Consider the following 272,414-nt stretch of genomic DNA (forward strand, 5'->3'; position numbering starts at 1 on the left):
TCTGTCTCCCTGTCTCCCTGTCTCCCTGTCTGTCTCCCTGTCTCCCTGTCTGTCTCCCTGTCTGTCTCCCTGTCTGTCTCCCTGTCTCCCTGTCTGTCTCCCTGTCTGTCTCCCTGTCTCCCTGTCTCCCTGTCTGTCTCCCTGTCTGTCTCCCTGTCTGTCTCCCTGTCTCCCTGTCTCCCTGTCTGTCTCCCTGTCTGTCTCCCTGTCTCCCTGTCTCCCTGTCTGTCTCCCTGTCTGTCTCCCTGTCTCCCTGTCTCCCTGTCTGTCTCCCTGTCTCCCTGTCTCCCTGTCTCCCTGTCTCCCTGTCTCCCTGTCTGTCTCCCTGTCTGTCTCCCTGTCTCCCTGTCTCCCTGTCTGTCTCCCTGTCTGTCTCCCTGTCTGTCTCCCTGTCTCCCTGTCTCCCTGTCTGTCTCCCTGTCTGTCTCCCTGTCTCCCTGTCTCCCTGTCTGTCTCCCTGTCTCCCTGTCTCCCTGTCTCCCTGTCTGTCTCCCTGTCTCCCTGTCTGTCTCCCTGTCTCCCTGTCTCCCTGTCTCCCTGTCTGTCTCCCTGTCTGTCTCCCTGTCTGTCTCCCTGTCTCCCTGTCTGTCTCCCTGTCTCCCTGTCTCCCTGTCTTCCCTGTCTCCCTGTCTGTCTCCCTGTCTCCCTGTCTCCCTGTCTGTCTCCCTGTCTCCCTGTCTCCCTGTCTCCCTGTCTCCCTGTCTCCCTGTCTGTCTCCCTGTCTGTCTCCCTGTCTCCCTGTCTGTCTCCCTGTCTGTCTCCCTGTCTCCCTGTCTGTCTCCCTGTCTCCCTGTCTCCCTGTCTGTCTCCCTGTCTCCCTGTCTGTCTCCCTGTCTGTCTCCCTGTCTCCCTGTCTGTCTCCCTGTCTGTCTCCCTGTCTCCCTGTCTCCCTGTCTGTCTCCCTGTCTGTCTCCCTGTCTGTCTCCCTGTCTCCCTGTCTCCCTGTCTGTCTCCCTGTCTGTCTCCCTGTCTGTCTCCCTGTCTCCCTGTCTCCCTGTCTGTCTCCCTGTCTGTCTCCCTGTCTCCCTGTCTCCCTGTCTGTCTCCCTGTCTCCCTGTCTCCCTGTCTCCCTGTCTGTCTCCCTGTCTGTCTCCCTGTCTCCCTGTCTCCCTGTCTGTCTCCCTGTCTGTCTCCCTGTCTGTCTCCCTGTCTGTCTCCCTGTCTCCCTGTCTCCCTGTCTGTCTCCCTGTCTGTCTCCCTGTCTGTCTCCCTGTCTCCCTGTCTGTCTCCCTGTCTCCCTGTCTCCCTGTCTCCCTGTCTCCCTGTCTGTCTCCCTGTCTCCCTGTCTCCCTGTCTCCCTGTCTGTCTCCCTGTCTCCCTGTCTCCCTGTCTCCCTGTCTGTCTCCCTGTCTGTCTCCCTGTCTGTCTCCCTGTCTCCCTGTCTGTCTCCCTGTCTCCCTGTCTCCCTGTCTCCCTGTCTCCCTGTCTGTCTCCCTGTCTCCCTGTCTCCCTGTCTGTCTCCCTGTCTCCCTGTCTCCCTGTCTCCCTGTCTCCCTGTCTGTCTCCCTGTCTGTCTCCCTGTCTCCCTGTCTGTCTCCCTGTCTCCCTGTCTGTCTCCCTGTCTGTCTCCCTGTCTCCCTGTCTGTCTCCCTGTATGTCTCCCTGTCTCCCTGTCTGTCTCCCTGTCTCCCTGTCTGTCTCCCTGTCTGTCTCCCTGTCTCCCTGTCTCCCTGTCTCCCTGTCTCCCTGTCTGTCTCCCTGTCTCCCTGTCTGTCTCCCTGTCTGTCTCCCTGTCTCCCTGTCTGTCTCCCTGTCTGTCTCCCTGTCTCCCTGTCTGTCTCCCTGTCTGTCTCCCTGTCTCCCTGTCTGTCTCCCTGTCTCTCTGTCTCCCTGTCTGTCTCCCTGTCTGTCTCCCTGTCTCCCTGTCTCCCTGTCTGTCTCCCTGTCTCCCTGTCTGTCTCCCTGTCTGTCTCCCTGTCTCCCTGTCTGTCTCCCTGTCTGTCTCCCTGTCTCCCTGTCTGTCTGTCTGTCTCCCTGTCTCCCTGTCTGTCTCCCTGTCTCCCTGTCTGTCTCCCTGTCTCCCTGTCTCCCTGTCTGTCTCCCTGTCTCCCTGTCTGTCTCCCTGTCTCTCTGTCTCCCTGTCTGTCTCCCTGTCTGTCTCCCTGTCTCCCTGTCTCCCTGTCTCCCTGTCTGTCTCCCTGTCTGTCTCCCTGTCTGTCTCCCTGTCTCCCTGTCTGTCTCCCTGTCTCCCTGTCTCCCTGTCTCCCTGTCTGTCTCCCTGTCTCCCTGTCTCCCTGTCTGTCTCCCTGTCTGTCTCCCTGTCTCCCTGTCTGTCTCCCTGTCTGTCTCCCTGTCTCCCTGTCTCTCTGTCTCCCTGTCTGTCTCCCTGTCTCTCTGTCTGTCTCCCTGTCTGTCTCCCTGTCTCCCTGTCTCCCTGTCTGTCTCCCTGTCTCCCTGTCTGTCTCCCTGTCTCTCTGTCTCCCTGTCTGTCTCCCTGTCTCCCTGTCTGTCTCCCTGTCTGTCTCCCTGTCTCCCTGTCTCTCTGTCTCCCTGTCTGTCTCCCTGTCTCTCTGTCTGTCTCCCTGTCTGTCTCCCTGTCTCCCTGTCTCTCTGTCTGTCTCCCTGTCTGTCTCCCTGTCTCCCTGTCTGTCTCCCTGTCTCCCTGTCTCCCTTTCTCCCTGTCTCCCTGTCTGTCTCCCTGTCTGTCTCCCTGTCTCCCTGTCTCCCTGTCTCCCTGTCTGTCTCCCTGTCTGTCTCCCTGTCTCCCTGTCTCCCTGTCTCCCTGTCTGTCTCCCTGTCTCCCTGTCTCCCTGTCTCTCTGTCTGTCTCCCTGTCTGTCTCCCTGTCTCCCTGTCTCCCTGTCTGTCTCCCTGTCTGTCTCCCTGTCTCCCTGTCTCCCTGTCTGTCTCCCTGTCTCCCTGTCTCCCTGTCTCCCTGTCTCCCTGTCTGTCTCCCTGTCTGTCTCCCTGTCTCCCTGTCTGTCTCCCTGTCTCCCTGTCTCCCTGTCTGTCTCCCTGTCTCCCTGTCTGTCTCCCTGTCTCCCTGTCTGTCTCCCTGTCTCCCTGAACCCCCTGCCCATTTGACAGGGGCAACCCAGGAGTCCCAGTAACAGTTTTTCTGGGCTGGTGCAGCTGGAAGAGGAAGGGCAGTTCCCAGGGGGCTGTGAGCGGAGAAGGGCCTGCACCAAAGGCCATTTTCTCCCCAGGATGTGGGGGCACCCTCTGCCATTTCCCAGTCACCCTGCAGGGTGAGGGCTCCTTTCTCATCTTGCAGAGAACGGCTTAAGTGAAACTGCCTGAAATTAGCTGGGGGCACCTCAGACCTGGTACCCGACTGTCCCAGCCAGAGCCCGCACTCCCCCAGCCCCAGCACCTTCACTGTGCTTCTCTGAGGTGCAAGGAGAAGCCTAGCAGCTCCCCGCCCTCCCCTCTGCCCTGATGCCCAGCTGCAGCCAGGATGGACGGAGTCGCCTCCTTCTAGGAGTGCCGGCACAGAGAAAGGTCACTTTCGAAATAGAGATTCTAGAATGCGAGTCCGTTCTTGGAAGTCACTTTTTCCTTCTCAGCCAAAAGAGCGAAGGCAGTTCCCCAGGCACCCGCCCTCTCCGGTCCATGCCAAAAATCTGTGCCTCATGCAAACTCGAGAAAAATGGGCGCCTCCCAGCCACGGGCCACTGCTGACGTGGCCTCAACTCTGGGCCACCACGAGGAGAACTGGGACCTTCCAAAGCTTGTGTAGGAAGAAGTTGCTCAGGCCAGTGTCAGGCCCTGCCCCCGTCAGAGGGACTGGGTTCCAGCGGGCCTGCCTCTGGGGCTCTCTGACTAAGGGACTGGAGGTGGAGCAGGAGAGGCCCCCGGCTGGGCTGGTGACTCTCCCATGCTGTCACTCAGCTCCAGGGGTACACAGACCCCACAGGGTCCCATCCAAAGCTACCCCGCGGCCCTCCCTGAAAGCCAGGAGGTGCGGTCCTGAGCAGCCAGCCTGTGCGGGCAAGGAGAGGGAGGGCCCAGTGCAGGTTACTCAGGTACATGGGCAAGTCTGGGTACCGGGCCAGGTGTGTCTGACTCCAGAGCTGGTGCCTTCTCCCCTGCACACGCCCCCTCCACCACCAGCAGCCACAGCCTCATCGGGCTGAAGACAGACTCCTTGGAAGGGCAGAGCATGACACCCAGCTAGTCGCCAAGGTCAGGGTTGCTCAGGACAACTGAGCTGGAGGGACCCTAGAGCCACGTGGCCTCTGTGCAGGTCTCAGAGGAGGACCCGGAGGCCCAGAGAGGACAGGACTCCCCCAGCCTCACACGGCAGGTTGGAGACAGAATCGGGACATGCCTGCCGCCCCCTCCTGAACCCAGGAGACCTCAAGCTCCCTACCAGATGGCTGCCATTTCCTCTGCCTCCCTCCCTCTCTGCTCCCTGGCACTGAAGGCAGGTCAGGGACCTCAGGAGGGCCCTGTCTTGACATGCCGTGATCACCACTGAATACAAATGAATTTTTCAAATAAATTTCCGGGTGAGTCATTACACCAGGAAACCTCGAAAACTGCCTGTGTCTCCTGGAGGCTACTGTTCTCTGTCCGGTCCGATAGCTGCCTGCAGTCTCCTTTCTTAAAAATGCTCCTGTGAATGGGTGCGCGGTGGCTTCCAGTGGGCTGGACCTGTGCTTTGCTGCACAGATGTGTTCAGTTGGGGGTTTTACCATGAGTGGGATGCCCTGGCACAGCGTGGCTGATGCTGCCAGATGGTTTGGGTTCAAACCAAGTAGGTCAAAGCATTGAACCAGTCCTTTCCCACCCCACACAAGAGTTCCGGCTGCTCCACCCAGGACTTGCCGCCGTCTGCCTGGAAGATTCTGGGTGAGTGTGTAGTGATCCAGCATTGAGGTCTCAGTCCTCGTTTCCCTGATGGCTGATCAAGATGAGACATCTTTCCATGTCTATTCATTATTGCAATGTGCTCTTTTGTGATATGTCTTTTTAAAAACTCTTTATTCATTTTTTATGTTTTATCTGCGATTTTCTTATTGATTTATAGTGATTCTTTATATATTCTAGGTTCCGATACTTTGTCAGCTCTATGTACCACTAAGATTTTCTCCTGCTCTTTGGCACCTGTTTATTCTCCACGGTGGCTTTTGATAAGCTGACATTTTAATTCTATTATGGTCTAACTCATCCCTTCGCCTTCATGACTGGATTTTATGTCTCCTGGTTGATGTGGTTCAGCTGTGTCCCCACCCAAATCTCATCTCAAATTGTGGCTCCCACAATGCCCATGTATTGCAGGAGGAACCTGGTGGGAGGTGATTGAATGATGGGGGCGGGTCTTCCCTGTGCTGTTCTCATGATAATGAATGAGTTCATGAGATTGGATGGTTCCAAAAAGTGGGAGTTCCCTGCACAAGCTCTCTTTGCCTGCTGCCATCCATGTAAGACGTGACTTGCGCCTCCTCACCTTCCGCCATGATCATGAGGCCTCTGCAGCCATGTGGAACTGTCAGTCCAATAAACCTCTTTCTTTTGTAACTTGTGAAGCCCTATCTTATGTAGCTGTTAAATGTGCCATGCTTACAGGCACATAATACATTCCATGTCCTTGTACTTTAACCAAGATATCTGTGTTGGGCCTGCTCACAGACATGTCCCAGCTCTCCACTGCTTTGCCTGTTTAGAAAAGTTTTAAATTATTAGCCAATCTGGTTTTAGTTTAGATTGTGAGGTCTGACTCCAGCCAATGGAGATCAGACACAGCAGTAAGGATGACCCCAAATGAGTAAGCTATAAATTTGTGTGTTTTCCTTTGTTCATTGTACTCTCGTGGCACGATGGCTAGCGAGGGTACCTTCCTGCAGTCCAAGAAGTAAAAATTGTGCTGCTGAAAGATCCTTTGTCTCAGTGCTAATTTTTTTTTGTGACACTGAGCATCTATTTCCAACAGGTGAGGACACCAAGATGTCATTTCGCTGGGCCTGGGGATGGCAGGTGAATTTAATTCTATTCATTTCTGCATTTTATAAATAATCTGCAATGAACCCATGTGGCTTTGTTTGTCTAATAAGGATGGAAGGATAAGCACCGTTAGCAAGCCAGGCAGCACCATGGGTCTGTCTACCGTGGCGTGGTTCAGGCCTCCTCCCAGTGGTGAGGGAACCATGACCTTGGCAATGTCTTGACCTTCTGAGGCAGGGCCAGTGGGCTGAGACGGAGTGGCTGGAAGAGTCGTCTGTGATGCCTAACTGCTGTGGAGCCACCAAGGGGTGGCTGGTATGGCAGCAGTGGTGAAGGGGGATGCCCTCCTGGCCTTCTGTTCTCACCTCTTTGGGGACCAGGAGTGGCTTTGCTCTAGCTGTGCCAGGCCTGAGCCGGCCATGAAGGTGCTGGGTGGACACGCTCCATTTCTTGGGCCACAATGGGTCTTGGACAACATATCCTGATGGAATGGGGAGGACAAGGGGCTTATGAAAGCAGAGACTCGGCCAAGGCCCCAAAGCACAGGCACAGAGGGGCTGGGACGAGGGCCCAGGTCTCCTGACCCCCAGAGTAGCCACCAAAGACAGATCCTGGCTTCATAGCCCTTCCAGCTGGAAGTCGCAGCCGTAACAGTAGAAGTCTCTGTCCCATCCCACGAGAGGCCATAGCTTATTGGTTGCACTGTGCACCCCAGATTCCTGTGTTGAAGCCCTCACCCCCAGTGTCATTTGGACCTTGAGAGCTTGTTTGGAGGCTCTAGCAGGAAAGTGTGGCGACTCGTACACCCTTGACCGAAGACCGGTCCTCCTCCGTCGGGGACTGTCGACGGAGAGTGCAGCTTCAGGAAGGACGTACACGGAGCAGTGAGGGAGGGAGGAGACACCCGCCTAGCCAGCAAAGCCTGTCAACCTGGCAATCAATGCATGGCAGATGTCACAGCCAGATCGCCCTCACGTCCCCCCAGTATCATTTGGAATGAGGGTCTTGAAGGAAATAATTAAGGCAAAGTGAGGACAGGAGGGTGGGCCCCCATCCGATCTGATTGGTGTCTTTATAGGAAGAGGAGATTAGGACACAGACACGCACAGAGGGAAGACCCTGTGAGAACTGAGGCCGAGGGGTGAGGCCGCAGAAGGAACCAGCCCTCCCGACACCTTGACCTTGGACCCCCAGCCTCCAGAGCGTGAGTGAGGAAACGATTTCTGTTTTTTTGTGCCCCGTGGTCTGCAGTGTCTCATTATGGCTGCGCAGGAGGCCCGGCCCCACCCCGCTTGGCTTGGACATCCCAGGAACAGGAAGCTCCTCGCCTGACCAGGAGGCCCCTGTGGACCACTCCGAGAGCAAGCTCTCCATGGGACTGAGCCAACCACCCCTCCCACAGCTCCGGCCAGTGGCCCTTGTTCTGCCCCTGATGCCACCAGAATGCAGGGCGTCCTGCCAGGGTCCTCACGAAGCACGAGTCTCTGTCTGCACAGCACCCTGGACCCCACCATGGGAAGCCATCAGGGGCTGTGGATCATAAAGTAGGAGAGAGAATTCTGAGCAGGGGCATATCCTGGGAGGCTTCCCCAAGGAGGTGGCATTACATGTGGGCCTGGAATAGGAGTTTTTTTGAAGGTTTCATTTTATTTAATTAATTTTATTTATTTTTCTTAGAGTTGGAGTGTCTCTCTGTCACCCAGGCTGGAGTGCTGTGGTGCCATCATAGCTCACTGCAGCCTCGACCTCCTGGGCTCAAGCAATCCTCCCGCCTCAGCCTCCTGAGTAGCTGGGACCACTGGCATGCACCATCACAGCAGGCTAATTGAACAATTTTTTTTTCAAGAGATGGGCTCACACTATGTTGTCCAGGCTGGTCTTGAACTTCTGACTTAAGGGATCCTCCTGCCTCGGCCTCCTGAGTTGCTGGGATTATAGGCATGAGCCACTGCACCTGGCTTATTTATTTACTTTTTATGTCAATTGTTATTTATTTTGCAAAAGCATCATTACAGAGATTCAATTTTTTTTTGAGACGTGGTCTCATTCTGTTACCCAGGCTGGAGTGCACTGGTATGATCATGGCTCACTGCAACCTCAAACTCCTGGGCTCCAGGGATTCTCCCGCCTCAGCCTCCTGAGTAGCTGGGACCACAGGTGTGCCTTGCCACTTCACCTGGCTAATTCTTTTTATCATTTGTAGAATTGGGGTTTCACTATGTTCCCCAGACTGGTCTCAAACTCCTGGCCTCAAGCCTTGGCCTCCCAAAGTGCTGGGGTTATAGGCAAGAGCCACGACACCTGGCCAAGATGAACTTTTTAAATTGATAGAAAAGAAGACTAATTTATTAATTGATGAAAAAGAGCCATAGATGGGAAGTGAACCTTCCCTTGGGGAGAGTTCAGACGGGGATTCCTGCCCCCAGCTCCCTGAGTGCAGAGCTGTGTCCACCTGCCTGTTCCCTGAGACCTCAGCAGGGCTAGCCCTGGACTTCCAGCCTCCCCTGCTGTTCTGCCGGGTCCCGGTGATGTTCCAGTTGCTACGGCAAGCATGGATTGTCTATCGTGGAGCACAGTGATTCATAATCAATTATTATCTAATTATTAATGTCATTTCGTGGTGGAGGCCCCACGCCCTCTTGGGCCCTGAGCCCTTGGGCGAGGCAACGACATGAACGAAGGCACCGAGGAACCCCCGCAAGGGAGGAGCTTCGGGAGGAAGGGCGTGGCTTCGCCAAGATTCCAACCAGTGCCAGTGATATTTGGGACTTACTGATATCAGAAAGAATGAAGTCAGAAAAATGGAACAATGATAGCAGTGGGCGAATGTTGACTGACTGCAGGGATGGTCCTGATGTGTGATTGAGGAGGAAAGGGCCAGTGCCTAATAACGAAACCACTGATTTTTCAGTCAAAAAGCATCACACAAACTCTCTCCACATGTGGGCATTTCTCATATAGGCTCACAGGGACCAGGAGCCCAGTGGGGAGGCTGCGGGTCGGGCTGTGGTACCAGTCACACCAGAAGATGGCGCACAGAGAGGGTGGACTGTGGGGCGAGGAGGGTGGGGATGGACTTTGCCCTCTCACGTCCTCGTATCGTTTTGATTCAATGTCAGTCACACATGATTTACTTTTATTTATTTATTTGAGATGGAGTCTCACTCTGTTGCCCAGGCTGGAGTGCAATGCATGATCTCGACTTACTGCGATGTCTGTCTCCCAGGTTCAAGTGCTTCTTCCACCTCAGCCTCCCGAGTAACTGGGATTACAGGCACCCGCCACTACACCCAGCTAATTTTTGTATTTTTGTAGAGACAGGGTTTCACCATGTTGGCCAGGCTGGTCTTGAACTCCTGACCTCAGGTGATTTGCCTGCCTCAGCCTCTCAAAGTGCTAGTGCTGGAATTAAAGGCATGAGCCACTGTGCCCGGCCTTACTTTTATAACTTGAGAAACATCAAATAAAGAATTATTAGGCCAAGGGAGGTGGATCACCTGAGGTCAGGAGTTTGAGACCAGCCTGGCCAACATGGCAAAACCCCATCTCTACTAAACATACAAAATTAGCTGGGCATGGTGGCTCATGCCTATAATTCCAGCACTTTGGGAGGCCGAGGCGGGCGGATCACTTAAGGTCAGGAGTTTGAGACCAGCTTGACCAACATGGAGAAACCCCATCTCTACTAAAAATACAAAATTAGCTGGGCATGGTGGCACACGCCTGTAATCCTAGCTACTGGGGAGGCTGAGGCAGGAGAATCGCTTGAACCAGGGAGGCAGAGGTTGCAGTGAGGCCAGATTGTGCCATTGCACTCCAGCCTGGGCAACAGAGTGAGACTCTGTCTGAAAAAAAAAAAAAAAAAAAAAAGAATTATTAAACACGAAAAGAAAAAAAGATGGAAAGAAAAGATAGACCAGAGAGGGCAATATTGAAGGCAACCTGGAGGCGCTGTGGAGGTGAAGCTCAGGTGATTGGGAGGTGTCCCGGAGGTGATGAGGACGGGATGCTGAACTGCTGGGGAGGGGATGGGGAGATACCGTGGTGGTGACATACAGGTGATGTGAAGGTGTTATGGAGGTGAGGGGATGTTATTGTGATGCTGTGGAGGTGACGTGGAGGTGACATGAAGACATTGGACAGTGATGTGGAGGTGACGTGGGGGCATGCTGTGGTCCCAGCCCTGCTTCTGCCACCTTCTTCCATGTGATTCGGGCTTATATCACCCCTCGGAGATGGGGCTCACCAGGCCTCCCTGTGGGGCTGTGGGAGAATCCACCGAGCTGGCACGCCCAGCTCCAGAGTCATGGTGGGGGCTGAATTACTTCTGAGAGGAGCAAGTGAGCATGATGCCAGCTGGGACTCCCCCATCCATCCTGCTCCTTCGCTCTGCATGGCTGGTGACCCCAGTGGCTTCCTGGCCCCTTGCTGCTGTCACAGGCTGCACCTCAGAATCTGTTACCTGGAGGGACTTCTCTGGGGATGTCTGGGGCAGGGGGCAAGGGCGCCAGTATTGGAGTTTGATGGACCCAGGTTTTAACCCCCACTGGGCCGTGTGTCCAGGGGCAACTCACTTCTCCCCACCTCTGAGCCTCCACTTCCTCACCTAAAAACAATGGGGGACATCACAGGCCCCCAGGACGTTGTGTAGTTCAGGGAGCTGACAGCCCTGTAGGGGCTCCGGGTGCACCCTCAGTGGTAGCGGGCACAGTTGCTATGATTGCTCCTGAAAGGGCACTGTAGTGGGGCGAAGATGTGGACACCCTGTTCCAGGAACGTGCATGCACTGAGAGGCTGGTGTGCGGTTTGTGCCGACGACACGTGTTGCTGGTGTCAGTTCTCTTCTTGTGTGGACCCCGCAGCTTGTGGCTAGGGGGTGTTGGCCACTGATGTGGCTTCTCTGGGCTCTGTGAGATGAAGTATTAGGAATTCAAATGTGTCATCTGCCAGGCGTAAGATGATAGGGCATCGTGGGGACTGTGGTTGACTGGGTGGAGCCTGCAGACCCTGTTCAAAGGCAGGACGGATGCGTGGCCTGCCTGCACTGACACGGCCGCACCAGCTGTCCAGATGATCCAATGCTTCTGCACTGGGGTCAGCAGCTGTGGCCCTGAGCCCCTGACTGCATGCCTGCTGCCCTGGACCCCCCAGGAGCCCCTCTGGACTCAGCAGCTAAAGGATCAGCCCCTGGCCAGCAGGGCCTTCTGGAAACTGCTCCAGCACGAAGGCTTGAGTCCACTCTGGTTGGCTGGTGCTAGGCTGCCGCAGTCATTAACGACTTCTGATTTAACTCTTGACTAAAAACCTTCATATTAATGTTTTTAAAAACATGGTGCTGACTAACTGAAATACATGCAAGTCTTCATTTGTCCTTGGTTGGCACCTCCAGTGTTGGGGCAAGGACACATTGACGATGGGTCTTGGAGTTTCAGCCCTCACCTGGCTGTGGCTGGAAGCACAAGCCCTGCTCTTCCTCCCCAGCTGGGGGTGGGCGGCCTTGATGCCTCTCCCCCATTCTTTGGTGGCTGTGGCTCTAAGCTCCTCTCTCTTCACTTGGTCTTCTTCACTAATGGCCTCACTGGTTGTCCCTGGTGCTTATCTCTCCAAAGTTGGGGACCACGTTTTCCCCAGATTTCAGCTCTACATCAAGATTCTCAAAGGGGAGTTTAACCCTCCATCATAGCCCCCTTCTTCAACCCTCTCTCTCCCCACCCCTGCACAGATGCCCTTCCCTCCAGCCCACATGGACCCACCTCTAGTCCCTCGAACACAACAAGCAGTTTGGCAGTGCCCTGTTTTTACCCTTTTTGTGAAATGGCCATTTTTCTTTTGCTTGGGTGCCTTATTCATCCTCTGATATTTGTATCTGGGGCTACCCCCTCCAGGAAGCCTTCCTTGACAATCCTTGCATGGGTTGGGTGCCTCCTGGGTCTCCTCAGACCTCAGTGCTTCTTTCTGTCACAGCCCCATTAACTTTTACCAATGTTGTCTCTGTGTTTCTGTTTTATTGGACTGGCTTTCGTGAGGATGGTGCTCAACACAGAGGAAGTAAATGTTTGTTGAGAGGATGGATAGACAAAAGGACAGAGGGATGGATGGATATTGGATGGATAGATAGATGGATAGATGATGGATGAATGGATAGATGGGTGGGTTATAGGGTGGGTGGATGGAAGGATGGATGGACAGGGGAATGGATAGATGGATAGTGGGTGGATGGATAGATGGAGGGAGGGATGGATATTGGGTAGATAGATGCATGGATGATGGATGAGTGAATGGGTCGTGCTGGGGCCTGCTAGGAGGTGGGCGGGGCACACAGAGGGACGGGGCCGGGCCAGCATCCATCGGTTTCTGCGGTAACCGACTCAACAGTACGGTTCGCTGGTGTCCTGGCCACCATGTGCGCCCCAGTGGACCCTCGTGTTGCCCGGCGATACCTACTCAAGCGGTGGCTTGGGAAGGGGGTGAGTGCCCGGGGACGCGCTTGCCCTCCGAGGAGCGCCCTTGGGGAGAGAATACCTCGGGGGATGGTTGGTCCCCTCCGAGGCCTATTCCGTCACACACTGGCGTCCTGCCTCCTCCGTAGGCGGAGGGGTGGTTTGGAGCCCCTTCGTGCCTCAGTTTCCTCATGGGGTGACACGACCGTGACTCCCAGGATCCCAGCTCCTGGAGGCAGGTGACAGCCAGGACCCCAGCAGCCTCAAGCAGAGGGATCCTGGCGCCCCACTTCCCATGTGCCCACAGTCGCCCGCTTCCTGGGTGCGCAGGATGCTCTGGGGAGGCTGGGCCCGTGCCTCAGTCACTGAGAGGGAGGGCAGACCCCGGGCTCAGGAGCACAGGGGCGAGTCCCAAGAAGGGCCTGAGCGGGTATGGGGTGGGTGCAGAGTGAAGGCCAGAGCCAAGTGTATCTGTGTGCCTGAGTGAGCACACGGGGGGAGGGGGAGGAAGATCCTTCCGGGCAGTGCAGACAGCAGGTGCTCAGTTGAGGCCCAGCGCAGGCTTGTGTGCGACTGGGTAAGAGATAGAGAGATGAGTGGTGAGGGGTCCAACCGTGTGGGGGCTTCGGGAAACTTCCAGGACTTTGGTTTTCACTGTTGCTGACGCCAGAGCTGTAGCAGCTGCTGGTGTCACTATATAAGGCCTACCCTGCCCCCTGTGTTGAGAACCCACTATTGGCATGCAAGGGAGTGGCAGACGGAGATTCCTTAAGGGGTGAATGCAGCCACCCAGTGACAGATGCCAGAGGCTGGGACCAGGGTGGGGGCAGCGGAGAGGGTGGCAGGGGCTAGATTCTGAAGGAATCTGAAGGTGGGGCCAACGGGACTAGGGGCTAGGTGGGTGTGAGAGAGAGGGAGGGAGAGTGCCTGGCAGCTGGAAGGATGGCAGGGCATCCCGAGCTTCATTTCCTGCCCAGATGCTCCCTTCTGTGGCCTCCTTTTTTCCAGGGCCTCGCCAGCTCTCACCCTCCCCTCTGCCTCCCCTACTCTGGAAGATGTCAGAGTCTAGGGTGGCCTGCAGTTGTGGAGCCCACACTCCCATCCCCTCTGGGGACCCAGAATGGGAAGGAGGAGCCTCATGTGTGCAGGGGCAGTCTGGGTGGGCAGGGGATGGTGGGGCAAGGGGCTGACCCTGTGTCGTGGCACTCCTTCCCAGGCCTACGGCATTGTGTGGAAGGCAGTGGACCGGAGAACAGGTGAGGTCGTGGCCATCAAGAAAATCTTTGATGCTTTTCGGGATAAGACAGATGCCCAGGTGAGTGTGTGGGGAGAAGTGTGGGGCGGGATGGGGCTGGGAGCGGCAGCCCCTTGCCCTGGTGCCTGGAATCAGGTGGGAGCTGGGAGCCGGTCACAGCAGATGTCATGGCTTGTCTCGGAACACTGCCCCCTCTTCCGCGCCTGGTCTGGTGGGCCTTGGGTGATGGACATCAGCTCCTTTGGGTCCTCTCAGGACACGGGCTTCCTTCTTGCTCCACCCACCCACACACCTGTTTCTGTCTCTTCAGAGAACATTCCGGGAAATCACACTCCTCCAGGTGAGTAGCCTGGGCCCTCCCCCAGTCCCCTTCCCCAGGAACAGACCTCTCCAGACAGGAGAAGAGCCGGGCTTCTCGGCCCCCAGAGGCAGTCCCTGGCCTTCCAGCGGCCACCGACTCTCTCCCCAGGAGTTTGGGGAGCATCCCAACATCATCAGCCTCCTTGACGTGATCCGGGCAGAGAACGACAGGGACATTTACCTGGTGTTTGAGTGTATGGGTGAGTGAGGCCTCAGCCAGCGCCCCGGCCCCGCCTCTGGCCTGTCCTCGCCCGCCCCACGGTGGCTTGCTCCCTCACCGTGTACCCTGGACTCAGGGACAGACAGCTGACCAGTGTCAGCCTCCAGAGCCAGCAGCGACCCCTTCATCCCACCTGCCCCGGGCTCCTGCTCCCGCCAGTCTGCAGCTGCGTTCTTTTTCTTCTCACTTTATGAAAGAAAGGCAATAGGAAATAAAATGTTTTTTGCTTTAGAATAAAAAATAAAAATAAAAAAATTAATAATAAAAAAATAAAAATAATAATAATAGGCACAGCTGCAGACCCCACCGCCGTGCCCACAGGCTGTGCGCAGGATGGAGGAGTGGGGCAGGCAGGCCGCGGGCTGGTTCAAAGTGAGACAGACCTGCCAGGTGCCCCTCTCCCACTCCCCCAGGGTGCCGCCCCCACCCCCTCCCCCTCCACCCCCCAGACTGGAGTGTGCACCCTCTCCCCAGACACCGACCTGAACGCAGTCATCCGGAAGGGCGGGCTGCTGCAGGACGTCCACGTGCGCTCCATCTTCTCCCAGCTCCTGCGGGCCACCCGGTTCCTCCACTCGGGGCACATCGTGCACCGGGACCAGAAGGTGCGGCACCCACAGTGCCTCGAGTCCAGCTCCCAGGCCCACCCGGCCCCACCCGGCCCCAGGGCCTCAGTCTGCCTCCTCTCTGCAGCCGTCCAACGTGCTCCTGTGTGCTGACTGCACGGTCAAGCTGTGTGACTTCGGCCTGGCCCGCTCCCTTAGGGACCTCCCTGAGGGGCCTGAGGGCCAGGCATTGACAGAGCATGTGGCCACACGCTGGTACCGGGCTCCGGAGGTGCTGCTGTCTTCACACCGGTAGCAGTGAGACACCCCCAACCCGCCCTCTACCTCCTTGCAGGGGCCCCCAGGGCTGCCCTCCTGCCCAGCCAGAGCTCCCAGGCCACGAGTGTCCTCTCACTCACCCTCCCAGCAACTCCATCCCCACCTCTGCCTCTAGGTCCCTCCATGCCTACACCCCTTCCTGCCCCAGGTACACCCTTGGGGTGGACACGTGGAGTCTGGGCTGTATCCTGGCGGAGATGCTGCGGGGGAAGCCCCTGTTCCCGGGCACGTCCACCCTCCACCAGTTGGAGCTGATCCTGGAGACCATCCCACCGCCCTCCGAGGAAAGTGAGCCAGGCAGCTGGGGCTGGGCACAGGGATGCTTCGGGTCAGATGGCACAGCTGTGGGGAGACGGCAGCTGACAGGCCAGGACTGCTGGGAGGAGGGACGGGGACGGCGACAGGGAGGATCCAGAGGATAGGACAGGAGCCCCAGGAAGACCAACTGGTGATGGAGGCCCAGGAGGAGCTGCTGGGGGCGGATGTGGGCAGGCAGCGCCTGGCATAGGCACCATGAGAACCCAGCAGTGGCCATGATGGGGCCGGCAGGCTGGACAAGGTCCCCGAGGGATTGGGGTAGCAGGGGCCGGGACCGTCACTGTGCTGGGAGCTGGGGTGTGCACACAAAGCTGGCAGGAGAGATTCGGGCGCTGAGGGAAGAGGTGGAGGAAGGCAGTGGCAGGAGTGGGGCCATGGGAGTCACTCTTGAGGGTGGGGGCAAGCGGGAGCTGTACCACCGGGCGCATCTGCTAGTCTGGGTGGAGCCTCCTGGTCCGTGGAGGTGGGTGCCAGTGTCCACCTGTGTGAGCACTTCCCAGGGCCAGGTACAGGTGTGTGGAGTGGGGGTCATGTGGGGTGCTTCTGAGCACAGGCTGGGGCACGCCCTGGTGGTGGGGTGTTTGAGCCCTGCCAGACAGTGGAAACGCTGTCAAGAGGCTGTGCTCCCCGGGGTTGGAAGAGATGGCTGGCCCCAGATGCTTGAGCTGCGCCAGCCTGCCAGGCCTGCCTGGGTCACACCACCTTCTGCTGCCCCAGACCTCCTGGCTCTCGGCTCAGGCTGCCGTGCCTCTGTGCTGCACCACCTGGGGTCCCGGTGAGTGGGGGCACTTCGGTGAGGGTGAGGATGGCTTGTCTTGAGGAAGCAGGGCCACCTTCCTGCAGGGTTACTGGGGCCAGTTTGTACCAGTTCAGATTCTGCCTGTTTTCCAGCTGGTGATTCCAAACCCAGCAACTGTTGGCCGCTCTGAGAGCAGGAGCCACTGGTGGTCCTAGAGGGTGGCCCTGAGGAGCTGTGTCAGGGCGTGGAGAGGAGGGCGCCAAGGGGTCCAGACCGCCTGCGGGTCAGGCGGGGGCATGCAGCTAGAAGGACAGCAGCGTGGGCCCCTGTATGGAAGCCCAGCCCCAGTCGTGAACATGGATCTGAGGAGGGCTCTTGGGTGGGTCCCTGGAGACAGCACACGGCAGCCCACAGGCCACGGCAGACGCTGGACGCCCTCCTGCCGCCAGACACCTCCCCAGAGGCCTTGGACCTCCTCAGGCGACTCCTGGTGTTCGCCCCAGACAAGCGGTTAAGCGCAACCCAGGCACTGCAGCACCCCTACGTGCAGAGGTGGGAGTGGGAGACAGTCCCCCGTGCGCGGGTGCGGGCCGGAGATAGCCGGCCCGCGAGGGAGAGCCCCCAAGCCTGGGCCCTGCGATGACAGCCTGAGGGGCTGGCTTGACTGAAGCCCGGGCCCCACCTCTCTGGCTCCCTGCAGATTCCACTGCCCCAGCGACGAGTGGGCACGAAGGGCGGATACGCGGCTCCGGGTGCACGAAGGGGTCCAGCTCTCTGCGCCTGAGTACCGCGGCCGTGTCTATCAGGTGCTCCGGCTTGTGACCCCCGTCATCCCTGGTCTACCCGCACCCTGGAGGCCACCTCCTATGTCAGAAACCCCCAAACGCCCCGTGGGCAGGCTGCGACCTCTGAGCACACTCCTGTCCCGCAGATGATCCTGGAGCACGGAGGCAGCTGCACCTCAAGCGAGAAGGGCCTGGAGGGCGTCACCCCAGGGGCAGAGCCCAGGGCCTCCCCATCCCAGGCACACCTGTGCAAGCCCAGAGCCAACCCTCAGCTGTCTTCAGGGACACCTGTGCGGGGCCACGACCCCCCAGAGCACGGTGTGTGACCTTTGCTGCCGCCCGCGAGGAGCATGGCCCAGGCTTCCTCCTGTGGCTGCCGACTCTGCGCAGCACCCGGCTTCTGACCCTGGGGTTGACCTTCTGATCCTACAGAGTCCCCCCGTGTAGCCGAGAACATTCCCAGGCAGAACTCCGCTCCCCTGCTCCAAGCTGCACCCCTAGGGAGGGAGGAGAGGCCCCCTGGGGCAAAGGCAGAGCCCCCCTTGACACTCTCCCTGGTAAGTTATGGTGGGGTGGGCACAGGAGGGACCCTCTCTCTTTGCCTCTCAGTGACCCTGTAATGTGCCCCTTCCCAGGTGAAGCCAAGCGAGAGGGGAGCAGCGTCCTCCCTGACCTCACAGTCTGCGGCTCAGGTGGCCAACCAGGCCCTGATCCGGGGTGACCGGAACCGGGGTGACCGGAACCGGGGCGATGGGGTGAGCGTGGCCGGTGCACAACAGGTGAGCCCAGCCCCAGTCTGCCTCCTCCCCCATCCTCCTCTTCCCCTTCTTTTCGCTCCCTTCCCCATCCTTCCCACTGCCCCTCCGTTGTCCAGTTCGCATCCCTCGAGGTCCTCAAGGCCTCCCCCGCTGCGCCCCCTCTGACACCTCCCCTTATGTGACTCAACTGTATGCAGGTCCATTCCCGGCCCGGCCGGAGGATGTTCCACACCTCTGCCTCGCAGGGGGCTGAGGGGGCTGCCAGGGCTTTGCTTGGAGGCTACTCTCAAGCCTACGGGACTGTCTGCCACTCGGCACTGGGCCACCTGCCCCTGCTAGAGGGGCACCGCGTGTGAGCCACCCTACTCCCTTCATCTGGCCCCGTTCCTGCCCCAACACCTTTCCTGGACCCTCCCCAGTCTCCTGCACCCCTTAGCCCTCCCTGCTTTGCCTGGGCACGTTGAAGTTCCAGGGAGCTTGCCTGGGTCTCCTTGAGGGAGATGAGGGCCCTGCCCCAGCCCCAGTGACTTCCTCCAATAAACTCATGTCCGCCCCCAACCTAAGCAGCCATCGTTCCTCCGCTCCCCGCTGAGGCCATACCACCTACTAGCTGGGGGCCCCGACCCCTTTCCTGGAGCCTCCCCTCCTCTGAGGCCCCACCACCCCTGTCCTCAGACCTCCACCCCAGAGGTCCTGCCCACTCCGCATCCTGCGCTGGGCTTTTCCTCTGGGTTTGCCTGGGGCAGCTTCCTGTCCTTTGTCCATTACCTCCCTACCTGCTGTGGCTTCGGGGTCCAGGCTGCCCCCAGGGTCGACCTGTGGGGTGGGGAGCTAGGGTCACCCCATGGCCATCTTTGTGACTCTGAGCCAGAAGAGAGAAGGGGTCAGCTCCACACCTCCTCCACTGTCAGGGACTGCAGCCTGCGCCCCCACCCCGCCCCTGTACAGCCACTGCACCTCATCTGTCTCCAGGTCTCTGTAGGTGAGGGTGGGTGGGGGGTCAGGGTTACCTCCTCTGCTCACCCACAGGCAAAAACCCTGGTGTGAGTTCAGGCCAGGGCTGTGCAGGGCTGCAGAGATCAAAGGGCCCTGTGGGCAGAGAGCTGTGTCCTAGGGTGCCAGGCGTCCCCAGCTGGACCTGCCCCTGAGCTGGGCTGGAACACAGGCAGCCGGGAGGCTCACAGGGAGGAGCTCAGTCTGAAGGGCACAGCCTGTGCTGTGGCTGTGGCTGGGCTGCCGGGAGCAGGGGCTCTGCTGGCTCGTGGAAGCAACTGTCACCATGGGGAAGGGCGAGGAAGGACAAGGTGTGAGCAGGGGAGCTGAGCAGAGGGTGGGAGCTGGCGCTGCCCTGGTGCTGGGCCAGGCACCTACAGGGGACTCAAAAAGGGAGGCTGGGCTTGGGAGAAGGTTGGAGGGGTAGATGAGGGAGCGGGAGGGCCCGAGGAGGTGGTGAGCTCGTCAGAGACCCTGCTATGGGCTTGTTTCCTGAGGGGTCTGCCCACTGGTCTGCTTGTTGAACTCCAGAAGCCCAAGGCACAGCCCCAAGGTGCTGAACAAGCAGGACACAGAGGCCAGGGGGCTGGGGGCTGGAGGCTTGGCCTCAGGCTAGGCAGAGTGCGGTGGGGTTGCTGAGTGGGGAAGCACAGGTGGGTACCCAGGAGCGTGCCTGCACAGGCGGCATCGGGACAGGGACAGGAGAGCACGTACAGCGTGAAGTCGGAGGGGCTGCGGTGGACCTTGGAGTGAAGCTGGGGGGCCTTTAGTGCCCCCGACAGGGATGGGTGCTGAGTCCACAGGGGAAACCCAAGAGGCCACATGGTTAGAGGCTGCAGGATAGAACTGGGCGATTATACACACGGGGAACATGCTAGAATATTTGGTGGGTTGTGTTTTATTAACACCAAAATGTGCCCCATCCTGGTTTAGAAGATGTGGAGGGTGCAGGCAGGAGGCTCTGAAGGCCCCAGCAGGGCGGCCAGCCTCTGGCCTCTCCATGGGCTCCACTTTGAGAGCCTGTCTGTTCAGCCGCACCCCAGGCAGCACCAAGCCAAACGTGCCCACAAGAGACGCTCAGGTGCACCCGCTCCAGGCACCTTTCCCACCTGGCCAGAAGACCCTGCTGTCGTCCCTACTTGGGCAGTGGCTTTGGTCACCAGCTGGCTGGAGCTGTCCAGCACTGACAGCGGGGCCACTTCCCTTCCTCTCCCAGCTGCTGGAGTCAGAACTGCTGCCTCTGGCGGCCTTGTTTCTTAAGTCAGTTCCCTGTTAGGAGTTATTACACTAAAAAAAATTTTTTTTGAAAAGAAATAGCAGATCCAGGTGGTGTAGATGCAATTAAAAAAATAGAATACAGAAACACTAATTTCACAAAGCTAGCATCTAACAGCGTGGGACTTTCCACGCATGTGGTGCCAAAATACATCATTCTGAGTCAGTTACAATTCCTCACCGGGGGTGAAAAAAGATACAATATAAGCCGGGAAGCCTGGACAGAGTCTTGGTGCTGGTGACAGAGGAAAGGCCCTGAGAACAGGCGTGGGGGGGGCGGTGTCTGCTGGACACCGGGAGGGCAGAGACCACTCCCACCTGCAGGGGTGCCCAGGACCTGTCTCTACAGCTGGGATCAGCCTTGGCTGCACCTTGTCCCCTGCCCTCACCTGGCCCCACACCTGTCAAGGACCAGCACCCCACCATCCAGCCCTTCTGGTGTCCGGGCTGGGCCTGTGCAGGGGACGCTCATGAGGCTGGGGCCACAGGTTGTCCGTCCGGACTGTTTTATTGCGCTGCAAAGCCCAGTGCCCCCTCCCCACTCTCACCCGGTGCTGGCCAGAGCCTTGCTGGAGGAGACGGCAGACCGGCCAAGGCAGCCCCTGGGGCTTCCCTGTGCCCCTTTCCAGCGGTCTGCCGTGTCCAGCTTCCTCGCCACTCCAAGGGGCATCCTTCCCGTCCGGCTCCACCCCTCCCTTGCAAATTGCCTGTAGCCAGCCCAGTCTTCCCCACAGCAAGAGCACAGAACTCTGAGAAAGATGCTGGGAGGCAGTGAGCGGGAGAATCCAGGTAGGACAGGAAATGCAGCCCTGAGGATGGAGGAGACCCTGAGAGAGAGGGAGGGAGGGAGGGAGGGAGGGAGGGAGAGACGGAGGGGAGCCCTGAGAGCAGGAGGCCCTGAGGAGGAAAGGGGCCCCAGAGAATGGGGAGTTAAGGCACAGAGGTGGGGCCCTTGAAAGAGGACAGGGGACTCAGCGGGGCACGGAGGCTCACACCTGTAATCCCCCCATGTTGGGAGGCTGAGGCGGGCGGATCACTTGAGGTCAGGAGTTGGAGACCAGCCTGGCAAACATGGTGAAACCCTGTCTCTACTAAAAATAGAAAAATTAGCAGGGCATGGTAGCAGGCACCTGTAATCCCAACTACTTGGGAAGCTGAGGCACGCGAGTCACTTGAACCTGGGAGGCAGAAGTTGCAGTGAGCCAAGATGGCGCCACTGCACTCCAGTTTGGGTTTCAAAAAAAAAAAAAAAAAAAAAATGGCGTGGGGTACTGAAGCACAGAGATGGCGGAGCCAGACGCTCCGCCATGCAAGGCTGGCGGTGCAGAGATGAAGACGCTGAGCAGAGAAGGGGCTGAGGGAAGAAAGGCACTGGTGGCGAGGGGCTGGAGCCCCAGTACTGGGGAGGCCAGGGACACAGATGGCGGCTGCCGGGTGAGCCCCAATAGGAGCCGAGCTGTGGCGCACTCAGCCACGCCCCAAGCAGCCGTGGCCTGGCAGCACCGCTCAAGCACAGGAGGAGTGCTCTCCTTGCTCCGTGGGGGCCCCGGGTGGCCGTGGCAGCAATTCGGTCACCCTGGCCCGGGCTGCTGGGCCAGGAGACTCATTTCTTGCCTTTGAACGTGCCCAGAATCTTGGGCACAAACTTGCCCACCTTGCTGTCCCTGGTGCCCTCCTCCACCGGGCCCTCCCCAGCCCCGGAGCTGCTGGCCTCCTCTTTCTTGCAGAAGACCTCGAAGCGGCTGTACACGTGCTTCTCCTTGCGCATGCTCTCCATGCGGCGCAGCAACCGATCGCGCTCCTCCGCGCTGGCCGGCAGCGTGCGGCTCAGCCGGCCTTGGGTCCCCAGGCTGTCCGAGCGGAAGATGGCCGAACACTTGTCCTTGTCGGACATAGCTGGGGCCAGGCCGCTAGCAGGCGGTGGACGGCCGAGCTCGGGGCTGCTGTGGTGGAGTTCCAGCAAATTTGATCAAACTCACTGCTTACGTTTACAGGAGTAAAGGAAAATGTAAGGTACTTAAATTTTATACTTCCAGAGAAGCCAAAATATCCATCAGACAATAAACAGGTCATTTAGCTATTATTTCCATAATGACAAATAATTTATTAAGGAATCATATTATTAACACTTCCAGGAATGTTGAGTTTTATCTCATAGAATTTAACATTAAGACATGCAGATAACAGGATACAAAATAGATTTTTCCACTATCACAAATACTCCACCATACGGAAAAGAGGAACTAATTTTCTTTTCATAAATCACTAATTTGTCTGCCACAATTTCTTGTGGAAATGAATTTATTTCTCTGTAGCCACAAAGAAAAATCTCACCCAGTAATATTCCTGAAACTAAGCCCTGAGATTCTGCTTGAAATCATCCACAAAAAATATCGACCTCAGGTACTTATTACACATTTTTAGGAGAAGAACAAATAAAACTAAGATTTTTTTTTTTTTTTTTTTTTGGGTATATTTAGTAGAGGTGGGGTTTCACTCTATTATTAGCCAGGATGATCTCGATCTCCTGTGGAGACCATCCTGGTCAACATGGTGAAACCCCGTCTCTACTAAAAATACAAAAAATTAGCTGGGCACGGTGGCGCGTGCCTGTAATCCCAGCTACTGAGGAGGCTGAGGCAGGAGAATTGCCTGAACCCAGGAGGCGGAGGTTGCGGTGAGCGGAGATCGCGCCATTGCACTCCAGCCTCGGTAATGAGAGAGAAACTCCGTCTCAAAAAAAAAAAAAAAAGAAAGAAAGACCAATTCACTTTTTCTTTCTTTCTTTCTTTTTTTTTTTTTTTGAGAAGGAGTTTCGCTCTCGTTACCCAGGCTGGAGTGCAATGGCGCGATCTCGGCTCACCGCAACCTCCGCCTCCTGGGTTCAGGCAATTCTCCTGCCTCAGCCTCCGCCTCCTGATTAGCTGGGATTACAGGCAGGCGCCACCGTGCCCAGCTAATTTTTATATTTTTAGTAGAGACGGGGTTTCACCATGTTGACCAGGATGGTTTCGATCTCTTGACCTCGTGATCCACCCACCTCGGCCTCCCAATTTATGTTTTTTTGATAATATTTTCCCATCTTCCAAGCTTTATCAATAAAATTCATTGTATACTTAATAAAAATGCAAGTTGAAATAAGAAAATAAATCTTTTCAAGGTGACACAGCCAAGAGTGACACTCCTGGCTGGAATAACACGCCTGACTCCAGTGTAAGTCAGGACATCCTATTGTGGGGATCCTCTCACCCCTATTCTGCTCACCGAAGTACTCGATAACCACCTTCTTGAGAGACGCTGCGCTGTGCCCCCAGGTGTGCCTCAGGGCATTTTACTTTGCAGGGCCTCGCACAATCTTGCTAGGGAATACATTTTCATTGTCTTTGGGGAGTTTTTCTCCCTTTCCAATACTGAAAAAAACCAGATGGTCGGAATTGTTTCTGTCTTTCCCCTAAATATAGGCATTTAATTTGGCTGCCAGCAGTGTGTCTCCAAGAAATGGAAACTGGGGTTAGAGAAAGAAAATCTTAAGGCCACAAAGATTTAGCTTTTTAGATAAAGGGTAAAGCAGATTTATAATCACCTACCGGTAATAATGTAAAGGTTCAAGTTAATTGTCTACAAATAAAATAGCACTGGCTCAGATATGGAAGTTCTGGATTTAACAGGACAGTGCCTCCACTGCATGGGACAGGTACTACACACATACGAACATCATAAAGACTACCGAACGCCTGCATTTCAACTACTGACTTAGGATGAGCCTCATTTGGCTCGGTGACAAATGCACCTGACCAAACTCATATCGTCACTAAATCTCTCATCTACATTGTATCTATTCTGTAGATACAAAGCCCCAAAATGTACATACTGTACATACAGCTGGTACCGACATGAAGGCCCATTGCTTTTTCTTTTCTTTTGGGGGCAGAAGGAGCCTTCACTTTGGAGTGGTTTCTAAAACACGGTTTACATTAAAAGGGACCGAAGAGTGTAAGAGTGTGTTGTTGCCCTGACAAGGTCCCATTCTTTACTAGGAAGTAGAATCTTAGTTGTCCTTGAGTTCACTTGAATTGAGGTGTTTCTTCTTTTGAAAATATTAAGTTTTCCAGTTCTTTGGCAGGAGAGGTGATATGTTCCTGCCTTTTTTGATGAGGGGTTCAGATGTTACACTACCCCTCATTTCTTCATTCAGCAGAGGATGGCCTTAGCGCGCTGAAGACCAATTAAGTCATCAGCACTGAAAGACCTAATTTTCTTAGCAGTATAGAAGACTTTGTCTTGTTCTAGCCTTGAAAAAGCCTAAGAATGTCAAATAGAAAAGAGGTACAATTTTAAAAAGGGTTCCAAACTTTTAAGGTTAATAAGCTCTTCAGTATGTTAGTTATTTTTGAAGCTTTCCGTTTTTCTAATCACTACTTAATATGACCTGGTCACAGATGCTGGCATTGGTGTTTGACTGAAAACCCACTTAGTAACTTCGTAGCCTTACCCCCAGCTTCCATGCTCTTTCTCTCTCAAGAAGGTAAACTGGCAAACGCAGGCCACGCTTGTGTGCCAAGGCACGAAGATCGAAGTAGCATCCGACATGAATGCTGCCAGGAACGCTGATATTACGATCAATTAGCTCCACGAAGTGCCTTTCCAACTCATTCCTGGGGAAGGAGAAACAACAAAACCAACACGAGACAATGTCAGTTCACTGGGCCATCTTCAAAAACATTATTCTCACGTAAGAACTCTGGTAAAGCCATCCCATGCTCTAGTTTATTAGAATGCATCAAAGAACTGACACTGGACAGAACCCTATTGATCAAAGAAATACAAGAAAGGGTGCAACTTTCCCAGCATTCCTTGAAAACTTAGAAATAACTTATACTGGAAAAGAAACTTGAATGTAAAAAACATGTTAATAAACTAGACTTTCCCACGTGCTTTCAAAGACATATTCAAATGTAACATGGAGAAAAACAACGTAATCTTAAGAAACATAGCCTTCAGTTTTTTCATTTCTTTGAAAACATGAAAGGACTCAATGGAGTAAAACCCTTATAAATACAAACATGTGGTAAGGTCTTCAGCTGTTACAGTTCCACATGAAGATAAGAACTCATTTCTGAAATAAAACCTATGAATGTATAGCATGTAGAAATGCCTTCATTTACGTGATATTTGCCCAAGACTCATGATAACACGCACTGCAGATACACCTTATAAATATAAGAAAGCATATAGGACTGGAACCCTAGTCGAATACCAAATACAGAGAAGTTTTCAGTTTTAAGAACTTCTTCAACGTTTATGTGAAAACTTCCCCTAGAGGGAAATCCTATCAATGTTTGTAAATTGGAAAGCCTGATGCAAAATGATTCTTGTATAGTCTTCAAAAATGAACATAAGTAAATGTTATACTACTTCTATTTTGTTTCTCAGTGATTCTTCATTGGAAAGGGTCTTTGTACTTACTTCTGCTGCTTTTGCAAGAAAACATTTTGGTTACAGTTTTGTAGATACTCTTTAAAAAAGATTACTATATGAATTTAATAGGCAGTTTTGTGTTGTTGTTGCTGTTGTCAGTTAGTAAAATTTTTCTCTATTTAAAAATATCACACTGAGCTACTACAATCGCTCCAAATTCTGTTTGGAAACAAATACAGCCTATGCAAGTGGATTCCCATGCACATGTCCAAACAGGGCACAGCTGCTTGCGGTCCATTCTGCATCTAGCACAAGTTTGGGATGAGGAGAGAGGTGACAGCCTCCTCTGCACTCCTACAGCTGAACTTGGGGCTCATTCCTGAGGGTTCCATTGCACAACTCAGACTCCATGCTCACTCCCAAGGCACCACAATAGTGATCAGATGACAGAAATGATGGATGCCATTTATTACCTGTCGCTATTATGGGACAGAAATACTCTTTACATTTCGAATGGAAGAAAGATCAGAGCGAGACATCTTGGCTAAACTAAACTCATTTCATGAAAGTACTTGTCATGGCCCTGGAGTGAGACTGAGAGCCCTCCCAAGTGCTGCTGTGGTTGCATGAGTACCCCAGGAACCTCCTGAATGTGGCGAGCATCGGGTGATGCTCCAGCAACGTTTCTCAGACTGCCTGAGGGGAGCACTGGAACTTCTAACTCATCAGCCCAATGATGCAACACTCTGAAGAGGGACGGGACAGGGGCACAGGGATCTGTGGCTATTCTGTATCTCAAGGTTTCCAGAAAACAGATCTTCAGATAAAAGCAGGGAGAACACCAGCAAAAGCAAGTACACAATGTATGACTCGGGGTGAAGCTATACATTTTCCCCAGTCCACAGGCCCCAGACCTGTCAATGGCCAAACAATTATTTCAAAGGCCAGACATGTGCTCCTTACAAAGAGACTGGAACTTGCAGACAGCTTGTAAAAAGCCGTAAGGATATCTACTGTACTATTATGTTCTGGCAGCACACTGCTAAGATATTTGCCAAAAACATTCACCAGAAAAATACTTTTCCATTTATGAGATTATTTACAACAGCAATTTACCAAGACCTACCAATGAACAGTGAAAAATATGAATGGTTGTTCTAAAGTTGGGGAGAAAAGAGTATGTGGCATTCATGTCATTCATGTCCGTTCTTATTATCTGCACAATGTAACCTTTAAAAATACTTCTTAAAGTGCTTAAGTTTATGGGAGCAAATAAAGTACTCAAAAATGGTTAGAAAGTTCACCAAAACCATACAAACTCACATATCTTCAACTGTCATGTTCTCAAAGAGCCTGCAGTAGTGCTCATGGCACACAGCCACGTCGTGCACAACCCTGATGGCAAGAAGAGTGGCTCCGAAGACTATCCTCTTCCAGTTGGTTGGACAAATGTTGATATCAGCATCATTTACAAGTCTTTCGATGTACACCTGCAAAACAGAGGACCGGCCTGTGACTTAGCTGGGTTGAAGTGTCGTGATAAGAACTCTTGTGAAAAACCAGAATACTTCTGGTTTTGACCATAAAGTAAGTGCCTTTTATTCTTATGTTCTACAAAGGCTTTGCTTGACCAGGCCAAGCAAGGGACCATATCACGATCATACATCAAATATTTCTGCTACCTACTCTGCCCAGCAGGGGTAGATTACGCACATCCAAGGAACAATGAATTGAAGGCAGCAGCTCTCAATCACGACATGCATCAGAATTGCCTGGGGATACAGCGTGGGACTCAGCTTAGATGTAGGCATCTATTCCTGCCCATCAACCAGATGGTTTTGCTACTACTCCCCATTCTAAGCCCTCCACATGCCTTGGATGTGTGCGTACTGTGTGCATGTGTGCACTCAAGTGTGGGAGGAGAAATCAGAAATCCTTCCTGCTGCCTTTCATAGCAATTGTTCTGTGATGAGAAAAGCAATGGCAACATTTTAAGCCATGATGACGACTCAACTCCAATAGTATATTTGCTTTCATACGTTTTTCTTAAAGTTCTGAGATAATTTCAGAAACCTACCTTTATTTAAAAACAGGACCATGCCACCCTGTTTACAAGATCAATTTAGTTTGTTTCCTTTCTTTTTTTTTTTTGGAGATGGAGTCTCTCTCTGTCACCCAGGCTGGAATACAGTGGCTTGATCTCTGGTCAAGGCAAACTCTGCCTCCTGAGTTGAAGCAATTCTCCTGCCTCAGCCTCCTGAGTACCTGGGACTACAGGGGCATGTCAGCAAGCCTGGCTAATTTTTGTATTTTTAGTAGAGACAGGGTTTAACCATGTTGGCCAGTCTGCTCTACAAGACCAATTTCTAAAGATGCTTTATAAACCGAAAATAGCTCACCAAACTTCTGATTGCCAAGTCAGCTGTTAGCCTGTTGACTTTAAATAGAGAACGAAGAAATGTGAAAATCAACTTGCGTCCAGGATTATACTGAAAGTAGACCTCCGGAAGCTGTTCTTGCTGAAAGAAGAAAAAATGCAACATAAGTATCCAGTGAAGAAAAAACCTAAAGTGCTCTTAAAACAGCAGTGTTCCCATTTGTGCCCATCGTATCACAGTAATTTTGATTAGTGAGATGTCTTTTAGATTTTACAATATGAACAGTGGAATCTTAAAATACCATAATGATTTAATACTCATCAGCATTCACCAAAAGATAATATGAGCTTAGCCTCAGAAAATTATGGTTCTTTTTTACTCTTTCCCCCACATGATTCCATCCAAATCTAAGTTACTTTTAGGCTTTAATGTCTTACTGACCATATGTCATTCTTCTCAGCAATAAACTGAGAAAACACAGTTTCCTGTAACCATGAGGCTCTAAGCCTACGCTGTTAAATACAATAATTACTAGCCACATGTGGCTATTATGTACCTGAGGAAGCACATTTTAAAATTTTTACACCATGTAAGTTGATTTAAACTGAAATTATTTTTAACTAGCTTCATAGCTTCTGTGTGAAAAGTACTTACATATTGCTTATTGCAATATGAGTATATGTAATTGTCCTTTAATTGCCTTTTTAAAAGATACATTTTCTATTATTTGGATATTATATTTACTCATACCAGCTCATTTACTGAAGAGAGCTACAGATCAGTTCTTATTCCAGCATATTCTTTTTACAGCACTTAAGATGACTAAATGCAATACAAAATGGGGAAGAGGATTTAAAGAACGATGACTTCGAGTTCAGCATGAAACAAATGCCAGTCTATGATGCAAATACAACTTCAGTAAAAGTGCCACTTACTGTAAATGGGTGTAACCGTTCATCAAAGATGCCCATAGTTCTATCAGCATCTCTATAAAATAAGAATGTGCATTACTTCAAAAACTGTTCAATATCTTAGTAAACTGTTTAGTGAAATAATGCCTCCTATGTGCTCTGGGGCTTATTTCAGCAAAGCAAACAGTTTTTACAAATTCTTCACCTGGATCCTCACCTGCAGAGGGTTTCCTGACTTCTTCCTCAGCACAACATGTCCCGTGCTATGAATTCTTTTCTATGATAACCAGTCAGAACTGCCTGTAAGTATTGACCCTTAACAGGCAATGACAACAAACCAAACATATTTTCACTCTTCTAACCACACACTGAAACACAAGAACATTTGACGAAGCAGTGGTGGTGGGCAATAAAGTCTTTAGAACTTTAATAAATCAAAAAGTGATTCAGATTTTCTAACTCTCTTTCTCTCTAGTTCTCTGTAGCATAGTCTCGTGATGTATTTATTTTCTGTTATTTGAATTAAAAACTCACCTGCCTTATTTTAAAAGAGGTCAGTCTTTGACAAACTTTAAACTTCATAAAACTAATGCATTGTGCTGTGTAATAAACCAGTGGTTCTCCAAATGTGCTCTGTGGACCTCTGGGGATCCCCAAGACCCTTTTCCAGAAGGCCTAAGAGGTCACCTCCCTTTCCCTTTCCCTTCCCCTTCCTTCCCCTCCCTTCCCTTCTTTGTTTTCCTTTCTTTTTTCTTTCCTTTCCTTGTTTTTTTTTTTTTTTTGAGACAGGGTTTCACTCTTGTTGCCCAGGCGGGAGTGCAATGGTGCAATCTTGGCTCACTGAAACATCCACCTCCCAGGTTCAAGAGATTCTCCTGCCTCAGCCTCCCAAGTAGCTGGGATTACAGGCACCCACCACCATGCCCAGCTAATTTCTGTATTTTTAGTAGAAATGGGCTTTCACCATGTTAACCAGGCTGGTCTTGAACTCCTGACCTCAGGTGATCCGCCTGCCTGACCTCCTAAGGATTACAGGCCTGACCCACCGTGCCCACCCAACACTGTTCTGATAATCATACTAATTCAATCTGAGAAAGCTGATAATAACATTTTTTTAATTATGAAAGTAATACAAAGACACTGCCTGCTTTTTCATAGACACTTGCCATGACTGTATAGAAGCAAAAGTGGGTAAAACTGCTGGTTTCTCAGCCTAAATCAAGGCAGTGGTACCAATTACATTCTATGCTTTATTGTCCATTACAATTTAAAAAGATAGGCTGAAGTACTTAAGAATGTCTTTGATGAAGCAGTAAAAAATGGTGTTACTAAATCTTGACATGTAGCTTTAAAATTCTGAATCAGTGGAAAGTTAACAAGAAGTGCTTCTGCCGACTGTGGTACCATTGTGTTTAAAAAAAAAAAAAAAAAAGAATTCATGATTTAATTGTGAGCTGAACAATCACTTTTTTCACAGGACATCATTTTTATTTAAAAGTACAACTGGGTCAGTGCAGCAGCTCACGCCTGTAAAATCACAGCACTTTGGGAGGCTAAGGCAGGCAGATCCCTTGAGCTCCTTCAGGAGTTCAAGACCAGCCTGGGCAACATGGCAAAACTCTGTCTCTACCAAAAATACACAAAAATTAGCCAGGCGTGGTGCCACATGGCTGTGGTTCCAGCTACACAGGAGCCTGAGGTGAGAGGACTGCCTGAGCTGAGATCATGCCAGTGCACTGCAGCCAAGTGACAGAGTGAGACTTGGTCTAAAAAAAAAAAAGGGCAACTATCATTCTCAAAGATAAATGACATGAGGTTGTCACTTCAAGGAAAATAAGTATTTGTTCCCAATGATAAAATTTAAGCTTTCCTGAGGACTCTGAAAAACTCGTTCTTTCTACTATAGCTTGACAGCTTTTCAGTATTTAAAGATATTTTAAAATAAGATTGGTGGTTAAACTGAAAGTAATTTTTGACAAAATAAAACATAAACCAACATATTCCAAATAACTAATGCCTAAGATTATAAATGCAAGTATGGGTGAAAAGAACAATTTACCATGCAAGAAAGAGGAGTGAGTACTGATGGAATACATTTAGTAATACGTAAAATGCCACTGTAACTAATTGAAGAAAGTAGCCCTTGTGGAGTTTTGACTTAGCATTAATGAATACCCACAACTGTCTCAGAGCTTTAAAAATACACCTTTTACCAACTACACATTTGCATGTTAGGTCATGTTATTGCCTCGTTATTTATTTATTTTTTTTAAGTTGAGACAGAGTCTCACTCTGTCACCCAGGCTGGTGTGCAATGGCACGATCTCTCTGCTCACTGCAACCTCTGCCTCCTGGGTTCAAGCGATTCTCTTGCCTCAGCCTCCGTAGCAGCTGGGACTATAGGAATGCACCACCACGCCCACCTATGTTTTTGTATTTTTAGCAGAGACGTGTTTTCTCATGGTGATCAAGCTGGTCTCAACCTCCTGTCCTCAACTGATCCGCCTGCCTCGGCCTCCAAAAGTGCTGGGATTACAGGCATGTGCCACCATGCCTAGCCATCTTAAAGTAAATTCTTTAAAGCAAATGGCAAAGAAAGAGCTAGAAAACCCAGCTTTGTTCTACTAAGCTCCACATTAGAGATTTTCAACAATAGAAATACCTGACACACTTTTTACTCAACTCTCCGCTGAAAAAAGTTATTTTTTCTTTTTTTTAAATTTCCAGTTTCCTGATACATGAGAAAAAAGTTATTTTTTCATTAAAAAATTTATGTTAACAATATTGTTCTCAAAGAATACTTTCTGTTGGCAAAACTTGGGTCATGGGTTACTACTGACATCTAGTTGGTACAGGCCATCAATGCTGCTAAGCTTTCTGCAAAGCACAGGACGAAGCATTATTTAGCTCATAATATCAACAGTGGTAAGGCTGTGAAATCTCAGCTAAAAATAGATTTGGAAAAAAAATCTCAATTTTATACTTCTACAACAGTAACTATCAATATAATCAATATAAACACATACTCTTTGAGATTCCCAATCATTTAAGATTTAAGAGAGTCTTAAGGTCCAAAGAAAACACACATAATTTGCCTCGATATTTTAGTCGGCACAATACAGCTTATGATGTCTAGACCTGTGACCTAACACTGAGCTTGACAGCTTGCAAAGTAATTAGCTAGAATAACAAGACAGGTTTTTAAAAAGCTCACCTTAGCTTGATATGATAATATATCTGCAAGGCCACACTGTGGAAGGAAAAACATTCATCAAAATAGATGTTATCACTGGTTAGGCCTGAAGACATATTTTTAAAAGGGTGCAGAGGAAACTCTCCTAGTGGCCCTGAAATTAAAATCCTCTGGTTCAGAACAGTACCATAAGGGCACTTTCTTGTTTTCATTTCTTGGCTTTCAGCAAAAACGTGAGAACCAAAATGCAAAGCAACATGCTGTCAGAAGACGTGTTTCTATTGATTATTATAATATATAAATAATAACATATTTCCCTTATATGCTCTTCTACCCACAAAACCTTTCATCCCGTGCAATTTAAAACTCAAATTAGGCAGTGGCTCTCAAATTTTGCTGCACATTAAAATCACCTGAGAAGCTTCAATAATTGCCTCATTTTAAACATGAGATGTTTTGATTTAATTAGCATTGGATATAACTTTGGACATCGTGGGTTGTTGTTAAAAGTTTCCCAGGTGATTTCAATGCGCAGGAACATTTGGAATGATTGAGTTGGGGTGAAAATCAGAATCTTATGGCATACTTTTTTCTTTACATGAAGATGCCTCACATAGATCCTATTTTCCTAAAAGGCTTCTCAGTGCCTAGAGCTAGAGGGAAAGTGGAGATGGGAAGATGCATGTGTTTGCAGACACGCATTTTGAAGAAAAACTTTGCAAAAGTGATCCCAGTGAGTTCCATCTATCCCATTGATAACAGTGCACTACTAACTCATGATATTTTCCAAAATCTTTTCTTGAAGCCAATCTGCCCTATTAATTTGCTCAATAAACCTATATTTCACCAATAGCAAATATTCTTAAAAAAAAATTTTAACTTGCTGATGGCAAGTTAAAACTTACTTTACTTTTGAAAGTAGACTTCTAAAAATTAGAATAATGAGGAAAAAAGCATGAAATTTCTTTGAGCAAGATTAACCTTAAAAGCTACTTTTGAATGGTATGCTAACACATCAAAATCTTTTGAATTCAAAAGAAACCAGGGACTCGTGATGTGGTGATCCCAGCACTTTGGAAGGCCGAGGTGGGTGGATCACCTGAGGTCGGGAGTTCGAGACGAGCCTGACCAACATGGAGAAACTCTGTCTCTACTAAAAAAATAATAATAATAATACAAAATCAGCCAGGCATGGTGGTGCATGCCTGTAATCTCAGCTACTCAGGAGGCTGAGGCAGGAGAAACGCTTGAACATGGGAGATTGCAGTGAGCTGAGGTAGCGCCATTGCACTCCACCCTAGGCAACAAGAGCAAAACTCCGTCTCAAAAATAAATAATAAATAAAAAGACTGACTAGACTTGCCTGACTACAGACATTTATTTAGTGATTACTCAATAGGTCCCAAAGCTCAGAACCTGAGACAGAGTTTGAGTCCAGTTTTTGCTGAAACACAATTTCATCTCAACTATTGTTATAAGGGAGAGAGGAAAGTGGCATGATTACAAGTGTAAACTTGCAATTTTTAATTAAAGTCAAAGTTACTGACCATCAAATTAGCTAAAAAGGCTAGTGCATTCTAAACAAAATTGTTTATAAGCTAAGTAGTTATGTTTCTAGAATTAAAAGTAAAATTAAAAATAAAGACATTAATATTCTAAATTAGCACTTTCCAAACTCTGTTCTAAAAATCAACACTCATGACCCAAGGAGATGATCATAATGTACACCGGACAGCCCCTGTGGTGTTGGTGTTGGTGGCTGTTCCTTTTAAAATAAACTTCATCTCAGGGTGCTCTCAAAGTGCATCTTTGTGGCCCATGAGGTGCTCATGCACAATGGGAGAAATTCAAATGCAGATACACTGTGGTGCCAGAAGAGAAAAAGCTATTCCTTCCTCCAAGACTAATGTCCAAAGTAGTACATGTTGATTTAGGCCTGCAACTTATTAAACAAACTAATTCTTCACACACACACAAAAATTCAATAAAGGGAACCTATCCTTCTCACTGCACTCAACGTTGCCTTAAGGTTTAATAAAGGCATCAAATAAATAGCTACACTTTTTCTGAAATTTCTTACTTGCTAACTGATTTTTCCTTCCACCACGATGTCTAAGATTAAAAGAGAAATTGGTATTTAATATTTAGAATCTGGATATCAATATATAGTTGACTCCAATTTCTTGAAAGTGATTGAAGAGGACAACCAAATGGCTGAAATAATTTTAGAATAAAGGAGTCTGTCCCTTGGCAGTACAGTTGTACTCACGCGTTTAGTGTCAGTGTAAGATTAGGGCAGCTGGCTGTGCTGTCATCAATGAATATGGTGGAGCATGAACTATATAATTGCGGTAAAGGCCCAGTAGATACCTGAAGAGGAAGGGAAGGATATGGTAAACTTATCAAAGTGTATTTTTTTCTCAGTTAAAATGTCAAATGACAAAGCACTAAGATATTCCTTACACTCCATGAACTGCCTGAGTGTGGTATCGTGTGCAATGCACTCTACAGAAAACCCGTTGGAGGCTGTTAACTTCCAGAGATGATGTTTGAGATATGGATTATAAAATGCTCCTCTTAATATGGTACCTGTCACCAAACCTAACAAGGATTTTATGAGTAAGATTTCACTGTTTTTTTCAACAGTGACATAAAGCAGCTGAGAATTTCTACTATTTACTTACTGCAATAAAATGTAACGTATTAAATAATACTGGTACAGGAGCATTTCATTGCAATGAATATAAAACTAATGCATTTACTGAGTTACTAGTCCTAAATGTATTATTTCAGGTGATAATTGTGACAAAATAGGTGTTTCAGATTCAGAGGCTCTGTGTGCCAGGGCTGCTGGGGTACCAAGTGAGGAAGCCATAGGTTCCTCTAGTCCTGTTTTCTTATGTGGAGGATAAAAAAAGTATCACTTAAATATTCTCTCACACCCTGAAAACAGATGACACCTTAAAAATTTAACTTTTCCTTCATGTTTAAATGAGACTGCCATCACATGACTCAAATGAGACTCCCAGAAAACTTACCATTCATTTCAAAACTTGATTAATTTCATTCTATAAATCACGTGACCTGCACCTAGGCATTTTCCTGCTATACCCCTGCTCTCTGCCTACTGCCTTTCTCTTTCCTGGTTTCAGCAAACTTGACTCCATCTACCCTCTTGGATCGATCTCTTTGACAGCAGCCACACCAAAAACGGTTTCTTTGCACACTGATTAGTCAAATTCACCACTGATTACAAGATACTAAAATTTTTTTTATTTGCATACGTTTTAGAGGGAACAGGTGGCATTTGGTTACAAAAGCAAGTTCTTCAGTGATGATCTGTGAGATTTTGGTGTACCCATCACCCGAGCAAGGAAATACTTGCAGAGTATTCCCCTCACGAGAAAGAATGCCACTCCATAAGAGTAAGGGAAGGCTCTTACTCTTCCTATCTCTAGCTGCTGAGCACAGAATTTTGAATCAATCAAAAACTTCGACAAGTGTTTGACAAATTCATTCAGTCTTACTACATTTAATTACACCAAAAACACTACTAACAGTTTACTGTTTATAGGTATTATTTAAGGTAATCACAAAAAGAAACAAATCATCTAACTTCAGTCAGCATAAATCAGAGTGTGAAATTTTATGATCTTTATGTTCTGCTTTTTGGCAGAACAAATTTCAGGTATGTTTTTAAACAATTAGTAACTCTTTTCCTTTTTCTGAGATAGGGTCTCACTTTGTTGCCCAGGCTGGAGGGCAGTGGTGCAATGATAGCTAACTGCAGCCTCAAACTCCTGAGCTCAAGCAATCCTTTGCCTCAGCCACCTCAGTAGGTAAAACTAAAGGCATAAGCCACCATGCCTGGCTAATTTCTTAGTTCACCTTTTTGAGGAGATGAGCTCTTGCTATGCTGACCAGGCTAAAAATAAACAAATCTTAATTAACTGAAATATGTCTAACACAGTGAGCATTCATGAAAACAGCTCCATCTATGCTGTCAAGTAATGGGATCATATGACAGCGTATAAAGTTTGAATGAAAATATTAAACAAGGCTTTAGAAGAAAACTGTAATATGCTTATTATAGATACATCACTCAAGAATTGTCTTGGTAAATATCATTAATGATATTGAAATTAAACTTTGATTTACACTGAAATATAGGTCTTAAAAAAATTAGAAAAAAGAAAAACAGAAAAACAAAGTGACTGGAACAGAAGTGAGCAGTTTGTCTTGCAGAGCTAAAGGCAGGCTGTGAATTTCAAGGCAAACAGCACTTTGAAAAGTAGGGTGAAATATAAAAAGGAGGGCAAAAGCCATCAAGGTCAGTTGAAAATCTGTGATTAGAGCCCCAAGTCCACCTGTTCTCCCATCTGATAAGAAACTTAGATGTGTGTTCCCTCAATACACCAAACCTGAGAATTTCTGCCTCACGGCTACCATGGCCTAAACCTGAGATATAAACAAAACGGTACACCAAAAATGGAACTCCAACTTTCTTCCCTAACTCTGCTTTTGGAAAGCAAGTAGCCATGCTTTTACTTCCCAGGCAGGAACTTGGGAGATCCTTCTCAAGAAACTGAACTGTCTCAAATAAAAAGATCCCCAGATAATACACTGAGGTCCCCCAAATGAAAAGCTAGTTTGGCTTCCAAAACCTCACACTGGTGCCATCAGTTAACACAAGTCATGCTTTCAAATCAAGTAAGCCAGGGACCACCACACATTGGAGAAAAGCCTCCAACAAGAGAGACTGAAATAACAACAACAACAAAAATTTCACGGGACCAGTCAAAATCAGGAGCAAAACTTTAAAAAAATCTTAAAACACCCTAAAAACTATAAAAATTCAATAGACATAGTAGAGGATAAACTGACAGAATATCCCAGAAGTAGAATAAAAAGACAAACTGAAAACAACAGAAGGGGAAATATTTAAAACCAATGCAGACATACTCGTCTAAGCAGTCTAGTGTCTGAGTAACAAGACTGCCCGAAACAAAGTAACAGAGAAAAAAGAAACATTCTCCGAAAGAGGCAGTCTGCAGACTTAGCAGCCTCAATAAAATGAAAAGATTCCCCACCAAGATGTTATGAAATTCTGGAATCTCAGAGACAGGAAAGCTCCTAAACAGCTTCAACAGATACATAAAACGCAGTTAGAAACAATGTATCGCGTGACGGCAACAGATTCAAGAACAACACTGTGATGAGAGCACAATTGCAGGATATTTTCAGAAGCCTAAATTTAGTTTCAACCTAGAAGTTGACTCTGTATCAAGAAGGAAGGATTTTAAGACTGGCCAGATCTCTGAACATCTCTGTCCGGGAAAACGTGCTCAAGTACAACTAGAAAGGATAACAGGACAGAAGAAAACACAGAATCTAGGACTCAGGCGATCCCACACACGCCGGCAGTTATGTGAGATCAAAAAGACTTTAAAGAGATAGCACAGAAAAGCAGACATCGAGCCTATCTAGGGAAAGCCGCTCTAGATTGAACTAGAATGACAAAAGGCCAAAGACAGTTGCCCACCCCCTACCAAAAAAAAAAAGAGGAACAGATATGTTTTAGCAGATGGGAAATATATTTGAAAGGCATGTGATAAATGCTACAGCACTTGGGCGAGAAAACAGCTGGTAGAAAACAGGCCAATGAATAGAGTCAGAAAATTAGCTTCATGCTAAAAAATAATGGATGTGAAATGTCAATTATATGTAAAAGATAATTTAATCATAATGATTAAAATTATTTAACAAAGTGACAGACCACCCTGAGGCTACTTACTGCTGGATAAACCAGCATAGGCTAGGAAAAAAGAGATGATCCAGAAGAAGTGCAGAAGTGCTCAAATTTCAAAACTGTTTCAGAGAACAAACGAAGGAACATGCAATGCAGAGACACAGTGAAAACACCATATGATTTAGCAGTGAAGGCTATTTGGACAGACATCATCGTGTCAATGTTACGGATTGAATTAAAAAGTGTGCTACAATGGAAAGAAACAGAGGGAGAAAAATAAGGTCATGGCTAGCAAGGAAGATACGCTTTCGCCTGCTGTGACAGAGGGTCAATAGAGCATACTGACAATTAACTTAGCTCTTCTATTTTTGTTATTTCATGAAAGATAAGATTAAATATTTAAAGCAGATCTTGATAGCACAACAAGACTACTGAAATTTAACTTAAATGTCAGAAATCCTTAAAAGGTGGGCACACTAAGCTCAAGACTTTTCTGGATAAATTGGATACAAATCAAGAGATTCCTTTAAATTTAAAGGAATTAAACCCAATTAATAATAACTAAAGGAATATAAACCCAATTCTAATTTAAACGAATCCAGAGATACTTTTACATCAAACTGTCAATCTCTCACCTTTATTCGTGTGTACTTACATGGTTTGCATAGCTGCTTCGTCTTTTTTTGTGCGCTAAGAACGAAAAAACAAACTGGTCACTTCTCACACAAATAATATAAAGTAAAAGTAGCTGTTAACATCTTACTGACTACTCCCATATAAAATGAGATAAAATTCCATTTCAAAAAATGATTTTCAACAACTTATAATTTAAACTATCTGGCATGATACATCTCATAAAGTAAAACCTAAAAACTTCGATTTACTTTTTGACCTAGTTTACTTTTTGTTTTTGTTACATATGAATGAAACAATACTCATGTACAAAAGAAAAGGGCAAAAAATTAGGCCAGATGAAAAATTTAGCTAATAAAAAAGTTTACCTGTTGCATATATGAGCCATGATCCATTAGTATTCTCCCATTTTGCATTTACACATAGCTTAATTACCAGAATCTAAGAGCTGACAGCTCTAAGACCTACTTCCTGGCCAGGCACCTATCTCTAGATGCACCAGACTCCCTCTAAGCACGTCCAACCACACTTACTGGTCATCTACTAACATGGAATAGCTGTTCTTTTTTCTGCTTCCATGCTTTCTAGGTGTGAGAAGCCCATGGCTCTGAATGGAACTGGGAAATACAATTCTTATTTGGTTTGGAGATGTTTCCCCCTCCAAATCTCATGTTAAAATGTGACCCTTCATCTTGGAGATAGGGCCTAGTGAGAGGTGTTTGGGTAATGACGGTGGATTCCTTATGAATGGCTTGGTGCCATCCCCAGAGTAAGAAGCAAATTCTCATCCTGGTAGTTTCAAAGAGCATGGCACCTTCCCCCTACCCCCGCCCCACCCTCTCGCAGTGGGGAAGCACCTGCTTCCCCTTTGCCCTCCATCATGATTGTGAGCTTGCGGAGGCCCTCACCAGAAGCAAATGCTGAAGCCATGCTTGTACAACCTGAACATCTATGAGCCAATTAAACCTCTTTTTCTTATAAATTACTCAGCCTTAGGTAAATCTTTATAGTAATGCAAAAATGAACACAAATTCTAGCCAGAAACAACCAACTCAAGACAGGTGAAGTCTACTCAAATTACAAAAACAAAAGTTACAAACTGCCATATCTGACTGTGCTGCATTACGGTAAATAACATTCACATATGATTACAGATCCTCACTTGTATTCCTGCTGCTTAAATCAACTGGAAAACCTGGCTGTGTGTGGCTTCTTAGCAAACAAGCCGGGATTTCACATAACATTAAGGAAAACAAGCAGGAGTAGAATGTGTTTCCATTTACATCACATCAAATGAAAAGGTTAATAACTTAAAAGTTTCGAAAACATAAACATGGATTTGATAAACACATGTGGTCAGAGGACTGTGTCAGAGGAGGCCAAAAATCACAGATTCAATCCCTGACAATGAACAACTATGTTCTGTTATTTATTTAAATGAAAACCAAGCTGAAGCCTAAGTTCTATCATTCACCTTTAAAATGTACTCTTTGGAGCATGGGAAAAGGGACAAAGAATTATACATCAAGAGAAATCTAAGACTCCTCCATCACATGACAAATTGTGTTGAGAAAAAGATGGTAAAATGTTTAAACAAAAAGTTGACATGTTTTCACTAACATAGTAACAACTAAAGGAAAGTATACCACATGTTAAAATAACAACTGAATATGAAAAATTTAAACCAATATGAGTTTTTCTAAATACTTTCTATAACACATCTGATCAAACAAGAGTTTTCACTCTTTCTTGGCAGAAAAAACAACGTTGCCTCACCACGTCTTCGAGATTTCCTTGCTTCTGGATGGTTAGAAGGGGTGGACTCCAAAGCCCTACCTATAGAGGGAGAAAAGAAAAAAGATGTGATCACTTATAACAGTTTATCAACTCGTTTCTTCGACTGCTGTATTTAGGCCATTTAACTACCTCTACCTTTATTCTTATCCATTGAAATGAATGTACAGACATAAGATGGAGCCAGACAAGATGGCACATGCCTGTCGTCCCAGCTACTCAGAAGGCTGAGAGAAGAAAATCCCTTGAATCCAGGTCAGGAATTTGAGGCCAGCATGAGTAACACAGTGAGACCCTCCTTTATTTAACAGCAACAACAACAACAAAAAAATGAAGAGGCAACTGTTCCCTTTGAGTTGTGTAAAATCAACTCTGCATAAAATACATCAAGATGGCAGTATGTTTTAAAAGACAGGTCTATTTTATAGGCAAAATAAAAGACACACGTTCTGAAGTTTTAAAAATTTTTAAAAAGTCAATTCAACACGTATGTCACTTCCATGTCATTCTGAAGGCACAGAACCTTAGTTCTGTTGAGTAGCTGTCTTCCATAGTCATGTGAGAGCTCTATATCTTCATTTCTTCATTAGCAATACATACGGAAAACATACACAGGCCTTATTTGTATTGGAAAGGGCCAAATGAGACATACATAAACTGTGTCATAATCCTAATGAATAACAATAAAGAGCCTTGTTTTTGGGCTCTCATCCAACACTACCCATCTATCAACCAGAGTATAAGTTTACACAAGTACTTACGTGCTTTGTGCATAAAGGTATAATAAATTCATTCACATAATGTATTTGTTTATGCTAAAGGAAATCCTTAAATATCTTGAAAGGTGAGTATAGTACTTCCAAGTTACAAAGTCGCTTTCATCATGAGTCTTAGTTATCCTACCTCTTAAAAAAATTGAGAGCCCAAAGTTTCAATAGAAAAGCTATAAGACATTTTCTCTACAGTAATGAAATCTCTGGCATTTAAATGACACCCATGAGCCAACTGGATTTAATATCTTTGTGATACAATGTTTCCTATTTTACAAATTCTAATTTTTACTCAAGAACCATATTGTCACCCAGAATTATTTTTTTTTTTTTTTTTTTTTTTTTTTGAGACGGAGTTTCGTTCTTGTTACCCAGGCTGGAGTGCAATGGCGCAATCTCGGCTCACCGCAACCTCCGCCTCCTGGGTTCAGGCAATTCTCCTGCCTCAGCCTCCTGAGTAGCTGGGATTACAGGCACGCGCCACCGTGCCCAGCTAATTTTTTGTATTAGTAGAGACGGGGTTTCACCATGTCGACCAGGATGGTCTCGATCTCTTGACCTCATGATCCACCCGCCTCGGCCTCCCAAAGTGCTGGGATTACAGGCTTGAGTCACCGCGCCCGGCCCACCCAGAATTATTTTTACTTAGATTCCTATCTTTGCAAAATTTGACAGGCAAGCCAACTGGTTGTTTTCTCTTTTTGACCCCCTCCCAGGTCCCTGCCTCTCCCAGCAGTGTAGAGACTGAAAAACTTCAACTTTCTTATCTTTGAACAAGATGCTATTATCAGGAGGGGGAAGGAAAAAGAGAAAGCCATGGCAATAAACACTCTTACACAGGCAAGGTCTGGCATTTTAACCCTCAATCTTTATCTTACACATTAAAAGCCTACATTGACATTTCATGTCTTTTGAAAGTTTGGACCACAAACCATCCCCACCTCTGTTTTAGAATAAGGAGGAAAATAAAGTCTGTTAAGTCACCAGAATAAACCTGGAGACACATTTTGTGTCACAGTAAGAATCTGAAAGTAATCAGAGCCTCATGGGTAAACTGCTTTGGGGAACCCCCCCCCACACACACACACAGCCATTTTTCTGCAGCCCTGGCTGTGACATTTCATACCTTTCATCATTACTTTAAGTACCTTCCATTTTCTTTTCTTCTGTGATAAAATTATGGTTAGAAGAAACTAAGCAGCTTCTATCAAGGTGACTTACAGCAGCCCATTAAGAATACCGTATAGTCTCTCGCATGGCAACCTCCATTCTGATTTTAAGAAATCCCCAAATATCTGAATACGAATTGTCCTGAGATTTAGCTACCTTAATACAGGGAAAAAAATAGGCACTTATCTGGATCCTCCACTTAGGTACCATCTGGATAGGTACAAAGAAAGAACAAGATGGGTACTGGAAAGTTGGGATGTTTGAGTTTTTATTGAGAAAAGGGACAGAATATTTCAAAGAAGACTTATCAAAGAGCCACAGGATAATAAATAGAGCTACAGACAAGAAGAGCCATGAATAAATGCTCCCATGCCAGCCTGGGAGAATGAGATGAGGGAGGAAGAACTGGGCATTTGGGAGGGGAGGAGAAAAGAAACTGAGTGGACTCTGTGGAGAAAGACTAAGCGGTGGGAATGGGAATGCAAGGCAGAGCCAGCCTTTGCTCCTGGCCAGCCCTGGGAAAGCTGGCTACAAGCAGAAAGGAGCTTTAAGTGGGGATGCCTCCCAGGGGACCCTGGGGACAGCAGCAGCCAGAGTTGTGCCAAGGGCACAGGTCCCCTCCTTACCTTCAGGCATCTCCCGGTCCTTGCCAGCTTCAAAAGTCACTTCAGCAGGGGCTACAATGGGACTCACTGCTGCTCCTGCCATCCTGTCCCCAGCTGCTGCCCTACAGATCTTAGACTTACGGCGAGAAACTGGCCCCCGGTGCTGGTCCACCTTGGGGCGCACACAACAGCTCAGTGTGTTCCCCATGAGCGCCTCTACTCACAGTGTGCTTCTGCTCACAGTGGTGGCCACACACTCCCGCTGCCCTAGGCTGAGGCTATGCCGCACTTGCAGAGATGGTATCGCCCGCTGCTCGCCTGCCCACCCCACAGCCTGGCCCCAGCTGGGACTCGGGCCAAGGCCTGCCCCTGCCACCTCCTCTGAGTTGACCTGTCTAGGAAGGTGAAGACCAGCCGGCTTATCTGATAGGTTGTGAACCCAACGAGCGCTGAGAGACCGCAACCACTGCCTGAAGAGAGTAAAGACAGAGGAGCTCCTCCTCCTTCTGCAGTTACCTACAGACTGAAGCCCACTGGCCCAGGTCGGAACCCAGGCACGGAACTCACAATGCCCCACCCTAACTGCCTACCCTCCCCCGCATGCCCCACCCTAACTGCCTACCCTCCCCAACAGCTCGGAATGCCCGTGCCTGGGCTGCCCCACCCTGTGGCTTAGGATGCTGCTGCTCTCCTGGCTCCTCATATAGTGCCAGTGGGACTGAGGTTTTCATTCATCACCAGATTCCCGAGCTTTTTAGTCCTAAGAAAAGCACACAGTGGTTTGTTAGTGGAAGTCATCTTACCCTATGAGTTCTGTATGAAGCCTCAGTCAGTAGGGTGGGTCCCATTAGCAACCAAGTTGGACAACTTGTATTTGCTCATTGAATGTAGATACACGTGAATTGTTGATTGTGTTTGTAATGAGATGCTCCTCTCCTGTCTTCCAATGACTGGTAGTTTTTGTCTGCAACTTGACCACAGCAATCCCTGGCACCCAAGCTCTACTCTCACTGAAGCATTATGGCTGTGTGTTTTGAATGACGCCTTAGGGACCCAATCTGCCTCCACCTCCTTCTCCATGAAACAGAAATCTAACTTGTCCCTCCAAGCTCTGAAATGCTGAAACTTATCCACTCCCTTTTCCCCGCTCTGTTTCTTCCTTCCATGGCAGGGACTTTCAGATTTTCTTCCTTTTACTAACAAAGCACTAACCGTGACTTTGTCATACAAAATCAAGAGCCATCAAGTTGGGTACCACAGTCCTAACTCAATAAAGATGAATAGACTTAATTCTACTGGAGAAGAGTGATCCCATTTTAAGACATCAGGATCACATATCATCAGGGCAGACAATAGCTACCACCTGGGGCTGAAAGCAGGAAACTCCATTTCTTCTGAAAACATTCTGTCTTGATTATGGTGCCAGTTGCTGTGAGGGGTTTCCTTTTCTTCACTTGTTTTTTACAAGGTTTGAGTCTGGACTGCTAACACTCGACTGATTTCCGGGTGAAGGGACTGACTGCACCACCCCAGTCTGTCAGAGCACTTGCCCCAATACTTGCACTTGAAGAGTTTTCCACCTTGTCCAGAACTACAGCCATTAATTCCCTCATTTTCTCTCTCAGGAGAATGAACAAACACATCTCACATACACACCCACACCCCTCTTTCCCCAAATACCAAACACAAAAATCCAATCTGTCTCCTTCTACCCAAACAATTTTAGACTGTCACTTTCTCATCATTACCTAAGCTCCCTGACTTACTGCTCGTCCTTCCTCCAGCAAAATCTCATCCCTGGATGAGCCCCACTTTCTGTTGGCTCAGTGACACGACTCAGCTGAACCAGGAAAATATTAAAAAGTGGTCAGAGGTATCATCATGAATTCAAATTACTTACACAACAAACTGGCCCTAAATATTTCCAGAAATCAATACAAGTTTTATGTCTCCAATGACATAATTTCGTCGGAAACCCAACATGTACAACCAATTTTTTCTATGTTCTTCTAACTTTCACTCAACTTCTCTCCTCTGATATCTTGCCAAATCATTCAAGGAGAAAATATATCCTGTCAGGCAAGAGCCAATCATCTTCCAGTCACCTAAGAAATAATACGCACAGAACGCACCCACCTCATCTTTCTCTGTCTCATCATGTCAGAAAAAATACCCCTCCTTTTGTCACAAGGCAAATCTGAGATACAAGATTTAGATGGCCTGTAATTCCGGCACTTGGGGATGCCAATGCAGGCAGATTATTGGAGCCCATGCCTTTGAAATAAGCCTACGCAACTTAGGGAAACCCCATCTCTAAAATAAATACAAACAACTCTTTAGCTGAGCATGGTGCTATGGTGGCACATGCCTGTAGTCCCAGCTACTCAGGGTGGGGAGCACTCGGGTGGCAGGATCACCTGAGCCTGGAAGGTTGAGGCTGCAGTGAGCAGCGATCACAACACTGCACTCCAGGCTGGGCAACAGATATTTTTAAAAGAATCTTCTCTGTTAAAAATAATCAGATAAACGTGGCCATGAGGCTGACGTGGCTCCAGTGTGCTCAGTTCCTCCTTAAACAAACCAAAACTTGACTCAGTGAAAACAGTAAAAGGAAACTTAAAAGCTTAACCCATCAGAAACCACCAACTAACATCTAACTAGAGGCTTGCCACTGTAATGATCCAAATGAGGCCATTGCTCCACTTTACCCGATCAAGCATTTTCTTTTTCTTCTACATTCACCATGTAAAAGTCTTTCCCCCTGCCCTCCCCAAGCAAGCCTCTCCTTTGGAGCTCTGAGCTGCTTGCAGCCCAGGGCTGCCTGCTTTGTACATTTCTGGAAGCTCAACACGCCTAATGTTTCAATGTGCCTAAATTGTATCTTTTCACAGCTCTCATGGTTACATCATTCTTTCTAGAGCCTCAAGTTCTACCTCCTTCATTGGACTGATTCCTCAGTATGTTAACATGTCCTCCTCTACCACGGTCAAGACTCACCTAATATGAGCAGTTTCTTACAAAACTATACATACTCTTATATGTGATGCAGCAGTTGCACTCCCTCGATCTTTTTCCAAATGACCAGAAAGTTTATGTCCATGTAAAAACCTGAACACTTTTTAAAACAGCTGCCAAAACTTAGGAGGAACCAAGTTGTCCTTCAGTAGCTTAACTGATAAATACGACTGTGGCATATTTACAAAATGAAATATTAATTACTTCTAAAAAGAAATGAGCTAGTGAGCCATCAGAAGACACTGAGTAGTCTTCAATGCACATTACTAACTGAAAGAAGCCAATCTGGAAAGTTACCTACTCTGATTCCAAGAACATAACATTCAGAAAAATGCACAACTATGGAGCTGAAAAGATTAGTGATTTCCAGTAGTTAGGAAAAAAAGGACAAATAAATAGACCACAAGATAATTACAGTAGTGAAAATAAACTTCAGGACATCATAACAGGCATCATGATACATTCATTATACGTTTCATTCTCGTTATATATTTCTGCAAACCCTCAGAATGTGCACCACCAAGGCTATCACTCTGGGTGATGATGATGTGTCAATGTAAGTTCACTGACTATAATCAATATTCTACTCTGTTGTAGGAGGTTGTTAGTGGAGTGACCCAAGAGTGTACACAAATGGAGGGCATATGGCAACTCTGGACTCTGCACTCCATTTTGCTGTACACTTAAAACTACTCTAAAATAATAATATGTTTTTAAAAAGTCTCCAACTGGTCCAAGCCAGTTCTATTAAAGCTCAGAAAATGCTTATGCTTAATTAAGCTAGATCTGACCCAACTGGCAAGTAGAGGCAGGAAAGACCCAGGCCAGGGGAGTACATTGCACATGCACGCACCCCGAAACTGGAGGAAGCTTGGAGGTCCTTTAGCTTGGTCCTGAGCCCACTGAAACTGCAATTACAGGCACAGATGCCTGGGGCACCAATCTGAATCTGCCAGCATCCAAGGCCACGTGAACACAAACGCACAGAGTCTCCTCTGTGATCGGTAGCTAAGGATGTTAGGACACAACTGGACCAGGATGGGAGATGAACTGAGAACAACAGATTCTGCAGGCTTTTGTTGCCTCTTCCCACCCCCAAGCATTTCAATCTTTCCTCTTGTCACAGGCATCAAGGAAGCTCCCTGTGCATCATCTGCACAGCCTACAGTTGTGTCACCCTTAGCCTCTTATGTCCTCCTCCGGTAGTGTCAGTCAGGACATCCAACCTTGCAAACTCAAGAGTCCGCACGTGGCCAAGATCATGTCGGGATGAGCAGAACCCCTCTGCTGATCTGCAGACAAATGTGCCCTACCTTCTGGCCTTCTACCAGCAACTGGAGGCTCTGGAAATTTCCAGACACACAACAGTGTTCTCAACTGCAGGCTGCTGCCCCATCCTATGGCAGAGTAGACCTTTTCTCCACTAGACTTGGCCTGTTATCCAGTTGAATGAAATGTCTTTTTAACACAGAAACAGGGCACAGAAACTAGTGTTCCTTGGCCCTGAACCCCATCACACGGTCTCTGCAGGTACACACCAGTCCTCAGCAAATACCACACAATTGAGGCCTCAGGCCCTGGAGTGTGCTCATCGGCTCTGCTTTCAGAAAACATCAAGGTACTTTTGGCAAGTCTGCAGACTTCACGCAGAAAAACAGAAACAAGTGATGAACACACACACACACAGCCCCCACAGTGACTAAAAGGATCTCCCTCCAGGGCATTTGCAGAGAGGAGAGCAGAAAACATCCCAGGGGCCTCTCACGGCTACTTCCTTGAGCCCCTTTGCAGACAGTGCTATCTAGACCTGTCTCAGCCCAAGCACCAACACCTTGATATACAACAACTGTCTTTGTTACCTGAAATTCTCCATCAAGAAACTGATCTCTTCTATTTAACATTGACAGGAATGTCCTCAAGCATTGTCCTCATTGGCAGGGGTGCAGTAGGGTAGTTTCTTAAAAAGTCAGGCCTCTGCCCACCACCTAGAACACCTGGAAATTTCCATCTATGCCACAAAGTCCAAATCACTGGCTACTGCTACAATGTAGGGCAGACTAGACCATCTCTCCAATAGATCTGGGTTGCTGTTCCACTGAATGAAATGACTTTTCTATTGCAGGATCAGGGTAAGGGAGCAAAAGGGTCTTACAACTGAACTCCAGTGTACAGTCTGCACAGACACTAGTATTGTGCAAATATGATACAGCGAGGCCCCAGGACCCTTAAGCCAGCTGAACGCATTGAGTTTCAGGAAATAGTGAGATACATTCAGTGAAACAGTGGGCTGCATGCTGAAAGAAATCAAGCCAAGGAAACACACGCCACTCTGACACTGACACACACACACAAAGACACCCTAGTGGCCAATAGCTCCTCTCACCAGGAACCTGCAGACAAAAGAGCAGAAACCCTCTGAGGGGTCCATCACTATACTTTCTGGAGCCGCTTTTATCAGATGACCAGTCCCAGGACAGCACTGTCTTATCTTGATCCCATCCAAATTGCCATCACCCTGTGATGTGGGAGCTGGCCTCCTAACCAGAACCTCTCTGTCAGACAAATTTTTCTTTATAAAATCATGACGATGAACCTTCAGACGGTGTCCTGATCAGGATGGGTGGAGAGGGGGGTTTCCTAGAAAGTCAGGCAGGGCAGGGCTGAAGCCCTCTGTGTTAGCTGTGGGCTTCTGATATGAAGGCAGGTAAGACTGCACAGATTTGGGGGCTAGTCAGGGGATGGACTGGGTGTGCTGAAGAACTCCAGTTGGGAATGTTCTGTTGCCATAACAGAGTACCTGAACCTAGGTCATTTGTAAAGAACAGAAACGTATTCTCTCACAGCTCTGCAGGCTTGTTAGTCCAAAATCAAGAGGCCTCCGGCGAGGGCATTCTTACTACAACCTCACATGGAAGATGCTGAAAGGGAGAGAGGATGGATATGATGTGCTCGCATGACAGCAGAGTGACAAAGAGTCAACGCAATCCTTCAAGCCTTCTTTATACTTATAGAAGATGTAACTTTTTTAATGTATATAAAAAATAACATCCCCCTCATCTACTACAGGGTAGTAGATACCACCCACACGTGGGACATGCAGAATAGATAAATAATTTAGTCTCTCCTTTATCAGTTTTCCTTTTTGACCTAAACACCTCCATCAGGCTGCAGCTCCCAACACTGCTGTGTTAAGGATTAGAGTTCCAACACACACCTTTTGAAGGATACATCAAGACCACAGAAATTGTAAACTAAAGAGTATTGACAATGCGAGAGAGATCCAAGATGGCTGATCACTAGCAGCTCGGGCTCGTAGCTCCCAGTGAAAGCACAGAGAACGAGAGGACGCCACACTTTCAGACAAATTTTTGTTGCCCACGGACTAAGAGATTCCCAGCGGAGGAGCCCCACGGCTAGCCAGAGCGACTCTTGTGGCCGGCGCGGTGGTTTTGCTGGTGCCTCAGCGCGGCAGTTCCTGGTGCAGAGTCCGGAGATTCCCGGGCAGAAAAGCACCATCAATCTTAACACTGCTGTTTTGGCCGGTGCGGTGGACTGCTCAGATTTCGGCACTGGGAATCAACAAGTTGGACGTCTGCTCAGAGACCTACTTAGAAAGTCGGTAATTACAAAGACGACAGAGGGATAAATATATAAGGAAGGGAAGAAACCAGCCTAAAAAGGCAGAGAATACTCAAAATCAGAATGCTCTCCCTCTACAGGGGATCACAGTTCCTCATCAGCAACGGAACAAGGCTTAATGGAGAACGAGTGTGTTCCAATAACAGAAGCAGGTTTCAAAAGGCGGGTGATGAGAAACTTCTGTGAATTAAAAGAACGTGTTCTAACCCAATGTAAAGGAAGTAAGAACCTTGAAAAAAGGTTTGACGAAATGCTAACAAGAATGGACAATTTAGAGAGGAAGATAAGTGAATTGATGGAGCTGAAAAACACAACAAGAGAACTTCATGAAGTATGCACAAGTTTAAACAGTCGAATTGATCAAGCAGAAGAAAGGATATCAGATGTCAGGGAACAGCTTAATGAAATGAAACGAGAAGACAAGATTGGAGAAAAAAGGATAAAAAGGAAAGAGCAAAGTCTAGGATATATGGGACTATGTGAAAAGACCTAATTTACGTTTGATAGGTGTACCTGAATGTGACGAAGAGAATGAATCCAAGTTGGAAAATACTCTTCAGGATATCATTCAGGAAAACTTTCCCAACCTAGCAAGGCAGGGTAATATTCAACTCCAGGTAATACAGAGAACACCACAAAGATATTCTTCAAGAAGACCAACTCCAAGGCACATAATTGCCAGATTTATTAGGGTTGAAATGAAGGAGAAAATACTAAGGGCAGCCAGAGAGAAAGGTCAGGTTACCCATAAAGGGAAACCTATCAGACTTACAGCAGATCTCTCAGCAGAAACCCTACAAGCTAGAAAAGAGTGGGGACCACTATTTAACATCCTTAAAGAAAAGAACTTTCAACCCAGAATTTCATATCCAGCCAAACTAAGCTTTAAAAGCGAAGGAAAAATGAAATCTTTTGCGAACAAACAAGTACTTAGAGACTTCACCACCACCAGGCCTGCTTTACAAGAGCTTCTGAAAGAAGCACTATACATATAAAGGAACAACCAATATCAGCCTTTCCAAAAATATATCGAAAAGCAAAGAGCATCAACACAATGAAAAATTTACACCAACTAATGGGCAAAACAGCCAGCTAGCATCAAATGGCAGTATTAAACTCATATATATTCAAAGTGGATAAAAAGCCAAAACCCATCGGTATACTGCATCCAGACCCATCTCACATGCAACGATACACAAAGACTCAAAACAAACAGAAGGAGGAAGATTCACAACCAAACAGAGAGTAAAAGTAAATAAATAAAAAGCAGGAGATGCAATTCTCGCCTCTGATAAAGTAGACTTTAAAGCAACAAAGATCAAAAGAGGCAAAGAAGGACATTACGTAATGGCAAAAGGATCAACGTAACAAGAAGAGCTAACGATTCTATAGATCAACGAGACAGAAAATCAACAAGGACATCCAGGACTTGAACTCAGACCCGGAACAAGTAAATTTAATAAACATTTATAGAACTCTCCACTTCAAATACACAAAACACACATTATCACCTCACACCTATTCCAAAAGTGACTACATAATTGGAAGTAAATCACTCCTCAGTAATTGCATAGCATTTCATAGGTTTAAATGAAATATTGGTTGGCTGCTTGTTTGTCATTTTCTTCCCTTATTCCTTCCTGTCTGCATCATTAAGTATAATTATTGGTATAAAAAAGGTTTTCAATACCCATTACTAAACCGCATTCTAGCCTGGGCAAGAAGGCAATACTCCTATTCTCTCTTTTTCTCTTCCTTTTTCTTCCTCTTCTTCATTCTTTTCTTTCTTTCTTCAAAAAGAAAAAAAGAAAATGAAGGAATTTATTCTTTTTGAATTCACCCCAATTTGAGACAGTTACATAAAAAAAAAGTATGCATATGTCAATGTCTGTATCAATATGCAATATCAATATAATCAATGCACACAACAATATGTATCTGTACTTAAATCATCTCTTTAGCACTAATTATTACAATCTGATGGACTGCAAAGCAAAAGTATAAAATCCCACAAAACCAAAAAATAAAAATAAAAAATAAAAAGAGTATTCAAGCCAGGTTTCAATCAATGTAAAAGTTTATTTTGCCAAGGTTAACAACGTGCCCAGAAGAAATAAACACAGAATCACAGAAACAGTCTGTGGCCTGTGATTTTCTCCAAAGGTGATTTTGAGAGCTTCAATATTTAAAAAGAAAAAGTGTGGAAGTGTGATGCCTCTGGCTTTGTTCTTTTTGCTTAGGATTGTCTTGGCTGTGCAGGGTCTTTTGTGATTCCATATGAAGTTTACAGTGGTTTTTTCCAGTTCTGTGAAGAAGGTCATTGGTAGCTTGATGGGGATAGCATTGAATCTATAGATTACTTTGGGAAGTGTGGCCATTTTCACAATATGGATTCTTGCTAACCATGAGCATGGACTGTTTCCCCATCTGTTTGTGTCCTCTCTTATTTCGTTGAGCAGTGGTTTGTAGTTCTCCTTGAAGAGGTCCTTTACATCCTCTGTTAGTTGTATTCCTAGGTATTTTATTCTCTTTGTAGCCATTGTGAATGGGAGTTCGCTCTTGATTTGGCTCTCTGTTTGTCTGTTATTGGTATATAGGAATGTTTGTGATTTTTGCACATTGATTTTGTATCCTGAGACTTTGCTGAAGTTGCTTATCAGTTTCAGGAGATTTTGGGCTGAGACGATGAGGTCTTCTAGATATACAATCATGTCGTCTGCAAATAGAGACGGTTTGACTTCCTCCTTTCCTAATCGAATACCCTTTCTTTCTTTTTCTTGCCTGATTGCTCTGGCTAGAACTTCCAATACTATGTTGAATAGGAGTGGTGAGAGAGGGCATCCTTGTCTAGTGCCTGATTTCAAAGGGAATTCTTCCAGCTTTTGCCCGTTCAGTATGATATTGGCAGTAGGTTTGTCATATATAGCTTTTATCATTGTATGATACATTCCATCAATACCTAGTTTATTGAGAGTTTTTAGCATGAAGTCTTGTTGAATTTTATCAAAAGCCTTCTCTGCATCTATTGAGATAATCATGTGGTTTTTGTCTTTGGTTCCGTTTATGTGATGGATTACGTTTATGGATTTGTGTATGCTGAACCCGCCTTGCATCCCTGGGATGAAGCCTACTTGGTCATGATGGATAAGCTTCTTGATGTGCTGTTGCAATCTGTTTGCCAGTATTTTATGGAAGATTTTTGTGTCGATGTTCATCACGGATATCGGCCTCAAGTTTTCTTTTTTAGTTGAGCCTCCACCTGGTTTCGGTATCAGGATGATGCTGGTCTCATGAAATGAGTTAGGGAGGAGTCCCTCCTTTTGTATCGTTTGATACAGTTTCAGAAGGAATGGAACCAGCTCCTCTTTGTACGTCTAGTAGAATTCGGCTGTGAACCCACCTGGACTTGGACTTTTTTTAGTTAGTAGGCTATTGATTGCTGCCTCTACTTCAGCCCTTGTTATTGGTCTAGTCAGGGTTTCAGCTTCCTCCTGGTTTAGTTTTGGTAGAGTACAAGTGTCTAGGAATTTATCCATTTCTTCCATCAAAACAGCATGGTACTGGTACCAAAACAGAGACGTAGACCAATGGAACAGAACAGAGACCCCAGAAGAAACACCACACATCTACAACCATCTGATCTTAGACAAACCCAGCAAAAACAAGCAATGGGGAAAGGACTCCATGTTTAATAAACGGTGTTGGGAAACCAGGCTAGCAATGTGCAGAAAGCAGAAACTGAACCCCTACCTGTCACCTTACACTAAAATTAACTCCAGATGGATCAAAGATTTAAACATAAAACCTAACACCATAAAAACACTCGAAGAAAACGTAGGCAAAACCATCCAGGACATAGGCATAGGCAAGGACTTCATGACTAAAACACCAAAAGCAATGGCAGCAAAAGCCAGGATAGACAAATGGGATCTAAATAGAAATTCCATTTGACCCAGCAATCCCACTACTGGGTATATACGCAAAGAACTATAAATCATTCTACTATAAAGACACATGCACACGTATGTTCACTGCAGCCCTGTGTATAACAGCAAAGACCTGGAACCAACCCAAATGCCCATCAATGATAGACTGGACAAAGAAAATGTGGTACATATATACACCATGGAATACTACACAGCCATAAAAAACGATGAGTTCGTGTCCTTTGTAGGGACTTGGATGAATCTGGAAACCATCATTCTCAGCAAACTGACCCAAGAACAGAAAGCCAAGCACCGTATGTTCTCACTCATAGGTGCGTGTTGAACAACGAGAACATGTGGACTCAGGGAGAGGAGCATCACACACAGGGGACAGTTGGGGGGGCAGGGCAGAGACATGCCAGATATAGTACGCACCTAAAGTAAAATAAATCAATCAAAATACAACAACAACATTGGCTCAGATTTGTTATGACACACTATGCTGGCCAAACAGAGCACGTCGGGGTGCTGTATTTGGTGCAAGGGACGCTGCTTGGCAACCTCTGATCGAAGTACAGCTCAGTCATATCTTGAGCGCCAATGGTGACGGGGAGCTCGCCACCTCTCTGTGGTGCCTCCTGCCTCAGATCCAAGTGGGTGCTGATGGTACAGCGTCTCCAAGTGGCTTCCTAGCCCTTGGGACTGCAGACTTCTAGGGCCCTGGCAATGCTTTCTCAGTAAAGAAGCCAAGCTGGCAAAACACATCCTCTTCAAAGCCAACAAAATGCCCCTGCCTGCCCACGGCGCTCTCTGCTGGTGCACTAGGCGACCTTCAGGCTATCTGGGACCAGCTCTGACAGCCTCCGCTCTGGGATCAGCTGCCGCGGCAGCCTACACATGCCATGGGGCAGCAGCGGTGGCATCCCTGGACACTGGCCCCAGTAGCACGGAACCCGGGAACAGATGCTGCCACAGTCAGCCCGCAGATGCAGGAGGGCAGGAGGCGCTCAGTCACAACTCTGTGTCTGCACAGTGCCCACCGCCTGCAAACCTGTGCTCTGGGCCAGGCCCAAGGAAAAGTGGACCCTAGGGTGGGACGGCGGTACGCTCCACGACCCTCAACGCCCTCGGGGAGCAGCCCTGCCAGAATCTGCCAGGGCCTCAGCTACAGCTCCCACCTGGAAATGGTGCAAGTCACTATCAGTGGCAACCCCTGGCCCTGTCCTCCCCCACCAGCAGCAGGAAACCCGGGACCAGATGTCACCACGGCGCCTAATTTAGGTTGTCGGCGGCACAGCTGCAAGGTGATGGAAACCGGCGCTCAGCCTCATCATGGATGCTGCAGTGGGCCCAGAGCCCGCGACCCCACACTGTGGGCTTGGGCCAAGGAGGCACAGGTCATAGGGTAGGGGGAGGTGCCTTGGGCGACCCCCAGGCTGTCTGAGACCAGCCCTGCAGTCTCCCGTGCATTCTGCTGCACCTGCCACTTATAGATGGCATTCAGCAGTGTGGTGGCAACCCAGGATCCTGCCCGCCTCCAGCAGCAATGCGGACCCAAGGGCCAGATCCTGCTGCGGTGCCTAAATCAGGCCTCGAAGCAGGAGGAGGACTGGAACTGGCATCCAGCCCCATCTCAGTGGCTGTAGGGTACCCAGCACCTGTGACCAGCACCCTGAACCAGGGTCAAAAAGGAAAAGGAGGAGGGCGGGAACAGGCACTGCCACCCTCTGCCACGGGCTCAACCGTAGCTGCCACCTGCACACGACGCGGCAGAAGTAGTGGCAGCCCCAGCTCTGCCTGCAGTAACCAGCAGGGGGAGACCCAGGGACTGAGGCTGCCTCAGAGGCTGCCACCTGGCCACCTCTGCACCCCTGTCCCTGCCCTGGTGGCAGCCAGCCACGCTCCTACCTCTCCGGCGCTCTGCAGTCTCCGTCGCTGCCACCCACCGCAGCGAGGCGAGCCGTGGTGCCACAGGCTCCAGGCTCCAGCCTCCAGCATGCAGCAGATGGCTCTGCCTTCTCCTGGCATGGAGCAGCTGGGCGGGCAAAGCCGGAAAAGCCTAGAACGGGACACAGAGAGTGGTAGTGTTAGACCCCCACCTTGTCCTGCTGGCCACCGGGTGGCACGGGCCAGTTTCAGCGAAGGCACTCACACCCACCCTCCACAGTCCACAGCATCTCTTTTTGGTCCAAACTGGCTAGGGAGTGGAGACTGGAGACACGATGGGGCCTGGGCTTCCTGCTCCACAGGAACCACTGGGACCATCCAGGCTGTGCTCGGGAAGCAGGAGCAGCAGAAACTCAGACCCAGCCAGCTCTCCCCACCAATGTGCTGGTTCCCACTCCTGAGACCTCCACCCACAGGCCCCTGTCACCCCGTGGTGTCTGCTACTGCATGCCTGGGCATCCCTGGCAGGCTCTGCAGCACAGAATGTGAGGGCTCAGGCCTGGGAACCATGATGGGTCTGGGTGCCCTGCTGTGATCAGGATTTTCACAGAAACATGTGCCCGCCACGCAGGAGGAGATGGTCCTTTAGAGTTTAGAGTCCGGGGAGAGCAGGACCACTCCTCTCTCAGAGACCACCGCTGTCACTGAAACCTCCATCGCCTGCCACCGGTAGGGCAGCTTCCGACAGAGCCCCTGATCCGCTGCCACCGGCAGTGTAGCCCCAGGATAGTGTCAACACCCCATCCCCCACCACCAGCAGTGTAGCACACGATGGCAGCCCCTAACCTGCCCCTGCCTTAGACACTGCAGCACTCGATGGCACCCGCAAACCAACCCCCTGCCATGGGCAGCACAGCCCGGGATAGCGCCCCAACGGGCTCCCTGGGGTGGGCAGTGTAGCCACAGATAGGGTCCCCAAGCAGACCCCCACCGCAGGCAGTGATGCCCCATATGGAACCCAAACCACCCCCCACTGCGGGCACTGCAACCCTCAATAGCGGGTGCCCTAACTCACTCCCCGTCGGGAACAGTGCAGCCCTGGATAGAGCCCCCAACCAACCCCCCGCCTTGGGCAGTGCAGCCACAGAGAGCACTCCAAACTCCCTCTCCACCTTGGGAAGTACCACCATGGACAGCTCAGGTAGCCCGATAGTGCACCCAACCTGCCCCTGTCACAACCCACGCACGCAGCCTGAAATAGCACACTCACCCACTCTTTGCCAGGCAGTGCAGATCCCTGGGAGCACCTGACCCACCCGCCGCCTCTCCACCACTCAGGCTGTGTATCCGGCCCCCACAGTTCCCCCACCAACCCTCTACCCCCCTCCACAGGCAGTCCAACCCTGTGTAGCTCTCCCGACAAGCCCCCCAACCTCTGTCTCAGTGTAGTCCCCGTGGCGCCTTTAACACCACCCCTCCACCCCACCAGAACCCTAACCCATCCTCCACCGCCAGCACTGCAGCCCCAGATAGTACCCCCAACCTGCTCCCCATGTGGGCAATGCAGCCTTGGATAGTGCCCCCAAACAGCTCCCAGACACAGGCAATGATGTCCCGGATACCACACCCCCCACCCACTGGGGGCAACGTAACACCTGATAACACCCCCAACCCATCCCTCACCGCTGGCAGTGTTGCACCCCACAGTGCCACCAACCCATCCCAGACCTGACAGCTCCTCCAACTCACCCCCCACCTAGGGCAGTACATCCCTGGACGGTGCCCACAAGATACCCCATTGCTGCTGACGGTACCGCTTGGGACAGGCCCCATCCCAGCCCCCAGCAATGGGCAGCACATCCCAGGAAAGGGCCCCCAACCCTCTCCCCTATGCGGGCAGTGGCGTCTCAAATAACCCCCCAACCAGCCCCCGCAACACCAGCAGTGACACCCTGGATAGTACCCACTGCCCATGGCAGGGCACCCGCAAGCCGTCCCCCATGCCTCAGGCTGTGCGGGCCAGGATGGCGAACCTATCCCACCATCTTTTTACCTTTCCAGCTGCGCTGCAGTCTCTGTCACCGCCACCAACTGCAACAGCGAGGCGAGGGGATACTGCACACTCCAGGCTCCAGCCTCCAGCATGGGCAGCTACTCCACCTTCAACTCTAAGCCAGCCCGGAGCAGGTAGGCCCACGAACTCAGAAGAATCTGAAATGGTGAGACCAACGTGTACACACACACAGAAAAACACTACAAAGTAGCAAAAAAATCCAATCTAGAACCTGACCAGACAATTCTGCAGACACGAAATCCAAAAACAGATAAGAGATTACGTCCTCAAAATGAGCTATTCATTAGGAAAATGCAATTTGCCAGGCAAGGTGGCTCACGCCTGTAATCCCAGCACTTTGGGAGGTCTAGTTGGGCAGATTATCTGAGATCAGGAGTTTGAAACCAGCCTGACCAATATGGTGAAACCCCATCTCTACTAAAAATACAAATATTGAAGTCGGGATCGCAGCTCCGAAAGAAGGCGCAGAGGGTGAGTGGACGCCGCATTTCCAGACAGATTTTTACTGACCACAGACCAGGGGATTAACAGGAGGAGGAGCCGCATGGGTCACCAGCGCCGCTGGTTTGAGCGGAGCGGCGTGCCGCTCGGCCTACGCCCTGAGGTGGGGGGCGGCGGATCCACGTACAGAGCGAGAGAGACTGAATCACCTCTGAGCCAGCAAGGGGAGCTGAAGCAGGGATTCAAGCCAGGACACTCCCGGGCAAGGGCACGCCACGAATCTCAGAGCCGCTGCTTTGGCTGATGCAGCGGCTCACAGGGCAGCGGATTTTTACTGCCCACAGACCAGGAAATTCACAGGTGGAGAAGCTCCACAGGTTGCCAGCGCCGCTGGTTGGACTGGCGCGGCTGCTCTGCCTGCACCCGAGGCAGGGAGCAGCGGCCCCTTGTGCAGAGTGAGCGAGACCGGATCCCCTCTGGGCCAGCAAGGGGAGCTGAGGCAGAGACTCAACCCAAGAGTTTCCTGGGCAAAGAGGACGCCTCCGGAAACACGGCTGAACACGGGACGGTCCAGCTCTGTGGAGGAGGGGCGTCACCCACCGGGAAACACCCTGCAGTTCCCAGGACAATTTGCCCACAGCAGCTCAACGAAGCCTCTGCAGGCTGAGTGTGACTAGGCTGCCACCTTGTGGGCAGGGAAAACCATTGCAACAGCGGAAAATCATAACGCCCTAATTCCCTGGGACAGACCACCTAGGGGGAAGAAAAGGGGGTTTATGAGTTCAGCTACTACAGACTTAAAATTACCAAAATCAGAAAGACAGCAACTACAAAGTCGATAGGTGGATAAATCCACAAAGATGGGAAGAAACCAACGCAAAAAGGATGAAAACACCCAAAACCAGAACACCTCTCCTCCTACAAGGGAGCACAACTCCTCACCAGTAAGGGAACAAGACTGGATGGAGAATGAGCATGATGAAATGACAGAATCAGCTTTCAGGAAGTGGATAATAAGAAACTTCCGTGAGTTAAAAGAACATGTTCTAACCCAATGCAAAGAAACTAAGAACCTTGAAAAAAGACTTGACGAAATGTTAACGAGAATGGACAACTTAGAGAGGAATATGAGTGAATTGATGGAGCTGAAAAACACAACACGAGAACTTCGCGAAGCATGCACAAGTTTCAACAGTCGAATTGACCAAGCAGAAGAAAGGATATCAGAGGTCGAAGATCAACTCAATGAAATAAAACGAGAAGGCAAGATTAGAGAAAACAGGGTAAAAAGGAATGAACAGAGTCAACAAGAAATATGGGACAATGTGAAAAGACCTAATCTACGTTTGATAGGTGTACCTGAATGTGACGAAGAGAATGCATCCAAGCTGGAAAATACTCTTCAGGATCTTATCCAGGAAAACTTCCCCAACCTAGCAAGGCAGGCCAATATTCAAGTCCAGGAAATACAGAGAACACCACAAAGATATTCCTCTAGAAGAGCAACCCCAAGGCACATAATCGTCAGATTCGCCAGGGTTGAAATGAAGGAGAAAATACTAAGGGCAGCCAGAGAGAAAGGTCGGGTTACCCACAAAGGCAAGCCCATCAGACTTACAGCAGATCTCTCAGCAGAAACCCTACAGGCCAGAAGGGAGTGGGGGCCGATATTCAACATCCTTAAAGAAAAGAACTTTCAACCCAGAATTTCATATCCAGCCAAACTAAGCTTCATTAAGTGAAGGAAAAATAAAATCCTTTGAGAACAAGCAAGCACTCAGAGATTTCATCACCACCAGACCAGCTTTACAAGAGCTCCTGAAGGAGGCACTACACATAGAAAAAAACAACCAGTACCAGCCACTCCAAAAATGCACGAAATGGTAAAGAGCATCATCACAATGAAGAATCTGCATCAACCAATGGGAAAAACAGCCAGCTAGCATCAAAATGACAGGATCAAATTCACACATAACAATATTAACCCTAAATGTAAACGGACTAAATGCCCCAATCAAAAGACACAGATTGGCAAATTGGATAAAAAGCCAAAACCCATCAGTGTGCTGTATCCAGGAAACCCACCTCACAAGCAAGGATACACAAAGGCTCAAAATAAAGGGATGGAGGAAGATTTACCAAGCAAATGGAGAACAAAAAAAAGCAGGACTTGCAATTCTCATCTCTGATAAAATAGACTTTAAAGCAACAAAGATCAAAAAAGACAAAGAAGGACATTACATAATGGTAAAAGGATCAATGCAACAAGAAGAGCTAACGATCCTAAATATATATGCACCTAATACAGGAGCACCTAGATACATAAGGCAAGTTCTTAAAGACTTACAAAGAGACCTAGACTCCCACACAATAATAGTGGGAGACTTCAACACCCCATTGTCAATATTAGACAGATCAACGAGACAGAAAATTAACAAGGATATCCAGGACTTGAACTCAGACCTGGAACAAGCAAACCTAATAGACATTTGCAGAACTCTCTACCCCAAATCCACAGAATATACATTCTTCTCAGCACCACATCACACCTACTCTAAAATTGACCACATAATTGGAAGTAAATCACTCCTCAGCAAATGCAAAAGAACGGAAACCATAACAAACAGTCTCTCAGACCACAGTGCAATCAAATTAGAACTCAGAATTCAGAAGCCAACCCAGAACCGCACAGCCTCATGGAAATTGAACAACTTTCTCCTGAATGTTGACTGGATAAACACTGAAATGAAGGCAGAAATAAAGATGTTCTTCGAAACCAACGAGAACGAAGACACCACATACCAGAATCTCTGGGACACATTTAAAGCAGTCTCTAGAGGAAAATATATAGCAATAGGTGCCCACATGAGAAGAAAGGAGAGATCTAAAATTGACACTCTATCGTCAAAATTGAAAGAGCTAGAGGAGCAAGATCAAAAAAACTCAAAACCTAGCAGAAGACAAGAAATAACTAAGATCAAAGCAGAATTGAAGGAGATAGAGACACGAAAAACCCTACAAAAAATCAATAAATCCAGGAGCTGGTTTTTTGAAAAGATCAACAAAATAGACCACTAGCCAGACTAATAAAAAAGAAAAGAGAGAATAACCAAATAGATGCAGTAAAAAATGATAAAGGGGATATCATCACAGATGCCAGAGAAATTCAAACCATCATCAGAGAGTATTACAAACAACTCTATGCACATAAACTAGAAAACCTGGAAGAAATGGATAAATTCCTGGACAGTTGCCTCCTCCCAAGCCTAAACCAGGAAGAAGTCGAAACCCTGAATAGACCAATAACAAGGTCTGAAGTCGAGGCAGCAATTAAGAGCCTACCACCCAAAAAAAGCCCAGGTCCAGATGGGTTCACAGCTGAATTCTACCAGACATACAAAGAGGAACTGGTACCATTCCTACTGAAACTATTTCAAATAATCCAAAAAGAAGGAATCCTTCCCAAATCATTTTATGAGACCAACATCATCCTAATACCAAAACCCGGCAGAGACTCAACAAGAAAAGAAAATTACAGGCCAATATCCATGATGAACATAGATGCAAAAATCTTCAATAAAATACTGGCAAGCCGATTGCAGCAGCACATCAAAAAGCTTATCCACCATGATCAAGCAGGATTCATCCTGGGGATGCAAGGCTGGTTCAATATACGCAAGTCTATAAATGTAATTCACCACATAAACAGAACCAAAGACAAAAACCACATGATTATCTCAATTGATGCAGAGAAGGCCTTCGACAAAATTCAACAGCCCTTTATGCTAAAAACTCTCAATAAGCTAGGTATCGACGGAACGTATCTCAAAATAATAAAAGCTATTTATGACAAACCGACAGCCAATATCATACTGAATGGGCAAAAACTGGAAGTATTCCCTTTGAAATCGGGCACTAGACAAGGATGCCCTCTCTCACCACTCCTGTTCAATATAGTACTGGAAGTTCTAGCCAGAGCAATCAGACAAGAAAAAGAAATAAAGGGTATTCAATTAGGAAAGGAGGAAGTCAAATTGTCTCTATTTGCAGACGACATGATTGTATATCTAGAAGACCCTATCACCTCAGCCCAAAATCTCCTGAAACTGATAAACAACTTCAGCAAAGTCTCAGGATACAAAATCAATGTGCAAAAATCACAAGCATTCCTATACACCAATAATAGACTTAAAGAGAGCCAAATCAAGAACGAACTGCCATTCACAATGGCTACAAAGAGAATAAAATACCTAGGAATACAACTAACAAGGAACGTAAAGGACCTCTTCAAGGAGAACTACAAACCACTGCTCAACGAAATAAGAGAGGACACAAACAGATGGAGAAACATTCCATGTTCATGGTTAGGAAGAATCAATATCGTGAAAATGGCCATACTGCCCAAAGTAATTTACAGATTCAACGCTATCCCCATCAAGCTACCAATGACCTTCTTCACAGAACTGGAAAAAACCACCTTAAACTTCATATGGAACCAAAAGAGAGCCCACATAGCCAAGTCAATTCTAAGCAAAAAGAACAAAGCAGGAGGCATCACACTACCGGACTTCAAACTCTACTACAAGGCTACGGTAATCAAAACAGCATGGTACTGGTACCAAAACAGAGATATAGACCAATGGAACAGAACAGAGGCGTCGGAGGCGACACAACATATCTACAACCACCCGATCTTTGACAAACCTGATAAAAACAAGCAATGGGGAAAGGATTCCCTGTTCAATAAGTGGTGTTGGCAAAACTGGCTGACCATATGCAGAAAGCAGAAACTCGACCCCTTCCTGACACCTTACACTAAAATTGACTCCAGATGGATTAAAGACTTAAACATAAGGCCTAACACCATAAAAACACTAGAAGGAAACCTAGGCAAAACCATTCAGGACATAGGCGTAGCCAAGGACTTTATGACCAAAACACCAAAAGCATTGGCAACAAAAGCCAAAATAGACAAATGGGACCTAATCAAACTCCACAGCTTCTGCACGGCAAAAGAAACAGTCAATAGAGTGAATCGGCAACCAACAGAATGGGAAAAAATTTTTGCAGCCTACCCATCTGACAAAGGGCTGATATCCAGAATTTACAACGAGCTAAAAAAGATTTACAAGAAAAAAACAAACAAGCCCATTCAAAAATGGGCGAAGGATATGAACAGATACTTTACAAAAGAAGACATACAAGAGGCCAACAAACATAGGAAAAAATGCTCATCATCACTGGTCATTAGAGAAATGCAAATCAAAACTACATTGAGATACCATCTCACGCCAGTTAGAATGGCGATCATTAAAAAATCTGGAGAAAATAGATGCTGGAGAGGATGTGGAGAAATAGGAACACTTTTACACTGTTGGTGGGAGTGTAAATTAGTTCAACCACTGTGGAAAACAGTGTGGCGATTCCTCAAGGACCTAGAAATAGAAATTCCATTTGACCCAGCAATCCCATTACTGGGCATATATCCAAAGGATTATAAATCGTTCTACTATAAGGACACATGCACACGAATGTTCATTGCAGCACAGTTTACAATAGCAAAGACCTGGAACCAACCCAAATGCCCATCGATGATAGACTGGACAGGAAAAATGTGGCACATATACACCATGGAATATTATGCAGCCATTAAAAATGAGGAGTTCGCGTCCTTTGTAGGGACATGGATGAACCTGGAAACCATCATTCTCAGCAAACTGACACAAGAACACAAAACCAAACACCACATGTTCTCACTCATAGGAGGGTGTTGAACAAGGAGAACACATGGACACAGGGAGGGGAGCACTATACACGGGGGTCTGTTGCGAGGGAGTGGGGGGGACAGCGCGGGGGGGAGTTGGGGAGGGATAGCATGGGGAGAAATGCCAGATATGGGTGAGGGGGAGGGAGGCAGCAAATCACACTGCCATGAATGCACCTATGCAACAACTTTGCATGTTTTTCACATGTACCCCAAAACCTAAAATGCAATAAAAAAAAAAAAAAAAATACAAATATTAGCCAGGCGTCATCGTGGTGGGTGTCTGTAGTCCCAGCTACTCAGGAGGCTGAGACAGAACTGCCTGAACCCGGGAGGTGAAGCTTTCAGTGAGCTGAGATTGCGGCACTGCACTCCAGCCTGGGTGACAGAGCCAAACTCAGTCTCTTTAAAAAAAAAAAAAAAAGAGGAGGAATGCAGGTGTGGTTTTAGAAAAAGGGAACTCATACGCTGTAGGTAGAAACGAAAATTAGGATACTCCAGCTCAGAGGGCCGTGGGGCTCGGAGGGACCCAGGTCCCAGACTTCACCATGGCTCAGGACCTGTGCACTCCTGGACGCTGGATGCAGGTCAGACATGGACACAGCCTCCCCAGCAGGGCTGTGGACGCCGTCACAGCCAGCACCCTACAACCGCCCCCACACGGACGACTGGGGCCCAAAGGCCCACAAAGAAGTCAGGACTGGAAAGCACGGAGCCGCAGAGAAGGAGCAGGGAGGTCTGGAGGATTCCCGGTGGGGTACAAGTCCCCGCTACTTACCCCAGAGATACGCGTAGTCCTCCACCATCACGTGGAAGCCACCACGGCTTCTCCAAAGAAACTCGCTCTGACCACGCCGCGGCCTCTGCTGACTCCCTCCGGCCGGGCCGGGCCGCCGCCTCCATTGACTTCTTCCGGCCGGGCCAGACCGCCGCCTCCGTTGACTCCTTCCGGCCGGGCCGGACCGCCGCCTCCGTTGACTCCTTCCGGCCGGGCCTTACCGCCGCCTTCGTTGTCTCCTTCCGGCCGGGCCGGCCCATGCTGCCGCCTTCGGTGACTCCTTCCGGCTGGGCCGGGCCGGGCCGCCGCCTCCGTTGCCTCCTTCCGGCCGCGCCGGGCCGGGCCGGGCCGGGCCGCTGCCGCCTCTGCTGACTCCCTCCGGCCGGTCAGGGCCGGGGCGCCGCGTCCGCTGACTCCCTCCGGCCGGGACGGGCCGGGCCGGGGCGCCGCGTCCGCTGACTCCCTCCGGCCGGGACGGGCCGGGCCGGGGCGCCGCGTCCGCTGACTCCCTCCGGCAGGGCCGGGACGGACCGCGGCCTCCGGTGACTCCTTCCGGCCGGGCCTTACCGCCGCCTCCGTTGTCTCCTTCCGGCCGGGCCGGGCCCGGCCGAGCCAGACCGCCGCCTCCGTTGTCTCCTTCCGGCCGCGCCGGGCCGGGCCGCCGCGTCCGCTGACTCCCTCCGGCCGGGCCGGGGCCCCGCCTCCGCTGACTCCTTCCGGCCGGGGCCCCGCCTCCGCTGACTCCTTCCGGCCGGGCCGGGGCGCCGCCCGCGCTGACTCCGCTTGGGAAGGGAGTGAGTGCCCGGGGACGCGCTTGCCCTCCGAGGAGCGCCCCTGCGGAGAGAATACCTCCGGGGGATGGTTGGTCCCCTCCGAGGCCTATTCCGTCACACACTGGCGTCCTGCCTCCTCCGTAGGTGGAGGGGTGGTTTGGAGCCCCTTCGTGCCTCAGTTTCCTCATGGGGTGACACGACCGTGACTCCCAGGATCCCGGCTCCTGGGGGCAGGTGACAGCCAGGACCCCAGCAGCCTCAAGCAGAGGGATCCTGGCGCTCCAGGGTGAAATGTGCAGGCAGTGGTCTGCGAGGGGTGCTGTGCTGCCTTCTGGCTCTGGGTGAGGGCTGCATCCCACTGCAGGAAGACCCTCTTTACAGGGAGCTCACCTTCCACCTTCCAGAACTTCAGGGCACGCCTCAGGCACTGCACAGGATGATGTCCTGGAGAGCAGCAGCACTGGCTGTTTGCAGGCATCTGTGCTTTTTCAGGCCCCTGTCCTGCCCCTCAGGCAGCACCTCCTCCTGCCGGCCCTCTCCCTTCCTCTCTCCAGATGCCTGGTCCTCACCTGGACACCTTCCCTTTCCTCACCCTCCAGGGTCACCCAAATCCAATAGCCCTTATCATGTGCTGTGGATGCCAACGTGCAGCCAGACCACTGTTTCTGGGGAGCAACCAGGGGCTTGGGCAGCCCAGGTAAAGGCTGCTGTCCCGGCGCTGTGGGAAGGGAGGGGACAGGACAAGAAGGAAAGGAAGGAAAAGCCTGTGGAGCCTGAAGTGTGATTGTTGGGGGAAGCCGGTGAGAAGTCGGGCTTGGAGAGCGCAGATGTCTGTTTCTGCCTCCACGGGACGCTGCTCTCAGAAGGCAAAGAGCTCTTGGGCTGGGTGTGGTGGCTCATGTCAGTAATCCCAACACTTTGGGAGGCCAAGGCGGGTGGATTACTTGAGGTCAAGAGCTCGAGACCAGCCTGGCCAACGAAACCTCATCTCTGCTAAAAATACAAAAACTAGCCGGGTGTCACCACACCCGGTGTGAAGGTGGTGCATGCCTGTAATCCCAGCCAGTTGGGAAGCTGAGGCACGAGAATCGCTTAAACCTGGGAGGTGGAGGTTGCAGTGAGCTGAGATTGCACCACTGCACTCCAGCCTGGGTGACACAGCGAGACTCCGTCTCAAAATAAAATAAAAATAAGAAGGCGAAGAGCTCTTGGTGGAAAGAAGTGCAGCTTCCAGTATTACCCAGGTCTCAGCTACGCACTCTCTTGACTCTCTGGGACTCAGTTTCCCTATCTCCGGCTGTGAGGTGACAGTTGCTGTAGTTGATCCACTCAACCTCACCCTGAGCAATTTTAGGGCCTGGGCCCTGTCCAGGGCCACAGAGGCGGGGTGCTGTGATCCAGGGGCGTCTCCGCACGGGGAGACGGGGCGTAACAGTCCAACCTGTCAGTCTCCCAGATGGGGGCACCGAGGCCGGAGAGAGAAGAGGAAACCGTCAGCCGGACTGTGAGCTCTCGGAGGTAGGGCTGAGTCTTTTATTTTTCTTTTCATGTCTGTATCCTCAGCACCAGCAAATGGCCGGGCACATAAGACGTCTTCGGAAGCTGCCTGGCTGCCTTGGGCACAGTGTTTTGTGATAGGATCAGAGTTAGAACCTGGACCTCTGCTTCCTGGCCCGTTTTCCCCTGCGTGGGGCTCCAAGTCGATGGCAGGGAGGGCGGGGAAGTCCTGTGTCCCGCCCACACATGCCCCCGCCCACCAGGCCCGCCCACCTGTGTCCTGCCTACTTGTGTCCCACCCACCAGAGCCCCGCCCCGCCCTTACCCTGAACCCCGTCCTTCCTTGGCTCTGCCCCTGACCCGCCCTCTTCCCGGATCTCGTCTCTACCCTGGGACATCTCGCTGGACTCAGCCTCACACGGGATTCAGGAGTGCGGGGATGCTGCTCTCTGTGCTGAGGACTCGCTGGTCATGCTGCTTGGCCTCTTACCCCATCTGTAGAGTGGGCTCAGGCCTGATGGTGACCATGTCTTGTTTTGTCACGCTGGGATTCGTGTCTCTGGGGACATTTTCCTGCTGTGTGCAGCTCCTTCCTGGCCAGGCAGATGACTGGACAGCTGCCAGGAGCATGGCCATGTGCACCAAACTGCGTGAGGAAGTCCTTGGGAGCAAAGTGCAAGTGGAAATGCTGTGAGGGAGAAAGCCGTGGGCGGGGAGTTAGGAGCCCAGGGCTCGGGTCCAGTCCTGTCCCTGACTCACTCGGCCACAAGACCCTGTCCCCTGGCGTCAGTTTTCTATGCCTGGATCACAGGGCAGTTGAGTCCTAAACACTGTGGGACAGACGCTTCCTCTAGTTCCCTCGCCTGGCTCATTCCTTACAGAGGAGCTGTCTGGAGGGCTGGTGGGTTTCTGGGCTCTGTCCCCCCAAGCTCCTCCACCCAACCTGTGGGCTCTGCCAGGAGCTAGCGCCTGATGACCCCCTCCTGATGTTCCCTTCCACTGGGGAGGGCCTCCTCCAGCCTTCCCTGAGCCCCCTCCTCCTACTCAGAGGGAAAGTTTGTAGATGAGGTGGGCCAGCAGGGGCTCACCATCTTCCCTCTGCCCTGTGACGACAGACACCTGCCCAGGCTGCTGAGGCCCATGGTCAGTTCCTCAAACACTGGGGCTCACGTTAGGCATCTCACTGGCATGCAGACAAAAGCTGTATCCTCCAAAATCCATTTTCTTAGCAATAAAGGGGTATCTTGGTTTCCCATCGGCCAGGTCCTGGGTGTGGTTTCTCTCCTGGCTTGGAACATGGGAGAGGTGCTGTCGGCTGCCACTCCATGCGTCCAATCAGGTGGTTCCTCTCACCATCCTGGGTGGCCCCTGCTGCCAATAGGATGAAGCTCACATCCCTAGGAGAGCTGGCCCCATGTGCCCCAGCCTCAGCCTCCTGCCTGCACCCAGGCCTCAGCAGCCACACTGAGCTCCTGCAGACCCTCTACTCTGCTGCACTGGCCTTCAAAGATGCCACTGACTTGCCTGGAACGTTCCTTCCTCCCTCCTGAACACCCCAACCGAAGCTCCCTTTGCCTCAGGTCCCAACCTGGCCGTCACCTCTCCCAGGAAGCATTCCTGGATTGCCCCAGCTGCTTTAGGCATCGCCTCTGTGTCTTTCTCCATGAGGGTCCTGGCCACAATGGGAGGTCTTTGGTTCTTGGGCTGAGGATAAGGACCTGTCAGGGCTATTGGGGAGAACAGTGACCCAGAGCGGGCAGGTGCCCCGGGAGGTCTGAGGGAACTGTTTTTCTCCTGTCCTCCCCCGTCACTGCCCCTGCCTGTCCCTCCCTTCCTCGTTGTCTTCATTCACCCTCTTATACTCTTTTTTTTTGAGACAGAGTCTCACTCTGTCGCCCAGGATGGAGTGCAGTGGCCCGATCTTGGCTCACTGCAACCTCCGCCTCCTGGGTTCAAGTGATTCTCCTGCCTCAGCCTCCCGAGTAGCTGGGATCACAGGGACATGCCACCAGGCCCCACTTATTTTTGTATTTTTAGTAGATATGGAGTTTTATCATGTTGGCCAAGCTGGTCTCCAACTCTTGACCTCAAGTGATCTGCCCTTCTCGGCCTCCCAAAGTGTTGGGATTATAGGCGTGAGCCACTGCACCCGGCTGCCCTCCTATACCGTTTTGATTCCCGACATGCTGGGGTAATGATCGAGCTGCAGAGGGGCCTCCTTCAAGCCCCTGACCCCCTCAGAGTCCAGCCTTCTCTCCGGGCCCTCCCTGCCTTCACCTCCTCCACGCCAGCCTTGAATTATGGGACCTGTCGGGCCCACTTGCCAGGTGTCTGGCCCTGTCTTGAAGCAAGTGGTTTGCTTCCAGGTGATGAACGTGGCTTGCTGGGCTTGGCCCTGAGCCACCACGTGCCTTCCCCGACTCTGCAAGAGTTCAGCCAAGAGACAGGATTGAAATACATTCCCCCATTTCGACTTTGTTTTTGGAAATATCTTGCACACACTACTTATGTTTCTGAAAAAAAATCAGTGCAACAAATTGTGTGCAATATGCTCCTTAGCTGGAGAAGGTGGAGATTCTTGTCCCTGTTTTTTATTCCCACTGGGAAGGAAGACACCCTGTGGTAGCTACATCCCGCCCGTGACAGTGGCTGGTGGCCTTGGGAGATTCGTCTTCAGAAAGCCCAGGCAGAGCAAGAGTTTTGACTGATTTTTTTTTGGACCGAGTCTCGCTCTGTCGCCTAGGCTGGAGTGCACTGGTGTGATCTCGGCTCACTGCAGCCTCTGCCTCCTGGGTACAAGCGATTCTCCTGCCTCAGCCTCCCAAGTAGCTGGGATTACAGGCTCACACCACCACGCCCTGCTAATTTTTGTAATTTTTAGTAGAGATGGGGTTTCACCATGTTGGCCAGCCTGGTCTGGCCTCCCAAAATGCTGGGATTATAGGTGTGAGCCACCGCAGCTGGCCGAGTTTTGACTGTTTTATGCCACTGGGTGAAACATTTGCGCTCGTTGGCCCATGAGTGTTTTGAAGGAAATATGTGAGTGTGTGTGCCCTAAATTATCTGCTTTCTGGGGCTCTGGATTCAGCCTGGGCGGGTGAGAACCCCGCCGTCTCTCGGGCTGGTGGAGCAGACATTGGGTTTGGGTCTGGCTGGGCGTGGTGGCTCACCCCTTATAATCCCAGCACTTTGGGAGGCCAAGATGGGTAGGTTTCTTCAGTCTAGGAGTTCGAGACCAGCCTGGGTAACATGGTGAAACCCCATCTCTACTAAAAGTACAAAAGTTAGCTGGACGTGATGGCACATGCCTATAGTCCCAGCTACTCAGTAGGCTGAGGTGGAAGAATCAGCTGAGCCCTGGAGGTCAAGGCTGCAGTGAGCCCACATTGCAGCATTGCACTCCAGCATGGGCAACAGAGTGAGACCCGTCTCAAAAAAGAAAAAAAAATTCCCCTCTGTTGGCCGGGCACGGTGGCTCATGCGTGTAATTCCAGCACTTCGGGAGGCCAAGGAGGGTGGATCACTTGAGTTCAGGAGTTCAAGACCAGTCTGATCAACATGGTGAAACCCCATCTGTACTAAAAAATTACAAAATTAGCTGGGTGTGGTGGCACATGCCTGTAATCCCAGCTACTTGGCAGGCTGAGGCAGAATTGCTTGAACGTGGGAGGCAGAGGTTGCAGTGAGCCGAGATTGCGCCATTGTACTCCAGCCTGGGCAACAAGAGCGAAACTCTGTCTCAAAAAAAAAAAAAAAAAAAGAAATCCCCCTTCGCACATCACCCATTCCTGGGCTTGACACCAGCAGCTGGAGACCTTGCTGTGTGCCTGGGACAGGACCCCTCACTCTGGGCCTGAGCACTCCAGGCTGATGAACCTAGGAGCCGGCGAAGATGATGGTCAAATGCACATCCCCATATATGATCCCCCAGGGCCCCATCTGCATTCCTGCTGGCCGGGCTCTTAAGGAACCCATCATCTATACTCTGAGCTGAGGACATTCACTGCCCTCCTCTGGCCAGCCCTCTTTTGGGCTTGTGGGCACCAAGGCAGATATGAGGGCTGAACATCTGACCCTCCGGGACAGTGCCCAGCCTGGGGCTCCCTGTGTGGGGTGAGCAGCTGCCCCTGTTTTCATTCTATAGCTCAGAGTGGGTTTCCTTTCCTCTTAAATGCCCCTCTGGTCCCCGAGAAGGCCCTGGCCCTGAGAAGACTACCTCCCCTGTGTGCAGTGTCTGGCCAGCTCTCCGAGACACCAGTGCCTCAATGGATCTGGTGTGGCCGCTGGTGGGTGCTTGGAGACAAGGGGGTGTCCCATGATGGGAGCCCAAGAGCGACCAGCACAGGGTCCAGGGGAGGTGGGCAGAGGGTTTGCTGTTCCAGGGCTGGGGAGTGCCATGGAGAGGGCAGCTGTGGCCCTGGGCTTCAGGCACTCCTGGGACTTGGTGTCTCAGGAGAGGGAGTGGCTTCCTGGTGCTCCCTACCAGCCCTCATTCTTTTCCCAGCCAAACTCCCTTCCCTCTCAGCCTCAGCCTTCAATCCACCGGGAAGTCTGAGACTAACTCCAACCGTATCCCCAGTGGAGACACCTTTGTGGCCACTCGGCGGCTGAAGTAACTGCTTCTCTTCTCTGGTTTCGAGCCTGTGTGTGTGGTGTGTGTGTGTGCACGTGTGGTCATAACAGAGTCTCTTCTGAATCCCGTGGACATGCCGGGGTTCCACTCAGGATTCGCCAATCTGATGGGGAGATGTGGACACGCCTCTTTGGACTCTGGGGCGGAGCCAGCCCACGCAGGCTGCCCTGTTGCCTCTGAGCCTAGATGGCAGGGGTTGCGCTGACCGGCTCGAGGGTGGGTCCCAGGTCTGTGGCTCACAAACCACAACTTGGACAAGTTATTTAAGTAGTCTGGGCCTCCGTTTCCTCATCTGTAAATGGGGGGGAATGGCTCCTCTCTGGCAGAGTGGAAGAGCGGATGGCATGCATCACTCAGTGTGGGGTGAGAACAGCGCCTGTCCTGTTGATAATGAAGAGGAGAACGGCACCATCGCCGGGGTTCCCAGGGCCACAGGAGGGGCGTTTCCTCTCCAGCCCTTGGACTCCTGAAGTGCAGGGCAGTGCCTGAGAGGCACACAGTCCTTTCTGCCCATCCCACTGGGCTCCGCTCCAGCCACCCCCACCACGCCTCGGCCCTTGTCCTCCCCTCTTTAAACCAGCGTGACCCCTGTGGACACCCCCATCCCAGGACTGACGGTGACCACAGGCAGATCTCCTATCTCCTAACAGAGTCATGCGCATTTCAGCCCCTTATTTAAAGCAGCATGGGATCCACCCAGCAGAGGCAATCATTTTCCTGTTTCTCCCCACCCCACTCCGGATCCTTATTCTTTGGTGAATTTTTCTGCTCAAAACCTTGACCTTTGACACGGGGTTTTCCAGGGGCAGCAGGAAGATACTCTGCTTTCCAGCCTGTCCTCCAGCAGCAGCAGTGGGGGTGTCTGACTTCGAGGGCCAGCACACTGCCTGCTCCCTGGTGCGGGTGTGCAGCAGTGCCCACTGGCCCCCAGCCCTGGCTGCTTCCTCTGCCCAGCCCTCCTCTCTGCCCCCTCGAGCCGCCGGGTCCAGCCCACCAGCCTCTCTCCTTGGGTTATTCCAGTAGCCTCCTGCCTGGCCTCGGCACCTCCCTCTAACCTGTCTCCATCCATCCCTTCCAGAGAGGGCTTTTAGGACGCAGGTGGAACTGGCCCTCTCCCATTTCCAGCCATCCGTGCCCCCACTTCATCCAGGGCCAGTCTAAACCCTGCAGGTGTTAGACGATTTCTGGGATCCGGGCCTGCTTGCCCTCCTTTTCATCAGGGGCTGAATTTTGTATCTGGCACAGGCTTACTGTCTTTTCCTCCCTCACTGGAGCAGCAGCTCATGAGGGTGGGGACTTGGCTACTGTTGTGTCCCTGGTGTCTCGACAGAACCTGTCAGGTGTAGGTGCTACCCACCTGGTGAGGGAGGGAATGAATGAATGAATGAATGAATGAATGAATGAATTACTCTGTCTCCAGGCACCACTTACCAGGCCCTAATCCCTACCCTACTCTAGGCTCTTGCTATACCAAGCCTGCTCCTGCCTCCCTATGCTATTGGCTCCTCCTCATAAAGATGGAAGCCCTAGGCCGGCAGAACGGAAGTTTTACTGAGGCAGGTGCACCCGCCCATGCCACTGGCCGAGCAGAATCCAGTCCAGAGGGGCTGCTACCTCCTTAATTTAGTAATCACTGTGCACTTATGGGTCTACTACTCAGAATTGGCTCCCAGGATTTTGACATCTCATGAGAAGATCATGCTGGAGGAAACCAGAATATTTCACCCTAAAATATGAGTAAAGAAGCAGCTTCAAGGTGTCTCTGACTGTGACCTCCACCCCAGCTCTCTGTCCCCTGAGCAGGGTTAGGTGGAAGGTGGAGGCAGCTATCAGGAGGGGCCGAGACCCTTGGTGTGTGCCCTGGGGGGGACCCTGTCTCTCCTAGTCCTCAGAGCCCTTGGCAGATACAAATCATTTGCATCTGCTCTAGACTCCAAGGGAGCAGGCCTTGCTTCCAGCTTGCCCTGGCCCCCAGGCCTCTCCCTGAATCCCTTCACTCCTTCTATTAACCAGGGATGGGGGTGAGGGCAGGAGATGGGCCATAGGGCTCCTGTCACTGGATGGGAAACCACAAGGCAGGAGCCAGACACTGCTGGATCCCAGAGCAGCTCAGCCTCCAGGGCATGGAGCTTCGGTGGGGGCCAGGATGCTTCCCGTGCCCTGAGGCCATCTCAACAGGAGAAACAAAACAAAACAAAACACCTGATATGGTTTGGCTGTGTCCCTACCCAAATCTCATCTTGAATTGTAACTCCGACAATTTTCACGTGTTGTGGGAGGAACCTGGTGGGAGGTGACTGAATTTATGGGGGTGGGTCTTTCCTGTGCTGTTCTCATTACAGTGAATGAGTGTCATGAGATCTGATGGTTTTAAAAATGGGAGTTTCCCTGCACAAGTTCTCTCTCTTGCCACTGCCATGTAGGAAGTGCCTTTCACTTTCCGGCATGATTGTGAGGCCTCCCCGGCCACGTGGAACTGTCAGTCCAATAAACCTCTTTCTTTTGTAAATTGCCCAGTCTCAGATATGTCTTTATCACCAGTGTGAAAACAGACTAACACACTGGTGAAGAAATATTTACCTACCCTAAAGTCATGAAGATGTTGTCCTATTTTCTTCTGAAAGACTTACTGTTTTACTTTCTTTTCTTTTTTTTTTTTTCAGAACAGATCGTTCTCTATTGCCCAGGCTACAGTGCAGTGGCACGATCTCGGCTCACTGCAACTTCAAACTCCTGGGCTCAAGCGATCCTCCCACCTCAACCTCCCTATTAGCTGGGAGGCTAATTTTTTAAACTTTTGTAGAGATAGGGTTTCACTATACTGCCCAGGCTGGTCTTGAACTCCTGGGCTCAAGCCATCCTCCTGCCTCAGCCTCCCAAAGTGCTGAGATTACAGGTGTGAGGCACCATTCCCGGCCTGTTTCACTTTCTGCATTTAGATCTGTGATCCATTTAGAATTGGTTGTGCATGTGTGAAGTAAGTGTCAGAATTCACATCCTCCTAAGATCACCCACCTGCTGGAAGGTGTTAACTGGAAGCTTCCTTCTTTTCCCTGGGCAGTAGGTGCCTCCCACATCAGTCAGTCCCCAGATGCTGAGGGTCTGTCTGGGCTGTACCCTTCCTCGGTCTCACTTGCCCTGGCACCAATGCCTCCCTACCTGGATTATGCCAGGTTCCAGCAGGGGTTAGGGCTCTGCAGTGAGGCCCTCCGACGCAGCTGCTTGGTCGACGCCACCATTCCTAGTGCCCTACGCGTCCACATGCATTTTGAAATCAGCCCATCATTATCCACAGGAAAGGAACCGCTGGGTTTTTGGCAGCCCTCTCCTGGCACCTGACAAAGGCGTTGTCTCTTCTCGCTTCCATCACCCCTGTGGAGGACGAGTTCCGACCTTTGGCATCTCACAGGTGGGAGAGCCGAGGCTCAGGAAGGTGACCTGAAGGTCCTGCTGCTCCAGTGCAGTCACTCTGGGACTCACACCCAGGGCTGGGGTTTTCCAAAGCCCAGGTTCTGGTTTCCCCAGCAGGATGATGCCAGCTTTTGGGAAAGACCTGGAGGGCATAGCCAATACCTCAGCTGTCCACCAGACAGTCTAGGGCTGGGAAGCCCCCCCAACCAAAGGAGAGCTGCAGGCTGGGGCAGGCTCCCAGTGTGAGCACCCACCCCTATGGCTGCTGAGCCGCAAGACTGAACGACCCTCTGTTCAGGGTGAATCTGGGGTGTGGAGGCAGAGACTGGCCTCTGCTTCCTCCTTGAGTCAGGCCCTCCTGTCTGTTGAAGAGAGAGCAGAGCCTGGAGCTCTCTCTAATCAAGCTCTCTCTAATCGAGCTTTCTCTCAGAGCTAAACTCTTCTCTCACAGCATCTGGGAGATGGAAATTGCTCATCACTCCCCTCAATCTCAGGCCCTGGCTCTTGAATTCTCTTTCAAAGAAAAGAAAGAACAACTTTTGGGGGCCAATTTTTAAAATCCGTCCTAGGGAGTTCTCCCAGCATTGCAGGTCACTGGACGATGGGGCTGCTCAGTCCCCACTCGGTGTAGCAGTGCAGTGCTGATTTCCATGGTGGGAAGGGACAGTCACAAGAAGGACACTCAAGGCCTCAAGACCCAACACAAGGCCCCAGAAGGAGTGTGCCTGAAACAGGGTTAGGGTCCCTTGGTGTTCAAGTCCAGAGAGTTTAAACCCTGGTGAGGCAGCTGCAGCCATCGGCAAAGGAGCTGCAGAAGAGGCCCCACCCGGCCAAGCGTGGGAGGAGCGTTTATGGGTGTTTATGGAGGAGGAGCCCACGCATGAAATGGCTGGGAGGAGGGCCAAGTCTCAGTCCACCCTGAGGCTGCAGGTGCCCAGGGCATGGCAGCACGGTGGGGATGAGGCCTGACGGGCCTGGTCAAGGAGCTCAGCTGTGGCCCCTAGAGGGCTGCTGGGTTCCCCGGGGAAGAGGGGCAGCCTGAGCTAGGCAGGCCTCAGGACATCCTCTCCTGCTAGTGCTCTCTCGGTCCTACTGAGGTGCAGCTGTGCCTGGGCCTCTTGGGAGAGGACTGAACCGGAGGGTGGAGAGCTCAGGACAAGACTGTCCCCGCCCAAGGCCCTAAGGAGCCTTCTGGAGCCGTGTGCTGCCCTCAGGAGGCTGTGGCTCCTCGCTGGACAGCATTCTGAGGGTGGTCGAGAGGCAGCAGAGACGTGTGGCTCCCCCATTGGCTGGGCAGCCTTGGGGTACAGCTGCCGGACCCTCCCGCCCGGGAGCTCATTCTGTGTCCTCCCACTCCTGGACCACGAGGACTGCCAGCTGCAGCCTCAGAGATCACTCAGCCTGCCCCAGCTGTGGACAGCCACGCTGAGACCAAGCCCTTCATGCACACACACGCACACTCGTGTGAGGATGCACATGATCCTGGTGCAAGCATATGAATTTATACAGATGTAAGTGCATGTATATTTATTTATAAAGGAACTCGTAAATAATAAATACATGATAATATGCATAATCCTTTCAGAAACACAGACATTTATAGTATATACACACATATATATTTACTTAAAAAGGAATGTGTAAGAATATACATTATAGGAGAGTATAATTCTTTTTCTTTTTTTTTTTTTCTACATAGGGCCTCACTCTGTTGTCCAGGCTGGGGTGCAGTGTGCAGACACAGCTCCGCCTTTCTGGGCTCAAGCGATCGTCCTGCCTCAGCCTCCTGAGCAGCTGGGACTACAGGATCATGGAATTCTTTATGTAAATACGTAAACTGGACAGGCATGGTGGCTCACACCTGTAATCCCAAGACTTTGGGAGGCCAAGGCAGGTGGATCACTTGAGCCCAGGAGTTCAGGAACAGCCTGGGTCATGTGGTGAGACCCCGTGTCTACAAAACAAAAGTTAGCTGAGCGTGGTCGCAAGCACCTGTAAACCCAGCTGCTCAGGAGACAGAGGCCGGAGGACCAGCTGAGCCAGGGAGGTTGAGGCTGCCGTGAGCTGTGTTAGCCTTACTGCACTCTAGCCTGGATGACAAATACAGATTTACGTTTATATACACATGTCTTTATTTATAAATATATAAAAATTTTATATTTTTATTAAGATATTGGATATTTTTGTTTCTAAATTTACATATGTGTGTATATACATATATATAGCATCTATATATAGAAACACTAAAAGATATTAATATATATTTTTCCTGATTAAACCTTGACAAGGGGTCACTGTGTAAATCAGGTTTTTGCAATTCTTTATCTGTAAAATAAAAAATAACGGGATGGATTCTGAAACCCCTCAATTCAAGCAATGGTAACATGGATCCATATACAAAATGAGGTGAAAATTAGTTCCATGTATGGTACTATTGCCAGTAAAATTTAAGTTCATATGTAATCATTGTCAGAATCAACCCTCAATGTATTTACATTGCTTTGATCAATGTAGGAGCAACTAAATCCACAAGAAAATTTAAAGTCTTCGAATTAACGATCTCAGAATTTTTAAAATTTATTTCAATTCATATAATTATGTTTGGAATGGGTATCTTACAAGACAGTAGATCGAAAACAGTGGACTCTTTCTGATTAGGCAGTTGGAATCCATACACAACAGGCCAGGCAAGGTGGCTTACACCTGTAATCCCAGCACTTCGGGAGGCCGAGGTGGGCAGATCACCTGAGGCCAGGAGTTTGAAACCAGCCTGGTCAACGTGGTGAAACCCCATCTCTATTAAAAATACAAAAATTACCAGGTGTAGTGGTGCATGCCTGTAGTCCCAGCTACTCAGGAGGCTGAGGCAGGAGAATCGCTTGAACCCGGGAGGTGGAGGTTGCAGTGAGCCGGGATCTCACCACTGCACTCCAGCCTGGGCAACAACAGTGAAACTCCATCTCAAAAATAAAATAAAATAAAAAATACAATGACAAATAACTGTCTACCATCTTAGGATGGGTGAAATTCCTACGCTATAAAACATGGCACTGTTTTAACTGTTATACCACTTTTGGTCACCATTTAAACTTACAGTAGAAAAGTTTAGGTAGCACCCTTAGGGTATATGAGGAGGCATGAGTTCTTCAGGATTCTGGTGGGGAGCCTACAGGAGAGCTTGGAGCCCTCCGCCCTAGACCCCTTCAGGGTAGAGCCCTGGGCCTCCCGCCCTCCGCCTGCTCCAGGGTCCCTGGCTTCCTGCAGGCTGGACCCGGCCTCAGGTGCACTGCACTGGGCTATCTTGTTCCAGAAGGGATCTCTGAACCCTAGACAGACAGGCGGAGCTGGAGAGGGGAGTCAGCCCATCTCCCTAAGCTCCTGAAAGCCCCGTATCTGGGGCTGGGAGACCCCGTGCTGAACCCCCAGGAGGATTTCCCAGGAGCAGCAGAGACAGCTGCCTGCACTCTTCAGGGCCCCATGCTGTAGGTAGAGCTTGGTGCTCACAAGGTTCAGGGGCTGTCTGAGGCTCCAAAAGCCCATCTCTCAGAGTTGAAGGAGTCTGGACCCCTTCTCATTTCCATTTATTTGGCTGTGAGATAAGCTTCTCTCTGAAAGGTAGCAGGACACAGTGGTTAGTTAGGAGTGTGGGGAACTGCTCACTCCCACTCCAGCTGGTTACCTTAGCTGGCTGTGTCTGAGCCCGTTTCCTCCTCTATAAAATCAGCATAGTAACTGCACCCACCTGGGGAGCTGCTGAGAAGACCAAGTGGATAGATGGATGGGTGACTGGATGGTGGAAGGGTGAATATGTGGGTGAGTGAGTGGGTGGCAGGATGGATGAGTGGGTGGATGAGTGGCTGTACATCGGATGGGTGAATAGACAGGTGGGTGAGTGTGTGGGTGGGTGGATGGATGAAAGAGTGAGTGGATGGGTGGATGGATGGAGGATGGGTGAATAGGTGGGTGGGTGAGTGGGTGGGTGGATGGATGAGTGTCTGGATGGATGAGTGGGTGGATGGGTGGATGGATGGAGGATGGGTGAATAGGGGGGTGGGTGGATGGACGGATGGATGGATGGATGAGTGGGTGGATGGGTGGATGGATGGCAGATGAGTGAATAGGTGGGTGGGTGAGCGAGTGGATGGGTGGATGGATGAGTGGGTGGATGAGTGGATGGATGGATGAGTGGGTGAATGAGTGGATGGATGGATGAGTGGGTGGATGGGTGGATGGATGGAGGATGGGTGAATAGGTGGGTGGGTGGATGGATGGATGGATGGATGAGTGGGTGGATGGGTGGATGGATGGCAGATGAGTGAATAGGGTGGGTGAGTGAGTGGGTGGGTTGATGGATGGATGAGCAGGTGGATGGATGGATGAGTGGTTGGATGGGTGGCTGGATGGTGGATGAGTGAATAGGTGGATAGGTGAGTGTGTGGGTGGATGGATGGATGGATGAGTGGGTGGGTGGGCAGCTGGATGGCAGATGGGTGAATAGGTGGGTGAGTGAATGTGTGGGTGGATGAATGAGTGGATGGATGGATGAGTCGGTGGGTGGATGGATGAGTAGGTGGATGGGTGGCTGGATTGCAGATGGGTAGATGGGTGGGTGACTGGGTGGGTGGATGGATGAATGGGTGGATAGATGGATGACTGGGTGGATGGGTGGCTGGATGGCAGATGGGTGCATGTGGGTGGGTGAGTGTGTGGGTGGATGATAAGTGGGTGGATGGATGGATGAGTCGGTGGATGGGTGGCTGGATTGTGGATGGGTGAATAGGTGGGTGGGTGAGTGGATGGGTAGATGGTTGAGTGGGTGGATGGATGAGTGAGTGAGTGGATGGGTGGTTGTATGAATAAGTGGGTGAGTGAGTGGGTGGGTGGACGGATGGGCAGATGGATGGTGGATGAGTGAATGGGTGGATGGATGAGTGGGTGGATGGGTGGCTGGATGGTGGATGAGTGAATAAGTGGGTGGGTGAGTGGGTGGTTGGATGGATGGATGGGCAGATGGATGGTGGATGAGTGAATGGATAGGTAGGTAGGTAGATGGGCGGATGGATGAGTGAATGAATGGGTGAGTGGGTGAGTGATAAATGGGGGCTGAGTGGGTGGATGGCTGGATCTGCACCCCCACCTAAATCTCATGTTCAATTGTAATCCCCACTGTTGGAGGTGGGGCCTGGTAGGAGGTGATTGGATCAGGGGAGTGGTTTCTAATGGTCTAACACCATCTCCCTAGTGCTGCTCTCATAATAGAGTCCTCACAAGATCTGATTACTTAAAAGTGTGTAGCATCTCCCCTCTCTCTCTCTTCCTCCTGCTGGCCATGTGAAGACATGCCTGCTTCCTCTTCACTTTCTGCCTTGTTGTATGTTTCCTGAGTTGTCCCCAGCCCTGCATTCTGTATGCCCTACAAAACTATGAGCCAATTAAACCTCTTTTCTTTATAAATTACCCAGTCTCAGGTATTTCTTTATATCAGTGTAAGAGCTGACTAATACAGATGGGTAGGTAGATGGGTGGATGTATGTATGAATGAATGGGTGGATGAATGAATGGGTGGATGGGTGAATGGATGGATGGATGGATGGATGGATGGATGGATGGATGAGTGGATGGGTAGGTGGACGACTGGGTGGATGGGTGGATTGGTGGGTGGATGGATGAATGAGTGGGTATGTGAATGGGTGGATTGGTATATGGACCAGTGGATGGACAGGTGGACGAATGGGTGGATGAGTGGGTGGGTGTGTTATCAGATGGAGGGTCTTAACTGGGATTGTCCAGAGTTGAACAAAGAATTAACAAAACACACCAAAAAAGCAACAAATGAATGAAGTAATGAAAGACAGATAAAGCAACAAAAAAAATGGAGTAGATTTATTGAAACAAAAGTATATTCCACAGAGTGGGAGTGGGCTTGAGCGAGTGGCTGAAGAGTCTCCTGACCCCAGTTAGGGTTTATATTAAGCTAAAAAAAAAATAGTAACACCCTCTATGTGCCCTTTACAGGCCTCCAATTGGTTACATATGAAGGATTGGCCCATAACCAGTCAGAGGTTGAAGGGGAGACTTGGCCCGCAGTCAGACAGAAGCTGAAGTGGAAACTCCTGTCTTGTTATCGTAGAAATGAGGATGTGGTCTGTGTGCTGCTCAGTCCTGCCTAGTCCCGCCTAGAACTGGCTGCACCTGCTGTTCTTTTGCTTATGCCTTAACCCTTGGTTACCCTAATTCCCTATTCTCCTCTTCAAGTGGATAGATGGATGAATGGGTGGATGCGTGGGTGGGTGGATGAGTGGGTGGGTGGTGTCTGGATGGATAAGTGGGTGGGTGGGTGGCTGGATGGATGAGTGGCTGGGTGGATGGGTGGGTGGCTGGCTGGATGAGTGGGTGGGTGGGTAGGTGGCTGGCTGGATGAGTGGGTGGGTGGGTGGGTGGGTGGCTGGCTGGATGAGTGGGTGGGTGGATGGATAAGTGGGTGGGTGGGTGGGTAGGTGGCTGAATGGATGAGTGGGTGGGTGGGTGGGTGGCTGGATGGATGAGTGGGTGGGTGGGTGGGTAGGTGGCGGGATGGATGAGTGGGTGGGTGGGTGGCTGGATGGATGAGTGTGTGGGTGGGTGGGTGGCTGGCTGGATGGATGAGTGGGTGGGTGGGTGGGTGGGTAGGTGGCTGGCTGGATGAGTGGGTGGGTGGGTGGCTGGGTGGCTGACTGGATGAGTGAGTGGGTGGGTGGGTGGCTGGCTGGATGAGTGGGTGGGTGGATGGGTGAGTGGGTGGGTGGGTGGCGGGATGGATGAGTGGGTGGGTGGATGGGTGGGTGGCTGGATGGATGAGTGGGTGGGTGGGTGGGTGGGTGGCTGGCTGGATGAGTGGGTGGGTAGATGGATGAGTGGGTGGGTGGGTAGGTGGCGGGATGGATGAGTGAGTGGGTGGATGGATGAGTGGGTGGGTGGATGGATGAGTGGGTGGGTGGATGGGTGGGTGGGTGGATGGATGAGTGCGTGGGTGGGTGTGTGGGTAAATGTATGAATGAATGAACAATTGAACAAAAAACAGCTGTGGCAACAGAGCACACATGGGAAAGTTAGAGGAGAAGCAAGAGCAGGATAATGAATGCGAAGGGGCGAGTGTTGCGTTTATTAAATCTCACATTAACATGAAAAATTAAATGCATTACTGAGAGTTAAATGCTGCATCTACTAATCAATGAAGCATGATTGGCAGGTATAACATGCATGTGGACTTTACAGTGGATGCTCCCATGGGATCATGGACTCGTGATTTGTAGCCACCCAGACAGAACAAGCCTCCTGGGGCCTTGTTGAACGTGGTGTGTCCCCAGGGCCTGAGGCTCGGGAAGGACTCTGATGCTATGAAGACTGTGAGCCAATTATACCTCTTTTCTTTATAAATTACCCAGTCCCAGATATTTCTTTATATCAGTGCAAGAGTAAACTAATACAGATGGGTAGGTAGATGAGTGGACGGATGTGTGGATGAATGGGTGGGTGGGTGGATGGATAGATGGATGGATGAGTGGATGGGTAAGGATTCTCTGGGGATGACTAAGTCCTCATGGCATTGTAAACCCGTCTCCACCAGTTCTCTGGCAATGGTTTCTAAGAGCCACCGAGAGTTCTCTATCCCCAGGGGACAGGGAGATGCCTCTGTCCCACTAGGCCCAGCCTCCACTGCTGCCTCTGCCCTGGCTGTTGTCCACAGGATCTTCAAACCATTCACTGGTGCTGCTGACTCTTGCTGCTGACTTTAAACCCTGCATTTTGACTTGCATTGCTAGTGAGGGCCAGTGGGCACCCCAACTTGACCTGGCCTGAGGGCCTCTCCATTCTCCCCACTGCACCCCAACCTCCCCCAGTGTCTCTGTCCTCACAAATGGCACCAGAGATCCCAGGGCCAGAGTCTGAACCTTGCGGGGGTCCCGTGGGAACTTTCTCGGAGGCATACCCTGCGCCACCTTCTCCCCCACCCAGAGCATCTTGACTGCCTCACTCCTGGCACAAACCCCAGACATTTGCTGCGGGCTTGAAGCGAAGTTCAGACCACCTCTGCTGCTGATTTTCTCCAGGGCTGAGCATGTCCCTGTCCCTTCCTGGAGTTCATCCCTCCATCTGTAAAATGGGGAGAAGGGTGCTTGCTTCAGAGGGCCGCTGTGACAAGTAAATGAAGTGACACATGAAAGGCCTCACAGCAAGCAGAAAAACGAACCTTTCTCCCCAGAGCAGCAACCTTCCTTCCAAAACGCCAGAGTTTAAGGCACTGTAAGGCTTGTGCCGCCCCCAGCTTTTAACCAAAGGAGACAGGCTTCCAGAGCCAAGAAGGAACTTTCTCAGGCCCCCACCGATCTGCGGAAGAACAAGGCAGCTGCCCCATCTCTGGACCCGTGAGGCCTCCCCATTCTTGTCACTGACTTGGCCAGCTTGACCAATTGACTGCAGCGTCCCCTCAGGCCCCATGGCCTGCCAGGACCTGCTGGTTTCTGGAGCTGCAGCCAGACCCAGCTGAGAGAGGAAGAAGTGCCCACGCAGAGCTGGGTGCCCTCTAGTGAGACACAGACCCCTGTCCCGGGCCAGCCCCAGGGAGTCTTCGCCCCTGGGCTTCCTCCTACATAGAACACAGCAGCCCATGTTGAGATCGTGTTGACAGCTTCCCACAGAGACCCAGCACAGCCTGCCCCAGCTGCTTTTCCAAATGCAGCAATTCCCTCCATTAAAGTCAGACTAAAAAGTTCTGTGTAGCTGGATCCTTGAGGGAAAATGCCACACCAGGGGAAGGCCGCTAGGCACCAACCTCCTTGGAAGCTGTTGGAAACAGATGCTCGGTGCCACAAAGAAAGATCCGCACCAAGACAAAGGACCTCTCAGCAACGCAATGTTTACTCCCTGCAGGAAGGATACCCTCGCTAGCCATCTTACCACGAGAGTATGATGAACAAAGGAAGGCATTTGGATTCCTTACGCATTTGGGGTCGTCCTCACTGCTGTGTCTGATCTCCATTGGCTGGAGCCAGACCTCACAATCTAAACTAAAACCCGATTGGCTGATAACTTACATCTTTTCTCAACAGGTAAAGCACTGGAGAGCTGGGACATGCCTGTGAGCACGTACAGCACAGATATCTTGGTTAAAGTACAAGGACATAGAGTGTACTATGTGCCTGTAAGCATGGCGTGTCTAACAGTTGCATAGGATAGGGCTTCACAAAGAGTTTTTAGCAAATTTTTTCTCCAAAGAGAAAGGAAGCTTTTCTACTTCCCACAAAGAAGAGCTAGCTGCCTTCTTGCTAGAGCTGAAATGGTGGGCAGTGGGGCACCCACAGTCACCCAGGGGCACTCATCTAGCCACAGGCTCTGCCCCTCACCGCTCTCCCACACAGTCCTTCCAAAATCCCGCGAGGTAAGGGCCAGCACACCATTCACAGATGTGCAGACTGCAGCCGGGAGGCCGAATACGTCACCCAAACCCGCACCACGAATCAGTGGCTGAGCCGAGTCCAAGCGGGTCAGCCTGGCTCCCGCATCAGCAACCCCTGCTCCAGGTCACAGCGGGTGTCATCCAGAGAGGACTTTGCAGACAGGTGGATGGGCGAGGTGCGTGGAGGCACCGTCCTCTGTGATTTGAAGAACAGGACAGCCTCCCCGCACCCACAGGGTCCTTGTGAAATTACACAAGGTGCTAGTCCCTGTGACACACCCACCATAGGGCTCTGCAGACAGGAGGCCCTCAATGACCATCGCCTGTTACCACCATGTCCTATTCTCTCCCTCAGGGCCAGGCCCAGAGCCGGTGCTCAGGAGACACAGATGGCTCAGGCCAGGAGAAGAGAGAGAGGGAAACCCGTAAGGAGGAGGCTTAGCCATCACCAGCATAGAGGAGGGTGTGAGGCCATCAGGGAGGGCTTCCTGGAGGAGGTGTTCCCTGGGGGCGGTGTGCAGTGGTGTGGGCCAGGTTGGGGAGGCAAACAGACCAGCCTGCCTCATGTGTGGGCTCCTCCTGTGAGTATCTGCCAGGTGCATGCTCAAGGCGGGTCACGCCATGCTGGGGACAGCCAGCAGAGCCCCAGAAGTGGAGCTAAAACCAAGGTGTCTGCAGGCAGCTTCCTTCTGCAGCCTCCAGGGGAGAATCAGGTTTCTTGCCTTTGTCAGCTTCTAGAAGAACGGCTCACGCCCCTTCCTCCCCCTTCAGAGTGCGTTCTCTGCCCAGCAGGCCGCTTCACCCTCACAGCCCCTCACTCTGACCCTCCTGCCTGCCTCTTACAGGAACCCCTGTGGTTACATCAGTCCTACCAGGAAATTCAGGAGGATCTGGGCCATAATTTCAAAAAACACAGTCTTGAACTCCATGATCCAAAATGTGGAAATCTAGAAAAATCCAAACCCTCAAAATATAATTCTGGAAAATAATTTTTTTTAAAATGCTTTAAAATACATTTATTTACATTTTCAGCTGGGGTTGGTGGCTCATGCCTGTAATCCCAGCACTTTGGGAGGCCAAGGCAGATGGATCACTTGAGGTCAGGAGTTTGAGACCAGCTTGGCCAACATGGCAAAACCCCATTTCTGAAATTAAAAAATTAGCTGGGCATGGTGGCACCTGTAGCCCCAGCTACTGAGACTACAGTCGGAGGTGGGAGAATCGGTTGAACCCAGGAGGCAGAGGTTGCAGTGAGCCAAGATGGTGCCACTGCACTCCAGCCTGGTTGACAGAGTAACACTCTGTCTCAAAAAAAAAGAAAAAGATATTTATTTAACTTTTTAAAGGAGATTTATTTGAGAAACATGAAAACCCAGTGGAACACCTCCCAGGCTACTTTACACAATAGAACAGGCGGTAAGAGGCCGGGAGCGGTGGCTCACGCCTGTAATCCAAGCACTTTGGAGGCCAAGGTGGGTGGATCACCTGAGGTCGGGAGTTCAAGAACAGGCGGTAAGAACAGACATATTTTTGCAAATGTAGACATTTGGTGATGAGCAGACGAACCGTATTCATAAAGAAACTCCCGAGGTAACTGCAGTCGTTTGAAAACCCATGATGGACAGCCTACATCCTCTGACAAGATCCATCAGAAACTGAAGGGTCAGCACCGCACAGGCAGCCAACCCAAGAGCCCAGGCCTTGGGAAACTTACCTTCCATAAATGCAGGCGCACAAAAAGGACATCGCTTCATTACTGAGGAAGTTTCGACGACTTTATGTACACACACAATGCTTACACATAAAGCCGAAGTTGTGATAACGCATTTTCATGGAGTCAAATTTGTAAAAAATGCACACAACAAATTAGAACTCTCACGTCTTTACACTATTTATACCTTCTGTACTGGAAACGATGCAAAGATGAAATGCGTAGCTCAGCAAATTGTAAAAAGTAATGTTGATAATTAAAAACAATGGGGCCGGGCGTGGTGGCTCACGCCTGTAATCCCAGCACTTTGGGAGGCCAAGGTGGACGGATCACTCGAGGTCAGGAGTTTGAGACCAGCCTGGCCAACATGGTGAAACCCTGTCTCTACTAAAAATACAAAAATTAGCCGGGCGTGGTGGCATGCGCCTGTAGCCCCAGCTACTCGGGAGGCTGAGGCACGAGGATCACTTGAACCTGGGAGGCAGAGGGTGCAGTGAACCGAGATTGCACCACTGCCCTCCAGCTTGGGTGACAGAGTGAGACTCTGTCTCCAAAAATAACAAGTAATGGGAAAAACAAAATGAAAACTACAAACTGAAAAGAAAATTCAACGTATGACCAGGTGTATTAAAAGGACGCATTACAGGGCTAGATGACGGGCAGCTGCAGGGAGACGGTCCGGAGGAGCTGGCCGGCTTTATGATCCCTGGCTGCTTTCGAAGTCTCTCGTCTCAATGAACAGTGCTTCTCATCCTTTAGGACACGGCTCTCCTAGAATTTCATCCGCTGGGAGGAATGCCAGTGCAGGCAAACGATGCCGTTTTCAGCCAAAGTGTCTGTCACTACCCTTCTGCCCGGCCGGTCCGTGCATCTGGATATTTTTGCCAAATGTATTGGGCTGAATGGAAAAAACAAACTTTATTGCTAACACCTTGAAATGCACTTCAGAAGCCTTGATTGAACCTAACTCTGAACCTGTCATCATGGTTTCGGGCTTCAGTCGGATATTAGGGATTTTCGACTCTGGGGACTTGGACTTTCAGGATTTTGACATTCCAGATCCTGGCTTTTGGGATTGTCTTTTGGGATAGTGACGGGCACCAAACCAGGATAACCTCCCGATTGCAAGATCCGTGAGCACTTCGGCAACGTCCCCTTTCCATGTAAGGGCATCAGTGCAGCTTTTAGAGATGAAGAGGTGGGTACTTTCGGGGGGTCATTATTCTGACTCCCCCAGTCAGTGAAACTGCAAGTGCAGACCCCGTAACCTGCCCCCAGGATCGAAGTGCTCCTAACGTTTTCAGGCCTGTCCGTGTGTTTTCAGGAACAGGCCCACACACTGCTGTAACCGCTGTTACTAAAGCTCATGGCATTCTGGGCATTTGCCACATCCCTCAGCATAGGCACCGCCCCCCACCATGCTGCCACGAGGCTGCCTGGGGTTCCGCTGGACCAGATGGGAGTAACCAGTCACCCACGGGGCCGCCAGGCCATCCCTGACCTTCTGTGCCACGCACAACTGCAGGGAGCAGGCTCCTGGCCCATCTCCAAGCTCACCCTTCACCAGTGGGACCCCAGTGCCAGCTCATCCCCCAGGACATCTCAGACCAGACTCGGCTTCTCTCTGTCCTCACTGGGTGACGATGGTCCCTGCTGGTCACTGCCGTGGGTGCTCAGGCATGGGAGGAGGGTGGGGAGCAGCGCGGACCCAGGACCTTGGGGAGCCTGTGCCCCCCTCCACCCCATGACTCCCTCCTTGGCCTCCATGTGCCAGACCCACAGGGCAGCCCCTACCTTCCCCACCATCTCCACCCTGCCGTCCACAGGCACGTCACACCCAACATGTCCAAACCAAATGCCTTCTCCTTCCCAGGCCCTCTTCTCCTGACACCCGCTGCGGTCCACACCTCTACAAACACGTCCTGGTGCTCTCCTCCCATCCCATCACTCCAGTTGCCATCAGGGGTCAGCAGAATAATTCCCCTCACCCAGGATATCCCAGTGCGAATCTCCAGGACCTGTGACTATGTGAGGCCGAGTGGCCAAAGGTCGGAGAACCCCCACAGGCATGTAAGCAGCTCACCACTGACCTTGGAGAGAGGCCATCTGGACTGGCAGGTGGGCCGTGTGATCACAGGGGCCTTCAGTGTAGAGCAAGGGACAGAAGAAGAGGCCCATCAAAGGGGGCATGGCTTCGAAAGGTCAGGGGACACACCTGAGATGGAGGAAGGGCCCCTAGCCCGGGAACTCGGGAGGCTTCTAGGAGTTGGAAAAGGCAGGGAATGGATTCTCCCCTGGAACCTCCAGGGGGACCCAGCCCTGCCGACACCTTGACCTCAGCCCACAGGACCTGGATACCCCAGTCCAGTGAGAGCCCAGCATGTGTCTGAGCCGTTCCCGCTGCAGAGTTCCTGACGATTTGTCACAGCTGCAGACAGAAGCAAGCCCCTCCACGGCATGGCTCCCGTGTCCATGCCCAGCCCGGACCTCGCTCTGGAGCTGCAGACACAGGTACCCGCTCCCTCTAGCATCTCCATGGGGATGCCACGTCATTCAGACTCACGCTCTAGCCCACATGCCCAGGAACCCACAGCCTCTGGCAAGGCGTGGCTCGGAGCCCCATGTAGGGCAGAATCAAGTGAGTGCCTCTGCCATCCAGACGGCAACACCGCTGCTCTCGCTTCCCTGTGATGCGGCCTCTCTGTGGCTCACACCTGGCTGTGGTCTCCTGCCTGCAGCGTGGAGATGGGGTCACTGGACGCAGCAAACAAGGGCCTCCTCCTGGTGAGAACAGTGACGTGGTGCAGGACTCCAGCATCGCCCCTCCTGGGTGTGCTGTGGGGCCTAGGCAAGGCCCTGGGTCTCTCCAAGCCTCAGTTTCTTCATCTGTGAAATGGGGACAACCAACCACTGCACAGAAAACTGTTGGTCCTGACCAGGCCCCTTCAGGGCCACTGGCCCTCCCGGCAGCTGGGAGCACCCCCTGCAAGGGAAAGCTGCCCACAGTCAGTGCCGCCCTGGGCTCGGGGTTGGGGGAGGGAGCAGCTTCTCAGGAAGCACCCCCAATCGCATGACTAGGAATCCCCATCTCAGCTCTGCTTCTAAGGAACCTGGCCCAAGGCTGCCCACTTCACACAAGGCTGCCCGCGTGCCCCTGCCTGGGCACCTTCCATAGCTGCCCACTGCCACTCCAGGGCGGCCACCGTCTTACACGTGAGGCCAGGAAGGCCCAGTGGGACCATCTCCCCTTTCTGCGGTGGCCTCCCTCCCTCCCTCCTCAGGACTGCAAAGGAGCGGAACTCCTTAAAGCTTCAGCGTGGCCTCTGCAGCATCCTGGTGGGTTTTGGTTACTGGAGAAGTGTTGCAACTACAAAATCTCAGATGCAGCTGGGTTCTATTTTCCAGTTTCCATAGTAACCCCAATGTCATCTGTCACCTGCTCAAGGGAGGGGTGGTGGCTGGGCCCTCTCCGGGTCCCGGCAGCTGCCAGCCCTCCAGGGCAGTGGCTGGGCTGGTGCATGAGGCTGGGCTGGCCAGTGGCATGGCTAAGAAGAGAAAGGGGCCCCAAAGTAGGTGGTGGGAGCAGGAGGAGGAGGAGGAAGGCAGCCAAGGACACAGAGGACAGGGGATTGCTCGGACAGGGGGTACTCACTCTACAGGTGAGCAGCTGTAAAGGAAGGGAAGCAGCTTGCCCCAAACCCAACAGACCAAAGCCTCCGGATCTAGCGGTGAACACAGGGTTGTTTGTGGGCTCATGGGAGGTGCACGTGGCCAGCACCTCACACTCCCGGGGGACCTACAGAACGAGGCACCGCAACCCTGTGGCCACAGTCAGTCAGCCAGAGCCCGGCCATGGAGGCTGAGGACCAGGTCCCTTCCATCCAGTCCCACAGACACTCCCGAATGTCTGAGCGGTGACTCCGAGCAGCCTTCAGGTTCAACTCTGCAGCCCGGCAGGGGGGCCAGGTGGCTAGGCCTGGCTGGGGGTCACTTGGGAGGGGGCTTGGAGACTCCTGTGGGCTCCCCAGGCCCAAGCAATAACCCACACAACAGACACAACCCATGGCACCCAGAGCCACCCGCAGGGCCCCAGCAGGTCAAGCTCCAGCCACAGTCCCTGCTAATAAGATCACGTCCCTAAAGTCCCTGCTTACCCTCCCACAGCCACAGGAAACTGCCCAGGGGCTGCCTCGGGACCCCACACGAAATCTGAGCTACAAAACCTGCCAGATGTGAGGCCAGGTGCGGCGGCTCATCCCTGTAATCCCAGTATTCTGGGAGGCCGAGGCGTGCAGATCACCTGAGGTCAAGAGTTTGAGCCCAGCCTGGCCCACATGGTGAAACTCCATCTCTCTAAAAATACAAAAATTAGGTGGGTGTGGTGGCTGGCGCCTGTAATTCCAGCTACTCGGGAGGCTGAGGCAGGAGAATCGCTTGAACCCGGGAGGTGGAGGTTGGAGTGGGCCAATATTGCACCTTTGCACTCCAGCCTCTGGACAAGAGCAAAACTCCGCCTCAAAGAAAAAAAAAAAATCTGCCAGATGTGAGGCCACACCGAAGCTTCCTGGGGGGCCTGGGCTTTCTGGGCTCAAGGCTCTTCCTCCTGCCAGATCCGTCAGTCACCCGGAACGCACGGTGGCTCCTCAGCCTTTGCCTGGACTCCTGTCTGTACACGGACAGCAGCCCTGCCTCCAGGAGGCCAAGGGCAGGACCCAGGGTCCCAACAAGCTTGCCTGTGTGAACCCTTTTCAAATGCAAGTAGCGGAAATGAATTCTGGCTTCAGCCAGGAAAGAAGGAAGCAGAAAGAAGGAGAAAGAGGAGAAAGGCCAGGGAGGAAAGGGGAAAGAAAGGGGAAGGAGACGGCAGGATGGTCCCAGAACCCACAGGCAAGGATGCATGCTGAGCTCGGAGGCCCGGCGGAGGATGGATGTGCTTCAGGCTCGCAGTCTCCCCTCCCGGGGTTTTCAGCCGCATCCTCCTGCATACACTGCTACTCGGCAGAATAATTCACTGCCAGGAGATTCCGGGCTTCTAAACTATCAGCCAGCCCCTCAAATGGATGTGTCCCTTTGTTCACTTTCCGAGTGGGGACACAGCCTGGCCCCGCCTGGTCGGGGGCCCCCATGGTGAGCAGGCCCTCTGCTGTGCCCACGTAGGCAAGGGCTGAGGTGGAGGGACCCCCCAGTGCCTGCTCGGAGCTGGCCATGCTTCCGCAGGGAGCACAGCTCCATCCAGCTGCGGGGGCTCAGTGCTGGGGAGCTCTGGGAGGCGCCTGCTGCGGCCACAGCCCTCCTCGTCCCGCCAGGTGGCAGCTGACTCCCTGTCCACAGCCAGCCGTGTTCCAGTGGGGAAGCTGCATCCCAGGCCCGTCTGCTGACAAGCCCACCCGTGCTTCCTCCGCCTCCAGGAAGCTCTGCTGATGAGGTTCCCGTAGCCCCGCTGTGGCAGGCAGCTGACCGAGGGCCAGCGGCCAGGCCAGCCCAGCTCCCCTAGCAGCATTTCTCATTTGGAGCACGAGAGGGTGGAGCTGTGTTTTATATTTGTGCCAAGAAATGGCTCCAAGCACTGCAGACGTGGGTTCTGGCAGAGCCTCCAGTGGGGGAGGCCATGCAGGGCCAGCAGCCTCCTTCTGCCCGGGGCCTGGCCCGGGAGGTGAGAATTCCACGGAGGAAGTGCACACACAGCACTTGGCAGCATCCCCTGGGGAAGGGCCGTCACCTCCCGGCCGGAGAGGAGCCCAAGCTGAGGGGGGAAGGCGCCTGCCCGGGTCACACAGGGACCCTGGGATGTGGCAGAGCCCAGCAGCAAAGGTTAAGTGAGGGCAAATCGGCACTGAGCGTGGAGCGGTGCCCGGGCTGGAAGGACAGTCATCACCTCCCACCCCAGCAGTCGGCTGAGGGCTTGTTTTTGGTGGAGTCAGGGTCTGGCTAAACAGAATGTTAGAGAAATGCAGAATTCCAGTCCACGTGGTTTTCTGGGTAGCAGAGGGTTTGGGAGAAATCCCTTCTACTGTGCTTCTGTTGAAAGTACTTCTGCACCCACGCGCCCAGCAGGGCACGGCCCCTCAGGAGCTTGTGACGCCCACGGGCCCTGGTCTCAGGGAGGCCCCCAGATGTTGCACTGAGCACCAGGTCTTCTTGTGAATGTCCCCATGAAAGCAGGGAAAGTCTCTTCTCTACCTGGTGTCACGTGTCCTCATCAGGAGCGCATACTCGGAGCCACACTGCCCTGGTCCCCAACTCTGGTGCTGCAGTTTGCTGTGTGTATTCTTCCATTTTCACACTGCTACAAGGAAATACCCAAGACTGGGTAATTTATAAAGGAAAGAGGTTTAATTGACTCAGTTCTGCGTGGCTGGCGAGGCCTATGGTGGAAGGGGAAGCAGGCACGTCTCACATGGCGGCAGGAGAGAGAAGTGAGGAGGAGGAAGAGCCCCTGACAAAACCATCAGCTCTCATGAGAACTCCCTCACTGTCACCAGAACAGTGTGGGGGAACCGCCCCACAATCCAATCACCCCCCACCAGGTCTCTCCCCTGACACCTGCAGATCACTATTCAAGATGAGATTTGGGTGGGAACACAGCCCAGCCATACCAGCGGCCTTGGGCAAGTGTCCCAGCCTGTCTCTGCTTCCTCATCTGAATGACCAGGTGAGTGAGGACACCCATCTCTTGGGGTTGTGTGGGCAGAAAACAGTGCAGCTGGCACACATTTGCTGCTCCCCTCCCCCACCAGGGAGTGAACTGTGCCCCCCATGCCAGCTGCCTGTTCAGGTCCACAGGGGACCCCTGCGGCTCTCCATCCACCCCACGTCTTGCAGACGAGGATGCCCAGGCCACAGAAGTGCTGGGAGGTCAATGTGCCAGAGCTGGGGCTGAGCTCTGGCCTCCCAGAGTGGGAGGCTCCTCCTGCACCCTTCAGCCTGGAGCACCTGCATCAGCCTCAGCGCGTCGACTTCCCACGGGCAGAGAGGCCGCCTCCTCAGGGGCTGCAGGCTCCTGTTCGAAGACAGAAGATGCAAGTCTGAGGGGTGTGAGGAGTCACAGCCGGAGCAGCGCCGGGTCAGAAGTCTGCTCCAGCCACGATTTCTGCCACCTCTGTCCTCGCCCTCCTTTGGAAGGTGGGGATAGGGACCTAGAGAGCCTTCCCGGGCCCTCAGTGTAGCACTGCCTCTTCCTGAGAGCTCATGCAGCCAGGAGAGAGGACAGGTCAGCTGTCATTGGTGGAGGGAGTGGGACATGGAGGGGGCATTCCTCTGCAGCTGGGGGCAGCACGAAGGGGAGGGTGGGTTGAGCAGAAGGTGAGTCATGACCAGAATCAGCAGGAACCAGATCAGGAGGCTGGGGGAAGCAGTGGATGCGGGAACAGGTACCCTGCGGGGGCCAATTTAGAATCCAGAGAAGTGGTGTCCAGCCCCAGGGAGCTCAGGAACTGGGGTGGTGAGGCAGAGGGGCTGGCACCAGCAGGGCAGGGCTGCCACCTCAGAGTGCAGGTTGCAGGTGTGGCCAGGTTGCATGGAGTGTGGCAGGGGCAGGAGCAAGGGTTTGGAGCAGACCCTTGAGACCCGGAAGAGCTGTGCCAAGCGTCAGGCCCTCTTCCCACAGCAAGGACGATGGGGCCTTCCTCCCAGGTGGAAGGGATGAGCCAGTGCTGGCGAATGCAGACTCGGCGCAGGTCCACACCCAAGGAATGGCTGGACCTCCGTGCACGCTGGGGGTCAGCACAGAGCCCAGGTCTGGACATGAGTGGGACGGGGCAGGAGCAGCCGGCTGAGAGGCTGGAGCTGGCACAGCTCCAGGGGAGGACGGCAGCAGCCCATCCTCAGGAGGAAGAGCGAAGGCAGTGAAGCTGGGCAGGGCCCTGGCAGGAAAAGGAGCAAGCCCCAGCAGAGAGGACTCACTGCCTCAGTGAATGGGGGCCGTTGCTCAGCCCTGCGGGAGCTGCAGGACACTCAGGTGGGCCATGGGGAAAGCCTAGGAGGTGCGGGCGTGAGCAGCATGGAAACAGCGCTGAATGCCAGGCTAAGGGGCTTGCACCATGCCATGTCAATTCCATGCAGTGCAGACCCGTGATGCAGCCCCTGCCCCACCCTGAGACCTGCCCTCCAGCCACCACCAAGATGCCCACCAACTCAGGAGCCAGCAAGGAAAGCAGGCCCCTGGGCAAGGGCTGGGTGCCAGGGAGGGAGTGTACTGGGCACAGGAAATTACTCACAGGCTCAGAGCCTGGAGGCAAAGCAAGAGAGAGCAGGCGTGGATGGGTGCGGGGGCTGCAGAGGGCGCCGTGGGCTCAGGAGCCACGGGGAGAGGCCCTGTCTCGTAGCCCGGGAGCGAGGCCAGGACAAGCTGAGGTTTGCAAGCCTTGGCACAGAGCTGCGGATGAGGGCTTGCTGGGAGGGTAAGAACAAGAGGGGCTCAGAGCTTCCCAGAACTTCGACATTGAGGAGGGTGGAGAAGCAGCCAGGGCACCACAGAACAGCCAGAGATTCGGGGACACAGGAGGGAACCAGGAGCCGGGGCCCAGGCCAAAGAGAGGAGAAGAAGCTTCTGGAAGCCTCGGGAAGCCCGAGGGGCCCCCAGTAAGTGCTGTGGAAGTCAACTGAGGTGAGGCCTGGGAAGTGACCTTGAATTTAAAACAGGGAGGAGGGCCCTGGGTTTTGGGCCTCGGGCTTGGGAGTTACAGGGGCAGAGAACTCCCGGGAACCAGGGGCAGCTGGGTTGGCGGGCCCCACGGAACTGGGAGCTCCTGGCCTGCACAGCGCCCAACCCCGCAGTGATATGGCCAAAGGGAAGCCCAGGGCCTTGCCCTGTGTCCAGCCTGATCGATCGCCAGAGCCTCTGCTGGGTGTAGCCACAGTCTAGCAGTGCTGGGTCGATGGGACCCCAGCAGGGCAGGCAGCCCAGGCTATAACAGAAGTCTTCCTAAGAGGCCGCCGCTTTGACGGTTCCCCTTCCACCACGCCAGCGCCACAGACAACAGTAACGGGTCCTGCTTCTGAACAGCCATCCTCACCATCACCCCTCCTGCTGTGGGGATGCCAGGACAGGAGGGAGCTTTGGGAACGCAAAACTCCACTTCTAACTGGGGATGTGTTCGGCTCCTAATCATGAAATGAGTTTGCTGTTACAAAGCACCACAAATGAAGGGGCCTCACACCACAGGTATTTACTGTCTCCCAGTCCTGGAGGCCAGAAGTCTAACACCCGGGTGTCGTGGGCCCCGCTGCGGAGGAAGGCCCCGGGGAGCATCCTCCTGGCCCTTCCCGCGCCCGGGCACTGCCGGCCAGCCTCGGTGCTCCTCAGCTTGTGCCACAGCCCGACCCCTGCCTCCATCTTCACGGGCTCTTCCCACGTGTGGGTGTGTCCACTCCTCATAATGTCACTGTCATTTGATTTAGGGCCACCCCAACCCAGTATCACGTCATCTTACCTCAATTGCGTCTGCGGAGAACCTGCTCCAAATCTGGTCACATTTCGAAGTTCTGGGTGCACAAAGATTTGAGGGGACGAAACTCAGCCCATGACAGGTGGGAAGCAGATTCTTCTTGGAGGGGAATTCTGTTCCCAAGAGAAGCCTCTGTCCACCTAACCCCTGTTGGTGGCAGGACCCCTGTGTGGGCATCAGGATGGAAAGCTCCCTGCGTCTGACTGGGCGCCGACTCCGTGCTGGGTTCCCTGAGGTGTGTGGCCTGGCAGCTCCACCCCGCTCCATCCGCGAGGCCACCTGAGATCTCCATTCTACAGGCCGGGTCTGTGACAGAGGTCCCCTCTGGGCCCAGGTGCTCTGTCCCTTGCTGGTGGGCATGTGGTGCTGCACACCCTATCAGCCCAGTGCCCTCCACACCTAGGTCCAGAGTCCCACGTGGGCGATTCTGTGGCTTCAGGCTGCTTCCCGTCTTCACTGGCCGATGCTCCAGCTGGTTGACTGCTGCAGCCATGGCCTAGGGTCTGCCAGGATAGAGCGCCACCCCTCCCAGGGCTGTAGGGGGGCAGGTGGCCTTGCGAGGTGAACACAGTAGACCCTCGAGTGTGTGTGTACAGAGGGATTGTGTGGGAGAACACCCCCTAAATGCGGTGCCTGCAGCCTGGGGAAGGGGCTGGGCTTCGTCGGAGAGAATTGTCCAGGAACCCCTGCCAAGTCCAAGTTCCTCCCCCTACGAAGAGGAAGCAGAGACCCAGTGGGAGGGCGGCCCAGGGCCACAGCCAGAAAACAGACGCCGGCCTCTGCCTCTCACGTGGGAGGTGAGGGGTGGGAGACACCCCCTCTTGTCCGACATGACCTCATCTTGGTGGTATTCAAGCCTGTGCTGAGTCTGCATGTGCCTGTGTGTGTTGTGTGTTCAAGGGCGAAGAAGAAGCGGTCTTGGGCCAATCCAGAGAGTGGAGGACAGACCCTGTAGTGGCCCATGTTCCCACCTCCTGGCGCTGACACCTTTGATTAATCTCCCGAGCGTGAGCGGGACCTGGGACCTGGGAACCCAGCAAGGCGATGGCACAGCTTCTGTGATGGCGCTGCATAAGATCGTAACTGGTCGTGCTGCTGTGTGTGAGCTGGCCCTGGGAGAGGGCCCTGTGCCCAGGAAAAATCAACCCATTTTGCCAAGGAGGAAATTGAGGCACAAAAAGTCTCAGTCAACAGCCAGCAAGGAATTGAATACTGCAAACATCCTGGTGAGTGTGGATGCACAGTCTGCCCCGGCCGAGCCTAGGCTGAGACCACCGCCCTGGCTGAGACCACCACCCTGGAGGCACCGTGACTGCAGCCTGGTGTGACCCTGAGCAGGGGACCCTGCTAAGCTGCACTCACACTTCAGACCTACTGCACCGTGAGATAAATATGTGTCCTTGAAACCACTAAGTTCATTGCAGTTTCGTATGCAGCTGAGGATTAGAAATATTCAGAAGCTTTCTCTCTGTCCACCTGACCCCTGCTCCATCAGAAGCTTGCAGATGTGGTTGGCAAACAGCAACAGGAAGCAGGCAGGGCAGGTGTCTATTTCAGGCGGCTGCCTGTCCCCAGGACCATTCCCATGGATGCGTTCAGGGCAGCTTCTGGAGTCATTCCTTGCAGTGTTCTGAAAACGCACCCATTAACCTTCAGGGTTGACATTTACAGGAGCCCTCATTTTATGGGTCAGAACCATCCTGGAGAATGACAGGTTATGACTCACAGAACCAAACTGATTCTCCCTCTTTGAACAAAACAATCAACAGCCCTTCTGTGAAATTCAGCTGCTGCTCAGAGGACCAGTAGTGTGTCTCCTCCCGGGAGAGGGGTAACTTCCCCACAGACCCGGGAAGAGGTGGGAAACCAGCTGTCCACAGAGTGGCACCAGTCTCCTCAACAGACATAGGTGGGCAGGGTCAGGGCCGAGAGCAGCTTTTGGAACCTTCCAGGCAGCCTTCTGGTTTTAAGGATGGAGAGGCTGGGGCCCAGGAAGGGCGGGGGCTGCCTAAGCTCACAGCCAATGGCAGCCGAGCCCGTGAGACTCCAGGTGCTGAGGGCCCCAAGTGAGCACCTGCCAGCTGGCTCCCCATAAGAAGGAAAAAGGGAAGAAGGGGAAAGGAAGAGGGAAGGGGGCAAAGAGGGAGAGGAGGAAGGGTCCAAAACCATCTCAAATGGCGCAGGAACGTCATCCTGTCTTATGAAGCCTGCTGAGAAGGCCCCTGTGGAAACCGCTCACCCTCACCGAGTTCCCACAGTGGCCAAGCGCCCGCTGAAGCTGTTAGGCTCTAAATGTGCTCAGCCTTCTCAGCAATCCTCTGCCAAGATTACCATCATCTCCATTTTCCCCAGGAGGAAACTGAGGCACAGGAAGTTGGTGATATCCCTAAGGCTGCATCTTAAGAGGCAGAGCTGGAATCTGAACCCAGGACATCCAGTCCCAGAGCTCACGCTGCTATTAATAGCAGCACCCTACACACCATCTCCCAGACTTCAAACTGCAGGGGCCAATGGAGAGGGACTCTCCTGCCCCACAGCCCCAGATGGACCAGGTGTGCCCCCAGACCAGGTCCTGCCCCCTGCCAGCCCCGCCACAGACCACCTCCCTGCCTGTGCATGCACAAGCCATCACTCTATCCCCAGCAGATGGAATTGCCGGGCACACAGTAGGCGCTCAATCACACCCACTGAATGGTGGCACAGCCACCTGCCCCTCAGCTAGGAGCCTGGCAGGGCTGCATCTGGGTTTCTGGCCCAGGGCAGAGCTCCCTCATGGAGCACTTCCTAAGTGCTCTCACCACCACACTGGGGAAGTGGTTCAATCTGTGGGTACTATAGCACAGGGAGGGGTCCCAGCATGGAAGGAAAACACCTGTCATCCCAGCACTTTGGGAGGCTAAGGCGGGCAGATCACCTGAGGCCAGGAGCTCAAGACCAGCCTGGTCAACATGGTGAAACCCTGTCTCTACTAAAAATACAAAAACAACTTAGCTAGGCATGTTAGTGCATGCCTATAATCCCAGCTCCTTGGGAGGAGAAGGCACAGTAATTGCTTGAACCCGGGAGGCAGGGGATGGAGTGAGTCAAGGTCACACCACTGCACTCCAGGCTGGGCGACAGAGTGAGACTCTGCCTCAAAAGAAAAAAAAAAAGTAAAACAGTGTCCACTAGACACTCGTGAAAGTTGGCAAGACTGGCTTCATTCAGACCTCTGCAGTGGGGAAGAGATTCCAGGAAATTCCTTGTGAGGGAGGTATGCAGCTTTTTAATCCTAGTAGCCATCTTTTTCAGGAATAGAACGGGAGGCAGGTTGGCCCTCAGCAGTTCCCAGCTGGACTTTTTTCCCTTTGGCTTAGTGCTTTTGGGGGCCCAAGACTTATTTTCCTTTCACACTATAAACTAAGTTCCTCCCAAAGTTGGTTGAGCCTGCGCCCGGGAATGAACACGGACAGCCTGGAGGTTAGAAGCAAGATGGAGTCGGTTAGGTTAATTGTCTCTTTCACTGCCATCATTTTCTGTTACAATTTTTGCAGAGGCAGTTTCAGCACCATGGCAGGCACAGCCAGAGCAAAAAGTTTGTTTTCAATGTTGAAAGGAAAGGCTGGGCCAGGCGCGGTGGCTCACACCTGTAATCCCAGTGCTTTGGGAGGCCGAGGTGGGCGGATCACCTGAAGTCAGGAGTTCGAAACCAGCCTGACCAACATGGTGAAACCCCATCTTAAAAAAATAAATAAATAAGAAAAAGAAAGGAAAGGCTGGAGTCCCGATTTTGGTGACAGATTTACTGCTAGTTCCGGGTGGTTTACATGATTCGAGGATTGTTATGCATCACCTAATGTGAACATGAGTGCCGAGTCTGTGGGTGCTGACGTGAAGGCAGCCGAAGACATTTCTGGAAACTCAATTATGCAGGAAATTTACTTGCCACAGCAAATCTTCAATATGGAGGAAACCTCCCTATTCTGGAAACAGATGCCCGAAAGGACTTTGGTAACTGCCCAAGGGGTCTTTCCTGTCCACTGCACAAAGAAAGACCGTGGCATTTTTGCGGAGAAATAGTTTAACAGACACAAGGCTGGCCACACTATGTGGGAGACTGAGTCACTACTCAAATCATTCCCAGGATGACAGGAGGAGCTGTCCTCCTGTGGGCTGAACTGCCTCTGTGGGGGCCACAGGAGCAGGGGTTGACAGGTCCCAGTGGAGCCACGGGTGTCAGATATGCAGAAAACCTGGAAAGAGATCTCGAGAGGCCAATCTCGGGTTCTTCGACAGTGATGCTATTTGCAGGTGTAATTGGGGAGGCTGTGCATCTTATAAACTCTGACAGAAAGGCTGGCAATCGTTCCTGTCTGTGCCTTAGCAGGACACCTCTCCTCCCCAGCCTGAGGGCCTCCCATTAGCTTTACAAAAGCAGTTGAGTTTGGGGCGCGGCCTATTTTCATTTAAACTACAGTCTAACTCTCTTCCGAAGTTAGCCCAGCCCTGCAGCCCAGGAATAGCTCAGGGAAAGGTAAGATGGGAGTGGGTTAGCTCAGGTCTCTCACTGTCATCACTTTCTCACCGATAGAATTTTTGCATAGGTGTTTCTTTTTTTTTTTTTTTTTTTTTTTGAGACGGAGTTTCGCAATCTTGTTACCCAGGCTGGAGTGCAATGGCGCGATCTCGGCTCACCGCAATCTCCGCCTCCTGGGTTCAGGCAATTCTCCTGCCTCAGCCTCCTGAGTAGCTGGGATTACAGGCACGCGCCACCATGGCCAGCTAATTTTTTTTTTTTGTATTAGTAGAGACGGGGTTTCACCGTGTTGACCAGGATGGTCTCGATCTCTTGACCTCGTGATCCACCCGCCTCGGCCTCCCAAAGTGCTGGGATTACAGGCTTGAGCCACCGCGCCCGGCAGTGTTTCACTTTCATCCATAAGGAGGCCAAGTCAGCGCCAGGTTTCAAGGCTTTAACGGATGGAGTAACAGCCTTGCCTGGTGGCCATGCTGCAGGCTGAGTATGATCCTGCGTGGTGAGAACCCAGAAACTTCAAGCGCAACAGTGAGCATGACGGCCAGGGCACCACAGGGGCAGGGCAGTCAGGGATGACCCACTCGTCTTCCAAGAGGCCCTCCTGAGTTGCCGAATAACACAGTTCCTTTTAGGGTCCTGCTTGGTGGTGGAGACGCTCACACACGGCCTCCTCTTACTGGTGATTTTCATCCCTCTGTCACAGTGGTTTCCGTCCAAACACTACTCCTTTCACCCAACCAATGGACCAAGCACTCGCAGCAGCTTTTAAGGCCCGCTGGCTGAGGAGGCCCTTTGCCCAGGCTACAGCTTCAGCCGAGGAGTCTACCGAGAAGGCACGGATGCAACTGTGGAAGGATGGCATCTAGGGCTGCGGCAGAAACCTTGCTTGAGCTGGGGGTGATGTCCCAAGCCGTGCGGCGTTTGAGACTGACTGACGGCACCATGGTGTGCACATACGCCTCTGGAGGGCCTCCCGGAATTAGAAAGTCTGAAGTAGCTGGAAGGTCATGAAAAACGGAAGAGCGACCAACCTCTGTGGCACCTAACTAACCTGAGAAGTTCTTCTACGGTTTCTTATTCGACCCTCAATCGATGAGGCCATTGGACTTTGTAACCGACCTTGGTCAACCTCCTGACTTCAGACGCTACAACCCCCTCCCAGCTTGCAAACCTATGACCCCGACCCAGCTTGCAAAAAACTGCCCTGAACTGTAACTTCCATAACTTTCCACCGCCTACCCCAAACCTATAAAAGCAACTCCTCTCCCTCTGCCCCGCACTGACTCTCTTTTCGGACTCAGCCTGCCCGCGCCCGGATGAATGAACAGCCCTGTTGCTCACACGAAGCCTGTCTGGCCGGTCTCTCCTTCCAGAGCGTGCGTGTTTCAACAGCGTGCATGAATGGCATCTGGAGGAAGACGCGCAAGGGGCTCACCCAGGACTGCACAGGATTTGCCCAGGATGAGGAGGAGGCAACACTCAGCAAGGCTGTGGCTCGGACGGCACAGAACTCCAGCCTGGGGTGGAGGAGCGCCTCAAGGGGGTTCCCGAAGAGCTGACAAGTGAGGAGCTGTTGAACAGGAAGAGGGACGCACGGCTGAAGAAGAGGCGAGAGAAAAGGCAACTGCAGAAACGCAGGATGCGCCCCAAGAAAAGCTACAGTGAAGGGTTCAGCAGAAGCTCTGCAGACCTCCACAAGCCCCTTAAAAGTCGGAAGCACAGACCTCAGTGTGGAAGGTTTTCATTCAGAGAGAGGAATGTTCACGGTGCCTTATCTGCTTACAAGCACAAGCACATCGCCACGTTTCTGAAGAGCGACACCTCCTCCAGCAGCACCTCAGGCAGGGCTTTCAGGAGGGACTGGGAAGGCCACCCTGTTAGCAGAGGTGGTGACAGCTCCAGGTGCGCTACTGTCCCCTGAAGACCTTCTGATGGGACAAGATGAGGAGGCGGGAGACAGTGATACTGACGATCCTGACCTTGTGCAGGCCTAGGCTAATGTGTTTCTGTTTTCATTCTTAACAAAAAAGTTTAAAAGTTAAAAAAAATTTAAAGAGAAGAGCTGCCATACTATAAAGAATATTTGCCTATAATCCCAGAACTCTGGGAGGCCGAGGCAGGAGTGACACAGTAGGTAGGCAGTCAGGCAGGAGCGGACGGGGGAGGGCTACCCCAGCCCACCAGGAGCGCCAGCTGAGTGACAAAGGGTTGTCAATGAAGAGTGTTGAACTCTGTAAATACTGGTTTTGTTTTCTGTAAAATATTGGAAGAGATTTATTCTGAGCCGAATATGAGTGACCGTGGCCCATGACACAGTCCTAGGAGGTCCTGAGAACGTGCCCAAGGTGGTCAGCGTGTAGCTTGGTTTATACATTTTAGAGAGGCATGAGACATCAATCAGATATATTTTTAAAATACATTGGTTTGGTCCAGAAAGGCAGGACAACTCAAAGGTAGAGGCGGGGGGAGGAGCTTCCAGGCTATTGGTGAATTTAAACATTTTCTGGTTGACAATTGGTTGAGTTTGTCTGAAGACCTGGGATTAATAGAAAGGGAATGTTCAGGCTAAGATAAAGATTGTGGAGACCAAAGCTGCCCTTAGAGACAACAGATGACAAATGTTTCCTATTCAGATCTTAGTCAATCTCTTTAGAATTGGGAGGGTCTGTCATGTTAATAGATTCTTTACAGATGAAAATTTCCCCCACAAAGAACAGCTTTGCAGAGCCATTTCAAAATAAGGCAAAGAAACACGTTTTGAGGTAAAATGCTTTGATCTTTCTTCATTGACTTGTAATGTTATGCCAGAGTCAGGCTGGAAAGTAAGTCATGATATACAGGGTTAAATAAAACCCATATGATGAGAATTTATGATTTGTAGGGCATGACTCCCCAGACTCCTTAGATAGGCATTTGAGCAAGATTTAAAAAATCAAGAGTTTATTTCCCAAGGGGATGGTCCCACGGTTGTCACACTGCCTCTCTATAAATGATCATTGGTCGCAGGCGCCAGGGAGAGGCAATTTCCCAATAGATAAAGACACTTGAAATTGGTAATCAGCAGCTTTCAATAAAATCTCAGGAATTGGGTGAGTGGGCTGGAGCGTGCGCATTAAGAGAGAAAATGGCAGAGCATGACCTCCTGGGGGCATCCCACTAGAAAGGCGTAGAAGCCTCGGATGAACATACGAGCAACTTCTTAAATGCCCTGCACTGCAGATGCTCACGTCCCAAGTGCAAGGAGGGCATCGTGCATGCAGGCAGCCTGCCCTGAGGAAAGAGTCATGGGAAAAGGGACACAAAACCCTGGAAGCATGTCCACATATAAAACCCCAAGTCAAAGGGTCAAATGCTGCCCTTGACCTCCAAAGTGCCTGCTTGAGTCTCTTCCAAGTGTACTGTAAGGTCTTTTAGGCTGACTGACGGTGCCAAAGACGCCATGGCGACCCCCGTGACCTGCACATACACCTCTGGATGGCCCCCCAAACTAGAAAGTCTGAAGTCACTGGAAAACCACAGAAGGAGAAGAAATGACCAAGCCCTGCGGCGCCTAATTAACTCTGAGACATTCTCTGTTGTTCCTTACTCCCACCTCAATTGATAAGGCAATTGGACTTTGTAACTGACCTTGGTCAACCTTGTGACTCCAGACCCTATGACCACCCCTCCCAGCTTGAAAAACCCACCCTAAACTGTAACTTCTGTAACTTTCCACTGCCTACCCCAAACCTATAAAACCAACTCCTATCCCACTGCCCTCCTCTGACTCCCTTTTCGGACTCAGCCCGCCTGCACCCGGGTGAATAAACAGCCATGTTGCTCACACAAAGCCTGTTTGGGGGTCTCTTCGTTCAGAGTGCAGGTTTTAACATGGACTTTCTTTTCTTTCCTGCTCTAAAGCTTTTTAATAAACTTCCACGACCCACGTGGATTTGCCACTGGCAACTCAGATATTCGCCACCCCCAACAGGAGGCTGGCTTGAGTCTAGGAGTTCAAGACCAGCCTAGGCAGCATGTGGTGGTGCACGCCTATGATCCCAGCTACTTAGGGGGCTGAGGTGGGAAATCAACTGAGCCCAGGAGGCTGAGGCTACAATGAGCCCAGATAGCATCACTGCACTCCAGCCTGGGCAATACAACAAGACCCCGTCTCAAAAACACAAAATTAAAAAAAAAAAAAAAAAAGGGAAAAATATTTTTGTGCAGTTGTACAATGTGTTTGTGTTTTAAGTTTAGTGTTATTACAAAAGAGTCAAAAAATGCTTTTTTTTTTTTTTTTTGAGACGGAGTTTCGCTCTTGTTACCCAGGCTGGAGTGCAATGGCACGATCTCGGCTCACCGCAACCTCTGCCTCCTGGGTTCAGGCAATTCTCCTGCCTCAGTCTCCTGAGTAGCTGGGATTACAGGCATGCACCACCGTGCCCAGCTAATTTTTTGTATTTTTAGTAGAGACGGGGTTTCACCATGTTGACCAGGATGGTCTCGATCTCTTGACCTTGTGATCCACCCGCCTCAGCCTCCCAAAGTGCTGGGATTACAGGTGTGAGCCAGTGCGCCCGGCAAAAAATGCTTTTAAAGTTCATAAAATTAGTTACAAATCGATGCTCAGGTTAATGTGTCACTGAGGAAATTTTGTTTTAAATAAATGGAATGTGGCCTAGGTGTGCTGTTCATCAAGCCTGCAGCAGGGTTCTGTGCACCCCCACTCCCTCCCTGACACCCACAGGCTCCACCCAGGGCGAGTGCCCTCCACAGCCGAAGCATGCTTTATCTTTTACACCGTATTTTCGCCGTACCTTTTCTACGTTTGGATACACAGACACTTACCATTGCGTGACAGCTGCCTACAGCATTCAGCACAGCAGCGTGCCATGAGGCGTGTGGTCTGGGAGCCTGGGTGTGGAGCAGGCTGTCTTTTGGGAGCGCGGGGCACACTCTGATGTAGGATGGCAAAATCACCTCACCACGAGTTTCTCAGAATGCATCTGCACCGTCCAGTGACAGGTGACCGGACTTGCCTGTGAACCACCTTTTCCTAGAACTGTGAGGTCCACAACACAGTCTTCTGAGCAAAAACACCAGCAAGGGAGGGTCACACAGAAATGAGCCAGGGGCAAGTCAGCAGAGGTCTCGGCCTCTCCCCTGGGACTCTCGTCCACACCAGGCTCTTCTGTCAAGGTCCAGATTCCTCGTTCTGTGACAGTTGTGGCCCTGGTGGGTGGCAGGATGAGAGGGAAAATGCGCAACCTCAGCCCCTCCTCCAGGAAGCCTGCCCTGACAACCCCGACAGACCCCAGGGCTTGGCCATGCCATGAGCCAAGGCCTGTGCGACCTGGGGTCTGAACCCAGCACCAGTCCAAGGTGCTGCAGTCACGCGGGTCCCAAGACCACAAGGCTCACCACAGGGCCTCCTCTGCGGCAGATGGGGCAAGCTGGGAAGCCTGGGGACAGAGGCTGCCCCTCAGCCAGTGAGACCTGGTGCCTGCCTGGCACCTGTCTGGGCAGGCAGTGCAGATGCGCTGTGCCCCTGGCGAGATTGCCCCTCATGCCCACCTTCGTGGCATTCCCTCGATCTCACCTGTCCAGGGGAGACACTCAAGCTCCAGGGAGTCACCAGGAAGCCGTCTGGCCTGGCCACACCAGGCTGCCAGATCTGCCACCTTCGCCCACAGACACATTGTTTATTGCTGCAAGGGGATTGTGCCTGACACCCAGTCACATGACCAGTGGACAGAGTACAGTGGTGCCAGGGGGGCAGTAAGAAATGGTATCTGGAACCCAGAAGTCAGGTCAGGTGATGTGCTCACCAAAGACTGCTTCTGCCACGTGATGATGCCAGGTGGCACAGAGGGGTCTACGGGCACGGTGGGCCCCACTCAGTAGAGCTCTTGGCCCAGCAGGACCCCATGAGGGAGAGCTGAGGTCACCCCACACGCCCCCAGCCCCATCTGATGCTCCTTTGAGATTGTGTCCTCGGGGCGTGTGACTGTGTCCTTGAGGCATGTTGGGGAGCTCATCCTCCCCAGGGTCACCCACCCTCACCAGGACTCAGCTCCAGAGTCAGGTTTGGAGTCCAGCAGCACCGAGCACAGAACCAGGCTCTGCAGCCCCTGCCCCGTCTCCCCACACTGGAAAATTAAAGCAGGTGCCCTGGACTTGGGAGAGGCCTGGGGAGGGGAGGGGAAAGGGGGGTCCAGCCACGTGGAGCCATCCTAGGCCTGGCAGAGAGGCTGCACACCTGGCATGGGGGACCTTGGGCAGCTGCAAGGCTCAGGTGGGGTCCTGGGCTCAGCTCAGGAAGTGTGCCCCTTCCAGATGGAGGCGGCGGCAGGGCTGCTCCTCAGGGCCCGGCTCCCTGTACTCCCTGCTCTGCCAACCCTTGATGTCGCCCCAAGCCCCTCTGAGGCTGGGCTCAGCCCTTCCTGCTGCAGGGAGAGCTCTGGCAACAATGCAGGGCTGGGGGCATCAGGTGGCTTGTCCTGAAGTGCGTCACCCTGGATGTGCTGAGCAGCAAAACCTCAACACTGTGGCACAGCTTGGCAGGAGGACGCCTCTTCCGGCCTGACACAGTGGCTGGGGGAGGGACGTGGCTCTGTGGCTCCCTCGGACCCAGACACATCTTTGGGAAGAGAGTTCTTCCCATCTCCCTGCTCCACCACCCTCAGTACTGAGCTCCTAGCTGCTCCCTCGGGGTTTCTGCACCAGGTGTCCCCTGCAGGGAGAACTTCCCAGTGTGGGGGACCCCAGAGGGCCCAGCAGAGCCCCTTTGTGCCTCTAGTCAGAGCTGCAGCTGCTCAACCAACTGGGGCCTGCCCCAAGGGCCACGGAGTGCCAGTCTCCCAGTAAGATGAAGGGCGGACTCTTCCTGGGTAAGATGAAGGCACCTTCTGGCACATCCCTAGCCTGGGCTCTGGGCTCTGGGACTGACTGGAACTCCAAGGGCAGGGCCAGGGCCTGTGGCAGCACGCCCTGTGGTGCCACAGAGCCGAGGTGCCTTCAGAGCAGGCGCCTGTTTTTTATCACTGCTCAGGAACGATGAGCGCAGCACCGCCACGGAATGCCATAGGCTGCTGCAAATAACCAGGTGGATGCGCCCAACCGAGAGGCACAGGGGACACCCTGCAGAGAGTCAAGGGCACAACAGTGTGGACTGCATATGCCTTTTTGTATAAAATCACGGGGATAACTTTACACAGAAACATCAGGGGCCGGACGCCATGGCTCACGGCTGGAATGCCAGCTCTGTGGGAGGCTGAGGTGAGAGGCCTCTTCCAGCCCAGGAGTTCAAGGCCAGCCTGGGCAGCACAGAGAGACACCACCTCCAACAATTTCAAAGTTGGCCAGGCATGGTGGAGTGCATCTATGGTCCAGGCTACTTGAAAGGCTGAGGCAGAAGGATGGCTTGAGCCCAGGAGTTCGAAGCTGCAGTGAGCTATGATCGTGCCACTGCACTCCAGGCTGGGTGAGGGATGAAGACCCCATCTCTCAATAAAAATAAAAGAGAAACAAATCAGGATTTTTTTTCTAGAAGGACTAAGAAGAACTGCTGCAGTACTTGCGTGGAAGGTCTCGAGGAGGAGGGAGGAAGGTGTGGTCTTACCTTTCTGTGATCTGTTCTATGATCTCTCATATTTACATTTTTAAAGCCTTGTCGACAATTCACTTAAGATTTTTTTCATGCCACTAAGAGTGACCCGTGTGAGGAAATGATGGGTGTTTCCTTTTATTCTCTGTGACTCTAAAGACAACCTCAGCAGAGCCAGCCCTATTTTTAAAACACCAGTGTGGTGGCCCCCTCCAGAGCGGCTGCTCTCCAGCATGGTGAGAAGCGCCGGCAGACACGGTCACACTTCTCGGGGAGCCACGTCCTCTCACAGACCTGGACGCGGTGGGGCAGGCGTTGGGACAGTGCCCTGGGAGGGGCCTGTGCAAGTGTCCCCAGCTGCTCTCCCCCAGGAGACACTGTAAGAATCTTTGCACGATCCTTGTGATACGAAGACGCTGTGCACATTTAAAGCGGCTGCATCTGAACCAAGCCAGGCACCCAGCTGGGGCTTCTGAGGAACTGTGGCCTCCCTGGTGTGTGATGTCTATGAAATACGGTGTATCACGTGAGGGTCTGGACAAGGTGGGAGGAGGTGGGCTGAAACGCAGCCAGTGCAGAGACGGCAGTGCTGAGGATTGCTGGCGAAGTTCTCCCTGGTGTGGCCTCCCCGACCAGGATGCAGCTCACGGAATCTTCTTCCTCGGGGTCCGGGGCAGCCGCAGCTCGGCAGGCCCGTGGGCAAACGGGCAGCAGTCCGCAGACAGAGCACAGCCATCAGGGTGATGCGTGAAGAACCAGCAGAGGCGGGTTTTGCGGGCTTCAGAGAGCAATCTCCGCTTCGCTTCTGGTGGCTTTGTCTTCCACGGCGTCTCCTCTCTCCAGTCACGGATGTGAACTCGCCCATTCACAACTGTGGTTTGGAACAAAGAAGAGACACACTGAGAGGTTAACCTGAAAGTTCCTTAACTCACCAGCATCTGTCTAGTTCCCACTCCACGGGAGGTGCCAGCCCAGGGTCAGGGATACAGCAGGGACAGAGCCCAGAGCTCCTGCTGGTCACAGTGGGTCTGCCTCCAGTGGGAGTGACTGAGGTACGGGTGCACCTACAGGCAGGGCCAGGGAAGGGGAGCCCTGCAGAGGTGAGCGGCGGCCCTGCGCAGACCCAGGAAGAGATTTTAGGCAGAGAAGCAGCAAAGCCGAGTGTCCCAGCACAGACTGCACCAGGACTGGCCCTGTTTGACGGCCAGCCAGAGGGGAGGGCAGAGGACAGAGCTGGGTCCCAGGTGGCCTCATCATTGAGGCCACGACCTTCCCTCTGCCTGAGTGGCAGGTCCTGCAGAGCCACCATTTGAGAAGGATCACTTGAGTGGAGGAAGGAGGGACCATGTGTGAGAGCTGGAACACGAGAAAATGTCTGCGTGGCAGCCCTGGCCTCTGCGGACTGTCTCAGCATCACAGACAGAAGCGGGGCGAGGCGCAGGTCCCTCCCGCAGTCTCAGGACGGGCTGGTGCAGGGCGGCCTCTGCTCCTCGGTGCCGTCCTGGTGCACTGGGTTCACACGTGTCTCCCAACTGGAGCCCCTCCAGATGCAAGTGTGGAGTCAGGGGAGGCCAAGGAGCTCTGGAACAGGAACAGGAGGAGGGACCTGCCTGTGCACAGTGGTTTAGATGCCCCCTCTGGAAGTGCCACTGGGACCCGATGGCCAGGGCTGATCTCCAAACTGGGGAGCTGGAGGGACATCAGAGTGGGGTGGGGCCAGGAGAGGGCTGCTATGGGCCCGCTCGTCAGTGGGGTGCCAGGCCTCGAGGGCCACCCCCAGGGCACCTCGTGACCCCGCCACCCAAATCGGGCCGAGATTCCCCCCTACACTCCCACTTGGCCATTTCTTTCTGAGAAGCCAACAACTCCCGTGAAACGTGGCCAAAGCAACCACCCACTTCCTGGTTCTCGCTGGAAGCTAGGAAACCGCTCACGACAGGAGGCTCGGGGGAATAAAGGCACCTCAGTGAGGAAGTCTGGCTCTCCAACTTCCAACGAGAACTTGAAAGTGGAGGAATCAAAGCGTGACTTCTGCTTTCAAATCACCTTGTGTGTGGCAAAAACAAGCCTGTTTGCTTTTGACAGACTGATGTTTTAAAAATAGTTTCCCCCTGAAACTAGAGAAATGAGCCCAGAGAGTGGCGCCTGGCTGTGTCTGGGGACGCCGTGGGGGGCTCGCCCTCACAGCCTGGCTGGGAGCACTGCCGAGGCGATGCTGACCCCGTGTGCCCTCCCACGGCCACCTCTCTATTCTGCCTCCCAACATCGGAGTTGAGGTTTCTAAACCTGAAGGCTCTGGTTAAGGCCACCCCATGACCTCTGCTGATGGTGCCACAGCAGCACCTCCTGGCACAGCACAGAAGAGCACGTCCTGGCCACTGAGGGGCCTGGAACCCCCTGAAGGGTGCTCAGGAGGAGCCGCAGGGGCCAGAGCTTACCCTGACTCCCCAGGGGGCACACGATGCCAAACAGTGAGGGGCCTCTGCCTGACGCCCTGACCTGTCAGGAGAATGGAGGTGGGGCTCACTGAGGCCAAAGCCTGAGTGCAGATTCCCACCCTCAGAGCCAGCCGGGGCCTCCCCTTCCCCCGCGCAACACGACAGGCCAGCTGGCGGCAGGCCCCCCCCAGGCAGCTTTAAGACCACACCCGGCCACATTTTGGAAGCAGGACCTGCAGGTCTCTAAGGCCTGAGGAGCGAGCGCTAATGATAGAGATGGGGCTCCAGGCTGGCCCAGCCGTGCTGACCCGCTGCCTTGTCTACCCCTGGACATGGCAGGTAGCTGCCAGCCACCCCTCCTGACACCTGAGCCTCCATGGGGCCAGGCGCCAGATGGGAAGGCCCTCCAGGAGCACTCACTCCAGCCAGCTAGAAAGACCACCAACCAACAGACCCTCCCTCTGGAAACGTGCTCCTCATTGTGAAACAGAACCACAGGGCCACAGTAAGTTCGTCCAAGTTCCCGCCACCTCCTCCTTCCCTACTGTTCGAGTTCCCCGGGACTCTAACTCAGCACAGGAACTGCCACTCCGACACTGCTTCTTGATAGCAGACACTCCCTTCACCAAGTCGCTCTGAGGAACGGGTGACCTGCAGGGTGACCTCTGATCTGAGGTTCAGAGTCCTCGGATTCTGCTGCAGGCTCAGTGGCCTGTTGGGTGCGACCTGGCCTGGCTGTCGGCACGGCCTCTCCACTCACTGGGAGACTGTGGGCCGCACGCGGACCTCTCTGAGCCATGTCTGCATGTTCCAGGAGGAAGGCCTGCTCCACCCCAAGCACAGGATGACATGAGGCCCCACGTGTATCCAGCAGCACGGTGCCAGGCTCCACACCAGCCAGTATGGATGGAGCATGCTGCCGCAGGCCTCAGTGAACTCAGGAAGGGGTGGGGCAGAGGCAGGGCTGGCTGACCTGAAGCCATCTGAAAACACTTCCACTTCCTCACTCTCATCAACATTTCCTGAGACTAGCCACGTGAGCTGAAAACAAAACCCGACCCTCATACAGCGATCAGACCCAGCTTCACAGCATAGTTTTCGCATGACTGGAGGAGAATGTTTACTCAGAACACAATCCCCAGGACGCCTACTCAGAAGTGTTTCCAAAACTCAGTGTGCCCCTATTTTTCTGCAAAGAAAAGCACCGACAGACGAGCAGATTCGTCGCGGGTGAAGAAGACGGTATTTCAGGCAGTCAACCAAAAACAAGTGCTGGGAAAAACAGAGAGGCCCCTCAGCGGTGGGAAGGATTCTAACCGCTCAAAGCCCTGTGCAAAGAAGAGCAGACCCCAGGCTGCAGGCCCAGCCCAGCAGCGTCGGCTCTGGAGGCGCTTGCGCACCTGCCCCGGGAAACAAAGGCTCCACCCATGCCTACAGGCCCCCCACAGCAGCTCTTACCAAGAGAGGCCGGTTCAGCTGAAAGCCAAGTGCAGCTCTCCAAGAGCAAGCGGGCACCCAAAGGCTGTGTGTGGGTGTGCACAAACTCACACCCTTGCTCCCTTGTGCACACACGAGGCATGGCATGCACACCTGTGCTCTCTCACACACACAGAGCCAGATGCTGCCCTCACCCAACCCCCACGGCAGCCTGAGTGACTCATGGGCAGGGGACTCAGAAGCTAGGGTGTGAGCCAGGCCACTCCTTCCCACTGTGACTTCAGTATCATCCCTCCACACCAGTCAGAGAGCCAGTCCTTCTCCTGGTCATGGCGGCTGTCGCCCCACCAGCTCCCACTCTTACTCCTCCCAACCTTCGCACGTGCTGTTCCCTCTGCCTAAAAGCCGTTCCCTGTTCCTGACTCCTCTTTTCCTTCCAGGCCCAGCTCAAGTGTCATTTCCTAATTAAGCCCTCTGGAGCCCGCCCTGGAGCCCACCCTGGAGCCAGGCCAGTTCTCCCTGCACATCACGACTCACTCGCAGCAATGTGTGCTGAGGGCATGGCGGTGACGCAAGAAGACACCTACTAGTTTTAAAGATGCGCGTGGAAGTACCCGGGGTGAAAGAGCACGCTAGCTGGAATTTGCTTTAAAATACTTGCAGAAAGAGGAAAAAAAACTCCACAAAGCAAGTTACAGCAAACTCCCCAGCTGCTGGCGCTGGTCACCTGCGGCTCCCCACCTGTTCCCCGCTCTGTGCACACTTGGAAGCTGCAGCTGATGGAACTGTGTACCCCGGCACCTGGGCGGAACCTGCCACATTCCCCTCAGCCTCACTGCCCCACCAGCTCCAGCAGGAAAGGGCTGTGTGCGCCTTACTTTGTGGGCTGAGCGAATGGACAAGCAGGTGGAGGGCCCTCCTGCCTCCCCAAGCCCCGGCAGTCCTGGAATCATAGGGCGTTGCGCAGCAGGAGGGCTGGGCGCCAGGGCCTCTCCCTGCCCGGGCCCGTGGGGCGAGGGCTACGGGAGTCCAGGCCACCGCCTGTGGGGCAGGGGCTCGCTCTTCCCACTCCCCAGCCTGGCTCTGTGGCTCTGGATGCTTCCAGTGTGCAGCAGCTACAGATGAAGCCAAATAACGGCCCCCAGCCCAGAGAGGTCCTGGTGACAGGAGGGGCCCGGCCGCAGCTGCCTGACTTGCTCTGTCCCGTGTGGAGCAAGCGGAGCTGAGGTGCCAGCAAGCGCGGTATAGTGGGAGGGAGACTGGCCTGGGACCGTCTCACAGGACGAGGTCCAGAGGCGCAAGGAGGGAACGGGGTGACCCATGTCTCACCCCGAGGTCAAGTGCTACCCACATCAGAGCTGGGTGGGGCACCGCGGAACTCGGGGCCTCTCCCAGGTCCTTCTTCGAGTCTAAACCACTCAAATAAAACGTTATTTACCTGAAGGAAGCGGGGAAGGAAGGAAAGAGAAAGGCGGGGAGGTGGGCCCGTACCTCGGAACACCTGGTGGCTGTTCCGGAGCAGCGTTTGCAGCCCCCCACACTCCCGCTTCAGCGCCCGCAGGGTCTCCGCATCCAGCGCACTCGCTACTTCTGCCAGGGAAAGGCTCTCTGTAGAAGAACAGGGTTTCCCCCAAAACAACAACAAAATATTACAAACCTGTCACACAGGCTGAAACAGTGCACTTCAGCTCCATACGCTCCCATGCCCTGTGCACTCCAGCACAAAGGACCACGTAATTTAATTCCATCTCACCTAACCCACACACCCGCCCCACGCCACGCCCGCCCCACGCCACGCCCACACCCACGCCACATCCGCCCCCACGCCACACCCACACCCACGCCACACCCACACCCACGCCACACCCGACCCACACAACACCTACCACACACCACACCCGCCCCCACACCACACCCACCCCACACCACACCCGCCCCACGCCACACCCGCCCCCACGCCACACCCACCCCACACCACACCTACCCCACACCACACCTGACCCACACACCTGACCCCACACCACACCCGACCCACACCACACCCGCCCCACCCACCCCCATGCCACACCCGCCCCACGCCACACCCACCCCCACGCCACACCTGACCCCACACACCTGACCCACATACCTGACCCACACCACACCTGACCCCACACCACACCTACCCCACATCACACCTGACCCACACCACACCTACCCCATACCACACCTGACCCACACACCTGACCCCACACCACACCTACCCCACACACCTACCCCACACCACACCCGCCCCACACCACACCCGCCCCACACCACACCCGACCCACATCACACCTGCCCCACACCACACCCAACCCACGCCACACCTGCCCCACACCACACCTGACCCACACCACACCTACCACACACCACACCTGACCCACACACCTGACCCCACACCACACCCGCCCCACACCACACCTGCCCCACACCACACCTACCCCACGTCACACCTACCACACACCACGCCCCAGCCAAACTGTGAGGGCCGCAGTGTCTCCACCCAGCTGAGGCGGCACAGCCTGACAGGGTACAGCCCCACATGCCCCATGCCGGCACAGGGCCAGGCATCAGGTGATGCTGCCTGCTCTGGGGGATTACCCTGAGTCCTTTTCGCTGGTGACCCACAAAACGGGATGGCTGCTTGGAGCCAGGGTTTCTCAGACAAAAGCAGGAAGGCCAAGCTGGCAGGCCTGGGGCCGGGGCCTTCCCAGTGGCTGCTCTAAGCCTGTGACAGCAGGCCTGGCACGACGGCTCTAGAGCAGCCAGCAGCCAGCAAGGCCATGCTAGGCGATGAGAAAAGGAAATCGCAGACACCACAGTGATGGTCTCTTTCCCATTTAGAATTTCTGCTTTGAGAGCCTGCATGTATTTCAAAATGCTCTAATCAGAAAACCTAGTGACAATGAAGTCATTTATTACCAAAACATCAAATTGGATATGAATGAAAGCTCGTCTGCCCGCCTGTATTTGCCAGGAACTTCCTGCCTGCCAGGCGCTGCACTGTGCGTCTAACCCGCACCCTCCCAAACTGCAGGGGAGCAGAGGAGACGGCGCCTGCCTGCACACAGCTGAGCCTGTCAGACCCCCACAGATCAGGGCACCACAGCGCTGGCCAAGGACCCCAGTGCGAGCAGCTGCTGTCACAGCTGCTGCGAGAATCCTGCCCATCCCAGCCCAGTCAGCCTCTCAGTCCACCTCTCGGCTGCCTCAAATCCATTCTGAAGAGTTGGGGTGTTTTTAAAAAGATGACGTATCGTCCTAGTCAGCCTTCTGTCCCCCCAGCTCGGGGCCACCACGGACTCCATAATGGGGACTCTCACACTTGCAGCCACGGGTGCAGCTGTGGGGCCTCCGGGCCTGGCACGTCCGACCTCTTGGTTACTCATCCTTTGACATGTGCAGTCTTGACTCCTAGCAAGGCAGGACTTGGAGCCTCTTGAGGGCAGAGCCCCTTCCCACCCCGTTTCTGAGCAATATCCCACAGGGGCAGAGGCCGAGCTAGGATGAGTGAGGTCCTGGAGACCCTTCACACCCTGTTTCTGAGCCATACCCCACAGGGGCATACGCCGAGCTAGGATGGGTGAGGTCCTGGAGACCCTTCACACCCTGTTTCTGAGCCATACCCCACAGGGGCATACACCGAGCTAGGATGGGTGAGGTCCTGGAGACCCTTCACACCCTGTTTCTGAGCCATACCCCACAGGGGCATACACCGAGCTAGGATGGGTGAGGTCCTGGAGACCCTTCACACCCTGTTTCTGAGCCATACCCCACAGGGGCAGAGGCCGAGCTAGGATGGGTGAGGTCCTGGAGACCCTTCACACCCTGTTTCTGAGCCATACCCCACAGGGGCATACGCCGAGCTAGGACGGGTGAGGTCCTGGAGACCCTTCACACCCTGTTTCTGAGCCATACCCCACAGGGGCATATGCCGAGCTAGGATGAGTGAGGTCCTGGAGACCCTTCACACCCTGTTTCTGAGCCATACCCCACAGGGGCATACGCCGAGCTAGGATGAGTGAGGTCCTGGAGACCCTTCACACCCTGTTTCTGAGCAATACCCCACGGGGCAGAGGCCGAGATAGGATGGGTGAGGTCCTGGAGACAGAACTGCACATGGCCCATAGGCACAGACATGCAGAGGACAGGCTGGGTGGGGGGCGACCAAAGGCCCTGAAGGACACCTGTGGGTGGGAGGGAGCCGTGGGCTGAGAGGCCAAGGGCACAGCTCCTCCCTTCTCACAGCAGGGCCACATGGAGTGCCCCTAACAAGCCCCAGACCCACAGACAGCAATCTGGAGGGGACAGGGGTCTGGGGCCTGTTAGGCACTGTGGTTCCCAGGGCCAGGCAGGACTGAGCCCAGCACTCAGTCACCCCCACTTTCCATCCCCAGGTCTGCTTCCTCCCTCCTGCTCACCCACCGCAAGGCTGTCCACCCCAGGCACAGCCGACATCTCCTGTGCGCACATCATTTCCTGGGAATTGAAAGGTCAAACTGCACTCTGGAACTGTCACTGTTTACTGCACATGGGAACTTTCAGACCACACTGATGTCCCTGGGGCTCCGGGCCCAGCTGCCTGTGGCGGGCTCCATGTTCTGCCAGCCTCCGCCCTCTTCCTCGGCGCTCCAGCCCTGCCACAGCACGGCGCATCTAGTCAGCAGAGCCAACCCAGAGACCCCACAGTGCCTGGTGGTTTGCAAGCAGCTACTCGGCCCCATCAGTCACTGAGCCACGGTCACTCTCACCAGTGGCTAGAGGCTCTGCTGACCAGGCGCCATCAGGCTCCAGTGATTTCTGGAGGGGCGTCTGTGCCCGATGGCCCGGCCCGGCCCACGTACACAAGGTGCAGGAGGATGAAGGATACAGAAGGAAACCAGCATGATTTTGCCCCAACATTCCCAGGTGAGGAAAGCAAAGCCTGGAGAGGAAGGGTTTCCCTCAAATGGGCAGCCAGGCAGGAGTCCAGCCAGGAGGGGCCGGGCCAGCTGGGCAGGGAAAGGGCCCGGAGTGGATGGTGCTCCCAGATCTCCAGCTCCCAAAACGACGAGAAGCCAGACTCTGGCTCCAGCCCCACACTGCCCTCTGGTGGCCACGCAGCCTCCCTGCCCGGAAGGAGGCGAGGTCCTTACAGCCAGGCTATCTGAACCCCGTTAATTTCAATATACCACTCACCGCTGGAGGACAATTGATGGAATTTTTTCCTTTATGGCTTTTTTGTTTCGGGGATTTCAAAGATAATTAAATTATCCAATTACAACATCCTGGCCACATACTTAAGGGAACAGTGCATTTTTCTTGCACTCAGTAAACTGTTTTCTCCTTGGATAATTGTAGATTGAAAATGAGTAGTTACAACCCCTAAACCTGCATGTTTTATAAGCTAATTAAGGGTCCAAACTCCGTCACTCCCTGGCCTGGCCTCAGCCTTCGTCCCTGGAGATAACAAAGTCCTTTATATTTACAGGAGCTACTGGGAAAATGTTAAAGACTGTGCTTGAAGACAGCCTATTCACCATCAACGGCAAAGCGTGTGTAGTCACCGGGCCACACCATTCCACTCGGTTATGAAGAACTGGGTTCCTGCCCTCAAGTCTGGGAGCGTGCTGGCCCCTAAGGTGGTGGGTGGCGTACCTCCCCTATTCCAGATGTCCCTAAGGGGGTGGACGGCGTACCTCCCCTATTCCAGGTGTCCCTAAGGCGGTGGACGGCGTACCTCCCCCATTCCAGGTGTCCCTAAGGTGGTGGACGGCGTACCTCCCCCATTCCAGGTGTCCCTAAGGTGGTGGACGGCTTACCTCCCCCATTCCAGGTGTCCCTAAGGGGGTGGACGGCGTACCTCCCCCATTCCAGGTGTCCCTAAGGTGGTGGACGGCTTACCTCCCCCATTCCAGGTGTCCCTAAGGCGGTGGACGGCGTACCTCCCCCATTCCAGGTGTCCCTAAGGGGGTGGACGGCATACCTCCCCCATTCCAGGTGTCCCTAAGGTGGTGGACGGCTTACCTCCCCCATTCCAGGTGTCCCTAAGGTGGTGGACGGCATATGTTCCCTATTCCAGGTGTCCCTAAGGTGGTGGATGGCTTACCTCCCCCATTCCAGATGTCCCTAAGGGGGTGGACGGCGTACCTCCCCCACTCCAGGTGTCCCTAAGGTGGTGGACGGCGTACCTCCCCCATTCCAGGTGTCCCTAAGGTGGTGGACGGCGTACCTCCCCCATTCCAGGTGTCCCTAAGGTGGTGGATGGCGTACCTCCCCCATTCCAGGTGTCCCTAAGGTGGTGGACGGCGTACCTCCCCCATTCCAGGTGTCCCTAAGGTGGTGGACGGCTTACCTCCCCCATTCCAGGTGTCCCTAAGGTGGTGGACGGCGTACCTCCCCCATTCCAGGTGTCCCTAAGGTGGTGGACGGCGTACCTTCCCCATTCCAGGTGTCCCTAAGGTGGTGGACGGCGTACCTTCCCTATTCCAGGTGTCCCTAAGGTGGTGGACGGCTTACCTCCCCTATTCCAGGTGTCCCTAAGGTGGTGGACGGCGTACCTCCCCCACTCCAGGTGTCCCTAAGGTGGTGGACGGCTTACCTCCCCTATTCCAGGTGTCCCTAAGGTGGTGGACGGCGTACCTCCCCCATTCCAGGTGTCCCTAAGGTGGTGGATGGCTTACCTTCCCCATTCCAGGTGTCCCTAAGGTGGTGGACGGCGTACCTCCCCTATTCCAGGTGTCCCTAAGGTGGTGGACGGCGTACCTTCCCCATTCCAGGTGTCCCTAAGGTGGTGGACGGCGTACCTCCCCCATTCCAGGTGTCCCTAAGGTGGTGGACGGCGTACCTCCCCCATTCCAGGAGTCCCTAAGGTGGTGGACGGCGTACCTTCCCCATTCCAGGTGTCCCTAAGGTGGTGGATGGCTTACCTTCCCCATTCCAGGTGTCCCTAAGGTGGTGGACGGCGTACCTCCCCTATTCCAGGTGTCCCTAAGGTGGTGGACGGCGTACCTTCCCTATTCCAGGTGTCCCTAAGGTGGTGGACGGCGTACCTCCCCCATTCCAGGTGTCCCTAAGGTGGTGGACGGCGTACCTCCCCCATTCCAGGTGTCCCTAAGGTGGTGGACGGCGTACCTTCCCCATTCCAGGTGTCCCTAAGGTGGTGGACGGCGTACCTTCCCTATTCCAGGTGTCCCTAAGGTGGTGGACGGCTTACCTCCCCTATTCCAGGTGTCCCTAAGGTGGTGGACGGCGTACCTCCCCCACTCCAGGTGTCCCTAAGGTGGTGGACGGCATACCTCCCCCACTCCAGGTGTCCCTAAGGTGGTGGACGGCGTACCTCCCCCACTCCAGGTGTCCCTAAGGTGGTGGACGGCTTACCTCCCCCATTCCAGATGTCCCTAAGGTGGTGGACAGCTTACCTCCCCTATTCCAGGTCTTCACACTCCCATTTTGAGAACTTCTTGTGTTTGATTGCTTTCCACCTAATAATAAATTCGCCACTTGCAAAACCACTTGGTCAATGAAGTCTCGAGGGAGGGCAGCACAGTTCCTCACACGCTCAGCCTTTTCTCTGGGATGAAATCCAGGTAGCCAGGATCCTCCGGCCTGAGGCCCTGATCCACGCTCAGCAGCCTGGGCCCCAGGTATACACCCAACCCCGGCGACCAGAGCTTGGTGAGCGTCACAGTGACCAGTGCTGCCAAGAGCAACCTGGGGTGGAGAAGGGGCAAGCCCTCGGCCAGGTGGGCTTTCAGGGCGGGCCCGCCTGCCGTTAATGTACTGAGTCCTCTTTTCCTCCACGGAAGCTTCTCTGGAGGGAGGGTATGTTCTGGATTTCCCAACGAGACAGACCTGCGTTTGAAAAGAGCAAAGCAAGTATTTTAGCTGGCTCGTCTACTCAACGTTCTCCATGGAATTCTCTCATCCTGGAGTACAAATCACATACGAGTTTTAAACATCTATCATGAAAAAATCCTGATTTTAAAAACTGAGACCAGCCAGTGCGGTGACTCACACCTGTAATCCCAGCACTTTGGGAGGCCAAGGTGGGTGGATCATTTGAGGTCAGGAGTTCATGACCAGCCTGGCCAACATGGCGAAACCCCATCTCTACTAAAAATACAAAAATGAGCCAGGCGTGGTGGCGCACACCTGTAATCCCAGCGACTCGGGAGGCTGAGGCAAGAGAATCACTTGAACCGAGGTGGCAGAGGTTGCAGTGAGCTGAGATTGCGCCACTGACTCCAGCCTGGGTGACGAGAGAAAGCTCCACCTCAAAGAAAAAAAATAAGTAAATGAAAAATAAAAACTGACACCAATATATGTGACTTAAAAATGAAAAACACAGTACAAGCCCACGGTTCCCTCTCATCACTCGGACCTTCACCAGATCTAACACAGGCGCCTAAACTCAGAGTCCACACTCCTGGGCCAGCGGCCACACCGTCCTAAAGGCTTCCTGGTGCCGCCCGGCCCAGGAGCACAGGCTGAGGGTAACACCGTGGAGTGCCCCAGGGCCAGGAAGGGAGCCAGCAAGTGCACACGGGACTGAGCGGAGGGTACGGAAGCACAGGGGCGCTCCGAGCACAGGTGCTGCTCTCCTTCCTTCGTGGCGCACCCGAGGGAGGGTGCTCTTCAGACCGTCCCCTCCAGAGAACCAGGCCCTCATTTCTGGGCTTCCTCTCCAGGCATCAACCACAAGGCCAGGTGCAGGTGATGAGGAAACCCACCTCTTCACTACATGACAGCCACCCCTCTGCTCCCCAGCTCTTCCGGCGGGATTTTAAATTTTCAACGCCTGTCACACACCCAGTCCCCCCTAGACATCAGCTGTGTGTGAACTGCTTTAAAAATGACAAAGCCCGTTCACATCCACTCAATCCCCAAACCTGCCCATGACAAGACAACTGAGGCTCAGAGATGAAGCGACAGTGCGGGTCTCTGACAACCAGTCACGGGCAGCAAGTGCAAACATCAAAGCCGCTGGCTCCTCAGACCTGCCTAGAGCACCCAAAATTTAGCAGTTTCCCCAAATCAAAGCTGACCTCAGAAGACCAAAACTTGCCAAAATAGAGGACCCTGAGAGATGACGGGACGGCTCAGCAGCGAGTCCTAAGGCGACTTTCCAGGGTAGCAGGTAGTGATGGTGCCAGCGGCCGCGAGGCCTGTGCCACCAGCCAACGCTGTTCCTGGCACACGGCTATGACCGCAGCCGGCCAGCGAGTGCCCACGACATGCCCTCCCTGTGCGGGCTCTGAAGACATCATCCCGTCTAGCTCCTCTGGGTCTCACACACGAGGACAGGCTCGCAGAGCTCTGCCATCAGCCCGAGTGCACCGTGGGCAGCGGCAGGGCCGACGCCTTGCTCAGATCAGCTGGGCCCCTTCTTGCTAAGACAGCCATCAAACTCTGTGGCCTGGACACAACAGAGTTATTTTTTAAAAGCACACTGTCTGCCAGCCACGAAGTCTTGTCAAATAAAATTACCAGAGACGGAGGTGTACTGCTGGAAACGCTTCTATGGTGCTTAAGAAAGGTCAAGCCCTCAGAGTGGCCAGAGGGAATCAGTCCCCTGTCCACACGAAGGTCAGAGACACAGCTGCACTGTCTCACAGAAAGTCCCGGGACCAACTTCTGCTCAGATAACATTTCAGGTAAATCTGGATTGACCAGGCTTTCAGTGAGAAAGTAGGAAATCACAGTGAGCTTCTGAAACACACTTCGATCGCAGCCAATTATTTGGCACTTGAAGGAGAGGAAACTTTCCACAGGGAGCTCAGCCACAGGCAGCGCTGAGGCAAGACGGCACTGCGCACCCACGCCGAGGCCTCCTCTGGGAGGAAGGGCCCCTGGGCAGCTCAGAGCTTCTGGAGAGGCAAGGAAGGCTCGACCAGGGCTCCCGCAGGGCCTGGAGGAGGGAACACTGGCATGCCTTCAAGGAGGGCACCGTGGGACAGAACAAGCCTCTGGGCCCCGTCAGTGACCGAGACACAGAGATCAGTACCAGCACGGTCTGGAACATTTGTACATTTTGAACGTCACAGCGTGGTTTGTGGCTGTGTGACAGAGCCCTGAGGTCCCCATCTGGACACCGGCACATCACCAAGAACAACAAGAATTGGAACGTACTCTTTTGGTTGAAGGAATCCTGAGGCAGTCTTCCTCCACGTGGAAGCCACAGGCAGAGCCCACTTCCTTAATGAAGTCAAGGTACTCCCGGTACTGAGTCTTCTTACTCTGCCTCCGGGGGTATTTTCCAACAAAGTCAAAGAAGCAGCAGGGGAGGACAAAGAAGCAGCAGTTGTAGGCAGACCTTCAAAAAGAATCAACAAGCGGAGAGCCAGGCATCCTGAGCAGACGCCGTCAAGGAAACTCAGCACAAGGCCACAGGGCAGTCGCGCATCGGGACAAAACAGGGAAGACATGTTCCTGGTCAATATTGTTTTTTTGTTTTTTAACAATAACCACTTTTATTTGAGATTCTGGGGGTCTGTGTGTGCGTTTGTGGCATGGGTGTACTGCATGAGGCTGAGGTTTGGGGTAAGATGGACCCCACGACCCAAGCAGTGAGCAGTGTAGCCACCAGGTGGTTCTGCCACCTTTGCCCCTCCCTCCCTCGCTCCCCACGCCCGTAGTCCCCACTGTCTGCCGCTGCCGTGTCTGCGTCCCCGCGCACTCAATATGTAGCTCCCGCTTGCGAGAACACACCGGGCTTCGGTTTTGGCCTCCAGCTGCGCCCACGCTTCTGCAGAGGACGTGACCTCCTTCTCTTCATGGCTGTGTCACATTGCTTTTATATTAAAAGATGAATTACAGCCTTCCCCAATTTAATTTCTGTATATTTTCAATAAAATATGAATCTAATTACTTTTATAAAAAAGGATTTTTTTTTCACAATTACTCTTGTCAAGTGTCATCTAAAACTTCCTGAAGTACTTTAAGCTCTGAATAGGAAATGCGAGAGGGAGGCACAGCCAAGCCCGAGGGGAGACGTGATCTTTAATCTAGTTACTCCTTGAGAACTCAAATCGCTCAGCAGAACCTGAGATACGGAGACTCGGCAACGAGCAGCACACACCTGCTTCTCTCAGGCACAGGCCCAGCTGCCTCTAACACACGCAGCGTCCCGTGCAGGAACACCTGTGGCTGCAGAGGGCTATCAGTGGGTAGACCTCCCCTTTGAAGGCAAATCCTCATGTTTTCAGGAAAAAACTTCCAAGAAGGACACTTCTTTGACACCAGATATAAATACTGTAGAAGTCATCACAGTGCCCATCAGTGCTGGCCAACAGAGATATAATGTGAACAATCTAAGTAATATTTTCTAGTAGTCGAATTTTAAAAGGCAAAATAAGACAGGTGGAATTTATTTTAAATTTAGCCCAATATAGGCAATATGCAAACATTTCAAAAATTGGAACTACCCACATTTCAAGTGCTTGACACCTGCACGCAGCTGGCGGCTCCCCTTTTGGACATCAACACTTAGACGATGAAGTATTCACCAGGCACTCCCCAGGTAACTCCTCTACTTCTCACCTGGCGGCGATGACAGGTATCCACGGTGTGAGTTCATCAGAATGGTTACCGATTAACCAATCAACATCAGGGAAAAGGGTCTTATCATTGGGTGTGATTGCATCTTCCTAAAGGAATAACAACAGACAAAATGTTTTGTGAATCAATGTAGAGCTACTGCGTGGGCAGGACACAAGAGGGAGGGTATGGACTCTGGGGTCACAGCAGGAGGGTACGGGCCCTGGGGTCGCACGGCGGGAGGGTACGGGCCCTGGGGTCGCACGGCGGGAGGGTACGGGCCCTGGGGTCGCACGGCGGGAGGGTACGGGCCCTGGGGTCGCACGGCGGGAGGGTACGGGCCCTGGGGTCGCACGGCGGGAGGGTACGGGCTCTGGACTCGCACGGCGGGAGGGTACGGGCCCTGGGGTCGCACGGCGGGAGGGTACGGGCTCTGGACTCGCACGGCGGGAGGGTACGGGCTCTGGGGTCGCACGGCGCAGAGCCGCAGTTCACCTGCAGAATGATCAGGAGTGGGGAAGTCAATGCATCCTCCCTAGGTCTGCCCTAGAGGGCAAGAAACTCTGGCAACTTTTAGGGAAGTCACTGGAGAAACTAACAGCACTTTTCAGAGTGCTAATCTCCTTTTGATCTTTAAAAAGCTGATTTTTACATAGGCATAAGGACGAGCTCTAGGAGAGATGGGCCCGGTTTCCCCTCTGGCAGAGCATGGGAGCAAGCAATGGCTTCAGATGAGGTGAGTGGAAGGCAGAGGGGTCTGAGGCTGATTTAAGTGCACAATACAACACAGGGTCTAATCTGACAGGCCTTTCAATCTGCGAAAAGAAGTCTCCAGAAAGAGGGAGAAGTGACATATGTAAATTACATAATTATTTACGATTATGCTATTACCTTTTGTAAACTATCAGAAAGTGATTAAGATCCCCATGAATAGGCACTTTAACCATTCTGACAGGTTCTGCAGTTAAGCCCAGGACAGCTTACTTTAATGATTTAAAAACTTTAAATAGGCACCCTCCCCTTTCTGATAATTAGCAGGCTATCATTAATTACTGAAATCAGCAGTCTCAATAGCAATTCTGTCAGCAAAAACTGGAAAGAGAGGGGGGAAGACAGACTACACCACCACTGAACATCTTCATTTTCCAGTGGCAGGATGAGTCCCCAAGATGAGTAAACAGAGTCCTTCCCTGATCATAACGGGGAAGACATTCTGAGAACACTCACTTTCCAGGGCTATTCTTCTAACAGCAAAACTACAACACAAGAATCTTTTGCAGACATGATATATAAAAACCTAAAACTGAAACTCTGTATCTCTCTGGTTCTTCAATAAGCGTACGTGCTTCTATTTACACAGATGTTAAAATACTGAAAATAGTGTTGTTCAAGGGTGTATGTGTAATCTACAGAGACATCAAACTTTTGGGACTATTCTTGATTCCCACTCATTCCAGATTTAAGTTTGCCCATCTGTCTCTTTAAGTGGCGTGAATGAATTCAAGCATAACTGACATTTGGTACTGACCATAATCATATTTTATATTATCTCGCCAACAGCACTGGACATCAAAGCCCCACCTGTCTGATGAAGTTTTAATTGGCATTTTGAATATAGCAAATTTCAATAGTCCTGTTTCATACACAGCTTCGCAAAATTAAGACAATCTGTGCTCACCACAATGCCGTTGTTACAAACAGGTGTTTTGTTTTTTTCTGTTTTTAACACTCTTGCTTGCGCTCAAATGAGGTTTTCGAAAGAAAGAAAAAAAGTTGCACCCTATGCTTGGCCTTTGAATTTCTAGGTTGTCCCTATTCATGGAAACCACTCAACTGCAGCTGGGAGGAAATCATTCCCTAGAAAATTCAACAGAACCATCCTCATCCCGGCCACGCTCCTCCAGGGCAGAAGGCAAGACAGCATTTGTAGTATTGGGATGCGAGATTAAAATAATTCACCAAGACAAAAGTATGCCAAATTGCAGGGTCTTTATTGCTGGCGACCGCAGAGGACTCACGTCTCTCTAACCCGCGGCCCTGAGGGGAGAGTGTCAAGGCTTTTTATACCCGAAAGACCACCTTGGGAGTGGGGCTGAGGAGCGGGGAGGGGGATCAACGGGCCCCAGACATTCCGAGGGCTGGTGGATTCTGTAAATCACCTCCTGGGCAGGGACGGGGGTGGGGGCCTCCGGACATTCCGAGGGCTCGGGGGCTTATTGTCACTTTAATTGCTACATAAATGATTCACAAAAGTCAAGACAAACATTAGTTTACACATTGGGTACCGACAAAAGTCAAGATAAACGTTAGTTTACATATGGTTTGGGTACCGGTGGCAATTACAGATCTTAGTTCATAGGGGCCAAGATGAGATTAGCTTGGGCTGTGCATTCTGATAAGCAAAGGCCAGCAATTCTATGTTACTGATGAGAAAGGTAAACAACTTCACCTGGTGGACATTATCCAGAGCAGACTAGCAGTCTTATTTACAGAAACCAAGTCAGCAGTTATTGCAAGGAGAATGGGGCAGTTATTACAACTCATTTTTGGAGACACAGCTTTGTCTTATAAACTGGCGTTGCTCAGGTTCTGGCTCCAGGCCAGCTATAGCACACATTCCCGGTATTTAATTAACACTAGAATTAACATGGCTATTTTAGCATGGAGACTGAAGGCTGAGAGGCAACCAGGAAAGAAACTCCACACGTGATTAGAACACAGGACTCTCATCAGCAGGCCTTCCCTGACTAAGTGGTCGGGCAGGGTCTCCCCAGGTCAGTGACCCCACGGAAGAGTCTGATGCAGGTTGCTGGAGAACCTCTGATAAAGAACTAGAGCTTCTGTGCATTCTCCAAGGGGCGCCTCCCAGCAGCCAGCTCTTCCCTAGGGCCTGGGCTTACATGGGTGGCCTACTCAACTGCCGCTCAATGTCCCTCCCACAGTTGCTTTTTCACCTGGGGACACACGGAATTCTGAAATCAACGTCATCACTACTCTTTTCAGATTCAGAGACCAATTCTGGGACGTGTGTGAGTCTATAGTCTGCACACGTATCTGCAGAACCTCCCCTAGTGCACCGGCTAGATGACCAACGTTCCTCAAACCTGAGATTCTGAAAACATTTCCTAACGTGCTGTAATGTATGAGCAGACAAGCCACGGCCAATCACTGCAGAATAAAGCAAAGCGCAAATGTGCAACCGCTGAGTGAAGCACCCAGGCTGGGCGTGGTGGCCAACATTGTCATCCCAGCACTGTGGGAGGCCGAGGCAGGAAGATCACTTGAGCCCCAGAGTTTGAGACCATCCTGGGCAATACAGGAAGACCCTGTTTCAACAACAAACAAACAAACACAAAATTAGCCAGGCATGGTGGTACGCACCTGTGGCCCCAGCTACTTGGGAGGCTGAGGTGGGAGGATCACTCAGTGCAGAAGGCTGAGGCCACAGTGAGCTGTGATCACACCAGTGTACGCCAGCATGGGCAACAGAGACCCTGTCTCCAAAAAATTAAAAGGGGGGCTGGTCATGGTGGCTCATGCCTGCAATCCCAGCATTTTGGGAGGCCAAGGCGGGTGGATCACTTGAGGCCAGGAGCCAGACCAGCCTGGCCAACGTGGAAAAACCCTGTATCTACTAAAAATACAATTAGTCAGGCGTAGTGGTGGTGTGCGCCTGTGGTCCCAGCCACCCAGGAGGTTGAAGAACAAGAATCCCTTGAATCCAGGGGGCAGAGGCTGCAATGAGCCAAGATCATACCACTGTACCACTCCAGCCTGGGTGAAACGTCTCAAAAATTAAAAAAGAAAAAAGAAAAAAAGGGAGTGAGGCTAACAGAATATGTAAAAACAGTTTTGAAATCTTTTTCAATTATTTTCTATTTCTATGAAATGTTATATGTGGGGGTGCACAGCAACATATTCAAGCTTTATGTACAAAGCATTTGAGCTCGGGGCATGGAAAAATACCGAGGCCCTGTGTATGCTATTTGTGCATGCGAATGAAACTCCTTGACCCTGAAAACAGGACAGGGGAGGAGAATGTGTGGTGCTGTGATAAGGAACGCTGAAAACAGCCTCCTGAGAATGCAGTTTGAGTGTGCACAAGGTCACAGGTACCTCAGCAACCCACCTCAAATGGCCATCTAGTGCATGTTTGTAGTTAATACAAGCCCTTTCGATAAATACTTGGCGGACAGATGCTGGTGGTGACTCTCTCAGAAGAGCTACCCCCAGCCCCGCTCAGCTGGAAGTGTCTGAGTACTTCAGTCTCCGCGTTCACTGCAAGCTATAAGCTCTGCAATATACCTGAGATTTGTTTCAAAGTAACAGTGTGGCTGTCTGAGGGTAAGCATGGTGAGAGAAAATAATCCTTGTAGCTGGCTGGTTCCTCTCTGTAATTCCACATACTCCTGATATTCTCCATGATGAAAAGTCAATGTTGTTTTTTATTTCATAAACCCACATTCTGTCCTCTGGCACGTAAGGATCTGTGACCTAGTCATACCCAAGCGTGTAACTATGTGGCCGAGATCTTAAGGCAATGACAGCAGCTAGGCGCCAGCAGCGGTTTAGGAGGAAGGACAAACAGGTCCACAGAGCTACCCAGAGGAAGAGGCCACACCCACACTGCCACCCAGAGGAAGCGAGGCCACGCCTACAGAGCCACTATAACCTGTCCTAGGACTGCTCCTGAAGCGACCCATGACTTTTTTCCCGTTACAGAGTCATTTCTCTGTCCTTAGTACCAGGAGAAGCAAGCTACTCTTGACCAAGTTCTGGCTGACTTTGAGTGCACTTTAACCCCAAGGTCACGTGGTTCTAGTGCCCAGGGCTGGCTGGCAGCTCCAAATAGATGTGCTGTCAGGCCCAGACCCCCAGGTATCTGCATGTCTGTAGCCCACCCAGCCCAGCCTCTGTTCTGTTCTCTTCTCCACTGGTGGCCACCCCACAACACCCCTGGCCTCCTCCTCGGCACCTCCCACCACCCTGAACCTGCCGCACGAACTGGCTGTGTGTCTGCAGGCTGTCTGTCCCCCACCCGCTTCCCATGACCATAAAGGCAGGGGCTCTTGTCACTGCTGAATCGTCAGCACCTAAGAGTACCTGGCAGGTAGCGGGCACTCAAATACCTGATAAATGTGTACAGCTGTTCTTTCTCCTATTGAATGCATCTCTCGTAGTGCTCAGAATTCTTTCTGAAATGGAAGTGTATCTGAAGCAGGACCTTCTCGAAAAGCATTATGGCAATATATATTGAAAACCTTTAAAGTCCAGCCTGTGAAAAATATTTTTTTTAGTGGATGACGATTTATACACACAGATTTATGTAGTGTAATTTATAATCTGAAAACAGATGGTCAAGAACAGAAGAGCTGAGCAAATAATTCTGCCTTCACCGCTTGCCATACACACGGCTGACCTAACCTCCATAAGTGTACCTCGGTTTGCTCGCCTGTAAAATGGGAATGAGAGAATTAACCTCCCAGTGCTGTTGTGAGGATGACAGTAAGTTACTGTACATAAAACACATTTACCTTTAGAAAGGCATCCCCACACAGCACTGGATGACTGTCAGTTTTTATTACTATATACCTGGCCCTTGAAGAATGTGGGGGTTATGGGGTACTGAACCTCCACACGAGTTAAGAATCTGTGTATAACTTTCAGAGACAGAGTCTCCCTTGCATCGCCCAGGCTGGTGTGCAGTGGCACAATCTCGGCTCACCGCAGCCGCCACGTCCAGCTAATTCTGTTGTTGTTGTTGTTGTTGTTAGTAGAGACGGGGTTTGGCCATGTTGCCCTGGCTGGTCTCCAACTCCTGGCCTCAAGCAATCCTCATGCCTTGACCTCCCAAAGAGCTAGAATTACAGGTGTGAGTCACTGCACCTGGCCCATGTATAACTTTTGACTCCCCAAAAACTGACTACTGATAGCCTATTATTGACCAGAAGACTTATCCATAATATAAACATAAAAGTCGATTGAAACACATTTTGTGTATTATATACTATAATCTTAAAATAAAGCTAGAGAAAATGTTATTAAGAAAATTGTGGCTGGGTGCAATGGCTCATGCCTGTAATCCCAGCACTTTGGGAGGCCAAGGTGGGTGGATCACTTGAGGTCAGGAGTTCGAGACCAGCCTGGCTAACATGGTGAAACCCCGTATCTACCAAAAATACAAAAATTAGCTGGGCATGGTGGTGGGTTCCTATAATCCTAGCTACTTGGGAGGCTGAACTGCTGGAACCTGGAAGGCAGAGGTTGCAGTGAACCTACAGCACACCACTGCACTCCAGCCTGGGCGACAGAGCGAGACTCTTTCTCAAAAGAAAAAAAAAAGACAGAAAATCATAAGGAAGAGAAAATCTATGTACGAGTCACTGAGTGGAAGAGGACCGACCATCACAAAGGTCTTCATCCCCATCCTCTTCACACAGAGCAGGCTGAGGAGGAGGAAGAGAAGGGACTGGTCTTGCTGCCTCAGGTGTGGAAGACGTGGAGGGGGTGGAAGGGGAGGCAGAAGAGACAGGCACATTCAGCGTAACCTCAGGGAAGTACACTGTAATTTCTGTCTGCTTTACTTTTTAGTAGCTTCTCTAAAAATGTTTCTATCAGTACCGATCCTTCTTCCACCATTTCCTTTACTTTCAGTGCATATCACAGCAGAGTCTATGTCATAAAAGAAGTCAAATGCAGTCTTGAATAATCAGGACCTTCTGCCACAATGTTGGATGTCGATGTGCTCTCTGGCACTGCCTCTTACATCTTCTTCCTCATCAGCTGGCACTGGGTTGGAAGCACTCATCTCCATCAGGTCGGCCGTAGTTCTCTCCTCTGGAGTGGTGACTATCAGCTCTTGAATTTCTCAAGACCCACATCCTGCACCCTTCACCTCCCACCTTGGCTTGCCAATCCACAATCTCTCTCATGATTTCCTTGCCTGGCTCTGTTGCAAATTCTGTGAAGTCAGGCACAGCATCTGGACACCATTTTCTCTGGCAGGAATTTGTTCTAGGCTCGGTGGCTCTCATGGTTTTTTCTGTAGCAATGATGGTATAGTCAACAGAAAATCCTGGCAGGTTTTCAAGATGTTCTCTTTCTCAGAGTTCTCTTCCACAGCATCCAGTCCTTCCCACTGAATACTGTGCATAATGAGGCTTAAAGGTCCTCATATCTGATCTAGAGGCTGAAAAGATGCTGTGTTTGGGGTCAAGCAGACCACGTCAACACCAATGGTGTTAAGAGGTTCCGGGTGGCCAGGGTCATTGTCCAATATCCACAGAACTTTAAAAGCTAGTCCCTTACTGGCCAGGTACTTCCTGACTTCAGAGACCAAGCCTTGATGAACCCACAACAGAGTTCTTACTGCCCAGGCCTTCTTATGCAATCAAGAGACTGGCAGCCAGTGTTTCTCTTTTCCCTTCAGGATTTGGGGCTTAGCAGCTTTACAGATAAGGGCAGTCCTGATCATAAACCTGACCGCATTTGCTCAGAACATCAGACTTAGCCTGTCCCTTGCCCCTTCCTGCCTTAAATTCTGGGGCTTCTCCTTTATTGCATTTTCTTCCACAATAGGGCACTTTCATCTGCATTAAAAACCTGTTTAAGCAGACATCTTCTCCCCTTGATAATTTTCTTTTTATAATGTTTTATTTTTTGTAGAGATGCGAGGCGGGGGGAGAGGGGCAGTTCTTGCTATGTTGCCCAGGCTGGTCTTGAACCCCTGGTCTCAAGCGATCCTCCAGTCTTAGGCTCTGAAAGCGCTAAGATTGCAGGTGTGAGCCAGCGCACGTGGCCTCTCAGTGATGATTTTCTTAATGGCGCCGAGGAACTCATCTGCTGCTTCTTGGTCAGCTGAAGCTACTCCTCCTGTTATCCCGGCATTTTCTAAAGCCAAATCACTTTCTAAAACGATCAAGTCATCTTTCGTTGGCATTAAGTTCTCCAGCTTCAGAACCTTCACCTTCTTTCTGCTTTGTCACATAATAACTTTGCTTTTTCTCACATTAGAGTCTGTATGTATGCTTCTCTTGCAGTAATCTTGCCACCACATAAAAGCTGCATTCTAAATATGAGATAAAAAGTTACCTTGCAAAAAGTGCAAGGTTTTCATGCCTGCTGGTGTAGCTGCAGTGACAGTTTCACACATTTCCTTCCTTCTCTCTCTTCTTCTTTTTACAACAGTCCTGACACTGGATTCATTTATCCTGAAATGGTGGGTAACTGCAGCTGCAGACCGAAATCTATAGTACACATCAAGGAATTCAGCCTTTTCTTGTGATGCCATGACTTTTCTCTGCTTCTTGGGAGCACTTCCAGCATCACCAGTGGCATTGTGTCTGGGTCCCATGGTGCTTCTCGAGGTGCACAGTATTGCACCCAACACACTGACAAACACCAGCGATCACGTTCACTGGGCTATGCAACCGATGGGAGGAATGAGCTGCTGCCATGGAGTGAGCCGCGCTGGGCGGCTTGCAACGCTTGGGCTCACTGCAGCGGCAACAGGCGGTGACCGGGAAATTATGACAGTGGCAAGGTACGTACGACAGTTAGCTGCATGCCATCGTGACTTCATATTGCATCTTTACATCTGCATTTCTCCTGACAGAGAATGGCACCACATACAGTCTGGCTCTAAGATTTTAGATTTTAGATTTTAGCTTTTTATAATAGATTTGCACATAGTCATGGTAGTAAACGGTAACACAGTCCAGTATGTATGTATATTTAATGAATTCATGACATATCTAAGTTTTTCTGATTTGTTTCAATATTTCTAGGCTATGTATTTCATCTGAAGTTTTTTCAAATTGTTGCAAATTTCCAAAAAAATTGTCCCATGTATTTATTGAAAAAAATTTGCATAAAAGTGGACCCACAAAGTTCAAAGCCATGTCTTTCAAGGGTCAGCTGTATGGTTTATGTTGCTGTTACCTACAATTCAATGGAACATTATTCAGCCACTAGAAACATGCTTACAAATAACCGTCAAAGACTTCAGCTAGTGCCTAGGATGGGAGGTTAAACGAGCGGAAGCAGCCAGGGTCAAAGTTCTGCATTCACCATGGTCACGAAGGGATTTTTTTAAACTGTAAATATGTACGTACTAATTTCCCTAAATTAAAGAGGGTAACTATATCTGGGTAGGGGCATTAAGAAAAGTGAGACTGTCCAAGTCCTAGAAAAGACAAATGTGAAAAATAGAGGACTGGCCCAAAGATAGGAGAGAAATGACATGGGACCACACAGTCCGCCCTCACATCATCTGTGTGCTCAGAGATGAGCCTGCCAGGGGCACCTTGCTTCCATGCTGGGCACCTGGCTGCCTCCACTGCTCAAGGGGGTGCTCCAAGAAGCCTTTTAGAGGCCCCAAGTGGAATCCAGCCCCTCCTGTGAGTCCCCACAGCCCTCTAAACCTTCTGTCCCAGCCCTGGCACAGCCTCCGCCCTTTCTGACTCATCTGCAGGTGTCCCCATCCCTGGCAGAGGCCTGGCAGGCAAGGTACTCGTCGCTTGCTGAATGAATGAGCAGCCTCTGGGAGGCCTTGGAGAAGAATTCCCAAAGTGCCCTGGGCACGGCCCCTGCCTCAAGGCAGCACGGGAGTACCCCACCCAAGATGCAAATGGCACCAACAGACTCTGGGAGAGACAGCACTCCTGCCTGGAGGCCAGCGCCCTTCAGTCAGCTTAACCAGAGGCTTGGGAAGTCTAGTTCCATCTTTCTTTTTCTCTTCTCTGTTTTCAGTGCGCTTAGATGAATGTGAAGGCTTACCGTCAGCATGTCTGCTTGACCTATACAAAGAGACACGTTCGTGACAACGAATCCCACTGGGGCTAAGCCATGCTGAGATCAAGGGCATGCATCATAAAGACGGTACCTCTAACCGAGTTTGCGGTCCATACATGTCCCAGATTTTTCTTCTTCGGACATCAATCCCTCTGCCTGGATGCTGAAAAAGTTAAATTCAGAAATCAAAGGTTAAGTTTAGTACTTCATAATAGATTAGCAAGAACACACGAAAGCTCTGCAGGCACTGGCCCCAGTACGAAATGCAAGAGAAAAGGCCCTTGGCATTCGCAGGTGGCACTTCTCAGCTGTTTGAAATAGACACCACACCCTGCAAGGCAGGTAAGAAGGTATACCCCGCCGATGGTCATTGTGAGTCTTCAAGCGGGGACATGGAGCCGAGTGACCACAGTGGCCTTTAGTGTGGGAACATGTCCAGGGCCAGTGCCCCAGGGGGCACAGCTGAGAACACAGGCCAACTCCCTGCTCTCCGTCAAGCTCGGCTGCTTGCTCTTCTTGCCCCTTGCCCCACTCATTAGCTCTCAGAGGGCACACTTGTTATTCCAAGCCTGCAGAAGAGGAGGGGTGCACAGACACCTCCCAGCTGTCTCCAGGTACCAGCTGCCAAGCTGCCGCCTGATATGCTACCACCCCCACAACCAGCTTCCAGGTATTATGATTAGAAACTCGCTCTTTAATAGCACACTTCAAAAAGGGCATTTAACAACCATTTCAAGCTCTTCCAGGTGTAGACAAGTATGTGCAGCCCACCAGTACAACACTGTCCAGTACAGCAGGAAGATCAGCTTGGTACCACCAGGACTGGGTGCAGATTCCAGCTGCTACCCCCAGCAGGAAGTGGCTAAGCTCACCACCATCTCACGGGGTAATGGCGCCTGATGCACTGGATGCACGGGCAGGGGTATGAGTCGCTGGCAGGAAGCTCCGGGCACAAGACACCGAGAGCTGACTCACCCCTACTGACCTTGCTCCCTGGGCAGGTGCTGCTCTCAGCCCGAGACTGCTTTTCCTGCATCAGCTGAACATGCAGAAAATGGATGCAAAAACTAGCACCCCACCATTCCAGAATCTTCTGGGCCAGAACTGAATCTTCTCTTATTTGTTTTTAATTTTTTGTAGAGATGGGGTTTCACTATGTTGCCCAGTCTGGTCTTGAACTCCTGGGCTCAAGTGATCCACCCACCTCAGCCTCCCAAGTGCTGGGATTGCAGGCGTGAGTCCTGCATCTGGCCTGAAGCTTTTCACGTGCAGAACCTGCCTTGCTTTCTATCTCCTTCCAGCACCTTGAGATGGTGGATTTCATGAGAAAAATCTGACAGTAAAAAACATCCATGCTACTGAAAGCCTGTCATTTTATAGGTCCATGCCGGGGCCTGGGGCCTACCTCGTAGGTCTAATGAGATCACCACTTTTCCCTTGTTTTATGAGCTGTTTGTTTATCAAATTAACAGACGTTTATAAGTCCCTGCCTACTCTGATAGCCAGCTGACTCTAAATACAGACTCTACCAGCAGAAAAAGATGTCCATGAACCCTGTGTCTAACTTGAAGAAACTCTGGACAAGGTACCAGAAAAGGTCATGGAGCCAGGCCTTACCCCCTCGCTGCTCAGGATGTGGACCAGGAGGCCATTTCCGCATCCCAGGTCAACAAAGGACTGCCTGGCAGTTAGTCCCCGCTCAGCCCTTTCTTCTTCCCATAGAATCTAAGCGAAGAGAAAAACAAAACAAAGTCAGGTGGTAACTCACTCTACACAGGAATAATTCAGACACAAAGCAGTCAAAGAAAACTGAGTTGAAAGGAAACTGGAAATTATCTATTCTAAACATTCTTTTTTTATCTGAGATGGAGTCTTGCCCTGTCGCCCAAGCTGGAGTACAATAGTGTGATTATGGCTCATTGCAACCTCCGCCTCCCAGGTTCAAGCAATTCTCCCGCCTCAGCCTCCCGAGTAGCTGGCAGTACAGGCACGTAACACCACACCTAGCTAATTACGTATTTTTAGTAGAGACGAGGTTTCACCATGTTAGTCAGGCTGGCCTCAAACTTCTGACCTCAAGTGATCCACTGGCCTCAACCTCCCAAAGTGCTGGGATTACAGGCATGAGCCACCGTGCCTAGCCTACTCTAAACATTCTTATAGATAAGAAAACCAAGACTATAAAATTAGAGGGCATGCCCAAATGTAGCTAGCCAGCACGCCAGTGGAGGAAGGGGCTAGAAGGCCCTAGGCCAGGGCAGGAGGACATCTGCTCCTCAGTGCCTCCAGCGCCAGCCAGTGCCTCCACAATGACTGCTGATAGTGGACCGACAGTTCCGCCTGAGGTCAAGCTTCAATCCAAATTTGTTCCTACACGCATCAGAAGGACCCCATGAAGTCAAACCACTACATGCATAACCGACCCTGGCCAGCAGAACTGTGAGCACTGGAAGTCACGGATTTGGAAACTGCCCTTCACTACGGGTAGCATCTGCCTGTAGCAACGTTCACCCCCCGCCCCCAGACAGGCTGGGATCGTGCACGCTCTTACCAGCAGGTACGCGGCAATAGCTACGTCTTCATACACAAACTTCTCAGGATCAGTCACTTCAGGCCACACCTAAGACAGTTTCAAGCGCAAATGTAAATCGTTCCGTTTCCCACCACCATTTCCCGATACTTAAGTATCCCCATAAAGCGTAAATCAACTGAACTAATTGTGCACTAAAATAGAAAATAGAAGCTCAAAGGCAAGAATTCACAACGGGTTTCTTACAATGATCGATTTACATAAAGAAACAAGGCCTGCCAAGAACAATGCAATCCAAAGCCAGATTTCACAATCAACAGAACGTGCGCCAGATGTTTAGCTGAGAGAGTGGACGCAGAGGAAACACAGCTACACTGTGCTCACTGTTTATGCAGGTAAGGGCAATGAACAAGGAAACCAGGGCCAGCATGTGGAACAGCGAAAGCCGCAAGCCACAGACTAGGAGACCAGCGCTCCAGCCCGTGGTCCATCCGTGGCTGCCATCGCCCTACCTGTCAAACAGGGATGAAGTCCAAGCCTCAGCTCACAGGCAGGATCATCAAGCTGCTCTCAACACTGTAAAGCACTAGCTATGCAAAAATGAACTCTCGTTATTAAAATTAGTCACATTCAGAACTGGCATTTGGCAAAAGAGGAAAACCAATGGCCAGTAGTAAAAGCTGAAATTTCTATTTCCAGCCACAGTGCCTCAGACAATCTAGACGAACGCTCTCACTGGAAACAATTTCAAAAGCTGGAAAAACCTAAAAAGTACCTTCCGGACAGTACTGAACAGCTAACAAGATGGTAAAGGACCACGAGGTCAGGATGTGGGAGGGAGCGCAGCCTCAGTCAGCCAACCCCTGGGACCCTCAGGTGCTTCAGCAATAATGAAAGGCCACAGCTTTAAGCCTGTGACTTTGGGGGTGCTTTTGTTACAGACCAAGAGGTGACTGGTTAAAAAAACACATGGGGCCGGGCGCGGTGGCTCATGCCTATAATCCCAGCACTTTGGGAGGCCAAGGCAGGTGGATCACAAAGTCAAGAGGTCGAGACCATTCTGGCCAACATGGTGAAACCCCGTCTCTACTAAAAATACAAAAATTAGCTGGGCATGGTGGCACACGCCTATAGTCCCAGCTCCTCAGCTACTTGGGAGGCTGAGGCAGGAGAATTGCTTGAACCCAACGGGTAGAGGTTGCGGTGAGCTGAGATTGCACCATTGCACTCAAGCCTGGGTAACAAGAGCGAAACTCCCATCTCAAAAAAAAAAAGAAAAAGAAAAAGAAAAAAAACACATGGAGGCCAGGCACAGTGGCTCACACCTGTAATCCCAGCACTTTGGGAGGCCAAAGTGGGCAGATCACTTGAGCCTAATAGTTTGAGAACAGCCTGGGAAACATGACAAAACTTCCCCTCTACAAAAAATACAAAAAATTAGCCAGGCATGGTAGCATGCGCCTGTGGTCCTAGCTACTAGGGAGGCTGAGCTGGGAGAATAGCTTGAGCCCGGGAGGTTGAGTCTGCAGTGAGCCAAGATCACTCCACTGCACTCCAGCCTAGGTGACAGAGTGAGATCCTGTTTCAAAAAAAAACCCAAACCAAAACATAGAAATGACAAATTGTGGTTACTCCTAGGAGGGGGAGGAAGATGGGAACTAGGAAGAGAAAGCAGCTTTGACTCTTTCCACCTTAAGCTGGGCATAAATATACTGACCTCTCTTATTATACTGTTTTTACATCTTAGAAAGTTTAAGCACGTGTTATCGGAAATTATCTCCTTGTTGGAACTGCTCTTTTGTACCTTAATTTTTCATAAATTTTCTTAAAATATCTTTAAGTTTATACAAAGATTATGGTAATTTAGCCATTTTTTTCAAGGTTCCGTTACTTTTCCATTAAATATTTCCCTTTAGGTCTCTTGAAAACAAGTAATAGATAAGTAAAGATCAATCCTTTTCCATTATATATCTGCCTATGTTTTTGTTGTTTGCACCCCTAAGTATGTCAAAGCACAGCCTGCAACAGGAAGAACCATTTCACCTGGCAGAGTTTGATTATTTTACCTCATTTAAATGAAGGGGGTGCCGGGTGCAGTGGCTCACACTTCTAATCCTAGCACGCTGGGAGGCCGAGACAGGCGGATTGCCCGAGCTCAGCAGTTCAAGACCAGTCTGGACAACATGGTGAACCTCATCTCTACTAAAAATACAAAAAACTAGCCAGGCATGGTGCTGTGTGCCTGTAGTCCTAGCTACTGGAGAGGCTGAAGCTGAGAAACACTTGAATCCGGGACATGGAGGTTGCAGTGAGCTGAGATCGTGCCACTTCACTCCAGCCCTTTCTTTTGGGTGACAAAGCGAGACTCTGTTACCAAAAAAAAGAAACCATGCAGGGGGAAAATAATTGTAGCTATTCTTCGCCAGAATTACCTTAACCATTTCCTTATACTTCTCCTTCAGTTCCTGGTAAGCCTTGCTGTACTTCATTATGGAGACGAGGGAAAGGGTGCTCTTAAAGCCACTCTTCCTGTTCTGTACACACCACCTGGCCAACTTGGCCGGCAGCTGTTCTCCAAGCCATGTGGGTTTGGGATATACAATTCCATCTGAATGCCATCTTTCTGGACAGAAAATTAAAACAGATATGAACCTTTAAAAATAAGAGAAATATGAATAAGCACAGACATGTTCAGTTCTCATTTTAAAATTATCCATTTATTTACCAAGAGAACAGAAGCTACCTATAATTATAAAGTATTACCAAAAACACGAAACGAACTAGAACTTTTTACAGAATTTTCATACTAGAGGAAAACATTGAAAAAGCACAAAGGATCGATCCCTCTTTCCTTGCAAACTTTGTTAAGAACATATTTACAAAACTGTGAAGTCCACAGCCAGAAAAATAAAGGACTCCCTCCTTCTGCTTCACGCACAAGGGGCCAGATTCTAAGTGTCCAAGGATTTTCCTAATGTTTCTATTCTTTATGCATTTTCACACGTGCAACTCAAATGAGTATACTGGCTTACCAACTAGCTACCTGCCAGAAGGCGAAGCGCTCAGCCAGAGATAAAGGCCGCCCTGCATTTTGCTGGCTTACTTTGTCTTCCACATGTCTTCTGCCATCAGAAGGCCCTGAGGGCGGGGCTTCTGTCTGTCTTACTCGCTACTCCACCCCCAGACCCCAGCAGTGCTGACACACAGCAGGCACTGTTTATGGATGAATTCAGTAAATGACTAAAAGCTCAAAGTCCTTGGGGGAACTGGCGGGACAGATGTGCACCCAGATAAAATACACTGTCCAGGGCTGCAACTGGGGCAGCACAAGGAAGGGGAGGGTGTTCAGTTTGCTGGGTCAATGAGAGAGACCTATGATAAAAGTGACATTCAGCAGACATTCCTAAGAACAAGCAGAACACAGCCGCTGGGTGAGCGGGGCAGAGCTGGAGGGCCCGACAGGCGCGCTGAGGGCACCGCAGCAGCATGACCCCCATGCAGGGATAATGGCAAAATTAGTCACGTTCAGAACTGGCATTTGGCAAAAGAGGAAAAACCAATGGCCAATGTTAAAAGTGGAAATTTCTATTTCCAGCCACAGTGCCTTAGACAATCCAGATGAACGCTCTCACTGGAAACAACTTCAAAAGCTGGAAAAACAAGAAGTACCTTTTGGACAGTACTAAATAGCTAACAAGATGTAAAGGACCACAGAGGTGCCTGGCACAGGGAAGCCTGGTTTCTTCTGGTGCCTGCTCTCACCCCTCACTCTCCAACAAACGCGTGCTCGCAGGAAGGGACATCGGAGCAGGATCCCCTGACAACTCGGGGCAACCTCTAGATGGTTCTCAAAGGGCTTCGTGCTGCAGGGCCTGACACCCCTTTCAAGCTCGAAAGCTGCAAAGGTCCAGGTGAGGCCCAGTCCTGCCACCTCCTCAGAGGCTCAGGAATGATTCAACCCATTTTGAGGTGAGCAGACGGAAGGCCAGGAGGCAGAGCACATACCCAGGGCCACACTGCTGGTGGGAAACCCATGCTCTTCTCGCAATATCCCTCTGCTTTCTAGGAAGCCCAGGCAAACCCATTCCAGTCACTCAGATGTTAGCCCCAAGACTGTTTCGGAAAGTACAGGTTGGAAGTGGCGCTCAGGAAAATATCAGCTGACGAGTAATGGATGAATTCACTCCTCCTCTGACTTTTTCATTTTAAAAATACCAAATGGGGCCGGGCGCGGTGGCTCATACCTATAATCCCAGCACTTTGGGAGGCCAACACAGGCAGATTACCTGAGGTCGGGAGTTCGAAACCAGCCTAACCAACATGGAGAAACCCTGTCTCTATTAAAAATACAAAATTACCCAGGCGTGATGGTGCAGACTGTAGTTACAGGTACTCAGGTGGCTGAGGCAGGAGAATCGCTTGAACCCAGGGGGGCGGAGGTTGTGGTGAGCCAAGATGGCACCACTGCACTCCAGCATGGGCAACAAGGGCAAAAACTCCGTCTCAAAAAAAAAAAAAACCCGGTGTGAATTAAATCTCATACTTTTTGTACAGACCCAAGTATCATACGGAATTAAGAGTGCTTATTGGCCGGGCGCGGTGGCTCACACCTGTAATCCCAGCACTTTGGGAGGCCAAGGTGGGTGGATCACGAGGTCAAGAGATCGAGACCATCCTGGTGAACATGGTGAAACTCCGTCTCTACTAAAAATACAAAAAATTAGCTGGGCATGGTGGCGCGTGCCTGTAATCCCAGCTACCCAGGGGGCTGAGGCAGGAGAATTGCCTGAACCCAGGAGGCGGAGGCTGCGGTGAGCTGAGATCGCGCCATTGCACTCCAGCCTGGGTAACAAGAGCGAAACTCCGTCTCAAAAAAAAAATAAAAGAGTGCTTATTAAACTGCTACTTTATAATAAGCATCACTGACTCGCTGCAGAAGGAAGCATCATCTATTCCCCATTACTAAGTCATAAAAAATAACAAAATAGACTGGGCATGGTGGCTCACGCCTGTAGTCCCAGCACTTTGGGAGGCCAAGGCAGGTGGATCACTTGAGGCCAGGAGTTTGAGACCAGCCTGGCCAACAGGGTGAAACCCTGTCTCTACTAAAAATACAAAAATTAGCTGAGTGTGGTGGTGTGCGCCTGTAGTTCCAGCTACTTGGGAGACTGAGGCACGAGAATCACTTGAATGCAGGAGGTAGAGGTTGTGGTGAAACAACGTGGCACCACTGCACTCCAGCCTGGGTGACAGAGCAAGACTCTGTCTCAATAATAATAGTAATAGTAATAATAAGAAGAACAATAAAGGCATTTGAGTTTACTTGACTTCAGAGCTAACACTGAGGGCTGCTGACCATCACAGCCACAGGGAAGGTAGAGACCAGAGACCCCAGCCAGGCTGTGACCACCCAAACTCCAGGCCAGGCGCCAACAGGAAGAGCAACGTGGCATGGGCACATGAGCTGGCAATGCATTCCTCATCACCGCAACCACCTCAGAGACGGGACCTTAAGCTCTCTGGCAACCCAGAATCCTTGAGCCACCTGAAGAAACCCTCAATGGAAACCGTCGCGCCAGGAGTCCACCGCCCAGCTCTTACCACTCTTCTTTGCTGTGGCTCAGCTGAATCTGATACACATTGCTCATCTTAACCGTTAAGTTCCCCTCATCACCTTCTTCCAAAGGCAAAAACGTTACAGTTCCATTGAGGACATCTGGAAAGAAAAAGAAAAGAATGACAAATGACAACTGCCTAGCTACCATCGCATCAGAAGCAGCACCACAAACAGGGAGGAGTCAAGAGGGACGCGTTGAATCCCGCAGGGCTCTCCCCAGCACTCTATTCCCGACAGCACTCCAGGAGGGAGCTTCTGCCTTTCATTCACGGCTACAGCCCAGAGCCGAGAATGTGCCAGGCACACAGCGGCCATTCTGGGCAAGCATCTGCTGGGGGCGCATGAGCCAGCACCTGAGGAAAGGGACAGCCTACATGGACTCTATCGGAACCTGAGAGCTACATCAGAGAGAACAGGGGTCTTCTGCCCTAGCTGAGTGTCTGCCACAGCCTGGCCATGACCTTCGGGTGTGAGCAAGGCACAGAACCCTGCTTAACCATCAGAGGCCAGTTCAGGAAAGTAACATCATTCCAGGCCTTCCTAACAACGGCTTTATGTTGAGCGGAGCCCTCGCTGCATGGAGGGACTTCGCACTCACCTTCCCATCAAAATGTAAGCAGAGTGGCATATTCCTAAGCTAAATGTACAGTATTCTATCAGTTTCTGTGGATACTTATAGTTTGGCTATATAAAGTTCTATCTCTACAATCAATCGTGTTTACCTTTGATATTAAAAAAAAATAGCAAAATCTCAGTTAAAGAGGACTATATGCTTCACAAGCCAAGTATGTCCAACTGTAGCTCACCTTCCACAGCAGGTGAAAGAACAAGGTCTGCCAGAGGGGAGCGGAGCTGAAGGAGCTGAGTGGATTCAGATCGAGAGCAAGCAGTGTGGGGGCAAGAAAACTCGGACAATCAGCGTCTACTGCTATGGAATCCAGGGCGGCCAGGGAAGGCCTCCCTAACAATGTGATGTTTGAGCAGAGAGCCCAAGGAGGTCAGGGAGTGTGCCACGGGGCACCTGGAAGAAGCGTTTCAGACACAGGAGCAGCAACTGCAAAGGCCCTGGGGCAGGAGTGTGCTCAGGTGCGTGGGGAATGGAGGTGAGTGGTGTGGCCGAGGTGACAAGTGGTAGGAGGTGAAACCAAAGGGAAACAGGGCCCACCCAGGTCACACAGGGCCTTGCAGTTCACAAAAGTACAGCTGTTACTGTGAGTGAGACCAGAGAGAAGAGTACTGACACAATGCATCGTTCTTTCCACGATTCACCTCATTGAAAAGCCGCAACAGGATCAGGCAGGTGGCCGATGCCTGTTCTCCCAGCACTTTGGAAGGCCAAGGTGGGAGGCCCACTTGAGGCCAGAAGTTAGAGACCAGACTAAGCAACATAGTAAGACCCCATTTATACAAAAAATAAATAAAGTAAAATAAAACTCACAACTTTATCATCAGTATTATTTTCAGCACCCTCTGGATCAGGGTGTCTCAACCCCGGCGTCACTGGCATTTGTGGCTGGATAACTGCTGATTGTGGGGAGTTGTCCGTGCACTGTAGGATGCTCAGCAGAAGCCCTGGCCCAACCCACCAGGTGCCAGCAACATCCCGCCCTCCCTGACCAGTGTTGCAACCCCAAATCTGCTGTCGATGTTGTCACTAAACAATGACACATTTCCATTTTTTTAATTTTTCATTTTTCATTTTTGTGGGTGCATAGCAGGTGTATACATGCATGGGGTACATGAAACGCTTTGCTACAGGCATGCAATGTGAACTCATCATATCATGGAGAGTACAGTGTCTGTCCCCTCAAACATTTGGCCTTTGTGTTACATAATCCAATTACACTCTTTTAAAGTTATTTAAAAATGTACAATTATGGCCAGGCACGGTGGCTCACGCCTGTAACTCCAGCACTTTGGGAAGCTGAGGTGGGTGGATCACATGAGGTCAGGAGTTCGAGATCAGCCTGGCCAACATGGTGAAACTCTGTCTCTACTTAAAATACAAAAATTAGTTGGCTTTGGTGGTGCTTGCCTGTAATCCCAGCTACCTGGGAGGCTGAGGTAGGAGCATTTCTTGAACCCAGGAGGTAGAGGTTGTAGTGAGCTGAGATAGCGCCACTGCACTCCAGCCTGGGCCACAGAGCGAGATTCCATCTCAAAAAAAAAAAAGTACAATTAAGTTATTATTGACTCTAATCCCCCATTGGACTATCATATAGTAGGTCTTTTTCATATTCTATTTTTCTTGTACATTGTAACCATCCCACCTCGCCCCAACCCTCCCCTCCCCTTCCCAGCCTCTGGTGACCATCCTTCCACTCTATGTCCATAAGTTCCATTCTTTTGATTTTTAGACCCCACAAATAAGTGAAAACGTGATGTTTGAATGACAAACTTCTGAGTCAGAACCCAAAACTGTCCCAATTGAACCCTCTGTTCTAGGTGAGAAAAGTAGGCGTTAAAAATATGAAGTCATCTGTCTCAAGTCCACACAGCCTCAAATGCAACGCTGTTGCTTGACCAAAGAGGTCAAGTTCTTAACCACTGTGTCGTCTCGTTGCCTGCTATGAACATTTAAGATTTCTCAGTCACATTACTCTTTTTTCTGTTTTCTTTGTGGGGGAGGGAGTTGAGTCTCGCTCTGTCACTGGAATGCAGTGGTGTGATCTCGGCTCACCGTAACCTCTGCCCACTTCTGCGTCAGTCTCCTGAGTAGGTGGGATTACCGGTGCCTGCCACTACACCTAATTTTTGTATTTTTAGTAGAGACAGGGTTTCACCATGTTGGCCAGGCTGCTCTCGAACAGTCACATTACCCTTAAGACCTTCATAAGCTTACCCAGAATAGGGCCAAGAAATACACAGGAGCTGCAAGAGCATCTCCACTTCACGCAAACAGCAGCTAGCATTTATTAGGTACTTATCGGGTGCCAGGAATTATTCTAAGCACTTGACAGTGTGTTAATTCCATTTAACTCTTCCGGCGACCCTAAGAGATTTTATTATTAACCTATTTTACAAATGCAGACACTGAGACACAGAGAGGCTCTATAACCTGCCCACAGCCATACAGCTTATCACTGGCAAGACCAAAATTCATACTCCATGGAGGACGTAAGTCCTCTGGTGAGCCTTCCTGGAGGGAGCTGAATATAGAAAGCAATCCTGAAAAAGCACTCCTTATTGAGAGGGAACACTGCCTCCCTGAGAGGAAGAAAGGAAAAATTCAGTCCTGCCCCTCTCTTCAGCTAAGTCTACACATGAAGGCCTCATGGGCACTGCTTCTCAGAGCCTCTCAGCCCAGTGGATGGACACCGTAAAATGGTTACGAGTAGAACACAGTTGATAAGAGCTGGAAGAACTCCTAAACTAGGCTGGACTGGCAGGGTCAGAGAGATCCCCTGGAGGAAGGGACACCCAGAGTCTTACAAAGGCACAGAGGCACACAGTACTGGGAGCTGTCAGAGGGGACTATGTAACTACCAGCAATTGCTGCCTGAGGTAGGCACCAGGGCCTCCCAAAAGTGTCCATGCCCTAATACCCAGGACTTGTGAATATACTGTATTTCGTGGCAAAAGGGACACTTTGCAAACATGATTATGGTTACAGATCTCAAGAGGGAAGAGTACTCTGGATTATCCGGGTGCGCTCCATGGGTCATGAATAGCAGAGAATTTTCTCCAGCTGGAGGCAGAGAAGAGAAGCAGCAAGAGAGGAAGACGGAGAGATGCTAAGCGTGAGCAGGACTCAACCCCACTGCTGGCTCTGAGATGTTAGAAGCTTCATGAAAGAACCAGAGAGAGGCCTCTGGGACCTGACAGCCAGCAAGGGAAACAGGACTCCAGGCCTACATAAAAAACTGGATTCTACCAACAAGGCGAATGAGCCTGGGAACAGATTCCTTCCCAGAACCTCCGGGTAAGAGCCCAGCCGGCAGGCTCTTTGATTTTGGCCTTGTGAGAGAGACGCAGAGAAACCAGCAGAGCCAACAGGGATTCCTGACCTACAGAATTGAGGGAGATAATTAACTTTTTGTTGTGACCATTAAATTTGCAGTAATTTGTTACAGTGGCAATAGAAAACACAGACTGCTGAATAAGTTTGAGGTAAGAAGTGGCTGAGGCTGAAGTGTCAAAGTCACGGGCAGTAAAAATAAATGCCAGAGATTTAACAAATACTGAGGACTAGTAGGTTCCCATCCAGCCAATCTCTATGCTCTTTCACAGCTACCTGTCTCAGCACAAATAGCTCCCTTTACACCTACAGCTGGACCTGCTAAACCCTAGTTATCATGCAATAACCAGCTGGTCCTTCACTGTCTCCTGAAGCCTTCCAGACACCTCCCCAATCAATTATCCCATCTTCTGTACTAATGACACAGATTTCTACGCGCCCAGTCAACACACACACACCTAACAACCTCCCTAGGACATCGCAGAGGAACTGGCATAACAGGTACCCTTAGGACCTTTTCATTGACCCGCGGTTCCATGAATGCTTTTTAATCTAATCGTATCCGTCTACTATCAAAACACTCTTACCTTGCACAATTATTTCCCTCCTGGGAGCTGTAATCGGGCAATGAGGGCTAGTTTTTGGGATGACGGTTCTGAGAACCACGTCGAGCTCACGCTGCGCCTCTGGCTGCGATCCCGCCCCGGAGCAGGTGAGGAAGGCCAGCAGCTTCGAATTGCCACGGGCGAGACTTCGGGATAAATCGTCCCAGAGCGAATCCAGATCCGCGGCGGGAAAGTCGCCCTCCCCTCCTTCAGCATGGCAGGGGTGCCCGGGGTCTCGCAGGGGCGCTGAGGCGGCTTCCCTCTGTGCCTCCTCTTGCTGGCACTGGCCCTGGGCCTCCTCACTTTCGCAAAACGCCGTGCCCTGCTTGGGTCCTGATGGCGGCCTGGGGTCCGGGCCCCCTCCGGGGTAACCCTGGCCGGGTCCCGGACCCCGCTCCTTCTGCTCCGGGCCTGCGCTCGTCCCGGGGCCGCAGGCCTCGGCGCTGGGCAGGGTGGCGCTCCGGCGGGCCTCCAGGCGGGCGCCGCACAGCCGTTTGTTGGCCACCTGCGGCCTTTCCAGCCACACCTCCACCGCAGCCCAAAAGCCCCGTGGGAGCAGCGCGCCTGGGTCGCTGATCGCGGCCCGGCCCACCTCCGCCATGGCACCCTGCAAGTGTAGAGCCCTGGCAGCGGCGCGCCGAGATGATGCAGCCCTGTGGCGCGGCGCGTTGACGTCATGGGGCGTGGTGCTGGGACCGGAAATGAGAGTGGCTCGAGGGGACCTCCTTTCCTGCTTTTGGTTTCCCTGGCGGGGGATCGAGTGTGGAGTCTGTGGATGAGGAGTTTGACGTTTGTTTTATTCCCTGGGGATCCACCCAAGGGGCATTGCTGCCTGATAGTAACATGATCTGAACTGTTTTGAGAGAATTCTGGAGGTGGTATATTTATAGACTCAAACAGCTAGCAGGTGCGTCTGGACCCATTGTCCTCAGTACTGATTGTTAGGTCCCCAAGTCCAAGCCTGGCCGTCTTAGCCTTGGTGACCTGCACGTACCCCTCTGGATGGTCCCCGGGAGCCAGAAAGTCTGGAGTAACCACAAGTAACCCGGTGGCCACAGAAAGAAGTGAAAATTTGTTCCTGCCTCAAGTAATCGCCCTGTAAGCTGCACCCATTGTTCCTGTTCAGCCTTGCAAAAATTTCCCCCGGGACATTGGGTTTCTCAAGACTCCCACCCCTGTAAGTATGTAATCTATCGCCCTCTCCCCATTTATTACAAACAGGCATGATCATAAGGGTGGGGACCGCAACCGATACTCCCCACCCTTATGATCATGCCTGTTTGTAATAAATGACCCCTACCCTTGTGATCCTGCATCCCCTGACGCCCTTCCCCTCCCCAGGATAGATAACTGCCTTTAGCCCCAACCTATGTAACCAATCCTCTCTCCTACTCCCTTGGCCTAACTCCTTTCTCCGACTTGGCCAGTTTGCACCCAAGTGCGAAGTGAACGGCCTTGTTGCCCACACAGAGCCTGCCTGGTGGTCTCTTTACGTGAGGGACACATGTGACAGTGATTACTGGTAAAAGTCAGGGAGCCTAAGTTTGTGAAAGTTCAAGATGAGTCCTCTTATGAAAGCTCACTTTTCTCCACTTGGGTTCTGGTTTGATTTTAGTGGGAGCCTTACAGCCAGTGCGTTCCTAAGTCTGAGCACAGCCATGACTGTTTTGTAAGAATGATGTAATGTTATCCCATGAGGTTTGAAGGTCACCTGTCACCTACATGTCCCCAGGAGGAACAGAGAAGGTTGGATCCTGCCAATTTAGTCCAACATCATCAGCAGCTTGTCTACAGAATCTCTAGTGAAATCCAAAAACCTCCAATATTCTTTTTTTTTTTTCTTTGAGACGGAGTTTCGCTCTTGTTGCACAGGCTGGAGTGCAATGGTGCATTCTTGGCTCACAGCAACCTCCGCCTCCTGGGTTCAAGCGATTCTCCTGTCTCAGCCTCCCAAGTAGCTGAGATTACAGGCATGTGCCACCACGTCTGGCTAATTTTTTGCATTTTTAGTAGAGACAGGGTTTCACCATGTTGGCCAGGATGGTCTCAATCTCTTCACCTCATGATCCACCTGCGTCGGCCTCCCATAACCCCAATATTCTTAATTATTTTTGTACATTAATCCCTCAACTTGGATTTTGCCATTCCCTAAAGGATCTCTGTCACAGTCAGAGAAGTGAAAACTAACTGAAATCATGTGATTTATTAGAGAGACGAGCACAGACCAAATGTCGGTGGAATTAAGTAAAAGGTAAATGAGATATATCCTCGCAGACACACCTGCTCCCCTTAGCGTTTGATCACGTACAGTAATTGCTTTTTAGGCTGTCCGAGTTAGTTTTCTAGGGCTTCCATAACAAATTACCATGAACCCGGTGGCTTAAAACAGCACACACTTATTCTCTCATAGTTCTGAAGGCTCTGAGAATCCATTCCTCTCTCCTAGTTTGTGTGGTTGCCAGCAATCCTTGGCATTTCTTGACCTGTGCCTCCAGCACTTCAGTCTCTGCCTCCGTGGTTACGTGGTGGTGTTTCTCTGAATCCCTTTTCCTCTTCTAATAAGGGCACCATTCACAGTGGATTAGGGACAACCCTAGTCCAGTATGACCTCGTTTTAACTTGATTACATCTGCAAAAGCCCCATTAACAAATAAAGTCACAGATGCCAGGGGTTAGCACCTCAACATGTCTTTTAGGGACACAGTTCAACCCCAACACCGGCCAAAGGTATTTAGCCTGGTTAGGGCAGCCAAAGGGCCAAGAATTATGACTCTTCCTAAGCTGCCCCTGAGTGTGGGGACCTGGGCTAAGCTGAGGGTGCAGAGCTAAGCAAGCCCCTGCCCTTGAGAAGCTTTCAGGCTGGCAATAGAGACGGAAGGATAAACAAGTCAATGACTATGGAATGTGAAATGTTGCAACAGTCAATGTTACGAGCAATTGGCTTGGTCTTCGACATGCATAGAAGGAAATACTATGGCACGGGCTCTTGAGAAAAGGAATCAATGTGAGCTGACTGGTTAGGAGTCAGGAGTCAATGCTCAAATCTGTCTCTGGAGCTGGGGCTGGGGCAGCTTTTATATGCAGAGGGATCTTGCAATGAGGTGATTCGGGGCTTGCTTCTCAATTTGGTCCCTGTTTCTAGATCTGAACACTTTGGTTCTGCCTGTATCGACTTTTTAGTTCCTGTTGGCCCCAGGTTTACAAATCCAGCACACTTAGTTCATCTGTGCATGCTCAGGGAGTTCACGGCAACTGAAAAACAACTCGCCATTTTATTACACAACGTGGAACTGGATTGGGCTTGCTCTCCAGGTACAGAGCACAAACAGGGTTCAGAGGTCACAGAGCGAGAAGCTCGTTATCCTCTAAAGCTCTGTCCATCTCTAAAGGAAGGTGTTGTTAAGAGAGGACCCATTGGCAACTGAGTTAAAGAGAACCAACTTTTGAAGATCCTTTGCGGGAGTTCTGACCTCAGAAGATCTGGCTGTCCGAATAAAGGACACAAAATAAAGTGGTTCCCTAGGTTATAGTGTCATGGGAAATTAGGAGACCAGAGAGACGGACGGGCAGAACAGGAGGATTTTATTAAGGTGTACACCAGCTCAGTGGATTCACATCCAAAAACTGAGCACTGAACTAAGACCGAGCTTGACTTTTATACGTGAAAGGCAGGAGCAGAACAGAGGCAGTTTATCAAAAATGACAGGTTTACAACTTACGCTTACGTATGACTTGTGCTATGTGGCACAGACGGCCACTGTCTTTCCCTTGCACAGCTTATCCCGCATGCTTCACTATGGGGCCTGGATGACTGCAATCCAGGCCTGCTGAGACATGTCACAGTGACCTGTGTTGCTCACGTGAAAAACAGCTATAGAGAGCAAGAATACATGAATCTCTAAACTTATAAAACTTGCAAACAGGATACAGTTTCTCGGGGAGTGGGAGGAGTCAGGGAAGTTTTACTCACACTATAGAGAAGAAGAGAAATTTGTTTTCTGCGCTCATTTTCTGCTTTAGTAGTAGTTTGTTCCTGGTGGAATAAAGTCCTTCCTCCTTGATTCTCCTCTGCAAAGGTCATCACATAGGTAAAGCAACAAGTGAGGCAGATCTTAATCAATTTTGAGATTTATTTTGCCAACGTTGAGGTCATTTAGTGGCACTTTCCTGACCGGTCCCCACCCCTGTGTACAGCCCTGCTTCTCGCTGTTTCCCTACCCAATCAGCAAACCAGAAGCCTGTGGCTTTTGCATATTTATGAGCTCTGTTGTTTGTAGCCCTCTACCACCGCTCATATTTGTCCTGGGCTGTTGTATTAACCTTCCTCCTGGATTTCCCTGCCTCTAGTGTCACAGTCTGATCTGTCCCATACACCGCCCTTGGTGATTGTCAGAAGGAAATCTGGTCTTGTCTCTTCTGCTTAAAATCTTCAGTAGCTTTTACTGCCCGTAGAAGCACATCCGGCTTCCTTAGCTGGACATGCGTAGACATACATACCACCACTCCCCCAACCCCTGAAACACACACACATTCCGGGACTCTCTCTGGGTTTCCATAGCACTCCAGGCATTGCTCCACATCATGAAGGTTTATGTTTTCATAACCGCCTCCCACTAAACTGAGCTCTTTAAGGCATAGTCCCTGTCTCACTCGAGACACCCAGTGTAGTGACCTCACATGTTATGCTTTCTGGACTGACATAAACTGGAGGGCGTCTACTCTGCGTGTTATATAATCGTAGCTATGTAGCCATAATGTGGGAAGGTTCATCACCTGGCTCAGAGCCACTGTTGTTTGCAAGAGGTGTAACTGCCCTGCTGATGCTGTGCATACGGCTCGTGCCCAAAGCGAGAGAGTGAAGTTTCTGACCCTGTAAGAGAGAGCCGGCCTTGCAGGCCAGGGAATGCAGCTGCAGGCGTGGGAGCCGCAGGAGCCGCAGAGCCGGAGCAGGCAGCAGAGACAGAGACCGTGTAAGAGAGCTGCCGAGGAAAACCATACCTCGTCTGCCTACGCCCCCCGAGTGTTCTTTCAGCTATCTGCCACCCATCCACCCACTCCCCTGGGACCTCAGCACAGGCTGGAACCTGGCTCTCGGTGTGGCAGGTGCTGATGTTAGAGTGGGCATGCTTGCTCACTTTGATCCATCTCAGGTTGCAAAAGTACTTTTGTGTTTTCATTCAGCTTGATACGTCATATGCTTAACTAAAACGGCAGGGAGGCAAGGTGTCCCCTGATTTCTCCACAGACACCAAAACTGTTGCATCATTTAAACGTGGGCTCAAGTCCTCAAAAGTCAGACTCTGTGGTCTCATGCTTCTCAGCCTTTTAGTGACCCTGAGGTTTTATTGTATCCTGGCATGACTGACTTAGTCCCTGCCTCTCTGCTGCATGTCACGTGAGCTTAGCAGAGAGCGGTCACGGAGACCTGCAGGCCTGGGAAGCTGATGTTTGGGGGGAGGAGCCGGGAAACTGCAGTTGGATATGGGCTGGTATCCCTGCACAAGATCATGTCAGTTCCTTCCTAGAAACCATGCTGCTGATCTAAGAATACAGTTAACCTGCCTGCTGGCCCCGCCTCCAGCACCACACAGCCTGGTTCCTGCCTTTCTGTCCAAATTCATTTTCCAGCCCTCTCCCTCTGCCTGCCATGGCGCTGCCACAAAGGTCTTTTTTCCTTCAAACTTGACAAGCTCATTCCCACCTTAAGGCCTTTCTACTGGGTGTTCCTGTTGCCTGGAATGTGCATTCCCAGATCTTCTCCCACTTAGAAGTCAGCGGAAATGTCCCTCCCCAGGCAGGGCTTCCCTGACCACTCAACCAAATCGCCCCCACTTTGCACCTGCTACCATGTTTGTTTCCTTGTCGTTATCACGCTTTGTTTGCTGTCTCCTCTCTAGAACGTATGCTTCTTTAGGTTGGGAACTCTGTCTGATTCATCACCATAGCCCTAGTGGCCTTTTTAGTACACAGCAGATGCCCCATGAATAACTGCTGAATGAAGCTGTCACTGAGATTAGGGCGTGTGTCAGGAGAACGCTGCAGATGGCAGAATGGCCTCAGACTGTTTCTCTGGGGGAAGCAGGCCCCAGCCAGAGGCTGCTGGGTGTAGGGAGCAGGGAGAAAGCTGGCGAGATCCAGGCTGAGGTCAATGATCTGCCCCACTGCCCGTGGCTGGGAAGTGTCTGCATAGCACCATCCTCTAGGACTTTCTGTGATGATGGCAATGTTCTCTGCTGGATCGCCCAGTAAAGTACTTACTTTTGGCTACTGAGCTGCACCTGAGTGTAGCTACTGCAGCTAGGGAACTGATTTAAATTAGATTTGCAGGAAATTGAATTTATTTAACTAATGTACATTTAAACAGCCGCATGAGGCTAGGGGCTTCTGTTGAACAATGCAGCACTGGAGGGGCTCACCAGGGCCCCTAAAGGCCCTCCATTCTGGGTCATTCAAGGATAACGAGCGTCCCCTTCTAAGGCCCAAATTTGAATAAGGTGGGAAGACGAGGGGCAGAAAGAGAGTGAGTCGTGAGCAAGGACCTGACTGAAGTAGTGTGGGCTGTCCCTGAAACCCTGAGGCAGGACGGTCCAGGGGAGTTGCTGTGGCTGGTGGGTATCCAGGACAACTTGATTGATAAGGTGGAGGTCCTGAACCAGCCGGTAAGACTTGGCCGGTTTTTGGACAGGCAAGATTGGAGTGTTGTTAGGAGAACTCCGGGGGTTTGGCCCCATTTCTTCCACGTCTATCACCTATCTGGGCATCATCCTCACCCGCGCTCTCCCTGGCGATGGGGTCCAGCTAATCTCTGACGCCCCACCCCTCTCCCAAACAACCGCTTCTCTCCTTCCTGGGTGTGGTTGCTACTTTTACCTCTGGATACCAGGTTTTGCTATCCTAACTAAGCCGTTGTATAAACTCAGTAAAGGAAACTAATCCGACCCTGTTGATCCTAATTCCTTTCCTCACTCCTCCTTTCGCTCCTTAAAGACAGCTCTAAAAACGGCCCCTACTGTAGCCCTCCCCAGTTTGTCTCAACCCTTTTCATAAAACACCACTGAAATCCAGGGCTGTGCAGTGGGAGCTCTTACACAAGAGCCAGGTCCGTGCCCTGTTGCTTTCCTCTCTAGACAGCTGGACCTCACTGTCCTAGGCCGGCCCCAATGTGTGCGGGCCGCTGCGGCAGCCGCTCTAGTTCTTCTGGAAGCTTTCAAAATCACGGGCTATGCGTCACTGACTTTATCCACTTCCCGCAATCTCCAGACTTTAACCTCCTCCTCTCATCTTCCACAGCTGCCATCTGCCCCACGTCTGGTCCAACTCTATTCGCTGTTTACTGAAACTCCCGCTGTGCTACTGCGCATGGCCCCGATTTGAATCCAGCCTCTCGCTAATACCAAACATGAACGCTACTCCCGCACCGCATAACTGCATGTCCCTAAAATGTACTGCTGTTTCCCCTTTTCCCCACACCTCTTTCCCTATTCCAGACTCTGATCACACATGGTTTATGGATGGCAGCTCTTCCGAACCTAAGCGGTCCTCTCCAGGAAAGGCTGGCTACTTCTATCAGTGAAGCTGCACTCTCCCTCCATCTGCTACTTCTCAGCAGGCTGAATTAATAGCACTCACACGTGCTCTTACCCTGGCCAAAGGGCTCAGAGGAAATATCTATACTGATTCCAAACATGCCTTCCACATCCTCCATCACCACGCTGTCATACGGGCAGAAAGAGGTTTTCTCACTACACAAGGATCTTCCATTATCAAGGCTTCTTTAATAAAAGCCTCCTTAAAGCTGCTCTTCTCCCAGCTAAGGCCGGGGTCATCCACTGTAAAGGGCACCAAAAAACTTCAGATCCCATCACTCAAGGAAACGCATTAGCAGATGAGACAGCCAGGAAAGCAGCCAACGCACTGCTATCCCCACCTAGTGGACAGTATTTTTCTTTTTCATCAATTAATCCTCTTTATTCGACCTCAGAATCATTAAAGTATCAGTCCCTCCCCACTCAAGGTAATTGGTTTTTAGATGACGGAAAATCCCTTCTTCCTGCCTCGCAGGCTCATTCCATCCTCTCTTCCTTTCAAACCACTTTCTTGTAGGATACAAGCCTTCAGCCCATCTCTGACAGCCTCTCATGTCTTCCCCTCATGGAAGTCCATCCTTAAAACAATCACATCGCAGTGCTCCATCTGTCACTCTACCAACCGCCAAGGATTTTTAAGACCTCCTCCTTTTCCTACCCATCAAGTGTGAGGATTTGCTCCCACGCAAGACTGGCAAATTGACTTTACTCATATGCCCCGCGTCAAAAAATTTAAATATCTTCCTATATGGGTGGATACCTTCACGGGGTGGATTGAAGCCTTCCCTACTGGAACAGAAAAGGCTACTGCGGCTATTTCTTGTCTATTAAACAATATCATCCCCTGGTTTGGCCTGCCTACTTCCATACAGTCAGATAATGGCCCTGCTTTCATTAGCCAAATCACCCAAGCAGTCTCGCAGGCCCTCGGCATTCAGTCTCCATACTCCTTACCACCCTCAGCCTCAGGGAAAGTAGAAAAAGCAAATGGCCTTCTAAAAACTCACCCTTCAACTAAAAAAGGACCGGGTGTCTCTTGTGTCCGTTGCTCTTCTCTGAATTCGAGCCACTCCCCAGGAAACCCCCGGGTGTAGCCCTTTGAACTTCTATATGGCTGCACCTTTCTACTCGGGCCCAACCTCCTTCAGACCCCAGCCCTCTTGGAGGCTATCTTCCAGTTCCCCAACAAACGAGGCAGAAAATTCGCCGAGCTGCTAATCTCTTATCCACTCCAGACACCCAGCTGTACAAGGACATCTTAGCCGGACGATCGGTACTGGTCAAGGACTTAACGCATCCAGCTCTACAGCCTCAGTGGAAAGGTCCTTACCTGGTTTTCAACAGTGCCCCAGCTGCTGTCCACCTGCAAGACCCTCCCCACTGGGGTCACAGCTCCAGGAGTAAACCGTGCCCACCAGACGACCAGCTTAGCCCACCCACCTCCTCTTGGAATTCACAAGTAGTCTCCCCTACTTCCCTCAGGCTCACTCGAATCCCTGAAGAGCAATCCTAGGCCCTAAATGCCCTGCACGTGTTTGCACTGTAGGTTCTCACTCTTGCTGCAAGCCCTCCTGGCTGGCATCTCCCGGTTCTACCCTCCGGATGCCACCCTTAATTCCTTTCTAGAGCGGATAGGTGACAATGGGTGGCAAGGAACGCTCCAATTCTTTCCCCCAGTGAAGTTCTCCTTTTTACTTTCCTACTCACTCTTGTTCTCGGTCCCGTTCTGTCGCTCTCTGGCCTTTCCTAGTTCTCTTTTACATACTATCAATGTAACATTCCCTCCTCAATGAGGCCAACCCATCATTGGCACAAAACTGCTGGCTCTGTATCTCCCTTTCCTCCTCCTCTCACACCGCTATTCCTGCCTTGCTGGCCGATCGGGCTACCTCTCCCGTCTCTACCTCCTGACAGTCCCCGCCTCTGTGCTCCTACAGAGCTCCTTTGCCTTTTAAACAGACCCAGCAGGACCTCTTCAGATGTCTCATCCCAACAAGCTGCTTTGCTCCTCCGCACCTATGTACAGCGACTCGCACCTCGTATCAACGCCACTCCGCCCACGCTAGGACCCCTCACTGCACAGACAACTGTCTCCACTCCTGCCCCTCTATGCATTTCCCATCAAAGAACCGCTGGAATCCCCTTAGGTAGCCTTTCACCTTCTAAATTCGCATTTACCCTTCATCTCCAAAGTCCCTACACGCGTATTAACGTGCCTATGGGGGCGTAACTGTTCCGCTTTACTGACAGACCCTCTACACCACTAATAATCTCAGAAACCGTAACAGTCATTATTGCTTAAACACCTTCCCTTAGCTCACTTCATCCTCGGTTACCCTCTCCTTGTGCCTCGGATTCTCCTCCTAGTCCTTCATCACGCTTACTTATGCCCACCCCTACAAATGTGAGTAGAGGCTATTTGTTGACAGCACACGCTTCTCATACATGATGAAATCAAACCACTTCTGCTACACAGCTGCCGCCCCATCGCCCCTTCAACCCCTAACAGCTGCCATCCTCACTGGATCTTTAGGAATCTGGGCATCTGATCCCCATTCAATACTCCCTCTCACCTCTTCCCCCTGCGTTTTCAATTCTGCGTCGCCCCAGGCCTTTTCTCCCTAGGTGGCTCCTCTACCTATGTGTGTTTGCCGCTAACTGGACAGGCGCCTGTCCCTTAGTCTTCCTTATTCCTAAGATCCAGTTTGCCATGCCTGTCCCCCCATGACACCTACCTGACGAGAAAGAGCTATGCAACTAATTCCATTCCTCGTAGGAATAGGGCTTGCAGCCTCCACGGTAGGCCTTGGAACTGGCATGGTGGGGCTCACCACCTCCGTCACGGCATTCCGCAGTCTGTCTGCTGATTTCTCTGCCAGCATTGCAGACATATATAACACCCTGTCTGCCCTTCAGGCTCAGACGGACTCTTTGGCTGCAGCTGTTCTACAAAACCATCATGGTCTCGACTTACCGCAGAAAAAGGAGGACTCTGTATATTTCTAAATGAAGAATGTCGTTTTTACTTAAACCCATCTGACCTAGTGTATGATCATGTCAGAAAACTCAGAGACAGGGCCCAGAGTTTGCTAACCAGGCAAACACCTATGCGAACCTGCCTGGCCATTTTCTGACTGGAGGTCACGGCTCCTTCCAGTCCTCACTCCTGTAATACCCATCTTTCTTTTATTCGGGCCCCGTATCTTCCGCTTAGTCTCCCAGTTCATACAAAACCGCATCCAGGCGATCACAAATCGGCAAATGCTGCTCTGGACAACCCCACAACACCTTGAATTCCCTCAAAGTCCCCCAGCAGCTGAAGCATTTGTGAGGCAGAGCGTCCTGTCCAGACCTTCCTTATTTGCACAGCTGTCCTGTTCCCATGTCTACCCTGTCTCCCCCACTCAAAAAAATGTGTTTAGGTGTCTGCGCGGTCCCCTGTCATGCACGAAGTAGCCTTGAGAAACTTCGCCCTCACCCCCAGAAACCTGTCATCATCCCCCTTTCTCTAATTCTTTCTCTCTCTATATAAAAAGACAGGAATGTCAGGTCTCATATGCAAGCCTGGAGCCTGAATGTCAGGTCTCATATGCAAGGCTGGAGCCTGAAAGTCTGAAGTCCTGCCTACCTGAGCTGATGTCTCCCACTCCCCGCCTGTTCACCGTTGTCCCTGGTCACCCAGCGGAGCTTCCCCGGACAAGCCTCTCACCCATCCTGCCATCTTAGCTGTTCTTATGATAGTGTGAACACCTCTCACCCATCCTGCCATCTTAACTGTTCTTATGATAGTGTGAACACCTCTCACCCATCCTGCCATCTTAACTGTTCTTATGATTGTGTGAACACCTCTCACCCATCCTGCCATCTTAACTGTTCTTATGATAGTGTGAACGCCCCTCACCCATCCTGCCATCTTAACTGTTCTTATGATTGTGTGAACACCTCTCACCCATCCTGCCATCTTAACTGTTCTTATGATAGTGTGAACGCCCCTCACCCATCCTGCCATCTTAACTGTTCTTATGATAGTGTGAACACCTCTCACCCATCCTGCCATCTTAACCGTTCTTATGATACTGTGAACACCCCTCACCCATCCTGCCATCTTAACTGCTCCTCTGACTCGTCCCCACCCGCCACTGTAACTGAACTTGTGGCCATATATACCCCTTGCCCCTACCCCCACCACTGTAACTGATCTTACTCTGCAACGTCCCTGCCCCACAAAACACTACCCCAACCTCTAAAGCCAATTCCCACCTTACCCCCTTGGCCTGTCCTTTCTCGGATTCGGCCTGCTTGCACCCAAGCGAGAAATGAAACAGCCTGGTTGCCCACACGAAGCCTGTTTGAAAGATCTCTTTATTAAATGTATTTAATATTCTGTACTCTTGGACATGAATAAGAATTCTGTGGTGATGCCCTAAATTAAATAAAACCAACAATAAAAAGCCACTCAGCCCCCTCTCCACCAGCTCTACCGAGATGGCCTTATCTCAGGCCCTTGTCTCTTGCCTGTACTGGCCCGCAGATGCCCTGAGCTCTTCCCTTTACCTGCCTTCCAGGGTCTACTAGAAACGGCTTCTCTCTCCCTCTCACTCCTGAAACGAACACAAATGATTTCCCACTGGGAAGATATCTTGTCCATCCTTCTTTTCCTTTCTTCCTTCCTTTCTCGCTCTCTTTCTTTTCTCTTTCTTTCCTTCCTTCCCTCTTTCCTTCCTTTCCTCTTTCCTTCTCTTTTTTCTTTCCTTTCTCTTTCCTTCCTTCCTTCCCTCCTTCCCTCCCACCTTCCTTCCTTTCCTTTTTCTTTTTCTTCTCTTCTTTGTCTTTCTCTTTCCTTCTTTCTCTCTTTTCTCTCTCCCTTCCTTCCTTCCTTCCTTCCTTCCTTCCTTCCTTCCTTTCTTTCTTTCCTTTTCTTTCTTACAAGGGTAGCCTACAGAAAGGAGAATAGACTCTAGGTCAGGCAAGCAACTTTTATTAACCTGCTGGGCTGCTCCGTAACAGAAGAGGCAGCCCTGAGCTTTCAAAACGAGGGGTTTATATGGGGACTGAGGTCATCTATCTACTTGTTTCAGGACTGAGGTCATCTATCTACTTGTAACAAGCACAGAGTTTGTCAACTTGTAACAGACCTAAAATACATCATCCTGTGACTTTTGTGGCAGCAGTCTTTTTTTTAAAAAAGGGAAAACCCAGGATCTTTCTACAGGTCTGTGTCAAACAGGAATTTACAAGTATGGATAACCAACATTGTTTTCCCTGTCCTCCCTCCAGCTGCCCGGGTGGCTGTAATCAGGCTTTGCTTAGTTGTGGCACGTGGGGCAGCCTTGCTGTGGCACCGAGGTAGGGGTTCAGGAATGCAGCTGCGGAGCAATCCGGGGCGGGGCGGGGGTGGTCAGCTTGTGCAGCTCGTCCCTAACACTTGCTTTCTCTTCTTTCCTTTTTTTCCTCTTCATTCCTTCCTTTCTCTCTCTCTCCCTCTCTTTCTTTCTCTCCTTCCTTCCTTCCTTCTTTCTTTCATGGAGTTTCACTCTTGTCACGCAGGCTGGAGTGCAATGGCGCAATCTTGGCTCACTGCAACCTCTGCCTCCTAAGTTCAGGCGATTCTCCTGCCTCAGCCTCCCAAGTGTTAAAAACATGCGCTTTGAATGAAAACACCTTCCAAACAGGCTTTGTCTGAGCAACATGTCTGTTTATTCAACTGCATGCAGGTGGGCTAAGGCTGAAAAGGGCCTTAGCAAAGGGCAGTGTGATAGGAGTTGGTTTTATAGGTTTGGGTAGTTTTTTGTGGGGAGGGGGTGTTGCAGAGCAAGTTCAGTTACAGTGGTGGGACTGGGTGAGAGGTATTTGCATTATTAGAAGAACAGTTAAGATGGCAGGGTTGGGTGAGAGGTATTTACATTATCATAAGAACAGTTAAGATGGCAGGGTTGGGTGAGGGGCTTGTCTGGGGAAGCTCAGGGACAATGGCGAATGCAGGCAGCGGGGGTGGGGGAGGGGTGGGTGGGGGTCAGGGGAAGGTGGTGGTGGGTGGTGGGAGACTTCAGCCGAGGCAAGCAGGACTTCAGAGTTTCAGGCTCCAGGCTTGCATATGGAGACCTGACACCAAGTACCTGGAATTACAGGCACCTGCCACCACATCCTGCTAATTTTTGTATTTTTAGTAGAGATGGGGTTTCGCCATGTTTGCCAGGCTGGTCTCCAACTCCTGACCTCAAGTGATCCACCCGCCTAGACCTCCCAAAGTGCTGAGCCACCATGCCTGCCAGATGATGTTTTTCTTTTTTTTTTAATTGCATTTTAGGTTTTGGGGTATATGTGAAGAACATGCAAGATTGTTGCTTAGGTACACACGTGGCAGTGTGATTTGCTGCCTTCCTCCCCATCACTTGATCTGGCATTTCTCCCCATGCTATCTCTCCCCAACTCCCCACTCCCCGCTCGGAAGATGTTTTTCTAATGTCAGTAAAACATGTGAACCCAACTTACTAGTAGCTGTAATTTTGGAAGGAATTGTGACCTAAAGGAGGTGTGAGTTCTGCAATAAATGATTATTACTCTCAACAGTATCTCCAAACATTTTAAAAAAAAACAGTGGCGTGTATTTTTATCAGCCCATGATTGCTTTGTCTGTAGGCAATCCTGGTTGCCCCTGGGGATTCAGCAACCTTTGCAACAGCGCGATCCAGCCCCGGCTGGGAAGCCTAGTCTAGACTAAGGGTCACTTCTGACTGCTCAGCAGGGCACCTGCCAGGCCCCTCAGCCCCTTCCTTCTGCTTTTGCAATCACGTGCTCCCACGTGGGTAACATCCCTCAGGGGCACCGAGGAAGAACTGTGCAGACCCCAGGCACAATTAGTGCCTGAAGTATACCTCACTGCTTACTTATATCTAGCTTATATATATATATAATCATACTTAGTCCTATAATCTTTCTATATAATCATGTAATAACTTACTGCTTACTATATCTAGCTTATATACATAATCATACTTATTTCCATATAATCTTTCTATATAATCATATAGGTATTGTAGTCGGAGCTGTACTGACACATTTAGTGCTAATTTATAGAATCCTTCTATATAACCATATAGTAGTTTGTAGTAGGAGGAATGCCTAGAGCAGTCACAGAACAGAAGCAGTACGTGGGAAAACAGCCAGACCAGGACGAGAACCAAAGACCCAGGCGGTGGCGTTCCTGCCTGAAAGGGCATACGGTGTATGGCAGGCTTGGAGCAAGAGCCGCTCCTCCTGATAAAGGAGTTGTAGTACTCTGCATCCAGTTCCCGTGGAAAGTAGGCCTCAGGCCTGAGATCCTGGAAGTAACCGAGGGAGAAGAACCCCTCTGGTGTGACCAGTCACGGCGGCTGTACACCCTGTCAGCCTTTTCTCGCTTCTGTGCTGGCTCAAATCATCCTCGCATAAATATCTTAAGAGCACAAGTCTGTCAGCTCACACTGCATCAGCTTACAAGTACCCTTCTATTAGCAATCTTTTGAAGTCTCCAGCCCCCAGATAAGAAGTGTTGCACATGACACCTGTTGCACACAGCCCACCTCCTTGTCTTGGTGACCTAATGGGGGTGGACCCCTTTTCTGTACACGACCCTCTACTACTGCACAGGGCACGGCCCCCTACAGCGCACGGCCCACCTCTCTGCCCAGGTGACATAATGGGGTGGCCTCCTCGCTTGTGACTCACATGATTATGTATGCCCTATTACTAAGCCTATAGATGATGACCTCACTCACGACCCTACCCGCTGCTTGTACCTAATAAATACAGATGCTTCTGGGCATTCGGGGCCTCGCTGATCTCCGCTCATAGGTGGCGTGGCCCCCCGAGTCCGCTGCTCTTCACCAGTTCTTCAGCGTCCTGTCTCTTTACTTCTTGGATCCTGTACTTCAGCACAGCATAAGGGACACCCCAGGACCCAGTGGGGCCCAACAGCCCTACACTCCCACTGATACCCATAATTATTAAGTCTGTTTTAAATGAGAATAGTAACTATGATGAAAAATGTTGCCATGGAATCAAGGAGAAGCTATTTCAGAGTAGAACAGGAGTAGACAGAGAATTTCCAAACACGAGCCAAGTATCCCCACCCAGATGTCCTACCAATATCTTACATTTGACACACCTCCAAAATTGTACTTATCTTTCTCCTCCCTATAACTGAGCTGCACTGACCATCTTTTAGTTCCCTACAATTGCAAACTGTAGGAGACCCCATAAGTGCCGAGGCAGGAGTCAGAAGCCTCAGACTGTTCCCATATAAATAATGAAGCAGCAAATAACTAGAGATGTAACTATAGTAGTTATTCATAGGTGATCTTAGTTATTCACAGGTGACCATTTATATATACATATATATATATATACTCGGCATAATCTTTTACTTATGCCTGTCAGGTCACAAAGTATGAACCTAAGGTGACATTGTGAAAGAAGTGACTCTAAGGCAAGACGCTCTAAGCCCTCTGTCACACCCGTGTAAGGGCTGCTGGAGGGCGCCTTGGCTGTGCAGCAGCGCCAGCACTGGGAAAGTGCCCACTGTTTAGCCAGCTGTGGAAGGAGACATCCAAGATGCCTTCTTCCCCAGAGGAGTTTGGAGAAAACTCCGCTCCTTCAAGCTCTTGTGGAAGGCCTGACGCTGTCAGGGAGGCCCGCAGACATCCGGGTGCTTAACTGTCTCTATGTGGTGCTGTGCTTCAGTGGTCACGTTCCATGTCCACTATCATGTTCTGCTTCTGCACCTGGTTCCTTTTTCTTAGAAGATACAGTCAGTAAAAGTAACATAAATCTTAATGTCTTTGTTCTTTCTTGGCAAGTATGGAAAAAGTGCTGACGCATTGTGCTCCTTACCTCGTCTCGGCTACTTGAAAGTCCTGGGCCCTCATCCCTATGATGCGTGAGGTACTTGATCGTATCACTGATCACCAATGCCTCGCCCTACCTACCCTGCCTCCAGCTTTGTACACAATAAAAGTCAGAGTGTGCAGACGCTCGGGGCCACTGCCAGACTCTGCACTTTGGTTGGCAGTGGACCTCTGGGCCCAAACTCTGTTTTCTCTTTCTTGGTGTCTTGGGTCTTTTATTTCCACAGTTTCTCGTCTCCACACCTGTAGAGAGGGGCTCACAGGACCCTGTAGGGCTAGACCCTACAGCAAACCTTCTGATATATTTTTCCTTGTTCTGCTTTTTTTCTTTTTGTTTTGTTTTGTTTTGAGACAGAGTCTTGCTCTGTCACCCAGGCTGGAGTGCAGTGGCGCGATATCGGCTCACTGCAACCTCTGCCTCCCAGGTTCAAGTGATTCTTCTGCCTCAGCCTCTGGAGTAGCTGGGATTACAGGCACGCACCACCATGCCCGGCTAATTTTTGTATTTTTAGTAGAGATGGGGTTTCACTATGTTGGTCAGGCTGGTCTTGAACTCCTGACCTTGTGATCTGCCAGTCTTGGCCTCCCAAAATGCTGGGATTACATGTGTGAGCTACTGCGCCTGGCCCCCCCCCCGCCTTTTTTTTTTTAAACAGAGTCTCACTATGTTGCCCAAGCTAGACTCAAACTCCTGGGCTCAAGTGATTCTCCCACCTCGGCCTCACGAGTAGTTGGGACTACAGGTGAGAACCATGGAGCACACCACCTGCCTCTTCCTTATTCTTTACATGGCGAATTGCTAAGTCCAGTTGATTCTGTCTCTGTAAATTTCGCAGGAGGTGTGTGTCTTAGATTAGACCTCCCCAAACAGACCTTGAGACAAGAATTTGGGTGCAGGTAATTGATTATGGAGCTGATCTCGGGGTGCAAGAGTCAGGAAGTGGAAACTGTGGGACAAAGAAAAGCAAGTAAAGGGTGGGTAATTGAGCTGGTCGCTGCTCTGGGCAACGAGGGCCCACTTCTACTAGGGGCTCTCCGAGGAACTCCGTAGAACCACGATTCTCAAACTTCGGCAGGCTCTTGGGCATGCCAGGTCTTGCTATGTTGCCCAGGCTGGTCTCGAACTCCTGACCTCAAGCGATCTTCCCGTCTCAGCCTCTGAAAGCGCTGGGATTACAGGCGTTGAGCCACCACGTAGGGCCTGCTGATAAATCTGAAAATGCCCGGCCTCAGCCTCGGGGTCCTGATCCAGTAGCCTTGGAGTGGGCCCCAGGAAGGGCCGCGGTGTGAACTGTATCTCAGAACTGCGGCACTCCGAGAGAGCAGCCACTCGGCAGAGCCGGTCATACAGGCTTGGCCTGAAGGCAGAGAAGCCGAGAGCGCCAAGGAGCACCTGGGCCAAGCTTTCCGGCTCCGGCCCGGGCCGCAGCTGCGTCCGCGTTTCCTGGGCGACCGGGGTGGCGCGGAGCGATGACGTCAGGGCGCCCCCCCACCCCAGCTCCGGCCCCGCCCACGAGACGGAAGGAGGCCCAGAGGCGGCGCGGGTAGGGCGGTGGGGCCCGGGCCTGGATAGCTTCGCGTAACCGGCAGCTAGTCCTCGTCCTCCCGGGTCGGTCGCGGGCCGACAGGCATCCCGTGAGCGCCTGCTGCGTGAGTTGGACGGTGTGGAGCCGCGGGGACCGGCAAGCTGTAAAGTGGAGGCGGCGGGGCGGGAGCGGGGTGGGGGTCGGGGCGGGAGAGGGGTGGGGGGCATCGCTCGTGCCCCGGGGGCGCCGGGGCTGTGCGGATTCGCGGGCGGCGGGGCCGGGGTTGCCCAGAGCAGGGGCCGGGAGGACTGGTGGCCCGCGTGCCGGGCGTTTGGAGGACTTTGCATATTGTCCCCTGGGGTCACTGGGCAGCTGTTCATGGAAGGGAGCGTGATCCGCACCGCAGAGAGGACTGGAGGCAGCTGTTGCCAGAATAGTGATCTTGAAGCCCCCACTTCCATGCCAGAATCTCATGCGAGCGTCTAATGTGGATGACAGCAGCCTAGACCTTAGACCCTGTGCACTAGCCAGGCGTCACCGTATTTGGATGACAGCAGCCCACAGTAGTCCCTAGGTACTGACCAGGCATCACTGTATTATCACCCCCGAGGCGCACAGACCTTGGGAAGGTCGCCCAGCTAGGAAGCTGTAACGTGGAATTTGAACCCAGACAGTCTGGCTTCACAAGCCTTATCTGTAACAGCTGTACCATAATGCTGTAAGGTTGGTGACTTCGAGTGGCATGGGCCCATAGGTACTGGTTAGGATCTGGGGGTTTGGAGCCAGCTGTGGTCAATTTCTCTAAGAAGCTTCCGTTTCCTCACCTGGAAGAGGAGACTACTGATAGTACTTCGGCTTGGTGGGCACCATTGAGGTTGTGTAGCTGCTTAACACAGTCACCTGCACGCAGTACGAGCTCAGTCATCGGAGGTCGTTATGAAGGGTTTATGGGGTGGAGAGAAATGAGAAGATTCTGTAAGGAGTTAGAGATGCACTGTGGACTTGGTAATTTACTGGGCTGTGGCGCATGAGGGAGAGGGGAATTCCAGCATGACATTGGGGTTTGTGGCTCGAGTAATCCTTGTGTCACTGGCAGTGTGGAAGTGGGCTGCAGGAGGCGGGGCTGGGTCAGGGCTGAGAGGCTGGATTCAGTGTTGAGACTCAGTTTGAAGATCTTCAGAACGTAAGAAGCGGGGAGTGTGCAGTTGACTGCCAAATAAACTCATGAGTCTGGAGACGTGGACTGAGGACCCTCCACACATTGAGGACATACCTCAGAGTGGAATTGCTGGGTCATGTGGTCACTCTATGTTTAATCACTTGTGGAACTGCCACACCATTTTCCAGAATGGCTGGCTCACTTTACATTTTCACTGGAAGTGGGTGAGAGTCTGATTTCTCCTCATCCTCTCAATACTTGTGATTACTTATCAGTTTTCTTAAGAGATGGGGTCTTGCTGTGTCACCCTGTAGCAGGAGTGGCCGCGAGAAACGGATCTCTCGAACACCGAATACAGGAGGAAAGAGTTTATTACAGCCGGGAGCTGAGGCAATGATTTGTCCAAATTCAGCTCGCCTGACAAAGGAAGGCTCTGCCTTTATATAGGCTTATACTTTAAATATTACACGTGGAAAAATCTTAGGTTTATAGCTTTAGAAATCACATATGAAAAGAGTTTCGGTTTACACCTTCAGGAATCACATGTGAAAGGGTTCCGATTTATAGTTTTAGGACTCACATGTGAAAAGGTCTCTGTTTACAGTTTTAGGAATCACATATGAAAGGGTTCCAGTTTACAGTTTTAGGACTCACATGTGAAAAGGTTTTGGTTTGATCTTGTTTTAAGTAAAAATAGTGCCTTCCGGAGGCGAGTCTTCTCAAGACCAAGCTTGTTATTTGCAGGAAGGAGATTCAGGAGGCGCCAGCTGGCCTGCTCTCTCTTCTATTGACATGCACAGTGGATGACCGAGGGGGAGGGAATCCCAGATGCCTGGGTCTCCTTCCTCAGCCCAGGCTGGTCTCAAACTCCGGGACTCAAGCTATTCTCCTGCCTCAGCCTCCCCAGAGTAGCTGGGACCACAGGCGTGTACCACTATAGCTGGCTTTTAATATCTTTTGGCTCATTGCCATCCTAGCAGATAGGAAGTGGTCTCTCATTGGGTTTTTGGTTTGCACTTCCCTGATGGCTAATGATGTTAACCGTATTTTCCTGTGTGTGTTTGTTTTTTCTCTGAGATGGAGTTTCTCTCTTGTTGCCCAGGCTGGAGTGCAATGGCGCGATCTCAGCTCACTGCAGCCTCCGTCTCCCGGGTTCAAGCATTTCTCCTGTCTCAGCCTCCCGAGTAGCTGGGATTACAGACGCCTGCCACCATGCCCAGCTAATTTTTGTATTTTTAGTAGAGATGGGGTTTCATCATGTTGGCCAGGCTGGTCTCAAACTCCTAACCTCAGGTGATCCGCCTGTCTTGGCCTCCCAAAGTGCTGGAATTACAGGCGTGAGCCACCATGCCCAGCCTTTCCCGTGTTTTTTTCGCCATTTGTATGTCTTTGGAGAAATGTCTGTTTGAACCCTTTGCCGATTTTTTAATTGGTTATTTGTCTTTTTACTATTCTTAAGATTTATTAATTTATTTTGAGATGGAGTCTCACTCTGTCACCTAGGCTGGAGTGCAGTGTGCAATCTTGGCTGACTGCAACTTCTGCCCCCTGGATTCAAGCTGTTCTCCTGCCTCAGGCTCCCGAGTAGCTGGGATCATGGGCATGCACCACCATGCCTGGGTAATTTTGTATTTTTAGCAGAGATGGGGTTTTACCATGTTTGCGACGCTGGTCTTGAACTCCTGATCTCAGGCGATCCACCTGCCTAGGCCTCTTAAAGTACTGGGATTACAGGTGTGAGCCACCACGCCTGGCCTAAGTCATAAGAGTCTTGATAGTGTCCTTTGCACCTATGCTTTTGATATCATATCAAGAAGGATTTGCCTAAACTAAGATGACAAAGATTTACTCCCGTATTTTCTTCTGGGTATTATAGTTTCACCTCTTACATTTAGGCCTGTGACCTATTTTGAGTGGAGTGTGTGTGTGTGTGTGTGTGTGTGTGTGTGTGTGTAAAAGCAGTCCAACTCCATTCATTTGCATATGGATATACAACTGCCCCAAACAACACCATTTGTTGAGAAGACTCTTCTTTCTCCATTGAGTTATCTTGCACCCTTGTCAAAAAGCAACTGGCCATACATGTAAGGCTTTATTGCTGGGCTCTCATTTCTAGTCCATTGATCTGAATGTGTCTATTTTTATGCTGGCACCATAATGTCTTTTTACTGTAACTTTGTAGTGACTTTTGAAATCAGGAAGTGTGAACCTTCCAGCTTTGTTCTTTTGTTTCAAGAGTGTTTTGTGTATTCTGAGCTCCTTCAATTGCCATATGAATTTTAGGATCAGCTTTTCAATTTTTGCAAAAAAACCAGCTGGGATTTTGACTGGAATTCCATTTGATCTGAGTACTGCTATTTTAATAATACTGAATCTTCTGATCCATCAATATGGATGCCTTTCTGTTTTTACATTTAGATCTTTAATTTCTTCAACTTTTTTTTTTTTAGCTTTCAGAGTATAAGTTTTACAGTTCTTTTGTTGAATTTATTTCTAAATATTTTAATTTTTTGATGCTGTTGCCAATGGAATTGTTTTCTCCATTTCATTTTTGAGTTGTTCATTGCCCGTGTATAGAAATACAATTGAGTATTGTATATTGATCTTGTACCTTGCTGACTCACTGAACTAATTTATTAGTTCTAATAGTTTTTTGATGCATTCCTTAGGATTTCCTTAGGATATACAAGATCATGTCATCTCAAATAGAAATAGTTTTCTAGTCTGAATGCCGTGTGTGTGTGTGTGTGTGTGTGTGTGTGTGTAACTGCCCTGGCTAGAACCCCCAGTACAGTGTTGAATAGAAGACGTAGAGTTAGCTGGGTGTGGTGGCTCACGCCTGTAATCCCAGCACTTTGGGAGGTTGAGGTGGGCAGATCACTTGATGTCAGGAGTTCGAGACCAGCCTGGCCAATATGGCAAAACCCTGTCTCTATTAAAAATACAAAAATCAGCTGGGTGTGGTGGTGCATGCCTGTAATCCCAGCTACTTGGGAAGCTGAGGCAGGAGAATCGCTTGAACCCGGGAGGCAGAGGTTGCAGTGAGCCCGATTGCACCACCAGATTGCGCTCTAGCCTGAAGGACAAAGTGAGCCTCTGTCTCAATAAAACAAAACGAGCAACACTGCAAAGACGAGGTAAAGTGGGCATCCTTGTCTCATTGCCGATCTTAGCGGAGAGGTATTCAGCCTTTTGTATTTAAGTGTGGCGATTGCTGTGGGTTTTTGTAGATGCCCTTCATGGGGCTGATGAACGTCCCTTCAGTTCTGAGTTTGTTGAGAGTTTGTATCGTGACAGAGGGTTGGATTTTGTCAAATGTTTTTTCTCTATTGGTGTGATCATATAGTTTTCGTGTATCTTTATCCTATTGGTATGGTGTCTTAGATTAATCGATTTTCAAATGTTGAACCACCATGCATTCCCAGGATCAATCCCACTTTGTCATGATATATAATCTTTTTTTTAATATGTTGCTGGATTCAGTTTGCAAAATTTCATTCCTGTTTTGCGTCTGCATCACAAGAGATGTTCTTCCCCAGCTTTCTTGGATGTCTTTGTCTGGGTTGGGTGTCAGGGCAATACTGGCCTCGTGGAGTGAGCTGGGAAGTGTTTTTTTCTGCTTTTGGGAAGAGCTTGAATAATTGATATTCTTCTTTAAATGTTGGACAGAATTCACAGTTGAAACCCTCTGGTTTTCCTTCATGGACAGTTTATTGATCGCTAATTGGGACTCTTCGGTCATTATAGATCTGTTCTGACTTTCCGTTTCTCATGAGGCAGTTTTGGTAGCTGTGTCTTCCTAGGAATCTGACCATTTCGTGTAATTTGCTGGCGTACCGTGGTTCACAATATTCCCTTAAAATCCTTCCATTTCTTTAAGGTCAGTGGTAATGTCCCGTCTTTGATTCTCGATGAGGAATTTGTGGTTTCTCCCTTTTAATCGGTCAGTCTAGCTAAATGTTTGCCAACTGTGGCAGTCTTTGCAAAGAACCAACTTTAACTTTTGCTGATTTTTTCTCTCTTTTTTAGTCCATTCACAGTGGCTGTAATCTTTTATTATTTCCTTCCATCTGCTTTAAGAAGGAAGGAAATAATTCAAGTGTACTTTGTGCTTCTTTTCCAGTGTCTTAAGGTGGTACTTGAAAGGCGTGACTCTGAGGTTAGACATTGCTGGGCTTGGAGCTCCTCTCCCCACTTCTCAGTGGAGGGGGTTTGTAAAGACAGCCTCCCTGAGCTTCTGTTTCTCCGTCTTTGGGATGAGGGGTGGTCACAGTACTTGGCTTACAGCTGTTGGGAGGACAAAATAAAATATGACTGTAGAGGGCAGAGTTCCTGCCCCTGCCCAGCAGCAGGTGCTCAGACCTGCGGTTCCCACCTCCCAGCACAGAGGGCAGTCAGAATCCTGGGCAGTCAGCATCCTGGGTGGTCAGCATCCTGGCAGTCAGCATCCTGGGTGGTCAGCATCCTGGCAGTCAGCATCCTGGGCGGTCAGCATCCTGGCAGTCAGCATCCTGGGCGGTCAGCATCCTCGGCAGTCAGCATCCTGGGCAGTCAGCATCCTGGGCGGTCAGCATCCTCGGCAGTCAGCATCCTGGCGGTCAGCATCCTGGCAGTCGGCATCCTGGGCAGTCAGCATCCTGGCGGTCAGCATCCTGGCAGTCAGCATCCTGGGCAGTCAGCATCCCGAGAGGTCAGACTCAAGCTCCAGCACCGCAGGCTGTTTCCACGTCCAACTCGAAGGACTCAAAAGTTCCTCTTTCCTCTAGGCCTGCAAGAGCTCAGGTGGGGGGCCCATGCCCAGGACTCAGGCAGGCCGGGGTTCACCAGCCACTCCCTTTAGTGCCTTCATCAGCCAAGCCACTTGGAAAAGGACTCAGTCTATCCAGAAAATTCCAGAACAGTTCTTTCTTGAAGAGAGCTGAGTTTTGGGAGGCCTGCTGTGTTAGTGGGAAGCTAGGTGTCTATATGTTGAGGAGAAACCAGTGCAGAAGCCTGTGATCAGATGTCCAGGTGGACTGGCGGTGGATGGGGATGTGAGGTACCATCGTGTGTGGCCAGAGTGGACCGGCTGGCGCTGGCTGGATTCCAGAGGTAATGCTTCCCGACCCTGGGTTTAGTGAGCCTTGGGGATGGGTCTGGATGTCCAGGTGCCCCCAAGAGGGCAGGGAGCTCTCAGGCAAGGCTGTGGCAACAGAAAACAAGGCCTCCAACGAACCCTCTGCACTGTGTGCCTGGTGACCCCCAGGCTGCGCCTGGCTCTCTGCTGCCTCCTTGGCGCCCGTGCTAAGCAGTGGATGAGGGGAGTTCTCACCTTTTCTTGTGGGAAAATGATGCTAGCTCTTCACAGAGTGATTCTCTTTGCCGCCCTTTTGGAATTGGAATTCTGCTTTTCCCTGATTTGTGAGGTGTTGCCGGCGCGCCTGTTAGTGGGAATGACTTGAATCCATAGATGGCAGCACAAAGATTCAGGCCGTATGTTTTGTGCAGGCTGTCGTCACGCGATGGCGCCCACCGTGGAAGGAGGTGACGCAGCCCTGCTCCCAGAATTCCCCAGGGGACCCCTCGACACCTATCGAGCAAGAGCGTCCTTCAGCTGGAAGGAGCTGGCGCTGTTCACGGAAGGGGAGGACATGCTCCGCTTTAAGGTGAGTTGTGCAGGTGCACGCGGCTTGGCTGGGTTCCCAGTGGGGACTTAGTTCATTGGCAAAATGGGATTTCTGGCTCCTCAGCTCCTCCCCTGCCGGGTGAGGCTCATCCGCGGGCAGCATGGCCTGTCTCCTCTTTGCACACCAGGACAGGCCTCAGGGAATTGATGAGGGGTCTGGAAGTAAGAGGGACTGTTGATGCTTCCTAAGCCTCCCGCCCTCTAATCCACTGGGAATGACATTCATATCTGTGTCTGGGCGTCTCTGGGTCAGATTATGTCCTATGAAGCCTGTGGCCTGGAGAAAAACTATGTAAGAGCACACGGAGATTCCATCTTTACCTCCAAATACGCCATCCCTGTCTCCTGTGTTTTCAGAAAACCATCTTCTCAGCTCTTGAGAACGACCCTCTTTTCGCCCGTTCCCCAGGAGCCCATCTGTCCCTGGAGAAGTACCGTGAGCTGAACTTCCTCCGATGCAAGCGGATCTTCGAGTATGACTTCCTCAGTGCAGGAGACGTGTTTGAGAGCCCGCTGAGGGTCTCCACGCTGATTCAGTGCCTGGGGATGTATGACTGGTCCCTGGCTGCCAAGTACTTGCTTCACACCTTGGTGAGTGCGCGGCCGAGGGGAGAGAGGGGAGCCGAGGGGAGAGAGGGGAACGGCGCTTTCCCGCTGCGCAGAGCCTGGAGGGAGGCCTGTCCCAGGGCCAACCAGGAGGCAGAGAAACCAGTTTTTCCAGCTATATTTGCAAAGTTTTAAAATTCTCTTTTTAAATGTTCTTAAAAAAATTTCTTAGTCGTCTTTTTCATTATTCTTTTTAAAGCGCATCCGCCATCACGTATTTGCAAATTGACACACTAAGTCCTCAAATAAAATACAGTGTGGTGAAGCTTCAAGTCCCATCAGAGGAGGCGCTCGTGGACTTTTGTTTTCTTCATACAGAAAAACAGATAAATGATTAAAAAAAATAGGCCAAAAGGAGAAACCTGTGCTTTCCCTCCTTTGGAACACAGCAGCAGAGCTGGGCTTGGGCACGGCGGCCCTGCCCTTCTCTGTGCCTGCACGGTCTGATGGGCCGGTGGGCTCTGCTCTCCACACACCTTCCTGTCCTGTCGCCGCTGCCCTCAGACCCTCGGGACTCCTTGCACGCATCTTAAGTCCCAGGGGATTCTGTGTGCCTTATGCAGACTGCTTGGCACAGGGACGCAGGTCTTTCTGCTCACAGGAACTCGGGGCCGCGGGGCAGTCACGTGTGGGGAGGCCCCGGCCTCTGGTGTCGGGCTGCTGGCTAACCTCCCGGAGCTTCGTCCTCCACCTCGGGGAAGCGCAGTGTGGCGGGGAACTGGCGTGGGCGTGGGGTTCCGCAAGAGCAGTGCTCTTCTTACCTGCCCCTGTTTAGAGGACGATGCTATTGTACTTTCAGATTTTTGGATCAGCAGTTTTCAGTTCTGGTTCTGAAAGACACTTCGCCTACATTCAAAAGATCTTCAGTATGGAGGTAAGTTCCGGTTCCTGGTGAATCATGAGCCCACTTCTCTTGCTCAGTCTCTGTAGAGATCTGTGAAAAGGGAAGATTGTAGGAGGGGTCCCCGGGGGGCCCACGCTCTTCTTGTTTCCTAGTGTTTGCAGGCGTCTCACCAGATAGCTAGCACGCTCTTCAGCAAGTACAGGCACCATCGACTCGCTAGCACCAGCCGAGCTGTCCGAGGCCTTCCACCATCTTCTCCTGACGAGCGGTTCCCCCTGCCTCGCTGGCTTGGCGTGGCTGCGGCCAGCTCGGGTTAGCCTGCTGCGGTGACCAGCCAAGCGTGGCAGAATGACTCAGTCAAGTCGCTAGTTGGGTAGATGGAAGTCTGGGGCTTTGATCCACGGTTTCATCCTTGAAGGAAAGACGGCAGCAGGGTCCCCCGGGAATGTGCACAAAGAAGTTTTCGTGCTTTTCATCGTTTTGCGCTTTGATGTTTAGATTTTTGGATGTTTTGCTCTGACCGAATTAAGCCATGGCAGTAACACCAAGGCCATTCGTACGACTGCCCACTACAGCCCTGCCACTGAGGTAGGTGTTGCCCTTTCTCTGGTCCTGGGGCGTAAAGCGTATGAAACCTCATGAGTGCAAATGCGGTTGTCAGGAATAAAAAAGTAACTAAACCGAGAGGCCTGTCCACATGCACAGGGTAGAAATACACACAGATTCGTGACGCTGAAAAGCGGGGCTCGGGAGACCAGGCATTGGAGGGCAAAACCTATGCCCACCGTGAACTTGATGGGGAACTGGTGACGGTTTGGATTTGTGTGTCATTTGAGTGCAGTGGGGAAGCCCTCGTTCTGTAAAATTGATTGCCTTGTTTACCTGGCGGCCTACTGTAGTGGATTCATAAACCCTTCATGTCGCCCATGGTTTCTACAGTGGGCCCTGTGGAGACTCACGCTCCCTGCCCTCTGTCCTTCGTGCCTGTCCTTCTGTGAACAGCCTGCCTTGTCCCTTCCTGCCATCATGGTCTGGCTCAGGCCCTTGCCATCCTCTTGTCCTCTCTGGTACCTGCATCGTGGCTGCTGCCTGGGGCAGGCGCTGTTGGGAGCTTCCGGTGTGGTGAGGGAGACGGGCCACACACAGATGGATGTCCCAGGGCTGTCAGTACTGTGAAGGGGCCAGGGCAAGGAGGGATGATGGGGAGGGCCCCCACCGCCCTGCTCTGATCCCCTGCTCCTGCCCCTGTGCCTCCACGTCACTCTCCTTGACCTCCACTTGTCCCTGAGGCCCAGGTCCCCTTGCCAGTCCTTCCTCACCCGCCTTCCACCCTGCCCCATTGGCAGTGTTCAGGGAGGAGTGTGGGGAGACAGGCAGTAAAGCTCTGCGCCTGTGCATGTGCTCAACGCTCATCCGTTCATTCCACAGCATGGGCTGAATGTGGACTCTGCCTGGCGTACTGCGTGGAAGAGCCCAGTAATGAACCCAAGCGGACCCTGGCCAGGGCAGGGATGAGAGGTGGTCCTTGCACGGCACACTCCTGCTGTGGGGCTTTGGGAGTGAGGTCAAGGCTCCTGCTCAGAGTGGGGCTGGGAGGAAGTGGGGCATGAGGCTCTCTTGGGATTTTTTTTTTTAAAGCCAGGTCTTTATCTGAACTCAGGTCTTTCTGGCCCCATGGCCGCCTTTCCTCCCACTGCCCTCTGTGCCTGTGGCCTGCAGTGCTGGGAGGTGGGGGCCCTTTCTGATAAGCAGACAGAGGACAGCACCCAAGTGGCCTTGGATGCTCCTCGGGGCATCAGAGGAGCAGTTCCTTTTTCCACCTCCTTCCTCCTGGCTTTCGAGCCCTGAGAGGAGGTCAGAGCATGGCATCAGATCCATGGAGTTGGGGTGCCCGGGATCCAGGCTGGGCTGGAGCATTCGTTTGGACAGGAGGCATTGCTGGGTACCTGCTGTGTGTGAGGCACAGCTTTCTGAGACTGGGCAGGAAGCAGCGAGCATAGCAGACTGGTCTCTGCTGTCCTGAAGTTGTGGCAGGGGCTGGGGGGAGACGCAGACACCAATGGGAAGAAGTGAGGTGTGCTGGGCACCCTGGAGGCCCTCCAGAGAGCAAGGCTAGTATGACGGAGCACCCAGAGGCAGGCAGACAGCTGAGATGGTGGGGAAGATCTGTGCAGAGCAGTGCAGGCCCTGAGGATCTGGCTTGGGCTGGTGTTCTGAGCATGCACATCTGCACTGCAGAGAATGAGTGACAGGTGGAGGTATTGAAACTGCCACGTGCTGAAGAGTGAGTGGGGAGGGCCTGGCTGAGACTGGGAGCCCACCTCACCCTGGCAGGTGAGGAGCTGGTGGTCCCTGAGAGAAGAGAGCCGAAGGCATGGCTGGCAGCCCCCCACCTGCCACTTCTCAGTGAAACTTCAGCATCTAAAGAATTCCCTTCTCTCAGTTTGCGAAATCCCACTGGCTGGACAGAAGGAAGCCCTCCACCCTGCAGGGTCGGGAACCAGAACCAAAGCTTACCCCGACAGCCAGCCCCAGCAGTGACTGGCCAGACCTGCGTGGAGGCTGGGGATCAGTGTCTCCCGAGGTGGCCCAGGGCAGCTTTGTGGGCCACCTGAGGGCTGTCTGCCTGAAGGTGCTTATCTTTGTCCCCTTGCAAATCCCAGCCACGTTACACAGTCCTGCTGGTCCGCATCCTCCCTCCCAGCCTTACTCGCAGGCTCCCAGCAGACGCCCCTCAGGCAGGCCCAGCCCAGCAGCCCAGCTTCTGCCTTTTCCCACCTGCTTTTCGCTCCTGACCCATGCAGCACCTGCTGTGTTTCTGGGTTTTCTGTCTACACCCCTTCTAGCCAAACAACGAACGCTGTGATGCCACAGCTTATCCGCTAGTTCACGCATGCGTTCATTCCTTCCTTCCTTCCAATGTTCTGAGTGGCTGCCTTGTGCTCTGGGTGTTTGGCATCTTAACTGTCAGTCATGGAGCTGTGGATGGGAGAGACAGCAAGAGGGCAGCAGTGGGTTGTGAATTAGAGGTCGGGAAATGACTGGGCGGATGGCAGAGCAGGGTTTCCACCTACAGGGCGTGGTCAGGGCCCGAAGACTGTTCATGATAATGAACACTCCCCCCGAAGCATTGGCCCGCCTATGGAGTGTTTTGCATCTGAAGGTTCTTTAAGTTATAAGGCCAGGAATAGGCCCTGTTTAAAAAATAGGCCTGCCTGTGCCATACAAGAACTAAACTGTGCAATCAGTTTGGACTCTTGCCTCAGAGATTTTGAACGTAGAAAATGAAACCAGTCTAAAAGGAAAAATACCAATTCTGCATGTGCTTCAGTTGATAATAACTCAGCTTTTTTCCTTGTGCAGGAATTCATCATACATTCTCCTGATTTCGAAGCTGCCAAGTTTTGGGTTGGTAACATGGGCAAGACAGCCACTCACGCGGTGGTGTTTGCTCAGCTGCATGTGCCGGGGGGCCAGTGCCACGGTCTGCATCCCTTTATCATACAGGTAGGACACTGGTGGGGCCCTCAGTGAGGGCAGTGTTTACCTGCAGGAGGCACTGGGAACGTCTGGAGTCATTTTTGTCACAACTGGGGTGGGGGACACTTCTGGCATCTGGTGAGTGAACCAGGGACACTGCTGAGAGCACCCCACAGTGCATCCCACAGCCCTGCCCACAGTGCGCAGACAGACCCTGCCCACAGTGCACAGACAGCCCCACCCAGTGCAGACAGCCCCGCCCACAGTGCAGACAGCCCCGCCCACAGTGCGCAGACAGACCACCCACAGTGCGCAGACAGCCCCACCCACAGTGCAGACAGCCCCGCCCACAGTGTGCAGACAGACTCGCCCACAGTGCACAGACAGCCCCACCCACTGCAGACAGCCCCACCCACAGTGTGCAGACAGACCCACCCACAGTGCGCAGACTTGCCCATAGTGCACAGACAGCCCCGCCCACAGTACAGACAGCCCCACCCACAGTGCAGACAGCCCCACTCAGTGCAGACAGCCCCACCCACAGTGCAGACAGCCCTGCCCATAGTGCACAGACAGCCCCGCCCACAGTACAGACAGCCCCACCCACAGTAGACAGCCCCACCCACAGTGCAGACAGCCCCGCCCACAGTGCAGACAGCCCCGCCCACAGTACAGACAGCCCCACCCACAGTGCAGACAGCCCCACCCACAGTAGACAGCCCCACCCACAGTGCAGACAGCCCCGCCCACAGTACAGACAGCCCCACCCACGGTGCAGACAGCCCCACCCACAGTGCAGACAGCCCCGCCCACAGTGCACAGACAGGCCCACCCAGTGCAGACAGCCCCGCCCACAGTGCAGACAGCCCCGCCCACAGTGCACAGACAGCCTCGCCCACAGTAGAGAGCCCCACCCACAGTGCAGACAGGCCTGCCTACAGTACAGACAGCCCCACCCACAGTGCAGACAGTCCCGCCCACAGTGCACAGCCCCACCCACAGTGCATAGCCCCGCCCACAATACACAGTCCCACCCACAGTGCAGACAGCCCCACTCATGGTGTATCCACAGCCCTGCCCACAGTGCACAGACAGCCTTGCCCTTGCCCTAGAAAGAACCATCCAGCCCAGTGTCCCCCAGTGACACGGCTGAGAGGGCCTGGCCAAAGCTGGCTGCAAGAGTGCAGGCCTCTGAGACGATCTGGTTGATTTGACACACAAAGTTTTTCAATTTCGGTGAAGTCATTTTATGTGTTTTGTTTCTCATGTCCTTTATTTTCAGTTGACCTGAACATTTGAGCTACTGCAGACCAGAGAGATTTTTTCATTGTCGTAAGGATACAGGGAAAAAACCAAGGTGTTTTTCCTACTGTCATGCAGCCAACACAACACTTCTGACATTAGATGTGTGTAGGTTTCTCCCCACCAGCAAGCAGCTCTGCGGCTGAAAGCAGCTGGGTGTCCTCTGATTCAGCTCCATACTGACCCTGTTCACCTGGGGTGAATCTCAGATCCCACAGTGAGGGCTCAGTCCCGCAAGACGGCCCCCCTTCCTTTGGATGCCAATGGCAAGTCCAGGTTGTGGCCTTCGTCTTAATCCTGAAGCTATCTAGGGTTCCTGTTGGAAATAGATGCTTGGTGCTGCAAAGAAAAATGAGCACTGAGCCAAAGGATCTTCCAGCATTGCAATTTTTACTTCCTGGACTGCAGGAAGGGTACCCTCACTAGCCACTGTGTCATGAGTGCAATGAACAAAGGAAAACACACAAATTTACCCCTTACACATTTGGGGTCGTCCTTACTGCTATGTCTGATCTCCATTGGCTGGAGCCAGACCTCACAATCTAAACTAAAACCCAAATGGCTAACAACTTAAAACTTTTCTAAACAGGTAAAAGCAGTGGAGAGCTGGGACATGCCTGTGAGCACATCCAGCACAGATATCTTGGTTAAAGTACAAGGACATAGAATATACTACGTGCCTGTAAGCATGGCATGTCTAACAGCTGCATAGGATAGGGCTTAACAAAGAGTTATTAGCACACTTATGATTTATTCTTTAACAAGAAAGGAAACTTTGAAAAGGAGCTTTCCTACTTCCCACAGGCCCCCAGCCATCTTAGGAGCGTACAAAAGACTCTCACCACTGCAGAGGCAAGGGTTTCAGGAGTGTGTGTTGGGAAGCAGGGACAAGGCCAAATGTGTATTTATCACAGGATCATAGTTACCTGAGGCCACTGTACTTGTTTCTGTGGTTTTAGGTTTGTACCTGGAGCGGACTTCTTGCGGGAGTTGCCTAGACTAGAATTCAGCGGCTGTCGGCGTTTCTGATATTTGGGCTGTAGAGCACAGTGCTTTAGACCCGTGTATGTTGTGCTAAAAACACTGCAGGACTGTGCTGCCCCTGTCACCCCTGGAGCACCACAGCACGCCTGGTGCGGATCGGGCCGAGTGCTCAGGGCACCCTGAGTCCTCCCTCCCAGAGTCACGGCCTCCTGCCTGATAAGGAGGGATGGAAGCAGTCGTCATGGCGTTATTCGGTCAGAATTGTGATTCGTGTCCCAGACCTGAGCTGGTGGGTGGAGGGGCTGGCATCTTCTGCAGGTTTCTTTTCTTTTTTCTCGTGAGACAGTGTCTGAATCTTTACTGGGCCTTGCTGAAAGATTTTAGAAAAGGCAAGGCTGTTTACATTTGGGTTTTGGCCCGTTTTAAATGTTTATTTTAAAATTCAGTTAGATAGTGAATTCACAGACATACACAGAAGCTAGTTAGCAAGTCATGCACGTAGCTGAATTCCCAGTAGCACCACTTCCACGTTTCTCTAACGCAGGCTTTTCCACTTTGGCACTGTTGACGGTTTGGGCTGGGGAGCACTCGCTGGGGCCTGTGTGCCCTGGGCTGAGCACTTCTGACCTCTGCCCACTCTGAGCCACAGCTCCCTGCAGTTTAGACACCCAGAATCTCTCCAGACATCACGATCTGTGTACCCTGGCCAGGAGGGGAAGGTGGTGCGTCCCATGGTTGGGAATCCCTGCTGTAACTGCCCGAGGATGAAGCTCCCCGTCCTTCCCTCGGGTTCCTACAGTGTGTAGCTGTCATCTGGCTGGACCTTATCCTGGGGAGTGGTGATTGACCAGAATAATCTTGGCCGTTTCTCCCACCGCACCCATTTGCACAGCCATTTTGTCACATTATTAAAATCTAGTGGGAAGTCCTGTGTCTGAAACGTGAATGTGAAATTCCCAACGTCTTCCCGGCAGCACCAGCTCCCGTGTTAGCCTCTCACGGCTGCCGTGCAAAGCACCACAAACCAGGGCACTGAAAATAGCATAAATGTCCTCCCCTGTCTCTGGAGAACGGGGGTCTGAAATCGAGGCATCTTTAGGGTGGCATTCTCTAAAGGCTCGGGGGGGGATCCTTCCTGTCTCTTCCAGCTCCCTGTGGCCCAGGCCTGTGGCCCCAGCGCTCCACTCTCTGCCTCCGCCTCCACGGGCCGCCTCTTTCCCATGCCCACTCCTCTTCTGACTCTCACAGGACACTTGCTGTGGGGTTTAGGGCCTGCCTGGGTGAGGCAGGATGCCCTCATATCGATGCTGTTAACTTCAAACTATCTGCAAGGGCCCTGTTTCCAAATAAGCTCCCATTCCCAGGTCCTGGGGTTAGGACTTGTCTGTATCGTTTCTGGAGGACAGTTTAACCCACAGCCGCCCAGCGTGAGCCCGTGGCCTGGCCTGTGGGTGTTTGAAGACATTTGTTGTGATTTTTGTGTGATTCTAACAGTTGTCGTTTGCTGCTTTCTGTGGCTTTGTACAGATCCGGGACCCGAAGACCCTTCTCCCCATGCCCGGAGTGATGGTTGGCGACATAGGGAAGAAACTTGGGCAGAACGGTCTGGATAACGGGTGAGCGATGGAGGCTGCTGAGCCCGGGTTTTCTGCTGAGGCCCAGCTGCTTTGCTGCTCATGTCTGAGATCTCACCAGGCCCATGGATGCCGTGCCCTGCCCAGTGGGGACCCACGCCTAGCCCCTGTGCATGCACTGCTTGAACTCCATGGGAAGCCAACTGGATCAGAGACCTCAGTAAACCAGCTTCACCTTGGCAGGCGGCTCCCCACTCTCAGATCAGACCCAGGCCTCGAGTGCAGCTGGTGGGGACCCTGCCTGGGGGTGGCCTCCTCTGTGTGAGGTCCTGGTCGGATCCTGAGCCTCCCCCGGCTCGGCCTCCACACACATCCGTGCTGATCTCCAGGGACCCATATCTGCATTCTGCCTCTGGAGTGGGCTTGCTCCTCTCCGGGCGATCTTAGTGTCACAGCACTTAGAAAGGGAATTCCGCTGGTTTATTTGTTTAATCAGCCCACAGATATCTATTTAGCAGCAGGGATGTGACACCGGGTTGGTATGGCCAAGCCCTGGCTGAAGGGTTGGATGGGCGTGCAGACCCTGGCTAGGGGAGGTGACCTCGAAAGACTAATGAAGGCACGATGGCCACATGGAGGCCTGTGTGGCTGGGGTGAAGCGGCCAGTGATTTTAGAGTGTGGAGGGAGCAGTGGGAGGTGTGAAGCTCAGCTTTGTGCTGGGATGGGCTGGGGGTGGGGAGGCCAGGCCACAAGGGCTTTGAGGGATTGAATTTTGGAGCCTTAGGTCATTAGCTGCAGGAGCTTTGGAATGAGACAGATGTGCAGCCAGCCCTCTGTATCATCTTGACCAGCTTGCTTGGTGTTTCCTCATCTGTAAAGTAGGTGACAATGGTGGTCCCAGTGCCAGGGCCCCACGAGGCCCCACCTGAGCATCCCGGGCTTGAAATTCCTGGCCGCTGGCCCGGGTGGCGCCTGTCTCTCTGCGAATGCTGTACTCCACACGCCGTCTCCCTCAGAGCCTGACCCAGCAGGGTGTAGGCTCCTCTGAGCCCACAAGATGATTTATAACTGGGAGATAGCGAGGATGTCTCAAGAGTGTTTCTAGATGTGCAGCTTTGTAGCAAGGCTGCTGGAGCAGGAGGGGGCTGCCTCGCAGGAGTTGGAACTAACTATCGTGACGAGGTTGTTGGGCGTGAAGGAGGCAGGTTGTCTCTAGAGGCAGAAGGTGGGCCAGTGGGCGTCCCAGCGCCCAGCCACAGGGAAACAACCTGCCTGTCTCTTCTAAGCAGACAGAGTGATGGGCAGGGAGTGCAGTGGCGCCATCTCGGCTCACTGCAACCTCCACCTGTTGGGTTCAAGCAGTTCTGCCTTAGCTTCTCAAGTAGCTGGGACTACAGGCGTGCGCCACCACGCCTGGCTAATCTTTTGTAGTTTTAGCAGAGACGGGCTTTCACCATGCTGGCCAGGCTGGTCTCGAACTCCTGACCTCATGATCCACCCACCTTGGCCTCCCAAAGTGCTGGGATTACAGGCGTGAGCCACCCTGCCTGGCCCAGGGAGTGTCTTAAATCTCTGCTTTGCCCTTTAAAAAAAGGCAGGACCCCAGACTGTACTAAAGAGGAAAATCTTGATTTTTGTACAGTGTCAACTTGAGGAGAAAGTAAAAGGACATTGTTAAAAAGCAAATTCTTATGATTTCAGGCAAAAATTAAAAAAAGCAAAACAAGACACGTATGCACAAGTCCTCCTAACTCCACCTGTCCTGCAGAATTCTGGGTTCTCACTTGCTGGCTTATGCTAATGTTAATGCCAGGAACCTGCTGGTTGATGTGGAGCTGGCAGGGAGGAAGCGTCACGCCTGACCTGCGGCTGTCAATTCTTTTCAATGACTGCTTTCTCAGGGTGCCTGGGAGGTCCTTGGCACGGATGGTGCCCGTGTGGCAGGTATGGAGGGTCGCCGTTCAGGCCCTGTGCACTCAGGGCAGCGGGAAGGCCCCAGCCATTTGGAAGCCATGATGCGGCTTGGTCTGTTTGAGAAGGATGGCTCTGGCCTCGGGGTGAGAAGCTCTCAAGCGCCGTGCAGGAAATAGGACATGGGAGGCGCTGTGGTGTTCTGGACCTGGAGAGCCTGCATCCTTTGATTAGACCCGGCTATCCCGTTCAGGGCTCTGCAGCCACGGGCGCTGTTCCTTATCCCGTCTACTGAGGTGTCCTGTGTGTGCAGTAAGGCCCGGCAGGCGTCCCCTCCCGGGCGTGTGGGGGTGCTGGTGAATTGTCACGTCCAGTGAGTGGCCTCGGGTGTGAGCAAGGCTCCTCACTGCTCATCCTGTTTCATGAATGAGAAGCTTTGACGTTATTTTGGGACATTGCAGAGAAACCCTGCACTTGGTTTTCCCCAAATAAACTTACATTATTCTAGAGATTGAATCCACATCTCTTACTGGGATAATATTCAGAGGAGCGTTAGATTAAACCATTCATGATTAATACATCCCACTGATACAGTAAAGGCTCTTCTAAGACTCAGAAATGCGGTCACCTGTAGGATCACCCTGGCACAGTGACGACAGCCCTTTGACGCTGCTTCAGAGCCGCTCCGCCAAGCCAGGTCCCCGTGCCCCCGGAGCCTTTCCCCCGTGTCTTTCTGCAGGGCGGCAGGGATGCAGTGGGACATGCCCTTCTTTGATCCCTGAGCCTTTGAAGGCCGAGGCCCGGCTGGGATGGGAGCCAGCGGGGGTGATGCTGGCGGCCTGCTCTCCGCCCCTTTCCAGAAATGCACATTCTCGTCCAGGGCTGGCAGATCTGGGCAGCGCGCCCAGCAGAGGGCACGGTGATGCCATTGTCCCCTCTGGGTTTTCTCTGCTGGATTCTGCCTGGATGTCCGTCTTTTCCAAGATCATCGTTATAATTTAGTGATTTTTGTTACCAATGTTGAAATTGTTTATCTTGAAAAAAGTGGTTGCAATTTATAGGTTAGATTCCATCGCTTTGCAAGAACTCCTGAGTGTGTGGGATGACCGCCTACAAACCCGAGGCAAACGTAAATTGTGTGGATTAATTTTAGCCAAGTAGCTCTGAAGGCAAAATCATAAAGATCTTTTCAAGAGATAGCTTCAGCCAGACTGTTAAGGTGGGCTGTACCTGAAGGGTCTTTCTCTGTGCATTTGATCTGAGCTGAGGCGGTGGCTGGGAGGAGGCCTGCTGAACTCAACGGCCTGCTTGGGCGGGCTGGGCTGGGGTCCCTGTGAGGCCCCAAGGGAGGGAGGAAGCTGCTGGAATGTGGAGCAGGGGGCCCAAGGTGCAGGACACGTGCTGAGGCCTGGACGCTTCTGGGGGGATGGGAGGGTTCTGTGCCACACTCAGGCCTCCCGTGCCACGTGAATGTCCAGTGACACACACACACCTCCTGTGCTGTGCACACACACGCCTGTGACACACGAACATGTCGCCCGCTGGGGACACTAGATCTGACCTGCGTTTGGGTTGGCCACATCTGACCGCCGCTGGAATAGCTTTTGTGGAACAGAAGGGATCCCATGAAAATTCGTGGAAGTTTGCTTTCCTTTGAAATTCAAGGAATGCTTTTGCAAGTTTAAATATATTCCAGTGTGTCCCATATCCATGTGGTGAGAATGGGCGAAGAATTTCCACTCCTTAAAAAGGGCTCTGATAGTGACTGGATCATATTGGAAAAAGCATTCCTTGGCTTTCAAGTAACGTGCTGGAGCACGTTGGGGCTGTTGGCACGGAGGCGATTTTCTTACGAGGTGGGGTGTTCTGAGTGTGCAGCTGTGGCGTGGGGGAAGCTGCTACCCTCCGGGCAGCCGGGCCTAGGGCTTTGGAGCAGGTGGGCAGGGGCCTGGCAGAGTGGCTGAGAGCTCCTCCCTCATCAGGTCACCCAGGCTTCTCAAAGGAGCTTGGGAGGGGCCCCCTCCAGCCCCTTCCCCACCCAGCCCCAGGGCCTGGCTCCTTCCTGCGAATGTGAAGAGTGTGGCTGTGTCTCTCCCTCAGTCTATCTCGGGAGTCAGGGTTGTGGCCTGTCTCCTGTGCCTCAGAGGATGTCGTCTGACCGCACTTGGCTTGTTCATACCACGCCACTTATGCACCCACCCCTTAAGTCTAGCAGGCCCCATGCACAAAGGCCCCTTACATAAGACAGAGGCGGGTGAGCTCTGGGAGACTGCTGAGAGGCAGCTAGCTCTCCGAGGAACTAGGACTGTGACAGTCGAGGGCCCTACCCTGGGGGCCTCCTCATACCCTTCCCAGGGTGGGGCGGAGAATTCCCAGGTGGGCCGAGGGCTGCCTAGTGTCAACAGTGAGTGCAGGGAGGGCATGAGGCCAGGAGTGACCCTGGCAGGCAGGGCGCCACGGACAGGTGGGACCACCTCACGGCAAGGGGGCGATGCTGTTAGGGGCGGGTGGAGGTGAGCTTGGGGGGGGACTCTCAGCATTTTTTGGTCCCTTTTTAATATATTTTTCTTTTGAAAAATTCTGATAATTAGGTTTAAAAACATGTGGAAGGCGTCATGAACTTGCGTGCCACCCTTGTGCAGGGGCCGTGCTAGTCTCTGTCGCCCCAGTTGTAGTTCACGTGCTGCTGAAGTGCACGCTCTCCATGTGTCTCTACTGGGCTGAGACTGTGGGTCACAGGGATAGGACAGCCTCCCCAGGGCACTGCCAGGCCCATCTGAAGGCCTTTGGGAAAGGCCCTGCTCCCACAGGGAGGATGGGCTGAAAAGGCGGAGTTGGGAAAGAGTCAATCCGCTTGTTGCAGGAAGTCAGCCCAGGAGAGCTGAGTAGGGGTGGAGGTGCTGGGTCCTGGGTGGGGATGGAGGGGAGGAAGCGAATCAGGCCATCGAGGCAGAGCTGGCAGCCTGGGACTGGGTGGCAAGGGGGTTGTGGGGGCCCCCAGAGCAGGACTCAAGGAAGAGCCCCTGCAGGGAACAGGTGCATCTGGTTCCCTTCCCGGCGTGTGCGATGCTTCTTTATAGACAATGTTTTCTGTGGCTTAGTAAGAGACTGTTCCATAAGGCAGGGCTCCCCAACCCCCCGGCACTGGTCTGTGGCCTGTTAGGAACTACGCCCCCCAGCAAGAGTGAGCATGATCAGGTGAGCAGCGAGGCTTCCTCTGCGTTTGCAGCGGCTCCCAATAGCTCACAGGACCGCCTGAGCTCTGCCTTCCGTCAGTTCAGCCTCGGCCTTAGATTCTCTTAGGAGCGTGAACCCTGTTGTGAACGGCGCATGTGAGGGATCTAGTGTGAGCACCCCTTGTGAGAATCTACTGCCTGATGACCTGTCCCCGTCTCCCATCACCCCAGATGGAACCGGCTAGTTGCAGGAAAACAAGCTCAGGGCTCCCACTGACCTTGCGTTGTGGCGAGTTGTAGAATCATTTCAGTATATGTTACAAGATAATAATAATGGAAATGAAGTGCACAGTAAATCTAATGTACGTGAATCATCCCGAAACCACCCCGCCTTCCCTATTTGTGGAAAAATTGTCTTCCATAAAACCCATCCCTGGTGCCAGAACAGTTGGGGACCTCTGCTCTAAGGCACTGCCAGTGAGCCGAATAGTCAGGTAAGTTGCCATAGGAGCTGTTGATATTCAGGCATTGCCAGTGAGCCGAATAGTCAGGTAAGTTGCCATAGGAACTATTGATATTCTGAAGTTTCTTTTGGGGATTTTTTGTACAGTGTATGTAATTTCCATAACCTAGCATAGCCTTATTCCCTAGACTGTTGTGAAACAGGTTTTCCTGACCAGAGAAACATAATAGGTATCTTTGGTTATTAATACATCCTAATCTGTAATGATGTGTGTGTAACCCTATGCTCACCTGTTCGAAAGGAGTAAATTTGCTTGCTGTGAGCACCGATGCCGTCACACCAGCGTTTTGTTTGACTTAAGAGTTTTAAACCTCAGTTTGCGGATATTATCACATTGTGGGCTCTGGTTTGGGATTGAAGTATGGGAATCAGAGATTCCAATCTTTGGAAACACAGTTCCTGTCTTTTCTGATGAATAGCTGGAGTTCTGTATCTGGAGTACAACCTGCCATACACACAATGCTTTTATTCTTTAGTCTACATTTTTTTTTAGAAACAGGGTCTCACTGTGTTGCCCAGGCTGGAATCAAACTCCTGGGCTCAAGCAATCCTCCTGCCTCGGTCTTCCAAAGAGTTGGGATTATGGGTGTGAGCCACAGTTCCTGACCTAGACTGCTTTTTTTTTTTTTTTGAATCGGAGTTTCGCTCTTATTACCCAGGCTAGAGTGCAATGGCGCTATCTCGGCTCACCGCAACCTCCGCCTCCTGGGTTCAAGCAATTCTCCTGCCTTAGCCTCCCGAGTAGCTGGGATTACAGGCACAAGCCACCATGCCCAGCTAATTTTTGTATTTTTAGTAGAGACGGGGTTTCACCATGTTGACCGGGATGGTCTCGATCTCTTGACCTCGTGATCCACCCGCCTTGGCCTCCCAAAGTGCTGGGATTATAGGCGTGAGCCACCGCGCCCGGCCTAGACTACTTTTTTGAATAGAAAGTCTGTTGAACGTCCCTGTCTACTGGCATGCCCTCTGCCGGGATGGCATTGCCCTTTAGGCAGGACGCCCATTTAACCGAAGCCCTGCTGCTTCCCACACAGATTCGCTGTGTTCCACAAGGTCAGAGTTCCTCGCCAGAGCCTCCTGAACCGGATGGGAGACGTCACCCCCGAAGGCACCTACGTCAGCCCCTTTAAGGTACAGGCGTGAGGGGGCATTTGTGTGCAGCATTTCCCAGGCACCTTCCCCTGCAGGGCCTGGCTCCGTGGCCCTCCCTGCACCTGAGGCGGAGATACCTCTGCATGGCCGGGTGTCGCCGGGGCACATTTTTCCTGGTTCTGGTGCTCCCGCTAGAAGAGAACTCTTGGGGCAACCGCAGCACCAGTGCTGGTGTCCAGGGGGTGAATCTGGGCCTGACACCTGATGCTGGCTGCCAGGGGTGCCCACTCCCCCTTGGGGGCTGCACTTAGGGGATTGCCCACTTCCAGTGCTGCTTCCCCGAGGACTCGAAGGAGATGAGTGAACTGTCCACAAAGCGGGGCAACAAACAGTTCCCTGGTGTCCAGAACTCAGGCCTGGCTTAAGTTCATGGAGAGCGGAAGAGAGACCACGGTCCCGGGCAGCGATGGCCCAGGTCGTAGCTGATGGCCCTCGGGAATCGTGAGCTCACAGCAGGTGGGCTGCACCCAGGCACGTACCCTCGGAAGAACAGTCCCCAGCAGCACACACCCTCTGACGTTCAGGGAGCACAGATGGAAAAGGAGCGCGGCAGGGACGCCCGGAGACACACACAGTGCGCGGAGCCACAGCAACGTGAGACCAGGAGCCGCTCACAAACGGAGATGTGAATCCCACATCAATGAAAATAAAGTGATTGGAAGAAAGAGCACAGTGGATGGGATGACTGTCGCAGGAGGATGAAGTAGAGATGGGAAGATTGTCCTCTAAAAGACAGAAGGAGAGAATTAAAGAAAGTGAAGGCTGGGCACGGTGGCTCACACCTGCAATCCCAGCACTTTGGGAGGCCAAGGTGGGCAGATTGCTTGAGCCTAGGAGGTCAGGCCACAGTGAGCTATGATCGCGCCACTGCACTCCAGCCTGGGCAACAGAGCGAGACTCTATCTCAAAAAAAAAAAAAAAAAAAGGAAGTTTGGAGAAATAAAGGAAAGAAACGTCTCTAAATGAGAGGGGAAGAAGGCCTTTGGTTGAAGGGACCCATGGAGGACCAAAATAAGTAAGGAAATGCCTGTGTACGTACCCAGGCACACAGTAGGGAAATTGAGGCATTTCTAAGAGAAAATTCTGGAATCTTCCAAATCTGATTCCAGTGGCATAAAAAACACTTGAACTTCAGATTTCTCAAGCATGACAGTGAATGCAAGAAGACAGTGAAATCGTATTTTATACCCTTAAAATCACTGTGTGTGTGTGTGTGTGTGTGTGTGTGTGTATATATATATATATTTTTTTTTTTTTGAGATGGAAGTCTTGCTCTGTCACCCAGACTGGAGTGCAGTGGCACATTCTCAGCTTATTGCAACCTCCACCTCCCAAGTTCAAGTGATTCTTCTTCTGCCTCAGTCTCCCGAGTAGCTGGGATTACAGGCACCCACCCCCACGCCTGGCTAGTGGGGTTTCATCATGTTGGCCAGGCTGGTCTCGTGATCCGCCCACCTCAGCCTCCCAAAGTGCTGGGATTATAGGTGTGAGCCACCGTGCCTGGCTTAAACAGGGTTTTAACACAACGAGACTGTGATTCCTATGTGAGAGTGTGATTGATACGCTCAGACACACAGTTACCATGCTGCCTTGGAAGAAGGAGCCGGATGGTCCGAGGAGCAGGCCTGGTAGGGGCAGCAAGGGGCAGGGCAGGAAGGACAGTCAGATCACATGGCAAGGGCTGTAGATTTGATGCTTTCACAGCAGCCTGACAAGCCTTAGCAACAGCCCGTGGTGACGCCAGTGATGCCTGCAAGGAGATGGTGGATGGAAGATTCCAGCTGGATGCATGTAAAGGAACTGCCCATTCACAGGCACACAAGGAACAAGAAGTGGCCTTTGATGGACTCCACACCTGCCCTGTGGCAGTCCGGGCCACATCTGATTCTTGGCAAGGTGAAAAGGGGGCCTTGGAATCTCCAGGCAGAGGGTTTGCAGGTCCCCAGAGAGGGGACACCCTTACGCAGCACTGTCATACCGTCCCCTCTGCTGGGATTGTCCCTTCTCCAGGCAGCTGGGTGTCCCCTCTCTGGTGTCCCCATTCTATCCACGATTCGCAAGTGATACTCATACCTGCCTGCTGCAGCATCCAGTGCCGGGGGGCCCCCTGGGGATGGGACCTGGGCAGGTGGGCACAGGTCTGTGTTGAAAGAACAAAGGAACGCACCTTCGCCTCTGAGCTGCTCTGTCCAAGGTGGCCGCGCAGCCGGGCTCGCGCTCCTCATCTGCACTCCTTCCACAGGACGCCAGGCAGCGCTTCGGAGCGTCCCTGGGGAGCCTGTCCTGGGGCCGGGTCACCATCATGGGCATGGCGGTAGCTAACTTGAAGCTGGCTGTGTCCATTGCAGTTCGCTTCTCAGCCACTCGGCGTCAGTTTGGACCAACAGAGGACGAGGAAATCCCAGTGCTTGAGTATCAGACGCAGGTACAAGCTTTCAAGTATCCTTGCATTGTCTTTCTATTTTATATGCAAACATGCTTCTTTTACAAAGTTGCAGTTTGGTTACTGGGAGTTGATAAAAGCTCCTAGGCAGTTAACAGGATGAGTAGTTATCGGCAGTGTGGTATCTCAGGCAGCAAGGCTTCCAGTAAATAGTTTTTAATTTAAAAAGAGTACGTATGAAGTAGCCAAAACGAGGAAGATGGAAGAAGCAAATCTTTTTTTTTTTTTTTTTTTCCAGACGGAGTCTTGCTCTGTCACCCAGGCTGGAGTGCAGTGGGCACGATCTTGGCCCACTGCAACCTCTCCCTCCCAGGTTCAAGTGATTCTTGTGTCCCAGACTCCTGAGTTACTGGTATTATAAGCGTGCGCCACCACGCCTGGCTAATTTTTGTATTTTTAGTAGAGACAGTTTCCACCATGTTGGCCAGGCTGGTCTTGAACTCCTGACCTCCATTGATCCACCTGCCTTGGCCTCCCAAAGTGCTGGGATTACAGGCATGACTCACCGCACCCAGCCAGAAAGAAGCAAGTCTGGGGTGGCTCTGGGAGGCAGATATGTGCACGGCTGCATGTTTAGGTGCGGCCATCAGAGTTTGGTAGGCAGTGGCCTTTCATGCCCTGGGCACGCTGTTTGACACATTCATCCCATCCCTAAGAAATGAGTCCTGGGAGGTGGTCTTGAAGAAGCAGCAGCTGAGTGTACAGCCCTGTTCACTGCGATGGGATTTACAACAGTGGTGTGGGCACGCGCCCTATATGACCTCAGAGAGGGGACAACTGTGGTCACACCCAGATAAGCCCAGGCAGCGGCGTGGAAGAGCACGGACGTCGTTCCGTGGAAGGGGGATGAATTGTCGCTGCGAACGTTCCTGTGGTGCTGGCAGGGCATGAGCCCTGTGCTCTGGGTTTGGTCTTCACGGCTAAGAGAGTCGGGATTACTCCCACTTCACAGGTGGGGAAAACCCCATTGAAGTGCACAGGTTAACTCGGGCCCAGGTCCCGGGCCAAGCTAGGCATGAACAAAAGTAGATCTGGTGAAAGCTGGAGGAAATCATCACCAAATTGCAGTTGTTTCTTTCCACATCCTTTGACCATGGGTGTGATCCTGTTTCATATGTGTCCGTCCCCTCCCATTTGTGGTCACAGCACTCTGGGAGCCAAGGGCAGCTCGGCAGTAGAGAGAGCCCACTGGGGCCACCATGCTTGGCCTCACTGCTGCGGTCCACCCCCAGCTGGCTATGTGCCATCAGGCAAGGCCCTTAGCCTTGCTGTGCTCTTGTATTCTCATTTGTAAATTGAAACTGATGATAAAATTTCCTCCTACGATCAGTGTGACACAGATTAACGAAGTTAGTGCATGGAGGCAGCTGGTGCCATGTCTGCTCAGCACTCTTGACACGTTAGACCGTGGTGGTGATGGCAGTTTGCTCAGGTTCCTCCCAGGCTTGTCCTGCCATGTACCCAGCCACCCACCCATCCATTGATGCATCCATCCACCCCCTCACCCATCCATCTACCCATCCACGCATCCATCCATCCATCCACCCACCCATCCACGCATCCATCCGCCTGTCCATGCATCCATCCACCCACCTATCCATCCATGCATTCACCCACCCATCCACGCATTCATCTACCCATCCATGCATCCATCCACGCATCCACCCACCCATCCATCCACCCATCCACGCATCCATCCATCCACCCATCCACGCATCCATCCATCCATCCACCCACCCATCCACGCATCCATCCGCCTGTCCATGCATCCACCCACCCACCCATCCATCCATGCATTCACCCACCCATCCACGCATCCATCTACCCATCCATGCATCCATCCACACATCCACACATCCATCCATCCACCCATCCACGCATCCATCCATCCACGCATCCACGCATCCACCCATCCATCCACGCATCCACCCACCCATCCACACATCCACCCATCCATCCATCCATACATCCATCCACCCATCCATCCATCCACCCACCCATCCATGTAGCCACCCACCCATCCATCCACCCATCCGCGCATCCACCCACCCATCCGCACGTCCACCCACCCATCCACGCATCCACCCACCCATCCACGCATCCACCCACCCATCCATCCACCCATCCACGCATCCATCTACCCACCCATCCACGCATCCATCTACCCACCCATCCACACATCCACCCATCCACGCATCCACTCACCCATCCATCCACCCATCCACACATCCATCCACCCACCCATCCACACATCCACCCATCCACGCATCCACCCACCCATCCATCCACCCATCCACACATCTGTCCACCCACCCATCCACTCATCCACCCACCCAGCCACACATCCATCCACCACCCACTCATCCACCTACCCACAACATATCCATCCACCACCCACCCTTCCAACAACAGACAGACCCTATGTTTTGTCAGACAAAATGAAAAAGACATGCCCTGTGCCCTTCGAGGTGCTGCCAGCTCTGTGTGGCCTCAGTTTTCCCCTCTGTTTCAGGGTGACTGCTTCATCCTCACGGGCTCATGAGGCACGTGCTATCAACCATTGTGCTGAGCAGTCAGCCCCTAGCAGTGTGGCGGCCTTAGTTCAGGTAGACCAGTGCTTTGTTCTGTAGTGACTTTGATGGGACAGCTGTGAGTAGTTGCTGTTTAGGGAACTGTGTTTGAGGTTGTCCGTCAAGGGCATGGGTGAAAGCTATGACAAGAAGCCGAACTAGCTGAGTTGAGAGCGGGTCAGAGTGAAGGTTTTCTCATGTGCCAGGAAGACACAGGGAGACCTTCAGCGCTAGTGGGTGCGTGGCCCTGATGCCCTCTCCCTCCACCGGCCTTCGTGGTCCCTGGGATGGGCCGCCCTTCGTGGGAATCCGCGATGTGTTCACGCAGGTGTCTTGTCTGTTCTAGCAATGGCGCTTGCTTCCATATCTGGCGGCTGCCTACGTCTTAGACCACGTCTCCAAGTCGCTCTTCCTGGACCTGGTGGAGCTCCAGCGAGGCCTTGCAGCGGGAGACCGCAGCGCCAGACAGGTGAGGTGGCGTCTGCTTCCTCCGCAGCGTTGTTCACATTTCACACGGTTGAAGTAGCACAGGTTCAGCCTTCAGTTCAAAGCCAGTCCTTTGACTTGCGGGGACAGAGCCTCGACGCATTCCTCCAGTGGTTCCCACCCGCCCGGAGCTCTTGGCCTCCGCTGCGATTGACCGGCCGGGCACGCGCCCACACTCCTGCCTCTCAAGGATGTGCTGACGCGGCTCCTGCTTCCCGTCTGTGAGTTCAGCTGTTGGGCTCCTTTTGAGAACATGACGGTTTTGCAGAATCCACATTACCCGCCCCTCAGTGGATTTCATGGTTCTGAGCCTTTCATAAACAGCCGCACAAAGGTCTGAATCCCACTGACTGGATTTGAGTTGACAGTCACAGGATTTGTGCCAGAAACGAGTGTGCAAATCCCGAGATCGGCCTCGGCGTAAGAGACGTGGGGAACGAATTTCGTTGTAGATGGTTATGAATTGATTTTCCGTCACCCCTCCTGCTGCCTCCTGAGCAAAAGCGAAATGTAATTAAAGAGAAATAACCATGTTGGAAAGCAGAGAGGAAATGCCACAGATTGGGGTTACGGACAACCTTGGAAAAAGCCCGTATCTAATTAGCATATCTCGAAATATTTGGTGTCCACATTCACACCCGGTGATGGCGGAGGGATGGCAGAGCACACCCCAGGCCTGGGAAGCCTGAGGAGGGAGCACTTCTGAGTGATGAAGGGGTTAAGCCTGTGTTAACACGTGAGTCACCGGAGCTCCTGCCAGCTGACACTCGCATTGCATTGTTCTCCGGTGAATAATGTTGTAAAGGGTGACCAGGCTCATTCTTTCTGAAACTCAGTGGTTTAACCCAGGCAGAGGAGGGCCTCAACTCAGCCCCTTATGTGAAGTTGAAAACACTCATAAAATGGGTCATTTGGCTTAGCCGTGTGTGTGTGTGTGTGTGTGTGTGTGTGTGTGTGTGTCTTTCTCTTGTTTTTCCTTTTTAATTTATTTTTATTTTGAGATGGAGTTTTGCTCTTGTTGCCTAGGCTGGAGTGCAATGGCATGATCTCAGCTCACTGCAACCTCCACCTCCTGGGTTCAAGTGATTCTCCTGCCTCAGTCTCCCAAGTAGCTGGGATTACAGGTGTGCACCACCACACCCGGCTAATTTTATAGTTTTAGTAGAGATGGGGTTTCACCATGTTGGTCAGGCTGGTCTCGAACTCCTGACCTCAGGTGATCCGCCCACTTCGGCCCCCCAAAGTGCTGGGATTACAGGCGTGAGCCACTGTGCCTGGCCCAGTCTCTTAAGTTTTCATCATTAGATATTAAGCAGAAGCAAAACAAGTCTTTTTTTTTTTTTTCTTAAAAAAACCTGCAGCATCCAGTATTCCCAGGCAGTCTCCCATCCAAGTACTAACCAGGCCCAACTCTGCTTAGCTTCCGAGATCAGGCACATTCAGGGTGGTGTGGCCGTGGACAGCAAAGGAATATCAATAAAACATGTTAGGCCCGAGGGAGGCACAGCGAGCACCCAGGCAGAGCAGACCGTCAGTTACCGAGGCGCTTGCAGCCTTCTGGGAACGGACTGGTCCCGGCCCTTCCCTGTCCTGGGAGGGAGGGAGCATGGTCTGCAGTGTTGGGGCTGAGTCCCTGGCCTCTCGTCATGGTTTCGCTGCACAATTGCAGCCTTCCATGGCGTGTCATTCACTTTTACATTTGTGAACTTTAAAGTGGGCCATCACATTCTTTCGCAGTTGCTTCTGGCACGCGTGTTCGGGCCCTGAGAGTTATTTGCTGTGCAGAGCTGTGGTCTTGTTTTCATTGCTGTGAAATGGTATGAGCATACCACAGTGTACCCACTTGGACGAAGACTCTTTTTATTTCTAATTACAATTAGGTTTCCTCTTCTGTCATTTTTGGGATGTCTTGTATTAGACTAGAGGGGATATGACTGTTTGATGTTATTGCTGACTTGCGACTTTTTGGTGTCAAAAGTCTCTTTTCACCTGTTCTTGTTGGATTTCCTCACCCAAAGGCAGAACTCGGACGTGAGATCCACGCTCTGGCATCAGCCGGCAAGGCCCTAGCGTCGTGGACCGCCCAGCAAGGAATTCAGGAATGCCGGGAGGCATGTGGAGGACACGGCTATCTGGCCAGTAGGTTTTGGAGAAGCGCATGGTGGTTTCCTGTCCTTAGCTCTGCCGTTTGACTCTAGACCAGGGGTCGGCACACTGTGGCTTGAGGACCAAATCCAGCCTGCCACCTGTTTTTGCAAATAAAGTTTTATTGGAACACAGCCACCCCCGTTCATTTGCATATTTCCTGCAGCTGTTTCGCACTGCAGGGGCAGAGTTGAGTAATCGCAGCTGTGACAGAGACCATGTGGCTGGCAGGGCTGAAAATATTTACTCTCTGGTCCATTGCAGAGCAAGTTTGCCAACCCCTGACCTAGAGAGAATCCGCAGCTTTCAGATGCCTGGTGCCTTTTGGCCAGAATACAGGCAGAGAGCAGCTGATGTGCTCATTTCAACTTTAACTGTTTGGTGAATAGCTTGGTAGTAAACTAGCACTGTGTTTTATTCGGATAGAACATTCTTACACTTAGGGAAAAGGAGTTAGTGATGTCAGCACTGACGATGACTGAGGCGGCGTTGTGTGGTGCAGAGCGGGGGGCTGCGGGGGCACCAGCTGGCCTGGGGTTGAGTCCCGGCTCCGTCTCACCAGCCTGGTGACTGTGGGCAGGTTGCTCAACCTCACTGTGCCTCAGTGTTCTTATTTATAAAATGGGGGTGAAAATACTGTACCCACAACATAGGTTCTTGCTTGAAGTAAGGGAACGCACACGTGTGAAGTGTGAGCATGGCATCTGGCATGTAATGCGTGCCCACTAACTTTTTTATCTGCTCATGCTGTTATTAATTACCATCGTCATCATTTGCAGCTTACCTGCAGAACTTCCTGCGTGCTAATCTTAATTAATCGGCAGACACTGGTTGCTCAAAGAAGGCCATGTACACACTCAAAACAGCCACAGAATCAGCAAAACTCTCGCCCTCTGGGAGCACTTCAGGCCCTTGCCAAGTTTGTGAGAGTTTTGGCGATGCTCAGTAGAGAATTACACCCACACGTTCCGCGATCACCCGCCCACCCCCGCTGTCCTAACTCACGCCTGTTCCAGCGTGGCCCTCGCTCCCACCACACCCTGTCTGTGTCGCTTCTGCCATGTGGGCAGCCGTGGCTGTACTTCAGTTACTCGTGTGCATGCTCGGTCCTCAGCTCAGTGCCCTTAGTGGTTTTTATTCGTTGTTGTAACTCATGGGGTGCTATACATAGTTGAGATTTGTTCTCCTTTTAAGTAGAATAAGGAAATTGAATCTTGCAGTACTGCCGCCGACAAAGAAGACTGAATTGAGATCCATTACATACACAAATGCTGGCGTTGAGACCAGTATGACCCAGGGTCCATGTAGGTTTAGAAAGTCAATTGCAAATGTTTGCGCTGAGACCTCTCCCAGCTCTCATTCAGTGGCTGACCTGTTATGTGGCAGGCGGTGCATGGCACAATTTGACAGCAAGTCCGGAGAAAATGATCAGGTGTTCTAGGTGACCACAAGCCTAATCAGAAGCCTACCGGCAGCATGGCTGCAGTAGGACTCCTGTCACGCCCTCCGGATACATCAGTCTCAGTATGTGAGTGTGAGAAGTCAGCTCCACCCTCTTCCTGCTGGGTCCATTCCAGCCTGACATTCAGAGAACACTTTCCTTCAGAGGAGGCAGGCTCAAGTGTGTGAGGGCCTGGAAAGCAAGCCCTGTAACATAGATGAAGTCATCCGGCTAACCGTCAGGAAAGATAAAAAAATAGCTGTCGTGAAATTTCTTGTGTAAAAAGAAGAGTTCATTCAGTTACAGAAGGAACAAGGGCAGCCCTGGGCAAGTCAGCACCCGGAGACGGCTCCCTTCTGTCAGTGACCCCATGCCGGGGAGGCTCTGCCAGGAGACCGTGCAGGGCTTGCTGACAGCAGTCAGGAGGAGCCAGGGCTGGGACGTGAAGCAGGGGCGGCCGTGCTTTGTGTCTGGTCAAGCTGGGTTCAGGGCTTGACTCTGTCCCTCAGGCTGGAGTGCAGTGGCGTGACCATGGCTCACTCCAGCCTCAAGCCTGGCCTCTTAAGCAGTCCTCCCACCTCAGCCTCCTGGGTAGCTGGAACGACAGGTGCATGCCACCACGCCCAGCTAATTTTTTTTTTCATTTCTTGTAGAGATAGGGTCTCACTGTGTTGCCTAGCCTGGTCTCAAACTCATGGCTTTTTTTTTTTTCGAGACAGGGTCTCATTCTCTTGCCCAGGCTGGAGTGCAGTGACGTGATCTCAGCTCACTGCAATCTCTGCCTCCCAGACTCAAGCAATTCTCATGCCTCAGCCTTCCAAGTAGCTGGGATTACAGGCGTCTGCCACCACACCCGGCTATTTTTGTATTTTTAGTAGAGGCAGGTTTCGCCACATTGGCCAGGCTGGTCTTGAACGCCTGGCTTCAAGTGATCCGCCCGTCTCCGCCTCCGAAAGTGCTGGGATTACAGGTGTCAGCCACGTGCCTGGCCTCTTAGGGTTTTTTAAATTCTCACGTAGTGACAGGCTGCTTCTCAGACATGCCTCTTAAATGATGGTGCTGCTGTGGCTTCATTGCAGTAAACCGCTTGGGGGTCCTCAGAGATGACAACGATCCCAACTGCACGTACGAAGGTGACAACAACGTCCTGCTGCAGCAGACAAGCAACTATTTGCTGGGCCTCCGGGCGTGCCGGGTCCAGGGTGAGGCTCTGCTGCCCACTGGTGGGGACCCTGGAACCCAACCCGGGCCGGGGGTGTGGTGGGTTCTCCCGGCCCTGCTGTTTCAGCTGTTCTGTGAATGCACCTGGGTTTGCAGAAGGAAAGAAATGTTATTTGATAGTGCCCACCAAGTCCCCAAGGCGCAGGCGAAGGCTGGGGTTGGGAGGGTCCTTAAGACACAGACCCCGGCTCATGGGTCTGTGGCCATCGGGTCCTCTGGACACTCTCTGTGCTTTGGGGTGCCCCTGGCTTGGCGTCCCCAATGGGTTGGGGTTCCCCTGTCTTCCACTAAAGTCACTGGAATGTATGTCCTAGATGGAGCTTGCTTCCGCAGTCCGCTGAAGTCAGTGGACTTTCTGGACAGCTATCCCGGCATCCTTGACCAGAGGTTTGAGGTCTCCAGCGTTGCCGACTGCTTGGACTCTGCAGGTAAACATGCAGGTGTGGAGGGCTCCCTGGCTTCCTGATTTCCCGTCATTCCCACCAGGAAACGCACCGTGCCTCAGTGAGGGGGCCCTTGGCAGTTCCAGCTGGGGAAGCCGTGGTGGCAGGAGGCCCCAGGTGCAGCTTGTCCTGGGCTGGCTCTTGGAATATCTGTCTGCAGCCCAGGCCGAGTTAGGTGCTGGCTCCCAGATGAATTGAAGGACACGCACTTGCCACCCCACACCTCACCTCTTGCCACCAGGCCTGGTCTCTGCCCACTGAGCAGCCTCTGCCCCCCACCCTGGTGCCCCGGCTGCTGCTGTCCCGGGGCCCTCCCAGCCACCTTACCTGTCGGTCTTCCCTGCCCCCAGGCCCTCCCAGCTCCTCAACACCAGATGCCCGCCCCCGCCCTGGTGCACCTCATGCACTTCCTTCCCTTGGCCCCTGCGGCACAGGCTCATCTCCCATGGGTGCAGTGGCTGGCCGGGGCCTCCTCCCAGGGCCCTGCACAGAGCTGGCCACGGACAGCCTCCTGCAGGGGTGTCTGGGAGCTGCTGTGGGCTCTGCCTTACCCACATGGGGTCTGTGCTCAGAGAAGTGGGAGCAGGAGCTGTGAATGGGGCGCTCGGCCGTGCTGGCCGCATTGAAAGCAAAGCAGGTGCACTGCAGACTGCACCGGCTCCCGACGGGGGAGTCCTCTCCGGAGAGCAGCTGTTCTCGAGTTGCGGGTTAATTCTGCACACGCTCATTACGCGCTCACTCTGCAGTTCCAGGGCCAGCGCGGCGTGGCTGAGACCCTGTGCCCGCCCTCACGGGACTTTACAGTCTAGACCTGGAGACACAGCAGCATCCCAAGGCCTCAGTCTTGGGGCAGTGGGAATTCTGCAGGGCAGTGGCCCTGGCTGGTGACCGCCTTGCAGGGCCTTGGTCTTTCAGTTCAGGTCTCAGTGAAAGGCCGGGGCAGCCGTGGGGATGCCCGAGGGGCGGGTGTCTCAGGAGGAGGAGGAGGCAGCAGGGCCCAGCCCGTGCCGAGCTCAGCACCAGTGTGCGTCTTGTTCCCCTGCTGTGAGTGATGGGATGGTGAGCACAAGAGGCCCTATGGATTGGGGTGTGCTGTTTGTTTTGATGATTCATATTTTAAAAAATGTTCCTCATGGAAAAAGGCCACTCTGGCTGTTCTGTGGAAACGGAGGTGAGAGGTGGCTGGGACAGGTGAGGGACTGTCGTGCGCCCCCAACACAGAAGCACCCGGCCAAGCTATGTGTGCCCTCCAGGGCTCCCTCAGCTCTGGCTGCCCGGGTGCCGGCAGGGGCAGAGCGAGGATTCGAACCTGAGCCCATGGGACCGCAAAGCTCAGGATCCCTCATTACAGCTCCCAGATGCTTCCCGCCCAGCAGTCTGGGTGAGATTTACAGAAAGAGCAGGGCTAGAGCTGCTCCCACTTCCTCCGTGCCGCCCGCCTGTCAAATGCCTTCCTCCCACCATAGCCCCATCTGTCAACTGCGTGTCACAGAGAGCAGCTTGAAGCCACAGCCACGCCTCTGTCTCGCCTTCGCCTCACTCTGATATTTGGTGGTCATCTTCGCTTTGCTACCAAAGCACCTATTTGTGCAGAAGAGAAGGGCCAAGAGGGGTCTTGATGCCCTGTCTTGGAGGGCCAGGTGGAAACCGACCGCTCCCGTAACACCAAGACGTGGAAGAGCAGCCCACCTTCCTGAGCGAGACGGTGGCTCCCGCCACGCTGCCAGGGGTTGATCCGGGTCCCTCCTCCTGCTGGCTGTGGAACCTACATGAGTCCCTTGCCCTTCCTGCCTCGGTTTCCTCATCTGCAGCGTGGGGACAGTGATGGTCTCCCCTTCGTTAGGTGTTTGTACAGGCGACTGAGTTCATGTGTGTGAAGCACTTAGCACTTAGCACCAAAGCAGGGCTCAGCAGCCTCAGAGTCTGGACGGGAACCGTCCTCAAGGTGCTGCACACTCGGCTGGGCGTGTAGAGCTGGGATTTGGAGATAAAGGATGCTCCTGGCTTTGCATGCAGGAGACCAGACTGTGAGGGTCCCTGGGGTTCTGGGAGGCCCCTGGATCCTTGGGAGGAGGGAGCACAGGCCTCCCCCATGCAGGGGACAGGCACACGTGGAGGACATGTTCCGACCATCAAGACTGATTCGTGGATGCGATAGCAGCCCCCAAGCATGCGCCCGGGCCCGTCTCCAGCCCTGCAGGCTGCTTCCCTGTTCACACAGCAAAGAACAGGACAGCAGCCATGGCTCTTTCTCCTGCCTGCGCCGTCAGCATCGTCATCGGGAAGCATCTGCATCACTGCTTTCTCTCGTGATGGTGCACTGGGTTACAGCTTCTGACGGGAACTAGCCTTGCAGCTCTCAGCCTGCCTTTTTGGGTGCCAGTAGGAAACGGTACGTTTGATGACCTATTTCTGGTGTTTGCAGGTCACTTTCTAAGCTTCCCAAATGTTGCTACAGAAAGAACTAGAAAATGACCTAATCTTTGTAGTAACTTCAACCCAACCAAAACCTTTTTCCTGAAACTCACTGATATTAACAAAATCAAAACATGGACGGTGCAGCCAGCTTCTCCATGCGCCTGTCACGCTCTGCTCTTCCCTCCCTTTCCCCTGAGACCGTGAAGGCAGAAGCAATTTTGGAGTCTCTGCCAGCATCGGGAAAGACACCAAAGTCATCTGGTTTTCCTGCCACTGCCCTAATTTTTGTAAGATGCAACAAAGTGAAAACATTTTCTGGAGTAACAAAGGCAGATGGCTTTGACTTGGTGGAAGTGGTATGGGGGAGAGACCACCATTCTCCCTCAGGCCACAGGGAAGTAAGTGGGTGCAGCCTGCCCCTCATCTCAGCGGCGTTTGGTCACAGACCCCAGATCTGAGGCTGACTGCAGCCGCGTTGTGTGGATCTTCGGTAAAGGGTCCACGTGGGGCCCTTGGGCTCTGCAGGACTGCAGAGACGCAGGCCTTTTCCAGGGTTGTGGTCACCTGTGAGGAAGGGTGTAGGACTTGCCAAGCCCATGGCTGGTCTTTCAAGGGGTCCGATTCTGACTTGCTTGGGGGAGGCTGGGTTTTCTATTGAGTTCCTCTGATGTCTGCACAGGCGCATGTGCTTAGCCGAGGGTCACAGACAGCTCTGTGCCTCTGGGGCCTGCACTGCTGCTTCCTAGGGCGGGCCTGTTCCCCTTTCGCTGGCTCGTGCGCATTTGTAGTAAGCAGCTGCAGCGTTCACTCCTCGGACACGTGTGTATGTGTGGACTTCGAGGTCACGGGACGTGGGCCAGAAGTTACATGGGGCCATGTGTGAGCAGTGGGGTCACATGGCGTGAGTGGTGAGGTCACGTGGAGTACACAGTGAGGTGAGCAGTGGGGTCACGTGGGGTGAGCAATAAGGTTACTTGGGGTTATGCGTGAGTGGTGGGGTCACGTGGAGTGCACCATGGGGTCATGTGAGGTCATGTGGGGTGAGCAGTGGGGTTCCCTGACCTGGGCAGTGGGGTTCATGGTGCAGACAGCATTCCCAGAGGGTGGGAGCTCAGGCTCTTGGGTCAGTGCTGACCCCCGCTGTGACCTTGAACTAGGCTTTAATCTCTCTGAGCCTGTTTTCCTTCTCCAAGATGGTGGGGAGGGAATGCTGTACCCCGTGCTGCCTGGCAGGGGCCAGCGCATGCTGCCCTCAGTGGGGGTCTGCTGCACGGGAGCACACTTCCTTGGAAACAACAGATGCAGGCGAGATCTGCCTTGGTGAGTCAAGGAATGCTCCCCACAAAGCTGGCACTCGAGGCGGGTCTTGGAGTGTCCCTGTATTGTGCATTTGGGGAGCATCGGCCGTTCAGGAGCACCAGAGGGGTGAGAGTGGTCAGACCCAGGCCATGATCTGGCTGAAGAGCTGGGGCCACCATCCAGGGCTTGCCTGGGTCAGAGCCCAGGTGAGGAGTGCTCTGATGGTTACGCAGAGGGGAAACTGAGACCCGAAAGGCAGGCAGTGCATGCAGAGAGCTCTCCACCGGGCCAAGGACGGAGCCGGGGCTGGGGAGGGGACAGACCGAGGGGCAGTCTTTGGGTGCACAGGGTGGCTGGGGGCACCTTTGAAAGTCTGGTGTGTGGCACATGGAAAGGCCGTGGTGACCCAGGGTTCTGGGAGAGCCTTGAGAACAGAGATGGTTGATGCTGGGTGTGTCCTCTGGCCTCAGCTGCATTCCGAGCAAGAGAACTCACTGTCAGGGCCCGTGTTCTGCCTAGTTTGTTTCAGTGATAGTTTTTCACTTCCAGGTTAACTCTGGATATCACACACACGGCACCCACCTTTCATCATTTGCTTCCATGTGGTTTTTGGGGACCTTCTCAGCACGTGAGCACATCAGACTGATGTGATGTATTTTTCAAGAAAACCAAGAACTAAAAGAGTTTAGGGAAAAGCGTGCTGCAGATATAACTCGTTTACCAAGCGTGCCTCTCCCTTGAAGCCCCCACCTCGGCCTAACTGGTCATCGACATGAAGCCTCATGGGTTAATTCTGGTGGTGGAGATAGACTGGAAAACTCGGGTAACTGCAGTGAAGTGTCCACCGCAGACGGACACCTCCTGGGGCCGTGTTCGGGAGTGGCCTGAGAGGCTGGGAGGGAAGCCCAGCCATGGCTGATGCGTGGTGGGACACGGGGGCCTCTGGTGTGGTCAGAAGGAATGTGCACAAGCGGTTTCTGGCCCCAACCGTTTCCTTGGTTTCGTTGCTGTGTAAATAAGTCATGGGAAGCACAACTGCACAGCGTCCACCTTTCCTTGCTGTTTGTGACCGTCCGCCCTGCTGGTGAAAGCTTGGGACGTGGCAGAGCCTTCAGGAATAGGCGGTGGTCACGAGGGCCTCCCCTCGGCATTGGTGGCAAAATCGACCTAAGTTTTCCAGTAATGTCCTGAAGGGTGGGGTGAGGCTCCAGGATGACCCTGGCAGCCTGCCAGCAGCAGAGGGCCACGGCCTGGGCACCAGAGACAGCAGACAGTGACTCTCCTGATGCAGAGGCAGAAACCCTCGTCAGGACGGGGCACTGGGGGAGCTCCTCCCGCCCAGGCTCCTGCTCCTCCCGCCCAGGCTCCCGCTCCTCCCGCCCAGGCTCCTGCTCCTCCCGCTCCTCTCGCCCAGGCTCCTGCTGCTCCTGCCCAGGCTCCTGGCAGCTCCAGGCTTCCTAGGCTGTGGCTGCATATGCTGGCCTCTGCCTCCATCATCACAGGGCTACCTCCTCTGTGACTTTGTCATCTCTGCCTCTTGTAAGGATGCGTGTCATTGGATTTAGGGTTCACCCTAGTCCAGGAGTCCCCGGTGACCTCACCTCAATACCTCAACTTCATGACATCTGCAAAGACCCTCTTCCAACGAAGGTCACATCACAGCTCTGCGGGTCAGTTGGGGCCACCATTCAGCACCCCATGCCTGGCAGGACTTGGCGAGGGAAGCCTTGGCTCCCGGAGACGTCTGCGTGGCGGAAGCATCCACCCAACCCTGCCTGCGCCCCGCCTGCGGAGTGAGCAGCACCCACCTTTCCATCCCGCTCCCTCCCTGGAGCTGAGATGTCTGAGCCTGGGAAACCGCCTGCCCTGGTCCGTGACGCTGTGAGGGTGAACGGATGTGACAGCTGAAAGCAGTTGGGAGTACTGTGGCAGGAACTGCAACTGTTGGATATTTTCTTCCCAGTGACCTAGGCTATGTGACAGGAAATCTCAAGCCCCCCAAGTTCAGCCTTTGGACTCAGACTCAGCATAGCTGATCCCCTTTCTCCTTCCTGGGAGCTCTGAGAAAGAGTCGCTGCCAGGCAGAAGGCCCTCTGCAGCCTGGAGATGCCTTGTGTCCGGGTGCCAGGCCCTCTGTGTCTGGGCAGGGGTGGGTGTGAGTGTGACCTCTAGGTGTGGCTGGTCCACACCCCTTCCCTATGTGTTCACCGGGCCCCTGGGCCCATGTCCTCATCAGTGGGGAGGTAGCAGCACAGCCTAGTAGGGTCTTGGGACCATGCCTGGTCCATAGGGAGCGCTGTGGGAGGCCAGCTCTGGCTGCTCTGTGGGGGGCCCTGCAGATGTGGGCACCACTGCCAGGGGGAGGGGAGGACGAAGAGGGGGCTCTAGCTGTCCTGCCTGACAGCCCCCCTTCCCGGGGCCTCCCTGTCTGCAGCATCCGCTCCCTCCTGCCCTTTCGAGCCTTATGGGAGGGGCCGCGCAGGGGGCGAGGCGTTGGGTGCCCCCCACCCCAATGTCAGCCCCCAGTTCCTCAGCTCCAGCAGGCCAGTGAGGTCCGAGAGCCAAGCAGGGTGAGGTAAACGGAAGCACCCCTTCCTCTTGCCACTGGGCACTGCTGTCAGGCAGTTGCCTGCTGCCCATGCAGTCCTGGCTGACACCACAGGGGCAGCACCGGGCTTCACACAGACCGAGCCTGGTGCCTACGAGAACGTGCAGCCATCATGCTCGAGGGCCTACTCTAGTGGTGGTGCCATGTCCCTGTGGCCTGCAAGCAACAGTGTGGAACTCAGGACAGCCCCGCGGCTGAGCCAGGAAGCGCCTCCGGCCAGGGGACCCTGGGCAGCTGCCCTCCCTGTGCCTCAGTTTCCCCATCTGTAAAAATCAGACCCACCCCATACACTTGCTCGTCATGACGATGACACGGTACCTGCAGGATGCTGGCAGTGCCTTGTCCTGGGGTGGGCCGTGGCACATGCTGGCTTCTCAATTGTGACCTTTTTTCTTCTGTTTCTTGTTCTGAAGTCGCCCTGGCAGCATACAAGTGGCTGGTTTGCTACCTGCTTCGAGAGACTCATGAAAAATTCAACCAAGAGAAGAGATCAGGAAGTGATGACTTTGAAGCAAGGAACAACTGCCAGGTGTGTGTTTGTTTTTGAAATTCCCTTTGTATCATTTGCTCCTAATTCCCCGGCCGTTGTTCCCCTGGGAGGTTGAACATTCAGGCCCCAGACCTCGAGCTCCCGTGACCTTGGGCTGATGACTTGATTTTGCTGCTTGCTCAGCTCCTCTGTAACATAGGGATGGAGGCACCTGCGCTGCTGGGCTGGTGACATCATGGATGTTACATTTCCTGTGGCTGATGGTTCCCAGCCTGTAAATCGGAGCTGTGAAACGCTTGGTTGTGAGAGCCTTAGATGCACGGGGGTGGGGACACCATTGCAGGCACTCCGAACGCTCCCTCCTGACTCATGGCGGGGGTGCCAGCACCCTGCTTGGTGTTTCACAAGTTGCTCTCGCCTGCGTGAGGGGCTGGGGTGGCAATGGTGAGTGGCTTATCGTTGGCCTTGGAAAGTGCTTTGGTTCTCACACTCGGACAGGGCTGTCTCTCGTGTTCCAGGAAGCCACAGGGCAAAAACACCCTGTTATAAAATGCCTCGTCATGCCAGGAACCTCTTTTGTGTGATTCTTGCCCTGTCCCGGCCGTCTGCCCTCAAGCGGAGCCCAGCCCCCACCCTGTCTAGGGGGCAGCTGGTGGGGGCAGTGGGACTCCCAGCTGTGTCTGTGGGTGCCGTGAGCACTCTTGGCTGGAGTGCGCCAGCCCTACCCGTAGCTATGGGGAGCCTCAGGAAGGCGCGTCGTGCAGGGAGGCCGGGGATGAGGAGATCGCCCGCTGTCCTCCCTTCTCCCTGCTATCGGTTCATGAGGTATGGGTCACCTTCAGTAATGAAGCCACCATGGGGACCCAGGTCCACATCTGCCTGTCCCTGGGAAGGCCCAGCACCCCACAGCCTGCTGTTAGGGGGCAGCCCCACCCCTCAGGCCAGCATCTCTAGGAACCTGCTGGACACACCTGCCCTGGGGTGAGAAGAGAAGGCGGGAAGGATGGGCTCCTGTCGAGCTCAAAGAAACCCAGACTGAATTTACGGCTGAGAAGGAATGAAGTCGGCAGGTGGCCAGGTCAGTAAAACCTGTAGTTTAGGGCCATGGTGACCAAAAATAGGTGGCTTGACGTGACTCTTTCAGAACAGGCTGCCTTCTGCACCCACGCTGGCTGACACACAGCAGGTTGGGTCATTCGGAAACCAGTGGGTGCTGCCAGCTTCCGCTGCTCCCTCCTCCTCAGGCCAAGCCTCATGTGAAGGTGGAAACAGGCTGGTGCAGCAGCTCATGCCTGTCATCCCAGCACTTTTGGAGGCTGAGGCAGGAGGATCGCTTGAGCCCAGGAGGTTGAGGCTGCATGGGCTATGATGGTATCACTGCACTCCAGCATGGGCAACAGAGTGAGTCCCTGTCTCAAAAAAGGAAAAAATGTTTTGATGGAGTAGAGATATTCCAGTGAGTTATAAAACAAGCCCCCGGAGATGGAGGCCACAAAAGGGCCTTATTCCTCATGACACCTGCGTCTCTTGGAACTGCCCAGTAGGTCCTTAGCACCCCTTCCAGCCCCGGTCTATGCTGGGGACCTGGCATGCATGACCCCACAACACCCCGAGTTCATGGCTCAGCTGCGGAGAAACCCCTCACTTTTAGCCTCTCCTTCCAGAACTTGGTAACAGAATTTCAGGGAGTCCTGCGGCAGAGGCCAGGAGGGGTTCTGGGTCTGGGTCCAGCTGAGACGGTGACCCTGGGCAGAGCTGTGGAGCTGACGGACACCCACAGACACCCGCCATAAGGCCTTGGAGGGAAAGCGGTGGGCAAGGCGGGCTTTGTGTTCCAGGCCTGCTCTGGGTCTCGGAGCTTTTAAGAGCAGGGGACATTTGTGACAGCTGAGAGCCCTTGGGGCCTTGGGCTGGATGCTACGGGGGCCCATGGGAGATGCAGCCCCTTCCCCTGCAGTACAGTATGAGAAGAAAACCTCAGCCTAGACCAGCCTTTTCAGGAAGATGGGAGCCGGAAGCTGTTAAAAAAATGAAACCATCGGATTTGGCCGCATAAAGGTTGAGCATTTCCGCATTGTTTAAGATGCCCTAAACAAAATCAGAAGACACGGCAGACTGGGGAGCCCATGTCGCATGTCGCCGACAGAGCACCCCCAGAAAGGAAGCAATTCCTTCAGAAGACACGGCAGACTGGGGAGCCCATGTCGCGTGTTGCCGACAGAGCACCCCCAGAAAGGAAGGAGTTCCTTCAGAGAGATGGCCGGCCTGGCGGGAAAGCAGCCCCAGCAACCGCTGACCTGGAGCCAGGGCCCGGAGCCGCAGGGCACAGCCGCACGTCCGCAGGTCTCGGGCTGGGCTCGGGCAGCAGCACGGTTAGCGGAGCGGGTGCCAGCTGTGTCCTTTGGGAAAGTTACTGACCATTTTATTAAAAGTGTGCTTGCTCTTTGAGCTGGTAGGAAAAATTTATTAACTTTTCATTTTTTTCTGACTCCTGCCAATAACTGCTATTCACCATTTACCCACTGTAAGCCAGGCATGCGCAGGAAGTTCTTCAAGCACTTGTGTTCTGGGAAGATCTGGGGCAGTGTCATGCGCCAGGCACACAGCCGGGTCCTGCTGCAGCAGTCAGTCCCCCATGACCCTGTATTTCGTCACTTGCCTGGATTATTTTTTTAATTTTAAAAGTGGCATGTGCTCATCCTAACAAGTCAAGCAATGCGTGTGTTGTTTTTCTTTTTCTTTCTTTTTTTTTTTTCTTAAGGTAGAGTCTTGCTCTGTCACCCATGCTGGCGTGCAGTGGCGTCATCTCAGCTCACTGCAGCCTCTGCCTCCCAGGTTCAAAGGATTCCCCTGCCTCAGCCTCGTGAATAACTGGGACTACAAGCATGTGCCACCACGCCCAGCTAATTTTTTGTGTTTTAGCAGAGACAGGGTTTAACCATGTTGGCCAGGATGGTCTCCATCTCCTGACCTTGTGATCCGCCCACCTCAGCCTCTCAAAGTGCTGGGATTACAGGCATGAGCCACCGCACCTGGCCTGCTTTTCTAATTAAAAAATATCTGGTAAGATGATAAATTGGAGACAGGGAAAGAAAGGCTTGTAAGTGGAGCTGATGATTATCAGCAAATGTTTTTGATATTCATTAAAAAAGAAAAATAACATACTGGCGAGGCTGTGGAGGGGAGTGACACAGATACACAGTTGGTGGAATGCAAATGAGATCAGCCACTGTGGAGGGCAGCTCAGCGATTTCTCAAAGGGCTGAGAGTTGCCCTTACCCTCAGCCCAGCGATCCCATTACTGGGTATAAACCCAAAAGAAAGGAAATGGCCCTGCCAGCCCTACACATGCACCTGTATGCCCATCACAGCACTGTTCGCAACAGCAAAAACCTGGAATCAGCCCAGGTGCCCGGCAGCGGTGGACTGGCTGAAGAAACGGTGGTACATACACACCACGGGATGCCATGCAGCTGTCACTGAGAGCAGTCATCTGTTATGCAGCAACATGGGTGCAGCTGGAGGCCCATATCCTAAGTAAACTACCTCAGACAAGAAAACCACGTGCTGCGTCTTCACGTAGACGTGGGTGCTAAACACCGGGTACTTATGGAGTACAGATGGGGCGGCAGACCCTGTGGGGAGCACCGCAGCGGGAGAGGGAGAGAAGCCTTCGGAAGCTTTGGAGGAGGGGGTGGCAGTTGCTTTGGAGAAGCGGTCACCGCGGAGTTCAGGGAGGAGCTTGACGAGCACCTTCTCCAGCCCCTCCGTCCTCCCAGATGGGAAGGAAACCAGGTCCTGGGCCCGCGGGGGCCTCCTGGTGGGCCCCACACTATGGCCGAGGGACATTCCGGGGCCCGCCCCAGGCCCTGTATGCAACACCGGTGCCACCCTCAGGCCCAGACGGGAGCTAAGCTGAGAATGAGGCCTCCAAGGGCATGGCTGAAGCCAGAGCCAGTCCCAGCCCCATCTTTACACAGGCCTTTTCTGCTGTGCTCTGGAAACATGCCTCGCGCTGTGCCGTGTCTGTACGCTGCCCCACCTTAGGTTACCATCCTAGGACACGCACGGGAGCGCAGAGCCGCGTTCGCGTTTCCCAAGAACCTCCTCTGCCTGGAATGTGGGCGGAGCTGGGACCCTCCTCGCCCCCACGGTGCCCACGGTCCTCACGGTGCTGCCCTGTGTTGCAGGTGTTCCACGGCCGCCCCTTGGCGCTGGCCTTCATGGAGCTCATGGTGCTGCAGAGGTTCCATGAGCACGTGCACCGGCCCTGCGTGCCGCCTTCGCTGCGGGCCGTGCTGGGGCGGCTCAGTGCTCTCTACGCCCTGTGGTCCCTGAACTGCCACGTGGGCCTGCTCTACCGAGGTGAGGCTCCCAACTGCGGGCTGGTCCTCACCGGAGTCAGGGCCATCCTGTTGTATCTAGGAAGCTGCTTGCTGCACCACGGCACTCCTTCCGTGGGACCTACTGAGCACTTGCCATGGCGGAGGGCGCTGTGGACCGATGAGCCCAGTTCCATGAGAAGCATATGAGGCACAGCAGTGTCAGGGTGGCGCGGAGAGACCCAGGTTTCCTTTCGCTCAGAGTTCAGTTCAGAGGGCACTTCTAGACGACCCACTCATGCTGGACAGCCTGCTGGGCTCTGCAGAGCACAGAAGCCACCTAGGTCCCATAGGGCACAGACAGACATGAGCCCAGGAGTGCCTAGACTTGAGAACCCTGGAAGACTTCCTGGAGGAGGGGGTGCTGGGGCGGATTCCTGGAGGATTGGTGGGAATGGAGTCAACCAAAGTTTGTCAGCCTTTTATTCGTTGTTGCCCCAGGAAGTCTTCTTAGGTGGTTTTTCCCAGTGGCTGGCCCCCGTGCATCTTTGGTACTAGGATACACTGTTTATCTGTTCATGTCCCGAGTCTCTGGGCTTGTGAGGAGCAAGATCCTCCCCAGCCCAAGAGCTAACTTTTATCCCCCGGAGGGTGGGGCTGACTCTGTGGAGGCCTTGACAGTGCTCAGGTAAACCAAGAAGGGGACAGGGGTGTGTGGCAGAGAGGGCGGGCACAGGGCAGGAGCCCCACTGCTGCCTGAGAAGAACCCTAAGTGATGAGACACAGTTCTCTGCTGCAAAAATCATAGCAAACGCAGATCCCATCACAGATGCGCTCCTGGTTGTACAAGCCATGCCTCGGACCTCTTAGGGCCCCACCGGAAGCCACAGCGGCGGAGGTGGCACCGAGGGCCAAGTCCCCTGCAGCTCTGATGGCTCAGTGTCTCTGCAGGCGCCCCCCTCGACTCCCCTGGGTGGTCCTAGGCACCCCCATGCCCCCTGCCCCCTGCCGCGCACACCTGCTTCGCTCTGCTCAGGAGCTCCTTCCTCGCTTCCTCCAGAGGGAGGAATCCACCCAGCCTTCCCAACTGCCAGCAGGTGTGAGCCCAGCAGCTGCCCGTCACCTCTGAGTCTGGGGCCTTGCCTCCCTGGCTGCCCTGGGCCAGAGACCATCCAGGGCCCAAGCGGGAAAAGGCTCTCAGAACTCAGCCCCTGAGCGAATGCATTCCTCAGGTCAAAGCTGGTCTGGGGACAGCAATGACACGGATCTGTTAACTCGAAACAGGCCTCCTGTAGGGCCAATTTGGGAAGTGTGCTGAGGGCATGTTGGTATTGGGGGTGCTCTTGGACTGAGGACCCAGCACCCATGTGACTGAGGCTGTGCTTGTAGGTGGATACTTCTCCGGTGAGCAGGCGGGAAGAGTGCTGGAGAGTGCCATCCTGACCCTGTGTTCCCAGGTGAGCCGTGGGTGCCTCTGCGTTCTTTACATCCACGTTACACAGCTGCCCAGAGCTGACACACAACGGCTTAGCATCACCCAGTGTATATATACACTGCCTTAGATCACCCAGAGATGACACCCACTGCCTTAGATCACCCAGAGCACACACCGCCTTAGATCACCCAGTGCAGACACTCACCACCTTAGATTATCCAGAGATGACACCCACCGCCTTAGATCACCCAGAGCACTCACCGCCTTAGATCACCCAGAGCATGCACCGCCTTAGATCACCCAGTGCAGACACTCACTGCCTTAGATTATCCAGAGATGACACCCAACACCTTAGATCACCCAGAGCACGCACCACCTTAGATCACCCAGTGCAGCACACACCGCCTTAGATCACCCAGCACAGACACGCACCGCCTTAGATCACCCAGCACAGACACGCACCGCCTTAGATCACCCAGCACAGACATGCACCGCCTTAGATCACCCAGCACAGACACCCACCGCCTTAGATCACCCAGCACAGACACGCACCGCCTTAGATCACCCAGCACAGACACGCACCGCCTTAGATCACCCAGCACAGACACCCACCGCCTTAGATCACCCAGCACAGACACCCACCGCCTTAGATCACCCAGCGCAGACACCCACCGCCTTAGATCACCCAGCGCAGACATCCGCCGCCTTAGATCACCCAGCGCAGACACCCAGCGCCTTAGATCACCAAGCACAGACACCCAGCGCCTTAGATCACCCAGAGCAGACACACACCGCCATAGATCACCCAGAGATGACACCCACTGCCTTAGATCACCCAGAGCACGCACCGCCTTAGATCACCCAGAAAACGCACCGCCTTAGATCACCCAGCGCAGACACACACCACCTTAGATCACCCAGAGCACGCACCGCCTTAATCACCCAGAGAACGCACCGCCTTAGATCACCCAGTGCAGACACACACCGCCTTAGATCACCCAGAGCACGCACCGCCTTAGATCACCCAGTGCAGACACTCACCGCCTTAGATCACCCAGCGCAGACACCCACCACCTTAGATCACCCAGCGCAGACACCCAGCGCCTTAGATCACCCAGCACAGACACCCAGCGCCTTAGATCACCCAGAGTAGACACACACCGCCATAGATCACCCAGAGATGACACCCACTGCCTTAGATCACCCAGAGCACGCACCGCCTTAGATCACCCAGAGAACGCACCGCCTTAGATCACCCAGCGCAGACACACACCGCCTTAGATCACCCAGAGCACGCACCGCCTTAGATCACCCAGTGCAGACACTCACCGCCTTAGATCACCCAGTGCAGACACACACCGCCTTAGATCACTCAGAGCAGACACGCACCGCCTTAGATCACCCACAGCAGACACTCACCGCCTTAGATCACCCACAGCAGACACTCACCGCCTTAGATCACCCAGTGCAGACACACACCACCTTAGATCACCCAGAGCAGACACGCACCGCCTTAGATCACCCAGCGCAGACACGCACCGCCTTAGATCACCCACAGCAGACACTCACCGCCTTAGATCACCCAGTGCAGACACACACCGCCTTAGATCACTCAGAGCAGACACGCACCGCCTTAGATCACCCACAGCAGACACGCACCGCCTTAGATCACCCAGCGCAGACATGCACCGCCTTAGATCACCCACAGCAGACACGCACCGCCTTAGATCACCCAGTGCAGACACTCACCGCCTTAGATCACCCAGTGCAGACACACACCGCCTTAGATCACTCAGAGCAGACACGCACCGCCTTAGATCACCCACAGCAGACACTCACCGCCTTAGATCACCCACAGCAGACACTCACCGCCTTAGATCACCCAGTGCAGACACACACCACCTTAGATCACCCAGAGCAGACACGCACCGCCTTAGATCACCCAGCGCAGACACGCACCGCCTTAGATCACCCACAGCAGACACGCACCGCCTTAGATCACCCACAGCAGACACGCACCGCCTTAGATCACCCAGCGCAGACACGCACCGCCTTAGATCACCCAGCGCAGGCACGCACCGCCTTAGATCACCCAGAGCACGCACCGCCTTAGATCACCCAGAGCACGCATCGCCTTAGATCACCCAGCACAGACACGCACCGCCTTAGATCACCCAGAGCAGACACGCACCGCCTTAGATCACCCAGCGCAGACACGCACCGCCTTAGATCACCCAGCGCAGACACGCACCGCCTTAGATCACCCAGCGCAGACACCCACCGCCTTAGATCACCCAGCGCAGACACGCACCGCCTTAGATCACCCAGCGCAGACACGCACCGCCTTAGATCACCCAGCGCAGACACCCACCGCCTTAGATCACCCAGCGCAGACACTCACCGCCTTAGATCACCCAGCGCAGACACGCACCGCCTTAGATCACCCAGCGCAGACACTCACCGCCTTAGATCACCCAGCGCAGACACGCACCGCCTTAGATCACCCAGAGCAGACACTCACCGCCTTAGATCACCCAGCGCAGACACGCACCGCCTTAGATCACCCAGCGCAGACACCCACCGCCTTAGATCACCCAGCGCAGACACGCACCGCCTTAGATCACCCAGCGCAGACACCCACCGCCTTAGATCACCCAGCGCAGACACCCACCGCCTTAGATCACCCAGAGCAGACACTCACCGCCTTAGATCACCCAGCACAGACACCCACCGCCTTAGATCACCCAGCGCAGACACCCAGTGCCTTAGATCACCCAGCGCGGACGCTCACCGCCTTAGATCACCCAGCGCGGACGCGTCCCACCTTAGATCACCCAGCGTGGACGCGCGCCGCCTTAGATCACCCAGTGCGGACGCCCACCGCCTTAGATCACCCAGCACACACACCTACCGCCTTAGATCACCCAGAGCAGACACGCACCGCCTATTCTCACTGCCTTTGCAACCCAAACATTCACATGTTCAGTGTTCAGTAAAAACTGGAGGATTGTAAGAAAATATACTCACATCAGAAATTTTAGCAAAAGAAACCTGTCTGGGCGTCTCCAGATCTGCACACACCCGGCCCCCCTCACACACCTTATGCAGCTACTTTGAGAATTCTCTGAGCGTTCGGGGGACTCAGCCTCCAATTTAAATTTGTTTGATGACAGTGTCCTTCATCATTATTTTCTTTTACCCATGTCACCCAGGACATCAGAGTGCCCCAACCCCATTCTCTGATCCAGTAGCTCTCTTCCGCCCCTCAGGGACAGATGCTCCGTTGCTGTGCTGTCGAGCATGGTGGCCACTGGTAGGGGAAGGCGGCTGTGTGAGTGAGGGTCTCAGATTTCCTTTCATTACACTGAACTTGAGGAGCCGCTGGTGCTGGTGCTGCCGTGGTGGGCAGGGCCACTGTGTTCGTGGAGACGTCACTCCACCTGTGCCAGCAGGAAGTCGACCAAGTATGGCTGCATTCTAGCACGGTGCCTCTGGTGACTGGAGATGTGCCCTTTCCTCTCCCCTGTCACTGCTTTCACGCTTGATCTGGGAACAAGGGAACATCCCTGTGACTGGCTCTGAGTCTCTCTTGGGATTCATTGTATAACCCCCTTCCCTGAGCCTGCGATTCTTGACAAGGGCGTGTCTAATTGCAGTGCACGTATGTGGCTACATTTACTCCTCAACGTAGAACCAGCCACCAGGAGGGGTTTCCCTTGGCTCCTCCAAGAGCCAGATTTTACCTCCTGGGGGCGGTGTTGACTCTGTGGAGGCCTTCAGAGTCCACAGGTGCACCAAGGAAACACAGTGGCATCCTCACAGAGAAGAGGGCATAGTGGGGAGTCGCTGTTGACAAAAAGCGCCTAGGTATGGTGGCTTACGCCTGTAATCCCAGCGCTTTGGGAGGCTGAGGCAGGAGGATCACTTGAGGCCAGGAGTTCGAGACCAGCCTGGGCAATATAGTGAGCCCATAGTGAGACCTCATCTCTATAAAAAATAATTTAAAAATTAGCCAGGCCTGGTGGCACACGCCTGTAATCCCAGCTACTCAAGAGGCTGCAGTGGGGTGGCTTGAGCCCAGGTATTTGAGGCTGTAGTGAGCCATGATTGCGCCATCACACTCCAGGCTGGGTGACAGAGCAAGACCCTGTCTCAAAAAAATAAAAAAGCCACAGCTGATTCCCCAGTGAGGCTGAGGCCAAGGCCAGCTGACCACTTTGTGCCACTCTGTGTGCCCATCCACACTGCTCTCTTGGGGAGGCCAAGGTCAGGTGGAGAAGGCACCAGCCAGCCGCTAGACCAGGGCCAGCAAACTCAGCCCGATCCTGCCGTTCACCTGCTTGTCATCTGCGGGTGTCTTTCTGCTTCCACAGCAGAGTAGGCAGTCGCCAGAGACCATGGCCTGCAAAGCCCATCACTTCTCCTACCTGGCCCCTTACAGAACACGTTTGTCAGCCTGAGTGCCTGTGTTCTGCCGAGAGCGTCTGTCTGGGAGCAGTGGCGTTTGTCTGCGGCCTCCGTGCTAAGGCACGTGGCCCAGGACCAGGTGGCCACGCCCCGCAGAGCGCTGTGCTGAAGCGCGGAGGTGCACTCGGCCCCTCTGTGGTGGCTTTTGTTATTCTGTGATGACCGATTGCCTTTGATCTGTATCATTAGAGGTGTCTCCCATTCCAGGGTTCTATGCAGTGTAGACATGGCATTTCATAATAGTTTAAGGAAATTTTTTTTTTTTTTGCATTTTAAGAAAATTCTTGAGAGTTCACTCATATAGATTTCGTGTGTCATATTGAAGAATAATTTGTACAGTGGAATGGGAGAGGAATGAAACCACTGCCAGCCGAGGAGGCTTCCTATGATTCTGGCTTTTCCAAGCGCTCATAAATGCCTCCTCTGTTACGTGTTTTCTGGACATATTTTCCTTTACTGGAGCAGCAGTTGCCCAGATGAGCCAGGGCTTAGGAACGAGCCTCCGAAGGCAGTTGCTAATTCACGAGCTTCAGGGTCGTCATTTTAGGGCCTTTTCTACCTTGAAGTTTGGGAAGAGGCCAAGCACTGGAAGCCCTGAGCAAAAAGCAGCATGGTGAGAATAGCCACGTGCACGCCTGGGGCCTCCAGCGCAGGCCAACGAGGAGATGAGGCGTTGGCAGCTGAGCTGCGTGTGCCGCTCGGGTTACCGTTGCTAGTGGGCCCTAGCGACCACGGACAGGGCTGTTACTCTTTGGTCACCATGGAAATTCCCGGGAGGTGCCAAGGGTCTGGGCTTTGTTTTCCAACAGCTGAAAGACGACGCAGTTGCCCTGGTGGACGTGATCGCTCCTCCCGACTTTGTTCTGGACTCACCGATTGGCAGAGCCGACGGCGAGGTAAAGGGAGGACGGAGCGTCTCGGGGGTGCCCCAAGGGCCGATGGGCATTTCTGCGGAGCCGAGGTGCTCCTGTGGGTCTGGGGCCTGGTGTCTCCTGGGAAGTGGCCACACATGGGGGAGCTTCTGTGGGGAGGGCCTGGGAGAAATCGGGGCAGTCTCTCTCTGGTGCTTCAGCATGCTGGCTGCGTGGTTGCAGGGGACTTGCCCCTCCCCTGCCTGCCTCTTCCTCCCGAGATGGGGTGGTGGTACCGCCCACCTGCACAGGCAGAGGTTGGAGGTCTACACACTGCAGCCTCTGCCCTCCTCCCACTCCCCGGTGGCCTCCCTGGTCCCAGGTCTTACCCCATCTGACCCTGCAGGCTCCTGGTCCTCAGGATCTCTCCTCCATCCCTGACCTGGAATCCCCAGGATGCTCTGTCCCCTCTGACCATCCATGGCTGTCACGGGGGCAGCCTCCCCTGCCCCACCTTCCCCCAGCTGCCTCCCTGTGGCTCCCCAGCTCTCCCCCCACCCCCATGTTCCAGGATGATTCCTTCAAAGCAGATGGGGTCAGGCCGCTCCCCTTAGGGAGCCTCTAACAGCCTCCTTGACTGCCTGCCACGCCCCAGCCCCACACAGCCACTGCCTCCCTCCAGGCCCTTCACCCCACGCTTCCCTCCTGCCCACCAGGTCTAGCTTCACTGCCCTCCCCATCTGGCATGCCAGGCTCCTGCCCACCCAGGGCTTTGTGCCGGCTGCCCTGGCTGCCTGGAATGCCTTCCATTCTTTCAGTATAAGCTGACTGTCACTGCCTTGGAGAGGCCTTCTCTGGCTTTCAGCTGAGGCACTGCCCCCAGGCATGCACCCTACGGGGTCCTGAGCCTGTGTCTCTCTCCCACCCAACAATACCCTCGAGGGGCGACCGTCACAGGTCCACTGGGCGCCTTCTAGCACCCTGCTGCCTACAGGGCTGTGTCTGTCTTCTGCTAGAGGGACTTGGCGTGTCACTGTTCCATGTGCCATGCCTGAATTCCTTTGGCTGTGAGCCACAGAGCAGGGTTTATCCCCACCGCTGTCCCCTGCCCCCGCACCGAGTTCTTTCTGCTGAGGCCCCTGCCGGCACCTGGGTCTCTGCTCAAATGGAGATTGAGCCTTAATGGGCAGGAGGCTCCCCACCTCAGTCCTCAGGGAATGCTGACGTCTGTACATGAGCCCTTACTGGCTTAGCCAGGGAGGGCCCAGCACCTGGCCTCAGCATGGCCTGGCTACACCTGGGCTGGGCTAGGTGTGCCAAGAGGCGGGTAGTGCTAGGGGCCGGGTGGGCAGGGCAGGAGGTGAGAGTTCCGTGGTAGGAGAGGCAGGGATGCTCATGTCTGCGGAGGGCCTGCTGTCCTGCTTCGGGTGGCTGGCCCCTCGTCATTCCCCAAACCCATGCAGCCAGACGATCACTGCTGCTGAGAGCTGAGGTCAGAGAAGCCCAGTGGGTGTCCCAGCCAGTGAGTGGAGAGATATCTGGGCCCTGCTGTAGGGAGAGAAGACTGGGGGTAACCTTGGGTCTGGGGGGAGCATATAGGAGGGGGACTTGCCCCAGCTGTCTCCCTGGGAGATGCAGTCTCACCAGAAGCCGGGGGGCTCACCAGGCAGACAGGCAGGCATTCAAAGAGACAGTGGAGCCAGATCCACTGTGGAGGGAGGACCCCTGGGCACACGGGACTGTCTGCCCCCTACAGAAGAAGCCGGAGTGGCCACAAGCGTCCACTTGCTGCGCCTTGCTGTGCAGAGGCAGACCCGGCTCTGAGGCAGGGAAAGGACCGAGGAAAGGAGAGCCCGTGCCGTGATGGAGGGGTGCCTCTGCCTCTGGGTTCCATAGTTAAAACCAGAGCCGACCGGAGGTGTCCCTGGCAGGATGGTTTATAAAACATACGTTCCTTGCTGAGCATGGTGGCTCACGCCTGTAATCCTAACACTTTGCGAGGCTGAGGCAGGCGGATCCCTTGAGCCCAGGAGTTTGAGACCAGCCTGGGCAACATAGTGAAACACTGTCTCTATAAAAATTACAAAAACTGTGGTAAGAGGATCACTTGAGCTTGGGGACGTTGAGGCTGTGGTGAGCAGTGATCGCGCCACTGCACTCCAGCCTGGGCAACAGAGTGAGACCTCATCTCAAAAAAAAGTACATTCCCCCCAGTTGCAAGGAGCTGGTGTATTAACCAGGAACTGCCAGGTAAGAAATGCACTATAAATGAACAGAGCTGTAGGTGAGTTGAGACCATCCTTAGACCAGGCCCGGTGCTCAACTGTGAAATGGAGTCTGGAACCCAGGCCCTGTGGGGCAGCAGCCTGGGTCTGTGCCTGTGTCTCTGGAGCCCAGAGTAGCAGAGTGGGCTTGCTGCAACCTTGCAGAATCGCGGGGAGGCTGCACTTACTAAGAACCACGGTGTTCGCTCCCCACAATGTTTTCCTTTTTTTTTTTTTTTTTTTTTTTGAGATAGGATCACACTCTGTCACTCGGGCTGGGGTGCAGCGGCGCCATCTCAGCCCACTGCAGCCTCAACCTCCTGGGCTCTAGCGATCCTCCCACCTTAGCGTCCCAAGTAGCTGGGACTACAGGTGAACTCCTCCATGCCCAGTTAATTTTTTGCATTTTTTTTTTAAAGATGGGGTTTCGCCATGTTGCCCAGGCTGGTCTTGGGCTCCTGAGCTCCAGTGATCCTCCTGCCTCAGCCTCGAAAAGTGCTGGGATTACAGGCACGGGCCAGCACTTTGGGAGCAACCCCACCCAGCCAATAATTTCCAAAGAAGGGGGCAAGGGGGTGATTTTCACTATAAATGTGTTTTGTGGTCCTTTATAATTGAATTTTCCTAATTGTTTTCTACTAAAAAAAAAATGTTTATATAAATTAAATTTAAGTCATTTTAATTTTTCCTAAAAAGTGACAGAGAATTTCTTGTGTTTTTAACAAAAACTCCTACGAGAGGAGTTGCATTTGCACGCTCAGCCGTCTGGGGATCTTTCCCTTCTGACTTCTCTTCACTTGCTGTGTATGTGTTGCTTGCAGCTCTACAAAAACCTCTGGGGCGCTGTCCTGCAGGACAGCAAGGTGTTGGAGCGGGCGTCCTGGTGGCCGGAGTTTTCTGTCAACAAACCTGTCATAGGAAGTCTGAAATCGAAGCTGTAGTGGCACCAGCACGCATCCAGCTAAGTCTAATGAAACTGTGGAACTACTTAAGATGTGGACCTCAAATTCTGATTCCAGACGACGCTGGAGATTGCGGCCGCCTTCTGAGCCCGCACCTCCCGGGCCCGCACCTCCCGGGCCCGCACCTCCCGAGCCCGCACCTCCCGGGCCCGCACCTCCCGGGCCCGCACCTCCCGGGCCCACACCTCTGCCCCTAAACCGTTGATTGGCCTCACCGCCAAGGCGGACGGGAGGGAGGTACCCGCCGGCCAAGCTAATCAGGGATCGTGGTGATTTGCAGCGTGGAAAAGAAATGTGGATGATTATGTCTTCCTGATGCACTGTGGGTTTTTTGATAGTTAGAAGTTTGCACATTCAGTGCTCAGGGTTCAGCTACTGACTGTCAGGTAGACTGCCCGTAATCAGGGATTTTCTGCTCAGACAGCCTGTGGTTCGTCCTGGTTTTTACGGAGCTCCACTTCATTAAGGGGTCCACGGTGCTAGTCTGATTCTTTGTCGGCTCTCCCTTGGCTTTGTCACATAATCAGATTATGTCATTACCTTATTAATTTGCACATAGACCATGTGAATGTCATGGAGGAACATCTGTTTGATTACTTTCTTTTGTGGAACTGGAAATTTCCATCGAGGAAATTTTTTTTTTGAATCCTAATGATTTGAATGGGCAATTCAGTCGCCAGCCCCCTCAGCTGTAAAACAGTCACTTCATTCATAACGTATTTGATCTGTTTGTCCCTGCAGAGTCTGTGCCCAGCAAACTCTTGGACGCATGTGGCCCGTCCCTCGGCGCTGGCCACAGCCTGATTGCAGGCCAGACCGAAGCCATCAGTGCACACCTCCCCCAGTCACTCCTGCTCCCCACAGGGTTGGGGGCTTGGCTACAACTCCCAGTCTTCGGTTCCTGGAGCAGTGCTGTCTTGGCTTCTGGGTCCTGCTTCTTAACCTCTGATCAGCCAGGGCACAGAAGGCCTTCGTCATCAGTACCAAAGGCCTGGTCACTCTGGTACTGGTTTCGTCACTGGTACTCCCTGACCCCTGTGGCCACCCTCTTGTCACCACAGCCGGGCAAACACATGTGATGCTGTGGGTCTCCGTGGTGCTGAACCAACAAGGACCAGGTCTTATTTTCCCAAGTAGCCCGGAGAACTTCTGAGCATCTGAAGGGCGCGGTCCAGAATGTTTTTAAAAACTGAATTTCCTGCACTGGAAATCACTTCTAAAGCCCATTTTCACGTTTAGAAAAGGGACAGGACAGCCCCCACCACCACCATATCCCACCCCCTCGGGGCTCTAGGGGCATCTGAGGGGTAATTAGCATCTTGCTGGGCACCCGGGATTCATCATCTCGTGGGACCCTCACCCAACCATGTGGGGCAAGTTGTGCTGTTAGCTGCGTCTGCAGAGGAGGAGACCGGCCCCCACAGGCTGGACGCTGCCCCAGGCAGACAGCAGGAAGTGTCCGAGCAGGACCAGAAGCCCCTGCATGGGACCTCCCTGGTGCCCGAGGGCCCCAGCACAGGGCTGGGACGCAATAGGTAGGTGCTGGTTCCATCGTCACTTGAACTCAGGAGCAGCCCCACCTGAATTCATCTCGCTCTGGTTTAGAAGCTTCCTTAGGTTTAAACAAACTTCGTGGTTTAAGTCTGTTTTGTCCATGATACCCTTCCTGTTCTCAGAGAGAATGGGAACAAAAGAGAGGGCTCAGGCCCTTGGCGATTTAGATGGGGCGGTTCCGAGGACAAACCCAGAGAACACATCAGTGGTGCCTGCCAGTATCGGAGGGGCTCAGTCCCCACTGAGGCTCCACAGGCCTCACGGGGCCAGGGATCCCCAAGGCCAGCCCACTACCTGGGGTTCCCAGCCCAATAGAGCAGTTGGGCCTGGGTGGGCTGTCAGCTGGGGTCACAGATTTCCACCAGGGGTCCCCCCTCGCAGGATGCCTTGGGCTGTGTGTGTGCGGACCGCTCCTTTACCTAGACCTGTAGGTTTTCAAAGTTAGAAGGAATGGGTTCCCAAGTCCTCTGATGTGCCCACCACAGCTAGTTTCTTAGTGGTGGTCACTCCTGCCTCACTGCCCTCCAGAGCAGGCCTCAGCTGTCCTTGTCTCCCAAGTAACTGAGCTTTGGGCATCTCCAGAGGGGTTTTCATGTTTTGCCTTTTTTATCCTTTGGGACCTTGGTTTGTGGTCTAGTCCAGCCTTTGGTCTGAAACGACCTGTTTTTCCACCAGCAGGCTATAGAAGTTGTTCAAGGTCAAGGGTATGGTCAAGGTCTCGAAAAAGAAACTCATTTGACTTTGGTGTCAGACATGACAGGTTCTCGTGCAGGAGAGCTTTGCGGTGCCTGGCCATGATGTCACCATATGGTTTGCATTTTCATATCCACCTGTTGGAAAGGTCCTCTTTCCCAAAATGTGGGAGCTGGCACACTTTACTGGCGGTGTTGATGAAAAATCCCAGCTCTGTGAAATATTTGAAGAGGCTTATTCTGAGCCAAATGTAAGGACTATGACCTGTGACATAGCCCCAGGAGGTCCTCAGAATAGATGCCCAAGATGGTGGGGTTATAGCCTGATTTTATACATTTTAGTGGGACAGAAGTTAGAGGCAGAGACATCAGTCCGTTCATGGAAGGTGGACATTGGTTCAGCCCAGAAAGGTCTGAAAACGGACTTCTAAGTATAGGTGTGTTACAGGAAAGGGGTACCAATCCAGACCCAAGAGAGGGTTCTTGGATCTCAAACAAGAAAGAATTCAGGTTGAATCCATAGAGTAAAGTGAAAGCAAGTTTATTTAAGAAAGTAAAGGAATAAAAGAATGGCTACTCCATAGACAGAGCAGCCCCGAGGGCTGCTGGGTGCCCATTTTTATGGTTATTTCTTGGTGATATGCTAATCAAAGGATCGATTATTCATGCTTTCCCTTTTTTAAACCATATAGGGTAACTTCCTGACGTTGCCATGGCATTTGTAAACTATCATGGCGCTGGTGGGAGTATAGCAGTCAGGACGGCCAGAGGCCACTCTCATCGCCATTTGGTTTTGGTTGGTTTTAGTGGCTTTCTTACTTACCTGTTTTATCAGCAAGGTCTTTAAGACCTGTATCTTGTGCCGACCTCCTATTTCATCTTGTGACTTAGAATATCTAACCATCTGGGAATGCAGCCCAGTTGGTCTCAGCCTCATTTTACCCAGTTCCTGTTCAATATGGAGTTGCTGTGGTTCACATGTCTCTGACATTTCCCCCCTCCCTTTTATAAAAGAACCTTTAATCCTAAGAGTTGCTGAAGGATGGAGATCCATCTTCTGTAACTTCTTTAGGCTGAATAGGGTCAATGATATTCCTGCCTATTAGGGTCTCTTCTGTTCAGGGTAGAGAAGAGCTCAGTCAGAAAACCTTGGCGTGGTGAGGGCCATTCATAACTCTTGAGTTCTGACAAAAGGTGGTATCTGAAAGATTAATGTGTTTAAGAAAACATTCAGTTAGCTTATCCTGCATTCCTACACAAAGAGTCTAACAGCAGTATAACAAAATAAGCAAAACTACCCCAAGTAAACTAAATTAGAAGGCTTTCCATGAACTGAGCAATTGCTGGAACCAAGCTGACGTGGGACTGTTAGCTGACTCTAATGTGCCCAGAACTAGAACACTGATCCAGATTTTCACATCACCCATCCCTCTTGTTTCTTCTGAGCAGCAGTCAGAGGTCACTTGTAGGTTCACAGGAATAAGCAGGGTTAGCCTAAATTGCAGAAACAGACTTAAAAACAATTGATGAAACTAGAATTTAATAAGAAATGTACCACAGTTCTTGAAACATAATTTCTCTCTTCAGTTTTCCATTTTTACTAAAGACACATCATGGTAAGACTGATTTGCTTTCTTATACTTGGCCTGATTCTTTGTAAAAAGTCAGCAAGAATAATTATTTTTCACATAAGCTCTTTAAATTAGCTTTGATGGAACTCTGTTCCATAGATGGAATCTCAGATAAGACTTTTTTAGAGCCAGGCCCTGCCATGGGTTTGTACCCTCAAATACCTATGAGTTGAGTAAATTTCCTCTCCTCTTGAGGTCCCAAGATAGCTTGGGGCCACTGGACCTGTTAGAAAGTGACATTCTTTACTTACCACAGGTCAGGAACTCTATACAAGGTATGAGGCATTTCCCTAAGGGGCTTTTATTGGCTTTACAAGTCAAGTTTGATTCCTTAAAGGAAAGCATGCCATTTCAGTTAAAGCCTTGGTAAAATAACCGGTTTTTCCAATTGTGTCCTGTTAAAAAAGAAAATAGATTCTTGTTGCACTTATGCAAATAACTGTATTGCCATAAATTAAGAATACTCACAAATAGTTTCCAAGTTCGGGAGAAATCAGAAAGAAACAAATGTGCTCCAAATTTTGTTCACAGGAGTGTATTTTACCCAATTGCTAAAAGCTGTAAATGCTCAGAAGAAAAGTTTCCTTGACTCTGAAAAACAAAACAAAGGATCAGCAACGTTTTAAATAAAGTTAAAAACATTACTTCGGTTTTTTATTGGTTCAGTTAAGTTAGTAACTCCTGTTTTGCTTGGTGTTCATGAACATTTCAGCTCTCTATGAGAGTTCTGAAAGTTCCCTCTATTCTAATGTAATAATTTCCAAAGTTATTAAAAACCTGCATTTAAGAACACCTGTTAGAGCTCTGTAGTTGGTTATAAGCCACCTTCTAAAGAGGATTAAAACAAGACAACAATTGTCTGTGGGTAACAAAATGTTAGGGCAGCCACAGTCAAAAACATGAAATTTGGTTACCTTTGTGGCATACAATGATTTTATGTAACAATTATTAATAACATAACATACACACTAAGTCATATTAGATTTATAGGAGTTTCTCATACTTCTGGAACATACACCAATAACACATTTATACAAATACAGCCCAAAGGAAACCAAACACCATTTCACATTTGATAATGCTTCCTGAGTGATTTTTGTACCAAATAAGCCTAACATCAACTGTTGCATTAGTGCACCATTATGTCAAACCCAATTCTTAATTTTTTTTTTTTTTTTTTTGAGACGGAGTTTCACTCTTGTTACCCAGGCTGGAGTGCAATGGTGCGATCTCAGCTCACTGCAACCTCTGCCTCCTGGGTTCAGGCAATTCTCCTGCCTCAGCCTCCCGAGTAGCTGGGATTACAGGCACGCGCCACCAAACGCAGCTAATTTTTTGTATTTTTAGTAGAGACAGGGTTTCACCATGTTGACCAGGATGGTCTTGATCTCTTGACCTCGTGATCCACCCGCTCAGCCTCCCAAAGCAAACCCAATTCTTAATGAAACCTTATAGACAAATGTAATTCAATACTAATCAGTTTGACCATAGGTAAAATACTCATAAACCTTTACAAATTTTTATTAAAGAGCAGGTCACAGGCAAGATTTTGCTCTAAGAAAGAACCTGTTATGCTTTTATTCCAATGTTCAGTTTACAGAAAAACTGAATAATACCCCTTTAACTTTAGCCAATATGTTCACACACAGAATTTTTTTTACAAGGTTAATTTTTCACAGGCCTTCCACAATTTACTTAAACCTTCAGCTTCATCCTAACTTAAAACAGTCCCTTAACCCTTTAGGTTAAAAAAAAATCCACATTTCCATGTCTTCTTGTAATCTTTTACTAAAAGACACATTTCACTTTTCTTATATATCTTGCATGTGAAAGTTTTTTTTTAGTAGTCTTAACTCCGTGTTACAATGTTAACTCTTAGTGACTTTTACTCTTGGTGAAAGACTTGGTAAGTTGGGGATTCTAATTGTATACGAGGTGTAGAACCTAAGCCTAGGACTTACCGGGCAGAAGTGCAGATAAGGGCTGGCTCCAGCATAGCTAGGGGCGTGGCTAACTTCACATGCCCCAGACTTATCTAGAATCTAATGCTCCAAAGTAGGAAACTGAATAATTTTTAAAAGTCAAAGAAGCAGTTTTCTTTGGGAAATCCTTATTTCCCAAAGATTACTTAAGTCACATAAACAAAAAGGCATTACACTTTTAACTTTTCTGACAAAATATTTAAGCACTTATTTTTAAACCAATTAGTTAAAGCTCTTTCATATATAAAATCATGCACATAATACATATAAATCCATAGATAGAGGATAAAACACTTATTTTCCAAGCCAGGAATTGAACCCTGAACCTGGGCCACCATTGTGAAAAGAGAAAGCATGGCCACATGGTTACAAGGTCAAGCTCCCAAGAACATACAACACAAGAAGGAATCCTCATCCAGTTTTTTCAGGGACCTACAACAAAGTTAGTAACTGACCAGTTTGCTGGGCCGTCTTGAAGAGAGGACTCACAGGTGTCCTAAGTCCATGCTCTATCCTAAGATAACTCCTCTTTATGACAGAACAATACAGAAAGACATACAAAGCGCACCAGACCAGGTTGGCTACAGCTTAAGACTAGCCTCACAAATCCTTTCTTCCTTTAATCAAAACTTTACAGGAGATAAACAATGATTTTTACCATTTATTCAACCAGTTTGCACAGAAAGAGAAAAGCATTGCCTGAGGCAGGGAGGCGGGGAAGGCGAGGTACTCAGGGAGGTCAGAGAAAGGCCCACCCATTGCAGCGACACTGAAAAGTTCAGGTGGCTGCTTGTCAGTCATGAAGGGATCTTTTCCAGCAGTCCCATCAGCTCTCAAAATTTCCCCTTTTAGGGAGGAAAAAGCTCCCCATGTCCCATGATCCTGTACATGCCTAATCCTGTCACCCACAGCTGTCAGCAAAGAGTGCAGGGCAGATTAATCCAAAGAGAAGAGCAGTTAACATCCCATGGTGCCAAACCTGTTCTTAGCCAAAAGGGACTTTCCTGAGAGGGGCCTCTAACCTCCTCAATCTTAGAAGGGCCTCTAACCCGAGGTTGGTCAAGTGTCCTTACCTTCTCTGAAGAGGGGCCTCTAATCCACTCTGTCTTAGGAGAGACTCTGACTCCCCTAAGTTGGATCTCTAACCAATCCCATCCTTTACCCGGGTACCCAGCACTTAACCGAAATTGGCCAATCAGTGCTGCAGTCTACTTCCTTTAGGTGGAGGGGTCTCCTCAGTATCGTCGCTTCTGTGGGCCACCAGAAAGATGTTACCAGACCCTACCGCTTACCCAAAGTTAGCCTTTGGGTTGGGGCTTTCCACACTGGAGTCACTGCCATGGTCACCAGAAGGATGTTACAGGAGGACTCCACCACTTACCCTAAGTAAACCTTTGGGTCAGGGGTTTCCACTCTGTAGTCCTTTCTGTGGTCGCCAGAAAGATGTTATAGGAAAGGGGCCCCAATCCAGACCCCAAGAAAGGGTTCTTGGATCTCATGCAAGAAGGAATTCAGGGTGAGTCCCTAAAGTGAAAGCAAGTTTATTTAAGAAAGTAAAGGAATAAAGAATGGCTACTCCATAGAGCAGCCCCGAGGGCTGCTGGGTGCCCATTTTTATGGTTATTTCTTGATGATATGCTAATCAGTGTGGATTATTCATGCCTCCCCTTTTTAGACCATATAAGGTAACTTCCTGACGTTGCCATGGCATTTGTAAACTGCCATGGCGCTGGTGGGAGTGCAGCTGTGAGGATGACCAGAGGCCGCTCTTGCTGCCGTCTTGGTTGTGGTGGGATTTAGCCAGCTTGTTTACTGCAGCCTGTTTTATCAGCGAGGTCTTTAGGACCTGTATCTCCTGCTGACCTCCTGTCTCATCCTGTAACTTAGAACACCTAACCATCTGGGAATGCAGCCCAGTAGGTCACAGCCTCATTTTACCCAGCTCCTAGTCAAGATGGAGTTGCCCAGATTCATGGGCCTCTGACAGGTAGATGCAAAGATTTCCTGATTGGCAGTGGGTTGAAAGAGTTAAGCTTTGTCTAAAGAGTTGAAGTCAGTCTGAGTTAAGGTCGAGGGAGGGTGGTTGTGGAAGCCAAGGTTTTTGTTTTGGGGATGAAGCCTCCAGTTAGCAGGCTTCAGAGAGAATAGATGTACGTGTCCCTTATAGGACCTTAAAAGGTGTCAGACTCTCCAGAAAAAGCCTAATAAGGGAAGGAAATTCTCAGCAGAATGCAGATTTCCCCCACCAGAGACAGCTTTGCAAGGGCCATTTCAAAATACGTCAAGGAAATCTATTTTGGGGTAAAATGCTTTGATTTCCTTCAGGGCTACTGTCATGTGGTGCTATACCAGAGACGCGACTGGGTGTCTTATTGCTACAGAGTCTGTTTCTTGTCAGTCTAGCATCTCTGTTTTCATTTTCATGTTGGTCAGTCGTGTCTAAATTCCAAAGGGAGGTGGGCATAATGAGGGGTGCCCAACCCCCCTTCCCATCATGGCCTGACCTGGTTTCTTTGGGTCCTCTGGGCTGAAAGTGGGGAGGTCCCACTCAGTTGGCTGGGGAACTTGGAATTTCAGTTTACTTTACAGCAGGATTTGGTGGGCATGCGTGCTAATCAGTGTGAACGCATCATCTGTAGGCAGTGGGGGGCTTTTGGGCCGTGTCCAGGCCACGCACTGCAAGGGTGCAGCCCCCACACACAGTTCCCCATCCCTCCCAAGGCTGTTCCCCCACTTCAAGGGTAGAGTGGGTTAAAGTGTAGCCATTACATTCTAGAAACTACATTTTTCTATGGTCATTTTGAAAATAAAACATTTGAAAGCACTGTGCAGTAAAAACTTGAATAATTGGAATAAAAACGTTCAGTTTAATGTCATTACTTTCTGCCACTCTTTTTCTGATTGTAAAACTAACATGTGACTGTTAGGTACTATTATGCTAACGTAGAAAAGTTTAAAGAAGAAAATCGATATCACTTATAACTCCAGATGGAGAGATAGTTGTCTCTCGGAGTTAGCTGATTTGCATTTGGGCTGCAGGGGCACACGATTTGATTCCTTGTACTCCCTGGTTCATGCCAGTGTTTCTCCACCCGGCACGGAAGTGGACGTTGACAGTAACTTGTTCCTGCCTGGAGTCTTCCCTGCATTCCCCTCGAGGGCCCCCTGTCTCCTGGCCCTGCTGTCCATTTTCCTCTCACCTGCCGGGAACAGGTGACAGGAACAGATGCATTGTTCTGCGCACATACTTCCCCTCATCTGCTGGGATCATGTTAGCCTGCGCCGTCCTGCACACTCCCTTCCTCTCACCTCCCAGGATCATGTTAGCCTGCGCCGTCCTGCACACGCCCTTCCCCTCATCTGCCGGGATCATGTTAGCCTGCGCCGTCCTGCACACTCCCTTCCCCTCACCTGCCGGGATGATGTTAGCCTGCGCCGTCCTGCACACTTCCTTCCCCTCATCTGCTAGGATCATGTTAGCCTGCGCCGTCCTGCACACTCCCTTCCCCTCACCTGCCGGGATCATGTTAGCCTGCGCCGTCCTGCACACTCCCTTCCCCTCACCTGCCGGGATCCTGTTAGCCTGCGCCGTCCTGCACACTCCCTTCCTCTGTGCACATGTGCTTGGTTTTCCTATTAGAAATAGGTCATTGTGGACATCTTTTCCCACTTAACATCATGTCACAGCCATTTTCCCAGTCAAGTAACATGAGCGTACAAGATGAGCAAACTTCCTCCTGAGAGACAGAGAGTTCAGGGCTTCTGCTCTGTGGCGGCCATCTGTGCACATGCGTCGCTGGGCATGTGTTGGTCCCAGTGGCTTGCTGAGATATGCTCTGCACAGAAGAGACTTCTGATACCACCAGGGTGAGAGACAGTGGTGCGGGTAGGGATGAGAGAGCAGAGTCTAGGGCAGGCTCCTGGGCGGACAGCAGCCGCACCATCTGCTGGATGTGGGACTTCCCTCAAGAATGAAATGAATAAGAGAATCTCCCTCATCCTGCTGGTTTTGGCATTAAAATGGGTTAATGCATGAAAGCAACAGAGCCCAGCCTGCAGACAGCACTCGGCAAGTCTCCTGTTCTCAGTGCATTCAACAGGAAGTCTTCATTCCCTCTAGAATGTAGGAGTCTTGCCAGTGGTGGCCGGCTTGTTCCCTGCCTGTTACCAACCTAATGGGAACATAAAATTGGTGTCTTCTGTGTACACTTCCTCTTAATGCCCTTCCTGTGGCCAAACATGCCTTCCCTTGTGCTTGAACTCTGTTTATATTTGTTCTGCTGTGATAACTGCCCATTCTTGTTCTCTATCTAATAAAGCATTTAGTTTTGAAAATATTTTGTTGGCTTGTAAAATATTTTTACATATTAAGAACAGCAAACCTATAATGTATTCACTGTAAATCTTTATTCCTCATTTGCCATTTAGCTGTATTTTTTTCTTTTTGATGTAACCTGCTAAAGTTTACATTTTAAAATCAGAAATACATGCACATTGTAAAACAAAGACTCTTATGCTCCAGCCTTTGAGGTCGTGCTTGGAAAATCCTTTCCCACACCAAGATTATTTACATTTTCATCTCTTTCTCTGAGTATGTTTCAGTGTTTAATTGACTGGGAATGTATTTTGAGGTGTGGTGTGAGGCAAGGATCTGAAATGCTTTGCCCACCGAGTCATGCGCTGACTGGAACACCACCTGTATCGAGTGCTAAAATCATTGTCGCAGGACCTGTGTCTGCACCGTTTAACTTTACTGTCGTTTCTCACATCAGCTTCTCTTGTTTACATTTTGGTGGTTCTCATACTTTTAATATCTGTTGGAGCAAATAAAGCCTCATCTCTCATCTTTTCCAAAAATGTCTTATGGATGTGAACTTTGGTATTATTTTTCAAGTCTGGGCATTCTCCCACCCCCATATTAAAGAATGTTCTCTGGAGTTCGTCTGGAGGATTTGTTTAACTTTTAGATTCACATCAGGAGAATCTATATCTTTATGGTAAGTGGTTTTCCCATCTAAGACTATTTCTTCAAGCTGTTTTTAATAAAAAGCCGTGTATTTTTATATGTTTATTTTGGTCATTATTACAGATTTTCATTGATGCCTTTGGTTTTCGTTCTCTATCATTGGCAAATAGTGATGATTTGCTCTTGCCCTTCTGATACGGTTTGGCTGTGTCCCCACCCAAATCTCAGCTTGAATTGTAGTTCCCAGAATCCCCACAAGTCGTGGGAGGGGCCTGGTGGGAGGTAATTGAATCATGGGGTGGTTACCTCCATGCCGTTCTTGTGATAGTGAGTGAGTTCTCATGAGATCTGATAGTTTTATAAGAGGCTTTCCTCCTTTTAATTGGCACTTCTCCTCCTGCCATCATGTGAAGAAGGACGTGTTTGCTTGCCCTTCCACCATGGTTGTAAGTTTCCTGAGGCCCCCCCAGCCATGCTACACTGTGAGCCAATTAAACTTTTTTCCTTTATAATCCACCCAATCTTGGGCAGTTCTTTATAGCAGCGTGAGAACAGACTAATAGATACCTTCCAAAACTTTTATCAGTCATTTAACTTTCCTGTCTAACGACATCTGCTGGCCAGCCCTGCCAGAACAATCCTCAACACCATGCTGGGGCAACATTGCCTGGAGTCTGTCCGCCGTTACGGAAATGCCTTTGGCGTTCACATTAGTTGGATGCCATGCGGAGGGTGGACTGGAAAGACAGTCTCGCTTGGCAGTGGACACAAATGTGTGCCCATGGCTGTACCCACGGCCAGAAATCTCTGGGAGTCACCAAAGGGAGATCCCTGCAGAATGGGAGAAGCGTCTCACTCTGAGCATGAATGTGGAGTGAGCTTCCCGTGGCTACACAGGGCTAGCTGGGATGCATGCATGCAGAGACATCCCAAAACCATAGGCAGATGAAGAAGATAAAAATCAGCGGGGCCAGCTGGGATGCATCCGTGTGGAGACGTCTCAACCACAGGTGGATGAAGAAGGTAAAAATCAGCCCCATCATCTGTGAAAGCCCAGAAAGGGGAGAGAGAGCATGGGGAGAAATGCCAGATATAGGTGAAGGGGAGGAAGGCAGCAAATCACACTGCCATGTGTGTACCTATGCAACAATCTTGCATGTTCTTCACATGTACCCCAAAACCTAAAATGCAATTAAAAAAAAAGCCCAGAAATATCTTGGGGTTGAGGTCTTTGCAGCTGTCATCACTAAGGATCTCCATAGTGGTGAAGGCGCGGGAACTCCCATTTTAGGTTGTATAGTTGACGTGGAGCAGCCACTTGGAAACTTGCTTTGGATGCACTTCCGAGGCTCAGCCCAAGCGCTAATCACATTCCCCCATCATTGTGTACCCACCCCACCCTCCAGGTTTCAGGTGGTTCCAGGCCCTGGGCTGCTGGCCAGCAGGGAGTGTCCATCTGACCAGCATTTAGTGAGCACATAGCTACACACAGCACCATGTGGGGACAGCATGTGCCGTAGGACCATCTCCTTGTTACAAGAAGCTGCCTTCCTGCTTGGCTTTGTTCATGTGGGACTTTTACTGAGACGCTTCCCAGGCTTTCCGTGGGTCCTATGGGGCGTGGTCCCGTCAGAGGCATGCCCCAGCCGTGGGTCCACTGGAAGTCGGGGTCTTGGCTTCCCTCTTTGTGTGGTGGACCCTGTGGGCTTCCTGTCCAGCTTCCAATCCTTCCTCCTCGTGAATAGAACCTCAGTTCTGCCCAGATTTCTCCCTGATGTGACAGCCCCGAGCCTCAGGAAGCTGCCCCGCCCTGGCCCTGGCCCTGGCCCACCTTGGCTGAAGCGCCTCAGTGCCTTCATCCCCTTGGCCCCAGGGACTGGCTCAGTGACAAGGCCAAGGGTCCTGTTGGATTGAGTCTTAAAGATGCCTGGGGATGTTGGGACAGGAGTGGCCTCGCTTCCGGGGGACGTTGCCATGGCCACTGCGCAGCTTCAGGCGGCCTCAGCCATGTAGTCACCATGATAAGGCAGAGGCCACCCTATGGAGCAGGCATGCCATGGGAGTCACGGACCACAGTGGAAACACAGCTACAGACTGTGGCTGGAGGAGGACAGGGTCCCGGATGGACAGCAGCTCTTCCCTCTCGCTTGCAATTCTCCTGCAGAATCGACCGAATGCAACATCCTGGGAAAAGGAGGAAATGACCCGAACAGCCCAGAGCGTGGCCTCGGTCCTCCTGGAAAGGATATTCTGCAATGTGTCTGCTCAGTGAGCCCAGTGGTGCCCAGGGTATAAACACCAGGGCAGAACACTTGGGCCCCCCTGCAGTGCAAGGTGGGCATGCACAGATGGGACTCTGTCCACCCTGGGTGGCTCTCCTGAGCCCTGGGACCGCGGCTCGAGTGGAGCCCAGCCTTCTGTCTGGACCTGCTGCCTGTCTGTGGGCAGTGCAGGCGCTTTGCCTGCCTTGTGAGCATCCTGTCTCTCTAACCAGACCTAGGAACCATGGGGGTGCCCTTCCCGGTGTGGGAGCCACCTCCTAATTGCTCGAGGCAGCTGGGCGGGGTGCCACAGAAAGCGGCCCCCCAGCCACCTGCAGAGGAGCCCAACTGGGTGACTCCCCTGTCCCCCTGCGGGAGCCTCTGCTCTCCATGTGGGGAGGGGAAGACGCGCTCAGTCTCTGGCCTGGGTGGGCCTGCGCCGTGTGTCCTGCGCCGTGGTCCTGGCAGTCTCAGTTCCCCTTTGCATCCCCCTCCGAGGCCACTTGCTGGCATATGGCTTACTTCAGAGGGTTTTCCTCGGGCTCTCGGCTTTGATCCTAAATCCGGGAGGTCAGTGCAGCTCTGCGTGAGAACCCAGAACCTGGTGCTCCTGTGGCTTCCGGGAATGCCTCGCCCACCTGTTCCCATTCTGTGCCAGGACTGACCTCAGCTCACCTCCATTCCACCAGCCTGGCCAGCAGCTGCCCAGGAAGTGGCCCGGTTTGCTTTGCGACGCTTGGAGGAGAATGTCCACGGCTCCGCAGTGATGAGGGAGAGCCCCGTGTTGTATAGGGAAGGGAAAATGTGCGGTGACTTGTGGAGGGCCCTTTCGCCATCCACCCCTCCACTTACACCCGTGCTTAGGAGGTAGACCGGGGGCTTTCCCAGGCCCTGGCGGCTCTGTCCCCAGCCACTGCACTGACTTGGGAGCAAGGTTGCTCCACCTTTTCTGTGGTTCACAAGCCCCATTTGAATTCTTTCAAGCAAGGAGGCCTACATTGTGCTGAACTGTTTGTTTTGTAAGAGAAAACACACGTCTAGTCTTACAGGGCCGAGCACTTGGGAATGAAAATGGCCTGAGAGCCGCGCCGCTGCCCACGCACCTCCCCGGGTGTTTGTTCTCAGAGGCGTGGTCTGTTTGCCAGAAAATCTTGACATCTCTTGAATTGTTTCTTTCTTTGCTCCAGAGCAAGGCTTCTAAAAACAAAACCAATTTTGAGGAACATTTTCCTGTGTCGTGACCCTTCCAGACCCTGGCCGGTGTCCTTTCTGCCAGCCTTTGGGACGAGGCACGGCAGCGCGTGAAGCGGACAGGCTCGGGAGTTAGGCCCAGGTTCAAATCTTAACTTTGTCGTTTGCTGTGAAAGCTTGGGAACGGTTCTTGACCTTTCTAAATTGGTTTCCTCCTTTGAAAAGGTTGTAGAACCACCTGCCTTCCAGGGTCATAAGAGTAGGTTCAGCGAATCTATGTGACAGCCTCTAGCAGACCTGGGCACACAGAAGGGCCATGGCTAGACCAGCTCCTAGGGGCTGGGCCCAGGAATCGGCATTCCTTCCTTACCCTTGGACAGTTCTGATGGACACAGTCTCAGGACCTCTGCCTAGTCACCGGCCTGAATTCTGGGGAGGAAAGGGGTCAGTCAGTGTCCCTGGGGCAGGGGAGGGGCCCTCTGTGCGCTGGCGAAGCTGTCGAGGTGAGGACAACCGTCCTGCCCTGTGTGCTCTGTGCCCTTGCCCGAGTGTGCCCAGGCCGGCTCTGCCCTCGGCCTCCAGTTCTCCCTCCTCGGTGTGGGTCTTTCTCAGGATCCAGGGTGGCCGTAGCATGAGCTCTGGGCAGACCCTTGTCTGCGAATCCCTGGCCTGCACAGAAGGCCTGGTCCTGCGGAGCCTGGTCTTCATATCTGTGTGAACACCACCCCCACACCAGGCCATCTAGGCCTTCCCAAGCCAGGCGGCTGTGGGGTCCATCCCCTCTGTGCCCTCCCCGCTCTTCCCCATGTCCCTGACCAGCAGCCTTCGTGTGGATGTGAACGTAGCGTCGGCAGCAACACTTGAGTTCCCCCTGGCGTCAGGGTCACAGGAGCCCGTCACCTTCTGGCCCAGCTGTGGCCTGGTCTCCAGAAGGAATCGCTTGGTGTGCCTCTGTCACCATTGGCTGGCCCTCGGGACATGCTGACCAGCGCCTGGCCACTCCTCTCAGCGGCCTGGAAGCTGGCGGAGCCCAGGGCCCAGGTGTGGAGGGTCCGTGTCTCCAGCCCCCAGCACAGGGCCGCACACAGACACTGGGAAAGCACTCGGCAAGCCCCGGTGCAGGCTGGGGGATGATGAACAAGTGAAGTGAGTGAATGAAGATGTGAACTAATGAATTAAAGGAATGAACTGGGCAGGTCGGGATGGTGCGGTGGGAAGCAGGGCGTGCTGGCCACGGCACCAGTGCCACACTCCAGGCGTGGCCTCACTCCTCCAACCAGTGGGTCGCTGCCCTCCCCACAGGAGACGAGGGCTCTGCTGTTCCCCCGACCCGGGGTATTGTGCTGTTGCTTGGCCCCCAGTGCCACCCACCCCTCCCTGCCAGCCCTGCGGCAGGCTGCAGCTCCTCCGCTCCTGGCTAGCCCCATCCACTGCGGTCGCCATGCGGTGTGTGTGAGGGGCCGGCTTCCCTCTGTCCCTCTGATTAGGGACAGGCGTCTCCTTGCTGTGCCCATCACAGAACCCACCCATGAAATGCTCCGCTGAGGTCAGTGGTGAGCGCAGGAGCTTGGACGGAACCTCCTCTATGCCAGGCAGGATGTGTGGGCAGCCGCAGAAATCACGCTACAGGATGCCACGGCCAGATGGAGTCTGCCAGCCAGGGAAACGTCTACTCTTCCTCTTGCAATATCACTGCAGTTTAAATTCTTTAAAAACCATCACCAGGAAAAAAAAAAAAAAGCAAGGAGCTGCGGCTCCCCTGCAGTCCTGTTAAATGAGCAAATGCTCTTTCCAGAGATCCTCGCTTGCCAGTTACAGTAACTGAGGAGTTTTGAAGGTATGCATTTCTACTCCCACATAGGAATCCTGTATAAAATAACGGAGCACCGAAGAAAGACTCCGAAGCTGCCAGAGGGTGTCTGCGTGCCGTCCTCAGCCTCTGGCACTGTGCGTGGGTCCTGGCCTCTGGGTGAAATGTGCAAGGGGTGGGCTTCAGAAGTGCAAGCGGGCTCCTCCTGCCCGTCCAGAAGTGAGGTCAGCATGGAAGAAGCCACTGCAGGGAGAAAACGGTCTCAGCCTCTCCTGAGGGAGAGGAGGTCGGCAAAAGACCTTGACGGTCCCGGGTCTGCCTTTGCAAACGACGCTACTGCAGTCCTGGCTCCTCACGGCTCTCCCTGGAGCGATGGCCACACAAGATGTTACGGGCTGAACTTCGTTCCCCTCAAATGTATGTGCTGAAGCCCTGATCCCAGGACCTCAGAATAGGACCATGTTTGGAGACAGGGCTTTTAAGAGGTGATTAAGGTGAAGTGAGGGCATGAGGGTGGGCTCTAATCCAGTCTGACTGGTATCCTCACGAGACATGAGGACACAGACACACAGAGGGATGCCCAGGTGAGGACGCGGGGAGAAGACGGCGTCTGCAAGCCGAGGAGAGAGGCCTCGGGAGAAACCAGCCCTGCCAACGCCTCTCAGAGCTCAGCCGCCAGAGCTGTGAGAAAAATGTCTGCTGTTCCAGCACCCAGTCTGCGGAACTCCGCTATGGCAGCCCTGGCAAACTCATAAGCGTTCATTCTCTGTGGGATTTTTGTGAGCCCAGCCAGGGACCAGGTGATTCCACCCATTTTATTATTATTATTATTATTATTATTCTCGCTCTGTTGCCCAGGCTGGAATGTGGTGCTGTGATCTCAGCTCACTGCAACCTCTGCCACCCAGGCTCAAGTGATTATAATTGAGTGCCTATAATCCCGAGCAGCTGGGATTATAGGCACCCACCACCATACCCAGCCCATGTTTGTATTTTTTTGTAGTGACAGGGTTTCACCATGTTGGCCAGGCTGGTCTTGAATGCCTGAACCTGCCTCAGCCTCTGAAAGTGCTGGGATTACAGGTGTGAGCCACCGCGCCCGGCCGATTCCACCCATTATAGATGAGGAAACTGAGGCAGAGAGAGGCTTGGTGGCTCATCTGAGGTCCTGCTGACAGTGGGGCACACCACACCCTGTGGCCAGGTTTCAACTTCTGGTCCAGGTTGTCACCTCCCATAGGAAAACTCACAGGGTTCCGAGGTGCTGGATGATGCAGGACGTTCAAGGGAGCTGTGAAGAGGGAGGCGTGTGCAAGGCTGGGAGGACAGGACATAGTCGGGGCCTGACGCAGAAGCCAGCGTGCCGCCGTCTCACTTCCTCTGCCACCTGCCCTCCAGCCCTCAGAGCCCATCCTCCAGCGAGGACGGGGGCATAGAAGGTTGGGAGCTGGGATGCAGACTGACGCTGACCAGGCTCCAAGTGCACCAGGCTGTCGCTGGAGAGAAACTGCAAGTGATTTATGATTTGCAGGGTCGCTTGTGCACACTATCTGATGCCATCACCTCACGCTCACCACAAGGTAGAAATGAGCCCTGTGTTCCAGATGGAGAGACTGATTTCCAGAGAGCTCAAGTGACCAGCCTGTAGCCCCTGAGTGAGGGAGGAGAGCAGCCCCCTCTGCCTCTGCCCTGGTCTCTGCCCCAAATGAGGAGCTCCCACGGGACTGGGCACTGGGCGTGGGGTAGGGGCTGACACTCTACATGTGAGAAAGGGGTGCCGCGCCCGCCATGTGCTGCAGAGAACCACAGGCATGAGGCATGGAGGCGACCTAGTGCTGTGGGCTCTGAATGTTCTGCAACAAACTCCTCCTTCTAGAAGGTTCCTTCCCTCTGCCCTTGCTTCTGAGATGGGGCTGAGTCCACGGAGATACCCAGTGATACCTGGTACCACAGGACACAGTTGGATGATTCTTTCTGATTCTGAGTACTCGGGGCAGGCACGGTTTTAAAGACTCAGTCTGCCAGGTGCAGTGTGGCTCATGCCTTTAATCTCAGCACTTTGGGAGGCCAAAGCAGGTGAATCACAAGGTCAGGAGTTTGAGACCATCCTGGCCAACACAGTGAAACCCCAGTCTCTACTAAAAATACAAAAAATTAGCTGGGCATGGTGGTGCACGCTTGTAGTCCCAGCTACTCCAGAGGCTGAGGCAGGGGAATCCTTGAACCTGGGAGGCGGAGATTGCGGTCAGCTGAGATCGCACCACTGCAGTCCAGCCTGGCGACAGAGCGAGACTCCGTCTCAAAAAAAAAAAGAAAAAAAAAGGAAAAAAAAAGACTCAATCTAAGGAGCACGTCAAGGAACAGATTCAAGGTGGGCTTGGGCGGTCCGCCCTCACCAGGACCTGCATAGAAGTGGGCAGCAGCTGGCAGCTCCCCACCACGGTGTGCTCTCTGGCTCTGTGGTGAGGTGAGCCTACCCGAACCCTAACCCCAACACTAACCCTAACCTCAACCCCAACCCTAACCCTAACCCTAACCATCACAGAAAGTGCACAGGGTGGAAAGGCGGAGGCTTGCAGTTCTGGTGGCATCTCTGTAGGGCCCTCGGTTTCAGGCCCTGCCTCAGTTTCCCTGTCTGTACCCACAATGATGAGGAGGAGGTCAGCTCTGAGGATGCTGCTCCCCGACCCCCAGTCCAGGCGTCCCATTCCAGGCCTGCCTGGCCCACCTACCAGGAGTTCTGCGAGCCGAGATGACACTGCTCAGGAAGCTGTGACACCCTCCCAGCCCAGGGAACAGGAGCCCTTTGTGGGAACGGCATGAGGCGGGTGCGGCTCCCTGCCCAGCTCCTGGCCTCAGCCCAGTCTGGTCTGTGTTTGCTCACTGTCTTCCTGAAGCCGGGCTGGAGACGGCCCCCACAGGCTGGCCGCCGGGGAGCGATTTCCTTTCCCTGATGTGGTCCAAGACAAGGCTGGTTTCCACCGACTCCAGCCCCCACCTGGGTTCCACACTTGTCTGAAGTGACCTTGAAACTCTAGGATAATGAGCTTCAGAGGCACAAGAGGACTCGGGTGACCACCATCCCTCAGCTCCAGCCTTCCAGCCCTTCCCTGCCTCCCTGACCTTCCCAGACCCTTCCCCAACTTCACCCAGCCCCATCCCCAATTTTAACCCAGTGTCCACCGCTCATCCCTCCTGACCCTCCGCCACGTCTATCCATCCCCCTCCCATCCACCCAGCCCCTCCCACCACCTCCATCCAGTGCTCCCATCCCTTCTGGTCCCACTCCCACATATACCCAGAGCATCCCCACATACACCCCAGCTTATCACCTGGACACACCCAGAGGCTTTCCCACCTCCATCCAGCCCCTTTCACAATGAGCCATTTGTCCAGCAAATACCTACTAAGCATTTGCTATGTCCTGGGCTCTGAACCAGTTAGTAATGGGGGTGCTACCCACTACACTGTGTTTGAACTCCCCAGCAGAGGGCCAGCCTCCTGAGGCACTGGTGCCCACGGCCCCTCACCTCCCACTGCGTGGCTCTCAGGGGGGGGGGGAACCCGAGGCAGTGTGCCAGGAGAGGTATGCAATGCGCTGTCACCACCATGCTTGCTTGGCATTTTCCAAACCTAGCAGAGCCCCTGCGTCTGACACCGTGGGAGGTCACTCACGTGCATGACTCCCTCGATTGCGCAGTGCCCAGCCTGCACAGCTGCACTCAGCAGCTCTTCCCCTCCAGCCCAGGTGGTCTCTGTAGTAGCCTGCAAGAAACACAGACACATGGCTGACCTTCAGATGGGTAGCCAGGCCTGCCTGCTGCCCCAGGGACCTCCCCATTCCCTCAGAGCTCCTACCACTTTGAGGGGCCCTGGGAGCATTTCCTGAAGGTTCCTCAGGCTGAATTCCTAAAGTCCTTGCATGGATTCCTGGGGCTTCAGACACGTGGCTGCCACGGCCATCCCCGTGGGCAGGGCGAGCTGTCCAGCCTGCAGCCTCAGCCTCTCCACAGTGGGCTGGTCCATCCCGGCTGTGCGGAGCCTCTCCCTCCTTTATGGCAGAGATCTGGGTGGTGTGTGAGTCCATGGAGATACCAGGGAAGTGACACCCGCTGCCACAGGACACAGTTGGGTGGTTCTTTGGAGCCCCTATGAGGCCACAGCATGCAGAGTCAGTCTCTCTTGCAGGGAGGTGTGCATGGCGTCAGCAGGGCCCGGCTTCTGAGAAAGCGCCGGCCTCCCAGGTAAGCATCCTGGGAGGAGAGGCCTCCTGGCAAACTCTGGCAGTGCCAGTGACTTCTATGCCTCCCTTGGGCAACTCAGTCCTACAGTGACTTCCCTGCCTCCCCTGGGCAGCCTGTGTGCCCCTTCAGCCACCACCCATGCGTGCTCTGTACCCCACCCTGGGCAGCCTGTTAACGCCTTCAGCTACCACGTGTGGGGGCGCTGTTTAGAGGACAGTCCTGAAAACACGACCCGGCTGTGACACGCGTGCTGCCTCACCCGCCGGCCTGCCCTGGACTTTGCTGTGGCATGTGCTGAGCACACACGTCCTCAGAACTCTCTCAGTGGCAGGGGGCACTGGATGCAGGGCCGGGCCCAGGTGTTTGCTGTGTGATGGGAGGCAAGCTCCTGGCTCTTTCTGGGCCTCAGTTTCCCCACATACAGAACCATGGGAGAGCCAGAAGATTTCCTAAGACCCTCTTAGGTGACCGTGAGTGATGTCATGGGAGGGAGGGCTCCCTGGACGCAGCAGGAGTTTGGGAGGCTGTGTTTCTCCAGTGGCTTCCCAGAGGCCCCACGGAACCTCTCTTCCTAAGCTTTCACATGGCAGGTGGATTCACCATTGTGACCCTAGCTGTGGAGAGCTGTCCAGCTTGGTTTTGAATCTCAAGCCATTTTAAATCCCGTCTTCCTCACTGTGTTCCTCCTGGTCAGCCAGTGCCAGACTGGCTGGCAGTTGCAGAGAGGTGGGGCTGTGATCCGCCCACACGGGTATCGAACCTCTCACCAGGGCTGGGCGGTGTGGTGGGGAGGGAAGGAAGGGCGTCCTGTTCCTTCACCAGCAGCTCTGGTTGCCTCCACTTCTATGGCAAACTCTGCTGCTAGCCACAAAGCCCTTTGTGCGGTGAGCAGAGGAACATGACTTCTCCAAAGGGTGTGCGTGTGGGAGGGGGGGTCTTTGAGGGTTGGGAAGCCATGGGAGGTCTGACTTCTCCCTCCCCCTTTTTGGGCTCCTGTGCCCCGGCCACGCCCCACTGACCCTAACTGCTGGTCCACTCCTCAGTGCCCCCTCAGGTGGAACTGGCAGACAGCTCAAGCCAGCTACTTTTGTTATGGCCTCTGGACCCATAGGGACTCATCAGGATGGCGTGGTGGCCGCTTTTGACCACCCCATCCGACCTCCAGCTCTCTTTCCAGTCCCTGCTCCTGCCCAAGCTGGCACCAGTCTGAGAACCTGGAAGTTCTGGCAAGTGCCCGCCTCAGAGGTAAGTCTGCTGTGCCTCTCCTGGGGACGGGGCACCAAGGATGGAAGAAAAGCCACAGTGTTGGTTCATGGACCCACCATGCACGCCTGCCGCCGTCCCCCACCATATCCCGGGTTCACTGTCTTCCGACTCCTCTCCTCCGTGTGGGGTACCCAGGCAGAAAGACGCGCACACGTTCAGCTCAAGCAGCGTGCGGGAACCCACCCCGCGTCACCACAGTGCTCCAGCCCCCTTCTGTCGTTTTCTGCGGCTGTTCCACTGCAGCAGGACCCCCGCGGCGTGGACCAGGGTGGTCCATTTCCATCCTTACCTATGTGGAAGCGCACAGCGTGTGTCCTGTCTGCCTTCTTCCGCTTGGTGTTGTGCCTGTGAGGCTCGCCCTGCTGCTGTGTGCGGGCACAGACCCTTCCTCTGACTGTCACTTCTGGTGTTTGGACGCAGGCAGCGTGTTTCTCCCTTCTCCTGGGAGGCGCGGCTGGGAGCAGAGCTGCCATCTGCCGGCGCTCGGTCTTTGGGTGGCCCCACAGATGTGTTACACGTTCATCTGCTGCGTCTTTGTGTCTGTGAATGTCGAGTGGATCCTGCCAAACAATCTTCCAAAGTGCTCATCCCGGTTCCCCTCCCAGCAGCTGCACCCTCCCCCGCTCCCCGCCCCTGGATCTCACCGCCATCCGTCTGTTCCGTCCGTTTGACTTCATCCTGTCCAGTGGGTGTGCAGGAGGACCTCGAGGGGGTTTTAATTGAGTGCCCTAATGGCTGACGGAGCGGAGCATCTTCCCGTTGCCTGGCTGTGGGACACTTTCCTTTGTGAGTGAAATGCCTGCCCAACTCCTTTTCCAGCTCTTCTGTTTGAACTCAAGGTGGTTTGGTTCCACCGCCCATGCCACTTCCCTGCCCAGGCTGACACCACCTCTGTAAAGAGAGACTCAGCCCATTTGTGTTCTGTCCACCTAAGGCCTGCAAGATGGAGCCTTGAACCCCTGAAGCCCCTGGGGCAGGGTGTGGAGGAGTGATTCCAACTCAAGGCAAATCGTGCTCGGGCACTCATCCCTTCACGGCCAGGCTGCCCTGGGAGGCCGTCTCCTAGTCCCTCCCCCACTCCACCTCCATCCCTGCCTGGGCAGGCCCCTGGGGGTAAGGCTGTGTTTTCTGGGACCCCCAGTTGCTGGCCCAGTCCTTGTGGTAGGAACAGCACCACCAGGCATTAAGAGACCTGAATCCTCCTCCCTGCTGTGGAGCCTGCGTGGCTGTCTCCCTCTGTGCCTCAGTTCCTCCATCCGCTTAGTGAGGGCATTGAAACTCAAAGGTCTTTGATTTTAGCCTTCTAGCTGAGGTCATTTCTCTCCATGAAGGTTGCTTTATAAACTCATAAACAAAATAAGTACATAATATAAAATGTTAAAATCGAGGGAAAGAATTTCTTAGGGTCCAACCTGCTCGCCCTCAGACAACAAATGCTGTCATTCCGGGGTGTTTCTTTCCAGACTGTTCCTGGAGTGACTTTTCTGAACATAATTCTGCTCCTACCACTCAGGCGCCTTTTCCTCTCACTTCCTCCACGGACCTCGGCCGGAAGTATTTCCCGTGGCCCCGCGTTGTCCTCGTTCACGTCTTTTTAAGCGGTGATGTCATATCCCATGAAACCAGTGGTCACCAGCGCTCAGCTGATCACTCCCCGCTACTGGACGGGAAGCTGCTTTCCAAGTCTCACCGTGACAAACGGCACAGCAAGGGGGGACAGCCGACCCGGATACGTCTTTCCTCCATGGATATGGGATTATTTCCTTAGAATACACTCCCAGAATTAGAATTCCTGGAGTGAGATCCCTGAACTTCAGTGTGTGTGTGTGTGTGTGTGTGTGTGTGTGTGATGTAAGTTTGTTTCAACCTTGTTATCCTGATTTATGAAGTCAATAGCTAAGCCTGGGAACAATCCTGCCAGCTCAGCCCCACTCCCGCCCAGTGCCAGCCATTGCTGTTTCAGAGCATGTTCATGCAGTGGGTGGTTTTAACTTGCATGTATGTTTCCTGGCAGGCTGGGACAGCTTGAGGATGGAGCTGAGGGAGGCCCTCAGCCAGTGTCCCCTTTGAATCAGCGTCCTAAGAGGGCTGCTCCCTGCTGGCCCGGGGCATAGTGCCATGGCCGTGCCATCGCTGTGCCCGGTCATTACAGGGCGTTCACGGTCCTTCTCAGTCTGGCCTCCTGACCTTACCTGGGTTCCCGCTCCTGTCCTGACAGCTGCAGACACTGCGCTCCCTGCAGTCCAGCCACCGTTTCTGGCCATGACTCCAGTGTCCCAGCAAGTGGCAGAGACTTTTGGAGTCTCAGTTTTCTTGTCTGTAAACTGGGTACAGCCTCCCCTACACAGCGGGGCTCCTGTGAGGACTGCATGGGGTGCCAGACCCAGCTGGTATTGGTGTTCAGAAGACCGGGACAGCTGCTGCCGCTGCCATGCCGCCACCAGAGTGAGGCAGGAGGGTCCAGCCTGGGGGACCCAGGGCACACAGGGCCGGCCCCACAAAGCAATCTCATAGACAGAAACCCCTGGGCAGGATCCTGTGCCTATGTCCGAGGACCCTGCCTGCCCAGGGGCTGGGCTGCCAGCAGTGTGTGGAACACCCAAGAAGCATGCTGGGTCTGAGGCCCCTCTGCCAGGAGGGCTGCGAGCTTGTCGGGGAGGAAGGAGGAAGGAGGGGTTTGTGCTGGCCTAGGTCTGAGGCCTAGGAGGCAGGGCTGTCCCGGCGGTGGCCGGGTTCTGCCTCTGACCCCAGAGCAGGCGGCTTGGCCCCACGGGACGTGAGAACACTGTGGCCAGCCCTGAGTTTATAAGCGTCAGAAGTTTCTTCAAAACATTCCCTCTCTCTCAGCCTCGCAGCTGTTTCTTCTTAAACACACATACACACCCAAACCAAAACACAACGGCGGAATGGGATTTGGACACTCCCAGTTCCCCACTCGCCCCCAGCGGCCCCTTGCCAGGTCTCAGCGGGACCCATGGACAGCGCCAATGGCTGCTCTGGAGCGGGTCAGCTGGCGAGTGCCCGGCCCTCCCTGGCTGGAATTCTCTGTGCAACAGGTCTGGCCAGGCCTTCCAGAACCCCCTGAGGCGGCTCCAGGAAAGCGGGGCAGTGGGCCTGCTGCTCAGTGCCTCTACAGAGGCTGTCCCCTCCTCCCCAGCACCGATCCCATCACTGTCCTCCCAGCTTCTCCTCATCCAGGGGCTGTTCCCAGACCAACCTGCACTAGCACCCTCAACTCCCCGATGCCTGCCCCCACCCGTCTGTGCTGCCCCGGGAGCCTGCCTCTGTACCAGGGACGCTCTCTCATAGGATGGGGGCCAGGCTGTGGCTCTGTGGTTCTCCTCCAGGTCCGCAGAGACACATGTGACAAGCGTCCAGTGAATACTTGTTGGACAAGGCCTCCGTGGATTGGGTGCCCGCAGCTCCTGGGGTACTACAGTGAATCAGCAGACCCCTGCCCTCTGCAGAGCCCAATTTGCAAGGCAGTCGGGGGTCCTGAGGGTCTCTGAATGAGACAGAGACCGCTGGCTCACCTCCTCCAGGTGTCCTCCTGATCCCCCAGGTCAGCAGCTCCTCCTCCAGGCTTCCCTCCATCACAGCCCCCTTCTCTCTAATCCTGTTCCAGCTTGGGCTCCTTGGAAGGTAGATCAGGTCGGGTGTCCTTCGTGCGCCCTTCATCACCCCCAGACAGTCACTCAGTGCATGCACACCACACACCTGCCCGTTCTGGGCACCGTCCGGGCTGGGTGCACACAAGGGGCAGAATAAACAGCCCTGCTCTTCTGAAGCTTACATTCTATTGGGAAGAGGAGGATTTAAAAAAGGAACGAGGCCGGGCACAGTGGCTCACGCCTGTAATCCCAGCACTTTGGCAGGCCGAGGCGGGTGGATCACCTGAGGTTAGGATTTCGAGACCAGCCTGACCAACGTGGAGAAACGGTGTTTCTACCAAAAATACAAAATTAGCCGGGCGTGGTGGCTCATGCCTGTAATCCCAACTACTCCTGAGGCAGAAGAACTGCTTGAACCTGGGAGGTGGAGGTTGTGGTGAGCCAAGATCATGTCACTGCACTCCAGCCTGGGCAACAAGAGCAAGACTTCGTTTCAAACAAAACAAAAACACAAAACGAAAGAGTAGATACATGGGACGCAGGGCAGCGATAAGTGCTTCAGAGAAGAGAAAGCGGGGCAGAGTCCGGCCGAGGGTGGCAAGGGCAGAGACAGGGCAGTGTCTGCAGGACCCACCTGCGGGCTATGGCTAGGAGCCAGTGGTGGTGAGAAGGTTCTAGATCCTTCTGGAGGTGGAGCCTTCAGGACTTGCTGATAGGTTGCATGTGGCCAAGGGGAAACGGGAGTGATGACTGGGCCAAGGCTGTGTAGCCTGAGCCATCGGAAGGACGAAGTGACAGTTTCTCGGAGGGAGACCCTGCAGCCAGCTTGAAATGGACCTGACTCAAGCCCCAGCTCTGCTGCTGAAGCCGTGTGACCTGGGACAAGTGATTGGGGCCCCTGAGCGTTGGTTTCATCAGCTGCGCAGTGGAAACCTCTCCTGCTGTGCAGGTCACGGAATCACTGGAGAAGCCCGCCCGCCGCGATGCAGTCACAGCTGCTGCGCTCCTGAAAGCTCGCCGCCTGCCCCTGCCCCTGCTTCATGGACCACTGGCCCATTCAGGTCATCTGGCTCAGGGCCACTGGCCACACGTGACTCCAGTGTGTAGCTCCTCATCCAGTGGCCTCCAGATCACAACTATAGCACATCACAGCCCTCCTGCCCAGTCCAGAACCCAAGATCCTGGTCCTGGAGACAACTGCACGTAGGCATCTGGACACAGCCTTCAGAGGCCAAAACCCAGGCCTGGCTTTTACTTCTTAGCAACATTTTTCATTCTATTCGTTCCAGAATACAAAGGACGCACTGATGAATTACTCGTGAGAAATGCTGCCCCCAAGGTTTGAGTGGCATTGCCGACTTTGAGAACCTGGTATCTTGTCTACTGAGGGCCCCGGGGTCCAGCCGGCCCTGCCTTCCTTCTCTCTCCCCCACTGCTGGGACCCAGCCACTGCCCCCCAAGTTATCCCCTCCCCATCCCCTTGGGCCTTCTGGCCTCCTTTCTCCATGCCTGGGGCTCTCATTCCTGTTCCCCATTTCCCAGGTGACCTTAGCCTAGGGGTCTCCTCCTCAGGAAACCTTCCCTGGGTCTTCTCCTGTGCCCTGTGGGTTTAGGTGCCCCCACTCCTTGTTGCTTTCCCCTCAGACTAAACTTGGCCTCAAACATCTTTTTCTGTAATATCTGTTTATCAAGCACTCAAGTGCATGGTCCACACCAGGCTCCATCGGAAGTGCCTGGCAGATGGTGACTTACCTCATTCTTACACTCCCAACGACTACCCCATTGAAACGCAGAGCACGGAGAGGGCAGGTAACCTGTCTGTCGCCACAGCCATCAGGAGGTGAAGTCAAGATTCATACAGACGCCTGCTCTTGCATCTAGGCTGCTTCAAAATACGCATTTCCTCCTGTCCTTGGCTGCCCCACTGCCTGTCTTCCCCATGGGGCTGGAAACCACCACTCAAGCCATCCTTGACTTCCCCAGTAGGATCCAGCCCAGCCTGTACCCAGGCCTGTGTCCTGGCCTGAAGCAGGGCTGCATCTCAGAATGGTGTGAAATGCAGGGGTCTCCTCCGGAGGCACTTTAAGGAAGCTGAGGCACAGACGTTGGCGTGGTGTTTGCCTATTATTAGAGGCCAAGTCTGGCCTGGGGCTGGCAGCTAACCTGAGCCCTGGTCATGGGTGGAGGCGGCCCCTCTGCTCGCCAGCTGAGTGAGTGGACCAGCCACGGAGCCTCAGTGTTCTCCCCTGAAGGTGACACCCCAAGCTTGCGTGACTGGGGTGAGAATTAAATCCCACAGTGCGGAGTGCCCAGATCACCCCGCCCCCTGGGTGCCTGCCCCAGGCAGATTCTGAGTCTGTGGATCTGGAGGTGCGGCTGCTGACTGGTGTCTCTAACCAGGTCTTGGGTGACACCAAAGCCACCCAGCTGTGGACGCCACTCTGGGAAACAAGGTCTTCGGGCTACAGAATGCCCAGTGCAGAACCAAGCAGATGGTGAGTCCCCTCCCGGTCCCCTCACCACCCAGGAGCACCGTCACCTCCTGGGCACACAGAGGTTAGGGCAGATGTAGGGATCTGGAAACTGGACCTGATGTATCTGGCTATGGGGCTCAAGGGAGAAAACAAAGTCTTTGCAGGTCTGGCATGGTGGCTCACGCCTGTCATCCCAGCACTGTGGGAGGTCGAGGCAGGCGGATCACCTGAGGTCAGGAGTTTGAGACCAGCCTGGCCAACATGGTGAAACCCCGTCTCTACTAAACACACAAAAATTAGCCTGGCAAAGTGGCAAGCATCTGTAATCCTAGCTACTTGGGAGGCTGAAGCAGGAGAATCGCTTGAACCCAGGAGGCAGAGGTTGCAGTGAGTTGAGATGGTACCATTGCACTCTAGCCTGGAAGACAGAGAAAGACTCCATCTTGAAAATTAAAATAAATAAATAAATAAAAATTTAAAAACAACAAAAAAATACTAAGTGTTTGCAGCTGTCGTTGGAACTGGAGAGAATTTGCCAGTAATTTGGAGGAAATTAGCCCAAAGCCTGAAGACAGATGGGGCCTGGGATCGTGGTTCTGGCCTCTCCCCACACTGAGGGGTTGTTTGTTCCTACACTGGGTGTAGAGAGACCAGAACATCATCTTTTTCTCAGAATACAAGTGAGCTTTGGCCCTCTCTCCTGTCTGTGGACTTTAAGTAGAAAAAAACAGTCACTGGTGTTACATCTGGTGGAGGAATCAGGACAAAGTTCCCCACGAAACACAGACAAAGAGCTGGCCACGTCAGCCAGCCATGCAGGGCTGAGCAGCAGCAGCTGGCCCAGGCTTGTGTCCAGGGCTAAGGAAAATATGGCCCCACCCTCAAGGGCGTCCATTAGGATCTAACTGGGGAGGAGAGGCCAAGATTCCGGAAGCTGTCAGGGGCCACAGCCCCCCATCCCAAACCACTGCCTCCTCTACTGTGGCTTTCCTGTGTGTCTGGGACACTTGGGCCCATCTTTCTTCCTCCCCAGGTGTGGATGGGAAGAAAGGGTCTTCATCCCCTGCCTGCGGCAAACTTCCCCTAGGCCACCATTTGAGCTGTCCCTTTGAAAAGTGTATGGCTCATCATAAGACCTTTTTTTAAAGTTAGTTTTTAATCCAGGTTGAATGTGCATTCAGCTAAGATCATACCAAATGGGAACAGTTTAAAGTATGCCCACTTTCACCATGTATATTCAACACAGTACTGGAAGTCCTAGCCAGAGCAATTAGACAAGAGAAAGAATTAGACAAATTAGAAAGGAGAAAGTCAAATTGTCCCTGTTTGCAGGTGACATGACCTTATATTTAGAAAAACCCAAAGATGCCTCAAAAGTCTGGTAGAACTGATAAATTTAGTAAAGTCATAGGATATAAAATCAACATACAGAAATCAGTGATGTTTCTATATGCCAAAAATGAGCAATATTAAAAAATCAAGAAAGCAATCCTATCTACAATAGCTAGAAAAAATGAAATGCCTGGGAGTAAATTTAACCAAAGAGGTAAAAGATTTCTATAATAAAAACTGGAAAGCACTGCTCAAAGAAATTGAAGAGGACACACAAAAAATTGCAAGATATTCCGTGTTCATGGAACCAATTTTGTTAGAAAGAATTAATATTGTTAAAATGTTCCTTCCAAAAGTGATCTACAGAATCAATGTAATCTCTATCAAAATGCTAATAATATTCTTCACAAAAACAGGAAAAAAATCTTAAAATCCTTCTAAAACCACAAAGACCCCAAATAACCAGAGCAATCCTGAGCAAAATGAACAGAGCTGGCGGTATCATCCTACCTGAGTGCAAATATACTATAGTAACCAAAGCTGTAGTAACCAAAACAGCATGGTTGATATAAAAACAGACCCATTGCTCAACGGAATAGAGAACCTAGAATTAAATCTATGCATTTTCAGTCCCCTGATTTTTTTTATGAAAGCAGTAAGAATATACATCGGAGAAAGAATTGTCTCTCCACAAATGGTGCTGGGAAAACTGAATGTCCATAGCAGAAGAATGAAACTGGATCATTATCTTTTACCACGTACAAAAAGCAACTCGAGAAGGATTAAAAACTTACGTGTGAGACCTGAAACTATGAAACGACTCTAAGGAAACAGAGGAAGTGCTTCAGGACATTGGTCTGGACAAAGATTTTGGGGTAAGACCTCGAAAGCTCAGGTGACAAAGGTAGAAGGGGACAAATAGCATTATATCAAACTGAACAACTTTTCCACAGCAAAGAAAACAATCAACAGAGCTCAGAGACAACCTACAGAATGGGATAAAAACATTTGCCAAGTATTCACCCAACAAGAAATTAATATATACCAGAATATGTAAGGAACCAAAATAACGTGGTAACGATCAGATAACCCAATTAAAATGAGCAAATGTTGGACTTGGCTGTGACATGAAAAGAAAAACAAGAAAAAAATAAAAAGTACTAAAAAAGGACAAACAATAATTTTTAAGTTAAACAAAGGAAACAAAAAGAAAAAAGTGGGCAAATGGTTTGAATAGACATTTCTCAAAAGAAGACATGCAAATGGCCAACCATGAAATCATGTTCCACATTACTAATCATCAGGAAAATGCAAATCGAAACCGTAGTGAGATGTCGTGTTGCCTCGGTTAACATGGCTGTTCAAAAAGACCAAAAAGTGCTGTCAAGGATGGGGAGAAAGCGGAGCTCTTATATACTGTTGGTGGGAATGTAAATTACTACAGTCATCATGGACAGTAGCATGGAGGTTCTGCAAAAAAACTAAAACTAGGAGTATCATACGATCCAGCAATCCCACTACTGGGATTATGTCCAGAGGAAATGAAATTGGTATGATGAAGAGATATTAGCACTCCCATGTTTACTGAGGCACTGTTCCCAATAGCCAAGAGACGGAATCAACCCGTGTCCATCAACAGATGAATGGATAAGGAAACGTGGTATATATAATGGAATACAATTTGTTTATGTAAAAGAATGAAATCCTATCATCTGTAGCAACATGGATGGAACTGGAGGTCATTATGTGAAGTGAAATAAGCCAGGCACAGGAAGACAAATACTGCATGATCTCACTCATATGTGGGAGCTAAAAAAGTTGACCTCATAGAAAGTAGAATAGTAATTATCAGAGGCTGGTGGTAAGGGCAGGGGAGAGGGGGTTAGGAAGAAATTGGTGGATGAATGCAAAATTACTAGAGTGAACTACAGTTAACAATAACTTGTTGAATATTTAAAAACAGCTAGAAGAGAAGACTTTGAATGATTTTGACACAAAGAAATGACACATGTTTTAGGTGATGGCTATTCCAGTCATCCTGATCATTGCATGTTGTATACATGTACTAAACTATCACATATACCCAATAAATAGGTGTAATTATTGTGTATCAATTTTAAAATTTAAAAGATCATTGAAAAAAGTTGCATGTGCATGTGATCTAAGAAGTTGAATAATCCCCAAGGCTTGGTATAAAAACCAGCAGTGACCTGCCCCTCTACACCACCCACTCAAATTATCCTTCCCCAGAGGCAACCACTTCCTTTGAAAAAAAAAAAAAAGAAAGAAGGAAAGAAAAGCAAATTCTTTTTGTATAAGAATACCTCAGAAATATTGCAAGTTAGGTTCCAGACCATTGCAATAAAGTGAATATCACTTTATAAGGAACTAAAATAACTGGATTATTTTTTGGTTTCCCAGTGCCTATAAAAGTTGTGTTTATACAATACTATAGTCTACTAAGCATGCAATATTAGCATTGTGTCTAAAAATGTATATGCCTTAATTTTAAAAGATTTTATTGCTAAAAAATGCTGACACAGACACAAAGTGAGCACATGTGGTTGGAAAAATGGTGCCAATAGACTTGCTCAATGCTAGGTTGTCACAGACCTTCAATTTGTAAAAAAAAATGTAGTATCTGCGAAGTGCAATACAACAAGGTATGTCTATATTTACATCTGTTTTCCTAAATAACATTCTTACATTGCTGCTTTTTCAAGTTTTCAACTTAGTCAATACCTACTGACTTTCCCTCATGGAAGAGGAGGTGTTAACTTTCCCTCATTTCCTGCCCCCAACCTCGCACCCTCTTTCCCATCATCCCACCCCCTAAGCACAAAGAGAGTGTGATTCATGTCAGTTTGTTTTAGTTTAGGATCTTTGAGATGGAAAGCACCCTTTCAATGACTAGGAGAAACACAAGATGGAAATAAAGCTTTTATTACTTACAGGTCCTGGGAGTAGATGGTATGCCCAGAGGCCACACACACAGAGCTCAGAGAGCATGTGAAGGAGAGAGACAGAGGGATCCATGCTTTTATTGGAGTCTAGGGCATTATCTGAACAGATTTCCTGCAGGGATTTTTAATTGGTGGGTTTGAAGCAAGCAGACACAAGTTCCAGGAGGTAATGCTGTGACTGAGAGGCGGCTACTGTGGCATGTCTGCACAGTGCATGTGGGGTCAGTGGGGTGAGTCAAGAAGGTTGTATCTGGATGTTCCACAGAGAGGTGCTCACCAGGAGGAAGCTGTGTATGTCAGATATCTGGATAAACATATTAAGGAACTGGGAGGAGGTGGAGAACTGAAAACTGTGTCAGTGGTGATTGAGTCCTGCTTCTGGTGTGAGAAAGTCCAATTGATATTCAAAATCAATGTTGATGCAACATAAAATTATAAGAACTCACCACATAGATATGCATGATTGTGTAAATGTAACTGAGAGCAGAGCTGTGTAATATACTATGATTACTTTTCCCTTCTTAACTTTTCCCTGTAAAGATATTATTTTATCGTGTGTGTGTGTGTGCGCGCGCGCGCATGCACGCACGTGCCTAATGTTAATTTAACCCCAAACTCTCTGCCTGTTGTCTAAATCTCCTCTCTAGACCTTGGGATACATCAGCTATTCCACATCTCCCTTGTTTTTGTGCAGCTCATACTCTACTGACTTTCTAATCAGGGTTCCAGGGAAGCAAAAATTATTGTGCTCCTGAATGTCTGAAAATGACCTTATCAGATCTGCAGGCTTGATTGATATTTCAGCTGGGTATAGAATTCTAGTTTGGAGATCCCTTTCCTACAGAAAAAGGCATGCAGAGGCCAATTTTGCAGGAATTGCCTTATCATCTTCTAGTTATCAGTATAGGTATTGTCAAGTCTGAAGCTGTTCTGATTCCTAATTCTTTATATGTGACCTTTCCCTCTTCTGTTACCTATACAAAATTTAAATGAACAAATGAATGATTGATTTTTTTTTTTTTTTTTGAGACAGAGTCTTGCTCTGTCACCAGGCGCCAGGCTGGAGTAGAGTGGTGAGAGCTCGGCTCACTGCAACCTCTGCCTCCCGGGTTCAAGCAATGCTCCTGCCTTAGCCTCCCAAGTAGCTGGGACTACAGGCACGCGCCACCATGCCCAGCTAATTTTTTTTTTTTTAGTGGAGATGGGGTTTCACCATGTTGGCCAGCATGGTCTCGATCTCTTGACCTCATGATCCGCCTGCCTCGGCCCCCCAAAGTGCTGGGATTACAGGCGTGACACTGCGCCTGGCCACGATTGATTTTTAGAAAAGTCTTATTTGGTCCTCATTCCTGTGTTCTTCGGATAGAAAAAAAGTTAAGTCTTGGTTTTATATCTGCTCATGAGGCTAGACTAAAAAAAAAAAAACCTCAGACTAATTTAAGGCTGAAATAGTGGCTTTGTTTTTTCCCTCAAATTCATCTAATGTGGAGCCACTGGGGCTTAACAATGTAAGGGAATGAAAAGTACAATCAATTTATTATTGTCACAACCATCTCACCTGTTAGCTGTGAGAACTGGCTGAGGTGGTGTCTGGCACACTGAACACAGTGCCTATTGTGAAGTAGGCCCATGTCAGGTGGTGCTTCCGGAACCATCTTCTCCTGCACCTCAGCACTGCCCTCTCCCTATCCACCCACCTGGAGCAGGTGGTTTTCCTGACACACCTAAAACACACCTGGCCCTGGCTTCTCCTACAACAGCCTCCTCTTGGGTGTCCATGCCCATAGTCAATGGCGTGCTGGCCCCGGCTTCTACCTGCTCAGCTAGTGGAGCCAACTGTGTGCGTCTCCCCCTAGCTCTGCACCAGTGGCCTCGTGTGGGCAGTGAGGGGGAGTATTCGCACCATGGAAACTGGTGAGTGCTGCACGTTACACTGCCCCAACCAAGAGCCAGCACAACACCGCTTTGGACAGTAGCTGAGTGCCTCAGCCCAGCATGTCTGTGTCCACATCCCCAGGGCTTGCACTGGCCATGGCACGGAGAAGCACTCATGAAGCAAGTGTGGGGTGTTTGTGTGGTGTGTTCAATGCACACTGAGCACAGCACCAGGACAATCACTGTAGGGGAGGAGCAGGGAGGGTGGTGGGCTTCAGAAGGAACCCCGACTGGGAAAGACTCAATCATACAGTGCCACAATCCCAGGAGCAGGTGAACACTGGCCACTCGCTCAAGGCTCCAGAGAAGCCAGGAGGGTCCCTGAACACACCCTGCATTGCAAAGCAGATCTTTCCTCTTCGGAGGCTTCAGGTGCTGCCCCAGGAAACCTCTTTCTCATGGGGTCAGAAGACCCAGGCTGAGTCCCAGCCGCACCAGCACCCAGGACCTAGCACATGGAGTCTGTAGACTCGATGAACAGACATCCCACTGGGAATCAGGCACGTTGCTCTGTGCCCTGAGCGTCCATTTCTCGTCTACAAAATGAGGGTAAAAACCTGACTTCCCAGGTGAGGTCAAGAGGAGAAACAATGTAAGCACCTGAAACCGGGCCCCAGAGGGTTAAGAGAATTAGCTCACTAGCAACATTTTCTGGGTTTGTCTTGCAGGACAGCAAGAAAGAAAAGTCTGTTACAACGCCCTTCGTCTGCAACAACAAAATTAGCCCATGAGCTGAGACTGGCAGGAACCAACATGGCTGACTGAGTCTGCGTAGAACAGACGTGTGCACTCATGCGTGGCTTTTTGATGTCAGAGGACCAGAAACTCCACTCCGGATTAGATATTGCCATTTTCTGAACACGCAACCCAAGAAGAAGCATGCTGGGGCAACATCCCAAGCCCCAGGGGCTCCCCAGACTCCCTTCCTCCCAGCCCGTCACTGTCAGCCACGAAACTCCAACCTCAGAATCTCTCCCTTAAATCTGTGGTGGCAAGGCCGGTACGGGGGAGACAGCTCAACTCCTGTCTCCTTGCTCGGCTGCCGGGCAATCAGCCTTTGTCACCGCCAAAACCTGGCGCTTCTGTGTTCAGCTGCCCCTTGCACGTAGGCTAACGAACCCAGTTTGGTTGGGTGACAAACCTTGCCAACTGCAGTGCAAATGCCGGATTTCACCTTTCAGCCCAGAGGCCTGCACGCATCGTGACCTCCACTGGCTTTGGAGGGTTCAGCCATAAACAGAGCCCCCGCTCTCTGCCCGATGGCTTTCTTCTGGCAGGAGGGGGACGGGAGTCAAGGGCAGCGGAAAGGACGGGACCCTGCTCCAGCCCAACATTGAGGACACACTTGCCAGATGCATCCCAGGGCCTCTTGTGCCTTTCTCTGTGAAAGGAACCTGGAGTGAGGTTGTAAGATGCTGGGGGGCACCGAGGCTCCAGAGCCCCCCACTGCCACAGGTGACTCTTGGAGAGGAAATACACATGTCCCCTCCTGTCTACTTTGGATTGGAAGTGGCATTGTCTTGGTGAAGAGCACAGGTTATAAGGTGAAAATCACAGGGCTGCCTTTACGGCAATGTAAACTAAGGTTAGGCGATCTGGAGCCCTGGGCCTCAGTTTCCTCATCTGCAAAATGGAGAGAAGAGAGATACTTCGAGAACCAAATCAGTAACGAGGTGTGGCGTGGCGAGCACTCAGCAGCACACAGTGGGTTCCCATGTTCACTATCGCTATTCTTGCTGCCCGCTGTTGGGTGGCCTGCAGAAGAGCCAGGGGAGTGTGGGTTCACTGGGCACTTGTGATGGACATCTCCCAGGGCTCTGCTTGGAGCAGGCCCCCAGTGCGTCCTCAATAAGCCAAGGCCTGATGCAGACTGTGGGGCCAGGTCCCCGCCCAGAGCTTCAGCGTTCTGCGATGCGGGAGTCTCCCTCAGAGCAGAGCTGGGCCTGCGGCTCCCTGTGCTTCTCATGAGGACTGGGCACCTTTCCTGCTCCCGCCCCCGCCCCCCGTCGGGCAGCGTCACTCACTATCCTCTTGGGACCATCACGGCCAAGTCCAGTGTTCTCGCCAGGGTCAAGCCAGGGAGCCCAAGCCTTCCAGAAAGGGGGTGCAGAAAGCCAGCTTGTGAACGCTGGCCAGAGCCAGGCCCTGGGTGGGGCTGGGCCACAGATGCTGTCCAGCAACCTAAGCCAGGTAGCCTGGGGCATCCCAGACACGGTGAGGATTGCTCCGGATGTCTCTCGCTTGCCGGCAGTTGAACTCGGCTCGGGAGAGTGGCCATGAGATAGACGGGCAGGGCAAGAATGTGGAGGGCCCAGAACGTGGGGTTAAGGGCTGTGGAGGCTGTGGATTTCCTGGAGGTGTGGGATGAGGGAGCCGGGTGTCCAGAGTGATTTCTGGGTGCCTGGGATGGGGCTGATGGGTAGAGATGGTGAGGAGGTCACTGGGCCAGGTGCTCTGCAGGGGGCTTCCTCTCCGTCCCCACGGCCACCTGGGCTGCTAGCATCACCCTCTCCTGGTCACGCCTCTCGGGTCTCCGTCCTTGTGGACTTTCCTTCCTGCGTGGTCCAGTGGTCTCCCCCGCCAGGCCCTCCTGCACCGGTGGCCATGGGTGTTTTAGCAGGTGTCCAGCAACCCGTTGTCCCCTTCACGGGCTCCGGCACAGTGTGCCCAGTGGGCAGTCTGCCTCAGTGGCAGGGTGTGCTGAGGATGGGTATGTGTCTAAGTCCACCCAGGCTGCTAGAACTAAGCACCATACACTGGGCGGCTTACAAACAGCATTTCTTTCTCACAGCACTGGAGGCTGGAGGTCTGGCCAGCATGGTGGGGTTCTGGTGAGGGTCTCTCTCTGGCTGGCAGGCAGTCACCTTCTCCCTGTATGCTCATGTGGTGGAAAGAGCGTGAGCATCTCCCGTGACTCTAAGGACACAAATCCCATGCGTGAGGGCCCCACCCTCATGACCTTATCACCTCCCAAAGGCCCCACCTCCTAAGGCAACCCCGTTGCAGGTTAGAGTGTTAACACGTGAACTCTGGAAGACACAGACATTCTGTCCATAGAATACAAGATCTGAGTCTCTGAGGGACCCACCCCCACGGGTCCTGGCTGGGTCAGGGCCAACTTCCCCATCCGACCGGGAAAACACAGTCCCAAGAGCCCACGCGTTTAGGGGCCATGGATATGTTTAAATTTCTCTCAAAGTCAGAAGAAAAAGTGAATATAATAATGATGGATGTCTAATAATGAATCCAGCCTGGATCGTATTCATCTTTGTACCAGCGCAGTTATAAAATGCAGTTTTAACTTTTATTTTGATAGAGGAAGACATCCACTGAAGCAAACGCTCCTGGGGCCCATGGGAGTCATCATGTGGCCTGGGTCAGATGGGAGGAGGGCGGACGGGGCATGAGGGCTTAGCGCGGTGCGGGCACCTGAGGCTGACTCACTGGCGCCCGCTTTCTCCCTGGTATCCTTGGATCAAGTCTTCAGATCATGACTTTCAAACATAGAAAACCCTCGCCAGTGACTGGATTTGTTTGGACTCTCCTGATGACAAGATGCAGAAACACAATTCAAATCACCTTCAGCCAAATTGATTGACTCAGCAATGGATAAATCTAACAGGAGATCACGCCTGCTCCAGGCACAGCGGGGTCCAGGGCTGTGCTGGCAGGGCCCTGGTCACTCCTGGGCCTTCCAGACAAGCTTCTTCCACTCTCGGCAGCCTCGTGGTAAAGACTGCCCCTCTACAGTGCCAGGAGCTCCTGGCCAGCAGTGAGAATTTTGATTCCTGATGTCCTCACAGTGACCAGCACTGGGCCGGGCACATGAATGGTGCTTAAACAGTGTTTTGGGGAATGCTTTCACTGTGAGTACCTGGGCGCCCGTCAGCCCCCTTCCTTCCTGTTTCTGGCCTTCTACCCACCACAGTGAGCCCTGGGAGTCTTCGGGGGCAGCCTTCTTGGCTCCGAAAAGGTTTCTAGGGGGAGGTGGCTTTGCATGTCCAGAGCCTCGAGGGCAGGTCCTGACCTCCTGCTGAAGTGGACACACTGTTCTTGTCCCTTCCTCTGGACACTGGAGCTCAGAGGCGGCATGTGTGGGACACCCTGCCAGTTGACGGCTGCAGAAGGCTCCCTGGAGAGTGGAGTGGGAGCCGCCCGGGGAGCTGCCCATGTGTCCCCCAGGGCTTGGACTTCGCCATGGGGTGAGGTGTGTGAGTTCAGTGGGTGTGGACCTGTGAGCCCAGGGTGTGTGTGGACGCATGTCACAGACACTAACCAGTGGCCTCCTGCCTGCCCCGCAGCTCCCCAGCTCCTCTCTCTGTGCCCAGGCCACAGGCCACAGCCTGGATGCCTCTCATTCCTGGGTCACAAGCTTCAGAGGCTCCTTCTTTAAAACATGAAGGATGTAGCCACTGTGTCTGGCCTCTCCTGGTGCCCATGGGGGAGATGGAGACCGCCGTGGTCCCGGCTCTGTCTCTGCCTCAGCCCCACCTCCTGCAAAGGCCTCTGGGGTCTCCTTGCCTGTGGGTCTGGGGCAGCTCCCTGTGGCAGCTCCGTCCAGGGTTCCCTGCTGCACCCTGTCCCCACACGGCCTGGGCTCCATCCCCGGGAGCACAGAGCAGGAACCACATAGAGCTGGAGGGAGACCACGAGGCTCAAGACCGCAGCCAGCGCTGGCTCCTCACAGGGGACCAGGTGTCACTGTCCAGAGCCTTCTGCGGACACACCGGCCCATGACCTGGGCTCCCCATTGTGGCTGCTCCCACCCAGGCCCGAACACCCATGCCCCAGGGCCTCTGAGCCTGCCTGGTCTGCCCAGGGCCCAGGGCACCTCTGGGTCTGTGGGCCTCTGTCCATGGGACTGTGTGCAACTCTCTGCGGTGACTCTGGCTACAAGTGTTTGGCTGTAACCAAGTGAGGCTCTCTGTCTCTGTGACCTTGAATGGTTTGGTGGGCAGGACCCCAGGAGTGCCACTGGGTCTGAGGACCTCCCACCCACACCCCTCTCAGTCCCCTGGGCAGGAGGCTGGCTTGGGGCTTTCTCTCCTGTTGCACAAGTCGAAGGTCCCAAGTGGGAAGCCGTGTACCACCCCGCCCCGCTTTCATGCCCTCACCATGCAGGCACCAGACCCAGGCCAGCACCAGACACTACCTCATCCTGCCCAGGTCTGCCAGCCTGTGGGACCTCAGCCATGGTCAGCTGGCCAGTCTAGGAGCAGGGACAGCCATTCCTAAATCTTCCTTGAACAGACTTGTGTGTGCTGAGGGGTTAAGGGGTGACCTTCTTTGCTGTTCATGCCTCAAAATCACGTGGTGAAGAAGGGAGGCGAGAGTGGACGGAGCGAATGCCCATCCAGTCTCAGCCGAGCGATGGCACGGCACCTGGCCACAAGGAATCTGAGACTGTGATGAGCCTGTGGGGTGGGGACTCCTGTACCCATTCAACGGAGTAGAAAGCTGAGGCATCAGAGATGCGCTGACTCATTCAGGGTCTCACAGCTGGAGGAGGGTCCAGGACACCAGGCCACGCCCATCGGCCCTGGAGGAGGGTCCAGGACGCCAGGCCACGCCCATCGGCCCTGTCCTGGTTGCTTCCCTGAGCTAAGTATCTCATCCCACGACTCCTCAACATCTGTGCCAGTTTTGTGCAGGGTGTCACCGGCATCTCTGTGCTGGGGCTGAAGCTCTGCAGGTGAGTGGCGAAGGGCCCCGCCCTGGAGGCCTTACCTTCTAAGCAGGTCCTTGTTTCCCAAATCATTCCTGCCCACTCCACCCTCCTACACCCCCATGCCCTAACTGAACAACCAGGTGGCTTGTGCAGGGCTAGGGGTAGGGTGGGGCCCAGGGCCCCAGTTTAAGGAGCTGCCCTCTCTTGGGGCCGTGGAAGTGCAGGACAGCATCTTGTGGCACTGCAGGTGCAGCCTCGTGCCAATGCAGCAGCTCTGTGCCCCGGGTACGGTGGGGCCCAGGTCCAGAGGAGGGCAGAGCCACCTGGCCTGGGCCGCCAGCTGTCCCCAAGGTCCAGTTTCTCTGCACAGCCACCAGCCTGCCGTATGAGGGGACATCACTAAAGGTGGACCCAGTGACTCTGTGTGCCTGTTGGGCCTGTTCCTGGCACTGCCTTCCCCAGACCTGGCACATCTCTTCCTCCTCCAGGCCGGAGTCCAGTCTCCTGCCTTCCTGGGAAGTCAAAGCGGGCAGAGCTCTAGGGTGTACCACCAGCCTCCTGGTCCCCATGGGTCCCTTGAGTTTTGCCAGCCTCCTCCTGGCCTCCTCCAGGGATTATCCTCCTCCTGCTTCTCAGCCACAGACATCCTTGTCATGCAGCTCACCTGTTTCCAGGTCATTCACAGTGCAGGGGAGTCCTGGGTCTGTATCTGGGTCCCCCGTATGGGAGAAACACCAGGGATGCCCACCTGTCCTTCCTCCCATCCCTCCTCCCATCACTCCTCCCATCACTCCTCCCTAGGGCTTCTTGGCTTTGGTAGAAAGCTTTCCATGTTTCCTGAGAGCCCCTGGCACTGTGGGGATCCCACCATGGTGAGCTGCCCTGGTCCCTGGAGGAGCATCGTCCTGACTTGGCAGGTTTTGAGGCAGGGGTGGCATCATTTATTCATCCCCTCATTCATTCATTCATGACCTTGGAATGTCTGTTCTAGGTCAGGCACCATTCTGCGTCAGGGCTGGAGTGAGGGGTGAGAGCCATTGGGGAGCTTTGGCCCTAACTCAGGCAGGGTTTCCTGAGAGTCTGGACTCGTGAGTGGAGAAGATAGGAAGTAACTGATGGGAATCAGAAGCTGACTCTGTAAGACAAAACCTACCCAGGCTCAGTTGTTGGAGTAAATGAAAACCAGCCTGACTAGCACAACTAGTCTAGTCTGTGCAGTTGGAAGTTACGGTAGGTTTGAGCAGGGTTTCCTAACCTCGGCACTTTGGACAGTTAGGGCAGACAATTCTTTCTGTGGGTCTGTCCTGTGCACCGTGGGATATTGAGTGGCATCCGCAGCCTCTGTCCACTGGACGCGAGCAGCATTCCTCTCAGTTGTGACAATAAAAAATGTCTGCAGACATTGCCAAATGCCCCTGTGGGCAACATTGCCCCTGACTGAGAATCAGTGGACTAAAGTTTACTTGGGTATCCCTGGGGTGGGGGCTGGTAGTATTATCTTTCTGATCAGGTGCTAGTTACATGGAATGTTCACACTGTGAAAATTCATCAAGCAGCACATTTACAATTGGAACCCCTTTCTGTATGTAGGTTACAGCGAGTAAGAAGTTCATTTAAAAAAGGATCACAGGAAAATAGGATGAAGGAACTGTCCTAAAGTTTTAGGGTTTTCAGCAACAGTGAGTTCTGAAGGTGACAATAGTCTCATAAAAGCCCCCAAAGAAATCGATCTGAGGCTGTTTTGAAAAGTCATAGATCGTCCCCAAGGAAGTGGTCAGCCCCATGCACCCAGCTTGGTTGATCATTGGCAGATGGGGCCCTTGTCCTGACCCCGAGCTCTGATTCTCTCAGAGCCTGACATACAGTAGGTCTCAGTGATGATACTGTGTGGGTGCAGATTGCACAGTACTATAGATGGCTGGTTGGGTGTGTGCAAGCTGTTTTCTGAGCTTTTTGCTGAACTGCTTTGAAACTTTAATGAACAAAAGTCAAGCATGTTTTCATTATTTTTGTTTTATAGTTAGTGACAAAACTGAAAAAAAAAAAACTAGAGGTACAATAATCAATAATGGTGGCTGGTGAGGCACATTTTTGTGTCTCCACATATTGGAAAATGAGGCAGTAATTAACATCTCTACTTAGAGAGAAGTTTAACATGGCATACTAGTAAGGGAGAAAGCCGAACTGAAACCTACTTAGAGGGTGTTTTCAATCAGCAAAATTCAGACATAGAAAAAAGACTGGAAAATCAAAGAAGAACTAAATAAATGAAGAGGTATCCCATGTTCATGGATAGGAAGATTCAATATTGTCAAGATGTCAATCTTTATAGACCCAACACCATTCCGGTCAAAACCCTAGCAAGCTGTCCTGTGGATATCAAAAAACACTGTTTGCTTACTCTGTCCAGGACTTAGAGAAAAAGACTGCATGGACACACATTCAAACATCAGTAGGTGTCACTGCATGTTGACATTATGAGTGATTTCAATATTTTTCTTTGTGCTTTTCTGACTTTTCTGCAATGAATATGTGTTACTTTTAACGTTAGAAAAGAGCAACAAAGTTTTTTCAAAGGAAGAAATGCAGAAAGAAAGAAGACAAGCCAGAGACAGGCTGAGGCAGATGAGTTTAACAGCAGAGCCTTTTCATAACTGACTGGATGGGGCCCAGGAGTGTCACCAAGGTTGGCTGTCATACCTCTTCTCCCTGGGATCTGGTGGACCCTCCTGTGCAGGGGTTCTGGTGGGGCAATCATCCTGCAGAGAAGTGCAGTTCAGGCTGGCCTGGGATCTGGGCCCCTCTGTGTTTTATATCTGCAGAGATGGAACACCTGGGAAGCATCCAGTTTTCCATGGCTTAGATCCCATCCAAGAGGGGATTATCCCTCCAGCTGGGGTCTTCTACTTTAAAAGGACTTTATAATAATTGATGGAATGGATATTGTCAAGAAATTCAACTGCAGTTCACAGTCAAGTCCCTCTGCTCACAGAACCCACAGTGGAAAGGCCCCAAGGAGGCCAAAAGGCACTTAGGGACTTGCCCCTCACACTCTGCTAAGCCTTCAAGACTGGAATCCAGCACTACTTCCTCCAGGAAGCCTCCTCTGATTTCCTGGGCTCACAGAGCTTGCTCTCTTGCTTAAAGCACTTGCTTAAAGCATTCTCTTGCTTAAAGCACTCAGCCCATCCTGGGTCACTGAGATTTTTCTCCCTTGCAAGGGAACTTGGTAAAGGGGATCAAGCTGAGGAGGGGCCACATCTCTTCTCTGCCACTTCCTGACTGCATTAATGGGCATGGTTTGGCTCTCCCAAAAGCTGATCACAGGGCAAGAGTAAGTCATTGTTGCTACCAGGAAGCCTGGTAGGGGTGCGGGCAAGTGAGTGAGGGAAAGGAGGATGCATCAACACACAGGTCACAGATCCTACTGGGGCTGTCTGGGAGACTGTGGAACACACCCCACTGAGGCACAGAGAAACTGATTTCATCCATACACTGCTGCCACTCCTGGCAGAGGGCAACTGCAGGCACTGCCTCCCCAGCATGTCTGACCTGCCCTGCGGACAGGCTGGCACACTACCAGGGTGGTCCTGTGGACTGCTGTTGCCACCGGAAGACAGATAGAAGTGGCCTTTGGCTGTAATGATGGGAGCCATCTGCAGGTGAGCTTGCCAAGGGTATGGGGACAGAACATCATCAGAGCCTGTTTCTGTGTCCACTGGTGACCTCAGGACCCCTGAGACTACACCCGTGTCCTACACGGGATTGGCATTTGATGATTAGCCTGTGCCAAGGGCCCAGGGGAGTTGAACAGTGAGGCCACCTGCCTCTTCTCTGAGTCTCTGTCTCCTCTGGCCCAAAGCAGATACTCAGGGAAGTTTGATGAAGAAAACAGAGGGTCAGGAGTGTTCATGCCAGCTCCAACCCCATCTGGAGAGGCCACAGAGCATTTATTCATTCAACAAATATTTACTGGCAGGCTTTATCTGCCAAGCTGTAAACTTAAGCATGTCCCAAAGGCTGGTTGTGGCTCAGAGATCCTGACTCAAAAGAGGGACCCCTAGTCAATTGTAAAACAAGTGAAGGCAAAGGCTGGGGGTGCGGGGTGTGTTTACAGGCAGCATGCGTGGTGCGCACAGCTTGGGTTTTGGAATAGGATAAGCCCAGGCTCACAGTTCAGTTCTGCTACCTCCCTGCTGTGCACCCTGGGCACGTCCCTTAACCTCTCTGAGCACATCTCCTCATCTGCAAAAGTGGGCCACAAATAAGGTTACAGGGTCACTTGAGGATTCAATGACATCATGGACATCAAGTACTCAGCACAATGCCTTCCACATGGTGAGTGGTCAACACAGTGTCACTATGGTAATGGGCAGTTAGATGGGATTCTCTTTGCCCAGAATTTGTGCCTGAGAGCAAAGATGCTGGATGCCCACACCTTCTAAAGAGGGAGCCAGAACGTCTCTGAAGGAGGGGTCAAGGGGAGACTAAGGGGTGCTGGGTGCGTCAACCTTGGCCCATCATCAGTTTGCTAAACATGGCTGAAGGACTGGAGTGAGGGTGTTTTGGAGAGGTCTGGGCGTTTCCACCCACAGGTTGGTAGATAGGAGCATGCAGCCCAAAAGTTAGGTGAGGGGTGTAGAGAGACTGCTTGCCTGCCAGGAAGGAGGGGAGGCCCTTGTAGGGCATAGTGAGGCAAAGTGCCTGGCATTCCAGAGCAGAGCCATGGTGGGGCCTGCCCAAGGGTCTTCCTGCCAGTAAAGGTGGCTGCAGGCAGAGCACATGGGTGGGGTGACCCACAGAGGCAGGAACTGGGGAAGTGACAATCCATTTTCCTAAGGCCACTCAAGGTCACCCTCCCCCACAACAGAATCTGAACTTGACCAAGTGAGGGCTTGTTAGCATCTGAACGGATTCCCATGAGCAAGTGCTTCTTGGCACGCACAGGTATGTGATTCTCTAGGATGAGTTTCTAGGAGCAGAATTGCTGTGTCAAAGGGAATGAGTGTTTGACTCTTGAATAGATGTCCTGCAGAGTCAGCGGGAGGGTGAGTTCTCACGAGATCTCATGGTTTTATAAGCATCTGGCATTTCCCCTGCTTGCTCTCATTCTCCTGCTGCCCTGTGAAGAGGTGACTTCTGCCACAATTGTAAGTTTCCTGAGGCCTCCCCAGCCATGCAGAACTGTGAGTCAATTAAACCTCTTTTCTCCATAACTTGCCCAGTCTCAGATATTTCTTCATAGCAGCATGAGAATGGACTAATATAATGCCAGTGGTTGCTAACATTGGGGAAAGGAGTTTTAGTTTTAGTTTAACTTTACTGAAATTATCCCATTTCATCCTAACAGAACCCCTTTGAGGTGTGCACCATTATTGTTCAGTCCCATGTACAAGTTGCACCAGGTGAAAGAATTGCTCATGTGAGCACAGGAGTCCGGGGCAGCAAATAAGGGGATGTCTGGAAATTCTGAGGCTCAGCACCACCCTCATGAAAAGGGATGGATGTTCTGCTTCCTATGCATAGAAACCAAGGCCCGGAGAGGGAGAGAAGCTCGCCTGAGTTCACAGAGCTGGGGGCAGCGGAGACACGGTGGGAACTCAGGCAGGTTTGAGCTTTCGCTGAGCACCTAGGCAAGTGCTAGGAATGCAGAGATGAATCAGACAGACCCAGTCCCGGCCTCAGAGGCTCCTGGTCTGCTGGTGGAGACAGGCACATAAACTGATGGAAAGAGAGGAACAAGGAGGCCATATCCTGTGGAGGGGCAGGGAAGGTTCCCCAGAGGAGGTGGTACCTGGTCCTGGGGAGAAGGGGAACCACACTCAGATAGTGGCCTCATGAAGGCCATGCATGGGCAGCCCTCATGGTCTCAGCCATGGCCCCGTCCTGAGTCCCAAACCTTCAGTTGGCCAAGCAGGATAACAGCCTCAGCAGCCACCTCTCCCAGACCTATTTTTAGACGTAATTCAGCATTAAAACAAACACATTGTCAAGATCGTGGCCAGCTTGGATCCCTTCCATGCCCAGGTCCTCTTTGCTATACCAAAATAGAAGCAAATGGCTCTATTTGTGGCTGACATGGACTCCTGGCAGAGGCTTTGACTCTCAGTGGATGGAGGCCAGATCACGACCCAGCCCTTGGATGACCTGGATGCATCAGTGCTTCCGACCAAACACAGCATAAAAATGCATGCAGAAGGGGGTTCCAGTTCACCTTGTAAAAAGGCAGCTTCCTCCCGGGGCGGGCCACGGTACCAGGCGTGTGCGAGCAGGCTGAGCTCAGAGAGGAAGCGGGGATCCTACTTGCTACAGCGAGTGTGCTCAAGATCTTTTGTTATTGCAATTATTACTAAGTTGAAAGTCACTGGATCTAAGAACTGGGAAGACTTTTGGACCATCTTAGCAATACACGAGTTATCACAAGCCTGAGTTATATATCAGGAGCTCACCACGTGCAGATACTGCACCGAACGCCTACCTTGCATAACAACCCATGAGATGGATAAATTATTATCCCATTTCATGGATGACGGTATTGAGACTCAGAAGGGGTAAGTAGGTGGTTTGGAATTTGAATTAAAATCTGTTGAACCCAAAGACTATGAGCATAATTTCTCCATGACATTGTTCCTCTGTCTTACAGTTCAGCCTCTTATTCACACCCAAAGCCCAGCTCAAATGTCACCTCCTCCAGGAAGCACACCCTGTCTGCTAGATTGGATTGAATGCTTCCTCTCTCAGAGCAGTGATCACACCGAGATGCTTTCTCCGCCAGACGGAGAGCCCCTTGAGGCCAGGGACTGTGTGTGGCCTTCTCTGTTGGTCCTCAAGCCCAGACCAGGCAACTCCCTCTGGAAAGGTCTGTGATGCCGACTCAGAAGGATCAATGAAGCTTTTTGTTCTAGAGGAAAGGAAACTGAGGTCTAAGGGGAAGAACAGTGAGCTGCACAGTGTGGTGATCAGAGTCTTAGATTCCATGGTCAGCGTGGCATGGATTGCAGTTCACACGCTGCCAAATTTTATTCTACTTTATTTTGAGACAGGGTCTGGCTCTGTCGGCCAGCCTGGAATGCAGTGGTTTGATCTTGGCTCACTGCAGCCTCGACCTGCTGGGCTCAAGCAATCTTCCCATCTCAGCCTCCCAAGTAGCTAGACCACGGACGTGTGCTACTGTGCCGGATAATTTTTTGATTTTTTTATAGAGACAGGATTTCCATATTTTGTTCAGGCTGGTCTTAAACCCCTGGACTTAAGCAATCCTCCCGCTTTGGCCTCCCAAATTGCTGGGATTACAGAAGCGAGCCGCCCGCTGTGTTTTAGACTCGCTGTCATGGACAACCTACCTGAGCTGTCTGAGCCTTCACTTTCCAATGCACATCGTTAGGGTGCAGGCAGTGCTGTTATCTCAGGGTGACCGTGAGTGTGGAACCAGAAATCAAGCCTTTCAGGCCCTTAGCATGGTATCTGGTGAACACTCAGAGTTCCACAAATGATTGTTTTTATTGACATGAAAAAAACAAACCAGACTTCATTGCCACACAGACTAGGGACAAAACAGACTTATCTCCTGGTTTTATCTACAAAAAGCCTGTACCAGTGTGCCCCAAGAGTCATTTGTTCACTTTTAAAACTTGTGGCAAGATAAAATAAAATTTCCCATGTAAACACTTAAAAACATATTTTATTGTGGCAAAATACACATAACATAAAATTCAGCATCAGAATCTTTTTTTTTTTTTTTTTTTTTTTTGAGACAGAGTCTCCCTCTGTCACCAGGCTGGAGTGCAGTGGTGCGATCTCAGCTCACTGCAGTCTCCGTCTCCAGGGTTCAAATCCTGCCTCAGCCTCCCGAGTAGCTGGGATTACAGGTGCGTGCCACAACATGCAACTAATTTGTTTGTGTTTTTAGTAGAGACAGGATTTCACCATGTTGGCCAGGATGTTCTTGATCTCCTGATCTCGTGATCTGCTCGCCTTGGCCTGCCAAAGTGCTGGGATTACAGGCTGGAGGCACCGCACCTGGCCGGAATCATTTTAAGTATGGAATTTAGTGGTGTGAAGATTCCACTCACATTCTCGTGCAGCCACCACCCCCTTCCACCTCCAGAGCTCTCTCACCTCCCAAACTGAAGCTCTGTCCTCATTGAGCAATCCCTCCCCACCCCCTGCCCCCTAGTCCCTGGCGCCCACCATTCTACTTTCTGTGTCTGCATCTGAGGATTCCAGGGTGTTCACGTGAGTGGAATCATGCCGTATTTGTCCTTCTGTGACTGGCTTATCTCACCAAGCATGGTGTTTCAAGGGTCAGCCACACAGTGGCACGTGTCCATATGTCCTTCCTGTTCACTGCATGCTTAGGCCGTGCCTTGTTTATTCACTCACCTGTCAATGGACAGCTGTGTTGCTTTTAGGATGTGACTTTGTGAATCTTCGGGGATTGATCAGCTGACTATGGAGGAAATTCATGAAAAGTTCTTGACAAGTGACTCCGGTGAATCAACAAGTCCCGCTGAACACCGCGCTGTATCCTGGCACAGGTGAGTTAGATCTGCACTGTGTACATGGAGACACAGCGCAGGCGCCTGGGTGCACAGTCCATCTGCGTGCCTGTCCCAGATGTGCATATGTACATGTGTGCGATGGACCCAGGGGTCTGCGCGGGTGGACACGGGCTGGATGGAAGGTGGGCTAGACAGCTGCCGGGGCGCCAACACTACTGGAAGTGAAGCATCCAGACCACTGCCTTGGTTAACACGCTTTTTGGGAAGACGTGGAAGATGTCTGATGAGGACAGTCGGGGCCCTACAGTGGCCTTTCTGGAAACAGCCAGACGGAACACGTGTCAGGCCGCAGAGTCTGTGTACAGTCTCTGCCAATATTCTTCTCTTCTTCCTCCCTTCCTCCTCCCCTTCTGCCCCCACCTTCTGCCTCCTCTTTCTCTGCCCCCACCTCCTCCTCCTTCTTTTAACAACCCCTTAAACATCTAGAAACCAGTCTTATCTTCCAGGCCATATAAAAACAGGCTGCGAGTTGGATGTGGTCTGCATCTGCCCTGGAGAAATGTTTGGCCTGGGAATCCCTTCTGAGGAGGATGAGGTCTGTTCTGTACATGTAACACTGGAGTCTGTTACATGTATGTACTATGATGTATTTAACACGAGGATAAGTAACATTGAAAGGACAATAACTGAATATTTTTTAGAATCAATGAAAGCCATAAAGAATCACACTGTGGGCCGGGCACGGTGGCTCATGCCTGTAATCCCAGCACTGTGGGAGGCCGAGGTGGGCGGATCACGATTGGCCAACATGGTGAAACCCCGTCTCTACTAAAAAATACAAAAATTAGCTGGGCATGGTGGCTCGTGCCTGTAATCCCAGCTACTTGGGAGGATAAGGTAGGAGAATTGCTTGGACCAGGACCTGGGAGGTGGAGGTTGTAGTGAGCCAAGATCACACCACTGCACTCCAGCCTGGGCTACAGTGCAAGACTCCATCTCAAAAAAAAAAAAAAAAAAAAAAAATTATGACAAAGCTGAAACACCAAAGACAGAGAATCTTTTTTTTTTTCTTTTTTTAAGACAGGGTGTCGCTCTGTTGCCGAGGCTGGAGTGCAGTGATGTGATCACAGCTCACTGTATCCTCTGCCTCCTGCCTCCTGGGCTCAAGTGATCCTCCCACCTCAGCCTCCCTAGTAGCTGGGACTCAACTTCATGCCTAAGTTTTTGAATCTCTTTGTAGAGACGAGGTCTCCCTATTTTGTCCAGACTGCTCTCCGTCTCCTGGGCTTAGGTGATCCTCCCGCCTCAGCCTCCAAAAGTGCTGGGATTATAGGCGTGAGCCACTGTGCCAGACTAATGAGAGAACTGTAGAAGCCACTAGAGAGAAAGGCCATTTGCCTCCAAGGCTGACGGTTATACGGGCATGCTTCTGTCCCCACCACCGTGGAACCCACCGGCAGAACCGATGCCAGGTGATGGACATCAGAACCGAGCCTTCCTGTGGAGTATTTTAGATATTTCATTATGAGAACGCAGCAGTGTGACAGCCGGGTGATAGAATCATAGTTTAACTACATTTTCTATTTGCTATGTGCTTGAAATATTTCATGATCTTAAAATGTTCCTATCTGAAATATAAACAAGGTAAAAAGCGGTTAAACCGTGGGTTCTAAGAGCTGCACAATTCCTAATGCTCTGAAGCGTCTCAGGTGTGCATCCTCGTGGGTGTGTCCCGTGCCGCAGATGCTGCCTGTGGGGTGTGACGTCCCCCATCGCCCCACGCAGCTGACTGCATCTTACCGCAAGTGCCGGTAGCTCTTTGCCTAAGCCCTACCCTCTGTGCTCACCCAGGGCCTGCTGGAGGGGCTGGGCTGGCCAGGGATGACGGAGTGGAAGAGGAATACCCAGCTCCCTTTCCCTTCGGCAGGTGAGGCTGCCGTATGTCCCACACACCACCGCGGGGGCTGCAGAGGGTGGCGCCTAGGCACCCACCTGGGCATCCTGAAGAAGGCACACACTCTCCTTTCCCTCCCTGTCTCTCTTCCCCGCTCTCCCACCAGGGCTCGCAGGGATCACCTCTCAATAAACCACTCACACATGAATCCTTGATACAGGCCCGGCTTGGGGTCCCGGCCATAGATGGCATGTGTACGAATGCCCACACGTGTGTGCCCACACACCTGTGCCCGGCCCTCAGCTCCTCCAGGTCTTCTTTCCCAGGACTCTAAAACCTGGCATTTATTCTGCACACCTGTCCCCCACAACAAGACAATCATTATTGTAAAGCAGACGGAGGAGGAGGGTCCCCATTGGTGATATAACCTGCAGGGAAAGTCGGCAGGCAGGAGGGAAGATGGTCAAGGGCTGAGAAGAATGCAGGGGGCCTGGTCAAGGGTGGAGGGGCTCTCCTTCCACGGGGACCTGAATGCAGAGGGGACTGGTCACAGGGAAGGTGGCCATCCCGGGGGAGCCTGGTTGTGGGGCAGGGCATTTCGGGGGGCCTGGTTGCAGGGAGGGGCCCTCGCAAGGAGGCTTGGTTGCATCAGAGGTCAGGGGGAGTCCTGGTTGCAGGGAGGGGGCTGTCGCAGAGTTCCTGGTTGCAGAGGTGCTGGCCACAGCAGGTCGTGGTCACAGGGGTCCTGATCGCAGGGGGGCCTGGTCCTGGAATGGCAGAAGGAAGCCAGGCATGTGGAGAAGGAGCCGGACATGTTGAGGGCCCAGCCTCGCTGGGGATGCACGAATCCTGGGCACTGACCGTGGAGGGGACTGTAAATTTCACCAGCCCACTAAGCTGAGCCGAGGAATAAATTTACCCAAAGTGTCTCGAGCCCCTCACTGTCTCTGGTGCTCCAGTGGGCCTGAGGCAGGGTGAGGAAAGCTGCATTCAGAGGTGGGGGTGGGGAGGGCACACAGAAGGAGCATTCCTCGGTCTCTGAGTCAGCATCCGAGCGGGCTGAACTGGAGGGAAGGTGGGGTCACAGCACAGACGCAGAGAGAAGCGTATGAAAGACGCCGTACTCCTTGGTAACCTCGCAATCACGTTTCAGATCACAAACTCTCTAAAAGCAGGTTTTGTTTCATTTCAGTGAATGTGAAAATACATGAAGGGCCTTGCCGGCCACCCGTGCCTAGAGTCACTTCCTGAGCCTTTCACATTGCCAGGTGCTGGCACAGAGCCCAGCCTTGCAGGCAGCAAGAAGGCCCTGTGGGGCACATTCTCTCTGCACGTGTGTGGCGGAAACCTGCCACGCCTACACGCTGCCACCCAGAGACTCAGATGGAGCCAATCAAACATGAAGAACGGTGTCCCCGTGCTCTTGCGTAAGGCCAGGAGCCCCCAGGAATGCCATCAGCCAGGAGAGAGGGCAGGAGCAGAACGGGTCTGTTTGGAAAGGGTTTCTTTCTCTCCTGAAGCAGGAGTGGGGACAGCAGCTCTGCAGTGCCGGCTGTGGCTGGGCCCTCAGACATGTCCACGTCCATCACACCCAGAAGGCCACGCCATTCACATTCAGGGTCAAGCATGCTGTACCTCTGCCCTACAATCTGCTCAGCAATGGCAGGAAGGGGTCTCGGAGAACAACAGGAACTCACACACACACTGCGCTTGGGAGTGCAAGTTAGCGAAACCACTTTGAAAAGTTTGCATTTCTACTGAAACTGAGTATATGTATACTATATGACCCAGCAGCTTCAGTCCTAGGAATACGCCCCACAGAGATGCTTGGACAAGTCACAAGACACATGTATGAGATGTTACGTCATGATGCGCCACACTCCCAAGTTAGAAACACCCCAAGTGGCCATCAGCGGGAGACTTGGTAAAGGAATTGCCATATGTTCCCAGAGCAGATACCATACAGTGGTGGATATTGGTAGCCTTCAGCTGCACACATCAACGTGGAAGAATCTCACCAACGTAATGTTGAGCAGAAGCCAGATACAAGTGAGCACATCTGTGTAATTTCATGTGAAAAATGCAGCCAGCGTGCAGCTGTGCTTAGCAATTCATGCTTCGGTGGTCAATCTGTAAAGGGAAGGAGGCAGTTACCTCGAGGCAGAACGCCAGTGACCTTTGCGGGGAGCGGGCTGCTGATGGGCTGGGCTGGAGGGAGGCTCTGGGGAGTCGGGACTCGGGTGCTGGCCGTGTGGGGCTTGCTTTTTGAAAGTGCACTGACTGTTAGGTTTGTGGCACATTTTTATATGTACCACACTTGACAGTAAAAATGATTGAAAAAATAAAAGTGTTTCAAGCATGTCTGTCAGCTCTCAGAAAGGCCACCCATGTGTGCCGTGCCCATGCATGCATGAACTCATGTGAGCTGTGAGTGTTCATACTCACATGTGCTGTGCCACGCACACGTGCATCTGTGTGAAAATTCATGTGAGCTGGAAGTGTACACACTTATGTGTGCGATGCCATGCACATGTATCTGAGTGCGTGTACTTGTGAGCTGTGTTTGCACACCCACATGTGCTATGCCATGCGCACATGCATCCGAATGCACACATACATGTGAGCTGTGAGTGCACACACTCGTGTGCTGTGCATATTCTTCCAGCGTTTGCCTTGTCTGGGTTTGAAGGGCCAGGTTTGCTTGTCTGGGAGGATTTGCAGAGAAACCTAACAGTCCAATGCGCTGTCACAAAGCAAACCCCAGATGACCAACACCCAAGTCCTGACTCCCCAGAGCCTCCCTTCAGCCCAGCCCATCAGCAGGCCTGTCCCCACAAAGGGCACTGATCCCTGCCTCTTGAGGTGATCACCTCCTTCCCTGGCATTTTCGGGCAGACACAGGAGATCGAGAAGGTATCTGAGCTGAGATGTCAGAGCCTGTCACCTTCAAGGTAGGAACAGTTGTCAAAGGAGAATGGCGGGTTAGGGTTAGGGAGTGTTTTGCAGATGGCCAACCTGTGACCTCTCCTCTGGACCCCAGAAGGCAGCGGGAACTCTCTGGGGACAGGAAGGTGAGTGCGGATTGTGGCCACTGATGAAACATCAGAGGAGAGGACTTGGGCAGCTCGGGGAGAGGACAGCTCTCAGTTGGTGAGAGGCGAGATAAGGGATCGTCTCCTCTAAGGAGCCATGGAGGGCGGCCCCAGAGCCCAGGGAGCAGGGGTCCCTTCTTCCGAAGTGAGAGGAAGGAGTAGGACAGAGGCAGGGACTGGCGAGGTGAGGAGGAGAGGGGATTTCCCCTTAGAGGCTCTCCCGCTTGGGGTGTCCCTGGGGCCTAGAGAGGTCCTGGGAGAGGGCTCCGTGGTGGCTGCGTGGGTGCAGGGCAGCACACAGCCTGCTTCTTCGGGGGGGATTTCTACAGAGTGAAGATTGCCCCTCCACTTTCAGAGAGGATGCTGGGCCTTAGAGAATCATAGCTCTGAGGAGAGGGGGCCCTTTTCCTCCCACCCCCACCTCTTCTCCCTGCATCTTCCCATCCCTGGCATCCTGGCATTCCTGGGTACTGGATTTTGGGGTTTGCTTGGAATGGCATGGCAGACTGGGCCCCAGGATTACAGAGCTGAGATGAACTTTCCAGCCCACGGTTCCCACTTGAACTAAGACTCATTCGCTGAGCACCTGCTCAGCTCTTGGCTCTGGGGTTGGCTCTGGGGACATGGCTGGGATTTAAGCCAAGTTCCTGAGCTCCTGAAGCCAATGTTTCTGTGGGGTGGGGAGCAGGAGCAGTCAACATCCAGAGGAACAAGGAAATAAGCCAGAAACTGGAGACCACAGGGCTCTAAAGGGTCCCCAGGCCCTCAGCGTGGGCAGGGTGGGGCTTCCTGGAGGGGGTGAATTTGGAGGCCAGCTTGAAGAGCCAGGGCAGTTCCTGCAGATGCCATAACAAATGATCATAAACCTCGCAACCAGCACAGCACGGACTTCTCTCTCAGTGCTGGAAGCCAGCGTCTACAGTCAGTCTGTCTGGGCTCAAGTTAAAAAGCCAGCCGGCAGGCTCCTTCTGGGGACTCTGAAGGGACCATCTCCTTGCCTTCCAGCTTCTGGAAGTCCTCTGCATTCTCAGCTCCTCCCCACAGCGCCCCCACCTCTTGCTCCATCATCCCATTTTCTACCTTCTGCTGACCCTTTCTGGGTCCCCCTTATAAGGACCCTTGTGTCACATCAGGCTCACCCTACAGTCAGGATCCTGTCCCCACTTTAGGGTCTTTGCCTAGATCACATGCACTAAGTCCCTTTTGCCATATGAGACATTCTGGGGCTCCGAGGTTACCACATGGATGCCTTTGGGGGCCATTCTTCCGCCCATCATAGAGGGAATGGTCGGTAGGAATGCAGCAGGCATGGGTGACAGCCCCGGACACTCCTCTACTCCTTCAGCCCTGACCCAGTTCTGACATTTCCACCTGTGCTCATCTGTTCTGAGCCCACCTGCCCCGGAGGGAGCAGGCAGGGACTCTGGAAGGAAGATGCACGACCCACGGGTCAGCTGTGGGAGGCAGGGGCCACCCTCCTGGAGGCACTGGCTGGGCCCGGGGCCAGGGCAGCAGAGGTCTGTCCTTCAGCAGCTGCACCATGGCTGCCTGAGGGAACAGATGGGAGCCCAGCATTGGTTACTTGGAGGCCACTCACTGGCTCACATGTGACCTGGAGCAGGTCCTTGCCCTCTCCAGGCCTCAGTTTCTGCCTCTGTCACGTGAGGTGTTGGGACACGGGGACCTGTGCCTGTGGGATTCCAGGTGTCCACTGAGGACCCAGCCTGGGGCAGGGCGCTCCTCCTGGTGGGCGCTGGCCTGTGAGCACCCTGTTTACATCTTCACGGGACACGCGGAGGGGTGGGCGGCGGCCCAGCAGCTGGGGCTGCACAGGAGCCCGAGGGTTGCACAATGGCGGGGCTGCAGCTGCTGGGCTCTGCAAAGGTTGTTTTTCACCGAAGGCAGCTGGAGGGGCAGCCAGGGAAGTGGCTCCGCCCAGAGGGAGCAGTCAGGTCTCGGAGGCTGGGAGGACAGAGGTCTCAACCTCCCACTATGACAGGGACAGCTGGGGTGGGCGAGAGGGCGACCCCCATCAGGGGAGGGCTGCCTGAGTGCCACTGTCCCTCTTCCTCGGGAGGTGGCAGCCACAGGCCTCCTAGAGGCCGACGCCCAGAGCTGAAGGTCC

The 272,414-nt window shown here is 52.1% G+C and overlaps 5 protein-coding genes and 1 pseudogene across 15 annotated transcripts; 2 read left to right on the forward strand and 4 right to left on the reverse strand.

The window, feature by feature from the left end:
• The first annotated feature begins 12,286 nt into the window (after nt 1-12,286).
• On the forward strand, nt 12,287-17,811 carry LOC105731544 (mitogen-activated protein kinase 15). Its single transcript, XM_064363451.1, has 14 exons — nt 12,287-12,352; nt 12,633-12,755; nt 13,542-13,640; nt 13,891-13,920; nt 14,050-14,140; nt 14,635-14,765; nt 14,854-15,017; nt 15,193-15,332; nt 16,080-16,137; nt 16,516-16,653; nt 16,802-16,907; nt 17,033-17,204; nt 17,319-17,443; nt 17,522-17,811. Exons 1-14 carry the CDS (start codon nt 12,287-12,289, stop codon nt 17,807-17,809), a joined length of 1,731 nt encoding a protein of 576 aa, XP_064219521.1. The 3' UTR covers nt 17,810-17,811.
• Nucleotides 17,812-21,159: 3,348 nt separating this feature from the next.
• LOC135269460 (protein FAM83H-like) lies at nt 21,160-21,881 on the reverse strand (the record flags this gene model as incomplete). Its single annotated transcript, XM_064363455.1, has 1 exon — nt 21,160-21,881. A coding segment is annotated over one exon (366 nt), but the record flags the coding sequence as incomplete, so codon positions are not given.
• Nucleotides 21,882-22,965: 1,084 nt separating this feature from the next.
• Nucleotides 22,966-64,154, reverse strand: LOC135270153 (cyclin-Y-like protein 2). Of its 4 annotated transcripts, XM_064365471.1 has the most exons (12): nt 64,058-64,153; nt 57,054-57,211; nt 55,022-55,172; nt 39,971-40,030; nt 38,217-38,251; nt 34,082-34,182; nt 31,834-31,869; nt 28,644-28,695; nt 27,730-27,849; nt 26,654-26,820; nt 24,405-24,567; nt 22,966-24,214 (listed from the first exon to the last, which is right to left on the reverse strand). In XM_064365471.1, exons 1-12 carry the CDS (start codon nt 64,083-64,085, stop codon nt 24,104-24,106), a joined length of 1,182 nt encoding a protein of 393 aa, XP_064221541.1. In that variant the 5' UTR covers nt 64,086-64,153; the 3' UTR covers nt 22,966-24,103. The 4 variants fall into 4 exon arrangements, with proteins under 4 accessions (XP_064221541.1, XP_064221542.1, XP_064221549.1 ...); XM_064365472.1 differs by lacking the exon at nt 31,834-31,869 and having other exon boundaries at nt 64,058-64,154; XM_064365479.1 differs by lacking the exons at nt 55,022-55,172; nt 57,054-57,211 and having other exon boundaries at nt 64,058-64,100.
• Nucleotides 64,155-98,725: 34,571 nt separating this feature from the next.
• TRMT44 (tRNA methyltransferase 44 homolog) lies at nt 98,726-145,626 on the reverse strand. Of its 2 annotated transcripts, XM_064365483.1 has the most exons (12): nt 144,963-145,626; nt 140,402-140,516; nt 137,233-137,452; nt 134,822-134,890; nt 133,888-133,995; nt 132,362-132,433; nt 122,482-122,588; nt 121,072-121,255; nt 118,362-118,794; nt 112,432-112,548; nt 107,081-107,936; nt 98,726-104,521 (listed from the first exon to the last, which is right to left on the reverse strand). In XM_064365483.1, exons 1-11 carry the CDS (start codon nt 145,579-145,581, stop codon nt 107,710-107,712), a joined length of 2,271 nt encoding a protein of 756 aa, XP_064221553.1. In that variant the 5' UTR covers nt 145,582-145,626; the 3' UTR covers nt 98,726-104,521; nt 107,081-107,709. The 2 variants fall into 2 exon arrangements, with proteins under 2 accessions (XP_064221553.1, XP_064221556.1); XM_064365486.1 differs by lacking the exons at nt 98,726-104,521; nt 144,963-145,626 and having other exon boundaries at nt 107,171-107,936; nt 137,233-137,423; nt 140,402-140,491.
• Nucleotides 145,627-145,755: 129 nt separating this feature from the next.
• ACOX3 (acyl-CoA oxidase 3, pristanoyl) lies at nt 145,756-217,356 on the forward strand. Of its 7 annotated transcripts, none has more exons than XM_012473526.2 (18): nt 145,756-146,157; nt 169,624-169,781; nt 170,159-170,392; nt 171,207-171,281; nt 171,750-171,839; nt 174,615-174,758; nt 178,545-178,633; nt 185,240-185,336; nt 187,600-187,782; nt 190,717-190,839; nt 192,875-192,995; nt 195,522-195,644; nt 195,978-196,091; nt 202,845-202,960; nt 207,112-207,286; nt 208,633-208,700; nt 213,955-214,041; nt 217,082-217,356. In XM_012473526.2, exons 2-18 carry the CDS (start codon nt 169,638-169,640, stop codon nt 217,199-217,201), a joined length of 2,103 nt encoding a protein of 700 aa, XP_012328949.2. In that variant the 5' UTR covers nt 145,756-146,157; nt 169,624-169,637; the 3' UTR covers nt 217,202-217,356. The 7 variants fall into 7 exon arrangements, with proteins under 7 accessions (XP_012328949.2, XP_012328947.2, XP_012328946.2 ...); XM_012473524.3 differs by lacking the exon at nt 145,756-146,157 and adding an exon at nt 162,997-163,113; XM_012473523.3 differs by lacking the exon at nt 145,756-146,157 and adding an exon at nt 162,997-163,101.
• On the reverse strand, nt 183,101-183,200 carry LOC135272093 (U6 spliceosomal RNA; annotated as a pseudogene).
• Nucleotides 217,357-272,414: the final 55,058 nt, after the last annotated feature.

Source organism: Aotus nancymaae, unplaced genomic scaffold (assembly GCF_030222135.1).
Source record: "Aotus nancymaae isolate 86718 unplaced genomic scaffold, 86718_ANA_hifiasm-v0.15.2.pri h1tg000006l, whole genome shotgun sequence".
In the NCBI taxonomy this organism is placed as follows: domain Eukaryota; kingdom Metazoa; phylum Chordata; class Mammalia; order Primates; family Aotidae; genus Aotus; species Aotus nancymaae.

Coding starts and splice junctions, on each gene's coding strand:
- LOC105731544 (XM_064363451.1), top strand. CDS start 12,287: ATGTGCGCCCCAGTGGACCCTCGTGTTGCCCGGCGATACCTACTCAAG. Junction 15,018..15,192: donor GTGCTGCTGTCTTCACACCG/GTAGCAGTGAGA, acceptor TTCCTGCCCCAG/GTACACCCTTGGGGTGGACA. Junction 15,333..16,079: donor CCCACCGCCCTCCGAGGAAA/GTGAGCCAGGCA, acceptor CTGCTGCCCCAG/ACCTCCTGGCTCTCGGCTCA.
- LOC135270153 (XM_064365471.1), bottom strand. CDS start 64,085: ATGGTGGAGGACTACGCGTATCTCTGGG. Junction 28,696..31,833: donor TATTATCATATCAAGCTAAG/GTGAGCTTTTTA, acceptor CTTATTTTATAG/AGATGCTGATAGAACTATGG. Junction 24,568..26,653: donor AACATGACAGTTGAAGATAT/GTGAGTTTGTAT, acceptor CTCCTTCCCCAG/GAATGAGTTGGAAAGGCACT.
- TRMT44 (XM_064365483.1), bottom strand. CDS start 145,581: ATGGCGGAGGTGGGCCGGGCCGCGATCAGCGACCCAGGCGCGCTGCTC. Junction 122,589..132,361: donor GACCGCAAACTCGGTTAGAG/GTACCGTCTTTA, acceptor TTATTCCTTTAG/GAAGATGCAATCACACCCAA. Junction 118,795..121,071: donor GGATTCCTTCAACCAAAAGA/GTACGTTCCAAT, acceptor TTTCAAACGCAG/GTCTGTCTCGTTGGGAAATC.
- ACOX3 (XM_012473526.2), top strand. CDS start 169,638: ATGGCGCCCACCGTGGAAGGAGGTGACGCAGCCCTGCTCCCAGAATTC. Junction 195,645..195,977: donor CCGGGCGTGCCGGGTCCAGG/GTGAGGCTCTGC, acceptor TGTATGTCCTAG/ATGGAGCTTGCTTCCGCAGT. Junction 214,042..217,081: donor TTGGCAGAGCCGACGGCGAG/GTAAAGGGAGGA, acceptor TGTTGCTTGCAG/CTCTACAAAAACCTCTGGGG.